This window comes from Euleptes europaea, chromosome 8 (genome assembly GCF_029931775.1).
Source record: "Euleptes europaea isolate rEulEur1 chromosome 8, rEulEur1.hap1, whole genome shotgun sequence".
In the NCBI taxonomy this organism is placed as follows: Eukaryota; Metazoa; Chordata; class Lepidosauria; order Squamata; family Sphaerodactylidae; genus Euleptes; species Euleptes europaea.
The window spans coordinates 1,117,331-1,354,279 of record NC_079319.1 but is presented as its reverse complement, the minus strand read 5'-3'; the positions used below and the strand labels follow the sequence as shown (position 1 = coordinate 1,354,279).

Sequence of the window (236,949 nt, the reverse complement as noted above, 5' to 3'; positions counted from 1 at the left end):
TGGAAATTAATTGGAAATATCTCCCTCCCTAAACAGATGCACACAGCCCATTCTGGGAGGGCAGGCACAGTGAGATAGTCTGACCTTGTCAGCTCTCAGAAGCTAAGCAGGGTTGGTACTGGGAGCAAACAGAGGAAGTCCAGGGTTGCTACGCAGAGGCAGGTGATGGCAAAGCACCTCAGGGCAAAACATGTTCTCTTTACCAAGGCTTTTAACTAAGGTGTCCCTTCTTTTTTAGCTGTGGCCTGATGGGGGTAGATCTTTGCAGACCCCCAGTATGAACCCGATCCAGCCGATGATAGTTTTCCAAAAGGAGATTTGAGTAGACTGTGGCACCCAGCATCCGTGCCCCCGTGCAGAAAAGAGACCACCTCTGGAGGAGAGGTAGCATCTCTCCCTATGTTCTTCTGGCTGGCCTGGCAAGCCAAGGAGCTCCAGGGACAGGCCTCATGGGAAGCGGGGGTAGGCATGCTCTGGCCCTTTTGCCCTTTGGGGAGGGGTTTGTGAGCAAGAGCCCAGGGTGCTCCTCCTGCCAAGGAGAAGACCGGCACAGTAGAGCAATCGGAAGACCCGGGCTTGACCAACCTTGAAGCAGAATTCTGGTGCTGGGGGTGGGTCTGTTGGTCCTGACTGGGCAGAGAAGCAGGAGAGAATGGCTGTAAATAATAGTTGATAGCAATGCTAAGAGAGACAGCCCACAGGCAACACGGCCTCTGCAGAAGCGGCCCTGGATGAGGCCAGGTGATGTTCGGGTGGGGGGGGCTGCAGTTGCACCAGCACACACACACACACACACAGTGAGCCTGGCTTCTTCTGCAACCCAATCCAGCCCCACCGGTGGCCCAGGATCACCCCCTGGAGTCTTTCATCCCCCACCACAAACAAAAGCCCCATTGAGATGCTCCCCAGCCACAAAGGAGCCTTGTTCTTTGGTGACCCTTTCCATGGGGAGGGGGGCAGAGGTGGCTGGGGGGGGGGGGCTCCTTCTTACACTCAGGACAAGATCCAAGCACATACACCTCCCCCCCCCCCCCCACACACACATTTGACTTGTGCTGGTTCCTGGGATGGATGGAAGGATGGAGGGAGGGAGGGCGGGCGGGCTGAGGGGTGGGTTCTGCTTGGGGGGAGGAGATTTATTGGGTCAGCTGTCTGAGTTAGTGCTTTAAAAGTGCCTGGTTCCTGGGGGGGGGGCTTTCCAACCCACCCACCCTGGACTCAGGTTTAATATGCAGCTGATCGGAGGAATGCTAAAGGGAACCAGTTTTAAAACTGGCAGCCCCGATCCTCTAAGAGGACCAGAAGGGACAAGATCCCTCCATATCCATAATGACATGGAAGAGCAGAGTTGGTCTGTCTTCAGAGGTGAAGGATGCCGCTGCAGTCAAAACACATGAAGCTGCCTTGTACTGAATCAGACCCACCTTGGTCCATCAAAGTCAGTATTGTCTACTCAGACCGGCAGCGGCTCTCCAGGGTCTCCGGCAGGGGTCTTTCACAACACCTGCTTGAAACGCCCTCTTCCAGCTAACCATTACTAGAGTGTAAGCCCTGAGGTGCCTGGGTGCGACTTGCGGTGTAGGGTGGACAGACCCACACACGGTTGCCATGTGGATCACCTGGGCACCCCCAGTCCGAAGGCTCTCTGGGCGCAGGGCTGGGGGGAGCCCTCCCTCCGCCCGAGCTGGCATCACCAGTCTCCCTGCATTCACAGGAGAGGGCAAAGTCTCACAAGCTCCAGCAGGGGATTCTGGCAGGAGCAGCTTGTTCTCCAGGTGTGACAGAAGCAGCAGCCCCTGCCCCAATTCTCTCTTCTGCTCTGCTGGGAAAGGCCCGGCTGCAGGTACTGTGACGGACTCAGCTCCACCCTGTACTTCAAGGAGGGCCAAGGCTGCTCAGGTGACTTCTTGGCTTGTGCCCCGCCCATTCCTCCCCCAGCCCCATAGACAAGGCTGCATTGGCTGGCCCCTCAGTCGCTGGCTCCTCCCCCGTGGGGGAGGGAAGGTCCATATAAGGGGTCTTTTGTCCCCAGCGCTCAGTGCCCCTCTGCGCCCACCACTGGGGTTGAGAGCTTCAGCCAGCATCGTTTGGTTTGCTTGCAGCTATCTGGGAACATGCGGGCACAGCACAGGTAGGTGCCAACCTTGGTGACCTGGCAGCTGGTGGCAGCTGGGCTGTATTAGTTCTCTTTGTCTGTGCATAGGCAGCCTAGGGCATGCGCTCTCTTTCCTCTCACTCTCTCCTGCCTCAGTTCTCCACCTGTAAAATGGGCCAGTGGCTATCAGAGGGGTGGGAAAGCCAGGCAGAAATCCCTGGGAACTTCACTAGCAAGGTGGTCTTGACAGATACAAGCCTGTGGCATGCTGGGAAGGCCTGTGCAGCAGAAGATCTGGACAGTACCAGCCCCACCCCACCCCAAGGAGAACTCAGTGGGCTCTGCTCAGTGCCAGCAAGAATTCCAGCTAGGGATGGCAGCTGCCAGGTGGGACCTGGGGATCACCTGGAATTACAGCTATCTCCAGACTACAGAGATCAGTTCCGCTGGAGAAAATGGCTGCTTTGGAGGGTGGACTCTGTGGCATTGCACCCCGCTGAAGTCCCTGTCCTCCCCAGGGTCCACCCCCAAATCTCCAGGAGTTTCTCAGCCTGGATCTGGAAACCCCACCCCCACCGACGTCCAGGTGGGATCTGGCAACCCTAGTGCCAGCCTGCACGCAAGCAAGGAGCAGAATAAGGGAGTGGGCAAACAAGAGTGGGAAGGCCCCCCTGGCATCCCTGAGGTGGCATGGGGAGAGGCAAGCCTTGGGGGAGGGGGCAGCTTGGAATGATCCTGGCCTCCTTCCCCATGCCAAAGCCCTGCCCTCATGCACCTGCAGGGCTTCTGAGCCTTCTCTGCACACAGGCCTGGAAGTGCAATGGGGACGTTAGTTCGTGCCTAGTTGAGTCCCAACACCTCCAGGTGACCAAAGCAGTCTTGGCTAATAGGGTTGCCACCCTGCGGAGTTCTCTCCCCTCTCCAAATCCTGCCTTCCCCAGGCCCCATCCCTCAAAAAACTCCAGGAATTTCCCAACCTGGAGTTGGCAACCCTACTAAAGAATAACTGGCCATCCCAAAGATGCTTTTGATAAGGTGGCAGTGGAGGCTCTACACAACTCTGCTCCTTTTCAAAGCGCTTTGTTCATATATGGGGTGAAGCACTGGAGGAGGGGAGAGAGTGGGGCTGCCAGGTCCGTCTTCACCACCGGTGGGAGGTTTTAGGGGTGGAGCCTGAGGAGGGTGGGGTTTGGAGAGGAGAGGGACTTCAATGTCATAGAGTCAAATTGCCAAAGCGTCCATTTTCTCCAGGGGAACTGATCTCTATCGGCTGGAGATCAGTTGTAATAGCAGGAGATCTCCAGCCACCACCTGGATGTTGGCAACCCTAGGAGAGAGGGCGAATCATGCTGAAGGTTGATAGAGGAGCCCCTCCTGCTGTTCCTCCCCCCTCCCCCGTCAATCCATCTGCCAGGACCCAGCCCGGGCTCTCTCCTCTCTCTCCCCACAGGTTCCTGGCGCTGGCTGCAGCCGTGGTCCTCCTCTTGGCCATTGCAGTTGCTGACGGTGAGCAGCAGGCAGCCCCTGGGAGAGGGGTGCAGCGGGCAGGGGTCCCTGGTCCGGATTGGCAACTCCCAGGAAGAGGGGAGAAGCTTTGGCTTAGTGGGGGGACGCAACGAAGCTGGGGGCCTTCTGCTGACAAGCGGTCCCCGGGGGGCACCTTGCCATGCGCATAACCCTCCTTCCCTTCTCTGCAGAACCCCTGACTTCCCCGGATCCCACTTCCCCAGCGAGTAGCCAGACACCAGGTATGCCCGGGGAACCTTTGCATGCCAGAGGCCCAACAGACCGGCCCTGCTCCATCCACCGGGCGGGGGGTGGGGGCATTAAGTCAGGCTTGGCTCAGAGCCCCCTGCATTGGTGGCCATGCTGGAGTAGCCTGAACCTGGGCTCTGCTTTGTTGAGCAGGGGGGCGAGATCTGCACCCCATCTGCACCCTTCCACCCAGGGGCTGCCCCATGGTGACTAGGGTGATCCTGTGGGGCTCCCTCCCTCCCACGCTTCTTTGTCTCTTCCAGACCCCGTGGCCAATTCAGAGTCCAGCATGCCTGGCAAATCCGAGGCCTCGGGAGAGAGTAAGTGCCCTCTGGGCGTGGGGGCTGGCTGGCAGGGGGACGCTGGCGCATTTTCTGTCCCATTTCTGGCGCTTCCCAAGACTGTGGGCCCCTTGGCATCAGGTTCAGGCACCTGCTGGGGGCAGCTCAACGAGGGTGCTGATGCACAGTGGGGCTGAGCGCCCCCCGGGATGTGTCAGTCATACCCTACTGGGCCCCTGCTGCTGCTTCCAGCTGAGTCCAACCCAAGCCAGAGGAGGGGGAAAATGGCACTTGAGGGGCCCAGCTGTCCCACGTTCTGGTCTCTGGGCCCCCTCTCCTGCTGAGAGGCTCAAGGACTGGGGGAGGGAGGCAAGGCAGCAGCAGTAAAAGAGGGGCTCAGCCCTGTGGTAGGCATCATCTGACATCTCGGCCTTCATGCCCACAGGTGAGATTGCCGCCCCTTTGGAGCAGCTGACAACAGGTAGGCCTGATGTGGGTCACGTGGCCAGTGACCTCTGAGCCCCCGGGGGTCGTTTTGCACCCCTTTTTTTTGTTGAGCCCCTGTCCTGTGACTGGCAGGTTGTGCCGCATTCCTTCTTCCTTCCTTTTCCCTGGACAGGGATGCCCCCTGTGAGTTTCGCAGCGGCTGATCGGTCCCACACGGACGACATGAGCATGGCTCTGCTCAACAGCGACTCCTCCAGCCTCGGTTCATTTAGCTTGGAGCCCCTGGCCGGAGAAGCACAGAGTGGTACGGTTGTCCAGGCGGAAGGGCTGGGGGCTGGTTCTGCCCCGGAGGTGGGAAGGGGCCGTCCTGCAGTTCCTACCTCTTAGAGCCTCTCACCCTGGCAGAAAGGGAAAGCTCCGGTTGCATGCCAAACCCGCCTGCCCCTCCTTTGTCTTCACCCACTCCTCGGTAGAATTCTGCTTCCCCTATGGACATCAGCACTCTGAGTCAGGTGGTCTGAGCTGTAAACCAGCCACTCTCAGCCCTCGGCTGGCCCAGCCTGTGCCAGGGGCAGATTGGCTCTTGGACTTCTTGGGAAGGTTTTTGGGCGACTTCCACGGAGGACCACTGGTGACCAGTGACAAGGCCAGATGTGGCCCAGCGGTGCCCGAGGGGCCTCTTGGCTCAGAGTGGGCAGCGCCCCTGGCTCACCCATCGCTTCATTCCCCCCCCCCGCCCCACCAGCACCCCCGCACTCAGTGTGGACCTGGCCAGCAACAACGCAGGGAAAAGAGAAGGACCAACCTGTCCCCTGGCCCCAGCTGCCCGTTCAGCGCCGGCTGCGGTGGTCTGGGGGCAGGGGGACTCACGGGCCATGCTGCCGGCCTTGTTGGCTGGATCAAAGCCGCAGGATCTCCTGGGCTCCATCCACCCCTGGACTTCTCTTCCCAGAAAACCCCCAAAGCACCTCTGCTGGGGAGCATGACACAAACACATGAAGCTGCCTTCTGCTGAACCAGGCCGCTGGTCTATCAAGGTCAGAACCGACTCCGCAGATTGGCAGCGGCTCTCCAGGCGCACCTGCTTCCTGGTCCTTGTAAGCGGAGATGCCGGAGATTGAACCCAGGACCTTCTGCATGCCAAGCAGATGTTCTGTCACTGAGCCACGTTAAGAGGGCTGCTGACTTTTTAGAGACCAGACAACTCCAGAGATGACCAAGGAGCCTCGGGCTCACAAAAGCTTCTGCCACAACCAATTTGTTAGTCCTCAAGCTGCCACAAGAGGCATTGTTTTGGCTGCCCCAGGCTCACACGGGTAGAACGTCTCAGAGCTGAGCAGTGCAGAGGACTACCACTGTGGCTCAGTGGTAGAGCCTCTGCTTGGCACACAGAAGTTCCTGGGTTCAATCCCTGGCAGCATCTCCAGTTAACAGGATCAAGTAGCTGGTGGTGGGAAAGACTTCTCTCTCTCCTGGAGACCCCGGAGAGGCCCTGCCCTCATCCTGAGGAGCAAAGGCGAGCCTGGAGAGACCGAGGGCCTCACTTGGGAGACAGCAGCTTCACGGGTTCAGCTCCTCTTTGTTCCCTCGCCTGAATTGCACATCTGTTATGTGGGCTTTCTGTTCCAGGTCCTTCCATGGAGTCGCCCAGCCATTCCCACGAGTCCCAAGAAAGTAAGTGATTCCTGCACTGGAAAGGTTGCCAGGTCCCTCTTTGTAACCAGCGGGAGGTTTTTGGGGCGGAGCCTGAGGAGGGGGGGTTGGGGAGGGACTTCAATGCCATAGAGTCCAATGGCTAAAGCGGCCATTTTCTCCAGGTGAATTATCTCAATCGGCTGGAGATCAGTTGTAAAAGCTCACATAGCCCAGAATAGTTTCCTCTGGGCAAGCACACCGAGGTCTTTCTCACCCTTTATGGAGGGTGTCACACATCGGGTCCACTTTCCATATGCCCTGTGCAAATAGCCGTGGGTCACCTCATTCTAAGGGGCCAGTGGCAGGCAAAGGCCGAAGATCAGTCCCACAACTAGAATCTTGAAATGTAGGAAACGACCCTATTCCAGATCTGACAAGCAGCAGCTCTTCAGCATCCCACAAAGCAAAAGGGCCTGTAAGTGGAGATGCTGGAGGCAGAACCCAGCACCTTCGGCATGCAGGATGGAGCCCCGGCTCCCTCGCTCCACAGCTGTAGCCACAACTGGGCTGTTTTCCTTCCTAGGCTTGGACCATGACGGGGATTCGGAGGAGTCTCTCGCCTCCCAAGGTCAGTGCTACAGGAGGGGCCTGCTGGGAGGTCGTGGGGGCCCTCACAGGTACCCCAGACTTCCCTGTGCAGCCGATTCGTTCCATGCCCTGGCACTGCCTTGACCAGGGCTTTTGCTCTGGTGCAGCGGGATCGGGCGCTGCTCAAGAACCCCTCATGCTTGCGGTGAAACCCGCTTCAGGCCTCCAAACCACCCTCGGCTTCTAGGAGCTGGAGCCGGCATAGAACCTTCCAGTTCCAGAAGCCAGGCCAGAAGAGACACGCAAACCCCAAAGGACAGCCGGTGGGGAGACCCAGGTTCAAATCTCTCCTCAGCCATGATGCTTATTGGGTGGCCATGGGCCGTCCCTTCTCTCGTAGCCTAGCCCACCTCACGGCTTTGCAACGGCTCTAAGCAGAAGACGTTCGGTTATGCTGATCTGCCCAGGCCAGACCTGTCCTCTTGCCTTGGCTTCTCCAGGCCACAGGCAAAGAGAGGTCTTGCTCCGCTCTGCTCCCAGAAATCCCTGGGGCAGGGGCTGGTCCGGGACCCTTCTGCACCACGCAGCCCGTGCGCTTTGGCCCCCAGGGGTGGGGAGAACGGAACGGGAATGCTCAAAGCCAGGGGCACAACCGGAGGCATATGGCCATCTTTAGCACACCCAACCTGCCACCTCTGTTTAGAGGGCACCCTAAAGTCTTCTGAGCTCTGCACAGGAAGAGGCGGTGTGGCAAGGGGCCGGCGCAGGACAGGAGATGAGCTGCTGTTTCTTTTCCACAGGCATGTGAGGAGTGCTGCCTCCTCCTTTCCCCGCTGAAGACCCCAGGACTCCCGTGGACAGCCGTCCTTTGCCCCCTCTCGTGCTGACCCGCTCGGGCCCTCACTTCCTGCCACTCGCTGCCCCCCACGCGTCCTGGAGCTGGGCCCCCTGTGTCAGCTGTCGGCTTGTCTCTGCCCCGTGTGTGCCCATATGCACCCCAGATCCTGGTCCACTCTCTCTGGCTTTTCCAGCAGGCGCTTCGGCCCCTGCGCCCCTCCTGCCCCCTTGGCAGGCACCTGCAGACCGGGCAGGAGGCTCAGGGGCTCTTCCTAGAATCAGGCAGTCAGAAGGGACCAAAAGGTCATTGAGTCTGACCCCCTGCTCAGAGGCCCAAATGCCTATGCGTCCAGGCCTCCCCCCACACCCGGGGCTGTACTACAGTCTGCCCCAAGCAGGGACCAGGTACACAGCCCAAAGGCTGACTAAGCTATAGAAGCAAGCGAGCCAGGCTGCACTCTGCAGAGAAAGACAGCCCTTCCCCTAGGGCTGCCAACCTCCAGGTGAGTCCCAGAGGTCTCCTGGAATTACAGCTAATTACAGCTAATCTCCAGATGACAGAGATCACTTTCCTGGTGGAAATGGCTGCTTTGGAGGGAGGACTGCCTGCCACCTACACCCTGCTGAGGACCCTCCTCAGGCTCTGCTCCCCCCCCCCAAAGAGGGCCGGGAAGAGGAATCCAGGGGGCTGCAGCAGGCCTTCTTCTGCCAGCTCCCCCCTTTCTTCCAAAAGTCTACCTGCCACATTCCTCAAAGCTGCCAGGCCTGTGGAGAGGTGTGTTAGGGTGGTAGGCGCTCCTCCCCCAAGTGGGGCATGGAGGGGGGCCGCCTGCTGCCCGCGAGCAGTACAGGGGGTGGGGGAACCTCTCCATAGCTTTTGCAGCTGCTGTTGCTGCCTCACGTTTGGTTTTGCATGAAGCTGCGGTGTGCCTCCCTGTCCCTTCAATAAAGATGAGCAAACAGCACACGAGTCTGGGTGTTGGAGTGACGGCTGGCAAAAGATGCCTTCGGGCACTGGTGGGAGGCGGGAACCAAAGCTGGGCAGTGGGGGTGAGGCCATCTCCCGGGTGGTTGGCCCTGGTGCCACATAGCCATGGCTTGTACAGACCTTCAGCCCACCAATAGCTGTGCAGGCAGCATGCCAACTTGCCACAGAAGAAGAGTTGGTTTTTATATGCCGACTTTCTCTCCCACTTAAAGAAGAATCAAACCGGCTTACGGTCACCTTCCCTTCCCCTCCCCACAACAGGCACCCTGTGAGGTAGGTGGGGCTGAGAGAGCTCTGAGAGACCTGTGACTAGCCCAAGGTCACCCAGCTGGCTTCATGTGGAGTGGGAAGTCGAACTCAGATCAGAGTCCACCGCTAGTAACCACTACACCATGCTGGCTTGGCTTGTTCCCAGGGAGATGATCGACACCCCTGCCTAGGCCTGTGCTGCCATCACTGGGGCCAAGCCGGGCCAAGCCCCCCAGCCTCTGGTGCAGTAAGCCCCGGAAGGGACGGGCATCCCTTTCTAAGGGTGGCAAAATACCTTGAATGGTGTGCAAGATTCACAGTCAGCCTGGAGAGCTGCAGCCAAGGACGAAGCCCCTCCTCTGGTCTGGTGAGAGCTGCAGCCCCTCCTGGCCCGGCCCCTGCAGCATCTCCTTCTGGGGTCCAGGGGCTCCCAGTCGGCAAGCGAAGGGCCTGCCTGCCTCTCCTCTGCTGGGATCCTCCACGCTAGAGTCGTGCAAGTCCAGGGTTTAAAATCATGACGCCCAGCCCTGGTGGGGAGCCCCAACACCCTGGCGGGGGCCCTCTTTGGCCATAAGGCCTGTGGTCTTGGTGGCCCAAGTTTTCAGCCTTCCCTAGCCAGTGAGGCGCCCAGCAACACGTCCGGTGGAGGAAACTGCTCATTGCTCAGTTGCGCTCCACCCCCACCACCCTCTGCTGCTTGGACAAAGCAGGTCAGATTGACTAGTTGTGGTGAGGCTGCGGCTCAGCGGCATCTCCTGTCAAAAGGATTGTGAGCCGCTGCCAGTCAAAGTAGACAATTCTGACCTTGAAAGACCAGTGGCCTGACTCAGTAGAAGGCAGCGTCAGGTCTTCCACTTTTCCCATAGTTCACTGCTGCTGAGCTCTGCACTCTGGTCTCCTCCAGTCAGACTCCACCGCTGAAGGGGCAGCTTGGCTCACCGACGTGGCTCTGCACCAATTCATGCCTCACCGCATTTTGCACGAGAAGGTGCTGGGAGCATGCCGGGCTGCTCTGGGAGGTGCGCAGCCAGAAGTGTTCCCCAGACATACGTGGGTATCTGCTGGGTTTCTCTCCATCTCAGGGAACTGGCTCTGCACTGGAACCTGGTGAAAAGATGTTCTGGACCATCTGACCAGTTTGCTTTGTTTGTGGGGGTGGGGAGGGGGGCGGGGGGGGGGACCCTGAGTCTTCCCACCATGAAGATGATGGAGCACAAGGAGGTCCATCGACCCAGAGTGTGAGGGCCAGTCTAAAGCCCTGACGGTCTCAGCAAGGGGGGACTTTGAGACGTGGAAGCTGGAAAGCAGTTCTCTTGCCTTGTGAGGTAGCTCTGACATCTTGGCATTCATGCCGGGCTTCAGGGATGCCCTTGGCAGGGGAAGGCACAGTGTTGTGGGACAGCGTTGCTGGGGGATCCCCGAGGCTATGTCACCACAGTGGGGCACCCCCATGCGGGTCCTACATGTAAGCACTGAAGCAGACTGTAATGGGGTGTCTGGCACCATCATGGAAACTCCCTGTGGGAAGAATGGAGCAGGAGGACATGGGGGAGGGCCAGAGAAAGAAAGGGGCAGCCCCCGAGCCAGCCTTCGAAGAGCTCTGCTGGACCAGACCAGAGAGGGTCCATCTAGTCCACCAGGCTGTTTCCCACAGCAGCCAACCGGTTGCCCCAAGGGCTAGCAAACAGGGCAGAGAAGCCATGGCCTTCCCTTGAAACAGCACTGAGCTTCAGAGGTTTCCTGCCTCTGAATATGGAGATTCTTTAACTACTGATGGGCCACTCCTCTATGAATCTGTCTAATAAGAACATAAGGAAAGTCCTGCTGGATCAGACCGAGGCCCATCAAGTCCAGCAGTCTGTTCACACCGTGGCCAACCGGGTGCCTCTAGGAAGCCACAAACAAGACAACTGCAGCAGCACCATCCTGCCTGTGTTCCACAGCACCTAATAGAATAGGCATGCTCCTCTGATAGTAGAGAGAATAGGTATGCCGCATGACTAGTATCCATTTTAACTAATAGCCATGAATACCCCTTTCCTCCATGAATATGTCCACTCCCCTCTTAAAGCCTTCCAAGTTGGCAGCCATCACCACATCCTGGGGCAGGGAGTTCCACAATTTAACTGCCGCTTGAGCTGGGCCCAGGCCAGGAAAGGGCTGGAGCTTGGTGCCCACATGGCTATTCTCAGAGCAGCAGCCCTTTCCGCCTGGCCCGGAGAACAGGCCAAAGGCACCAGGCCCAGTTCTGCCACCTGGACAGGAGACTGCTTGGAAGTCAGAGCTGGGCCGGAAAAGCCCGTTCACACACAAACACACCCCTCCTCCCCAAGCCCAGGAAGCAGCCCAAGAGCAGGAGCTCAGAGCGTCTCACTCTGATGTGTCACGGCCGGAGCAGCTCCTGCTTCTCCGCAGGGGAAGAGGGGCGGCCGGTCAGCAGGCAGCAGACCTTGTCGGGGACAGACCGGGACCGGCAGACAGGAAAAGGAAAGCAGTGGGACTCAGCAACAGCAGAGCTTCCAGCCACAAGAAAACCTCTAAACGAGGGACCATCTCATATAGATATAGATATATTTGTATATGTATATATAGATATTTATATATCAGAGGAGAGCAGGGTTGGGGGTGGGGGACTTCTTCTCTCATGTAAAAATCCAAAATACAATTTCTTCTAGTAACAATCAAAAGTGTGAATGTACAAATTCTTACCGCTAAGCCAAGGAAAACAAACCCCAGTGGGGGACACTCCAGGAGGAAGGGAGGGAGTGGTGGGGAGGGGCGACTTCTCACACAGGTGCCCCCTAACCAACGGGAGCCCCCGGGACGGCAGACACAACAACGGGACCCAGCCCTCGAGCCCCAAGGGGGAAACTTTTATTTCTCTTTAAAAACCAACACGTCCATCTTGACCGGAGGGATCCCCTCTTCCCCCCACTTAGGCTGACCGCTCCGGCATCTTCCCCCCATCTAGAGGGCAGGCCAGGCCAGCCTCTCCGGGCGGCCACTGCCTCGTGCGCCTGGGCCTTCTTCGGAGACCCCCTTCCTGCCCAGAGCCGCCCTCCCGGAAGAGGGGGTCCGGACACCCCGCCAAGCACACACACAAACGGGGCCCTTGCGTCGCTGGAGAGCCAGAGAGAGCGGGGAGCTCGTGGCAACGTCGGAGCAAAGTGAGGAGGCAGCCGGCCGGCAGGCCCTGTCCAGGGCAGTCTCTCTTGTCGCCAGACTGGGCTTGGCCTTAGGAGACGGCCGGGTCCTTGGGTTTGGGGTGCTCCACCCCGGACAGGAGGGAGAGGGCCGGGTCCTCCAAGTAGTCGTTCCCTTCCGTGAAGCAGGGCCCTTCCCCCAGTTCGAAGAAAATGGGCATGTCCACGCCGCCTACGTCCACAGAGCTCGAGTCCACCAGGAAGAGGGGCTGGGCGGTGTAGTGCACCAGCTGCTTGCCTAGGGAAGGACACAGACCGCCTGAGCGGCAGGCATGGGAGGGGGAGACCCCCCGTCCCACACCCCCAGCGGCCCCTACTCCATGCCCAGAAGATGGCCAAGGTGCCCTCCCTCTCATAATCTGCCTAAGGTCATAGAATCAGCATTGCTGACAGATGGCCATCCAACCTCTGCTTAAAAACCTCCAGGGAAGGAGAGCCCACCACCTCCCGAGGAAGCCTGTTGCACTGAATCGTAGAGCTGGAAGGGATCCCTAGGGTCATCGAGGGGGGGGGGGCGTGGAACCGCAGGGCTAACCCCAGCAGCGGGCATGGAACAGCAAGAGCTTCCTACCGCAGTGAGTGAGTGGGGGGCAGGGGGCCCAAGAAGCGCCAGGTGGGGCAGACAGGGTCAAATGCGCCATGTGCTGCCCTGGGAGAGAGGGGCCACCATACTGACCTGCATCTGCTGGGGAGGTTTCGGTCTCTGCAGGCTTCTGCTGCTGCTCCTGGGAGGACAGGAGATCTTGGATCTGAAGGGATGGAGGGAGAGAGAGAGAGATGCTATGCTGGTGAGTTGACCCCCAAAAAGACTCGGACAAAGAGGCAAGCAGCCAGCTTCCCAAAGGCCAGCTGGAACCCGCTTCCGTGGTGTGGCTTGGACTGAGCCATAAGATGCAACTTCAGAGTCACAGCCCTCCCCAACCCCCCACCCCCGGTTCCCAAATAACGAGAGAAAGCTGAGCTTCCTGGGAGATGCTGCACACGGGTCATAGTGTCTTTGCCTCCCAGTTGGCAGCCCACAATGGCACCCCAGAGCTGTCCCCTGTGAAGCACTTGGCCCACCCTGGCCTTGTGGAAAAGGTCATGCCTGCGTGTGGCGGACTAACTGGGGACAGGTGCCCAGGGTGGGGGTGGGGGATCAACTGCTGAAGAGAAGCAAAATAAAACAAATGCCCAATGGGCATGTTAAAGACAAACCACCCTGACTTATAGAGGAGCTTCCATGAGTTGGAGCTCTCTTCCCCAGAGATGTGAAGAGAACCTCATTTTGGGAATTCTTATAAGGAAAATCACAGACAGGGGCCGGGAGGAGGGGTGGAGGCGGAGGGAGGGGTGGGGCGTGGATCCCGGCAGGAGCCTTTCAAGTGTAATTCTCTGGGTAAGGAGCCGAAATGGAAGGAGGGGTGATACCTAATATGGACGATGAGAGAGGTCAAGGGTGGAAGTCAGCTCTGACTGATGGAAGCTCCCACTGAAATAAATGCTGTCAATCTTTAAGGTACCCCAGCGGACTTTTATTTTGCTACAACGGATCTATACGGCTACCTTCACACAATTTACAGAGGGAAGCCTCTGCCTGAATCCTGAGGGGAGGCCCAGACTAGTTTGGAGTGCCTTGACCTGGATGGCCCAGGTGAGCCCAATCTTATCAGATCTCAGAAGCTAAGTGGGGTCCAGCCCTGGTCAGTCCTTGGATGGGAGACCACCCAGGAAATCCAGGGTCGCTACACAGAGGCAGACAGTGGCAAACCACCTCTGCTAGTCTCTTGCCTTGACCTATATGGCCCAGGTGAACGGTATCTGGACAGATCTCAGAAGCTAACCTGGGGCAGCCCTGGTTAGTCCTTGGATGAGAGACCACCAAGGATGTCCAGGGTTGCTATGCAAGCCACCTCTAAACGTCTCTTGCCTTAACCTGGATGGCCCAGGCTAGCCTCATCTCGTCAGATCTTGGAAACTAAGCAGGGTCAGCCCTAATTAGGACTTGGATGGGAGACCTCCAAGGGAGTCCAGGCAGGCAATGGCAAAACCACCTCTGAAGGTCTTTGGCCTTGAAAAACCTACAGGGTCGCCATAAACTGGCTGAAACTTGGCAGCAAAAAAGAAAAAAGGCCAAGCTTGGGACTGATTAATGCAGAAAGTCTTGGCAATTTCATGCATGCAACAACCACCCCCCTCACCGGAGTAGCTGAAAAGCTGGGGGGGGGGGGGAGAGGGAGAAAGGACCGGTCACAGTTCCTCACTAGCTGTGCAAGAGTGATGTTAGGGGGGACAGGGACTGCAGAGTCCTTGACTTGCATCCCCAAGGGCTTCTTCTCAGGGGTCCATTTCCTTACAGCCCCTCTGAGACACGGCTGGACTCAGCGGGGGAGGGGGTCCTTTCTTCTGCAGACCGACATGGGTCAACTCACGCTGGCCAAGCTGCTATCCAGGTCTGGCAAGTTCACGTCTGTCACCGTCATGGAAGGGCTGAAGAGCTGTCAACAGGGAAAGGCAGTGACTGTCAGGAGAGGGAAGAACAACACAACACACAGACACACACGCACTCCCCCCCCCAAGAGCCCCCAAGTGGGGGACTTACGTCCAGCAAGGCGCTCGTGTCTACACTAAACCCGTGGGTTGTCAGCAGGGTCTGCAGATTATCCAGGCTGGAGTCGATGGTGTCCAAGTGATCACTGAGCTCGTTTCTGGGGAAGCGACAGAAAGGAAGAGGGCGGCCAGAGTCAGGGCCTGCCCGGTCCAGCCCCAGCAACACCTCTGGCTAGCCCAGCCCCACCTCCGCCTGCACTTGGGAGCAGGAACCTTTGAGGACGTTTGAAGCTGCAAGAGAAAGTTATCTCCTTGGGGGAGGGAGGAAATGCAGAGTGGCCCATGGGCTTTTGGTGTGGCCCCAATGAAGGCACCAACAGCCGCTTCTCCCACCTACAAATTGGGGGAGGGGGGGTTAAACACGTCTGCTGGTGCCAGAAAGTGGTTGGTGCCCCTGGCCTGTGCCAGTTTGCGGTCACCTGGTTCTCCCTCTCCGAAATCAAGCTCCCTTGCCAGTCACAACAGGCTGTCCACTTTGACTATGGGAGGCTAGTGCGGGGCACTGGCTAGCAGGGCTTCCAAACCGGCTCGAGTGGTGCAGCATACAGTCACAGTTATGAAGGACCAAAGAACTAGGCAAGTGCTAGATGCATGTTTGTGATGCTTTTTTTATAGCCTGGTGGACTGGAAAAGCTTTCCGATGGAAAAGCTTTCCAATGGCAGAATCTGCTTCAGGGTTCTTGGGAGCCAGCCAGCCTCCCCCGGAAGCACAGCTAGCCCGAACCTTCCCCACGCCCCTGGCAAAGGGGTGGCCGTGGCGGTGCTGGACTCAGGGATACATCCCCTCTGGGTTGGACCCAACCCCTGCAGAGGGGGTGGTGGGCAGGCAGAACAGGCTAAAGTGCAGACAACTTGGGGGAGGAGGAATGACGCTCATTCTCCCTCCTGTTTTCTGACGGACAAAAGCTGGAGGCTGAGAAACACCAAGTCAGCTTGTGGCAACCAGGAAATGCACCTGAGGTCAATTCTGGGCAGGGTCAGCACAGATAAAGGGAGAGAAGAAGGATCTGCATACCTCCAGCATTCACTGACAGAGCCCGACCACAAGTCCCTGGGCTGCCCCTTGCACTCACCGGGGCTTCTGGCTACTGCCTGGAAGGGGCTAGCTAAGACGCAAGGACACTGGCTGCCCAGAGGGGGTGTGGGCATCATGACCAGCAACAAACAGAAAGAGGGTGCCATCCCCCACACGGGCACCCCACAGCCTGAGGAACAAGGAACTCCCCCTTTCAGGCTCAGAAGGAGAATGGTGTCATGCACCGCTTCGCCTGACAAAGGGAGCTTTCATTCTCGAAAGCTGATCCCCCGAAAATCTTGCTGGTCTCTAAGGGGCTGCTGAACTCAAATCGAGGGGTGCTCCTGGACTCAGTCATGCAGGTGAGGCCCCCACCCCGTAACAAACAGTTGGCCTCTTCTCTACCACTGGCGCCCTGAACTGACAGACAACCCCCCTCTGCCCCCAAGCCCTTGTGAGGTGTGCAAATGGAAGCAAAGCCATTAAGGAGAAAGCACGGAGGGTGGGGTGGGGGGTGCAGACTCTCTCAGGCCCTTGTCACACACTCCCCTTGGGGTGGACTGCAGCCTCCCACCCCCCTCTTGCCGGGGGGCCCTGCCTCTGGGCAGGCCAAGCACAGGCACCAGGGTCCATACCAAAAGAGGGACTCGAGAAGCAGCCTGAGAGCCAAGCCGGCCCTTGACCCATCCAGCTCTGAGCTGCTCCTGGCTCGCGGGCGGTGGCTCTTCAGGGCCTCCAGCACAGAGAGGCCTTGGCCGGCTCTGCTGCCCAAGAGCCTCTGGCCAGAGATGCTGAGCATCAAACCGGGGAGCTTCTGGCACCGGCAGGCAGGGGCTCTGCCACGGGGACACGATACTCCCTGATGGTGCACCCAAGCCCCCCCCCCACAACCCAATTCAACGCCCAGAGGAGAACACGTAGATGTCTGCCCCAAAGCAGCAAAGCGCTAGAGCACCAGGGCCAGCAGGCGGAGAGGGGGAAGCCATGCATCTCGGGGGCTGTGGATTCAACTTCCTCTGACCAGAGGGTGGGATTCCCCTGCCCCTGTCAGATGGCTGTCCCCACTCCCCCCACGGGAGGGCCTTGGGGGGAGGCGGCACGAAGGGCATCTCAGCTCACTTTCCCCATTCCCCCTGCTCCCCCTGGGGAGCAGCAAGCCATGGAAATGCTAACCCTTGCTGTGGTCTGCAGTGCAGAGTGGAAGAAGAAGGGCTGGGGAAAAGACGGGTGATCTCAGACATCTGCGGAGTACGAGCCAAACTGAAAGAGACAAAGAGAAGAGGAACGCTGGACTCGGAAGCCCCCGTGTCCGTCGCCTTCAGGGAGGAGACGGGGGCTACTTGCAACAGGCGAGAAAGAGCAGGTGACGGACCCTGAGCTGGGGCTCTGCGTGTGGGCTGGGCACAGTGCCCAGGACAGGAGGGTGAGGAGCAGCCCCGAGGAAAGTGCAAGGCAGCCAGCAATCTCGGGGCAACCGTCCCATCGTGAAAGACCAGGGCTTCTCAGTGCTCCTTCACAGCATTGGCAGAACTTCATCTGTTCAGAGGCAAAGGAATGCAGACTCCATAACAGAACTGAACACAACAGGCGTTTGGAAGGGTGGAAATCCTGTTCCTAGACAGCCAAGGAGATCCTGGGGAGGGACGGCTTTGCTCCCTGGAACCCACCCATTATCAACATTATCTGCCAGAGCACCACAGCGGTCTCCCTGTTTGCTGCATTTTTACCCAACCCTTTCTTCAAGTTGCCCAGGGTGGCATGCTCACTTGTCCTCACAACGTTCCTGTGAGCTGGGTTGGGTTGAAAGAGAGGGTCTGTCCCCTGGTCACCGGGGAACTTCACTGCCAAGAGGGAATTTGAATCTGGGTTTCTTTGGGCGTGGGTGACCTTGGGCCAGACACAGTTCTCTCAGAACTCTCTTAGCCCAAGCACAGGCAGGCAATGGCAAACCATCTCTGAATCTTTCTTGCCTTGAAACCCCGATCGGGTCACCATAAGTCAGCTGGGGCTTGACGGCACATGCACACACACACAAGAATATAAGCAAGGCCCTGCTGGATCAGACCCAGGCCCATCAAATCCAGCAGTCTGTTCACACAGTGGCCAACCAGGTGCCTCTAGGAAACCCACAAGCAAGACGACGACGGCAGCAGCCGCATCCTGCCCGTGTCCCACAGCACCTAATATATTGGGCATGCTCCTCTGATCCTGGAGATCACACACATTCACACACCACTGCGCATTCTAAGCCAAGAACTGGGAGGGAATCTCTGGATGAGAATCCTGCAGGCCTTGAGCTAAAGTCGGGTGGGGCAAAGAGGGAGGAGCCCATTGCGTACAGGCATGCTTACCCCTGGGATTCTCCCTGTCTTACTAGCCTACCCCTACCTTGAGTACCACTAAGCATCCTGGGCATGTCCAAGAAGCCAGGGGATGAAGAAGCTGGACCCCTTCTCACTTGGATTTCTCTCTCTCACACAGGTTCGAATGCAGCTCCTCTGTTGCAGAGTTCTATGCCAGCAATGGGCCCTCCAGCCTCAAACGGCTCCTTCCTGTCTGGGATGAAGGAACCAGCCTCGCCCACTAGAGCCTACTCCTCCACACTGCTAAAGCTGTCAGGGAATGAGGATGGGGGCCTGATTTAGCATTCTTTTACTCACTCTCAGGATCTGCTTAAAATAAACACCTGCCTCCCACCCAGGGCCTTTGGGCTGGGGAAGGCCAGACGCTTAATGGTTTTGAAAAACAGCGACAGTCCGATCAGAGTTGGGCCCCCCGTCTCTGGCTCTCCTCCCAGTGAGTGCAAATGGCCTGTGAACTCTCTCCCCCTGGGGAAAGAGAAGTCTTTTGATGGCAAATAGAGAAATGGAGAGGCCTGGTTCTCGCGGAGGTCATCAACCTGGGTCTGGGCCAGGGGAGGAATCAGGCGAATGGATGCTCCTCTTTGCAAAGAGATCCCCTGCACCTCAAAAACCAGGAAGAGGCCAGGCTTCTCCTTAGCAGGCTAGCTTTCTAGGTGCACGGATTCTTCCCTTGCGGAGCACTCTGCCTCCTCAGTTCCACCTCGTTCTACTGCATGGGTCAACCAGGCTTTACCCACAGCCTGCCCCCACAGGCCCTCCTTCCGCGGCCTCTGCTGGCCAAGATAAAGGCAGGTTCTTGTCTGACAGGAGAGACCAGGGACCTTTCTGTGACGAAGACTCGGTGGAGCATCCACACCTACTGTGCCAGAGAAGTTCTGGAGAAAGGAACAGCTGCCTTTTGTCACGAATGGACACAGCGGGGCTGAAGAGCTTGGGGGATGCTGCTGCAGTGAGAGGCACGAACAAGCATGGAAGAGCTGCAGGATGAGGAACACCTGAGCTCCGGCCAAGGGAGGGACTCTGTGTGTGCGTGAGGACTCAGCTGAGTAGGCAGCATCCACCTTGGGCCATGGTCAGCAAGTGACAGTCCTCAGGCCAAATCTGGCCGGAGACAACTGGTCAACAGCCCCTTGACCAAGGAGAGCACAAAAGTCCCGCAGCTCTGAGGTTGCAGCTCACAGGTCAGGGAGAGAAGGAGGAGGCACACGTCTTTGGCTGGGACAGCGCTGGGAACGGGAAGGTGGGAGGGAATGGCTTGCGGATCTCGTCCTCGCCTCTCGTCTGCTCTCGGCCCGCTCTCAATCTGGCCGCCCACCGACTCGGCAGCCTGGCTCGCCACCCCCTCCCCCAACTTACTTGTCGAGGCAGGCGACGCTGAGGCACTTCTCGGGGGGCGGCTGCTGCGGCTGCACGAGGACGCTGCCCGCGGTGGGGGCCGAGGGGCTGCTGAGCTCCTCCTCCTGCAGGATGGAGTCGATGAAGGTGGTGGGAGAGAGGGGGGTTTCGGCAGCAGGAACAGCGACGGGGCTGGCCTCCTCAGGCTGGGGGCTGCGAGGGGGGCTGGGGGGCTCCTCTTTGATATGGACCACCGGACTACTTCTGAGAGAAAGAAACAGAAAGAGTATAAACCACCACCCACCCAGGTTGGTAGAGCATTGTATCAAGCGTTTTGAACAGTCTGGAAAGAGATTTCCGCCCCCACAATTCCTTCCAACTGAAAGTTTGGGGCCTGGGGCAAGGATGGGCTTCTTCCTTCCTCCTTGGCACACTCCCCCCCCCTTTGCTGGGGTTTGGTAAATGAATCAGTCTGGCACGCAGCCACATCCCGCCTGCCCCTCAACCGCCTTTCTGAGCCATGGGAATTTGCAAAAACGGGGGATTGGGGGAAAGGGATAATGTTTCTCTGGCAGATGGAAATTCCCTCTAGCACCCAACCCCCTCCCCCAACAGAGGTGTGGGGGGTTCAATAACCCCCCCCCCATGGTGTACAGGTATAAAAGAACAAAGCGCCAACGATCCATTTAGGCGAGCATCTGGTTCCCATTTCCACTGGACGGCTCCCAGAGGAGGCGCACGCAAGGCCATAAAGCAAGGCTGCAGAGAAATCTGCAACAGTGCCAGTTATATCCAGCCAGAGGTGAGGAACGAAGGCCACCAGCTTTGTGCCTCCTTGGCATTTCATGGCACTGGAGTCTGGACAGCACTTGGCTGGGTGGAGGAGACAGAGGTTGCCCACAGGCTTGGGCATTCCCAGCCAGGTGGGTGGCAGAACAGACGCACCACGGCTCCTGAGCACCTAGTGAGAAAAGCACCCAATGCCCAAGGGATTCTGTGCGCTGGGGACGACCACCTCACAGGGCTGCAGGGACTACCAAGCCATTCCACTAGCCAGATGGGCTAGGTATGAGCTGGCACCCCATCCCTCAAATATACCGCAAGAAAGCCTGCATTTCTGCAGCTGGACGGGCCTTCTTGCACCCCACTGACGGCATCCGTGGGTCTCATCACACTAGCAGATACCCTGGAACATGAAAGTGACTCAGATCTCCACTGGCAAGAGCAGAAGACCTGCATCCTCCTCTCCTTTACTCCCTGGATAAAATAATTAAAGATGGTTTCATAGCCTCAGGCTTCAGGAGAGGCAACTGCTGAATAACCTCAGCTAGGGACAGATCACGTGGGTAGACGTGTTAGTCTATCTGTAGCAGTATAAAAGAGTCCAGGAGCACCTTAGAGACTAACAAAACTTCTGGCAGGGTATGAGCTTTTGTGAGTCACAGCTCCCTTATTCAGATACATGAGCTGTGACTCACAAAAGCTCTTACCCTGCCAGAAATGTTCGTCTTTAAGGTTCTACTGGACTCCTGCTCTTTTATACTGCTCATCTAGGGATGAGTGACTGGAACACTCTGAAAGTCCCTGGAGATGAGAGCTACCCTCTTAGTGCATGACTCTCTTGACTGGGTTGCCTGGCAACCCACAAGTCTTTCCTAGGTTGTAACTCAAGAGATGGAGGCAGCGTTTGCCAAAGATTGGGAAACCTTGCTCTGAGCACCTCTTGATGGGGGGGAGGGGAGAATCTGGCCAGCACCCTACTCCCCCAAGGTCCCCTTTCCCCTTTCATGTCTTCAACACCTTCACCCCTCCACCGCCAAGTTCCTGCCAAGATACCCTGCCTTCTCCCCACATCCAAATACCGGACTCAGAGTGAAGGAGACCCGCCAACAGATGCTAATGCGTCTCTGCTGGGATACCTTCCGTCAAAGTTGCTGCCGGGAGAGGCCGAGGGGCTGGACTGGGCCAGTTCGGTCACGTCTGAGATGATTGGGCCGGAGTTGGCAGAGTCGGGGGAGTACAGGTTTGGGCCACCGTAAGCCGGGGAGGAGGCCTGCAAGGCGAACGGAGAGGCTGGTAAGAGACTTTCCCCCAGACGTGGACTGTGGGCCAAAGAGGCCAATGTGTGAGCAAGGAGCCCCCCCCCCGCCAGGCTGCCATGCTGGCCCAGTGTGGGTCTGGCCCCCTCCCCCCCAAGACAAGCAGCCCCCCCTTCCAGCTTCAGAAGCAGCCCAGCCCACCCTCTGGCCCCGTCCGGGAACCCCCGCACTCACGGAGTAGGGGGAGGGGCTGTGGACACGCTCCAGCGAGTACTGGCGGCTGTACTTGGGCATGGAATGCGCCGAACTGCCGTCGTTCAGCATCAAGGGGCTGGAGGGAAAGCAGAGAGCTGTGAGGCAAGGAGGAGGCAGGCTGTGCGGGGAGGGGGAGGACTGAGCTGGGAAGGGACCACTTCTACATACACACACACACACACACATGCTTCTGCCACCAGGCTTCCAGCCTGCAGTGGTGGGTGGGTGGGCATCTTCTCATGCCTAGCGATTCCGCACAGGCTCCCCTCCCAGGCCTTCCATGCCATCCAGCCACAAAGGCAGGAGTGCCTGCTTGTTAACCCACTGGGAGAATTTGACCCAGTGGCTTTGCTGGGGAGGGCATCAGCATTTCTGGGATCAGGAACCTTGGAATGGCTCAGGCACGCAGGGCCTTCAAGCTTCGCTGGACCACATAGCGGAGAGAGCACCTGGGGTGGGAATGAATTCTGCACGGACTGAATTGGGACAAAGGAGCTGCGGATCCCGGACAATTCCACTGCATGTCGGAGGAGGGTAGAGAGCCGAGTCTGGACCTGGCACAGACCGCACTGGGGCTGCCTGCTCCCTCAGAAGCACCCCACTGCCCCCACAGCCTTTGGGTCACTCTTGCTGTCATGGCATCCAGCATGTGACCAGCTCCCCGCACACACACACCCTCTTTGCCTGAAGCCTCAGCTGACATATCCCCTTGGGAGTTCAGAAAACACCCCAGCACAGACAAGCGGCTTCCAGGACCAAGCAGGCACTGGGCAGAGGAAGGAAGTGGAGAACAAAATAGCACAGTAGGAGCACCACATACAAGTAATTGGGTGGGGGGGGGGGAAGCAGGAGACAAAACAAGAAGAACTCAACAGAATATATGCAAAGGGAGGGGGATGATCAAGGAAACGACGAGACGTGAACACAGATGGAGGATTCTTCCAGAGATGTTATAGCAGAAATAACCCTGCTAAACCTCTTTTATTTCCCAGAAAAATATTTTGTTTGTTTATTTAGTTATATGTATAGCCTGTCCTCAATTCCCAGCTAGGCTGGTCTCAGAGTGGGTTACGCACATGCAAACTTCTCAGCAAAAGAGTTCCTCAGTGGAACAGACTTCCTCGGGAGATGGTGATCTCTCCTTCCCTGGAGATTTTGAAGAAGAGGCTAGATGGCCATCTGTCAGCAATGTTGATACTAAGACCTCAGGCAGATGATGAGAGGGAGGGCATCTTGGCCATCTTCTGGTCACTGGGGGTGTGGGGGGGAGGTAGTTGTGAATTTCCTGCATTGTGCAGAGGGTTGGACAAGATGACCCTGGTGGTCCCTTCCAACTCCATGATCCTACGACCTGCGCTGAAAAGCTGCTCGGTTTGGATTGCCCACCGCACACACGGGAAGCTCCTGGAAGCCCCCTCCATGTCACATCCACACACAGCCATGCGAAGAGGTTCCCAAGCCAAGATGAGAAGCCAAGCCCTGCTGTGGCCAGCAGGCGGGACCCAAAGACACACCCAGAGCCCCACTTACATCTTCCTCTTCACCCCCAGAATGCGATTGGACTGCACCAACGAAATCAAGAACTGGATTAGCTGCGGGAAGGAAAAAGGAAGCCTGTAAGCCTCACGCCAGCAAGGCAAATGGCAGGATGGCTGTTGTGCCTGCCTGTTTCTCTGACACAGTCTTCAAGTCCACACTAGGAAAGGAGCTCGCAGCTCAGTCCCGAGATGCCCAGGGAGACACCCACCCACCGGACCAGCACCGGTGCCCATCTGTTAGCATGGCAAGGAAGCAGCAGGCCCAGGGGCAAAGCCCGACATATCCTGGTCCTTTCCTCTCCAGATCCCCGCAGTGGCTGAGGCAAGAGGGAGTCCACACTTACCTTATTGACCACCTTCTGCTGCTGGGCATGCTTCTGCCGCAAACTGGCCACTTCCCGCCACAAGGCCTCATTCTCACTGCAAGGGAGGGAGAAGAACCGTAAGCCTGGCCCTCCTAGTTTGGCTGTGGGCAGGAAGGCAGCATGTGAGGACGTCTGCTGAATTGTTTGTTTCAACTCAGAATTGTTTCGTTCTGCTCTGTTGTTAGGTCTGGCCCGTACAAGCGGTCAGATCCTGGTTCAGGCTCTTGACATGTTTTAGGCCTGTCTTTGCTTTTCAGTTGCTCTGTGATTCCCACTCCCTGTTCCTCACCCCTCCCGAGTCCCGACCTTGAGTAGCTAACGGCCAGGCCGTGTTTAGATTCCTGTTTCCCTCCTTCTTCCCTCCTTTCCCCTGTGCTCTGCTATCTCGCTGTTTCCCAGGCAGTTTGATATTGCACCTGTGATGTCATCGTGTAACCATGCTTTAAGTTAGGCTTTGCAGCCCAGGCCTGTATTGGCAGCTTTGAAGCTGAAGTGTATCCATGCTTACTAGATGCTCTCAATAAACGTTTACCTGCTTCTGACATGCCTATCTGAGCGAGTGACTTTTTGAGACGACCTAGGTTGGCTTGAGGACCTGACACAGCACCAGGCAAGCCGGAGCGGCCACAGAAAGCCCCGGAAAACCAGGCAGGACCAAGCGGCCGGTGGAACAGGATGATTATCCTATGCCCTGCTAAGAAGCCTGTACCCGTTAACTTGCACGAAAATTATCTCCTTTAGCTAAGTGGCCATAGAGATTTCCAAGGGATCTATGCAGCTCATACCCATTGAGAGGGCAGCTTTATCTGCAACAGTACAATATTTGTGAGTTCTGTGTTTAACCTTGGGCCAGCAAGCCAGGCAGAAACTTTCAGGGAGTTAATATTGCTTTATTGAAAAAAAGAAATAACTCTTCATTAGGCAAGGCGATAATAGAAACAAGTACTGAAAAACCACATGGAAGGAATACCAGATCTCCTAACATTTCTCAAACATAATTGAATATATGAGCTTTAAAGCAAAACAGAGTTCAAATAACTATCTCAGAATGCTTCAGGAAGCCTTGCAAGCCCAATACAACATGCACGTACACACAAATCTTACCTACGTCCCTGTACAGCTTCAAAAACCCTTTGTCCCACAAGGTTTTGGGGTGAAGATCAAGAGCAAAACACACAAAAATGGTGAGGGAATCCTCACTGCCCAAGATAACAAGCCCCCACCAGCCCCTCTAAGCTAACCCTCAGCTGAGAGACAAGGGACGAAGTCTCTAGCCCTGCTGGGTGCTAATCGAGAAGTCAGCCCTGTAAAGTAGGACACTAGCAAGTTGAATTCCACAAACCATTACTTAGTAGCTGTTGCCAAAATAGGCCAAGGCACTGGGTTTGGATTGAAGCCCCCAAACCCAAATTAACACCACAGGAATATAATTCATAAGGTTTATTAAAAGACATGTGCAAAAGTATACAAAAATACAAGCAGTGCAAAAACAGGGAAGAAAATAATAAAATTAAATAACTATCCTATAACACTTATTCAGGCTTTAGTCAGCGTGGTGTAGTGGTTAAGAGTGGTGGTTTGGAGTGGTGGAGTCTGATCTGGAGAACTGGGTTTGATTCCCCACTCCTCCACATGAGGAGCAGATGCTAATCTGGTGAACCGGGCTGGTTTTCCCACTCCTGCAAACGAAGCCAGCTGGGTGACCTTGGGCTAGTCACACTCTCTCAGCCTCACCTACCTCACAGGGTGTCTGTTGTGGGGAGGGGAAGGGAAGGTGACTGTAAGCCGGTTTGATTCCTTAAGTGGTAGAGAAAGTCAGCATATAAAAACCAACTCTTCTTCCTCTGACCCAGATGTTACAGAGTCCAGAAAAAACGGCAAAGTCCAAAATCCAAGCAGCAGGCGTTCTGGTCACACAAGGCCCAGCCTACAGTCAGAAGGCATGCAGGCCTGAAGATCTAAGCTAGAAAGGTCTTGCTTTGAGCCAGAATGCCCAAAGCTGGCCTGACCCTGTTTTGCCCATCATGTGTGTTACTAAGACACACACCCACAATCCAGCAACTCATCCCCCCGCCCAGGGTTCCTTCCACTAATGAGATGGAAACTCCCTCCAGACTTCTGGCCTTGAAGTTCCCAGACCCGTAATCTCACTGGCACCTGTGCTTGGCTCCACCTCAGCCCCTTTCTCTCCTAAAACTGCAAGTCATTGTGACATTAATTCCCTAGAGAGGAACCTTCTGTAACCTGCCTGAGCCAAGATCTGAAAGGCTAAAAAACAGCTACACGAGGCCCAGCTTATTGACCGTCTTTCTGCAGAAGCCAGACTGATGTGTTTTATTTATTTTGTGAGATCCCGATAAATGTTCTAAATAAATGTAATGCTTTTCATAGACAGGGTGACCATCACTCACTTTGGATAAGCCATTATGACTTTATCATGTGATGATTCGGCAGAATTGGTTCTCCTAAATGACTTTGAGATCACGCACAGGTGCCCCGGGACATATCTGATAATGCTTGTTACCCACTCAAGGGATGTTTCTAAAAAGCTATACTGTCACTTACTGATAATTAAAAGCCAGTGATTCTACTATTCATTGGTTGTCAAAGATTAAAAGAAGATCCTGTACTTTTCCTGCACCAGCTGGTGAACTTTCCTACAAAGGTTATGAAAGGTACGTCAGAATACACAGAATTCCAGCTAGATTCCAGGAGGGGCTTCCTACAGAGAAGGTCGTTCCCTGGTGATGCATTTAACTTAAGCACTTGAGCCCAGCCTTGGCCAGGGGAGGGAGTGGTATAAAACAAAATTAAAAATAAATAAATAAGAGGAGGTGCTGCGCTGAATGAGACTAGTGGTCCATCTCGTCCAGCATCCTGTTTCACAAAATGGCCAGCCAGCTGCCCTGAAGGACCAACAGGGCATGCAGGGCCGGCCACAGCTTCCCCATGTCGTTGCTTCTTGGTGCTGGTATTCAGAAGTTTAATATCTCTGAATAGGGAAGTTCCCTTTTATCATCACAGCTAGTAGCCATTGATGCACCTAACCTCTGTGAATCTAGGGGAGGTGCTGTGGCTCAGTGGTAGAGCATCTGCTTGGCATGCAGAAGGTCCCAGGTTCAATTCCCTGCATCTCCAGTTAAAGGAGGTGAGAAAGACCTGTACCTGAGATCCTGGAGAGCTGCTGCCAGTCTGAGTAGTCTGTAGACAATCCTGACCTTGATGGACTGACAGTCCAATTTAATATAAGGCAGTTTCATAGGGAGGGGCCATGTCTCAGAGGAAGAGCCTCTGATTTGCATACAGAAGGTCTTAGGTTCAATCCCCCACATCTCTAGTTAAAGGGGGTGAGAAAGACCTCTACCTGAGACCCTGGAGAGCCACTGCCAGTCTAAGTAGACAATACTGACTTTGATGGACCAGGGGTTTGATTCAGTATGAGGCAGCTTCATGTGTTCATGATGTGGCTGCCACATCAGGGGACAGACCTTTTACGAAGGAAGCTGGGCAGGTAGTGGGCAGATATGCTTCAGGCATAAGAGCAGGGCTAGATGCTCCCTCCCCCACCCTATACTTGGCACTGGCCTTGTGCTGCCAGTGATTCCTTTAAGAAGAGCAGGGAGAGGCAAGGAAAGGCCAAGGGAGGACCACCCAAAGGCTGGGGGGTGGGGGTGGGACTCCTTCCAAGAAGCTGGTTGCAGCCTAGACCTGAGAAATCAGCCCGGGGGTGCGGGCTTGCTTGCCTGCCCAAGAGAACCAGCCCAGGTCTCTCCCTAGAGGTCTGCTTTTGGATTATCTTCATCAGTTCGGGAAGCATTTTCCACCAGCAAGGTGCATGGGCCGCAGGAGGAGAGAGTGCCTGCTCTGCTTGGCAAAGGGCCTGTCCACATGGCATCGCATGCCCTTGCCCTGCTGGAACTGAGGCCCCGGAGGGAGGGGAATTCAGCCGTCCAAGATTTTCCCCTGACTTTCTGCCTCTTGCCTGACACTGCGTGGCCGAAGGAAGAACAGCAATCCTGAGAAATGCAGCCTGGCCAAGCAGCCCTTACTTGGGGAGAGGCAGGCAGCCGCTGACCCGACCGACCGGTCTCCCAGCCTCCTGGAGGGCCGTCAGCACCTGGCAGGTCTGAAAGGGGGCAAGGAGCCAGCCTTAGAGCCTCTGCAGACTGGGGGTTCTTCTCTACTGCTCTCTCTTCCCAACTGGTATTTGTTTTACAAAGCCAGCGTGGTGTAGTGGTTAAGAGTGGTGGTCTGGAGTGGTGGAGTCTGATCTGGAGAACCAGGTTTGATTCCCCACTCCTCCACATGAGCGGCAGAGGCTAATCTGGTGAACTGGATTTGTTTCCCCACTATTACATACAAAGCCATCTGGGTGACCTTGGGCTAGTCACAGTTCTCTTCAAGCTCTCTCAGCCTCACCTACCTCAAAGGGTGTCTGTTGTGGGGAAGGGAAAGAGATTGGAAGCCAGTTTGATTCTCCCTTAAGTGGCAGAGAAAGTTGGCATATAAAAACCAACTCTTCTTTTTCTTCTTCAAAGGGGAGGCAGAGACCATTCAGAACACAACTCAGGTCATCAGGCATGAAATCAATCAGTGCCGACAGCTGATGTGTGGCTGGAGAAGATGGAAGCTCACAAGGGATTTGGCTTGCAGGCCAAGGGACAGGGTCTGCAGAAGCCACCCCAAACAAAACCTGCCATCGGTCCCTTTCTCTATTTGGTCAGCAAAACATTTTCACAGGGGAACTTCTAGAAGGCCTTAATGTGACCACAAAGGACGCTTTATTCGTAAGACTGACAATCCCATTTGCCTCCCTTGAAATCAGAGCGGCTGAGAAGCCAGCTAAATACTCAACCAGTAATCTAGAATACAGGCTTACAACAAAAACAGAAGTCTCTAATTATACACAATCACCGTTTTTCTAAAGAAGAAGTTGAGCCAGGGAGTTGACAAACGTAGGACAACTTCTGAAGACCAGGTCAGCTGTTTGTGAAGGTAGTTCATCGGAACACCCAGGTCCAGTCTATCACCAAAGCGGCACCATAAGGGGAGGGCTGTTGTCTTCCAGCCCAGCTTGCGACCTCTCCAAAGGTTCCTGCCTGGCCCACTAGGAAGCAGGAGGCTGGACGTGCCTGGGTCTGAAACGCCACCCTCTTCTTATGCTCTAAAATCATCTTCTGAAAGCCTGTGGCCAGTTTTGGCAGGCTCTCTCAGGGAGGCCCCACTTCTCACACAGGTCTATTTCAAACTATAATTCACTTTTTTAGGGTTTAAATGACTGCTAGATACACTATGGGGTGAATGCCGCAGAGCTGTTCCATTAGTGGAGGCGATTTTTCCTGAGTAAGGGGCTCTCCCCACGAGCAGCTTGCATGAGGAGAAGGCTGCTGCCCCCGAGTGAAGCACCTCTGTGAATGGACGAGATCTGTGAGATGCAGCTGGTTTTTTGTTTAAGTCCTGCCGTTTCAATTTCATTGGATGCAAATAATTGTGTAGCATTGTAATGCTTTTGTGGTTCTTTTGACCCTGCTGGGTGGAGTTTTTCGACGATCAGGACAAGCAAGACCAAAACATTTAAAAAAAACACAGGCCATTGACTGGCATGCAAAAAGGCCTCCATGTTTCACTGGCCACAGGAAATCCACCACACAACAGCTGACTGCAAACGCACAGCCTTGCAAGCCACAATTCCTTGCAGGCTTTGGCTGGCTGCTGGGGTTGAACAGGAACGGCCCCTCGGAGCTCCGCAAATTACACGGCAGGCTGACTTTGCAAGGCAGGCATGTGGCCCGAGTCCCGGGGGCTGGGAAGAGAAGTTTTAAGAGAGGCAGGTGGGGAGGGGGGGAGAAGAGTTTATGTCATTCCATAAAACACTGGCTAAATAAAATGCTCCTAAGATCTTTTCATAACCTCTGAAATGAAACCTTTGAAGCGGGTCCTTATAAACTCTTCACCACCATTTAATTGCCCTATAAAACAGTGTGCGAAAGAAAGTATTTGAGACGCCCTCCTCCCGCTCCAGCACAGCTTCTTAACTCTTTGTGAGCTGCCCGGGACATGGACACAAACCCCCCTCCGGCTTCTGATGGTTCTCTTAAAAGTCAAATGAAGCTCCCTTCTACTGAATCAGACCATCAGTCCATAAAGGTCAGCACTGTCCTCTCAGACCGGCAGCGGCTCTCCAGGGTCTCAGGTTGAGGTCTTTCACATCACCAACTGTGTGATCCTTTCACCGGGAGAGGCTGGGGATTGAACCTGGGACCTTCTGCACTCAAAGCAGAGGCTCCTTTGCTTCAGATTTATTTATTATTTCCACTTATTGTCCCGCTCTCCCCGGCCAAAACAGGCCCTGCTGTCTGGGTGATGGAACAGCTGAGGGTCAGACTTGGGGGGTGGGGGTGTCTTCTGCAGGCTACAAGAGGTCTGGTGGGGGGGGGAGCTACTTTTGGTCATACTCGCACATGGGCTTCCTTCCTTTCCCCAGGCTGAGCCCTCAGCTCCTCCTCTAAGCCCACTTTCAGAGACAGCCCAGGAGTCGGAGCCATCGTGAGTTCACAGGGAGGGGCTGTGGCTCAGTGGCAGAGCATCTGCTTGGCATGCAGAAGGTCTCAGGCTGAATCCCCAGCATCTCCAGTTAAAGGGACTAGGCAAGTAAGTGATGTGAAAGACCTCTGCCTTAGACCTTGGAGAGCCGCTGCCAGCCTGAGTATGCAATACTGACCATGATGGACCAAGGGTCTGATTCAGTATAAGGCAGCTTCATGTGTTCTAGAGCCACCCTAGGAGAGGAAGGCCAAAGCTGGCCCGTATGCACAGGGCTCCTGCTCCAGAGGTGATGCCAAGGAATATCCTTGGTCCATTGTCCTGTAGACTGCAGAATTTTCTCTGCTCGCCACCCCCTTCCCAAGCTTTCCACCTTTATTCTCCCCCACAGCCCTGAGGTGGCCCTTGCAGTATTTGCTCCATTTCTTGCTGGTGCTCTTTACTAGCTTAAACCCAACCCCCCCCCCCCAAAAAGGCACTGCTCCGTATCCTGGTTTTATTGAGAAATTTGCTGCTGTTGTCAGGCAAGCTCTCGAAAGCGCCAGCTGCAGGAAAGGGAAAACCCCGGTTCTTCCCACAAAAAAGGAATGCCAGGAGCTGACGATGTCCGGCAGGGTCGGCACAAGGGCCAAGCTTGCTCTCGTACCCGGCCCCTGAACGTCCCACTCGTCAGTCTGCAACACACACACACCTGGCTGCAGGCCACACAGCCTGCTGCAGAAGACCCTTTCCACTGGGGTGCTTTTCATCCCCATGTGCTCACTGAAAAGGAGGTGACACCATTGCTTGCCCATCAGCTCACACCACAGAAAGAGAGGGCCTGCTGCTGCTCACAGCTGCTTGCATCTTTTGGCCCTTGGAGCCACGCCTGCCATGATGCTGCTGCACCCGGGGGACAGCCCCACTTTCAAAGTCCAGGCCACGGTTAGTGGCTGCCCTGGAAAAAGGGGGAGACCAGACTGACCGCTGCAGTGACGAGGAGGATGACACAGGCTGCAACCTTGCCGGGCACGGCCTGATGGGGCACAGCGCTTCGCTGCACTTACCGACAGGACCACACTGGTACACCGGACTGTTGACGGAGATTCTTCACGCAGTATTGCTAGGGCAGCGCTGGCATTTACGCCGGGCTGCTAAGGAGCTTAACCTGTGTGATGGCAGGCTGCTGTAGTAAGCTGCCTTGGATGGGACAAGGGAAGGATGCAAATGTTTTAGCACATGAAAGTAAATTTTAAAATGGTTGCAAAAACACACCTCTGGGGGGCAGGAGGCCCACACAACAACTGCAAGGTACAAAACGGGCTCACCCCATGGATCAGCTTGACGGGGTAGGCGGCTTCTTTGAGGGGCCTCCAAGTCCCGTGCTGAACCACCTGCAAAGAGCCCCCATCCAGCCAAACCAGACTTTGGTGGCAGCCACTCTGCACTGATGCCGACTGAACCGGCCCATCGCTCTGACGGGTTCCCCCAGTCCACCTCGCCAGAGCTCTCGCCCTTCCTGGACTCTCACCCATGGACTCCAAGGGCCTGGACACAAGTCTTCGTGTATTCAGAAGGGATTTGCAGATGTGTTGAGTCATGCCTCGGGTAAATAAAGTTTTCCATGGATAACAAGTGAAATGCCAAGACTGGGAAGAACGTGGAACAGCACAAGAACAACACCACCCATCTTTCCAGGAGTCTCATAAAGCCCCAAGAACTTGACAGCCCCATTGCCCGATGAAAATCTGAGCATCTGCTTCCCAGGTTGTCCTCCATCCCAGACCCCTGGAGACAGCTCCCTTCTCCCTCAACAGATTAGCAAAGGACTCCCTTCCCTTTGAGAGACATGGCCCCCGCCTGCCTTCTCCCCCAGGAGCAGAAGGGCACTTGGTTCACTGCCAAGGCCTGGCCTCGCTCGGGCTGTCCCAGGGCCCACCCTGAGAAGACAGTGGGCTGAAGCCAGCACCTCCGGCTCCACTCCGAGTTCGGCAGAGGCTGCTTGGGCCAGGCGGAGGTCATCGCCTGCTTTTGGCACAGGGCTCACCTGACCCTCCCTCCCCAAACCTCCGCCAGCAGCCTCATTATTAAGCTGTTCTCTGGCTCCGGCAGGCCTTTGATAAGGCAGCCTGCAGGTGCTGGGAAACAAACCCCTCTCTGATCCCGGTGTCACGTGCCCCCCATCTGCTCAACGCGTTAACACTGCACAGTGCAAGTTGGAGGGCAGAGGGCTGGGCAGCCGTGCGCCCGGCGGCCGCTTAATTGCTTAATCTCTCCCACCACTGTGTCTCAGAGGAGGCTGGGTAATGGCCAACTTGGAAGAAGTGCTTTTATCAAAGGCTGCGAAAAGAGCCTTCGGTTCCTCTGAGGGTTTTAATTCTGAAACTCAGACAAAAAACCACCTACTGAATGCCTGCTCTCCACCTACCCCCAGCCAAAGGAACATCAGCACAGTGAAGGGGTGGCATATCAGGGCCCGCACTCAACAGGCAGAGCCCAAGCTAGGCTGGATGCATGCATTTTCCCTGTGGGCTCATACCTTCAGGCAGGAACTCAACTCTTTTTCAGGCAAGATGTGGAGTAAAAAAACCCTGTCCTAAAACCCTGCCCTAACAAGAGAAATAGGGAGAGAAGAGAGGGATTGATGATAGAACCCTGCAGTGGTCTCTTACTTGGGAGTACAAAATACGGCCATGCAAAGGGGGCTCCCGTCCAGCTTCCCACCCAACAGAAGAGCAATATTGTCGAAGGCTTTCACGGTCAGAGTTCATTGGTTCTTGTAGGTTATCCGGGCTGTGTAACCGTGGTCTTGGAATTTTCTTTCCTGACGTTTCGCCAGCAACTGTGGCAGGCATCTTCAGAGGATTAACACTGAAGGACAGTGTCTCTCAGTGTCAAGTGTGTAGGAAGAGTAATATATAGTCAGAAAGGGGTTGGGTTTGAGCTGAGTACTGTCCTGCAAAAGTAATGTGCTAATCATTGTCCTGTAAGTATCAAGATAATGTGCTAATGAGGGTATGGTATGTTAATATGGAACCATTGTATCCTGAAGTGATCTGTTAATGTGTGTAATCCAAGGCTAATCTGCATGGCTATTGTTGACTGTTGCCTTTGTTAGTCTGGAGGTTTTCAGAACAGGAAGCCAAGCCTTATTCATTGTTAAACTCTCCTCTTTTCTGTTAAAGTTGTGCTGATGTTTATTAATTTCAATGGCTTCTCTGTGCAATCTGACAAAATAGTTGGTAGAATTGTCCAGTCTTTCAGTGTCTTGGAATAAGACCCTGTGTCCTGTTTGTGTCAGTCCATGTTCAGCCACTGCTGATTTCTCAGGTTGGCCAAGTCTGCAGTATCTTTCATGTTCTTTTATCCTTGTTTGTATGCTGCGTTTTGTGGTCCCGATGTAAACTTCTCCACAGCTGCAAGGTATACGATATACTCCTGCAGAGGTGAGGGGGTCTCTTTTGTCTTTTGCTGATCGTAGCATTTGTTGTATTTTCTTGGTGGGTTTAAACACTGTTTGTAGGTTATGTTTTTTCAAAAGTTTCTCCATCCTATCAGTGACTCCTTTAATAAATGGCAAGAATACCTTTCCTATGGGAGACTGTTGTTCCTGAGTTTTCTGATTTTTGTTTGGTTAAATGGCCCTCCTGATTTCATTCTTGGAGTAGCCGTTTGCTAGCAGTGCATGATTTAGATGATTAGTTTCTTCCTTGAGAAACTGTGAAATTAATAAACATCAGCACAACTTTAACAGAAAAGAGGAGAGTTTAAGAATGAATAAGGCTTGGCTTCCTGTTCTGAAAACCTCCAGACTAACAAAGGCAACAGTCAACAATAGCCATGCAGATTAGCCTTGGATTACACACATTAACAGATCACTTCAGGATACAATGGTTCCATATTAACATACCATACCCTCATTAGCACATTATCTTGATATTTACAGGACAATGATTAGCACATTACTTTTGCAGGACAGTACTCAGCTCAAACCCAACCCCTTCCTGACTATATATTACTCTTCCTACACACTTGACACTGAGAGACACTGTCCTTCAGTGTTAATCCTCTGAAGATGCCTGCCACAGTTGCTGGCGAAACGTCAGGAAAGAAAATTCCAAGACCACGGTTACACAGCCCGGATAACCTACAAGAACCAAAGAAAAAGAGGAAGTGTGTCTGGTCCTTGGAGACTGGATGCGACACTGCTGAAGCAAAGCACAGACAGCGAAGGCCGGAGCAACACTAGCGGGACTCCCTCGGCCCCAGTTTTTATCCCTCCCTCCCTCCTTCCAAAGACCTTGGGGGCTTTATTATCTAGCCCTCCCTCATCTTGCCCTTAGAACAACTCTGCAGGGCAGGTCAGGCTGAAATAAAGTGACAGGCCCAAGATCACTCTGAGAGCTGCACCGATGAGCCGGGATTCGCACACAGGTCTCCCTCTCTATTTCTGCTGCAGCTGACCCCAATAGCAGCCCCTTGCCCTGCCTGGAAAAGGAAGCTGGGCGAGTCAGGCTGACCCAGCAGGGCTGTTCCTAGGCAAAATCTAGCTCACGTTAACCCTTCATGAGTGAGATGCGGCTGCCCCCACCCCCAAAGCTTGCAGAGAGCACGTGGGGACCCTTGCCCATCTGGACAGACAGATACCACTGCTGGGTTTGGCTTTCCGCAGCTCTGAGGGGCACCTGAGACCATCCAAGGCAGGCCAGGTGGTGGCTCACCTGTAAGCCTCTATGCTGAGCGCCTCTCAACAGCCATTGTGTGCGCAGAGGCAAGGTTTGCCCTGGCCCCTCTCCTGCTTTGACCGGTACTACCATACAAGTCAGAGTCCCACATTAGACAAGGCCCTGGAACTCTGGCCCCTCATGGACTACCATGGGCTACCCGGGCAACTCTGGACCACGTCAAGCAGGGACTGAGGGCAAAACATCCCTGGGGGAAGGTCACCCACAGCCCACGTGGGGCGCTTGGCTCCAAATGCACGAAAGCAGCTGAGGTCAAGTCTGGCACCGCCTCTGCCCCAAGCTGTGGTGATGGCCGCCAACTTGGGAGGCTTTAAGAGGGGACATGTTCATGGAGGAGAGGGTTGTTCATGGTTACTAGTAAAAATGGATGCGAGTCACGATGCAGACCTATCCTCTCCAGGATCAGAGGAGCATGCTCATTATATTAGGTGCTGTGGAATACAGGCAGGATGGTGCTGCTGCAATTGTCCTGTTTGGGGGCTTCCTAGAGGCACCTGGTTGGCCACTGTGTGAACAGACTGCTGGACTTGATGGGCCTGGGTCTGACCCAGCAGGGCTTTTCTTATGTTGCTATATCTGCCCTAGCAAAGCCCCCAGCGTGCAAAAGCCGCAGCACAAGCCGCCCCAACAGCTGAAGCTCAGGCAACATTTTGTGCTCAGTCACACCCCACCGTCCAAAGGCCAAGCTTCGAGGTCAGACAAGTCTGGCTCACATCAGGCAAAAGCAGCCGGAAAAGTGGCGTCACACCGGCAAGGGAGAGGATTGGCCTTGCAGCAGCCAAACCCCACACACTTCGGGTCTGGAACTCTGCCCATTCTGCCCCCCTCTCAGTGGGCTGCAAACCTTGCCTGCCCTCACTGAGCAGCTGCAGAGGCTTCGGCTCACCCTTGCAAGAGAACAGCTGGCACCAAGCAGGCCCCAACCCCGGTCTCCTTAGAAAAGCCGAGGCGGGGGAGGTGAAGACTGGTTGGCCGCCTTCGCATGCAGGGCTGGGGAGCTGTGGTAGAGACACACACACACGGCTTCTTTCTTCCTTCACATGCAAGAGGGGGCCGGAGCCAGGAAGGCCTTCTTGCTTCCACTCAGGCTTTCTTGAGCAAAGAGCCCTTCTGCTTAATAAGGCGCAGCTGGAAGGGAAGCAAAACAACTTCCTCCACATGAGCGCTCCCGCCGAGGCCTCCACACGCGCACACACACACACACACACACACACCAGGCCTCTCCATAAATTCAAGACGTTTCCGTTCACCAGATTTATGGCCTTTTGTCTCCCGCCAGCCCTTGTCAATGATGTCTCACTTCCAAGGCTCGGCCACCTGCAAGCCTTGATTTAGGGCTCCTGCTAGAACGGCTGCCGTGCCGGATCTTGTCCAAGTTCCTGGGCAGCCAAGATGCTGCCACCCCGAAGGACTGGCCCGTGCAACTGTCAAGCTAACCTGGCTCTGATCAGGTTACACGGTCATGAAGGGGAACTTGCCCACTGAAATCCTGGCCCTCTCCCTCCGACGCCTCCGACGCACAGGAGGCAGCCACGGTGGAACAGGAGGGACAGAGCATGGGATGCCCACCTACCCACCCGGGGCTCAGTTGCCAGGGAGATTTTATGCGGCCAAGCTGATGCCAGCAGAGAGGAAGGGCCATCGAACACCTGGCTTTCTCCTAAGGTTGCCCAAAGAGACTGGGGCTACACTTGTCCTTATTTCATTCTCAACGAGTGAGGCAGGCCCAAGGTTACCCAGGGAGCTTCCTGGCAGGATGGGAGCTGAACCTGGGTCTCCATAGAATCATAGAGTTGGAAGGGACCTCCAGGGTCATCTAGTCCAACCCCCTGCACAAGGCAGGAAATTCACAACTACCTCCCCCACACACACCCAGTGACTCCTACTCCATGCCCAGAAGATGGCCAAGGTGCCCTCCCTCTCATAATCTGCCTACGGTCACAGAATCAGCATTGCTGACAGATGGCCATCTAGCCTCTGCTTAAAAACCTCCAGGGAAGGAGAGCTCACCACCTCCCGAGGAAGCCTGTTCCACCGAGGAACCGCTCTGTTAGGAAATTCTTCCTAATGTCTAAACGGAAACTCTTTGGATTTAATTTCAACCCATTGGTCCTGGTCCGACCTTTAGGGGCAACAGAAAACAACTCGGCACCATCCTCCATATGACAGCCCTTCAAGTATTCCTCTCCTGTCCTTTGGCCCGCTAGCCAAAACGGCCTCTACTGGACCCACCGCTTTGCCCTCCTTGCCCCTTCCAACTGCTGACAGAGGTGGCCTCCTCTCTTTGCCAGGAGCCAGCTAAGCTCTACCTCACAAGGCAGCCAGGAGTATCAGACGGGGTTCCGTGCTGCCTGGCAGCTTTATGCCTCCGGGGGTTCAGCTGAGCCTTGCTTCCTTCCACCTGCTTGAATCGATATTCTCATCTGAAAGGCTGCCTTGGCAATGCTTGCCCAAGCCAGGGGAAGGGTGTGCGTGCGGCAGGCTGGAAAGGCCCTCTTTCCCTGCCCTTCCAAAGAGCTGGTCAGCTCCAACCACAGCCCCTTCTTGCTGCCTGCAGGCCAGATGCTTCCGCTCTAGAGGCCTTCCGGTGACTAATGCTTGGGCCTCTGCTGACTGGCTCCAATAGGCCCTAGCTCAGCTTTTCTCTTGCCCAAGACCGACCAACAGGCACAAGCTTTTCAAGCAAATGCTCCAACGCAAAACGGCCCCTCTGGTGAGTGTCAAAAGGACAATGGATGGTGTTGCTTTTGGAACCCTCCGGCAAGCTCCCTGGGCCGGAATGGCTGGGGAGGGCCGCGGGAAGGTAAACCAATTCTAGTGAGGGGGAAGAGTGAGGAACGGCGAGGCAGGCGGCCAGCCGAGGGTGTCTGTGTGGATTTATTTTCACCAGGAGAAATTTTAAACCTTTCAGTTCTGTGGGTGACAGGGGGCTTGTAAAAACAGCAGGGCCTTGTAAACGCAGTCTGGCCAGGAGGAAGCACTTGCAGGGTCCCTGCGGTGGAGCTCCAGAGCGGAGCCAAGCTAAACGGAGCCCCCAAAGGCGGGGAGGGAAGTGTGTTGAGACACAGGTGCGGACACCCCCGCAGGCAAATCTGTTTAGAATTACTCGCAGACAGACCACAGCACCCAGCAGACTGGGGGAGAAGAACAGCCTGTTGCCTCCTCACTTTACTGCACGGAGAAGAAGGGCAACGGGGGGGGGGGGGGCCACAGTGCATCAGCAGAACGACAGGGACCAGCTAGCTGCCCTCTCCCTTCCTTTATCGCTTCTCAAAGGGGACAGGGAAGGCAGCCATGGAGCCATAGAATCATAGAGTTGGAAAGGACCCCCAAAGTCATCTAGTCCAACACCCTGCACAATGCAGGAAATTCACAACTACCTCCCCACCATCCCCAGTGACCCCCACTCCATGCCCAGAAGATGGCCAAGGTGCCCTCCCTCTCTTGATCCGCCTAAGGTCATAGAATCAGGATTGCTGACAGATGGTCATCTAGCCTCTGCTTAAAAACCTCCAGGGAAGGAGAGCTCATCACCTCCTGAAGAAGCCTGTCCAACTGAGGAACCACTCTGACTGTCAGGAAGTTCTTCCTAATGTCTAGAAGGAAACTCCTCTGATTTAATTTCAACCCATTGGTTCTGGACTGACCTTCTGGGGTTGCCTTTTGGCTTCCGGGGCAGCAGACAAGGGCCACCCACTCCTCTGTTCATGCCAGCGGAGGTTCTTCTGGACTGCCACCTTCAGCCCATTTCAGCTGCAGATTAATGGCAGCTTGAGCAGCAAAGGAAAGCCCCCTGGCCCTCACTCACTTGGTGGGCCTTCCGCAGACGGGCACCAGCCTCTGCAGGCCGCACGTGCGCCAGACTTCACACTCAAAGCAACAGACTCGCTGACCTTTCATGGTGAAGCCACCAGGGCAGGACAGGCCCTTGGCAATCGAACCAGGCAGAGCTCAGCTGGGACGACGATCTTCCAGAACGCCAGTGAGATCTGTACGACTCAGGCAGCTTGGGTGGCAGCAGTGTTACTACAATGGAGCAACTGGACTGCAGTGGTGAAGAAAGAGAACAGAGCTTCCTTGGGAGAAGCCCCCACCCTACAGCATGCCTGTCGTTCCCTTGGATAGCCTCAAGCAGGCTTCCCAGTCCAAGCTGTGGCAACAGACACTTTCTGCCTCATCATAAGAACATAAGAAAAGCTCTGCTGGATCAGACCAAGGCCCATCAAGTCCAGCAGTCTGTTCACACAGTGGCCAACCAGGTGCCTCTAGGAAGCCCACAAACAAGACGACTGCAGCAGCATTATCCTGCCCTGTGCTCCACAGCACCCAATATAATAGGCCTGCTCCTTTGATCCTGGAGAGAATAGGTATGCATCATGACTAGCATCCATTTGGACTAGTAGCCATGGACAACCCTCTCCTCCATGAACATGCCCACTCCCCTCTTCAAGCCTGCCAAGCTAGCAGCCATCACCACATCACACCTGGCAGTGACTATTTTTCAGCCCAGGCAGAGGGGAGACACCGGGTGCCAGCAACGATTTGCCCATCAGTACCATCTGAACCTGGATCTGAATCTGGGACCAAGTCCAAGACTCCAGTCAATGACAAGAGGCCAGCAAGTTCCCGGGAAGCCTTTGCCGGGGTCAGGAGGGAGGCATTAACCTCACGAGCTTCAGGTCTTGCAAAGACAGAGCCAAGAGCAGCAGCTTTTTAAAGGGGAGCTATCAGGTTCACATGCACAACTATTCCAGACATTGGAAAAAAAAAACCTGGAAGGAGGCTTTTGGCTCAAAGATCCTGGTTTTTAGGAGGAGGTTAGAGATCCAAAACAAACGAACACAGGAAGGAGAAACCGAGGCCAGCGGAAGCTGGGGGGGGGGGTGAGGGAGGGAGACTGGCTTCAGCCCCCGAAGCCAAGCTCTCACGGGCTACTTGGGACGAGGGGCTCATCACCAGCAATTGCTTCTTTAAACACCTTTGGGGGCGCAGAGCTCACAAGCCTGCAGTGAGGAAAGAAGAAGAGTTGGTTTTTATATGCTGACTTTCTCTACCACTTAAGGAAGCCTCAAACCGGCTTATAATCGCCTTCCCTTCCCCTCCCCACAACAGACACCCAGTGAGGTAGGTGGGGCTGAGAGAGCTGTAAGAGAGCTGTGACTAGCCCAAGGTCACCCAGATGGCTTTGTGTGTAGGAGTGGGCAAATAAATCCAGTTCACCAGATTAGCCTCTGCCACTCATGTGGAGGAAGAGTGGGGAATCAAACCTGGTTCTCCAGATCAGAGTCCACTGATCCAAACCACCGCTCTTAGCCACTACACCACGCTGGCTCTCCAGTGTAGAAGACATAGCTCCCATTTTACATAGGAGGAGACCAGCAACAGCCATGGCAGGATTTGAAGCTGGGTTTCTGGAGTCCGCCTTTCTTCCCCAGAGGGCCACATTGGTTTGTTGAGTACCACCTCTACCCCTTCTCCTTACCCATCAAAATCTACCTTATCCATGGGAGCTCAAAGGGGCCTGATCACATGGGCCTCACCTCCAATGGAAGCAAAGTCAAAGGAGTCGAAAAGACACAAAGATGAACCATCTCCCCCCCCACACACACACACTAACTGTGGGCAGGCTTCTTGGGGTGAGACTTCCGCAGGGCAAACAGAACTGCACAGAACGAAGACAAAGCCCCGGCCTGTCATTCGTACGATGGAGAGCCTGAATTATATGGAACTACGCTGGGAGCAACAGAGATCTCTCTTTAAAAGGCTCACTGTTCCAGGTGCTGCTTAAATTTGGATGGGAGGAAGTGTTGCTTAGTCAAAGCTACTGTAAAATGTAAGCTCTTTCTATAATTCTCAGGGCACCAAAAACCTTGGGCCTGCAGTTAGCAAGAAGAAAACATAGACAGTGGATGCCAAAGTGGGGCAAAGCTCCCCTGTGGAAGCAGCAGACTGACTCTGCTCCCATCCCCCTGCTTGCCTGGCCGCTCCCTTCCCTCCTGCACCATCGAGATTTAGACCAAGTCCGTAGATCTGGGTTCCTAAGTCCCCACAGACACCGACAGAGCAGCAACATTTGGAAGAGCTGTAACTCAGTAGTAGAGCACCTGCTCGGCATGCAGAAGATCCCAGGTTCAATTCCCGGCATCTCCAGTTAAAGAAAGTAGGTGATGTGAAAAACCTCTGCCTGAGACCTCTGCCTGAGACCCTGGAGAGCCGCTGCCGGTCTGAGTAGACAATACTGACTTTGATGGACCAAGGGTCTGATTCAGTATAAGGCAGCTTCATGTGTTCATATGATCTGGGGAGGGGCTGTGGCTCAGTGGTAGAGCATCTGCTAGGCATGCAAAAGGTCCCAGGTTCAATCCCCGGCATCTCCAGCTAAAGGGACCAGGCAAGTAGGCGATGTGAAAGACCACTGCCTGAGACCCTGGAGAGCCGCTGCCGGTCTGTGTAGACAATACTGACTTTGATGGACCAAGGGGTGGGTGTTTGTGATTAAGTACAAGGCGGCTTCATGGGGTCAGAGACTTGGGCCAGCCAAGCTGCCACCTCCTCACATGGATGTGCAGATGGACACCTCAGCTGGCACAAAAAACCCCTGCAAACTGTGAAGTCAAAGAGCAACGAAACGCGAGAAACAGCCTGTACCACTGATCAGGCAGCTCCCTGGCCTGCAAGATCAGCCGATCAACTCTTTGTAGCAGCAGCACTAGAAGAAGAGTTGGTTTTTATATGCTGACTTTCTCTACCACTTAAGGAAGAATCAAACCAGCTTACAATCACCTTCCCTTCCCCAACAGATGCCCTGTTAGGTAGGTGGGGCTGAGAGAGAGTGTCTAGCTCAAGGTCACCCAGCTGGCTTCATGTGTAGGAGTGGGGAAACAAATCCCGTTTACCAGATTAGCCTCCACCGCTCATGTGGAGGAGTGGGGAAATCAGACCCAATTCTCCAGATCAGAGTCCACAGCTCCAAATCACCGTTCTTAACCACTACACCACACTGGCCTTATTGCACAGGCTATAGCTGCCGTGAAGAGACTTCATGCATCAGATGAAGAGGGCCCAGTTCGTAAATGCCTAGGCCATAAAGGCTATTGGTTTTTAGAATATTGAGATAATATTGTTGCAGTGCAGAGCAAATCCACCCAAGGAAATCCACAGAGCAACATGCTCAGACTGCCTTGTGGGGAATGCTGATTTTTTAAATCCGACCTTTAAAATGACTATTCACAGTCCGATGCAAGAGGGAAAAAGTCATAAACAAATTCCACCACCACCACTCCACTTGCCTGCTCCTTTGTTTACATAGCCAGTAGCAATAGTCATTTGTATAGCTAAGCCGCGGCTGGGATTCTGCATGCTTTTTCAGTGAATGCTTCGATGCGGGGGCGGAGCAAATACAAAAGGTCACGTTAAAGGGGCTCTTAAGAAATGTGAAGCAGGTATGCGCCAGCTTCGCAGTGACTTCTGGAATGATGGTTTAGTGCGAATAAATAAAAAAAATATGCGGGGTACTTCAGCCTGGAACACGCCGCTAATTACCAAGCATAAACGGCCTATGAGCAACTGGCATCAAGTGCCCCAAAGGAGGGAAAGGCACAAAAACTTTGCTCCTCTCAGCACCACAGGAAACAGGTGATGGAGCAACGGGGCTTCAGTCCCCTCCAAATCTGCTTCCCATCTTTACCTTCCACTGCAAGCAAACTCTTGACAGAGCGGGGGTGGGGGGCGGAAGCCGTGTTCAGTTGTCTGCCGCTGTCTTTTTAGTGAACCGCAGAAGCTAAAAAGAATCAGCCAAGGAAGCCCGGAGTGGGCCGGCTCCTGGAGGGGCAATAAAGACAGAGTCCTCTGCAATGAGCACCGTCTTGGATTTGCCAGAAAAGAGGCCCACGCCAAGGCACAGCCCATAAACCTTCACGCAGCTGGCGCCCGGCCACATGCTCGCACCGTGTGCCACAGAGACCCCGCTTGCAGGAGGACACATGCTGGGACCATAAACTCTCTTCAGTGCCGATAAAAGGCCTGATAGAAATCGCACCTGGTGTTTTGAGTGGAGCAGAGGGAGGAGAAAGACTCCAGTGGCCACACCCAGTTCAGGGCATGTGCATCCCCATGTGGGACACCTCTAAAGGAGTCCAGAGTTTGTGTCTAATATGTGCAAATAGCATGAGATGTTGCGCTCCTCTTCCCCCCTATCTGCCATGAGTTTAAAAACTGCCAAGTTTAAAAACTGCCAGGAAGTTCTTCCTGATGTTTAGCTGAAAACTCTTGATTTAGTTTCAACCCGCTGGTTCTGGTCCAACCTTCTGGGGCAACAGAAAACAACTCTGCTGTGTTCTACAAGGCTAGGAAAAAAGCCACTGGAAAGCCCAACTAGTGCTAAAAACAGATGGTGGGAACTCCAAGATGACGTGGTCACCACGAGATCCCAGCATTCAGCCCTCACTTTCACATCACACTGGTGCTTATTTTACTGGAGGTCCCAGGAAACAATCGGCACACCCTTCTCTTGTTTATGCACGCAGGGCGTTGAAGCTCATTTCAACTGCTGGGGAACTGAGAGGCAAGGCTGGGGAAAAGGCCCACCCCATAGCCCAGACCAAAGCTTTGCACTGAAGCAGGTGCACCTTTTCAGGGGCAAGAGCAACAACTGAGTCTCAGCCACATCACTGCCGACCCCACAATACTCCGCTCAGTCAAATAGGCAGCCGACGGCTTAGGAGGTGGATTCTCATCACATCGTCTGCTCTGCCATATCACAGCCACACGGATCCACAGCAGACACGCAGCTGGTTCTCGGCTCAGCTCAGTTGCAGAAAGCTGACCTGGATAGCCCAGGCTAGCCTGATGTTGTCAGCTGTCAGAAGCTAAGCAGGGTCAGCCCTGGTTAGTTTTTGGATGGGAGACCACCAAGGAATACCAGAGTCGTGACGCAGAGGCAGGCAACGTTAAACCACCTCTGAATATCTCTTGCCTTGAGAACCCCACTGGGGTTGCCATAAGTCAGATGTGACTTGACAGCACCATCTCTGGGGAGGGGCCGTGGGGCTCAGTGGCAGAGCATCTGCTTGGCATGCAGAAGGTCCCAGGTTTCAATCCCCAGTGGCATCTCCAGTTGAAGGGACTAGACGAGTAGGAGATGTGAAAGACCCCTGCCTGAGACCCTGCAGAGCCGCTGCCAGTCTTAGACAATACTGACTTTGACGGACTGAGGGTCTGATTCAGTATAAGGCAGCTTCATGTGTTCACGTGGAGAAAAGGGCCCTCTCTGCTGATCCGAAACAGGACCCCATCCAGGAAAGGCCACAGGGCAAGATGACTCAAGGGGCCAGATCTAGACTGGCTGCTCCAGCCACTGTCACACAGCCCCACATTCCAGGGGTGAGGTGTTCAGAGGCTATTCTTGGCTGGAAGGAGAAGGTTCTTGACTGCGGCTGCCAAGAAAGGGACCACAGCAGCCACAAAACAGGAATGGGTGACTACAGGAGGTCACTGACTCATCTTCCAGGAAGAGTGGGAGTCACACCCACTGATATGAGCTACTCTGCGCAGCTGGAGGAAGCTGACCACAGCACCTCATACCTCAAAGAAGAGCCGGTAGCCAAGCCTGGCCGAGGATCCATCTGAAATGCTTCCTTGTAACCCTTAAAAGCTGAGATAGGTAGGAAAGAAGGGAAGGTGCTCTCTGCACATGCTCGTGAAACGTTCACCTGCACCACTTCTCCCCATGTCCTAAAAACCTATTATCTGGGTAGATATTTATGACCCTCAACTCGAGCAGGCTCCTCCTTTACCCTTTCCTTCTCCACCTCTCTCCTGGCCCACAGAATCAGAGTTGGAAGGGACCACCAGGGTCATCTAGTCCAACCCCATGCACAATGCAGAAAATTATCAACTACCTCCCCACCCCACCCCATGACCTCCACTCCATGCCCAGAAGATGGCCAAGATGCCCTCCCTCTCAAAACCTGCCTAAGGTCATAGAATCAGCATTGCTGACAGATGGCCATCTACCCTCTGCTTAAAAACCTCCAAAGAAGGAGAGCCCACCACCTCCCAAGGAAGCCTGTTCCAGTGAGGAACCGCTCTGTTAGAAAATTCTTCCTAGTGTCTAGACAGAAACTCTTTTGATTTCATTTCAACCCGTTGGTTCTGGTCTGACCTTCTGGGGCAATAAAAAACAACTCGGCACCCTCCTCTATGTGACAGCCCTTCAAGTACTTGGAGATGGTTATCGTATCACCCCTCAGTCTTCTCCTCTTTAGGCTAAACATACCCAGCTCCTTCAACCTTTCCTCTTAGGACTTGGTCTCCAGACCCCTCACTGTCTTCTTTGCCCTCCTCTGGACATGTCCCAGCTTGTCTATATCCTTCTTAAATTGTGGTGCCCAAAACTAAACACAATACTCTAGGTGAGGTCTAACCAGAGCAGAGTAAAGAGATACCATCACCAGGTGGCAGCCTGACCACCCACGGGGCCCCTCCCTCCAGCACAAGGCAGAAGACAAGCCGTCCACCACCAGCAACCTGCTGCAGGGTGTCCTCCACTGGTTCCTTTGGGTCTGCGGCTTCAACCGTAAGCTCAGACATCCCTCCCCCATTCCAGCCAGCCAGCCAACTCTGAGCCAGGGCAAAGGGGAGCAGGGCCCCCTGAGCCATCGGGCTTCATGGCACCTCGTGTTTAGGGAAGCCTTGGAGTCACACTAATATTCACGACAACAAAACGTTGAGAAAAACCATGGCAGAGCCCACTGAAGCATGTGCCTAAAAGGCCGTCCTCCTTCTTGCCGTCTGATGATCATGGTTGAGGAGCCCAGGGCCACAGGAGCAGGGAGGGGCATCAGCTCAAAGGGCTTCAGATGCAGATAAGAAAAGCTCAAGGATCAGACAAGCATATGTCCCTTAGTGGCCATCTTACCACCAAGGTTAAGGGAACCCTCCATGTTCAGAGGCATCATACTTCTGAAGACCAGTTTCTGGGGGAAACTGTAGGTAACTTTGGGCTTTGAGCTCTGCTCGTAGGCCTTCGTGGGCGTCTGGCTGGCCACTGTGGGAAACGGGGCACTGGAGGATTTCCTCCCTTCCCTTTTGCCTGGCCATTTTGGGGGCACCTCTCTGGTAACAGCAGGCTCGATGGCAGGCCACAAGGAGGACGGCTGCCAAGAAGAGGGTGAGCGGATGAGGCCTGGTGGGACAAGCCCAGGGGGGCAGGAGAGAGTTCACGCGGTGGTCGCTGGGTGAGCCTGGCTGCTTTTTGCTTTGCTCCTCGAAAGCGGCTTCCGCCTCAAGGGCCACCTGTGACCGGGGCTCTTGGAGGGAACTCTGAGCGAGTCAGCAGCCTCTGCGCCCCGCTTGTTGACCAGGAGGCTGGACTAGGTGGAACAGGGGACTGATCCAGCAGGGAGGACCAGATGGACCCCCCCCCTTGGGTCTGGCCTGGCAGGGCTCTGTTGAGAGCCTTACTCGGGACATTTCAAGCACCCTGATGGTCCAAGAAGAGCAAAGCCCAGCTCAGGCCAAGCAGATGCTGCCGGGTTCTGCACTGCTGTGCTTTGTTCAAAGGCCTGCCCGAGTCAGGGAAGCCGTGGCAGTGACCTGCTCCCCCATCCCTTCGCTTGCTGAGCAAGAAGCAGGGAAGAACCACTTCACCACCCCACAGAATCCCAGCGTGGGATATTGGCCTAAGAACCTTCCCCTCCCCACAACAGACACCCTGAGGTAGGTGAGGCTGAGAGAGTTCGGAGAGAACTGTGACTAGCCCAAGGTCACCCAGCTGGCTTCATGTGGAGGAGTGGGGAAACAAATCCTGTTCACCAGATTAGCATCCACTGCTCATGTGGAGGAGTGGGGAATCAAACCCAGTTCTCCAGATTAGAATCCACTGCTCCAAACCACCGCTCTTAACCACTGCACCACGCTGGCTAAGCTGCGCTGGCAGACAGGGCTGGTCTAAACTGCAAGTTGCCAGCTTGTGAAATCACGCTATGAATGTATGGTGGATGACTTGTAGTAATCATTTTCCTTTACATCCCGCCTTTCTCACCAAGACTCAAGGGGGATTACGAAGTATGATAAAAACAACTCAAGCAGCCACTTGGGATGGGCAACCAAGATGGGCACGGAAAGCTATTCACAAAGCCAACCAGACCGATTGGAGAACTCAGAGGAAGGCTGCTGAGCCGCAACTCTGGGCTCTGCAGGCACCGGTCCCTGCCAGCAGAGGGCGCGAGAAGACAGAAGGAGAGAGACACAGCACACAGACGCATCCCCCCCCCCCGCAACACGCCCTGCCCCTCGCCCACATACGTACTGCTTCATGGCCACCAGCTTGGAGTCCATGCTCTCCTGCTTGCCCTTCATCAGCTGGACGTCAGTCAGCAGCTTGGTGACGCTGTCCTGGCGGACTCGGACGTCCTCGTTCTTCACTCCAGAGACCTAAAGGAAGAAGCCGGCCGGTCACATCCTGTGATCTCGTGCCGTGTTTCCCAGAGAAGCTCTTCTCTGCTCTCCCTCTGCTGGGAACCACACGTGCCCCTCCCCCGCCAGGACCTGTCCTTGGCCCTCTTCTGTTCTCTCTCTAGGCAACCTCAAACAGCAGGCTTCCAGGATCACTGATATGCTAAACACCCACCCAGCGCTGCCTCGGAATTTTCTGACTTACTTGAGTATTATTACCCTGCCCTGTCTCCAAGGTGCTTGGGGGGGGCATGCATGGCTCTCCCATTCCCACTCTACCTCCACAACTCCCCTGTAAGGCTGAACAATAGTGACTGGCACAAAGGCACCCAATGGGCTTCATGGCAGAGCGGGGATTTACTTTTCATAGAATCACAGGGTTGGAAGGGACCACAAGGGTCATCTAGTCCAATCCTTTAAAAATATTTTTTAAAATATATTTCTGCTTCGCTGTTGTACGCACTACACCCAGTCAATTGTGCCTCATCAAATTTCCACCAGGATATTCCCCACCGCTGTCTCCCATTCAACACATTCAAAAATGGAACTTTCTATCTCCCCCACACACACACTGATCCAGATCCCCTTTCTTAGTCAATAGACATGAAAGTACAAAATCTCACTATCCAACCGGCAGAAAAAGCACAAAGTCTTGGCTTTATCGTCACTTCTCTTTGCTTCCCATGTTTGGTCTGCCCCCAAACCTTCCTCTGCACCTCACCTCCAAAAAGCACTGTGGCTGCTTTGTACTGAGCAATCAGACAGCAGGTGGGGTGGAAGACCCTTCTCTGCCGGAGACCTTGAAGAGCTGCTGCCAGTCAGAGGAGAGAAGACTGACTGTCAGAGGGCCACAGCTATGGCTCCCTAAGAGGCCCTTTCATGTGCCCTGACTTGGCCCCCTCACCTCTCTCTAGGGCTTGCTGACAGGTGTGTTCCCCAATTACTTCTCCACTCTCCTGGCTTTCCACAAACTATGCAAAACTGAATTATTCAAGGCTTTTCTGCACAGGCAATAGGGTAGCTGCACAAAATGATTCACAAAATTACTTGGACTAATTATTGGAGACTGTGGCCTCTACAACTGTATACAGATTGCTGTAAGTTGGATCCTACTATGTAACCTTGCATCATTTAATGTGTCATGTTAACGCCTATGCTCTGCTTCAATTCTGTTTTTTTTATTTCGGGGGGGGGGGGGGGCTCTGCAACCAACATCCGATTTCATTGTTTATTGACTGTCCCAGCTCGTTGACTGTATTGACTCACTGTGTTGTAATCCGCCTTGAGACCCAGCAAGAAAGATAGACTAGAAAAAATAAACAATAGCACTTCTTTCAACGCTGACTTCCCATCCTCTCCTGGACGCAGCACAAGCTCTTCCCCCTGGCCTGCAGAGACAACCCCCCCCATGGCCTTGCCTGCTTGCCTCTCTCTGCTCTCGCCTGGTGGGTGACACACACCTGCAGGTGACCTCTGCTCTCTCCCACACACATCCCCCTTAGCTCACGGACAGTCTCTTGCTCTGCCTTGACTCCTGCTATGTCCCGTATGCCTGCATCTGCCTCCTCAACACCTCCATGATGCCCCTTTCTTGCCCCTTCCTCCTCTCAAAGCTGTGTGTGTTAAGTGCCATCAAGTTGCTTCCAACTCATGGCGACCCTATGAATCAATGTCCTCCAAAAGTCCTGTCTTTAACAGCCTTGCTCAGGTCTTGCAAACTGTGGGCTGTGGCTTCCTTTATAGAGTCCATCCAACTCTGGTTGGGTCTTCCTCTTTTCCTGCTGCCCTTAAGTTTTCCTAGAATGACTGTCATTTCTAGTGACTCTTGCCTTCTCATAATGTGACCAAAGTACGATAGCCTCAGTTTAGCATCTAGGGTCAGTTCCGGCTTGATTTGATCTATCTCTCAAAGTTTCCTTTCCAATAAAACAGTTGGCATAGCCCCCAACCAAGAGGACATGCATGCAGATGAAAGAACCCCTGTTCTTCTGCTCCCCTGCATTCTCCTGCCATGTCCTTGATGGCACAGGGTGGTTTTAAAAAAAGTTATTGTTTGGCTCGCTCGGCTCCTCTGTGAAGGAGACCGGCTCCCCCTTTAGCAGCTGCTCAGCCGCCAAGGAGGCCGTGAGGAAGGCAAAGGCAGAACCTCTGTCCAGCACCCAGGCAGGCGAGGATGGAAGCAAACAGCACGCAGCTCCCCCGCAACCCACCCCAAATGAACGCCTTTGAACTAGAGCCAGCAAACCTCCCTGCAGACTTACGTTTGTCACTTTCCGCTTGATGTTCTCCAGGAGATACTCCTGGCCCCGGATGAAATAGGGATGCTGGAATTCAGTGTCATCCTTCTCCGGCTTCACCAGACCACCCTGCTCGATGTGGATCACCTTTCGGAAGCCATCTGAAAGAGGAGGAAGTCGAACACCTCAGCTCCCAAACTGTTTGCATGTGTGTGTAGGGCTGGGAGTGAGAAGCCAGTCTGCAGTTTGCAGAACACACAAGGCTCCCTTCAGGAGCTCATCTCTTCTGCTTTCGGAGACAACCTCCCACTTGCTTGGCTTTATCCACTCTGTTTCCAAAGCTCAAAGTGGCAGGCTGCTCTCCTGGCTGAGTGGGGACCCAAATGTGGGTCCACACAAGTCCTCCACCCACACAAGGGTGTTGCTCAGCTGCTGTCCTGGGGGCATGCCCCTGCCCCCGGAAGAACAAGAGGACCAAGAGAAGCCTGGCAGGCACAGCATGCCTGCTTGCCCCATCCCGCGTTCTGGCTGCAACAAGCCGCCCCAGTGCCACCCCACACAAACCCAGCAGGGACATCTGGGGGGGCGGGGGGAGAAGTACAGAGGCCCCTCAGGGACAAGCTGCCCCAGGCGGAGGGTTCTACTTACACATGTTGAGCTGCCGAACGAAGCTGGCCATGTTGTTATGCTTGAAGTACTTGGGAAGCACCTCCTTGGCAAACTGGCCTTGGTCGAAGACGTGGAAGCTGCTCCCGCTCTGCAACAACAGCAAGAGCACCCGGTGAGCAAGCCACTGTGAAGACCCTGGCGGCAGGCAACCTCACCCACTGCCACAGACTGGGCACTCAATGACCAGAGACAAGAGGCAGGGGCAGGTAGCTTTACTGTGCGCTAGCCAGGCTAGCGGACGACGGAGCCACTGGAGATAAAGCACATTGTCACACTCAAAGAAGTGGGGGGAGGTGTGTGAACATGCATGTGTGCAGCTGTTCCCAGTGTCACATAGAATCAGAGTTGGAAGGGACCACCAGGGTCATCTAGTCCAAACCCCTGCACAAGGCAGGAAATTCACAACTACCTCCCCTCACCCCCCCCCAGTGACCCCTACTCCATGCCCAAAAGATGGCCATGATGCCTTCCCTCTCATCATCTGCCTAAGGTCACAGAATCAGCCTTGCTGACAGATGGCCATCTAGCCTCTGCTTAAAAACCTCCAGGGAAGGAGAGCTCACCACCTCCCGAGGAAGCCTGTTTCACTGAGGAACAGCTCTAACTGTCAGAAAGTTCTTCCTATGTCTAGACGGAAACTCTTTTGATTTAATTTCGACCTTTAGGGCAACAGAAAACAACTCGCACCATCCTCTCTATGACAGCCGTTCAAGTACTTGAAGATGGTTATCACATCCCCTCTCAGTCTTCTCCTCTCCAGGCTAAACATAACCAGCTCCTTCAACCTTTCCTATAGGACTGGAGGAACAACTGTCCCCCTGCTTCCATAGTTACTGGGTGGGGCCACATGAAAGTTTCCCCCTAAGTGGTTCCCAAATTACCAGCTGAGCAAGCCCCGCAAATGACCCCCAGATTCTTGGACACCACTACGTATGATATGTTGAATGGAACAAAGGGAGTCACACAGACCCTCTTTTAGTCAAATCCAGACCGTTTCTTGCCAGAAGAAACAGCAGGGTGCTGAAGGGCCCCAACTGGGATGTCACAACAAAGACCTGCAGTTTCTTTCAAGGACGTGTTCAACCTCTGCTGTGTGCATGAAGAGAGGAAGAGGGGGGCGCATGAACTCCAGGACGAGCCAGGCTTCTCCTTCCTAGGAAGAAGGCAGAGTTCACTTGTGACTGCTGAATACAGTCAAGGGCCTCTGGCTTTCCTCCAGGCACTCTTCTCTGGAGTGCGCAGACCAAAGAGATTCAAACCCTGTAAGCCTTTGGGGTTTAACTATTTTTAAAAACTGTATGGCTTAGTTTGAGAGAGTTTATAAATTATCAATCTCCACGCACCCCTAGCCCCTTCAAGACTTGCCCAAACAAAAATTATATTTGCCTGAAGACCAGAAACCGTCCAGCAGGAGCAGGATTTCAGCTCTTTGGCATGAAAAAAATAGGCAGCCATTGTACTGAGCAAAATGTCATTACTCTTCTGGCTCACAGGGCAGGAATTTTATTGTCAATATATAACGGTGCCTAAAGGAGAGAAAGAAAATATTTTCAATCTGGCAGAGCGATACAAGAGAACTGAACTATTTTTAATTTTTTTTATACACACACAACCTGGATTTTTTTCATGGCAAGGAAAAGCTTTGCCATTGAGTCATCTTCCTGTCAAGGCAATTCCATATGCCGGGAGGACAAACACAGCTGATACCAATCCTAGGTGGGAACCAAACCAGACCAAATTGCTACACAAAAATGAAGTCTGCGAGTTCAAAAGAGAGAGAGAGTGACATTTGGGACCACCCATAAGCCGAACAGGAAGGGGGGGCTCACTGCTCACCCACAGCTGGCTTCTGTTCAGCAGCCCGGCGGAGGGGATCCAGCAGCAACAGCCACATGCGCCAGGCAGGAGAACCCAGAAAGGACCCCAGTCCCCGTAGCCCCCTCCAGGTCTTGCTAGATTGCCTCGAGCAACAGCTGCAGGCTTAGCCATACCAATGGCTTGGCTTGCAAGGATCACAGTTTCACTGCCCCCAGCAGTTAAAAAAAAAAATCAATTTATTAAGCACCCACCTAAATTGGATGCCAGCAGACGTTTAAACCACACAACACCGGCCACCAACCAAAGTGCACATCAAGACAAGGTTATATCGGAAAGAGACTGGATCTTAGATTCAGGGCTACCGGGCAGCAGGATTCTGGCTAAGGTCCAACGTAAGAGGGCAAGCCTGGAAGCCGGGTTTTCAGTTTCGTCTGGTGTAAGCACAGAGCCCTGATCTAAAGATGGGGGGCACACAGCCAGCTCCATCAGTCACACACTTACACCATGCTTTGGGAATGCAACACAGTATTGGGCAGGAGTCTCAAAGGGCTGCCATGCCCAGAGCACAGCCTCTGCTCCTTAGCTAAAACTCATGTGCACCATTTGGAAATACCTGCCTACTGCGTCCTGGAGACATGGTGCGTGTGCGCATGTGTGTAAAGTGCCATCAAGCTGCAGCTGACTTATAGCAACCCAGTAGGTTTTCAAGGCAGGAGACGTACAGAGGTGGTATGCCATTGCCTGCCTCTGCTTGGCAACCCTGGACATCCTCGGTGGTCTCCCATCTAAGTACTAGCCAGGGCTGACCTTGCTGAGCTTCTGAGATCTGACAAGATCAGGCTAGCCTGGTCACGGTCCTGAAGACCTTGGTGGGTCTCAACATAAGGCATGGCACAGTTCTGAGCCCACTCCTGGCAATAGCCAGTCACTGATTCAACCGTAAGAGAGTAAGTTCAGTGGATTGGGATCAACCCGAGTGGCCCCAATAACCACTGGGCTGGGACTCAGCTAGCACGGATAACAGGGAAGGCTATGGCCACCACTGCTGCAGGTCAATGCAATGAGACTGTGGCTTAGTTGAATCCTGGCCACCAAAGGTCGTATAACTTTCCAGGTAAGTTAAAGGGCCAATCCACACGGCAAGCGAGTTGCTGTCAATATGGGGAGCTTCCAATGGCAATGCTTTCTACGGTGTCCCTTCCTTGCTTTCTGAAACTGAGCTGACACACCCACTAAGGAGCACCATCAGGAACAAGTCTCCTGCTGAACGGGACAGCTGCCTGTACTCTTCAACACATGTGTGTAAAGCCCAAGATTTCCCCAAGGCCTTCAAGCCACACCACTGCTGTTCTTATCTACCTGCTTGCCCCTCTTGAAGGCAGAGGACACCAATGCAGACATTATCCTTCACAGGATAACTCAGAAAAGCTACTTCCAGTTGTCAGGAGGAAGTACCTAAACATCTCTTAGAAACATAACAACATCAAACCAGAGAGTCTAACAGTTTGGGCTCAGCTGAAATTGTTCTGATTCAGAACCAAGGCTCCTTACCTGGTTTGGCTCACTTGAACCAAACAGGTCATGCTCTGTATGTAAAAGTAAATTCCTTTGCGCTGTGATCCTGATGTACCTCGTAGGAGGAGTAAAGGGCCCAATGCGTGTAATCTGATCTTTTGAACCACCCATGCTGGGGCTTGGGCACTGGATGGCTGCTATACTCAGTGGTGTCTAAATGCCCAGTAGCCTACCCACAACACACACTGACACCCCACACTGGAGCTTTATGCTTAATGAACGGTTGGCTTAGCACACAGTACTGCCCTGGTATCTTCCTCATCATTTACAGACAGGGAGGCCTCAAGCTTGCACCTATCTGCTCCTCACACTGTTCTTTCCCCGGCACTGAATATGGTTAGTGCTAAGCTTGCATCAAGTGCAGAGATTGCTTTAAACCAGTTTTGAAGACAGCTAACTTTAAGCAGAGCGTAACACTATAGTTAGCACCCTGGAAAAACAGCTGGGTACTGTAGAGTGTAAAACCCTGACCTGGATGGCCCAGGCTAGCCTGATCTCGTCAGATCTCAGAAGCTAAGCAGGGTCAGCCCTGGTTAGTATTTGGATGGGAGACCACCAAGGAATGCCAGGGATGCTGTACAGAGGAAGGCACTGGCAAGCCATCTCTGTTAGTCTCTTGCCATGAAAACCCAAAAAAAGGGGTCGCCATAAGTTGGCTGCGACTTGACGGCACTTTACACACACACACACACACACACACACTGTAGAGCGTAGTCTTCAAGCAGCAAAGCTCCAGTGTGCTTACTGCTGGACAAACCCAGCATTAAAACATACATTTAAGAGCAAAGTAACATCAGGTACTCGCTTAGCAATTCCTCTGGTTAAAAGAAATGAGATGTTGGGAGAGTTGAACCAGATCTTATGCCTTCTCAAACAAGATTTCAGCCATGAGGGCCCAATCTGGATCATGTATACAAGAGGAAGAGAAAGTTTAATCCTTCCATTGATGGCCAGATTGGCTTACTACTTTAATCACTTTGCATTGCTATTAACTGGGTCATTCCTCCAATTGTTCCAACCCCAGCAGATAGCTATACTGTTTAAAAATAAGAATACAAAAAATTCCCAGTGCCAAAAATGCAGCAGCATCCGTTTTACCATATTTGTTTTGATATGTACTGAAGCCAACAAAACATAAGGTACACCCACAGTTCATAGTATGTCCCAATAACAAATATGGTGGCAGCAAGCGCCATCCAGCTGAAGCCAACTCAATAATGTCAGAGACAGGGTGGATTTGAAACAATTTAAATCACTAGTCAGTAAGACTAGATTTTCACGATTTAAATCACTAGTCAGTAAGCCTATATTTAAATCACGGTTTTCTACACAAACAGCCTTTCTCATGATGTTGTTTCATTTGGGCACCCAGGCCTTGCATTTCTTTGCTGAAATTTGCATTTTGCACACAAGCCTGCCTTATCCATAGGCCAAGGAATTCCATTAAAATATTCTCACACTGGGTCTCTTTTACAGCCTGCTGCCATTACAGGTTTTCTTCTCCAGGGAGAGAACATGATAAACCTCAGGTTATACACACAAAGATCCCAAGACTTGTGGAGAATTCTGCTCAAAAGAGTTCACTACTGTTTTAACTGCTTGCCCCTCCCTCCTCACACTTAGCTCCTTGTGCAGATCTATTCCACTCCAATCAATCTTCTATTCATTGAACTTCTTTAAACTTAGCACTTAAGAGGTAAGAGGTTGATTCTGGGTACATAGATCTGCAAAGGAACAATGGGATTAAGGTATTTTTCTCAACTCTCTATGTATGTTTTTTTAAAAACATTTTTGCTGTGAAGAAGAGGCATGTTATCTCTGCAGACACCAATTCACAGTTCTGAGAACTGTGAAACCAAGCATCTGTAATAATATCTTCTAGATAGAAAAACTGCCCCGAATAATCCTACAGAAACCTCTGGAAGAGCATGACATTGTGAATGGATTAATGGAATTCATTTACCAAAAAATGTAAACACTGCATGAATATATAGCCTCATGCTACACAGAATCATAGACTTGGAAGGGACCACCAAGGTCATCAAGTCCAACCCCCTGCACAATGCAGGAAATTCACAACTACCTCCCCCACCACACCCACCCTAATCCTTATTTCATGAAGAATAACCTTTGGACTATAATGTATCTTACATAGATTTTTCCTCAAAAAGCATTTTATTAAATAAATCTGATTTAAATTTAAAAATTGATTTTTTAAAAATAGTAATAGATTTTTATCCACCTTGGACGAAGAGTCTAAGGAAATGTATAACAAAACTAGCTTTGTACCAAAGAGATTCATGAAAGACCTTGAAGGAATGGCAGGAACAGATAAATAAATTCATATTGAACGGCAAAAAGTCAAGAATCAAATTTAAAGTTTTACAAGATGAGAAAAGAGAGGAGGACTATTAGTACCTAATAATAAATTATATTGTCATGCAGCTGGCCTGGTTTGGCGAAAGATAAAGGATGAAGGCAAGAATGTACAACAGCTACTATATTTTCAGCCCTTTCTATTGCTCTGCAGAGTTATTAAAAACGAACTGGGCAACCGCTACTGCCATCAGTGACTGAGAGTATCCCCTGCTAAACAGAGTTGCAGGTAAAGCACTCTGTATGCGGGTTGCCATTCAAGGTTCCACCTATTTACCATGTCTCCTGCTTTACTCCTACAAGCTAGTGCAGGGGCAATTTATCCCTACTTCGCAGTTTGGCGCCTTCATGCCTCAGGGATGGTGGGCTTACTTGCTGCTCCTTCCCTGTTAACCACACTTCAAACAGCAAGACCAACAGGCAGATGCATTTTCAGAGATCAGGTTTAGTGCATCTGAAATGTAAGAAAATTTAATAAATGAATAAAAAGAACGCACATGGTCTGTTCAAGCACCAGGCTGAGCAGAGGCACAAAGAAAAGGTGAAAACGTGCAGTTCCCCTTTCTCTACACTCGGTATTTATTCTAAGGGTGTTTAACTAGGACAGGCTAGTATTCCTTGAAGTTGCAGTAGTTCAAGTTCAGCATTATCTTAATTCTCATGGACATGACATCTCCCTAATTGTCCCTTCCCAAGGGGACAGAACGGAGGCCCTAGGTAACAGCTTAGTCCTTCATGGCCTGCATTCCCCAGTCAAAAGCAAGATGCAACAGAGTAAGAGTAAGAGCTTCTTCTGTGTCTAGAAAATGTATAGGATATTATAGGATATCTCTCTTTGGGATAGCCTTACTGACCTTTCCAGTTCCACAGGGAGAGTTTCTTTTATCACCTTAGACTTCCCAGCTTTGGGGCTCTAGCTGTGACTCTTGTGATTGGAACTGTGGGCTGGCTTTGTCCTCCTACCTGGGGTCTACCTGCATTTCTATAGGGCTGGCTTGCTCTTGTGCCTCATCCCCCACATGCATTTCCTCTGTTACCCATTTCAAACTGCACAAGGAAATTTTCTCTTACGCCCTGAGATGAATGCAGACCCAAATTAAACTTTGATATGAATTCTGGTGTGAAAGGCATTTCGCCACCAATGTTTTTGGGATTATTCTTTACAAGGCAAGATACCTCGTCAGTGACTCGTGCTGCCAAGGCATATCCAAGATCACATCTTCAACAGGCATCACTGGCAGGCTGCGCTACAACCTGATCTACAAGGTGCACCAAAGCTCTTTAATGATGCCCCCTTTAACTCAGAATGAACCATAACTTTAAAAAGTGTTACTCTTGATCCACTGCCATTGCTCATCAGAGAGGCACATTCAAAGCAGTTTCTGGGGAAAGGCCTTGTGCTCTATTCAGCTCTATCAACAATCACAATATCCCATATCAAGGCACAGATAATCGTTCAAGTTTGGATTTCCCACCTATCCCAGAAGCAGCCAGAAGAGCAGTTCATCTTAAGGGCTGGAATTGCTGTTCTGTTCCCAGGGAGTCCTTTCCCAGCACAAGGCTTCTTACTCCTATAGACAGCCACTCTTCCGCTGGAGGAAGGCTCTGCCATTGTCTTCTGTGGATTCTTGTATTGTATATTCTACTACTGTTTTATGGTTTTATGAATGTTAGCTGCTTCTGAGCCAGGAAAGAGCAGGCTACAAGTTCAAATAAATAAATAAAAATAGTAGGAGGGATTCCAGCCAGCGCTTCAATTTCTGCAAGGAAGGCTCCTATGAGTCTCCTTCGAATAAACACAAAGGGGGAGTGTGTGGCATGCTTCCATCCAAGTACCAATTGTTCAAAGGAAAACAAACCTAATTACCTATCATTACACCTGAGGTAGACTGATTCTCTAATTGCAACACAGCATATTATCTAGTATATTACAGTAAAGTTGAAGTTAACTTCAAAAACCCCAGCGTATTAAAAGTGGGAATAAAAGAACACAATGCTTCACTTCCCAAGGCACAAGGATGCTTTCCCAAAATAAGCTATTTAAAAAACCAGCAGAACTAGACCCAGCCACTCGCGGGAACATCCCGTTCTAGTTAGACGGAGGAGCATGCACAGATCTCTCTTTCACTGTTGGTGGTCAAAACTGCAGCTAGAAACAAACCTGCGAAGGAAGCTTCATGCTCAGACTCTGCCTTGAAGAAGACAAGCCGAAACAAAGACCCTTTACATTGCCTTCAGGCACCCATAGGAGGTGAAGCTCATGAAGGGGAGAGGGACCAGGATGGAATATCAAGCAGCAGGGGAGACTAGTGGAAAGCTTGAGTTGCAGAAGTACAAGATGCCATTTGGATGCTCCCCCTCTCTCCATCAGGGATGAAACAAAACTGCTCCCAGAAGCAGCCGTATTGTATCGACAGCCTTGCAAAATCTGCTTCCCAGCTTCACTTCGCAGAGCTGTAGCGTTGCTGGAATTCCAACCGCATCAGAGTCCGCCAAATAAGGCAGTGAGATAATGGAAATGCCACCAGTGTATACCTGAAGCAACATTTCCCAAAGGCATCCATAGTGCACCCACCCTTCACAGTGCAGACGGGGCTAGAAAGTGTCAACTGACTGCAGAATGAATAAAGAGTGGGATGGATAAAGGAAGCTAAGAGGAATGAGAAAGCAGGACTATGAGGAGATTGAGAGCAACAAAGATAGAAAAAAGCTGGCAGTAACTTTCCCTAAATGTTGTTGGGTGTGCTGAATCAGTTTCTGATGTCTAACACGCACAATGAGTTACCCCTTATTATCCTGCCTTCCGAGGATTTCAACATTTACTGTGCGGAAAAAACATCCTCCACCCAAAAATTCTTGCCAATGTTTCAATTATTGTTACAGCTCTCTGTACATGGACAGGAGCCTTGCTGTAGAAAAAAGATTCCTGGAGATAATGCACTTGGCTTTGAAACTGAGATCTGACACCCTGGCACAGCCTTATCTAGAAAGGATTGACTCATGTGCTCATGGCCACAGGCATAGAAAGCTTTAAAAGGGGATTGGACAGATTCATGGAGGATAAGTCTATCAGTGGCTACTAGCCATGGTGACTAAAGCGAACCTTCATGTTCAGAGGCAGTCAACCTCTGAATCTCAGTGCCAGGAGGCAGCATCAGGGGGAATGCCACAGCCTCTGTGCCCTGTTGTTCGGCCTTCAGAGGAACTGGTTGGCCACTGAGTGAGACAGGATGGTGGACTAGATGGACCACTGGTCTGATCCAGCAGGACTCTTCAGACGTTCTTAAGTAACATCTGGTATGTTCCCCAGAGAAGCTTACGTTCATGTAATACCAACTTGCTGGTGATCCCTGGCCCAAGGAGTATCCAGATGGCCTTGGCCAGGGCTTCTTCGGCCCTGGCCCCTGCCTGGTGGAATAGCCTCTCTAGTGAAATCAGGGCCCTGCGGGACCTTCAGGAGTTCCACAGGGCCTGCAAAACGGAGCTATTTCGCTGGGCTTATGGTTGAGGCCAGCGACGGTTCTCGTTATAATTACTGGCCTCCCTAGTCCTCCCCCCCACTTCCCCGCTGCTGAGCCCCACCCCTTCTATACCACCTTAGGGTGTGGTTAGATTCATCTGTTACCTGCAAATTTCTATCTCTGGAGTTTTGGCGCCATTGAGGGGTATTATTGGGCTATTTTAAATTGTATTTTAAACTATTTTAACAGGTTATTGTTTTATGGTGTTTTAGACTGTGTAAGCCGCTCTGAGCCCGACCTTCAGGTTGGGGAGAGCAGGGTAGAAATGTAATAAATAAATAATGTGAATATTTAAATCATGTCAGCAAAACAAGGCAAATATGCCTTGGACAAGCACTGGTGTTTGTCCATGCTTCATATCCCATGCTTAACTCACCTTACATGATTGATCTACAGCACAACAGCTCTGACAACTGTAGGCTATATTTACATACGAGGGGCTGATAACGCTCTGCCCCACATCACTGCACCAGAGGAGCAAATACTTCTCACTCCTTCACTCTGCCAAGCCCCCATAAACCCAGCATGGCAAGCTGAGCACGTCCTATAAAGCTTACTGAACTCTCATGAGATTTCTCCTTCCACAAACAAAACCATGGCCAAATCTAAGGAATAATTTCTATATATAGATCTTAAACTGATTAAAGGGAGAAGGTGGGAGGGATCCCATGAGTGTTTAGGAAGCCCCATAGGGTATGCAAGGTTGCAGCTCATGAGCTGGATGCATCAAACAGAGGGGTCCAGAGAGGTACGCACATGGCAAGCACAATTAGTCAGCATTACATTGTGCTTTACCGCTGCAGGGGCATTGTTCTGAAGTGCACAGAGGAAGAACGCCAAGGTTCCTCGAAGGCATGGCTTGCACACATCTCTAAACTTTCTGAAGTCACAGGAAAACATGTTCAGTTTTCTTGCTTCCAAACCATTTAGAGGGGTCACATAAAAACACTCTGTGGTATCCTCAGACAATCTGAACTTCAAGTTTTGGCAAGGCTACAGTCACATGGAACAAATTCTTCTCTTCCTCACTCATGCTCAGATAAAGAATCTGGAAACTCTGTGCACATGCATTCAGGGGTACTTTTTTGTGTGCTTTTGGCTTGGTCATACAAACTACTTTTACTTACACAAGTGACGCCACAGCCTTCCACTTTCAGCACCTAGACTAGAATCCTAGAGTTGGAAGGGGCCATACAGGCCATCTAGACCAACCCCCTGCTTAATGCAGGATCAGCCAAGAGCATCCCTGACAAGTGTTTGTCCAGTCTCTGCTTAAAGACTGCCTAAGAGAGAAAGCTCACCACTTCCCCAGGCAGCTGATTCCACTAGAGAACAACAGTGTGGGGATCAACGCACCTGAAGTACCCAAAGCTGGCCCGTCCTAAGGAAAGTGTAAGAAGCACCACTGTCCGCTGCCACGGCCTTCTGCCGCTCTGGCACAGGGAGTTACGCACCGGATGATCTCCAGGCACCGATTCCTACCACGAGCCTTCCCAACATTAGACCAAGGAACAAAATTTTGTGGCAAAATTCGTGCCACAAACATATTTTTCTTTGCAATGCTACCAGAAAGTGTCCTTCTTGCTGTTTCAGCGGCCGCTGACTAGCCAGGCCACTTCTAGGACTTGGAGCTCAGCCTAGAAGTCCATCTTAGTAAGAAAGAGCCTGTTGGGTCAGACCAGACCAGCCCCCTACTCTGCCACCTAGCAGCCAACAAGCTGCCACCAGGGCCAGCAAACAAGACCCAGAGGCCGAGGCCTTCCCCAGACGTTGCCTCCTAACACTGGAATTCAGAGGTTTGCTGCCTCTGAACATGGAGGCTCCCTTGAGATGCTGTGACTAGATGCACCTCTCCTCCAAGAGCCTGTCTGATTTGCTTCCAAAGTCATCTGTGCTTGTAGTCGCCACTAAATCTACTGGCAGCAGATCCCACAATTTAATCACTTACTGAGTAAAGAAGCCTTTCTTTCATGAATCCATCACCCGTCAACTCCACATATGCTTTCAAGTTTATTTACAGGAGGAAAGCTTTCCCCCACCCACTTTCTCCACCTATGCACAATTATATGAGCCTCCCTGTCTTTCTTTTGAAACAGAAAACCTAAAAATCCTTTACATAAGAAAAGCCCTGCTGGGTCAGAGCAAGGCCCGTCAAGTCGAGCAGTCTGTTCACATAGTGGCCAACTGGGTGCCTCCAAGAAGCACACAAGCAAGATGACTGCAGCAGCAGCATCCTGTCTGTGTTCCCCAGCACCTCATATAATAGGCATGCTCCTCTGATCCTGGAGAAAATAGGTTTGCATCATAAGAACATAAAGAAAGCCCCACGGGATCAGGCCGAGGCCCATCAAGCCCAGCAGTCTGTTCACACAGTGGCCAACCAGGTGCCTCTAGGAAGCCCCCAAGCAAGACGACTGACTGCAGCAGCATTTATCCTGCCTGTGTTCCACAGCACCTCATAGAATAGGCCTGCTCCTGTGATCCCAGAGAGAATAAGTGTGCATCATGACCAGTATCCATTGTGACTAGTAGCCATGGCTAGCCCTCTCCTCCATGAACATGTCCACTCCCCTCTTAAAGTCTTCCAAGTTGGCAGCCATCACCACATCCTGGGGCAGGGAGTTTCACAGTTTAACTATACGCTGTGTGAACAACCTCCCTGCATGCAAAAGGTGCTCCCACCCTGAGTCATCTTGGTTGCCTCTTCTGCACTTAGGGTTGCCAGGTCCCACTTCACCACCAGTGGGAGGTTTTGGGGGCAGAGCCTGAAGAGGGCAGGGACTTCAAGGCCATGGAGTCCAATTGCCAAAGCAGCCATTTTCTCCAGGGGGACTGGTCTCTATCGGCTGGAGATCCGTTGTAATAGCAGGAGATCCCCAGCTAGTACCTGGAGGTTGGCAACCCTAGAGATGAGAGATCTCACAGGGGTATAACGCGGTGCCGTTTTTCTCCCCAGTACCTGGAGGTTGGCAACCCTATCTGCACTCCTCCCAGAGCTGCCATATCTTTTTGGAGCCAGAACTTGACAGCAGCCCCACCAGGCAAGGAGGGCCCGAGAAAGGGCCAGGCCCCTCCGGCTGCCAGGTGTGCCCAGCTAGGGTTGCCACCCTCCAGGCGGTAGCTGCGGATCTCCCGCTATTACCGCTGACCTCCAGCCGATAGAGATCACTCCCCGTGGAGAACACGGCCGCTTGGGCCATCGGACTCTATGGCCTCGAAGCCCCTCCCCTCTCCAGACCCCGCCCTCCTCAGGCTCCGCCCCCAAAGCCTCCGCCCGGGGGCGAAGAGGGGCCCGGCAGCCCTAGGCCTCGGCCCTTCCCCCTCCGCCTGCGGACAGGGCGCCGGGAGGCGGAGCCACGCGGCCCCCAGGCGGCGGCCCTCCCTCACCGGGCTCCAGCAGATGAGCGGGTCCGTGTCGTGGTCCTCCACCAGGGTCCACAGCTTGGTGAGGAAGGCGGGGACGTTGCCTCCTGCGGCGCCTCCTCCTCCTCCTCCGACGGCATTCTCCATGGCTCGACGGCGCCTCCGGCTAGGCCCGGCCGAACCGGGCCGGCCTCGCGGGCCCTCGCCGCCGCCGGCGCGCCTCTACTCCGCCAGGCCCCGCGGCCGCGCCCCGGACGCCCGGCGGGCTAGCGGCGGAGACGGTCCCGAGGCGCGGCCCCTCCCTGCGCACTCGGCCCCTCGGCGCAGCCCGGTATGGCCGCCGCCATCTTGTGACGCCCGACAGGCCGCGCAGGCGCAGGACCCGTCCGTCGCCTCAGTCGGTCGCGACTTTATGATTCCCATCAGCAGGGCCTTGGGTGCAACGCATGCGCGGTGGCGCTCGGGCCTTTCGTCTTCAGCTTCGCGCATGCTTAGTTCTTCTAAGCCCAACGGCAATTCTGCGCCTGCGCGGCGCTCACCCTCTTGTGTTTGCGATCCCAAACGTGAAGAATGGGCGCACGTGCTGCTACCGGTAGATTCCTGCCAAAGAGGCCAGGGACGTTGACATCACTTAATTTTCTTATACTTGAGAAAGCGCCTTCTTGGTCACTTGTATTTGTCTTGCTTCATTATCTAGTTTATTTTATCTCTGACCTCTCTCATCATCCATTCAGAGTAACGTTCTATTTGGTTCTTGTAGGTTATCCGGGCTGTGTGACCGTGGTCTTGGTATTTTTTTTTCCCTGACTGTGGCAGCTGTGGCCGGCATCTTCAGAGGAGTAACACTGAAGGACAGTGTCTCTCAGTGTCAAGTGTGTAGGAAGAGTAATATATAGTCAGAAAGGGGTTGGGTTGAGCTGACTATATATTACTGACTATATATTACTCTTCCTACACACTTGACACTGAGAGACACTGTCCTTCAGTGTTACTCCTCTGAAGATGCCTGCCACAGCTGCGGGCGAAACGCCAGGAAAGAAAATACCAAGACCACGGTCACACAGCCCGGATAACCTACAAGAACCGATGAACTCAGACTGTGAAAGCCTTTGACAATAACGTTCTATTTCTTTACACAGAGCATTGGTTGACAACCTTTTTTCACTTGTGTACCCCTTGGCAGCCTTTCCATAAATTGTACGCCTCATAGTACCAAAATGACACAGCCCGGATAACCTACAAGAACCAATATGCGTGTGTGTGTAAAGTGCTGTCAAGTCGCAGCCGACTTATGGCGACCCCTTTTTTTGGGTTTTCATGGCAAGAGACTAACAGAGGTGGTTTGCCAGTGCCTTCCTTTGCACAGCAACCCTGGTATTCCTTGGTGGTCTCCCATCCAAATACTAACCAGGGCCGACCCTGCTTAGCTTCTGAGATCTGACGAGATCAGGCTAGCCTGGGCCATCCAGGTCAGGGCTAAGAACCAATATAGTTGCTGTTATTTCAAATGCCTTTTCCTGCCATTATTCAATTTTTTCCCACATACCCCTAAATGTCCTCGTTCCTAGAAGAGTTGGTTTTTATATGCCGACTTTCTCTACCACTTAAGGCAGAATCAAACCAGCTGACAATTCCCTTCCCCTCCCTACAACAGACACCCCGTGTGGTAGGTGGGGCTGGGAGAGTTCTGAGAGAACTGTGACTAGCCTGAGGTCACCCGGCTGGCTTCATGTGGAAGAGTGGGGAAACCAACCCAGTTCACCCCTGGGGGTACATGTACCCCAGGTTGGGAACCACTGATAGAGCATTATACTTGAAATGTTTATTTCATGGCTAATCTGGCCACCTGGATCTACGCCATGGTAACATAGAGGCTACGCTGTTGTAATGCACTGCACATTGATCTCCAGGGTCAGAGGAGCATGCCGAATATATTAGGTGCTGTGGGACACAGGCAGGATGCTGCTGCTGCAATTGTCTTGTTTGTGGGCTTCCTAGAGGCACCTGGTTGGCCACTGTGTGATCAGACTGCTGGACTTGATGGGCCGTGGCCTGATCCAGCATGGATCTTATGTTCTTATGATCTTCCTTCAGAATCAATTGGGAAATTCCAGTTGGTGCAGAGTTGGAAGGGACCACCAGGGTCATCTAGTCCAACCTCCTGCACAATTCCGTGGCTGTGCCATAATTGGGAGCAAATGCATATCACTCCCATTCTGCAGTGACTCCTCTGGCTGCCCATCAGTTACCAGGCTCAATTTAAAGTACTGGTCCCTCATATCTGTGGGACTGCCTCTCCCACTATGCTTCACCATGTCAGCTTCGCTCATCTGAGCAGGGTCGCAAATGGGCAAAATCAACAACTTCCTGTACATGTGCCTTCTCTGTTGTGGCCCCCACCTTATGGAATAGTCTACCTGAGGAGGTCAAGCAGGCTCCCACACTCCTGGCTTTCTGCAAACTACACAAAAATGAATTTTTCAAGAGGCCTTTTCTATGTAGATAATAGGGAGCGCTGTACAAAATGCTTCACAAAGTTACTTGGACAACTTATTAGGGACTGTGGCCTATTTACTGCGTATAGTTTGCTGTAAGTTGGATCTTACTATGGGAATCTTGTATCATTTACTGTGTCATGTTAATTGCTATGCTTTGTTTCACTTTCTGTTTTTAGACTTGCTGGTTGAGTCTACAAACCTACTCCTATTGCATTCCGTCCCATCCTGTTGTCTGTATTGAATCACTCTGTATAATCCGCGTTAAGTCTCAGTGAGGAAGGCAGACTATAAATGACATAAATCAATAAGTAAAATGTTGGGATTCACCCTAAACTTCTCTCCGCCCCCACTGCTCCTCACCCACATAGTTTTCCCTGTAATAATTCCCAAAATGATGTTCTCTTCACACATCTGGGGAAGTGAGCTCTGAGCTACAAAAACTGGTACTGAAGTAAACGCGGTTCGTCTTCATAAGAACATAAAGAAAGGCCCTGCTGGATCAGACCCAGGCCCATCAAGTCCAGCAGTCTGTTCACACAGTGGCCAACTGGGTGCCTCTAGGAAGCCACTAACAAGACGAGTGCAGCAGCACCATCCTGCCTGTGTTCCACAGCACCCAATATAATAGGAATGCTCCTCTGATCCTGGAGAGGATAGGCATGCATCATGACTAGCATCCATTTGGACTAGTAGCCATGAATGGCCCTCTCCTCCATGATCATGTCCATTCCCCTCTTGAAGCCTTCCAAGTTGGCAGCCAGCCCCACATCCTGGGGCAGGGAGTTCCACAACTTAAGTATGCGTTGTGTGTCAAGTAGCCCCACTGAACTACTAGGGACAAAACAAGGCTCAGAAAGTGGAAGCCGCGGCGCCTGCGCGTTGGATACAGCCCTGGAAGCCGGAGCGACGGCACATGCGCAGTGTCTTGCTTAGGTTTCAGCGTGCGATGAAACGGGGCCCGTACCTTGACGTAGCGCTTGACCCCTGACCTCTTCCCTCAGGTTTCGCGACGGGCGCCCTTTTCATCGATACAATGCTTTAAAAAACAAGGAAACAAAGAAGGGGAGATGCCTCTCGACATGCGGAAAAATAAATATCAAGTTTTTTTTTCTGTAAAGAGTGTTATCTTGGAATGGGCGGGGGAACGCGATCCCTGACCTTTGCGCGCATGCGCGGTCGAGGGCGGCTGGTTCCGAGGCGAGCGCACGCGGCGGGCGAGGGGGGGTCGAGGGAAGCATGAAGCCCGGCGGCAGCGGCGGCAGTGAGGTGAGGGTCGGGGGGGAGCCTTAGAAGGCGCCGGGGGGAGGGGAAAGGTAAAGATCCCCCGTAGGGTGGGACGGTGGGTGGGTGGCGCACGCGCAGTGGAGGCCCCTCTGGCGGTCCATCGTGGAGCTCCTAAGCGTCTACCTCCGTGTCAGGCCGCTTCGCACGTTCAGGGGGGCTGAGCGTGCAAGGCAGCCCCGGCTCCACGATGGAGATCTCTCCCTCGCACGTTGCTACGCAAGCAGAGCATGATTCTCCCTGCCTCCATCTCATTCTCACAACTGCCTTCTAAGGTAGGCGCAGCATGGGGGGGGGGAGAGTGACCGGCCCCAGCAAGCTTTGTGATCTAACGGGGATTTTTAACCGGATCTCTCGGAGCCTGACTCAGGGCTGCTGCAAGAGTGCCGTCTTATCTCAGTTTTACTCCAAGGAGGGAGCTCAGGCTTAGGTGGTCTCCTCCCTCTTCCGTGTTATCCTCACAACAACCCTGTGAGTGAGGCCAGGCTGAGAGTGAACAGCCCAAGGTCTCACACATGAACACACATGAAGTTGCATTGTAGTGAAATCAGACCCTTGGTCCATCAAAGTCAGTATTGTCTACTCAGACCGGCAGCAGCTCTCCAGGGTCTCCGGCAGGGGTCTTTCACATCACCTACTTGCCTGGTCCCTTTTAACCGGAGATGCTGCCGGGGATTGAACCTGGGACCTTCTGCATGCCAAGCAGAGGCTCTCCCACGGAGCCACGGCCCCTCCTCTCCCAGTGAGCTTCCATGGCAGAGTGAGGATTAGAACTTGGGTCTCCCAGATCCTAGCCTGACAGCAGTCTCTGCCCTACTCTGACCCTCCAGCCTGGTTCTGTCTGATCTGCCTGCCAGCAGCTTTTCCCAGCCTCTGCCGCTCGAGGTCCTTCAGCTTGAGATGCCCCTTCCACGGGTGCTGCACCGCTAAGCTGTGGCCGCTCAATGACCTGGAAAAAGGTGTTCGGAACAGCCTTTCTCTGCCAGAGACCCCCAGTCAGGCAAGCCGAATGCTGTGCCGTATGGACTTCCTACAAGGCAGCTGTATCTATTCACTAGCAAAAGCAACACCGCAATTGTTCAATTGCGGAACTCCCTGCCCCAGGATGTGGTGATGGAAGGCTTTAAGAGGGGATTGGACATATTCATGGAGGAGAGGGCTATCCATGGCTGCTAGTAAAAATGGATACTAGTCATGATGCATGCCTATTCTCTCCGGGATCAGAGGAGCAGGCCTATTCTATGAGGTGCTGTTGAACACAAGCAGGAGAATGCTGTTGCAGTCACCTTGTTTGTGGGCTTCCTAGAGGCACCTGGTTGGCCACTGTGTGAACAGACTGCTGGACTTGATGGGCCTGGGTCTGATCCAGCAGGGCTTTTCTTACGTTCTCTTATGCTTTTAGCTGGGCTTGCTGCAGCTTTAGCATTAGAGCACCTGCTTTGCAGGCAGTCCCAGCCATCCACAACCTGTTCAGAGGATCCTGGGTAACGGAGGGGAAAGGTCCTTCTCCAGCAGAGAGATGCTGCTGTGTGTGGAGTCCCAGCCCAAGGCCAGATAGACCAGGGGCTCGATTCCTTGAAAGACAGCTGCCAGAGTCAAACAGGGAGCTCCTTACTTACTACCATCAGCCCTGCTAGAGAAAGAAGCAGTGGGCAAACACCTGTACATCTTGCTGGAGCCAAGACTTTGCTCAGAACCTCCTTCCTCAAGTAAGAACATCAGAAGAGCCCTGCCGGTTCAAACCAGTGAGGGTCCATCTAGTCCAGCATCCTGTCTCAGACAGTGGTCAACCGGTTTCTCCGGAGGGCCAACAGCAAGGCATGGAGGCCAACCCTGATGTTGCCTCCTGGTGCTGGGATTCAGAGGTTGATTGCCTCTGAACATGGAGGTTCCTTTTAGTCACCATGGCTAGTAGCCACTGATAGACCTCTCCTGCATGAGTCTGTCTGATTCCCCTTAATCTAACCTATGCTTGTGGCCTTCACTACGTCCTCTGGCAGTGAATTTCACATTTTAATCACTCACTGTGTAAAGAAGTATTTCCTTTTGTCAGTCCTGGATCTACTGCCCATCCGCTTTATTGGATGCCCTCGAGTTCTAGTATTTTGTGAGAGGGAGGAAAGCTTCTATTTGCCAACTCTCTCTCTACCCCATGCATAGTTTTACAAACCTCTATCGTGTATTCTTTGACTATACTTTCATTGATATTTGTAACTGCTGTAAGCTGTTTTGGTTTCCAATATTTGGCTGGAACATGGGGTAAAAATGAAATAGGTGAAAAGTTTTATGACCAGTTTATTTAGGAGAGGTCATAGCTCAATGGGAGAATAAATACTTTATGTGCAAAAGGGCATACTTTATGTGCAAAAGAGTAGCAGGTCTGGGGAAAAGTCTCTGCCTGAGACCCTTAACAGCTGTTCTGTCAGTGCAAACAACACTTGGCTGGATGGACTAGTGGTCTGACTTGAGAGAAGTTACTTTTTATTGCTATGGAAGCTTGCTGGGCAGCCTTGAGCCGGCCACACACTCTCTGAGCCTGATCTATCCCGCAGGGCTGTTTAGAGGAGAACGATGTGAGACCCTTTGGGGAGAAAGGTGGAGTATAAATAAAGTAAATAAATAAATACATATTCAGGTGTGCAAACAATTGGAGGGTACCAGCACATAGCGGGTGTTCCATGATTGATTCACTGTATTGCTCGCCTTTACTGTGAAGCTTGAGGTGATGGAACTATTTTGTGCAGCTGTCTGCAGCAGGGCTGGAAAAGGCTTTGTGCCTGAGACTTTGGATAGAGGCTGCCGGTGAGATCAGATCTGTGTCACCAGAAAGACCGTTGTCTCACGGTCAACGGCATTTTCATAGGAGCAGTCCGTATGTCCATTCATGCATCCGCCTGGAAGACTCAAGCACTTTGTCCTTGCGCTTGCCATGAGGACTGTGAATGTATTTATTTATTAAAACGTTTAAATCTTGCCTTTCCTTGTGGTTCAAGGAAGCTTACAATAATAGGTAAAACATCCCCAGCTAAAATGAAAGGTAAAATAGCAAACCCCAAATCTCTCCCCCCCCTTAAAATATGCCTGCCAAAAGAGCCCTGGCAAAGAGGCCTCCTGAAGATCTCCAAGGAGGGCCCCCTCCCTCACCTCTTCAGGGATCCCATTCCACAGAGCCGGAGCCATGATGGAAAAGACCATGGGCTCTGGCTGAGGCCAGACAGGCCACCTTAACTGGTGGGATAGCCAACAGATGGCTGCCTAATGACCATAGTTGGCACACAGGGATATGTGAAAGGAGAGAGTCCTTCAAACATCAGAGCCTGAATTTTGCAGGAGATGGGAAGTGGCTGGTCTCGTCCAAGTTGAGCTTGAGCTGAAGCAGAGAAGAAGAGGAGTTGGTTTTTATATGCCAACTTTCTCTCCCACTTAAGGAAGAATCAAACTGGCTTACAATCACCTTCCCCTCCCCACAACAGACAGTCTGTGAGGTAGGTGGGGTTGAGGGAGCTGTGATTAGTCCAAGGTCACCCAAGTGGCTTCATGTGTAGGAAGAAGAGTTGGTTTTTATATGCTGACTTTCTCTACCGCTTAAGGGAGACTCAAACCGGCTTACAGGCCCCTTCCCCTCCCCACAACAGACGCCCTGTGAGGTAGGTGAGGCTGAGAGAACTGTGACTTGCCCAAGGTCACCCCACTGGCTTCATGTCTAGGAGTGGGGAAACAAATCCAGTTCACCAGATTAGCCTCCGCCACTCATGTGGAGGAGTGGGGAATCAAGCCTGGTTCTCCAGATAAGAGTCCACCGCTCCAAACCACCGCTCTTAACCACTATACCACGAGATGGCCAGCTTCCACTTTCATGGAGGCCTGTCTGCCCTCCAGTGGCCTGGAGGTCAGAAGTGTACTTTGCTGCCCCAAATGACCCAACACATATCAAATGACATAATAAAACTGAGCGGTTTAACGTGTTGTGTCGGTACTGCCTTCACTATGTTTGTATCCAGCCATTCTGTCGAATGTATGAGACCCTTCTGGTTTATCGTTGCAAGTCTTCTGGGCAGGAGGCGAAGGTGAGCATCAGGGCTGAGCCGAGATTCTGCACACCAGGTTCTTTCTTTTCCATGCAGGCGGAAGTGGGCGTGCTCTTCTCACCATCCTTTCCTTTGAGTAAATTCAGTAGTAATACCTGTGGCCAGATACATTTGCCTTTGGGGCTACGCCTAGCCTGTGGGTTGCAGGTTAGCCATCCCTGCTCACATGAACACATGAAGCTGCCTTATACTGAATCAGACCCTCGGTCCATCAAAGTCAGTATTGTCTACTCAGACTGGCAGCGGCTCTCCAGAGTCTCAGGCAGAGGTCTTTCACATCACCTACTTGCCCAGTCCCTTTAACTGGAGATGCCAGGGATTGAACCTGGGACCTTCTGCATGCCAAGCAGATGCTCTACCACTGAGCCACGGCAGGCAGATGTCTGAATGGCAGGATAAGAGAGGTTTCTGCTTGAAGTCTGAGGGAAATGCTGGGTGGATCGTAGCACCAGCTCTCAATAATGATAACACTGACTGTGCTGCCTTCTCCGTTTTGTTCTTGGCCTGTTGGGGGCTGAGAGCTGCTGGCAGTCCAGTATTCTGATGCTCACTGGTTCCTTTCAGCAGCCTCTCTTCGGCACTGGAGCCCCTGAGGAGCAAGATGAGGAAAGTGATGATCTGACAGACAGTGAAGAAAGCGTCTTCTCTGGGCTGGAGGAGTCTGGGAGTGACAGTATCACAGAGGAGGAGGAGGAGGAAGATGACCATGACAGAGGAGCCGAGGAGAAACCAGAAGGCATTTTGCAAGTAAGTATAGAAGGAGAGTGTTTTTCGTCTGTGGCGTCGTCCCTTTACATGGCTTCTAAAATAAGATTTTTCAAGTGAGAACTCCTGGAGAATGGAACATTTCATTCCTTCAGTGACAGTACTCCCGAGATACTTTTCTTCATACAGTTTTGATGTGATTTGTGTTCACTCTGTCAGTGTCAGACATGATGAATTCCCCCAACTGTGCAGTAACCCAGCGCCTTGTGGGAGTTAGGGTAGGGAGCAAGCCTTAGCAGGTCTGCCCAGAAGTAAGTCCCGTGTTATTCAGTGGAACTTACTCCAGTCTTTAGTGTTGCAGCCATAGCCCCTTGGAGTCATGCGTGTGGACAAGAACGCTTACCCCAGAATAAGGATATGCACACAGGCATGATCTCCTAGCGTTACCAGGCAGGCAGTTCAAGGTGGGTCAGGAGTCCACTCTCTACTTCTGCTTTGTAACTAGTTTGGGTGGAAAAACTCCTCCATCTTCCAATTTAAGTGGTAGAGAAAGTCGGCATATAAAAACCAACTCTTCTTCTGTTCTGCCGCAGACCATTGCCACTACCCTCTGAAACTTGCATTGCTATGTGCATGTTGTGTGATCCGCCTTGAAACTTTGGGAAAGTAAAGGTAAAGTGAGAAGTCAAGTCACAGCCGACTTATGGCGACCCCATCCCGGGGTTTTCTAGGCAAGAGATTTGCCTTTGCCTACCTCTGTGTGGTGACCCTGGCATTCCTTGGTGATCTCCCATCCAAATACTAACCAGGGCCGACCCTGCTTAGCTTCTGAGGTCTGGCAAGATCAGGCTAGCCTGGGCCATCAGGTCAAGGCAAGAGACATTCAGAGGTGGTTTGCCATTGCCTGCCTCTGTGTAGCGACCCTGGACTTCCTCAGTGGTCTCTCATCCAAGTAGTACCCAGGGCCAACCCTGCTTAGCTTCTGGGCTGTGACAAGATTGGGTTAGCCTGGGCTATCTAGGCTGTCGCCTTTTTTCTATGGGAATGACTGGAATAAAAAAGTCAGCAACCATGTGAGCTTTGCTATGCTGATTTTTTTAAAACCATAGAGTTGGAAGGGACCAACAGGGTCACCTAGTCCAACCCCCTGAACAATTAGGAAATTCACAACTACCTCCCCTCCCCCAGTGACCCCCACTCCATGCCCAGAAGATGGCAAAAAACCCCTCCAGGATCCCTGGCCAATCTGACCTGGAGGAAATTTGGTTCCTGATCCCAAAGTGGCAATTGGCATTACCCTGGGCATGTAAGGAAGGGCCACGAGAACCAAGCACTGACTCAACCCTTCCTGCCCTCCCTCTCATGATCTGCCTAAGGTCATAGAATCAGCATTGCTGTCAGAAGGCCATCTAGTCTGTGCTTAAAAACCTCCAAAGAAGGAGAGCCCTCCACCTCCCGAGGAAGCCTTTTCTACTGAGGAACTGATATGGCAAGAGGTTCTTCCTAATGTTTAGCCAAAAACTCTCTTGGTGTAATTTCAACCCATTGGTTCTGGTCTCACCTTCTGGGGGAGCAGAAAACAACTCTGCACCATCATCTCTATGACAGCCCTTCAATCTATCCAGCATTGCGCAAAGAAATAGGAGTTGAGAGGTGAGGCTTGACAGGTGCAGTGCTGTTCCGGGCTCCAGGAGCACTGTGAATTCATCATGGCTAAAGAAAGATTCAGTCATTCTTCCCCTCAGGGGAGTGTGGAAAAAGCTGCTGAGCTCTCCGGTTGATCTGGTGTCTCTTCTGTGACTGGATCAGCTGCTGGTGTGCTGCAGCAAATGACTCTGCCTGTCCCAGCCAAATGGTTTATCAATTCCTTTACACAGCTAAAACCTTTCTAGCCAGTTATTTATTTACGTGGTTATTTATAGTCTGTCTTTCTTGCTGAGATTCAAGGTGGGTGACAGAGTGAAAGTCGAGTGCAGTCAACAGGAGGGGACATCCAGTGAACAATGCCAAGAGGGTTTGTACTACAGAAATCTGAAGACAAACAGAAATCTCAAACAGCTGACACAATGCAGGAGCTTTTAAACATGATATGTTAAGTGCTGTAGAAACTCCCTGGTCTGGAGCACACTTAACCGTGACAGGTGGCAGCACAGTGGTGTAGGCTGTAGCCCCTATCCCTTTACCAGTGCAACTTTTGGAACCTTCTCATTACAGCACAGTCCTGCTTCTCTGTGCAAAAAAAAAGGCCCCTTGAACAATTCCGTTTTTGTATAGTTTGCAGAAAGCCAGGAAAGAGGGAGCCTTCGTGACCTCATCTGAGAGGCCATTTCATAAGGTGGGGGCCACAACAGAGACTGCACGGGTATGGACGACTATCAGTTTTGCCCATTTGCAGGATGGTACCTGCAGTAGGCCCCGCTGGGATGACCAAAGTTGTCATGGCAGAGCATAAAGAGAGGCATTCCTGCAGAAGGACTCCAGTGACGATTTGTAGCTTAATCATAGTGCTTGCCAGCCAGCCCTCTTAAGGCTGTTAGAGGTAGCAGTGGGTGGTATGGGCAGGACCAGCCTCTTAAGGGCAAAATGCTGCTTCATTCCAGGCCTGGAGAAAGTGGAGGTGTGCCACACCCTACTTGTGGTCTGTTAGCGTGTTTTGTGCTTGCTGAAATCCTCCCGCAAAGGCACTGGTTCTTGCTGCTGTGAACATGAGACTGGATGCCTTCCCTGTTGGCTGTTTCCATTTTGGTCTGTGCTCTTGTTCTGAGATTGATGCTGCTCTTGGAGGCCTTGGGCGGATCTGATGCAGTTTTGAAGGAATTGTGCTTTGCTAGAAGGAGGAAGAAGAAGAGTTGGTTTTTATATGCTGACTTTCTCTAACACTTAAGGGAGAATAGTGCTCAACCTGGGAACAATGGAGCAGAGGATGCAATAGAGGAATTACAGCATAGTATAGACACTGAGATAGTACAGGAATACCTGGCTACTCTTAACAAATTCAAGTCTTCGGGGCTGGACAAACTGCATCCAAGGGTGTTAAAAGAACTGGCTAAAGTGATTTCAGAACCACTGGCAATAATCTTTGAGAATTCATGGAGAACAGGAGAAGTTCCAGCAGACTGGAGGAGGGCAAATGTGGTCCCCATCTTTAAAAAGGGGGGAAAAGAAATCCCAAACCATTATCGCCCAGTCAGCCTGACATCAATACCAGGTAAAATACTAGAGCAGATAATTAAACAGATGGTCTGTAAGCACTTAGAAAGAAATGTTGTGCTCACTGACAGTCAACGTGGGTTTCTCAAAAACAGGTCATGTCAAACTAATCTCATATCTTTTTTTGAAAGAGTGACAAGTATGGTAGATGAAGGGAATGCTGTAGATGTAGTGTACCTTGATTTCAGTAAAGCCTTTGATAAAGTCCCCCATGATGTTCTTGAAACAAAGCTAGTAAAATGTGGGCTGGACACTGCTACTGTTAGGTGGATTGGTAATTGGTTGACCAACCGAACCCAAAGCCTGCTCATTAACGGCACAACTTCATCCTGGAGAGGAGTGACCATTGGGGTACCACAGGGGTCTGTCCTGGGACCAGTACTATTTTTATAAATGACTTGGATGATGGAATAGAGAGCATGCTAATCAAATTTGCAGATGACACAAAGTTAGGAGGGGTAGTTAATACCCCGGAGGGTAGGGTCAGAGTTCAGAATGACCTCGATAGACTGGAGAGCTGGGCCATAAGCAATAAAATGGATTTCAATAGGGAGAAGTGTAAAGTACTTCACCTAGGCAGAAACAACATAAAGCACAGGTACAGGATGGGAGAGAGTTGGCTTGATAACAGTACATGTGAAAGAGATCTGGGAGTCTTAGTGGACCACAAACTGAACATGAGTCAACAGTGTGATATGGCGGCTAAGAAGGCCAATGCAGTTCTGGGCTGCATCAATAGGAGTATTATGTCTAGATCAAGGGAAGTAATACTACCACTGTATGCTGCATTGGTCAGACCTCACTTGGAATACTGTGTCCCGTTTTGGGCTCCACAATTCAAGAAGGATGTTGACAAGCTGGAGTGTGTCCAGAGGAGGGCGACCAGAATGGTCAAAGGTCTGGAATCCATGCCCTATGAGGAGAGACTTAGGGTTTGTTTAGTTGAGAGAAGGTTGAGGGGAGACATGATAGCCATGTTTAAATATTTGAAGGATGTCATGTTGATGAGGGAACTAGCTTGTTCTCTGTTGCTCCAGAGACTAGGACACGAAGTAATGGATTTAAACTAAGAGAAAAACGATTCCACCTAAACGTTAGGAAGAACTTTCTGATGGTGAGGGCTGTTCAACGGTGGAATGCGCTGCCTCGGAGGGTGGTGGAGTCCCCGTCTTTGGAGGTCTTTAAGCAGAGGCTAGATGGCCGTCTGTGGGGAGTGCTTTGATGGTGGGATCCTGCATGGTGGGGGGAGGGTTGGGGTCACTGGGGATATGGGGGGAGGTAGTTCTTAATTTCCTGCATTGTGCAGGGGGTTGGACTGGATGATCCTGGTGGTCCCTTCCAACTCTATGATTCATTGAATCAAAACGGCTTACAATCCCCTTCCCTTCCCCTTCCCACAACAGACACCCTGGGAAGTAGGTGGGGCTGAGAGAGTTCAGAGAGAACTGACTAGCCCAAGGTCCCCTAGCAGGCTTCATGTGGAGGAGTGGGGAATCAAACCTTGTTCTCCAGATTAGAGTCCACCGCTCCAAACCACTACACCACGCAAGGAGGCTGGATTTGCATGGGTTCCTGAAGAACCCTTTCCAGCTCCCTAGTGATGTTAAGGGGGGAGCTGTGGGCCAGATCCCAAGTCCTCTCTTGGCCGCTTGAACACAGAGGAAGTTGCCTTATAGTGAACCAGTTCCTTCACATCGCCTGCCACCTGGTCCTTTCCACTGGAGATGCCAGGGATTGAACCTGGGACCTTGTGCATGCGAAGCAGATGCTCTTCTGCTGAGCTATGGCCTCTCCCAAAAAACTACCAGCCCAATGTGGGTCTTGAATCCACGACCTTGAGATTTTCTCATTTCCCATTTTCTACCGACTAAGCGCCTTTGCTTCCCGCTGGGCAGGTGAACATTCTTGGCAGACAGGAGGCTGAAGCAAGGAGGGTGTAAACTTTTCTTCTCCTTGTTGGCATTTCGGAGGTTGGCAAGGAAGTGTTATTCCAGCACCACTGGCTCCAGAGCAACACTAACATTTTCTTCTTGTTTGGCTTCTTTTATGTGTAGCTTGGCTCACTAGCTTGAGTAATCTGTTCTGCAGGCACTCCACTGTCATGTACGTTCACTGTCTTGGTGCCCTGCTGCTTGGGCCACAGAGGCCTGGCCAACTAGATATGTATCAAGATATTTGTCTCATATCCTATTAAGAGATCTGTACCAATTAACTTTTGCGAGAATTAATAAGGATCTCTATCAGTTAAAAACCTGCTGAAAGACCATTTATCTTCATAGTGCAATAAATTGAGGGTTCTGAGCATTTGAGCTTTTCCCAGCAAGCCAAGCAGAAAGCTTCTGCAAGTTTTAATGACCTTTATTGAAAAAAAAATTAACTCTTTTTATGAGGCAAGATAAATGCTAGTTAATCCTATAAGTACTGAAAAACTGCCGGCAAGGGAAATCAAATCTCCTAACATATCTCAAACGTAACTGAATACATGAGTTTTAAAGTAAATCATGTTTTAATTAACTGTCTCATAATGGTTTAGGGTAGGGGGGTCCCCAGTGTGGGGCTCATGGGCACCATGGTGCCACTGACACCTTTCCTGGTGCCCGCCAGGTGTTTTCAGGAAGTGGGCAAGGCCAGGTAGGGCTTTTGCCCAGCCAGGCTTCTGATTGACTATTGGAGATTTGATTGGCTGTGCAGATTTTTTAAATGTTGATCTGGCAGCAGCTGCCACCACCACACCACAGCACAAGGGCTGTGGCTCAGTGGTAGAGCATCTGCTTGGCATGCAGAAGGTCCCAGGTTCAATCCCTGGCATCTCTAGTTAAAGAGCCCAGGCAAGTAGGTGATGTGAAAGACCTCCGCCTGAGACCCTGGAGAGCTGCTGCTGGTCTGAGTAGACAAGACTGACTTTGATGGACCAGGGGTCGGATTCAGGACAAGGCAGCTTCATGTGTTCATGTGAAGATTTTCTAGTATGGGGCTGTGGCTCAGTGGTAGAGCATCTGCTTGGCATGCAGAAGGTCCCAGGTTCAATCCCCGGCATCTCCAGTTAAAGGGACCAGGCAAGTAGGTGATGTGAGAGAGCTCAGCCTGAGACCCTGGAGAGCTGCTGCCAGTCTGAGTAGACAATACTGACTTTGATGGACCAAGTGTCTGATTCAGTAGAAGGCAGCTTCATGTGTGTACTCGGTGTTACTGAAGTTAAGCTGTGGCAATCATCTTGTGGCTGGCTCCCCCTCCGGGGGCTGCCATTTTGTTGCTGCGCCCACCATGCCGTGGCAGAATTCTAAATGTGCCTGTAGGCTCAAAAAGGTTGGGAACCCTTGCTTTAGAAAGTTTCGAAAGCCCATAACACTCAGCGAAATAGCTCACCTCGATCTTTTTGACAGTCCTTCCAGAGAAACCTGATTTGCCTTGTGTAGGACACTTTTTAGAGAAAAAATGACAGTTACAAATTACGTTAAATCTTTCTAACTTGAACGTGTGGTTGTCCTCTGGATAATGTGATTGGTCCTTGATGCAAACGGTGAGGTAATCTTGCAGGTGCGTGGTGATGCTCGCTCGTTAACTGCTCCAGCAAGATTAAAAGGCTAAATTTTGGCTCTTACTCCCAATTAAAACGGCGATAAATCTACCATCGCTTCAGCTACTTTAATGAACTGTCGGGGATAAAAGAGGCTCTACACTTTAATCCTGACCAGCTGCTGAATTTACAGTGAGGTGATAAAAAAGACGTGAGACCAGACATGAGTCGCAGATGAAGATCGGTGACTTAATTGAACGGCCCTTCCAGGTTGCAGCGGAGTTGAGTGCACAAACAGCTGCCGGTGGTGTGTGGTGCTGGCCTTCTTCTCCCAACCGCATTCTTCTTCCTCTGGCTTGCTTTTCGACAGCTTTGCCTCCGTCAAGAGACTGCTACTTTGTGCGTTGTAAATAATAATAATAACCACAGTAAAAAAAAAATGCTCAAAAGACGCCAGCCCTCTGCTACTGTCATCAACCTTATCCATGGGAGCTTAGCAGTCCCTCAGCCTGGCAAGGATCCTGGGGAATGTGAGTGCGCAGAAGGGGGAGAGGTGGTTGTTGGCTCGCTAGAAAAACGAAAGCCCTTGTGTGTCATGCCACACCTATGCCACTTGCTCTGAATCGGGGCTTCTTCCACTTCCTATATGTGTAAAATGCTGTCAAGTCACAGCTGACTTATGGCAACCCCAGCAAGGCAAGTGAGAAGCAGAGGTTCTTTGTCGTTGTCTTCCTTGGTGATCTCCTATCCAGCTACCAACCCTGGATTGCTTTTTGTTTTGCTGTCAAGTCACAGCTGACTTATGGCAAGCCTGTGGTGTTTTCAAGGCAATAGAAGTTCAAAGGGGCTCTGCATGGCAGTACTGGTCTTCCCTGGTGGTCTCCCATCCAAGTACTAACCAGGGCTGGCCCTGCTTAGTTTCTGAGATCTGTTGGAATTGAGCTATATTATACCATTCCAAATTCCATGTAGCTCCTAAGTCGAAGTGGAAACTGATGTAACCTCCCTCCCTCCTTCCCCACTCATATTTCCATCAACAGATCACTAGTTCAGGGGTGGTGGTGAGTCCTCTACTGTGGGGAGGGTCTATGACTCAGTGAAAAGGCATCTCCTTTGTATGCGGAAGGTCCCAGGTTCAATCCCCAGCATCTCGAGTTAAAGGGGTCAGGTAATGCGACAGACCTCAGCCTGAGACCCCAGAGAGCCGCTTCCAGTCTGAGTAGGCAATACAGAGCTCGATGGACCAAGGGTCTGATTGAGCCAACCTTCGTTGACTGTGCTTTTCTTCCCACTGGGGACCCAGAGTGACTTACACCATTCTCCTCTCCTGTTGGTCCTCTATTATAGATCATCTTATGAAAAAGGCTTTCATATAGATTTCCCCTTTTCTGCCGAGGTTGTGCGACTAAGCTACACAGCCATTTCTCCAAAAGACAAACGGAATTTAATTGCGCATCTGTTGATAGCTGCTAGACTAGTATTTGCAAGATATTGGAAATCAGACCTTAGTCCTACAGTTGACGAGTGGATTCTGAAATCTAAGAAAATCTTTCTCCTAATCAAACTGACAGATTTAAAGAAAGGATATGATGTGTCACAATTGCAAAGAATTTGGGAAATATTGTCGAAGGCTTTCACGGTCAAAGTTCATTGGTTCTTGTAGGTTATCCAGGATGTGTAACCGTGGTCTTGGTATTTTCTTTCCTGACGTTTCGCCAGCAGCTGTGGCAGGCATCTTCAGAGGAGTAACACTGAAGGACAGTGCCTGCCACAGCTGCTGGCGAAACGTCAGGAAAGAAAATACCAAGACCACAGTTACACAGCCCAGATAACCTACAAGAACCAATTTGGGAAATATTTCTTGTGAAAATATTGTGTCTGTTCCTGTGTATAAACTATTAATAAACGTTTTTTCTGCAAAAAAAAGGGGGGAACTGCCTGCCACAAGCAAGAGGCTGTGCCTGAGCTCCCAGCGGCTGGGTCTCTGCCCCCATCAGTTGAGGCTGAGCATAGAGATACCAACTCTGTCTTGGGAAGAGTATATGAAGAACCAAATAGAGGGCGAGACCTGTTAGCTTGGCTGTGCAATTAGCCCTTCAGTGGTTGGGGAGGGCTGGGAGAGGGCTGAATGGAAAGAGACATTCCATGCTTTTAGTGTGTTGAGTAACTTCTGGACAGCTGGATAGACCATTGCTGCCGCATGTGCCTTTATCACTGGATTTGGGCCATTAAATGAAAGGCCTCTTTTCTGTCTGACAGACAGCCATAGGAAGAATATTTGCTTTGCAGGCAAGTGTTACAAATGCGACGGCATCTCTGACATGTGGGGAGCAGGGACTGGCAAGGCCTCTGTGGCATTGGGTCGAGCCCTTGACTGAGGGGGCGGGCATTCTGTTTCTCTGCAGGATCAGCTAGGTGGTGCTCTTGTCTGCCCTCTTAAGATCTTCTTTTACTGTTTTCCTGGTCCGCCTTTCTGATTGAGACTCAAAGTGGATTATACAGTGCAAGTCGATGCAGTCAGTGCGATGAGACATCTAATAAGCAATGTATTATGACTAGGATTACAGAAATCCAAACAAGGATTGATGCTGCTATCACACTGCCCTTGTACAAATCTATGGTGAGACCAGACTTGGAATACTGTGCACAGTTCTGGTCACCACCTAAAAAAAGATATTGCAGAGCTTGGGAAGGTGCAGAAAAGAGCAACCAAAATGATCGGGGGACTAGAGCAATGGCCCTATGAGGAGCGGTTAAAACGCTTAGGGCTGTTAAGCTTGGAAAGAAGGCGGTTAAGGGGAGACATGATAGAGGTCTATAAAATTATGCATGGTTTGGAAAGAGTGGACAGGGAGAAATTTTTCTCCCTCTCTCATAATACTAGAATGGGGGGGGGTCATCTGCTGAAGCTGGAGGGTGAGAGATTCAAAACTGATAAAAGGAAAGATTTATTTATACAACGCATAGTTAAATTGTGGAACTCCCTGCCCCAGGATTTAGTGATGGCTGCCAACTTGGGAGGCTTTAAGAGGGGAGTGGGCATGTTCATGGAGGAGAGGAGTATTCATGGCTACTAGTCAAAATGGATACTAGTCATGATGCATACCTATTCTCTCCAGGATCAGAGGAGCATGCCTGTTATATGAGGTGCTGTGGAACACAGGCAGGACAATGCTGCTGCAGCCGTCTTGCTTGTGGGCTTCCTAGAGGCCCCTGGTTGGCCACAGTGTGAACAGACTGCTGGACTTGATGGGCCTTGGTCTGATCCATCAGGGCTTTTCTTATGTTCTTAGTATTGGACATGATACCGAGTGCAGATACAGTGCAGAAAAACGGTCTCGCATCAGTAAAAAATAGTGCAGCGACAATACATGCAGTAAACAGATAATATGTCCTATACACAGTGTTATAGTTCCACAGTCCTTTCCCATCTATAAAGCACCTTCCTGGACCATTCATTTGTGGTCTAACCTGATGCCTTTATTGAAATGCCTTCATCAACAACTTCATTTTGCCTAGTTTGTGAAACGAGAGAAATGTGAGAGCCTTCCTGACCTCCTCAGGCAGCCTTCCCACAGGTTGGGGAGCCATAACAGAGAATGCATGGGTACGGGCAGTTGTTGGCCTTGCCCATTTTGAAAGGTGGCCCCTGCAGAAGGCCCTGCTCAGATGAGAGAAGCTGCCGTGGCAGAGCAGGGGGGGAGAGGTGGCCCCACAGGTAGGAAGGCCTGAGGCCACAAAGGGCTTTCTAGATGATAGCCAGTACCTTAAATGGAACCTGTAAGTAATGGGCAGCCACTGGAGTGACTGCAGAATGGTTGTGTAACATGCATGTACCGCCTGCTTCCTGATAATAACCAATCTGTGGCATTCTGCACCAACGGGAGTCTCTGGGTTGACTTCAGGGGCAGACCCATGTAGAAGTCCATTTTCCAGTTGGGAATGTTAATTTCCAGCTGCCAAACAGAGATGGGCATGTTGTGGAAAAACAATTCATCAGCCCAGCCAAGGCGGTGAGTCTTAATTCAGACCTGCATCCTTGAAACAGGCACCACTGTGACATAACCTCAAGGTGCCTCGGGTAAGGAGAGCTTATGGGGAGGGACTGGATCAGGAGTCTGAAAAGCTGGTGTGGTTGCCATGCGAAGATGACAGAAGTTTGCCTTGACTCTTCGTTGACATCCTGGATCTCACTTTTTGTTACGTAGCTGGAGGCCAAGTCACTGTTTCTCAACTGGGTGCGCTAGACAGGTATTGCTAGCGACTTCATAGTGAAGATGTAAAATGCTCTGCCAGTTACTGGAGTCCAGCTGGCCTTCCTGTGGAGGGTTTTGTCTTCGTTCAGGAACTGAACTAGCTCTGAACTGTGCTGCCTCTGCCCTCTTGCCAGTGAGGATTTTCCTCCTGCCGCAGCTGGGCACAGTCAGCCGATGCAGGCGCAGCGGCCTGACCTCTTCCCCTCCTCACCTCTCAAGCCCCCACTGCCGCAGCTGCTGCAATTATTCCTTCCGATTGCTTTTCCTGGCCAGCGTTTCTCCTCTGGGCGTTGCGTGCTGCCCTCTGGCGGCCTCCCAGCCCTTCTTCCTGCAGCAGTCCCATAGCGAAGCAGGAGTCCTGGGGCACCCTTGACGTATTCTCGCAAGACCTTTGGTGGACAAGAGCCACAGAGGCTGGAATTGTTTGCTGATAAGTGCTCCGTTGGCTCGACAAAGAGGTCCTTTAAATACGCTGAAGGGGCAGCATTCTCTGTACTAGGTACTGCCCCAGTGGAGTTGCCTGGGATCATCCTTTGCTCAAGTGGAAAGGTGCAGCTGTTCCCCTTGCTCCTTGAAGCAGGGCCAGGTGAGGGGTGATCCACACCCATGCCTTGAGGAGTTGGTGTGCTTGGTGGTGGTAAGCCCTTCAGAAGCGAAAGGGGAGGGGCAGGAGCTCTCGCTTGCCTTTCCGGTCCGAACCACCTGTGGGGAGCATGTCTTGAGGTACCTGCTCCCTTCTAATGATGGCCAGAATGACTGCCCCAGGAGGAGCCTGGCTGTTCAACTATAGCTCTCTTTGGTGGGTCTGTAGCCCAAATGCACGGGGCCAGCCATCTTGCGCTGACGGCACAGGGAGAAGCGAGCTGGCTGTCCATTTCCGAAGGCGAAGGAGGCAGGGCTGGCCCTTCCTTGTTCGGCTGGGGTTCCCTGCAGGACAGGGGTGCAGAGAGGTGGCCCTGGACCTCCACCGCACAGCCTTGCTAGCTAGGGGAGCTCCCTGCGCCATTGACCCGATTCTGCAGCGTGGGGCTCTGCTCCAAGCCCATCGAGTGTTGGGGAGGAAAGAAAACGGGGAAGAGAGAGCAAGACAGACGAAACCCTCTTGGTGCCAAAAGCCTGGGAAAAGACTTACCTCCAATCTCCTTTTTTCAAAGACTTTAATAATGCCTTTGTTTTTGCTGTAATCCCATCTTCCAGTTGGCCCTGTGCTTTCTAGGCCCCCAGCCCCACTTTCTCCCTTTGGCCGGGGGGGGGGGGGCGGGGGAGGGAGAGCGCACAAAGGGCTGTGTTGGTGGGTTGCGTAGAGCAGAAGGTGATTGCACACTGTGCAGACTTTACTGCTCCCAGGAGAGGCGTTCTGGAGGGCTGCTTTCCTGATTATTCCGTCAGACCCTCCGGTGAAGCCCTTTCTAGGCTGGGTCCCCTCTGAGCGGGGGAGGAGGGTGAATCTCTTTTCCAGCGAAGGATGTGCGCTTCTGCCTGCGCCCACGTGCTGGGCCAACACGTAGGTGCTGTCTGGAACGTGGGCTGGGATCTGGCAGGCCGGCTGCAGCGGGATCCTGTCCCGACCCACAGTCGCAATATGGGGTACTTTTCAATCTGAGTCCAGGAGGAAAGGAACATGTGAAGCTGCCTTCTACTGAATCAGACCCTCGGTCCATCCAAGCCAGTATTGTCTACTCAGACTGGCAGCGACTCTCCAGGGTCTCAGGCAGAGGTCTTTCACATCACCTACTTGCCTGGGCTCTTTAACTAGAGATGCCGGGGATTGAACCTGGGACCTTCTGCATGCCAAGCAGATGCTCTACCACTGAGCCACAGGCCCTGCAGATCAAACGGACAGCCTTTTTAGTCCAAGTCTCTCTTTCCGTAGGGAGCGGCCTGGAAGCAAGGGACAAAGGCATGTGGTATTCAGGGGTATACTGTCTTTAGACCTGGAGGTTCTGTTTAGCTTTCATGGCTAGTAATCATTGGTAGATCAAGCCATCTGAGAGAGTGAGTTTCCCATGTGAGATGACTGTTTGAATCTAGTGGTTGGCATAATATGACCGCAGTGCAACTGTGCCACAAACACTCTGAATCAACCGGCCTGTCTCAGGTAGTGTGGTAGTCTGCTGCATCTTATGGCAGTGACTTGGGTCTCAGGTATAGAATCATAGAGTTGGAAGGGACCACCAGGGTCATCTAGTCCAGCCCCCTGCACAATGCAGGAAATTCACAACCACCTCCCCCACACACACACACACACACACACCAGTGACTCCGACTCCACGCCCAGAAGATGGCCAAGGTGCCCTCCCTCTCATCATCTGCCCAAGGTCACAGAATCAGCATTGCTGACAAATGGCCATCTAACCTCTGCTTAAAAACCTCCAGGAAAGGAGCGCTCACCACCTCTCGAGGAAGCCTGTTCCACCGAGGAACCTCTCCAATGGTTAGAGGATTCTTCCTAATGTCTAGAGTGATGGAAACTCTTTTGATTTAATTTCAACCCGTTGGTTCTGCTCCGACCTTCTTGGGCAACAGAAAACCACTCAGCACCCTCCTCTCTATGACAGCCCTTCAAGTACTTGAACATGGTTATCATATCTCCTCTCAGTCTTCTCCTCTTCAGGTTAAACATACCCAGCTCCTTCAACCTTTCTTCATAGGACTTGGTCTCCAGACCTCTCACCATCTTTGTTGCCCTCCTCTGGACACATTCCACTACACGCTCCAGGTAGTGCAGTGGTCTGCCACATCTTAGGGCCGTGACTTGGGTCGGTCCTGAAGCAATGGCACCTGAGTTTCATTGTAGTTTTATGGGGGGAGAAGAAAAACGACTCTCCTCTGCACCATATGTGATAGCGTGTGAGCAAGTCTGTCCCGTGGGCTGCCATGGCGGAGAGGGTTTTGTGCTTCACGTGGCCTGTGGGAGAGGCTTGTGGGCTTGGTACCTCTGCATGCTGCCCTGGGAAGGGAAGTTATCTACAATTAGCCCAAGCCGTGGCTCATCCTCTGCATGCCGTTATATTTATTTAAAGTATTTTAGATTGCTTTTCCTGACAGCGCAAAGCCCTTTCCAGTAAAAACAAACTGCACTATCATATCCGAACAACCATAAACTCAGGTCAGCGAGCCAAAAGTGAACCATACAGATCGACCAAAGGTCTTGAGCAGCTCCGTTTGACAGAGACGGGGCAGCCCGTTCTGCAGGGCAGGACCTGCCATGGAAAAGGCCCTGCCTGGGGCTGAAACGTACACTCAGTGTGGATTGGGCAAATGCCACTGTGGGGGGAGGTCAGTTTCCAAGTACAGGTTTTGTGCATCGTACACCAGATAATGTGTAAGCGCTGGGGTTAATGTGCCAACTTTACCTTTCAGCTCACACCCTGCCAGAAATTCAGTTGGTCCTTAAGGTCCCCCTGCACTCTTCCTCTTTTCTACAGCTACAGACAGGCGAACGCGGCTACCCATCGTGATCTAACTTTACTTTGTTTACAGTTCATGGACTCAGGATGGGTTATAGCCAGGATGGGTGCTCTCTCTCTCTCTGTGTTTCCCCCCCCACACACACACACACACAAAATCTTCTCTTGGCTTGCCCGCAGCTGGGAGCCAGAAGAAGGGAAGCAAGCAGGTGGGACCCCCCACCACAATTCCCACAGTCTCCCGTCTGCTGGGAAGAGTCCCAAAGGGAATGGGGTCATGATCAAAGGGTTAGGTTCGCATGGTTCCCCACTCCTTGGCACATGGCTCTCTCAGTCTTGGTGCTTTGCTTTTGCGTCCAACCTTGCAGGAGTTTGTGTGATTAGCACACACAACCAAGTTGTGATTCAGGCTTCGCACTTGTCCTGTCTGAGGTGACTCTTTCCTTTGCGGAGGTTGCTGCTTGATCATGGGAGTGGGCTGTAAGTGAGGAGATAGCTTCTGGTGTCATCTCTCTGTGGCATGGTGTCTCTGCTGAGGCCTGGCCTGGATGGCCCAGGCTAGCCCCATCTGGACAGATCTCCAAAGCTAGGCATGGTTGTCCCTGGTCTGTACTTGGATGGGAGGCCACCAAGGAACACCAGGGGCATGATGCAGAGGCAGGCAATGGCAAACCACCTTTGTAAGTTCCTTGCCTTGAAAACCCTACGGGGTCAGCATAAGTTGGCTGCGACTGGGCGGCCATTTCCACCATCACACCTGTGCAGTGGCCAGGGCCTGTGAGAGTCTGGGTGACAACCAGCATTCATCATTTTTAAATTTTATTTTATTTGTACCCTGTCTTACCCCCCAGTGGGGCTCATGTAATTCTCTTCTTCCCCCATTTTATCCTCTCAACAACCTTGTAAGGTAGGTTAGGCTGAGAGTGTATGACTAGATCACGACCGCCCAGCAAACTTCCATGGCGGAGTGGGGATTCACACCTGGGTCTCCCAGATCCTAGTCTGACACTCCCATCTACTACACCACACTTGCCATTACAACTAAGGCAAGGCCTAGAGAATAGTAAGCTGTCCGAGCCTTCATCCTTCTAGCTCGTGATCCTATAACTTGACTGACGGTAACTCTCTTGGCTGTCAGGCGGAGAGAGACCTTTTCCAGCACCTCCTCCCTGAGACCCTGGGAGCTGAGCCTTTGGATTTCCTGCAGGGAAAAGCCTCTGTGCTCTGCCCTTGAGCCACAGTCCTTGCCCTGTAGTGGAAGGGGGTGCATAAACTGCTCTCTGAGCCTGGCGGTGAAGGAAGCAGGCTCTGTCTTTGTCGCTGACCGGTCCATGTAGTTTGCCAAGGTCTGTTGTGTGTGTGCTGCAGCGCAGTAACACTTCCTACTGTCTTGTTATCTTACAGCCTGGAAAGACTGCTGAGAAGGAACTTCAGTCGTGGGATCAGAAAGAGGGTACAGCAACAGACCATCCCAAAGCACCCTTGGGAGACGAGTATGAGAAAGACAGCTCTGACGAAGAGGTAAGCCTGTCTGCTTCCCCCCTCTTGTTCTCTGGTTGACATTGGCTTGCCTGGTCCTCTGATGCTAAGCAAAGGGAAAGGCTGCGCTTCTCCTGCGGAAAGGAAGACGTTGAGCAGAGGGCCCCGGCTGGCTCCCTTTCTTCCCAGGGAAACAGAACTTGCCGACTCAGCCTCTGGCTTCTGCCACGGGCTCCTCTTTTTTTAACCTCTGCTGACCCAGGTTGACTGCGAGGGGCAGGTCAGCAGAGGGTTTCTTGCTCAGATGCAGAAGTCTCCACATGCAGACATTTGAAAGTGCTGAGTGAGAACGTGTGCCTGGAGCTCTTGTGGTGTCAGGGGCCACCGGGCTTCCACGTGCCAGGGCCCAGGGAGCCGAAGTAGCCAAGTGAAGGCACCAGGAGTCCATTGGGTTGCCTTGGGCCTCCAAGTCACGAGAGGGCTTTCGTGAGATCTGAGGAAGGTCACTGTTTGCCTTCTGTATGGGGGGAGGGAGGCTGTCCAGGGAGAGCCAAAAAAACCCCACGGTGTCAAGCTCTGTGTTGCAAACAGTGGGGTTAAATTCCAGCTGGGAGAAAAGGTTTAGAAAGACACACGTTCAGCATGCAGAATGGATAGTTATTGGGTAGGAGCGTTGCTGCAGAGAAGGGTCTGGGGGTTACAGTGGGTGACTGACGCGGAAGCCAAGCGGATTGGCCATCTGTCCAGGATAACACCATCAGAAAGTCCTCTGCTACTTAGAAAAGCGTAGTTTATTTCACAGTGCAAAGATATAATACAAATACTTCTTTCACACTCTCCGCTCATAGCATCCCACCCAGAGCTTTAGTTCCACTCCATTATATACACCTGGTGGACGCAGCCACCAATCACAGTAGATGCTTAGTCATCCTGACATGGCTACTGAATTGCATCAGCCACCTGGCTATAACTGGATTAGGCCAGCTCCCTCTAGCTCTCCAGGGACTTTCCAGGCTGATTGCATCATTACTAGATCCATCTGATCTAACCTGCACCTGTCAAACTAATCTGACAACCTTGTAATATTGACACTCCTCAAGGATTTTAGATTAGTTTGGTTAGTTTCACAAATCTGTTACAATCCACACTTTTTGTAAACAGATCTGCCACATTACCAGCACTGGCACACTTTACAATATATACCAAGCTTTTGTTCACAGCTTCAACTACATTGACATATCTTATTCTTATATGTTTACTTCTGCCTTTAAAGTTTTGCTCATTCGCAAGTTGTAGCGCTGATTGACTGTCAGTATATATTTTCACTGGTAATTTTACAGACACATTGAGTTCCTTCATTAGATAGACAAACCATTCTACCTGGTTTATGCATTCACTCACAGCACTATACTCTTCTTTGCATGAACTCATGGCTACAAATGACTGTTTCACAGATTTCCAATGTATGGGCGCTTCACCAAGATACAACACATACCCAGTCGTTGATTTGGCGCTCCCCTGATCTGCCCATGAAGTGTCTGCATAAGCAGTCAGTTCCCCATTACATGCATTCAGGCATAGCTGCTTATTCACAGATCCCTTCAGGTATCTGAGTACACGCTTAGCTGCCTTCCAGTCACTTTGCTTTGGTGACATATTTTTCCTGCTCAGGCAATGCACCGCCTGATATATGTCTGGGCGAGTCCAACAAGCAAGATATAACAAACTTCCTATCAGAGACTGATACAGAGATTTGTCACACTCTTCTTGTTCCTGAGACTCTTCACACAAATAACCTGTGACCATTGGGGTTTCAGCTGCATTAGCATCAACCATGCTAAACCTTTCCAGCAACTGTTTTATTTTTTACTGTTTGAGACAAGTAAAATACACCTTTATTGTCTCTGTTTATTATTGCCCCTAGATAATTTCTTATCTCTCTCAAACATTTCAGTTTAAAACGTTCTCCAAGCTGTTTCTGAAATTGTTCTTGGTCACTCTCATTATTTGTTATTACATACAAATCATCCACGTAAATTAACACGTATGACTCCTTCTGACCTGTGCACCTTGAAAATAAACAAGGATCAGCAACACTTTGTTTGAAGCCTAATTTTTTAACAGCATCAATTAAGCATTTGTGCCACTCTCTGGCCGATTGATGTAAGCCATACAAAGCCTTGTTCAGCTTTAGTACCTTTGCTTCTTCCTTTAATTCAAAACCGGGAATTTGAGTCATGTATACTTCCTCTACCAAAGGTGCGTTTAGGTAAGCTGTCTGAATGTCATAGTGGAAAACTTTCAGACCTTTCAACCCTGCAACTGCCAGGGCTGTTTTAATGGTTTCATAACGAACCGTGGGCGAAAAGGTTTCATCAAAATTAACACATTTCCTTTGAGCAAACCCTTTACAAACTAGTCTGGCTTTTCTTTGTACAGTACCATCAGCCAACTGCTTGAGTTTGTAAACCCACCTGCAACCTATCACAGGTTGTCCCTTTGGTAAATTCATTGGTGTAATTACATTATGCTCCTTCAAAGCATTCATTTCCACACCCATGGCTTGCAGCCTTAAATCCCTCTATCACCAAGAGAAAGTACCTGCTTGTAACTTTCAGGTTCAATTACAGACTCGTGGTTCATTAAGTCACACTCTTCAAAGCCATACCTTGGTGGAGGTACTCCTTTATTACTCCTGTTTGAACGTCTGACTACCGTGTCACTAGACTCTCCTCCTTCTGGAGTCTCAATCTTTACTGTTTCCCTGCTTGAAACATCTCCAGGAAAAACACTTTCATCTGCCTCTGGCTGTTCATTAGCTGGCAATAAAACCTCTTCAGAAACCTTATCTGTGCCATGTAATCTTGGCCAATTAAAAGATTCTCCTAAGTTCGCAGACCTGCTAAATGACACCTGATTCTGATCATTAGCAAAGCGATAAGATTTTGCTGCATTCTGATATCCCAGAAAAATCAGCGGTTTGGATTTCTTGCCACCTGCTCTGCAGTTTTTTAAAGGTATATTCACCCAAGCCTTTGTACCAAACACTTTTAAGTGCTTTAAAGAGGGATTTCTCTTGTACAATGCCTTGTAGGGAATATTGTTAATGCTGGAGGTACAAAGTCTATTGATCAAATAACAAGCCATTTTGATGCCTTCCCCCCAAAACCTGGGTTTTAGATTAGCATCCTCTATCAAAGCTTGCAACATTGACTTCAGGTAACCAATCCTCCTCTCAGCCACTCCATTCTCCTGAGAAATGCAGGGATTAGCCAATCCCTTGCTCTCTAACCACTGGGTAAATGCATTAGAGACAAACTCTCCGCCTCTGTCAGATTGCAAAGATGATACCTTGAGGTCTAGCTGCCTTTCCACCCTGTTAATCCAATACTTGATGGTTTGGCATGCCTCACTTTTCTGCTTCAGCGGATACACCCAGCCAAAACGAGAAAAATCATCCACTATGCATAAAGCATACCGGTTCTTAGACACACTCTCAGGAAATGGACCACAGAGATCTAAATGCGCGATTTGCAACGGTCTGGTTGCCACCCTTTGGCTTACCTTAGCCACTGGGCTACGTCTGCTTTTAACAGATTTGCAGTCAGTGCAATCTAGGAAAGAACTGCACTCATTTAGCTTAATGTCATCCTTCCCTAACACACTCAGGGTCTTCTTCAGGATAGAATAGGAGGCGTGGCCAAAACGCCTATGTAGAAGGTGTATGCACTCGTTATGTGGATTTTTATTTAAAGACTCCACCACCATAGAAGTTTCTCCTGCCCTTCTATGCACCACATAAACATCCTTTTTCAAGTGCCCTTCTAACATTACAACCCCTTCCTGGCTTATCTCGCAGGTGTTTCCTTCAAACTGCACCTTAAAACCAGCCTTAGCCAGCACAGAAACACTCAGCAAGTTATTCTGCAACTCAGGCACACAAAGTACATCTTGAAACGTATAGTTTAAACCTGGGGAAAACAACTCCCCCTCAGAGTGTACCTTTAAGTGTTTCCCATCTGCTAGACTTACATTAGACCTAGCAGACTGCTTTTGGTTAACCAACATGGAAGCCTGTTTAACAAAACATTTACTTGCCCCACTGTCCAAAAGCCAAATGTCCTCTTTGCTTCCAGCTTCTACCAGCACAACAGCAGTGTGAGTTTCATTCACTGACTGTCTCTTTGGTTGCTTTTTCCTAGCCAACTGCGGACAGTTTCTTTTCAGGTGTTGCGTGGACCCACAGGTGAAACACTTCCTGATAAACATCACACATTCCTCCTCTTGCTTGTAGCTCTTACTCCTCCAGTCTCCCTCATGCGCTTGCTTCTGAGCCATCTGCGCAGGGTAGAACGCTGCCCCTCCTCCTGGGTTGACTCCCTGCTGGGCTGATGGCATCGGCGTTGACTGTAAATGACCTCTCTGCCTGGGATGATTTACACTGAGCTGCACGGCACTTGACTCCCGCGTTGACTCTGACGCTCCTCTGGGATGAATCATGAACTCCTGGGCTGCAGTCATCTGCTTATGTCCTTCCTCCCGTCGTTCCTCGTCCTCCAGAATCCGTCCCGTCACATATTCATAGGTTAATTGCCCTGCTGCCAACTCTCCAGCGAGGTTACTAAGATATCAAAGCTCGCATCTAGAAAACTCAATAGCAAGTACACCCGGTCTTCTGCAATAACATTCTTCCCTCTTAACTCCAGCTGTCTAAACAACTCTGCTAGAGTTTTCAAGTGGGCTGCGGCTGGCATGTGCGGTGATTTATTGCACTTATAAAGCCGTCTCATTAGTGCCAGCACAGTACCTGCCAAGTCCCAGAGATACACTGTTCGTAAAGAATCCCATGCCTTGCTCCTTGCCCTCGACATATATAAGCTGGTCGTCTCCCACCGACAAGGTGATATTGGCAAGGGCTTTAACGTCCTTGGCAATCTCGGCTGCTGTGGTAGGCTGCCTCTCCACAGTGTCCCACAAATCCTTCCTCTTCAGATACTGCTCCAGCCTCACAGACCAAACATGGTAATTCCCAGAGGTGAGCTTATCCACAGGGATAATTGATTGAGCCATAACTCACGCAGCCCTCCTTTTCCTCAGTAGCTTCTGAAAATCCTGGACTCTGCTTAGCTACCACCACACGTAACCTGCACAGTGTAGCAGAAACACTGCTTTTGCGTGGAGCTGGGCCCATAACCCTGACGCGGAAGCCAAGTGGATTGGCAGTCTGTCCAGGATAACACCATCAGAAAGTCCTCTGCTACTTAGAAAAGTGTAGTTTATTTCACAGTGCAAAGATATAATACAAATACTTCTTTCACACTCTCCGCTCATAGCATCCCACCCAGAGCTTTAGTTCCACTCCTTTATATACACCTGGTGGACGCAGCCACCAATCACAGTAGATGCTTAGTCATCCTGACATGGCTACTGTATTGCATCAGCCACCTGGCTATAACTGGATTAGGCCAGCTCCCTCTAGCTCTCCAGGGACTTTCCAGGCTGATTGCATCATTACTAGATCCATCTGATCTAACCTGCACCTGTCAAACTAATCTGACAACCTTGTAATATTGACTTAACCTGAGCCCTCGGTCTGTTTCCTTTGCAAATGTTGCCAGAGCCGCTTAAGCCCATGGCTGCAGAAGTCATTGTGGCCGGGGGGAGAGGCTGCGGGAAGTCCTGAGAAGCGCTTTGACAACTAGGCGGCTGTTCAGAGCAAAATAATGCAGACCGTAAAGGAAGGTCTAGAAAGAGAGTGGGGGAACTCTGGAAGGTGTGTTGAGTCTGGAGAAAATGAGAACCGGTGGGGAGATTTTTCATATATGCTGGATGCTGCTCTGGGAAGGATGAAAGGCAATTAAAGACGAGACAAGGCAGCAATGAAGGCCTCTGTGACTTCCAAGGGAAGGGAGCAGGATTTATTCCAGGCTGGTTGTTTGGAGCTTGAGCATCATTGGGAGATGGCTAGAATAGAATAGAGATTATATTTATACCCTGTCCTCCCCCAACAAACTGGGTTCAGGACGGCAAACATCATAGGTTTACATGTGTGTGTTAAGTGCCGTCAAGTCGCTTCCGACTCATGGCGACCCTATGAATGAAGGTCCTCCAAAATGTCCTATCTTTGACAGCCTTGCTCAGATCTTGCAAATTGAAGGCTGTGGCTTCCTTTATTGAGTCAGTCCATCTCTTGTTGGGTCTTCCTCTTTTCCTGCTGCCCTCAACTTTTCCTAACATGACTGCCTTTTCCAGTGACTCTTGTCGTCTCATGACGTGACCAAAAAAAAACAGCCTCAGTTTAGTCATTTTAGCTTCTAGGGTCAGTTCAGGCTTGATTTGATCTATAACCCACTGATTTGTTTTTTTGGCAGTCCACGGAATCCGTAACACTCTCCTCCAACACCACATTTCAAAGGAATCGATTTTCTTCCTATCAGCTTTCTTCACTGTCCAGCTTTCACACCCATACATAGTAATAGGGAATACGATGGCATGAATTAATCTAGTCTTGGTGGCCAGTGACACATCCTTACACTTCAAAATATTGTCTAGCTCCTTCATGGCTGCCCTTCCCAGTCTCAATTTCCTTCTGATTTCTTGGCTGCATTGTCCCTTTTGGTTGATGGTGGAGCCAAGGAATAGAAAGTCTTGAACAATTTCAATTTCCTCATTGTCAACCTTAAAGTTGTGTAATTCTCCTGTAGTCATTACATTTCTTTTCTTGATGTTCAGTTGTAATCCTACTTTGGCACTTTCTCTTTTAACTTTTAGCAGTAGTCGTTTCAAATCTTCACCATTTTCTGCCAATAATGTAGTGTCATTAGCATATCTCAAATTATTAATGTTCCTCCCTCCAATTTTCACTCCACCTTCATCTAAATCTAATCCAGTTTTCCTAATTATATGTTCTGCATATAGATTGAAGAAATAGGGAGATAAAATACATCCTTGTCTGACACCTTTGCCAATTGGAAACCATTCCGTTTCTCCATATTCTGTTCTAACTGTGGCCTCTTGTCCAGAGTACAGGTTGCGCATTAAAACTATCAGATGTAGTGGCACACCCATTTCCTTTAAAACCAGCCTTAGATTTTCATGATCCACACAGTCAAAAGCTTTGCTGTAATCTATGAAACACAAGCTGATTTTCTTCTGAAATTCTCTCGTACGCTCCAGTAACCAGCGTATATTTGCAATATGATCTCTAGTGCCTCTTCCTTTTCTGAAACCAGCTTGAACACCAGGCATTTCTCATTCCATATATGGTAACAGCCTTTGCTGTAAGATTTTGAGCATCACTTTACTTGCATGAGAAATTAATGCGATGGTCCGATAGTTGCTGCAATCTTTGATGTCTCCTTTCTTGGGAATTGGAATGTAAATGGATCATTTCCAGTCTGTGGGCCATTTTTTTGTTTTCCATATCTGTTGGCATATTTTTGTCAAGATTTTGATGGACTCCGTTTCTGTGGCTTGGAATAGCTCTATTGATATCCCATCTGCTCCTGGTGATTTGTTTCTCCCGATTGCCCTCAATGCAACTTCACTTTCTACAACTGTAGGTTCTTCTTCAAAAGATTCTTCTTGGAAAGAATCTGTTATTCTTTCATCTCATCTGTATAGTTCTTCAGTGTATTGTTCCCACCTTTTCTTTATTTTGTCCTGTTCAGTTAATGTATTTCCATGCTGATCTTTCAGCATGCCTAACTGTGCTTTAAATTTCCCTTTGATTTCTTGGATCTTGTGGAACAGATCTCTTGTTCTTCCTTTTTTTTGTTCTCTTCTATTTCTTTACACTGGTTATTATAATAGGTCTCTTTGTCTCTACTTGCGAGTCGCTGGAACGTTGCACTTAGACTTTTTATTCTATTTCTGTCACCTTCTACTTTTGCTTCTCGTCTATCTCTGGCAATTTAAAGAGTTTCCTCAGATATCCATCGAGGGTTTTCTTTTCTTTTGGCTACAGGAATAGTCGTTGCACATTCTTCCTTGATAATATCTCTACTTTCCATCCATAGTTCTTCAGGTTTACATTCACTTGAATTCAGTAATTACATGGTCTTTAAACTCTTCCGGAATATTGCTTAGATTGTATTTTGGTGCTATGAATGTTTTGGTGTTTTTCTTAAGCTTTATCTTGATTTTCGATATTAAGAATTCATGATCTGTACCGCAGTCGGCTCCTGGTCTTGTTTTGGCCGAGAGAATAGAGCTTCTCCCATCTTCTGCTTCCAATTATATAATCTATTTGATTTCTATACTGGCCGTCTGGTCATGTCCATGTATACAATCGTCTGTTTGGTTGCCTGAAACATGTGTTTGCAATGAACAGATTGTTGTCTTCACAGAATTCTACGAGGCGTTCTCCTGCTTCATTCCGTGCTCCTAGCCCAAATCTACCAACAACATTTGATTCTGGTTTGTTTCCTACTTTTGCGTTCCAATCACCTATGATTATCAGCATATCTTGTTTAGGTGTGTGGTCAATTTCTTCCTGAACACTGGCATAAAAACTTGCAATTTCTTCCTCATCAGCATCTGTAGTTGGGGCATAAACTTGAATGATGCTTATGTTGATAGGCTTTCCCTGAAGTCTGATTGATATTACTGTATTTTTCGCTCCATAGCACGCACCTGACCATAACACGCCCCCCCCCCCAGCTGGCCGTCGGGGCGGGGAAATCTGGCTCGCGCTGGAACGACGCGAGCCGGCTCTGTGCGCCCTGCCTGTCTCCCAGCTGGGAGGCGGGCGGGGAAAGCCGGCTCGCTGTTCCAGCGTGCCCAGCTGACTCTGTGCGGCCCCGCTGGCTCTGTGCGCCCCACTGGGGCGCACAGAGCCGGCAGGGCACGCTGGAACGGGGCGCACAGAGCCGGCTCGCGTCGTTCCAGCACGCCCAGCTGGCTCTGTGCGCACATTTGCTCCATAACACGCACAGACATTTCCCCTCACTTTTGAAGAGGAAAGAAGTGCGTGTTATGGAGCGAAAAATACGGTATTCAGTCAGACTTTGCATTATAGCTCCTGACTGCCTTACTACATCTTGCCTCACTATTAAAGCAACTCCGTTTCTTCTCTTTTTGTCATTCCCTGAATAAAACACTTTGTAATTTTCTGATTGAAAATGTCCTAATCCAGTCCACTTTAATTCACTTACTCGCAGGACTGAAATGTCCATACGTTCCATTTCTTTAACAATTTCAAGCTTACCCTAATTCATGCTTCTCACATTCCATGTTCCTATTATATGCGTTGAACAGCTTCGGACTTTCCTTTTGCATCTATTCATGTCAACCACTGAACATCCTTTCGGCTTTAGTCCAATCGCATCATTAAGAACAGCGCTACTCATACTTGTCCTCTGCTCTACCCCAGTAGCAGATTGAGTTCCATCCGACCTGGGGGTCCCATCTTCCAGCACTATATCTTTTTCCATTTTGGATTGTCTCATCATAGGGTTTTCAAGGTAAAGGTTGGTCAGAAGTGGTTTACCAGTGCCTTCTTCTGCGCAGTACTAACCAGGGTTAGCCGTAGTGGCACTGCCATTGTCTACGAAAGATCCTCCGCCAGTGTCACCTTCCACTACTACTGCTGCCCAGTAGCTAACCTTCAGGGATTCCTCTGCCCCCATCCCCATTGGAGCTGCCTGTTCTCTTCTGCGGATGTGGCCATTGATCCCTTAAGGGGGTGGATGCATCTTCGTCTGGTGTCTCAGCTGTGACCATTCCGTCTTGAGTGACTCTGCTAGGATTTTAGTCTCTTGATAGAGTCTAGACCCCTTACGGTATTGCTCTCAGCTTCCCTGACACACACAAACCCCCTCACCACATTTACATACAAAAAGCAATTTGAAAAATTTTAAACAGTGCTGAAATTAATACATTTATCTATAAATGGCGCTATATCAATTTTCCCTACAAGGAGAGATGTTATTATGCCGATCATCATCCAAGCAGTCAGTTTGATGTCACACCTTGACAGGGAGGAGATGGATGACAAAGCCCAACACAAGGGAAGGGAAACAGCAGGGGGAGAAAGGGAGGGGGAGAAAGGGGCCAGCTTCCAGATGTATACCATCACTGCCCTCAACCATAGGCCTGGCGGAACATCTGCTGAACTGGGCCAAGTCCCACAGGGCACGAGTCTCGTTAGAGAGTTCTACCAGGCTGGGGCCAGGGCCGAAAAACCCCTGATCCTGGTCGAAGACAGCTGCATACTCTTAGGGCCAGGGATCACTAAAATATTACTTCCTGTTGATCGAAAGGCTCTCTGGGGGGCATATGTGGAGAGGCTGTCCTGAAGATACAGTGGCCCCATACCGTTAAAGGCTTTAAAGGTTAATACCCAAACCTTGAACTTGATCTGGAATTCAGTGTGGAGCCGGTGCAGCTGACGGAGCGCTGGTTGGATATGTGCTGCGCATGGGTTCCCTGTCAGGACCTGCACTGCTGCATTCTGGACCAGTTTCAGTTTCCGGAGCAGTCTCAAGGGTATCCCTGCGTAGAGCGAATTACAGTAGTCTAATCTAGAGGTGACTGTTGCATGGATCACTGTGGCTAGGTCGGTATAGGACAGGTAGGGGATCAACTGCCGGACCCACCTGAGACCCACCTGACAAGGCAGGTGACAGGGGTGGGGAGAACAATAGTTTTAACCCAAATTGAAGGGAGTCCTTATCAATTGATAAGAGTCATACCTTTGTTCTATAAAAACTATTTATTGGTTAACTGCGGACTTGGTTGGTCCTCTTCAACAGAGTTTGCTCAAGCAGCTTTTTAGGAATTGCCTGCTTGTAGGAAAAAATCATGTAAAGTGTGTAAAATGTTGGTTCTGCAAAATGAAGTACTTTTTCCTTCTTTGCTGGCATCTGAGATGTAAAAAGGAAGAGATGGCAGAGCTGCCTTTGGCTGTCCTGCCAACAGAGCGGAATAGCCCGTGGAGGACCTTTTCATCAAACTAGTGTGGTGAACAGACGGCTGCCCCATCCTCCTCCTCACGGCCCCTCCTAACTTCATGCCGTCTGCAAGGGCAGGGAAATACCGCCCCGCCGTCTGTGGTTCTTTCTGAGTGTGTTAAGTGCCATCAAACGTGTGGCTACCCTATGAATCAACGTCCTCCAAAACATCTGATCGTTAACAGCCTTGTTCAGGTCTTGCAAACTGAGTGCCCCCTGGCTTCCTTGATAGAGTCCATCCATCTCTTGTTGGATCTTCTTCTTTTCCTGCTGCCTTCCACTTTTCCTAGCATTCTTGTCTTATCTGGTGAGTCTTGTCTTCTCAGAAGGTTCTTTCTCCCTGGTCCCGCTTTCCCCACCTGTTTCCTCTTCTGCCCTCACAGCATTCAACAGGGCCTCTGTCACTTTTCAATACAGTATTTCTGAGTAAGCTGTCATGTGGAAAAAGGCAGGGGGGTGGTTTTGCCCTTGGCTGCAGATTGCTAAAGAACTGGCTTGTGTAGCTTTTAGCCACCTAGAGCTGCTTGCCCAGTGTGGGAGAAGCAGGCAGGCTGTGGGGTCTGCTGACTTTAGTGGTCTTGTCTGGGTGGGGAGTGGGAGAGCAGAGCCCCTTACGTTCTTGTGGAATCCGAGCTCTGTGGAGCAAAGGGCTTGGCTGGAACTTGGGCAGAAGGGACCTTGAGAGAGTGCTGGGGCTGCCCCAGTGAAAGGAGTCCAGGCCCCAGGGCTGCTGAGAGACCGGGATGGGATGGAACTTGGTTCCAGGAGACACAGAAGGGTGACGTTTCTGCCTCTCCTTCTGGCCCTGCAACTGGGGCATCTGCCGGCTGGAAGCCCACCTGGTCTGGAGAGGGGGAGCTGCGGAAGTGCTGGGTCTGCAGTAAAGATTGAGAGCGTCATGAAATATATGGCCGTAGAAAGCACATGCTTGTGTAATGTCTCGAGCACAACCCGGGGACGGGAGGCTTTCATGCTGAAATCCAAGGTCTCTCCCGCAGCAGCTGGTCCTATTTCAGGGGCCCCGTGGGGTGGAGGGAAGCGCTGATTCAGAACCTGTTGACATCCGAACGGCTTCCAGTGGCTTTGTTCCTGCCTCCCTGTCCCTCCTTCCCTCCCTTTCAGCAACGGCGTTTCTCTCTCCTCCGGAGGCGTCTGGGCACTTCTTCCTCCTCCACAAAGGATGTTCTCTTGGAGTGCGCTTCTCGGCACTTTGTGATCCTGATGCTCAAGGTCACTTGCTCCCTTTAACGCCTGACGTGTTAGTCGGTTCTTTGGTGTTCCTCCCTTCGAATCTCCTGCGTAGGTACGGGCCCGATTCTCCTCCTTCCGCAAGCGTGCATCTGAAGAGGTGGGCCCAAATCCACTTTTTCCACCAGGCAGATTGAGAACGCAGAATGGTGGTTGTGAAAGAGCAGGACTGTAGATCTGAACAAGTCTAAGCAAAGCAGGAGGCCTTTCCTCTTCATTTGGAGGGAGCAAAAAAAATGCACATCGCAGTGCTGGATGGTGGTGGGAATCGTGTCTCCGGCCCTCGCCCTCCCCATAGAATCATAGAGTTGGAAAGGGACCACCAGGGTCATCTAGTCCAATTCCCTGCACAATGCAGGAAATTAACAACTACCTCCCCCCACATCCCCAGTGACCCCAACCCTCCCCCCACCATGCAGGATCCCACCATCAAAGCACTCCCGACAGATGGCCATCTAGCCTCTGCTTAAAGACCTCCAAAGTCGGGGACTCCACCACCCTCCGAGGCAGCGCATTCCACCGTCAAACAGCCCTCACCAGCTTTCTTGAGCACGTTAGTCAGTGTGTGTGTGTGTGGGGGGGGGAGAAAACTGTACCCTCTATACAGGGTTGCCCTTAGTGGCTGTCCATGGGGCCTGGTCCCAGGCATGGTTGGACGAAGGTTTGTGGCAGTCAGTGTGTCCGGCAGGCCCTGGCTGGAGGAGGGCGCCAGCAGCAGCCCTGTGAGTCCCTGCTTCCTTCCTCTGCCTCTTGCTGTGCTGCTGCCTGGAGGGGTCCCTCAGCGCCTGCCTGCTGGAGTCCAGCGAGTGTCTTTCCCTGGGGTCGTTGCTTCCTAGCTGTGGCTTCTCATCCACAGAGCGCCGGGTGAGCCCAGGGCAAGTTGGGAAACGTTTAGGGGTAACGGAAAGTAAGGGGGAGAGCAGCGTGGAGAGGCAGGGAGGCCGTAAAGGGAGGGGCTCCCTTCGTGCACGGGGCGCGAAGGGCGACTGAGTCAGTCTCAGGATTGAGAAGGCAGCAACCAGGAACGCAACATGCTCCCCACCCACACGCCCCTTGGTTTCCTTTGGAAATTTGGGTCTGGCCCCTGTTGGAAACAGGATGCTGGGTTTGATGAGCCCCTTGCATGACTCAGCCTGGCAAGTGTGGAGCTGTGAGTTGCTTGGCACTCTCTCTCTCTCTCTCTCTCTCTCTCTCTCTCTCGCTGCAGCTGCAGGCTTGGCAGAGTCCGCCTGTGGGGGTGGGCATTGAGCGGAAGCTTAGGGAGAAGAGGGTCTGCCTGTGGGGAGGCCTCCCCCTCCATACACACACACTCTGTCACCCACCATGTGACCTGTGTGGCACCTACCAGACCTGCCTTGCCTGGGCGTGGCGTGTGGGGCACCTTCCTCGGCCCTTTCCCAAGTGAAACGGCAAGTGGAGACGTTTGCTGTGAGGTCATGAGTTCAACAAGAGGAAGAGAAGCACTCCTTTCTCGGGGGAGAAGAGTTTGTCTCCCTCCTGAGGTCATTCTGTCCATCTGGACTGTCATGAGTGCAGCTGCACCGCTCAGTGGTAGCAACCAAAGCAGTGCCATGTAGAGGGCAGCCCAAAGGGGCTTGGGGCCAGGCACTGCCAGGTCTTGGGCGCTGGTGTCTGAAATGGCACTGCTTGTGTGGAAGGGAGCAGCCCCTTTCATAGAATCATAGAGTTGGAAGGGACCACCAGGGTCATCTAGTCCAACCCCCTGCACAATGCAGGAAACTCACAACTACCTCCCCCCCAACACCCCCCCAGTGACCCGCTACTCCATGCCCAGAAGATAGCCAAGATTCCCTCCCTCTTATGGTCTGCCTAAGGTCTTAGAATCAGCATTGCTGACAGATGACCATCTAGCCTCTGCTTAAAAACCTCCAGGGAAGGAGAGCTCACCACCTCCCGAGGAAGCCTGTTCCACTGAGGAACTGCTCTGTTAGGAAATTCTTCCTAATGTCTAGCACTTTCGTGCCTTTGGGCTAGGCCATGGGGGTTTGCTTGCAAGGGCCAGGAGTTCGAGGTCTTCTCTGAGTCTGCAACTTTGAATACAAGTGTGGAGCTCAGGATTTGCGTAGAAACTCCGTTGGCTTTCTCTGTCGAGGAGCGCGGTGGCGGCAGCCTCTCTGGAATCTCCAGCTTTGCAGGAAGGTGACTTTATTGGTTGCGTGTGCCGGACTCCAGGGTTTGCCATTTGATTCTCCCATAAGTGGTAGAGGAAGTCGGCATATAAAAGCCAAACTCTTCTTCTTCTTCAAGTGACTTCTGTGGCTGACCCATGGTTTCTGAGTTCAGGATTGGGGGGGGGGCTCTGAACGGGGGTGCCCCAGGATACAGGGACTGCCGTGGCTCAGCCCCCCCCCTCCCCGGTCCACCTGTCTGCCCTTTCTCGGCATTATTTCTGCTCCCTGCCCTCCCCTCTTCTTGGCCTGCCCGGGCAGCTGTCGTGAAGCCTCCCAACCAGGGGAGGGAAGCCCGTGCGGCTGGGCTGCCGCCTCTGTGCTGAGCACAGACTAAACTTCCTCCCCCTGAGCTCCTGCTCAGTTGGCAGCCGTGGCCCTCAGCCTGGCGTGCTGCCCAACTCGGCCTCCACTGCCGTGTCTTCTGAGAAGAGACACAACAAAATAAATTGGTTTCCTGGCGTGCACGGGCTGCTCTCCCCCGGATAAGGCCGCCCGCTCGCCTTCCTCCTCTCGGCAGCCCGGGTGCTGATCCGTCTCCCTCCCCTCACACCCCCACTTGGCTGTCAGTGAGAAGCGCTGCATGGGGCGTGCGGGGGGGGGGGAAGAGCAGAGTCGAGGCACCGGCTGTGCAAATAGGCTGTGCATATACGTCCTCGTCCTCCCGAGCAGGTTGACTGTTGGAGCCGGGGAAATCCCCAGCCCTCTAGTACTTGTGGTCACTTCCTCCCCCCCCCCAACCCCAGCCTCCCTCCACCTCCACCCCCCCAGCCGCCCGGAGATGAATGGCGGGGAGGTGGAGAGGCTGTCAAGGCCTCGCTGGGAGGAAGCAGTTTGGGGCTCTTGTTTGGTTCTGCTTCCTCCCGCAATGACTATTCCATATGTCGGCGGATAATGAATGACGGCGCGTTGAGTGCTTCTCCGCCAGCCAGTGGCTGTTCCAAGCCCACTTCCCTCCTTCACGGTGCAGCTGATGGGGGGGGGGGGAGTGAGAGCAGCGGCTGGCAGGGCTGAAGGAGCTCGTCTTTCAGTAGCCGATTAGCTAAGAGAGCAAGGGAGAATTGCTCAGAATGCGCTGCTGGCAGGCTGCTCCTTGTGCTCCTCCCGCCAGGAGCGTGCACGGCTTCCGACCCGCCATCCCCAGCAGCTTCTGCAGGCCGCACGAGGCTCAGCAGAGCTTTCTGTGGATGCTCCCAGGCTCTGCCCGGCCTTGACCCCAACGCCTTTCCCCCCCCAAACACTGAAACACACGCCCTCCCTGTGAAGCTGCAGACTTTGCAGCCCAGGTCTTCCAGTTGCAGGGCACCCGGCTGGTGAGGTTCCGCGTTAGCATGACAAAGTCGACTGTCTCAGAAGCAGGTCAGCAGCTGCCTAGAGCAGGGGTCCTGAGCAGGTAGGTTGGCACCCAAGAGGCTATTGTGACTCCCTTGCAGGTGGGTTGTGAGCCCAGGAGGAGGAGAGTCAAGTGGGAGAGGAGGCATAAGGACACTAGGAGAGCCCTGCTGGATCAGACCAGTGAGGAGGGTCCATCGAGTCCAGCGTCCAGTCTCACACAGTGGTCAGCTAGTTCCTCTAGAAGTCCAACAACAGGCCAAGGCCTTCCCCTGATGTTGCCTCCTGGCACTGGTATCCAGAGGCCTTCTTCCTCTGAACAGGGAGGTTCCATTGAGTCGCCATGATGAGGAGCCACTGATAGACCAGTCCTCTGTGAATCTGGGGAGGCTCAGCGGCAAATTTGGGTTTATTCCTGTAAAACTGCCGTTGAAATGCAGTCTGTGGCTCAATAATGCTATATGTTTAGAAATATTAAACAAAAATAAGCAGCATAGTAAATTTAGAAGAGGGGTCCCACTTCAAAAACTTGAAGACTTAGAGGAAACTGTGTCCAAGGGCGCAGATGAAAACTCCTGTCCTCTTCCCTTGGGAGACCTGGGCAGTTGCCAGCAGAGCTCTGAGGTTTTCAGAGACCCTTCCCATTGAGTGCCTCCTCTAGTGTCAGCACATCTGGAACATGATACAGCTGGAATTGGGGCCTGACCCACCCAATGCTACGTTATAAATTATGCATTTTTATACTTAAAGCCATCGGGGCTAAGAGTGGTGGTTTAGATCTGGAGAACCGGGTTTGATTCCCCACTCCTCCACATCCGCCCCACCTACCTTACAGGGCTTCTGTTGTAGGGAGGGGAAGGGAAGGTGATTGTAAGCCGGTTTGATTCTCCCTTAAGTGGTAGAGAAAGTTGGCATAGAAAAAGCAACTCTTCTTCTTCATGGGCAGTGGTGGTGGGAGGGATAGCAGGCTGATGGGAGAGTTGAGAGCCCCCGCTTCCTCATCATGACTGATGTTGGTTCAAGAATATTTTGGGTGAACTTTTCTGCTTCCCTCCGGTGCCTCTCCCTTGTGTTGGGGAGCTTGACGTGTGCCTGGCTTCCCTTGTTTCCTTTCCTCTCAGTTGCTCCTGGGCCGTCTCCTTCCCTCTACCTGGCCCCGTTGCTTGCTGTGCAAATGTCTCCGAGGCCGGAGCCGAGTGGGCGGCTCCTCTGGCCTGGGGCAGGGGGAGGCTTGTGGGGACCCTGTCTTGAGGGCCTCCAGCTGCTAGGTGGGGCCTCCACACCCATAACATAGTGGGCCCTGACTAGAGGTGTGAATTCCTGGGAGAATTCAGGGAAGAAGTGGGGCAGCAGACTTTTCTTTTTGGAGAATCGTTTTCAGTTTTCCAGTGAAATATTGTGAGGTTTTGGGGACCACTGAAGAGAAAAACCTCCTGTGAATTTTTAATTTCTCTTGGAATGAGTGAATTTTTTTTAAAGTTAACATTCAACTTACTCAAAACATGTATTTGTATAATTAATATCCCGCCCCTCCCTGGCAATGCATGAACATTTTTATTTAGGACAACATGCAGCATTGGTGGTGGTGGAAAGTGCTGCTAAGCTGAAGCAGACTTGCGGCAAGTCCGCATGGGGTTTTCAAGGCAGGAGATGAGCAGAGGTGGTTGGCCATTGCCTGCCTCTGTACAACGCCCCTGGGATTCATTGCTGGTCTCCCATCCAAACACTAACCAGGGCTGACCCTGCTTAGCTTCTGAGATCTGACAGGATCAGGCTAGCACAGGCAACATTAGACAATGATAATTCCTATGTATACTGTACACAAATACGACGTATCTTCAAGGATATGTTTGTTTAAATGGGAATAATTTTGGGAACATTAATATGCTATCACGTGTTTGGTAATAAATGTGTAACAAATTCAGTGTTTTCAGTATAGCAGTATTTCACTTGGTATCTAAATATGCTGGCAGCCTTACCTGTAGGACAGATTTTCCCTAACTCTCAGGTGGCACAAATGAAGATACATGTGTTAAGGTAGCACCAGGCGTAGTCGTTTATAGCTGTCTCTGTAGTTTGGAGCATATTTGCAGTTTTGCTAGCGGGCATTTATACTTTTAAAATTCCATAAATACGCCCGTCAGTACAATTGTGTAAAGTTATGACATGCATTTTTATACTTAAAGTGCAAAATCAGCTTAAGTTTCATAGGAAATTAATTATTGTATATATTTCAGGCTTGCCCCACGTTTCTCTTTTCCTCCAGAAGAAAGGGTGTTTTTCCATAGCTTCAAAATTTCTGGAAGTCCTAGGTCTCTAGCCACAACTTTTATCCTACTGCCCCTAACAGACTTGGCAGCATATCTGACTTGCAGGGTTGTCCTGTAGAAAGATCCACTGTAAGCCCTTTACAACTGCTCTCTTGTCTCCCTGGGTGGCAGCCCCTGCCCCTCTACCATGCCCACTGGGTTCTCCCCCAGCCTAAGAACACATGAAGCTACCTTATACTGAACCAGACCCTGAATTGAAGTCAGTATTGTCTACTCAGACCGGCGGTGGCTCTCCAGGGTCTCAGGCAGAGGTCTTTCACATCGCCTACTTGCCTGGAGATTCCAAGGATTGAACCTGGGACCTTCTGCATGCCAAGCAGATGCTCGACCACTGAGCCACAGCACCTTCCCAGAGAGAGCCCTGCACCTAATTTTCAGGGAGGTGGAAAGCGGCTGTCCGGGCTGTACCTTTTCAGACTGCCAGTGCCGGCTCATTTGGCTCAGCGTTCCTCCATGTTAAAAAAATTGCCTGTGCATAGAAAATTAGTGTGTCAGGTGGAAGGGTTATAGCCTCGTGCTCTTCCAGTGTGCTAGGTTTCAATATGAAGGGTTGTTTGTGTGAAGGAGGACTGTGAGCCCCCCTCCCTGTGGTCTGAAATGCTTTGGCCCCGGTGTACGTTTCTCCAAAGGGCAAGTGGCCACCCCAGGCTGCTGGCCTCCCCTTGCTACCCAGAGCAGCCTCTCCGTACCTTTGGAGGAGACGGCAGCAACTCTTGACTTGGGCGCCTGCCTTCAGCGCCATCGGCCAGCAAGGCTCCTGCACCTTCTTTGCCGCCCTCTTTAACTCTTGCAGCAATGGGAGAGCCCAGGAGTCTCACTGTGCTGACAGCGGGGTGTGCTGCCTGGGGTTCAATGCAGTGGGCTGGGCAATGCCACGGGGAAGCCCTCCAGGCGCCAGCTGTCGGGAGAGCAACACGTGTTGGGCAGCCAGGCTGGGGGTGGGTGGGAGGAGGCCCTGAAGAAAGGGCTGTCGTGACGCCGGAGAGGCCAGCAGGGGAGTTCTGGCTTCTTGGGATCTGGCCCTCGCCCCACGGTGAAGGTGAAGAGGAAACAGCTGTGGAGAGCTGGCCATAGGGAGCCCGTCTAAAAGGTGGGCCCGAAATAGGGAGCACGTTGCTAGGAACTTCCCTTTCTGTGTGGCAGTGGAGAAACGAAGGAGGCTGGTCGCATGATGGGGGAGGAGAGGCCGGCCGGCCGGCTCCTTTGGTTCCTCTCCTGGGCCCTCTTGGCGTGGTGGGATGTTGAAGCGGGTTTTAAGACCCCCTCGAGAGTCCGTCGGCAAGTCCGGCTGCATCGAGCTGATTGGGAATCATTGTTACAAGATGTGAGGGAGGCTGACAGACGAGCAGCATCCGAAGGAGCACTAAATGTTTATGTGAAGCTGGAGCACATCTGGCCACAGCAGCAGGGCTCTGAACACCTGTGCTTGGGCATGGAGAGGAGGCGCCGTTGCCCTGGCCGGCAGTTTGGGGGCCCTGTGCGGCAGAGTGGCTAGGCCTCCCTTGGCTGTGGTGGTCCCTCGGCCGCATGCGCTTTCCCAGGGGCCCTTCTCCGCTTTGTGGAAGGGAGAGAGAGAGAGACATGCCCAAGGTCACGAGCAGCCGAGTCATGTGCTGAGGCCAGGGGTGAAAAGTCCAGCCATGCTTTTACATTAAAGAGAACCTGTGGCCAGTTTGCACGATGAGAGCCAGCGTGGTGTAGTGGTTAAGAGCGATGGTTTGGAGGGGTCGACTCTGATCTGGAGAACCAGGTTTGATTCCCCACTCCTCCACATGTGCGACGGAGGCTAATCTGGCGAACTGGATTTGTTTCCCCACTCCTACACAGGAAGCCAGCAGGGTGACCTTGGGCTAGTCACAGTTTTCTTAGAGCTCTCTCAGCCCCACCTACCTCACAGGGTGTCTGTTGTGGGGAGCGGAAGGGAAGGTGATTGTAAGCTGGTTTGATTCTCCCTTAAGTGGTAGAGAAAGTCGGCATATAAAAACCAACTCTTCTAATTCAGACGGGCCCTATTTTTGGCATGGCTTATTCAACCTCTGCTGGCGACGGGACCAGGCGCTGCATCCCTGACTCCTGGGAACATGTTCAGACAAAGCAAACAGACTCCTGCCGGGAGCCGAGCAAAGTCTGGGTGTCCTCCTGGTTTCTGTGACCGCAGGAGACCACTCCCCTTTGCAGCCCAGAGAAGTCTGCCCTTTTTAGCACGGAATCGGACAAACTGGGGAGGTGGAATTCTGCACGTGGAGCCGCACAATGTGCTTTCCGTGTGATTACAGAATACGCCCTGCCTTTCCGCTGTTGACCTTCGCGTTTTGATATATAGATGTTTTAAAAGGCATTAATGATCTCAGAGACCAATCATAAAACTATAGCCCAAAGCGCCCGGAATGCTTCCCAGCTGTGCTCTGAGTGGGTGGTGAAAGGGGGTGGGCCTTTGAGACTGGCACACCTGTCCCGGGATGGACAGCAGATAGGGGGGTTGGAGGGGGCAGAATAGCAGCTGGGCCCCCGGACGCAGGGCAGGCACAGGCAGTGAAAGGGTGGCAGGGGAGGGGGTGGGTGGGCTAGGGTGGTGGAGCTTGGTGCTACAGGTGGGGCAGGCCCTTCTGGGCAGTGGAGGATGGCGCCTCTTCTGCCTTCCAGGGCTAGAAAAGCCAGCTGGTTGTGCTGAGCTCAGGCTCCCTTGGCTGGCAGCCGGAACGGTTCAGTCAGAGTCCAACCCGCTTCCTGGGGTGGGGGGGGCTGCCTCCTGCTTTGGGGCTGGACCTGGCACCGGAGTTTCATGCCGCGCTGCTTGTGCGGGTTCCAGGCTGCCATCTTGGACGAACCCCCCTTCTCTCCTCTCCCGGAGCTCCTTGGGCAGGATCCAAGCCCTGCTCAGACCGGCCTGTGTGCTTGTGAGGAGGGAACGGGAGTGTTGGACCGGACAGCGCCTGAGCAGGCTGCTTGGCGTGCCGCTGCCCTGAGAGAAGCCGGAGCGCTGGCAGTGCCCCCCACCCCCACTGGGCATCCTGCTATGCTCGAGCTCAGCCCCTCCCCCCGGCTGCTGGCGTTCCTGATGGAAACTTGGGCTGCTGCCGTGTGCAGATGCTGGCATCGCAGGGAAGCGCTGTCGGGTCATGCTTCTATTTCAGGCTTCCCGGGCCCAGAACTGCCCGCTTGGCTTGGGGCTGGGTGTGGTGTGAGCCTCCCCCCCCCCGAAGAACGGGTGTGGATGCCCTCATAAAACGAGGGAAGGAATTACTCTGTTTTCTGGACACCCCAAGTTTGGTTTTTGAAGTGTTTGCATAGAAGCGCATTATGTGGGAGGGAAAGGAGAGGGGGGGGCTGGCTGAGGAGCCCTTTTTTTTTAATCCTGGAAAAAATGACATCAGTGAATAGTTGAAATGAACATATCTCTCTCTCTCTCTCTCTCTCTCTCTGACCCAGAGAGGGAGAGAAACCCACAGCAGCTTTGAGGTGAGGAGTGGAAACTTTCTTTCCGCTGATTCCCCCCCCCCCCTCTGTGCGTTGGGTCTGTCTCAGCATACGGGGGCTGCCCTTTCGGAGGAACATTTGCCTCCATTTCCGAGGGGTCTGCCCGGAACTGGCGCGCCCAAAGGAAGGGCAGGCAGGCTCAGTCAACCCGGGCGCGTCCGGGACTGTCGGCACCCTGGCTGCTGCTGGTTGTATCCAGCGCTCACCTGCTCCTGGCCCGTGACGGAGGGCTGGCTGAGTCGGTTTTATCAGAACTGTCTCTGCCTTTGGAGGTTTGGGCTGTCGTAGCCTCGACAGGGAGTGCCTTTCCTTCACCCCTGCAGGCTGCTGTGTCCCAGCGCCTGGGAGCAAGGGTGAACGGGTGGCTCTTTCACCACCCTGCGCACATGGCGTGACGTCGCAAATATTCCGGACGGGGGTCTGCACTGCCAGGTATCCCGGCATCAGTCACAAATCTCTTTCTGGACACCACCTGGCCCTGCTTGCCCAGCCCCTTTGCAAGAGCTCCCTGTGCGTTGCGGTGAGGGTTTGCAGAGTCAGGCCGCACATGCCCTCTGCTGTCTTCTCTGGCATGCTCAGGGCACTGGCGAGGGGAGAGGTTTAGTTTTTGATGTCACAAAAGGTGTTCAGCAAGACTTTCTCGCTGCTTCCACGTGATTCCAGAGACAAATGGGGTGTGAGAGACCGGCCCCTTTTCTCTCTCAGGTCTTACCTATGTTCCAGAGCACTCAAAATAAAGGTGGGGTTCAGTGATGATCAGAAATAAAGACTGGCTGTTTCCATCTGCAGAAGAATTCTGTCTGACTCGAAAGTTTACGTATTGTATTGTGAACTTTAGGTGGGCCTTGGGTTTCATAACTAACCCTGACGAATCTGATGAAGGGAGCTTTAACTCTTGAGGCTCATACCCTAAAAAATCTTCTGGGTCTCTAAGGTGCGCCCAAATGTAACTAACCGTGTGAACTTGGGGCTGGTAAACGTCACTCCTTTCTAAAAGGAATGGAGCAGAGTTGATGGGAGTTAATGTACCAGCAGGAAACACTGGCGAGCATTGCGGGGGGGGGGGGAGCAGCAGCAACCACTGTAGTGAGCAGTGCAGGAGTAGTTGGACCCAACCTCCTTGGGTGGAGAGGGCAGATCTATGGGTCACCTCGTGTGTCGCACCCAGCACAAGTTGAGAGAGCTGCAGAGCTCCCTGGTAGTGTCTCTCTGTGTTATTGGGTGGCTCCTTCATACAACGCATAGTTAAATTGTGGAACTCCCTGCCCCAGGATGTGGTGATGGCTGCCAACTTGGAAGGCTTTAAGAGGAGGAGTGGACATATTCATGGAGGAGAGGGCTATCCATGGCAACTGGTGAAAATGGATACTAGACATGATGCATACTTATTCTCTCCAGTCTCAGAGGAGAATGCCGAATATATCAGATGCTGTGGAACACAGGCAGGATAAATGCTGCTACAGCCGTCTTGTTTGTGGGCTTCCTAGAGGCACCCGGTTGGCCACAGTGTGAACAGACTGCTGGACTTGATGGGCCTGGATCTGATCCAGCAGGGCTTTTCTTATGTTCTTACGTTCCTCACATCAGCCAGATGCTTGTCTGGGTACTTCGATCTTCTCAGAGGACTTGCTAGTTTGCTTCAGCCCTGGCAGGGAGATGGAAGATTCCACGGGGAGGGGGTGGAGTGGGAACATAGAAGCCCTGACCCACTTTCTCTGTAGGTGTGCTTGGCCATGTTTCCGATTCATGTGCCTTTGGGCACATTCTCACAGCAGGGTTCAGTTCTAGCAGCATTTGAGACCAACAAGATTTTGGGGTTCTTAAGTTTTTGAGATTCAGTGTTCCCTTCGTCTTTGACTCTCGAAAGCTCCTACCTCAAAACTCTTGTTGGCCTCTAAGGTGCTGCTGGACTCGAATGTAGCTCTTCTGCTGCAGACCAACATGGCTACCCTCTGAAACGATCTTAATCGCAGGAAAGAGCTCTCTTTGTTCCTCTCCATGTCTTGCACCATGCCTCTGCTTTGGTTTCATAGAATCATAGAGTTGGAAGGGACCACCAGGGCCATCTAGTCCAACCCCCTGCACAATGCAGGAAATTCACAGCTACCTCCCCCAGTGACCCCCTACTCCATGCCCAGAAGATGGCCAAGATGCCCTCCCTCTCATGATCTGCCTAAGATCATAGAATCAGCATTGCTGACAGATGGCCATCTAGCCTCTGCTTAAAAACCTTCAGGGAAGGAGAGCTCACCACCTCCTGAGGAAGCCTGTTCCACTGAGGAACCTCTCTAACTGTTAGAAAATTCTTCCTGATGTCTAGACGGAAACTCTTTAGATTTAATTTCAACCCTGTTGATTCTGGTCCGTCCTTCTGGGGCAACAGGAAACAACTCGGCACCCTCCTCTATATGACAGCCCTTCAGTTACTTGAAGATGGTTATCATATCACCATGGCCTGCATCATCCTGCCCACACCTGCCTTTTCTTCAGGCTGACCACTGCCGCCTCCTGCTGCTGCTGCTGCCGCTCTGTTGGCTTTCACCTACACCTGGTATGAAGTATTTTGTTTTAATGAAAAGCAGGCATCAGGTTTCAAAAACCCCTCCTTTAATTGAGCTCTAATGAAGATGGATCCAAGAACACTTCTCAGGGCCAGAAAGCAGGGTAGGCAAGGGCTGGGGGCTTGGCAGTAACCAGACAGGCTCAGCTAGAGGGGAGGAAAGCGGCTCACGGGAATTAATTAGCGTCAGATGAAAAGCAATGGAAAATGCTCCCGTTGGTTTGCATTCAGAGATGACCTAAAACTGGATGTCAGTGCAAGTTCATTTGAGAGTAGGAAGCCAAATTACCCCGATAAAGAAGCCTACCCAGCACAAATGGAGGAAGTGAGCAGCCAAAGCGGCCTCCTTGAGGAGGTCCTGGGGGTTCCCGCCCATGGGAAACGGAGCTTTGGTTGGAAATGTTGGCGCTGTAGCCAAGGTAGGCGCATGCCGCATTCCAAGGTGCAGCAGCAGCTTGGGTGCTGGGTGGGCGACTGCAGGTCTCATTTTTGTGGAGGAGGTATAGAAGAAGAAGAGCTGGTTTTTATATGCCGACTTTCCCACTTAAGGAAGAATCAAACCGGCTTACTGTCGCCTTCCCTCCCCCTCCCCACAGCAGGCACCCTGTGAGGTGGGTGGGGCTGAGAGAGCTCTAAAAGAACTGTGACTAGCCCAAGGTCACCCAGCTGGCTTTGTGTGGAGGAGTGGGGAAACCAACCCGCTTCTCCAGATCAGACTTCACCGCTCCAAACCACCGCTCTTAGCCACTGCACCACGCTGGCTCTCAAAAAGAGAGAAATAAATAGCAAGGGCAAGAGTTTACTCAGAAGGACCGGCGCTCTTTCACCTGGAGCAGAGATAATTGATTTTCTGGGGAAATTTGAATCAGAAAATTTTCTGATTTAAATAACGTGTGCCATCAAGTTGCTTCTGACTTATGGCCTGTGAATTAAGGACCTCCAAAACATCCTGTCATTAACAGCTCAGGTCTTGTAAACTGAAGGCCGTGGCTTCCTTGATGGAGTCAGTCCATCTCTTGTTGGGTCTTTTCCTGCTGCTCCTTCAAAAGCGCCAACTTCTAGCCCTTAAAGAACACAATTTCACGTCTCTGTGGACAATACCCGAGTGGCAGAGTGAAGGGGAAGGGCTTCATCAGCCTGCAGAGCGCCATCGGCCGGAGGCAGCAGCGTGGGGCCTGTAAGCAAAGGAAAGCGGACCGTCTGTTTGTCTTGGGCCTGTTTCTTTTTGTGGGAAGCAGAGGGCACAGGCAGCCATGAAGCGTTTTTAGGACGGGGGTTTGTTTCCTTGTGTGTGAAATATGCACGGCCTCTGAAGGGCAATCCCACCCAACTTGCCCTCATTACTGCAGACCCCAGTGACGCATTGCTCTATCTACAAAGTTCCTCCAGCCTCGGCTTTTAGGGGCAGGGGGAATGGTGGGAAAGTTCCCCTTCCGCAAGCGCTCTCGCACTCACAACCTGCATGAGGCCTCTTGCCCCGCTGACCACGCTGAGAAATATTTTGCCCATTTCCGAAGCTGCAAGCGTACAGCTCGCACCGACGCCCCACGGGCTTACAGCGCCAGGAATCTCCACGCACACAAATTTCAGAAACAAGTTTTAGTCAGCAGTGTCAAAAGTTCCCACCACAATTTGGCACCAAGCGTGTAGCCCCCGCTTCACAGGATCAGTAACGGGGGGGTGGGGGTGGAAAAAGTTTCGATGCTGTATTTTTCTGTGGAAAAAATTCTGCTCCACATATGTAAATATAATCTGTTTACCAGTTGTCAGGGCTGTTGTGCTACAAATCATTCGTGTGAGTTGTGCTCAATGGGGGATATGAAACGGGGACAATCCCCAGAGCCAGCACAAGGCCCACGTGTGCCGTGTTTGCCTTCATTTCCTAACGTTAATAACTGATTGGTTTCTGGACGTGAAGATCAGTCATCATAGTTACTTCTGGTATACGACCGATTGGATTTTCAGTCTGCTTCCATACATAATGATAGTCAGTGGATGTGAAGGTGGAAAACCTCTGCAGGGCTTGTGTAGCTTGACGCACCCATTATGGAAACGGGACCCACTGGTGTGTGCCAACTGTCACAATTGGCATTCTCAAGTTGCTGAAAATCGAGAAACATTATGCTAAGGAGAGGATTTGCTATTTACTGATTTACTTCATTTATACCCCACCTTTCTCCCCAGCAGTTGCCCAAAGCAGCTTACAACCCTCTCCTCGCTTCCTTTTTATCCTCACAACAGCCCTGTGAGGCTGAGAATGGGGGAAGTGAAGTCCGAGGGCTGCGGCTTGGAGAGCTGAATACAGCTCAGTCTGGAACCAAATGTGTCTCTTTTAAAAAGAAAAACAAATTTTTATGTTAAGATGTATTGGAAGGGTGGGAGGGGTGTTGGAATAACCAGTATGAGGAGGGAACAAAAGGCAAAGCTTTTGTGGGGCCAGAGGGGTTTTTGTGAAAACAGAGGGGAACAGTGGCCAGTAACCCGAGTGTGAACCACACTCTGAAAGTTGGTGCTGTTTGGCTCTTTCAGTGCAAAGGGCTGCCAGGCTCCTGTCCTCAGAGAAGCCGGGGTTAGGAGCCCACCACAAATCTCATAACGTGGTGTGTAGTGCAGATAAAAAATGGTCCGGGAGGGAAGAGGAGAATTAATTTGAAAACAACAAGGTAGATTTCAGCAAATCTGTAAAATATTATGCATAGGAAAAAGAAACCAAATCTCAGACTTGGAAAGGACAAAGGGTTGTCTAGTCCACTTCCACCCACCCACCTAAATGTAGCTGTTCACCCCCTTCCCCCAAGTGCAGGCAGCAGATGCACTAGAGAAATTACTGGCCCAGCAAACCGCTCCAAGGGAGGCAGAGAAGCGAGCTCGGCCCGGTGTTGGGAGGGAAGGCGTCTTTCACCTGGAGGAAGATTGCTTCCCAGTCCGAGATGTGACCATAAGAACCTAAGAGAAGCCCTGCTGGATCAGACGGAGGCCCACCCAGCAGTGGCCTACCAGGTGCCTCTAGGAAGCCCACAAATAAGACGGCTGCAGCAGCACCATCCTGCCTGTGTTCCACAGCACCTCATATATTCAGCATGCTCCTCTGATCCTGGAGAGAATGCATCATGACTAGTATCCGTTTTAACTAGTAGCCATGAATACCCCTCCACGAACATGTCCACCCCCCTCTTAAAGCCTTCCAAGTTGGCAGCCATCACCACATCCTGGGGCAGGGAGTTCCACAATTTTGCTATGCGTTGTGTGAAGAAATACTTCCTTTTATCTGTTTTGAATCTCTCACCCTCCAGCTTCAGCAGATGAACCCGCGTTCTAGTTCTAGTATATGGGAGAGGGAGAAAAACTTCTCTCTGTCCGCTCTCCATACTGTGCATAATTTTATAGGCCTGTATAATGTCTCCAGGAGCCCCGTGGCGCAGAGTGTTAAGCTGCAGTACTGCAGTCAAAAGCTCTGCTCACGACCTGAGTTCGATCCCGACGGAAGTTGGTTTCAGGTAGCCGGCTCATGCTTGACTCAACCTTCCATCCTTCCAAGGTCGGTAAAATGAGTACCCAGCTTGCTGGTGGTAAAGGGAAGATGACTGGGAAAGGCACTGGCAAACCACCCCGCAAACAAAGTCTGCCTTGGAAATGTCAGGATGTGACATCACCCCATGGGTCAGGAATGACCCGGTGCTTGCACAGGGGACCTTTACCTTTATAATGTCTCCCCTCAGCCGCCTTCTTTCCAAGCTAAACAGCCCTAAGCATTTTAACCGCTCCTCATAGGGCAGTTGCTCTAGTCCCCAAATCATTTTGGTTGCTCTTTTCTGCACCATTGTCCAGATGGGTGCAGTTTTCCCAAGGGAGAAGGGAGGCATGGAGGAGGCGGTGTCATGCGTCTGGCTGCTTTCTGATAGTGTCGCTCTGTAATGCCTCAGCTTGCCATAGACAGGTGATGCTGCAGCGGGACGTCCTAGACAGTGTGGTGCAGCTGGTTGCACAGGGAGCCTGGGAGAGGTGTGGAAACGGTGCTTGCTAAGCTGGAGAGCCTTGTGCCAACTCGCCGTTGCTGTTCGGGGGACTTCCCTGGTTGCTGTCGCGTCCAGCAGTGTGGCATTGGGTGGCCGCTGCTGCATAGTCGGTGGAAATGCTTGGGGTTCTGGAAGTTTCTAGCTCTTACTTAGGTGGGAGGGGAGCAAGAGCTGTTACCATTTTAAAAAATGAGAGAGGATCTGGGTGCAGCTTGTGGGGGGGGGCAGGCTTTCTCGGCCTTTCTACGTCTGCTGCTCCTGATGCCCCTGGCTCCCAACCCTCATTCTGATCCGCTTTTGTTGAGCAGCATCCAGCCGCCGGGCACTGGGAATTCCTGGGCTGCGGTAGAGGCTACTGCCTCTGCCTTTAGTTGAAGAAAGGGCCCAAGAGCAGGAGAGTCTGGGAACACAAGAGGGCCTACAGAAAAGATGTGGACCATCCCTTCAGTTTGAAGTAGGCCTTCTCTTAGGAGAGGGGCCGTGGCTCAGTGGTAGAGCATCTGCTTGGCATGCAGAAGGTCCCAGGTTCAATCCCCGGCATCTCCAGTTAAAGGGACTAGGCAAGTAGGTGATGTGAAAGACCCCTGCCTGAGACCCTGGAGAGCCGCTGCCGGTCTGAGTAGACAATACTGACTTTGATGGACCGAGGTTCTGATTCAGTACAAGGCCGCTTCATGTGAAGGACATGTAAAGTTTAGTGGCACATATCCAAGGCAGGAGTTCTGCTCCTCAGGACGGCAAAAAAAACCCTGTCCCTTCCATTCTGGAGTGCCAGCGAAGCCTGTACGGTTGCTTGACTGCAATCCCTGTTGTTGCTAAAGTCCTGCGCTGGTATCTTAGTGGTGCTGCTCCTCCTCCTGACCGAAATCAGCCCTTACTGGGCTCTTCTGCAGCCAAAGCAGGGGAGGCTGTTGACCTGGGATCCCCGGCTCACTTCTTTCCAGCCGAGCTCTGGGCTTCTGTGCTGCTTTGTGTGAGTCCTTCCTGGCGCTCTGGATGAGGGGGTCTTGGGGGGGCAGCCCTCTGAAGGGCTAGAGTCCAGAGCTACCTTCTGCCAACACAGACAACTGGTGGTGCTTCGTAACCAGTTAGTGTCCTCCGTAGCCCTGCCTGTTGAGTGTTGTTCCTTCTTGATAGTTTCAGAGGGTGGCAGCCGTGTCGGTCTGCAGTAGAACAGACTCGATTTGTGTCCAGCGACACATAAGAAGGCCCCTGCTGGGTCAGACCCAGGCCCATCCAGGCCAGCAGTCTGTTCACACACTGGCCAGCCAGGTGCCTCTAGGAAGCCTACACCTGAGAGCCCCCTTTGTCAGATACCAGGGAAAGCCCAAAGAGGTTCTTGGGCGGGGGGGGGGGAATCAAGATATTTTGGCGCTGTCTCAACAGAAACGTTACCACTTGAGAATGACGCAAGTAAAGGATGCTTGTGTTTAACAAGAGGCAAGCTTTGCATGGCCTGTTTTCTCTTGGTCTCAGTTCCCCACCTGTAAAGCTGGAGTGACAGTGATTTGCTGGGCAGGGCGCTTGTGACCAAAATCGAGATGGAGAGAGCAGGAAGGAAGAGCTTGGTAAAATTGAAAGGGCTAAATGAATTTGTTCAGTCTGGTTTTCTGGTCCATTCAGGCTCAGCACCTCTTCTCTGCTGCTTGCACAATCATATCGGTGTTATGGTTCTTCTCTAGGTCCCCGCCCCCTCCACACATACGTACATTTTTCATACGCCATAGGAGGAAATGACGGGAGGGGGGCCTGCCTTCTAGGCCTGTTAGAGGCTTCGCCTGTGGATCTCATAACCTTTAACAAGTGGAGCCTGGCTTGCACAGAAGCGAGATCTGGGTGGTTCCTACATAAAGGGTGGGGGTCCCTCCAGCTGCACAGTGTTGGTCACTGTCCTCCCTACCTCCCCCAGTAAAAGCACAACATTGTAGGTGGGGATCAGGTCAGGCGCCTTGGCCCCAGGGCTGTCTGCTGCCCAGAGCGTGTGCACTGCTTGTAATGCCAGGGCCCCGATGGCACGGAGCTCTGTGGATGAGGGCAAAGGGCAGCAGTTAATGGGCAGCCCTGCCCTGCCCAGAGGAGAGGGCTGGAGCAGATCCTGCTGGAGGCTGGTGCTGGAGAGAGTCTCCCCTGGCCATTTCCAGCCAGTAAGGCTCAATGCAGGTCTTGCTGCCTCTCTTGCTATGGGGCAATGACAGGCAGGCCTTAGGGCACCAAAGGGGGGGTGCCCCTCGCTCTCTCTGCTGCCCCCTCCCAATGCATTTCAGGAATGGTTCCGGAGGTGCCTCGAATGGAAAAGTCCCGCAGCTGAGAGCAGAACGTGCCAACAGCAACATCCCATTGGGTTAATGGCAACTGCGGCCAAAGCACTGGAGGCATCTTGGAGGCATGAAGGGAAACTGTCTCTCCCTGCAATAAATCTGCCTGGAAAAGAGGGGATTGCCCAGCTTGGCATGGAAAGGGGTCTTTGGCTGTGCAGAAGCTGGGGTGCTGCTGCCCACCCAAAGTACAGCCTGTGGTATTGTGAGGGGGTGGGGGTGGAGGACTGGAACAGGCCCTCTGTGAAGTATCCTCCTGGGAGGAGCGCATCTCACACACATGAACACATGAAGCTGCCTTATACTGAATATGTATAAGGCATATTATGTATGCACTTGCACCCATGTGCACAAAATATCTGGAGAATCTCAAGGGCTGATTCCCACATGCACATGAACACATGAAGCCGCCTTATACTGAATCAGACCCTTGGTCCATCAAAGTCAATATTGTCCACTCAGACCGGCAGCGGCTCTCCAGGGTCTCAGGCAGAGGTCTTTCACACCCCCTACTTGCCTAGTCCCTTAAACTGGAGATGCTGGGGATTGAACCTGGGCCCTTCTGCATACCAAGCAGATGTTCTACAAATTGAGCCACGGCCCCTCCCCTAATTCTCCCCCTCAGCCTACACCCCCTTCTCCATACAACCCCCCCCCACACACACACACACTCACGTGTGCTGTTTTGCAAAAGAGGTGGCTTCGGAAGCCAAGAGACATACAGTGGTAGAGTCACTCCTGTTGCTGTTGGTATGTTCAAGCAGATGTGCCACCTGCCCAGGGCTCTTGACGCTATGGGGAAGGTGTATGGAACGGCAGCGCAAAGGATGCACAGACGTTTTGCAGTATGCATCAATATTGTTATTAGTTTTGTTGGTAGCCTTTCTCACTGAGACTCAAGGCAGATTGCAGAATATGAAAAGCAATTCAGTCCAGACCTTAAGGAGATCAATTGCTGTGATGGTAAAAGAAATTGTTTGAATGGAGTTTGCTGAACTCCCCTCTTTTTCCTTTGGGCAGGTGGACATGTGCAGCTGCCTGATACTGAGTCAGACCCTTGGTTTATGAAGCCAACAGCTTGGACTGGCAACAGCTCTCCAGGGGCTCAGGCTGAGGTCTTCCCCATCACTTACAAGTAGTTTCTTTTCACTGGAGGTGCTGGGGATTGAACCTGGGACCTTCTGCTTGTGCAGCAGATGCTCAACCACTGCTCCACAGCCCTTCCTCGGTCAACTGACCCTTCTGTGTTCCTGAAACTCCTGTTCAAAAGCCAAATATCAACACTTTTGCAACATCAACTGAAACATTCCACTTTGACCAAGCCTGACTTCACTAAGCCAGGGCCGGCCGGTTAGCTCACTTGCACTTGCCTGCTTCCATTAAGACCACCATACTCTGCTCTGGTTAGATCTCAACTAGAGTACCGTGTTCAGTTTTGGCCACCACAGTTTAAGAAAGATGTAGACAATCTGGAACGTGTCCAGAGGAGGGCAACAAAAATGGTGAGGGGTCTGGAGACCAAGTCCTATGAGGAAAGGTTGAAGGAGCTGGGTATGTTTAGCATGAAGAGGAGACGACTGAGAGGGGATATGAGAACCATCTTCAAGTACTTGAAGGGCTGTCATAGACAGGAGGGTGCCGAGTTGTTTTCTGTTGCCCCAGAAGGTTGGACCAGAACCAATGGGTTGCAATTAAATCAAAAGCATTTCTGTCTAGACATTAGGAAGAATTTTCTAACAGAGCGGTTCCTCAGTAGAACAGGCTTCCTCGGGAGGTGGTGAGCTCTCCTTCCCTGGAGATTTTTAAGCAGAGGCTAGATGGCCATTTGTCAGCAATGTTGATTCTATGACCTTAGGTAGATGATGAGGGGGAGGGCATGTTGGCCATCTTTTGGGCATGGAGTAGGGGGTCACTGGGGGTGTGGGTTGTGAATGGGTTGTGAATGTCCTGCATTGTGCTGGGGGCTGGACTAGATGACCTCGGGGGTCCCTTCCAACTCTACGATTCTAATTTCGTTTTGGTTTTTTTGTATTGATTGTGTCTTAGAATCATAGCTGTTTTAATTCCAGGCCTTCGTAAAATGTCTCGCTCTGCACTCTGCCAGGTAGCTTTCTTCTGTTTCGGGGTGGGTCTAAAGAACTGGATGGTTTAGCATGCCAAAGGATGGGGTAGGTGGGTGGGTTCCTGAATCCAGAATCAACACAGAGTCACTAAAATGGATAACCTCATATCAGCTGCCCTGGGCTCCTTGAAGAAGCACACCGAGGGTAAAGGAAGCAGCTGTGCTGGTGTGCTCCGCTTGTGCTCCCTTTCTGCGGGCAGTGAGGGCAGGTGGCAGGGGCTGCTCAGGGCGGGGGGAGGGCGGCTGCCGGAAGGAGTGCGAGAGCCCTGCCTCCCAGCGGGCGAGGGGCCTGGGCTGCTGTCTCTGCTTGCTCCTGGGACACTAAGGGCCCTTTGGCTTGTGGGGCTGAGAGTCAGCTCCCTCCATGGTGGAGGGGGTGTCTGGGCTTGTGCAAAGCAGTGCCCTCACGGCTTCCGCGGGCTCCCCTTCCCTGCCGCGCTCCCTTCAATTGGAGCTGACGTGCGCTATTTGTTGGAGATAAAAAATAGCGGAGGAGTAATGGAAAGACAGAAGGCACAGGAAGGCGGTTTGGTCGTTGGAGACAGAAGAGCAGAATTAACGTGCGGTGGGGGATTTGGAGCGAACACTGGCTGCATTGTAATCGGAGAGGGGCGGGGGGGGGGAAGAGAGACCGAGCGAGCGAGACTGACCCCCAATCCCCAGGAGGGACGCCGGGAGAGTAGCAACGAGGAGAGAGTGAAGGATTCCAGAGGTGGACTGGCTTCCTCTTTCACCAGACAGACACAAGGGAGACGGGCAGCGCGCCAGCCCCCCGTACCTGCACTTCCAATCTGGGCCACTGACAGCTGGAGCTACTTTGCAAGGGGGGAGGGCAGCGGCAGGCAGGCTGGGAAGGGGAAGAGGCACGCCTCGGGAAGGAGCACTGCCTGCCGGAGGTGCCGGGCTGCTCCCCAGGCAGCAGTAAGCCATGGGTGCGAGGGCCTTCGTCCTAGCAGCCCCTGGTCCCTCCAGACGGAGCTGCAGACCAGGGCCCGGCTGGCCAGTATGGAGCAAACAGGCTGGCGGGCGGGGCGGGGGGGGGGGAGCCTCACAGCAACTAAATCAGAGGCAGAAAGGTCTGCCAAGGCCGTCCCTCTGGGCAGGGGGCCCCCACATGTGTTTCTTGGCAGCCTCGCAGGTATGAAACGGTGATGCAGGCAGTAAGCACCTTGTGATGGATCAGGTGGTGAGGGCAGCAGCTCATTTGGTTCCGCCCAATTTGGGGACAGGTAGCCAGGAAGCAGGCTCAGGTCCTTGGCTACTCTGCTGGCTTCGGCCGCTCTTCCTCCTGGGCAGACGGAGAGAGTTGCGTTTGGAGGGGCCTCTTTGGAGGAGTTGCGCAGTGTAAAAGGTGGAGCTAGGGGCCGTAGGAAACACCGGGGGGGGGGGACGGGAGATGAGCAGGTCATCTTAGTGCAGTAAAGTCCCTCTTTGGTCCCTTCTGGCCCACAGGCGTCTGCATATTTTTCAGTGAAGTGTCTCAGCCTCAAGCGCTGGAAGCTGAGAGCATGGGATGGGCCTTTGAATCAGTAGATTAGACCCTCTTGGAGTGATCTGTCTGCTAGTTCTGAACAGAACTAGTAGACACTTAGAAGAAGAAGAAGAGCTGGCTTTTATATGCCTACTTTCTTTACCAATTAAGAATCAAATCAGCTTACAATCACCTTCCCTTCCCCTCCCCACAACGGACACCTTGTGAGGTAGGTGGGGCTGAGAGAGCTCTAAGAAAGCTGTGACTAGCCCAAGGTCACCCAGCTAGCTTCATGTGGAGGAATGGGGAAACCAACCCAGTTCACCAGATTAGAGGCCGCCGCTCATGTGGAGGAGTGGGGAATCAAACCTGGTTGTCCAGATCAGAGTCCACCGCTCTTAACCACTACACCACACTGGCAGGGAGTTGTTCCAGTTGCCAGCAGAGGATAAGACTCGCAATAATGGGTTTAAATTATGGGTGGAAAGGTACCGGCTGGACATTAGGATGGATTTTTTTTACAGTAAGAGTAGGTCAGCAGTGGAATCGGCTACCTGGGGGAGGTGTTGAGCTCCCCCTCACTGGCAGTCTTTAAGCAGAGGCTGGCCAAGCACTTGTCAGGGATGCTCTAGGCTGATCCTGCATTGAGCAGGGGGTTGGACTAGATGGCCTGTATTTCCCCTTCCAATTCTATGATTCTATGAATTGTACAGGTCACGTCTGAATGAGGGTTGCAAATTAAATTAATTAAATTCCCTTGACCCAAGAGTGCTGTGCTGAGATGGAGGTCTGGCCGGAATTCCTCCTTTGTTTCCCAAGCTTGGCTGATGGCCAATAAAAGGGGCAGTAACCTTGAGCACCCTTGGTGCTGATGATGCCCTTGGTTATGCGTTTTCCAAGACCCAGGAGAAGAGCATTCGCAACATAGATATCCAAAGTATATAGACCATAGGGCTTGAATAATCTCTTGAACAAATATAAAAGATCAAAGGGGGTTTACCTTCTCGAACCCCAGCAAACTGCTCTTACATGTACTCTAAGGCTTTTCTGGAATATTGTTTGAGACTAATCTTCCAATAATTTCAGAAAGGTAGTCAATAGCATCCAAGTTCCTCCTGGCCTGCCTGAAGATGGGAGGGGCGGTGGCTCAGTGGGAGAGCATCTGCTGTGCACACAGAAGGTCTCAAGTTCAATCCCCGGCATCGCCAATTAAGAGACCAGGCAGGAGGTGATGGGAAAGACCTCTCCAGGCCTGAGAGAGTCGTTGCCAGTGGCGGACCAAGGGGCTGATTCAGTATACGGCAGCCTCATGTGTGTCTTTGTGTCAGAGGCCCACCAGTGTAGCCTGGCTCCTGCCACTTCCGCTATGGAGGGAGAAGGAGGGGGCTGTAGAGTGGGGGCTGGGAGAGATTAAGAGCAGCAGGAAGGGTAAAGAGATCAAGGTGAATGTGGATGGAACAGATCTGTAAAGGCTGCTTCACCCTCTTTCTAGCGGCTGCTTGGGGGTAGACTGAGAGGCGGCAGGGGTTTGAGGTTTGCTCTGAACGCACTCTGGCTGCGCCTGGGCACGAAGACACCTTATAATAGGGCAGAGTCACAGGAAGGATGGCAGCTTCACCAGTGTTCGGTGTGCCTGTAGGATGGTTGTGGTTGGGAGCAGAGGGGGGCTCTAGCGAGTGGATTCAATTTGTGGGGGCATTTCTATCTGTAGGGAGCCCAGACGTGCCCCCTCTCATCGGCCTGACCAATGGCTCTTATCCTGACTTCAGGAACTCTTGTTGCCTTTTCCATCCTGCCCACCTTTGCTTGTTCAAACCAGCAATAAAGTAAGAAGACCTGGAAGCGTCTGTTAGTTGGTTGGGCACGCAGGCCCCTTCCCCACCTTCGGCTGTCTGTGGGTTCCTGCAGGATTAACAGAAGGAAATCTGGACTTGGGTTTCTCTCACTATTGAACCTGTGTTTTGATTTTGTTCCTTCTGATCGGATCGCCTCCCTCCCTCCCTCCGCAGCCCCAAACAGCTGGGCTGTAAGAGCTTCCTCCCAAATTACACCGCCGGCTTCCTGTTTCCAGGGCTCCCCCGAGAGTGCTGAAGCAGCCGTGCGGAATCCTTGAGAGTGTGGTCCCTGCGGATGGCGCTGGCTGCTTTGAATCTCACTCTGACTGGGGCCGTGCTGATGTGCTCTCTGCCTCTCTTTGTTTTCCTGCGTTTGAACATTTAACTTGCCCTGTGGGAAGAGAGGCCGAAGGCTTGTAAACAGAGATCCGGCTGTTGGCTTGCATGTGCTTTTGCTGTGCAGACGGTCCCACTCGTCGAGCCTGCCTGCCGCAGGGGCTGTGAGGCAGTAAAGCACATGCCACATGCTGCCACCTCACTGGAGTGCCTGCCTTGATCTGGCAAAAATGGGCAGGGGTGGGGGGAAGTGCCGGCATGGGGCAAAGGATGGCCCCTGTGAGAGAGAGAGAGGGAGGGAGGGAGAAGTGTGTGGGAGTAGACGTCTTTGGGATCGCAAAAGGTGTATTCAGTTTCCAATGTGCAGAAGGAAAACAAGAAAGGGGAAGAATAGAAATTGCTAATGCACCGTTAACAAACAAAAAAATATCACAGTGGGTAGCCGTGTTAGTCTGTCTGCAGTAGTAGAAAAGAGTAGTAGAAAAGAGCAAGAGTCCAGTAGCACCTTAAAGACTAACAGAAAATATTTTTGTTAGTCTTTAAGGTGCTACTGGACTCTTGCTCTTTTTTACTAAAAAAATATCAGTTTCAATGCAGATCAAACAAACAACATTGCTTTGCATTTCGATGTTTAGGCAAGTTATACAAATAGCATAGTCAATAAATGGTCATCATCTGTGACTGTTTAATGTCTCCACACACTTGTTGACTTCTCATTTAACCAGATAAGGGGCTCAGTGGGGTGGGGCTGTGGCTCAGTGGAAGAACTTCAGTTTTGCATGCAGAAGGTCCCAGGTTCAACCCCCAGTATCTCCAGTTGAAAGGGCCTGGTAGCAGGTGCTGCCAAGGACCTCAGCCAGAGACCCTGGAGAGACGCTGCCAGTCTGAGTGGACAGTGCTGATCTTGATGGACCAAGGGCAGAAGGCAGCTTCAAGTGCATGTGGGCCTAGTTCGCGAAAGACGGAATATGGTACTAAGTTGAATGGGCAAGCAGATCCAAGTGCCTTGTGTAGTTCTGAAGTGATTTTTCCCTTGAGAAGGGTGGGCATTAAAAGTGGAAATTAGCTGCTTCTTGTCTACACAGCAGAGCAAGTGGCATTGCCAGCATTCCTAGTCTTTCTGATCCCCTCTTCCCACTATATGTTTGCAGTTTCAAATAAGTAGATGATGTCCAGCGATCTCCCTTGTGAGGTGGTGGATTCTTTGCCGTTGGAGATTGTAAAGTACCAGTTGGATACCTACTTGTTGGGGTTTTTATAATTGTCGTTCCTGCATTGGCAGGGGGTTGGACTAGATAGCCCTGACTGTCCCTCCAACTCTTAGATTGAATACCTTAAATAAAGCATGTTTCCCTGCCTGACCCCTCCGTGGGCACAGGGTGCACAACCTCTGCCCTGCATGTTGCGTGCCTCTCACAGCTCCTGCTTGCAGCTGTAATCTTCACCTGCATACCCACAGTGAGGCCAAGGCGTTGTGCTGGCCATAGCAGCACCTCAGACTCCGCTGAGAGGGGCCAGCCTCCATCAGGCTCCCAGCTTCATGGGGACAGAGTGGTTATGGATGGCTCATGGAGCTGCAGGCCTCTGGCGGCTGCCATGATAAGACCTGTGGATGACACTAAATATCAAGTGAAATCCTCGCCCTTGGCTCCACTTATCTCAAAGCATAATTATGGGATGTTTGAGGCATTGAACTTAGGCACACATTGAACTTAGATTTTTACACCCTTCTCTCTTGTCCACAACATTTGTACGAGAACTGGCTTACTACTGTCATCTCTGTTTTTAACTGGTTGTGTGCACGAGGCGGAAATTGGCCTTAAAACCTGATCACTCTTGGATCTCTTGCTTAATAGAGGGTAACAAATGAGGCAATAAAGGACCTAACTGGATGTTAAACTCCTTTTACTAAGTACATAAATTTCCAATGAGATTGGTAAAAACTTTTCCTTAAGATCAATAGGGACTGTGGGATATTTCTGGAAATGGTCGGGGATGCTCTTAAAGCTGACCTTAGAGGAAAATCCATTTCTGTCACATCCTACTTCAAAACACAAAAAGAAAAATCAGAAATGTTGTTAGATATTAAAACTCTGGGTGTTGAACACAAGAAATTGGGAGGGACTATCAACAGTTAAAAGAGCAAACACCAAAAATTGGACAATGGAAGCATATAAAATAGAAAGGGTAGTTAGAGCTCTGAAAAATCACAACAGTGGCATTGTTGACATCTTTGCCTTCCCAGACGTTGCCTCTTGGCACTGGTATTCAGAGGTTTTCTCTCTCGGAATGGTGAGGTGCGTGCGGAAATAATGGTGACAGTAGGTGTGAAGAAAACTCCTGATTGACGAACTGTAATGCTAGCCAACTACCAGCCACTAGTATCAAATGACTCAAAGCTTTAAAAGGTAAAGGTAAAGGTCCCCTGTGCAAGCACCGGGTCATTCCTGACCCATGGGGAGACGTCACATCCCGACGTTTTCTAGGCAGACTTTGTTTGTGGGGTGGTTTGCCGTTGCCTTCCCCAGTCATCTTCCCTTTACCCCCAGCAAGCTGGGTACTCATTTGACCGACCTCGGAAGGATGGAAGGCTGAGTCAACCTTGAGCCGGCTACCTGAAACCGACTTCCGTCGGGATCGAACTCAGGTCGTGAGCAGAGCTTTTGACTGCAGTACTGCAGCTTAACACTCTGCGCCACGGGGCTCCTCAAAGCTTTAAGGACTGGGCTAAATACAGTCTATTGTGGCTAGCAAAAATCCAGCTAACTAAAATGAGAATTTTTGTTCTGTTTTCAAACACTTCCAAAAAAAGCCCCAAAGCAAAACACACACAGTATAATAAGAACCCCCCAAAAACCTAATGAAAACAGGGGTCTGAACGTTCCTGATTTAGGCTTTTACTCAGGCTTCACAGTCATAAATTCCTGCAATATGTGGAACCTTCACACTAAAATCCATAGATATGGATAGAGTGGGATTTTTCAACTTCCTTTTATCTCATGGAGATAACCTGGGTGATTCCGCATGATAGGCCTGCTAAAATTAGATCAAACCCTTTTATATCCCTAACCTTTAGTATATGGGGGAACCTCTGGGGAAAGTCAGTTGTCCCTGACATCTCACAGGTAGCAGCATTTATTGCTTAAACCCCAGGACAAGCCCATTGAGCCTTTAACAATTGGAAAGAAGCAAATGTTGACAGATTAATAAAGGTATCTGAAAGCAATTCTTTAAAAGAAAGAAAAAGAACAAATTACAAGACCTGGCAGGCAAAGAAGAAAACATTCTGGCTTTAGTATCTCCTGCTGCAAGTGTTATTCCAGCTTTAAAAAACAGTATGCTTTTTGACTTCTTTGAAAGGCTGATTTCTACAAGGCACCCCAGTAGCCAAAGTGTTATTTCTTGCTCTATAAGAATTTGGGAGATGCAGCTTGGAACAAACATCCTTCATATGCTCTGAAGTGGGAAAGAGAGTTAAAGGTTAGTTCATCCTTTTTAAACATCAAGAAGCTGTTGAATAAGATAGTTTTTGAAATAGCACAACATAGAATCATAGAGTTGGAAGGGACCACCAGGGTCAACTAGTCCAACCTCCTGTACAATGCAGTAAATTCACAGCTACCTCCCCCCCCACATCTCCAGTGACCCCTACTCCATGCCCAGAAGATGGCCAAGGTGCCCTCCCTCTCATGATCTGCCTAAGGTCATAGAATCAGCATTGCTGACAGATGGCCATCTAGCCTCTTCTTAAAAACCTCCAGGGAAAGAGAGCCCACCACCTCCCGAGGAAGCCTGTTCCTCTGAGGAACCGCTCTGTTAGAAAATCCTTCCTAATGTCTATACGGAAACTCTTTGGTTTAATTTCAACCCGTTTGTTCTGGTCCGACCTTCTGGGGCAACAGAAAACAACTTGGCACCATCCTCTATATGACAGCCCTTCAAGTACTTGAAGATGGTTATCATATAGTCTTCTCTTCTTCAGGCTAAACATGGTAGCCCCAGCATACCAACTTGTGCTGGAAACGCTCTGGTGGAGTCACTTTGCCCCTGAATTCTACATTTATGCTGGAAATGTTTGACCACACAACAGTACCCAAAATAAGGCTGGTGCTCATTTATTTGCTTTTGGTTGATCCTAAATTTCTCATTGCGTCATTTTCCAAGAAAATAAAAATACATACAGTTAAAAAACATTTATCTTTGGATTTGAGACCTCTTGATGCTGCACATACTTCTCAGCTTAGAATTCCCAACAGTCCATTTTACACAACTGATTTCACAAACAGGCGGATGCCCTTCTTGGCATTCCTTGGAAAATCCGCACCGCCAATCCACAGAAGGCCTGTGAAATCCAGCTCCCTCCTGGTTTATTAAGGAGCCAAAATGTTAAATATTTTAAATGCGTCACTGTTAGCTCAAATTCTGTATGATGCTATAGCATGATGGCCAACAGATTTAATTATGTCATCCTTGAAACACTAATTGTTATTAATTGTTCTTCTTTCATTGTTGAATTGCTGTTTTCTTTATATTGTGACACATTTATTGTTATTATTTATAAATATTAACAAAAAAAACCTGCCCCACATAGAGCTTGTTGTAATTGTTGAATCTGGATGTTACCAGGGTTTGCACAACTGAGACCAGATGGGCTTTTTGCAGGATCGGCTGAAGCTAGAAACAGGCGCCCGTGGCTATTCCACCACCTGCCTCTCCAAGGGCAGAGAGGCACCCGGGGCACTCCAAGCCTTTGTGGGCGTGTGTTTCCAAACACATCCAGAACAGGCTGTGCACCTATTCCCATGGTAGCCTTCTTTCCAAACCACACCACCTTCTTCTTGTCGGGATTTAGTTTTGATTTCTTCACCTACACCTAGTTGTTTACTGCCTCTGGACACGGGTGCTGTCCTTCTGCTGCTTCCCTGTGTTTGGATTGTGAAAGAGTAGGTGAGCTTGTGTACACATTGGTGACAAAGTGCTCTCCAAAAGTGTGGGCGATCTCTGCCAGGAGTTTCATGGAGATGTGCTCCATAGCACCACGTTGTCTCTCAGGTTTTGCGCTTAAGCCCCTGCCTGCTAAGTTCTGCTAGGCAGAAGGCGGTCAGTAGCATGCGGTCAGCCAGCATGGTGTAGTGGATAAGAGCGGTGGAGTCTGATCTGGAGAACCGGGTTTAATTCCCCACTCCTCCTCCACATGAGCGGCCGGAGGCTAATTTGGTGAACTGGGTTGGTTTCCCCACTCCTACACATGAAGCCAGCTGGGTGACCTTGGGCTTGTCATACTCTCTCAGCCTACCTCACAGGGTGTCTGTTGTGGGGAGGGGAAGGGAAGGTGATTGTAAGCTGGTTTGATTCTCCCTTAAGTGGCAGAGAAAGTCGGCATATAAAAACCAACTCTTCTTCGTGTCCATTTCACAGCAAGATAGCTTGGGTCCCCTGTCCCCTCCCCCTCTGCCTGCGACCCTGGAGAGTCGTTGCTAGACTTGAGTAGACAATACTGACCTGATGGACCAAGGGTCTGGTGCAGTAGAAGGCAGCTCTGTGTGTTTTCAGAAGTGGAGCTGTGGTTCAGTGGTAGAGGATCTGCTTGACTTGCAGAAGATCCCAGGTTCAGTCCCAGCATCTCCGGTTAAAGGTTCAGGCAGTGGGTGATTCAAAAGACCTCTGCCTGAGACCCTGGAGAGCTGCTGTCAGTTTGACTAGACAGTACTGACCTTGATGAACCAATGGTCAGATTCATTATAAGGCAGCGTGGTGTAAGGGCACCTGTTCCTTCTCTCCTGCTGCCAAGTCCAGCCTGTCCAAAAAGCAGAGGCAGACAGGGATGGAATCTCATCTCTGTTGAGTGGATTTAGAGCCCCTCTGAAGAGCAGCTGTTCCCAGCTGGGACCTGCTTTGCAAGGGAATTTTTCCATCTGTTCCCCTGAAAGGGACTCAGATCTTACAGTTTTTGCTCTTGGCTCCTGCTCCCCTTGTCTGTGTTGGCAGAATATGCTAAGTACGCAGAGAAGGGTCAGTCTCACTGATTAAATATAAAGTTGCCTTTATTGAGGGAACTACCTTTCAGGATAGGAAAGCTGAGAGACCAGGAGCCTCTAGCTGCCTTTCTAGCTAAGGATGGAGAGAGTGGGGAGGGTAGAATGACTTCCAAGAAGGAGGAGGAAACTGTCCCCTAAGAATATCTGTCTAAGGACGGACAAGAGGTGTGAAAAATAAAGGGTGGAAAGGTCTCTAACCTTACAGCCCTAACTAGCTGACCACTTGCATGCCCCCTGCTGGGTCTTCTTCTCAGTCCCTTTGCAAGCTAGACGTTGCAACTCTTCCAATGGTCTACACGCTGGAACACATGTTAAAATAACTGAACGGTGACATTGTGGCTGCAGTGCTGACACTGGTGGACCCCAGTGCAAATCTCTGCTCACGTCGCCATGCGATGCTCAGGCTCTGGCTTTGATGAACTTGCAAGGGGAGGAAAGGCAGCCATTGCAATGTCCACAGCTGATGCTCTGTGAGCCCAGGAGCACCTTAGTAACCAACGAGATTTTCGGAGTATGAGTATTCCAGAGTCAGAGCCCCCCCTCCCTTTGTCTCATTCCAACTCTTATCTGACAAAGGGGGCTTTGACTCTCGAAAGCCCAATGCCCTGAAAATCTTGTCGGTCTCTCGAGTGTTCCAGGACTCGGATCTAGCCGTTCTACTGCAGACCAACATGGCTACCCTCTGAAACTAGCTTATCCTCTTGTTATCAGGACTCCCACAAGGATGAGCTGAGACGATGGTAGACTGCCCCTGTCAGTGGGGCACCAGAGTCAGAAGAAATAATGCATGGTGGTGGTGGTGGTGGTGGTGGTGGTGGTGGAAAGTGCCGGCAAGGCACAGCTAACTTAGGGCAACCTCGTGGGGTTTTAAAGGCAAGAGACATTCAGAGGTGGTTCTGCCCTTGCCTGCTTCTGTGTCACGGCCCTGAGCTTCCTTGGTGGTCTCCCGTCCAGATATTGACCAAGGATGACCCTGCTTAGTTTCTGAGAAGCACGGTATATCCTGGCCATCCAGGTCAGGACATAAGTGATCTACACCAGCTGAATCTGTCTCATGGGATATTGCAGAGCTTGAGAAGGTGCAGAAAAGAGCAACCAAGTGTTCAGGGGATTAGAGCAACGGCCCTATGAAGAGTGGTTAAAACACTTAGGGCTGCTTAGCTTGGAGAGAAGGCGGCTAAGGGGAGACATGGTAGAGGTCTATAAAAATGATGCCTGGTATGGAGAGAGTGGACAGGGCTGGAGGGTGAGAGATTCAAAACTGATTAAAGGAAGTACTTCTTCACACAACACATAGTTCAGTTGTGGAACTCCCTGCCCCAGGATGTGGTGATGGCTGCCAACTTTGAAGGCTTTAAGAGGGGAGTGTTTATGGAGGAGAGGGCTGTCCACGGCCGTTAGTCAAAATGGATACTGTCATGACCAACAAAGAATCCCCATTTGAGGGGTCCATGGCTTTTTTCACAACTGGTGGCCCAGTCAGTGTACAGCAGGGAGGCCGGTCTCTGTGAGCAGCCTAGCCCCCCACCCGGTCTTCAAGGATTTAAAGCCTTTGGAAAGCGGGAATCCAAGGGAGTTGAACAGTCTGAATTGAAGAGCACCCGCTTGGTGTTTCTCAGCCCACCCCCCCACCGTTAACCAGTCTTTTGTAATGGGCTCAGCAGCAGCAGTCTGCCATATTGTCAGAACGCAGAGCACTTCTGCAAAGCAAAGTGCTTATGACTCTCCTCCTGCCACTTCTCCTTAGTCATCCAGCTGAGCTCTGGGCCAGGCACAGCTAGGCTTGCTTTCAGCAGGGTAGAAAAAAGTGGGTTCTTAACGTTAAGTTTCAATTTCATGGCCTCTTTTGTAAATGGAGTCTGACTTGAATTGAATGCTGAGCAAAGGCTCCGTTTACCCGGTTAAAGCTGAATCCGGGACCCTCCATCAAGCGGGCTGCCAAAGGCTGCTGCTCTCCTGGGTGCCCCCAAGAGGGTGGGGGTGAAATCTTTTTTTGAGGGCAAGGATTATGTATGGTGTTTATGATGAAGATGATGATGGCCAGTGGCAATTCTGCCAGTCCTGTGGCACTGAGAAACACTCGTGTGCCCTGAGCAGCCTGTGCTTCGGGAGAATTCTGGGCATTTGGGCCAGAGCCCAAAAGGCAGCCTACACTGACGCAAAGGGCTTGAGCTACCTGCCCCTTGGGAATTTCTGACTTTTCCCTTTCAAACAGCTGACGGTGCTCCCACCCAGATACGTAACAAACTTCTAAAATTCCCTCAATTTCCACAAGACTTTGCTGTGAATAGGGGCCTGATTGATGTTTGGAGATTACAAACAAACAAACAAACCTAAAGTCCCCTTCATCTCAGGGAACAGTTCTTTGGATCATGGCGGTCTGCTTGGTGTCTTGTGATGTGCCCCAAAAGGCAAATGGAAGTGGCCTTCCTTGCATGGTTTCTCCGTGCCTCCAATCCATCGTAATTCTGGAGTGCAGAAGGCGTGTGTATGTGTGTGCATGGGCCAGAGTCGGGAGGGCGTTCCTTCCCCAAATATGTTTGCAAACCAGTAAGCGTTTTTCCTTCTTGCAGCCAGTTAGCTAGCATGCTTGTTCAGAAATGTGTGAATTACAAAATGGGAAACTTGATTTAAATAAGGTTTTTCCCCTCCACTGGGTGATTTGATGGGCCTTGATTTAACTCATTCTAGCCTGGTTCACGTGAAGCTGCCTTTTACTGAATCAGACCATGGGTCTGTCAAGGTCAGTCTTGTCTGCTCTGAATGGCAGCGGCTCTTCAGAGTCTCAGGCAGAGAGAGGTCTTTCACATCACCTACACCCAGATTATTTAGCTGGAGATGCCGGAGATTGAACCTGGGACCTTCTGCATGCTGAGCAGATGCTCTTCCACTGAGATAAGGTCCCTTCCTTGTCAGGCTGTGAGGAGCAGGCTTCCTTGAGCAGTCGGGAGTGTGGCCTAGTACCAACTCCTATGACTAGCATCGACCCCTCTGCTCCCCCCCCCCGACCTACTGGTTATAGCCATTTTAATTGGAGTTACCAGGATGGGAGCTGGTACCTGGAAATGCAGAGCCCTGGGGTCCCCCCTCTCACCCACCCCCAAGAGATCCAGCATGATGTAGTGGTTAAGAGCAGTATTTGGAGCGGTGGACTCTGATCTGGAGAACCAGGTTTGATTCCCCACTCCTCCACATGAGCGGTGGAGGCTAATCTGGTGAACGGGATTTGTTTCCCCATTCCTACATATGAAGCCAGTTGGCTTCATATGTTGGGTGACCTTGTGCCAGTCACAGCTCTCTCAGCCCCATCCACCTCACAGGGTGTCTGTTGTGGGGAGGGGAAGAGTTATATGCCGGTTTGGGTCTTCCTTAAGTGGTGGAGAAAGTCGCCATATAAAAACCAGCTCTTCTCCTCCTTCAACATGGCCAGCTCCTTTGATAAAGCACCACCCTCGGACCTTAGTCCTCTAGAGCAGGGGTCTGCAGACTGCGGCTCCCGAGCTGCATGCGACTCTTTGGCCCATTGAGTGCGGCTCTCCGAACTTGGTTCGGAGCCCCTGCTCTTGCGCCCGCTCGCGCTGGCAGCCAGGCTGTGGAGCCAGCGCTCTTGAGAGAGAGCGAGAGAGAGCAGGCGAGCGGGCGCGCTGTCTCTCCCCCCCCCTGTCATGGAGAATGGCCAGGTCCCCCTTTCCCTTGCCCTCAATGGTTGGGTGGCTAAAGCCTCCCCTCTAGCCGCGCGATTGCTGGGCGGGCGGCTTGGCAGTTCCTGCCCCCCCCGCCTATCAGCTGTTGGGCGGGGCGGGCTTCCTTTGGTAGACCTGGCCTCCGGCTGAGTCCCATTGGGAGGCCATGTCTACCCACTGGCTTTCTTGGCGGTAGACCTGGACTCCGAGGAGAGGAAAAAGTCCCCCTTCAGAGGCCAGGTCCACCCATAGGCTTCTATGGGCCTCCGGAGGCCAGGTCTACTGCCAAGAAAGCCAATGGGTAGACCTGGCCTCCCAATGGGACTCAGCCGGAGGCCAGGTCTACCAACAGGCTTTTATGGCGGTAGACCAGGCCTCCAGACGAGGACTCCGGACGGGGAGGGGGAAATGGCAGGGACTTACAATTTAATTTTTATCAATAAATAAGATCACTATTAAGTATGATATCAAGTTTTATTCAGTGTACCTATAGTTTAATTAAGACTTAAAACTTTAATTAAAGTTTATTAAGTTAATAAACAGTGTACCTACCTATATAGTTTAAGTTTAAGAAATTTGGCTCTCAGAAGAAATCTCAATCGTTGTACTGTTGATATTTGGCTCTTTTGACTAATGAGTTTGCCGACCCCTGCTCTAGAGCCTTGTGTAAGTTCTGGGCCGGCCGTGACCCGGGGGAGGGGTGCTTGAGAGGAGGCCTGCTGCTAGCTGGGAGCAAGATGAGGGGCAGCGGGATGGGGTGAGGGGTGGGATCAGAGCCTCTGTGGGCTGCTCGGCCAGGCAGCCGGCCTGGGCAGTAAATGGGGCGCTCTGGGGCAGCTCTTTTCAACAGCTGCCGGAAAGGTGTGTAGAAGGAGGCTTTCCCTTTCTTCTGCAAGACCTTTGCAGCTTTAATAGCCATCCTATAATTTTCACCTGTGTTCTTTTAATAGCTTGCCAGCTGTGTGCGTTGCCAGCGGGTATCTGGCAGGAAACCTGCGTTGGGGGGAAGGCGTGAGCATGGAAGCAATTGGGGAGCAGGCTCTGCCGGCCGACCAGCTCCAGAGGCACTGGCAATCCACCGAAGGGCTGTGTCTCTGCAGGCTCCGGGCACCGGGTGGCACTGGAGCACATCTTCAGCTTGCCCGTTGCACCTTCCCCCCCTCCCGCTTGGATGCCAGCCAGGGAGGCATCTGCTGCGGCCGCGGCCGCCGCTGCTGGCAAATGGCTCCCTGGGCGCTTGTTTGGCTCAGGAGTATGCAAGTGTCATAAAAGCCGCTCCGCTGGCAGCCGGCCTGCTGTCTCCGCTCTTGGCTTGAGGAGTGCCGGGGAAACGCTATGATGGCGGCATGTTGGGGGACGCAGGAGGAGGCCCCTTGCTGGCCTGGTGGCCGCAGCCCAGGCTCAGGTTGCTGCTGGTCCTTTGGAGTCCCTAATTTGCCCCAGATCCATGACGGGGGGCTGCTGCTGCTTCGTCGGCTGCTGCTGAGGCAACCCGAGACCCGGCTCACCACCACCTGCAAGGCGAGGATGGGGGCATGAAGTTGCATTGGGGTCAGGACCCATGCAGGGGGCGTGCCTGCCTTTCCAGCGGGTGACGTAGTACCTTTCACCTGCCCTGTCACCCCCACGCGCAGGGTGGTTAGAATGAGTGGGTGGATTTCTTCCACCGCCTTAACCCCCTCCTTTGTGAATTCTCCTCTGTTTCAGTGCTAGAGAATATGGAACTGGGGGGAGCCACATGCGGGGGGGGGCAAGGGAACGGGCTTGTGGGTGTGGTTAAGGGCTGCTCTATGGTCTGTTGTGTCGCCTTGCTGGCTCATGTTGGGCGAGGGCGAAGGGGTGTTTGGTCGCCCTGGAACAGGTTGTGATTTCCTGGAGGAAGTGGGGGGGCATGAGCTGGATAGGCTGTGAGACAGACTGGGAGAGTTCCCCACTTCCCTCTGTGCCTCCTCTTCCAGCGCTTGGTTCTGGAGATAAAACTGACATGCATCACTCAGGATGCAACGGGCACAGGTACTAGGTTTTGGGGTGGCAGCAGCTATTTCTGCTTTCAGGTTCCTGCAGAGAAGCGTGAAGCACAAGCCTGACCATTGGGTCACATCCCACTCCTTTCCCAGTTTTTGGATTTGGGATTTTACGATGTAAGATATACACACCTTCCTTACCCAGATCAGCTGTCGGCAACAAGGGTCTGCAGAGCGGACAGCCCAGAAGCTCAGGAATCCATTGTCTGTTGTCTGTTTGGCAAAGGCCTCAGGTGGATGGTGCATGCTGACATTCAACCCTCCTTCTGCCCCCTGGCACTGCCCACCCCTTGGCCTTCCTGCTGTATTTTCAGGAAGCTGGGTGTCGCAGTGGAAATTCTCTGCACTTTACTGGAGTGGTGATAAGAAAAGGCCGGGATGCTGATGGCGACTGGTTGAGAAAACCCTTTGGGGGCACCTGACCACGACCTGGGTGCACAGAGTCTAGGGTCTTGCAATCTTTCTGGGAGACAGTTGTCACCTTCATTTTTCCCTTCTGTCAGTGGATCGACTTTCTCATCCCATGCTCTTAACACACTCTTAATCTTTTTCTCTCTCACCCTGACTTTCTTTGCCTTGCTTTTTCTAAGCTGTCGGCAGTTTTGGTACCACATTATGGCCTCTGAGGCCTTCTCATATGTAGTCCACATTGGAAAATGCTCTAATCGCTTGTCCCCTCTAATCCCCTCCTTCAGGCAGGGGATCTTTCCAAAACGGCCTTCCTACTTTCAGTGTGTCTCAGGGCTTTCAGAGCATCCCACACCTAACAAAGACTGATGGACTAAGGGACATAGTAAGCCCTTCCCTGCTGTGGGGTGCAGAGGAAGGGCCCTTGCTAGTTCTGATGGTGCAGGGCCAGCAATGCTGTGGCAGAAATGCAACTTTCTATTCAGCACCGTGGTGTGGAGCAGCATATGGGCCACCGGTCGTGCCAGGACTTCTGACCCAAAAGCTCAGCTTGCAGTCTACCAGACCTGGCCGAAGCCCTCTTGCTACTTGCTGACCAATTTGCACACGGCAGCCAGCCACCTTCTTTGCGAGATCACGCCCATACCCTTTCCCTCCGTTTTGTGATAAAGCTAGAATGTTTTTGATTCTCCTGAAATCAATTGATTTATGAGACCACTAGCTGTATAGTGATATGTAGGTTCAGAATTGAGGCTTGTTTTAGCCTCTAGCATAGAAATAACACCTAACTGAAAATAGCTTATCAAATTCTGAAGAATGTTGGCAGATGCAGGAATCTTACTCAGACTTAGCCTTTTTCGTTTCCAGCGAATGTCAGAACTTTGGCAGAGTTCATCTACGTTTGCTTTAATTTCCTTATCCTGCCTGATTTCGTGGTGCCCCGCTTCTGTGAATAAACCGTTTAATTGTTAAGGCGGCTTAAGGGCCATGACTGGTTGCCTTCCCCGTCGTGCATGCATCTAGTAACTGGATCTGCAAGAGAACAGACGCCGAAGGCAGGAAAGCAAGGGTGCCTCCTCTGGGGGCTGCTCAGGTATGCAGAGGAACAGAGTTTTGTAAATTAACCGAAAAGGAAAAAGAAATATCCTGATGAGGCCTGGAAAGGCTCCAGAAGGGGTGGGGTGTTGAGAGCAACTGAGAGCCCCTTAAAGGAGAAGGGGGAGGAGATGCCAGCCCGCTCCAGACCCTGAGAGCTTAGAGGATTCTGAGGGTGAGGGGGGGATTCCCCCCATGCAGTCACTTGTGGGCCCCAAAGTTCTAAAGCTGGGTACCCAAGGTTGGGTGGGATACATAAAATAAATAGATAATGAAAATATAATTTAAGGCTGCTTTACCTAGTTGATATTTGCACACACATTTTATATGGGAGACATATATATAACAACTTGTAGACTATATAACCAGATGTTTGTATAATTGTACTATACAACCTATATACATGCCTGGATTGCTATAGAATTGTCTGTATATGTTTATATATGTATATAAATATGTGTGTATGTTTTACATGGGTATCAATTGACCACTGAGGAAGGCCAAATAGACCAATATGCATTTGGCATGTGGTTATAGTATATCATCTTACATAGTGCCTTAAATAAATTATATTTTCATTATCTATTTATTTTATGTATCCCACCCAACCTTGGGTACCCAGCTTCTGTTTTTTAGGTTGGGTCTCATTCCCCTTTTCTCCGCCCCGCCCCCAAGTTCTAAAGCCAGTGGCCATAGCACCGCCTTCATAGAACCATAGAGTTGGAAGGGACCACCAGGGTCATCTAGTCCAACCCCCTGCACAATGCAGGAAATTCCAAACTACCTCCCCCCCACACCCCCAGTGACCCCTGCTCCATGCCCAGAAGATGGCCAAGATGCCCTCCCTCTCATCATCTGCCTACAGTCATAGGATCAGCATTGCTGACAGATGGCCCTCTGGCCTCTGCTTAAAAACCCCCAGGAAAGGATAACTTGCCACCTTCTGTGGCAGCGGATTCCCAAAGTTTCAGGTGCTGCCTTCTGCCTTTCCTAACGTAAGAGAGGCAGCTGGGGGGTGGGGAGCACGTTCTTTCCATTACCTCGGACCTGCAACAGATCACTCACACCTGTGGCTGTCCCCAAGCCTGCAGGGCTCCAGGGCTCCACCCCTTTGCTTCATGCCACTAACCCAGCCCTGCCAGCCGACAAATTGGTGATATTGCTGGGAAGAGCTCTGGCGGCTTCTGTAGGTCCCCCCTGCATCCTGCAGCTCCCGCCCGCCAAGCCGTCTCCAGCCACCTTTGGCCCCAAGGAGAAGCCCTTGCACTTGCCGGTGTGCGACCTCTCCTGCTATGCTGGCTGCGTGCCCGGATTCTGCTGTGATGGATTTCCCCCCCAGGAAGTGCCTGCTGCTCTAGTTCAGCCCCCTCTTGACACAGCGCAGTTGGGTGCCTTACGGAGTTTTGCTGGGGCCGAACAGGGCGAGGCTAATTCTCCCCAGGCGGTGTCTTGGGGCCCTGGGATGTCCTGCCCTCTGGCTTCTTCCCCGCCACCCCAATAGAAAGGTGAGAGTGAGGATTATGCAGGGAACATGAAATTCACACGGGATAAAGAAACTAAAGAGAAGAGTTCCTGCTCCTGTTGTTAGTAGCGACCTGGACCCCCTTCCTCGAACCCAGGCCGAAGCGTGCAATTTCCCCATCAGTGGCACAACCGAGCCCAGAATCTGCGGAGCAGCGGCAGCCGGGCACAGGGGGTCTGAAAGGAAGCTCACGCCCCATCAGCACACCTGTTGCTATGCAAATAAGTTGGATTTTATATTACTGGCATCAGTGACATGGAACTTCAGAATGTATTGATCATCACCTCACCCGAGGTTTCCAGAACGGAGTGTCCCATTACTGTAAAAGGGGGAAGCACACAGAGCAAAATCCGGGTGTCCCTCTACGAGGCAGTCTCTGGGCCTCTGCTTCCAGCAGGATTCCAGTCTGTGAGCATCGTCCAGTAGAGCACCCGTGCCCTTCTGTTTGTTGAGCAGGAAAGAGACCTCCTGGGCTACCTGGCGCACTCCACGGGCCGAGCACCTTCCTCCAGAGTGTTTCCAGCCCACGTCCCTTCCTGTGCCGACCTTGCTGCCGAGCCAAGCCCGAGAGGCATTCAGTCTCTCCCCTGGGATAGGCTGTTGTGAGTTCATCCTGGGTAGACCCACGTGGCAGCTGGGGGCAGGCCGGAAGTTTCTGTCTGTCTGTGTTTGGCATGTGTGGCTTTCCCATCTTTCCTCTCCTCCTGCTCCTCCTCCTCCTTCCTGAATCCATAATCGCCTAACTCCGAATTGCCGTCTTCCTGTCTCGGTCTTTACTCTGCAAAGGCCAGAGTGGGAGAAGAAAAGAGTTAGACAAACACACCTGGGGCTGCAGAAGGGGCTACTCCAAGCCCCCAAAAGTGCCTGGCTGGGCAAGAAATGTGATTTCTCTGTACCTGGCAAGAGACTCGCTAGCACCCACGCCAGCCCTGTTTTCTTGCTTGGCATCTGATTGCTCCCATGTGCCCGTCTTTCTGCTCGGCAGCCTTTTATCCCTGGCAGCCTGACCCCCAATGCAAACCGGTTCTCGGTCAGTACAGTTACCCAGCATCTTTGGCCCCGTCGGTCCAGCTTTGTGTGTGGCATCCATTTTGCTGGAAATGCTGGAGTCTGGCTTCCAGCACGAAAGCCAGGAATCCCATGTCGGAAACGTTGAGCTCCCCTCAAAAAGCCCACAAAATAGGGGTTTAGAGTGAGCAATTACAACGGCAGCCTCAAAAGCACTGAGATTGCAAGGGTTTAAGATCCCTGTGGTCCACGGTCCGGGGCTTTCTCCTCCTTGTTCCCCCCAGAGAGCCCAGCCCCGGCTACCTTCCTGCGACTCGTTTTTACCCCGCAGCTGACAGCCTTCCTATCCCTGCACTTTGTAAAGACCGAGCGGCCCCTTTCTTGAACTTTTCCATCCAGAAGATAATTGGCTGGTTGGATTAATCTAAATAGACCAAACTCGGGCTTTGAAACCTGTTCAGAAACTTGAGCTGGTGATGATCGTGGCAGGCAGAATGTTGTTTGTTTGGTAAAATATATATAATCTCTCTGGCCATATAAATATGTGTACAAAGTGAAACAAATACAACATCACTCGTCAAATGAAAACAGCAGCACAAGCAAGGTTAAAAAAAGACTGTGGCTAAGTACGGTGTAAAACAGTGCCAGATTAAAGGAGTAAGGATCTGAAAAAGAAGAAGAGTTGGTTTTCATAGGCCGACTTTCTCTACCACTTAAGGGAGACTCAAACCGGCTTACAATCCCCTTCCCTTCCCCTCCCCAGAACAGACACCCTGTGAGGTAGGTGGGGCTGAGAGAGCTCTGAGAGAACTGTGACTAGCCCAAGGTCACCCAGCTGGCTTCCTGTGTAGGAGTGGGGAAACAAATCTGCCGCTCATGAGGAGGAGTGGGGAATCAAACCCAGTTCTCAAAATTAGAGTCCACCGCTCCAAACCACTGCTCTTAACCAGCCTATTGACGCTGGAGCCTATTGACAGGAGCTCACCACTGAATTTGTGTGTCTCCGGTTGGACATCTGCAATGCTGGCCGCCAATTCAGAGTGCTGGTATTGACCTTTCAAGCCCTCGTGGCCTTGAGCTAGGGGGTCTGAGGGACCTCCTGCCCCCCTACGCACCTGCCCTTAGTCTGGGCCCACCTGGCATGGGCCTTCTCAGTTTGGCGGCCTTCGAGGAGGTCAGGCTGGCGGATGCGTGGGAGGGGCCTTTTTCAGCGTGACCCCCAAACTTTGGAATTCCTGGCCCCCGGAAGCCCCGCCCAAGTGCCTTGCTGTTGACCTTCCCAGAGAACGGAGAGAGGATGTGGTGATGGCTGCCAACTTGGAAGGCTTTAAGAGGAGGAGTGGGCATGTTCATGGAGGAGAGGGGTATTCATGGCTGCTAGTCAAAATGGATTCTAGTCCTGGTGCATCCCTATTCTCTCCAGGATCAGAGGAGCAGGCCTATTATATGAGGTGCTGTGGAACACAAGCCGGGCAATGCAGCTGCAGCCGTCTTGTTTGGGGGCTTCCTGGAGGCACCTGGTTGGCCGCTGTGTGATCAGACTGCTGGACTTGATGGGCCTTGGCCTGATCCAGCAGGGCTTTTCGTATGTTCTTATGTAGGGCGGGGGAGCTGAACATAACCAAATGACCGAGGAATTGGATGGTTAGTGTTTTTATTACGCCTGCTTTTCATCTTGAGGCTTTTTTAGTTGGGGCTTCAGAATAGGGATTTTAGGTCACTTTTGTTTTCTTGCTTTTCGATTTAGAGTTTCTTTTTAAAAAAATATATACCCCACCCTAAGTATCCTTGTAACACTGTGGGATATAGAGATAGTAAATTAAAGCAATTTATGCAGCCTTCCCAGTGGATTTTGTTTCCTGGTGGCTTGGCAAGATGTGCTGGTGAATCTGTGTGTTTCCCTCGGAATGGACCCCTGGCACGGAGATGCCAATCGTGGCCACTTGCTGCTCCTCGGAGAGAGAGGGGTCCATCAGGGGCCCCTGCCAAACTGTTGTACAGCATGTCTGGCCAAGAATCCTGTCTCAAATCAGCCCCCTTTTGGCACATCCCCTCCCCCCCAGGGTGGTGGGAATGTTTCGGGCCTCTGCACGGGGTTGTGCTGTGCTGAAATAAGCGCACTTGTGTGGGTGCCTTTGCCCCCCCAGCTTGCTGCCCCCTCCTTGCTTGGGGCTTCCAGGCGTCTGTGAGTGGCGTTGTAATAGCAGCCTCATCCTTTGTTACAGGGGAGGCGGGGGGGGGGGGGGGGTTGAGCTCAGAAATGGTAAAATTAAATTTCCCAGATGTTCAGGCCCCAGGAGTTCTTTTGCTGTCTGGAGAGGAAATGGGGATTCGGAAAATCCCGCCTCATATTTTTCCCCCTATCACCTTGCCTTTCCGCTGCCATTAAGCTAAGCAGGAACAGTAAATTAGGGGGGTTTAGAGCAGCCCATCTTCTGGGGAGAGGGACAGGAAAAGGCCCCGTTCAGCTCCTGGGCCCCAAGGCAGGCCGTGCTGCTGGCTTCCAGGTGCCCACCTACTGCCTGCTGAATTGGTGGCTCGGGGTTCCCAGCTGTGGGTACACAGCCTCTGTGCCACCTCCTGGGCCCCACATCTGTGCTACTGGCCCCCGGAGAGTGCTTTTCATGGGCCTCTCCCCAGAACTCTGCTCCAGCTTTTGCAATACGCCCCTGGAGCAATCAGACCCCGCTTCAGTCAAGCAGTCCTGACTGAGCCACCACCCAAAGATTCCCCCACCGCAGCTTGGGATTGCTCTGCCTGGGGCATTTTCCACCCTGGCAGGCGCTTGCCCGTAAAAATCCATCCCTCGGCTGCTGCTGGGGATGGGTTCAAAGCAAAGTGGAGCAGCGTCAAATCACGGCAGGCCCCTCAGCCACGGGCACCAGCGGCTCAGAAGCACGAGAAAACGAAACAAAGCTTCCTGCCTTTGGGAGAAGCGCCGTGCAGTGCTTTGCATAAGGAAGGGGGCGGCACGAGTTGTATCTCTGTTCCCGGGTCCAAACTCGCCTCCCATTGCCCCACCTGATGCCCATGGGGTACAATGACCATCATCCGCTGCAGAGCAGGTTTGGCCCAGGGATACTTTGCTGGGGCAAATGTCGTCTGGTTCAGAAGGGAGGAGGAGAAGCCCCATAACCTCTTTGCCACCCTGTGAAGCGAGCTGGACGACCCCACATTGGACTGGTTCTCTGTTAGCCCACAGCTCTTACTTCACCCAGTCCCTGTGAGGGATTCTTGCTGGAATTGTTCAAGCAGGCAAGGGTGTCATGCAAACAACTCTCTTTGTTATGTCGTCCCCCCCCCCCACCAGTTGCAAAGACAGGTTGATATTCCGACTTGGCACAAGGAGCATTTCCCTAGGGGGAGGCTGAGGTGATCCATCTGTGACACAGAACCATAGAGTTGGAAGGGACCACCAGGTTCATCTATTCCAACCCCCTGCACAATGCAGGATTGGGACTGTAGGACCGGGTCCCTGGAATGCAGCCCCCTCCTAGCTTAGAGGGAAGGGCGGTGGTCGCTGCATAGCAGATGCCCCGTATGCCCACAAGGCCCTCGGCTCGGAGTGCAAAGATCTCTGCTGGGGAGCTGCCGCCGGGCAAAGCACGCAAAACTGAACCTGCTGGGTGAAGGGTCTGACTCGGCAGACAGCAGCCTGTTAGGCTTACCCTTCCAGTAGCACATGGATTGGATGGGTGGGAGGAACGAACCCTCTGGCACTGAGTGTGAATCACAAGTATTTAGGGGTGATTCCTATTAGATAGAACTGCCAGGTAGTTCTTTCATCTTCGCCCAGAGCTTCCAAGGGCTAGAAACGCACCTGCAGGTTTTGTTTGTCCAGATACCTGCTTTCGCCTTCTGACCTGGACATTTCCTGAGCCAGAAAGCTATGGCAACCCCTCTCAGCTGCAGTGTGTATGTGTGTGTGTAGGGGAGTGTTTCCTCCCCCCCCTCCCCCAGTGCCTGACCCCGATAGACCTCTGGAGGAGCAGCGGCCTCTGTAGTTTTCTCGTCCACTTAGCCTCCTGCTGAGCTGGGGCTTCAAAGGGGCAGCTTTCCCCTTTGCTTAAAGAAATGGTGGTTCTGCTGAGGAACTGAAGGGGGAGAGGAGGAAGCTGCCATGCGGCAAAGAAAGACCACGCTACGAGGAAACGCTTGATTCTGCACTGGGAGAGCTTTCTGCTTGCTTCGTTTTACTTTCGCATCCCTTTGTTTAGAGACCCTCCTTTGGAGAAGGAGAGGAAATTGGGGAGGGCCCTGATGGGAGGCCTCAGGATCTCTTCTAGAGCAGGATGTCACCCCTATCGGTCTCGGCTCCTTGCCGGTCTCTTCATCTACAGACCAGGTCTCCTCTCCTTGGGAGGCTGCTTGGGAGATGGGACATCCATACCTAGCATCCATCCCCTACAACTGCTTGCTTCCTCCCCCTCTCCAATGTCCCTCCTTTGTGCAGCGTCTTGCATTCATACATCGAGGTGGCCATCTGGGCCCCGGGCCTGGTCCTTCCCAGGCCGGGCAGTGGGTTGCCCTTCGGTCTGGGCACTCCCTCTTCTGACGTGGTCTTTTCTGAGGATCATGAGCATGTTTCCATCGGAGCAAGAACAGCCCAGGCAGGCTTCCCCTCTGCGCTGCAAGCTCTTCTTCATGTTCTGAAGAACCCAGCGCCTTCTCCTCGTACGTCACCTGTCTAGCGTCCCTCTTGTTGCCTCTGGGAGATGTGAGGCAAAGGGAGAGCCAAAAGCCCAGATTCCAGTGGAGGCTGTGGTGGACTTTGTACCTTGCAAATGAGGGACTGTGTGTGGTGGCAAAGTCTGGTGCCGACCCTGCCTGAAGGGATACCAGCCATGGGAGAATTACCACAAGAGCAGTCCTGCCGTGCGTCGGCTTCCTCCCGTGACTTCAGGAGAGCATGCGCAGTCCATGTGTCGATACTGGGTTTGCACATGGCTGGTACTTAGCTGTTCTGTACTTCTGCAGCGGTACCCAGGGGCAGCTGAAATTGATGCCCTGAATTTTTCGAGTGTAACAGGCTGTCCAGAGTGTTCCCCTCCTTCCCGCCTGCCATAGTGGGGAAAAGGTTAGCTGGATGCATCTAAAAAAAGATATGCGCAGTCTGTGGCGCTTTCCCTGGCGATCCGTACCTGTGGGACGAAACCTGGCCCCCTGGTTGACCATGGAGCTGGGTGATCTGAAAAGGGCTGGGAGACATCCAGAACGGCGCTGGCAGAGAGATCGTACTGAGTCTGGCAGATGATGCTCTAGGGCTCATTGCAAGATCCATGAAGCGGCAGTGAGGGCAGCAGACGAAGGTGACTTCTCTGCTATGATAGCATCAGCTTCCTCACACCCATCCCAGTCATTCAGGTCAGGTCAGCATCTGCTGATGCCTAAATCTGAGCCTCTGATGCCCCAAGAACAGACAATGAGCTGTGATAACCTTTGCCAAGTTTTTTGCTGCTAAGATAGCGAAAACACGCGCTGATCTGGATGTCAGTTGTAACCTGGGTACATTTTGATTGTACTGACTCACTCTGTGTAATCTGCCTTGAGCCCCTGTGAGAAAGGCGGACTATAAATAATGTAAATTTAGGGGGGGAAATACCCAGTGTTGTCGTCGTCATCCCCCGCATGCTGCCGAAGGTGCCCCCCTGGCCGGCGCAGTGCTGACTTTCTGCCTGGCTCCTGCTGAAGCTCCCCAAGAAGCCCCCTCCTCCCCAGTCTTCTGAGCTCCCACGAGGAACAGCAGCAACCAGAGACAGCTGGTCCTGCCAGCGGTGCCCTGCCAAGGATGTCCCCACTTGTGGGAGCTGGGTTGGCTGCTGGCCTTGTTGCTTAATGTGCCTGGGGGCTGGGAACAAGGGCAGTGGGGGAGCAGCAGGAGCAGCCCCATAGCCCTGGGGCCAAAGACCGGGAGGGCCAGGAGCCTGGTCTGCAGGGCTCCAAACAGCAGGGGTCTTGCTCTGGGGCCCAGGCCAGTGATTTTCCCCCTCCAAAGGACCAGTCTTTGTAAGCCTTGCGCTTGCATCCTCACACACACACACACAGGCTCACAAGCGTAAGAGGTGCTCCAGGCCTCGAGACACTTGGGGGTCTGCTGGCCATCTTTGCAAGGCCCTGCATTTCCTTCCAGCAGTTCAGCAATCTCGTGTTCGTCACTCAGCTGAACCAATGCTGGTTTTTGCTCTTCTTCTGTCTGTGCTGAGAGGAGAGGGGGCGGCCGGCTCACGGTCTCTTGCGCAGTGATCCTCCTGTTGATTGGAGAGCACCCTCTCTCCTGAACATTTCAGTCTAAGCTCAGATGACCCACCTACTTTGTGCCTTCCAAGGATCCTGGGGAAAGCAGGAGTTAATACTGATGGTCTTTTGCCACTCAGCTGTTGTGGCAAGTGGGTAGATCCTACAGCCGCACACTCACACCTGCCAATGAATCTGTAGCGCAGTCTCCACACACTTAAAATCCATGGCAGGTTTTGCACAGAAACTGAAATGCCCCACAGCTGCCAAGAGGAGTAGCCTCCCAGAGCGCCTTCTTCTCAGGCCATGAACCCCCTGCCCGTGGCCTTGCGTGGTGCTGCCAGCCTCGAGCATCAATGGGAATTGTCGCTCTCCTGGAGGGAGACTTTTTCTGGAGGTTCGGGGTTCGCATCTTTCCCACTTCTCACAGTGGTTTTGCTGAGGGCACTTTCAAAGTCCTGTCTAAAATCAGAGTGGTCTGGTAGTGGTGGGGGCGAGAGATGGCCCCCCACCCCCTGAAGCATGTTTTGGAAGAGCAGGGGAATGCGGCCTTTGGTCGCTCGCTCATAACCATGCTGTGCAAGTGTTAAGAGGGATCCTGGGGGGTTTTCCCCCATCATCTGGGCATGGAGCAGGGGCCACTGGGGGTGTTGGGGGGGAGGTAGTTGTGAATTTCCCATATTATGCAGGGGGTTGGACTAGATGAACTTGGTGGTCCCTTCCAACTCTATGATTCTGTGAACAAATTCTGTGTTCACGGTATCAGTTGATAGCTGCAAATTGCTGTGGCAGAAGCCCAGAGGCCATCTCCTGGCCTGGCCTGTCACACTGGCGGCATCCGTCTCCCTGCTTCACAGAGTGTGGCTTCCCCTCTCTGACCTTCTGGTGTTCCCTTTGCAACCTAGATAAATTTACAGAGGTCCCCGCCTTGGGGAGTAGTCAGGCTTTGTTTCCCTTTTCACCCCTGAAACTCAAGAAGGCGCATTTTCCACGCTTCCTTCTCTTGCCTCCCATGTTCTTTGCCCAGTTTGGAGGCCTCTCCCTTCCCACGTGGCTGGAGTGCATATGCACTTAGGAAACCTTTGCAAGGAGCTCGGTGGCACTTGGCCTGACCTTTCTGTCCCACGGGACTTCAAGAATGTTGTTGCAGCGACCTCGCCCACTCCCGCAAATCTCACACTCCCGCAAATCTTGCTTCTCCCCCCACCCCCACCAAGCTGTTGAGAAAGCTGAGCACAGTCTAAGATGTGGACATCAGGAGGTCACCAAGTAGATTTATTTATGTAGACATTTATGCCCTGATTTTCTCCCCAGTGTGTATGTGGGGGGAACCAAAGCAGTTTTACAGCATGGTTCTCCCTGTCTCCATTTTATCCTGGCAACAACCTGCAAGTTTTAGTGGTTAGCATGTTGGCTAGGATCTGGAAGTCCTAGGTGTGAATCCCCGCTCTGCCATGAAAACTTGCTGGGTGACCTTGGGCCAGACACACTCTCTCAGCCTAACCTACCTTGCAAGGTTGTTGTGAGGATATAAGCCACTTTGGGTCTCCATCAGGGAAAAGATGGAATATAAACAAAATAAATAGATAGATAGATAGATAGATAGATAGATAGATAGATAGATAGATAGATAGATAGATAGATAGATAGATAGTCTCAGAGGGAGTGACTGGCCCAAGATTGCCTGTGGTGAACCACCATGGCTGAGTGGGGATTTGAACCCGGGTCTTCCAGATCCTAGTCCAACTCTAACTACTTCACTGCACTGCCTCTACGCCACTACAGATAGATTGAATAATTAGTTGTGCGTGCTTCTGTCATTTGGGTGAAATGAGGTCTCAAAAGAACAGTCGTCTCTTTCAATAACTTCAGCCCAAACACAGCAGCTCTGAGAACGAAAGCAAGGCCGGACGTCACAAATTAATTTTTAAAAAACCAAACTGGTTTGCTTTACGGGCCGAGTCCTGTCTGTGCCAGCGCCACGCAGGTACTGAAGGAGACGTTTGTTTTCCAGTGACCCAAATAATTCCTCTTTTGAAACGTCTTGCAGGGCGTCAGTGACAAAGGGTGTTGCTGGAACATGGTGATTTGCCCCCCCCTTGAGTCCTCAAGGAGTCGGGGGACCCCAGCGGTCAAGGGAGAAGGAGCCCCAGCCGGCGAGGCAGCCCTTCCCCCTCTTGAAGGAGGCGGTTCCCCGATCTTGCCCCGCTTGGCTCTCCTGCTTTGTCCAAAGCTGAGGCCAAGTGGCAGAAGAGAAGCGTCTAGACATCAGGAAGAATTTTCTAGCTATTAGAGTGGTTCCTCAGTGGAACAGGCTTCCTCGGGAGGTGGTGAGCTCTCCTTCCCTGGAGGTTTTTAAGCAGAGGCTAGATGGCCATCTGTCAGCAATGCTGATTCTGTGGCCTTAGGCAGATGATGAGAGGGAGGGCATCTTGGCCATCTTCTGGGCATGGAGCAGGGGGTCACTGGGGGTGTAGGGAGGGGAGGTAGTTGTGAATTTCCTGCCTTGTGCAGGGGGTTGGACTAGATGACCCTGGTGGTCCCTTCCAACTCTATGATTCTAAGGGGGCGTTGAGCCTTGGAAGCTCAGATCTCCCAAACCTTGTTGGTCTCTGAGGCGCTTCATTGTCTCTTCAGGCTAAGGTTTTGCAAACTTTGCCTCTGCCCTTCCTCCAAGTTGCAGAGTCAGACCCCCTGAGAAAGATGCATCCCACCTCCAGCACCACCCTGATTGTCGGTGGCCCTCTTCCAAAGCATCTCCGCCAGGGCCCCACGCCTGCCTGCCTTCACTGACTGCAAAGATCTGCCATCATAAGACCCTCACTTTGACATTTTTAATGGCTGGTCTTTGCTGCTGTGTGATTTTCCCGGGTACTGCAGATTCCTTTGTTGGTCTTTATTGCCTCCAGCAGCTTTCATCCCATTGTCTCATTTGTTTTAATTTTATTGCATGCCGCTTTGCAACCTTTTGGTGGTTTGTTTGTTTTTTATGTGGGTGCATCACTTACTAACACAATAAAGTAGCAACAGGTTCTGAGTGTGGGTTTGTCAGACCAAGTTTTTTCCGCTTTTAGAAAGAGTGTTTTGGCACACCCAGAACTTTATTTCTGTATCCGTTGCGGTTTCTGCTTCAGGTTGTTTGCTTGAATCATAATAATAAGCAGTTGGACTCCCTAGAAATCACGTTCCTTGTAAAAAACGAGGGTGGCGCCCGGAGATCTTGATCTTCACTCTGGCTGAAAGTGGGGAGCAGCAGAGCCTTTTTGCCAACCCTTGTCCCGATTTGAACAAAAGATTATGTGGTGCCAGAAGCGTGTCCCTCGATGGAGGGCTAGCCAGCATTGGAGGGCTAGACACAGAATTCCTGATGCGTCGATCCCCATTGGGGAGGGAAGCGGTATGGATTGGGGATGCAGCTGGGGGGGTGGACCCCCCCAGCACTGTTTTCCTGATCAAAAATGTTTTGATCAGGAAAAAGGCATGATTTTAGTACCTGTCTTTTTTCTCTGTGAGGGGCATCAATCCATTGGAGGGCATATTTAGTTGGGGGGAGAGTCTGCCGTTGAAGGTTAACCCCCTTCTCTGTCGTGGGGGCCCTGATCCATCACCACTGCCCTGCACAGCTGCTTCTTAGGGCTAAATTAGACATGCACCGTCTCATGTTGTTGGGCACTTTGTTTTGTGTTGGGGGGGAAGGTTCAGAGGGTTATGTGACCCTCCTCTTTAGAAGAGGTAATGTCCATTTTCAGCTTTCATCAGGGGATGAGCATCTTCTTGTTGTTCTCATTTTAACTTCACAATCACCGGTTGAGGTTGATGCAGTTGAAGCAAATGAACACATGAAGCTGCCTTCTACTGAATCAGACCCTTGGTCCATCAAAGTCAGTATTGTCTACTCAGACCGGCAGCGGCTCTCCAGGGTCTCAGGCAGGGGTCTTTCACATCACCTACCTGCCTAGTCCCTTTAACTGGACACGCCGGAGATTGAACCTGGGGCCTTCTGAATGCCAAGCAGATGCTCTACCACTGAGCTATGGCCCTTCCCCAAATCCTTCCGTGGTCACTGATGCACAAGCAGCTGCACGTGCCTCCCTTTGTGCTTTTCAGAGGCTAAGCAGGGCTCGGCCCTGGGACGTTTCAACCTGGGCTTGGGGGGGGGGGCACAATGCAAAAGGCTGCCCTTCCATTTCTCAAGCCAGAAAACTCTGGTCCAGGCATCTCTGGCTTCTTGAGAATCAATCTTCCCGCTCCCCAAACAGAAGGGGGGACTTCAAAAGGGGGCCCCTTGGAGTGGCGAGTGTGACTTTCGGCGGCTTGGCTTGGCAGAGGGGGCCTTTCTCTTTCCCCGGAACTGGCAAAACGGCTCAAGCCCCACAATCCACCGGATTTTGCACCCCACATCCCTGTGCCTGGACTCCTCATGCTGCAGTGCATGTCGCTTCGAGGTCCGCTCTGAGCTCATGAGCACACCTGAGGCTGCCTTGCACTGAGTCAGACCATCGGTCCATCAAGGGCAATATTGTCCACTCAGACTGGCAGCGGCTCTCCAGGATCTTAGGCGGAGGTGTGTCCACATCACCTTCTGCCAGATCCTTTTAACTGAAGATGCCACTGGGGATTGGGCCTGGGGCCTTCTGCATGCCAAGCAGAGGCTCTGCCACTGAGTCCCACGGCCCTTCTGAGTTCTGTGGCTTCTGTAGCCAAGCCACACTCCCCCAGCCTCAGTTTATCATCTCCAGTGTCTGAAAAGATGTGGCTATACCACAGGACATCTGTCGGGGTGATAGAATACTTTCCAAGTTCCATCAGCGGTCCTGTAAGTGGTCACCTGTCCAAGTGCTAGAACCAGTGTCTGAGCTGCTGTGTTTCCCAGTTGCCAGGGGAGGGGGGGATTTTTGCTTCTTGGTATCTGCTCATTGTCTACGGCCCTCTTCTCTTCTCCCCGCCCCCCCCCCCCCCCAACAGTCTCTTTCTCTTCTCTCCATTGCTTAACCCCACACAGACACACCCAGGGAAGAACATGGGAGGGGCCGTGGTTCAGTGATAGAGCCTCTGCTTGGCATGCAGAAGGTCCCAGGTTCAATCCCCGGCATCTCCCGTTAAAGGGACTAGGCAAGTAGGTGATGTGAAAGACCCCTGCTTGAGACCCTGGAGAGCCGCTGCCGGTGTGAGTAGACAATACTGACTTTGATGGACCGGGGGTCTGATTCAGTATAAGGCAGCTTCATGTGTTCAATACTGTCTCTTTGGCCTACTTAGGATAGCTCCTTCCTTCCTTCGTAAATTGAAACACTTGGAAAATCCCTAGGAGTTCTGCTCAATGTAGAGAACTGTGCAGGTCGGGTACCCCTTGACTGCTCCTGCCCTGACCGCGCCCCCCCCCCCCAGCACTTACCATCTTCCTCTGGTTGCTGAGGCAGAATGTGCAGATCTGCTTGGGTTGCGAGTTCTCGCTTTCCCGCGAGGGAGGGCTGCTGCTGCTGCCACTGTGGTGGAAGAAGGCCGGCGTGGTGTGGCACGGCTGCCCATCTCCACACGCCTCCCCCACCAGGAGGACGTTGCCCAGGTGCGAGATGTAACTGGAAGCCAGGCGGAGGGTCTCGATTTTGGAGAGTTTCCGGTCCGCCGGCTCTGTGGGGATGAGAGTCCTCAGGGCAGTGAAGGCCGTGTTGACGCTGTTGGTCCGGTCCCTCTCCCGCGCATTGGCCGTGTGGCGCTGGCGGGGCTCCCGGTTGATCCGGTTGGCCTTCTTGCTGCTTCTGCGCTTGGCGCTCTTCAGCCCGTACCCGTCAGCGTCCAGGTGGTAGGGCTTCTCCTCAGAACCCGAGCTCTCGCTCCCGTTCTCTTCATCCTCCGACAGCATGCTGATCTCAGGGTACAGGTATCGGCTGGGGGGCGAGCGCAGCATGGCAAACGACATGGCTGGGGGTGGGCAGGTGGAACCAGGGGGTCGTTTTGTGTCCAGAAACCTCAGCTCTGCGCTTTCATCCTCAGAAGGCTCAAGGAGTGGGTGGCCGGCTAGCTCCTGGCCTCTCCTCCCATGAAGCTCTCCCTCCCGCTCTCCACCGTGTGATTTCCCCAGCAGGAAAGTTTCCCCGTGCTCGGTTAGCGGCACTCCTGGGCTGGGGCTGGTTCCCGTTTTCTGGCTGGCTTTTCTAGCTCCCCAGGGGTTATGTTCTGTGGCCGCAGGGCATGCCGTTGGTGATTCCTCCTGGCACACGAGTGCGTGCCGCGCGTCTCTCTGAAGGCGGCTCCGTTTGGAGTGTGTCAGGGGCTGAGCGAGCGTTTTATAGCGCTGCTAGCAAGTGGTCGGTCAGGCAAGCCCCTCCTCTGCTTGCAGCAGCTGCCCGCCTCCCCGAGCCGGCCGTTGCCTTTGGGGCACCCAGGGAGATGCCAGCCGCGGGGGAATCGCCTGGCCCTACTCGCAGACAGCTTGACGGAGACCACGGCTGGCAGGGTGGGCCTCGAGCGGCCCGCTGTCCTTGGCAGGGCTTTTGGCTTTGACGTGTCTCCCCGGCAGGGCTTTCTGCCTTCAGCCCGAGGCGGCGTTTGTGCTCAGACGCGGCGGCACTCTCGCTTACCTTCTGGGGCAGAGGGAGAAGAGAGGAAGCTGCAGGCATGGAGCAGGAGAGGCCAGCGACGAAGACACCCCCCTTGTGGCCAGCCTTTCCGTTCCCCCCCCCCAGAAGAGAGGCCGCCTGGGGGACAAAGCAGAGCCCACGGTGAGATTAGTCATTCCTAGAGAGAGAGCACTCTGCCCTCCCTCCCCACACACCATCAAGCATGACCAAATGGATCCTGCTGCCGCTGTTAATGGGGCACAGCGAGCAGGATTAACCCTAGCTGAGCCGTCCTGCAAGATCCGGCAAAGCAGCGTGGAGGCGTTCTCCTCTCCCGCAGGGCGATTTGTTATCCCCCCCTCCTGCCCCCAACTACTGAAGAAAGACCTGTTTATTAAACAGCCAGGTTGTGGTTCCCCCCCCCTAGAATCATAGAGTTGGAAGGGACCACCAGGGTCATCTAGTCAACCCCCTGCACAATGCAGGAAATTCACAACTACCTCCCCCTTTTCTTGGCTGGTGGGGTGATGTGAAGGCCTCCGAGCCCCGGAACGTGCCAGCTTCTCACTTCCGTCCGTGCTACTCGGTTTGCGTCTCTTCCTTCCTGTGGCTCAGGGCAGCGTGTGTCTCCGTTCCTTCATCTTTGATGGGTGTATGAGGCGGGGGGGGGGGGGAGAGTGGCTGCCCCAAGGTCACCCAGCGAGTTTCGTGGCAGTCAGGATTTGAGCCTGGCGTTCCACCGCCCTAGTCTAACCACTGGAGCACACGTCCCCGTCTCCTCTGCTGAGAGGCAAAGCTCAGTTGACGCCCAGCCATGTGTGGACAAGGAGCAGAGCACCTGGGGCCCCGCTGAGCCGATTTCTCTCTGGGCCAGTGGGGCGGAGGGAGGTCCAGACCTCCCTCCGATCCAGCTGGTCTGCTGAAACCCTTTCCTTTTCTTGTAGATGTTGCCTGATTGGGAAAACTGGAGTTCTGGGGAGAGCAGAGAAGGCACAGGTGGGAATTCTGCAAGCTTTGGTTATCTGCAGAGAGGTTATGGATGCATGGTGGGAAAGAGGCACCCTGAGGCAGGAGCAGGCGGGAGCAGGCAAGAAGCTAGCAAGGGGTCAGGGAGCCGATTCAGGATCCCTGCCTGGTTTCTGAGCCTGTATAGCCTGTTGTACTTCTGTTTCCATCATCAAGAGGTCTAGAAACTTGTCTCTCAGTCTGAAAAGCCACCCATGTAGCTTTGCACCCGGTTCCACATTCATCCTCGTTCACCAGCAAGCAGGAAGGTTCTTTCCACCTGTCCTTTTGGGTCAGTCCTTTTGTGGGTCTTGTGTGGGGGTGGGGTAGCGCAGGACAGCTCGAGTCCCAAGTGCTTGTGGGGAGGGGTCCATCACTTTCCATCAGAGGGGATATGATAACCATCTTCAAGTCCTTGAAGGGCTGTCACATAGAGGAGGGTGCCGAGTTGTTTTCTGTTGCCCCAGAAGGTTGGATCAGAAACAACGGGTTGAAATTAAATCATAAGAGTTTCCATCTGACATTAGGAAGAATTTTCTAACATTGAGAGCGGTTCCTCAGTGGAACAGGCTTCCTCGGGAGGTGGTGGGCTCTCCTTCCCTGGAGGTTTTTAAGCAGAGGCTAGACGGCCATCTGCCAGCAATGCTGATTCTATGAGCTTAGGCTGATCATGGGAGGGAGGGCATCTTGGCCATCTTTTGGGCATGTAGTGGGGGTCACTGGGAGTGTGGGGCGGGGAGGTAGTTTGGAATTTCCTGCCCTGTGCAAGGGGTTGGACTAGATGACCCTGGTGGTCCCTTCCAACTCTATGATTCCCCCCATCGCAGTCTCAATGCCGAGTTCTCACCCAGTGCCCATAAAGGGGGGGGGGTGTACATGGTTGCCTTCTGAAATTCTGGAAAGCTCAGCTGCTTCTTGCTCTCCCCCCTCCTTTACTGCCCACTCCCCCCCCCCCGTCTCTCCTCTCCTCTCCTCTCTCTCTCTCCCCACGTGGACCAGCTATTTTCAAGAAAGTGCTACTGGGAAAAGAATCCTTTCCCCTGCCAGGAATGCGTGCGGAGGAATGCCTCTCCCGTTCCAAGAGCAACTTCCAGACGTGTGGCTGAGTGACGGCAACTCCTTGTGGGGGTGGGACCAACTGAGGGGGGGGGAGCTGGAGGCTCCTTTCTGAGTAACTGAGCTCACTCCGGCTGATGTGTTAACTACACGGGAGGCAAGCAGGAGGGAGGGGGGAGTCTTGCTACTGGCAGCTTCCATTCAGGAAAAAACTCCCCCCCCCCTCCAGAAGGAATGTGCTGCTCTTGGCTGCTCTGCTCAGAGTGGTACTTAAAATTCAGGGCACACAGCGGGGCTGCATGCCTCACTGCCGCCCTTGCGGTGCCTGCATCTTCGGGACCCTCTGCGTTCGCAAAGGAACTGGCCAGCGTCCTGGGTGCGTCCCGTCAGCGTGGCTCACGTTGTTGTCTGCCGCCAGCCCTGGCACATGCCGTCGGCATCTTTTCCCTTATTTTGCCACCAACAACGAACTTGTGTAGCCGCACGGGTTCTCGAGCTCTCTCTTTGCAATGCCAGGGCGCACAGGAGCCAGCAGGTTGTGCGACTGAGCCCAGAGGGGGTTTGCATCTCCCCCCTGCCCCACCCCCAAATAAGACAGTGGGCACGCCCCCCCCCCCACAAACTCACACAGCACTATCGAGCAGTGTATGACTTCACTTCTTTGTTCAGCCACACACCAGTGAAATCTCATGTCGTATACAGAAGAGTGAAGAGTGCATTCGGATGCGTGATTTTGGGTGGAACATGAAAGGAATGGACGGGAGCAGAAGAGCCGAGGAGCGGGGCGGCCTCTGGGCAGCCCGGACACCAAACCCGTCTCCCCATGTGGCTGGCTGGCAAAGTCCTGCTCCCCCACCCCACCTCTGCAGCTCCCATCTTTGCTGAAGCAGGAATACAAGGTGGCTTTGGCCAGGGCCTGGCAGAGCCCAAGGCCTAAATCTTCTCTTAGTGCGAGAGAACGTGTGGAATCAGCCCGCATTTTCCCACAAAGCGGCTCTCGGGATAGGACGGGGCTGTTGCCAGCTGGTTCTGTCCATGGCGACGGGAGCCACCCTCCACCTAGAGATGTCAGGGCCTGGGGTAATTTGGGGGCCTAGGCCCCTTTTTTCAATTTTGTTGGTGGGGAAAATGGAAAATTTGAAGTAGCAGTGAAAAAAATCTGAAATATTTTCTCTTTTAGAATAAGTAAAATGCTTCAAAAGGCAGGGTTTTTCATACTCAAAATGTATAGCATGAAAAAGTACTTTGAAGATCTACACAATGTTCAAGATTTTTGTTTTGTTTAAAGGTAAATAATTTTTGCAAAGTGAGAGAGTTTGTGTCCAAATAATACACTTTATTTTGTTTACTGCAGAATTTGTTTTCTGTTCTTCAGCGTTTAGTTTTTCCTCCCTCCCAGGTGATCTGCCACGGTAGCCCAGCATGCAGCAGATTGCAACTGTGTCTCAAGTATTGGGTATACTTGCAGTTTTTCTTACAGAAAATGAAGATATTTATAATTCTGAATTGCATAAATATGCCAAATATTACAATTTTATATAAGCTATAAATGATGCTTTTTATTTCGGTCAGTCAGTAAAAGGAACTTAGATTTGATGAGAAAGTAAGCATTGCACACATTTCATTTTTCCTGGGGGGGGGGTGCAGGGGGAAATAACCTTTTTTCCCCTTATGGCTTCAAAACATCTGTAAACTCTAACTCTCTGCTTGCGCCCGAGCACAGAAGTGCCACAGGCAGCCATATCCCACTCATGGCAGCGGGCAGGCCGAAAGGAGCTCCCCTCGGTACAGCTAGTGGCTGAGCTGGCAGCCGATCAGCGCTGAAGGGGGATGGGGGTGGGACGAGCCGAGTGGCACTGGGGCTGGAAAAAATGAGGCACGTTTCACATAAGTGCATGAAGCGGCCTTCTGCTGAGCTGGGCCCTCAGCTTTTCCCATTCCGTTCCGTCTCTTGGGACTGGCCGCGGCTCTCCGGCCTCCTAGCTCTCCTTTACGCTGGAGATTATGCTGGGGGTTGAACCGGGACTTCTTCACGCAGAGTGGAAGCTCTGTAATTAAGCCGTGGGCCTTCCACCATCCTCAGTGTCAGTGTTAGATATTTACAGGGCCATGCCACCCCTTTGCTTCGAGGAGCTTCCCTCCCAGGGTGGCATCTGCCCCTGTCCCTTTCTCCCCTAGCATTTATGGGCCCGTTGTCCTGCAGGGGGAATGCCTTGGGGCTGTTGAGCGTGGATGGATGGCTGTTTGTTTTCCTTGGGGGCAGGACCCTGGGGGATGGGGGAGACCAGAGCAAATCCTTTGCTGCTCAGGACCGGTGTGGTGATGGATGGGCTGGAAAGTGTGGTGTGGGGCCATCTCCCTCTCAAGGGCCTTAATCACACACACAATGCCCTGGGAGCCTCTTATGTTTTCCACGTGTTTATGGGGACCAGATGGTGCACCTGGTGAGGGGGAGGGTGACCCTGTTGCTGTTTGTGTAAGGGCATGGGTCGTGTTCACACCTCCCTGCCAGACAATCTGTATTATGTGGGGGGGGGATCTCTGGGTTGTGCATTCTGCAGTTGGCCATCAGGGAGGGGCAGCCAAGGGAACGGGCTGGGCCTTGGTCTTTGGCCATGGGGTGGTCATAAGCTCAAGGGTCTTGCTGAGGCCGCTGGACTCCCTGCTTGATGGAATGTGGTATTGTCAGAATTGCCTCTTTCAAAATGAATAAGCAGGAAAACGGGCTCGTTTGCACGATGGCCATGTAGCGGTTCCTGCTTTGTGAAAACCAAGGAGTCCATGAATGGAAGAATGTGTATGAGCACGCCTTCCCTCCCTCTCTGGGAAGGCGGCCATATGTCGTGTCTACTTCTGTGCTCAAAGCCCAGCCCCTCGGACTTGCTTTCCGGGCCGTTTGTCCAGCGCTGCGGCTCTCCTCTGGTGCTAACCCAGAGGCTGTTGGGCCCACAGCGTCTCTCTTCCCTCTCCCTTCCAGGATATCCGTAACACAGTGGGCAACATTCCCATGGAGTGGTATCAGGAATTCCCACACATTGGCTACAACTTGGACGGCAAGAAGATCTTCAAGCCCATCCGCAACAAGGATGAGCTGGACAAGTTCTTGGAGAAGATGGAAAACCCCGACTACTGGTAAGGGGCTCTGGGCGGCTGGACGGAAAGTGAGGAGCCCTTATTCTTGGGGAGGGGGCTCTTGCATTGGGGGGGGCTCGTTCTGCCAGAGGAAAGTGCCTCCATGAGCAGAATGGGTCCACAGGATCCAACGGGATGTATTTTTGACCTGCGCATTGTCCCTTTCTACCTTCGTCGATCGTAAGGCAGTTGGGGGGGTTCCCAGGAGGTTGCTTGTGGCGTCCATGGCTATGGGGAGGCTGTGATGTGGAAGCAAGTGGATTAGGAGTTCCTCCAGGACATACCACCAGAAGGCTTGCTTTATAAGAAACAGTGTCTTTTATTTACAGTGCACAGTTAAAACATACCATCACGTACACTACTCCACTACTACTTCCAGGCTTCTTCCAAATAGGATAGGTTACAGAATCATAGTTACATTGCCTTATATACACCCACTGCACCTGATCTGAATTAGGCCACCTGTGGACCTGCCCAAGGCATTGCATCAGCAAACTGCCCAGATCCAGATTCCTGCAGTTCACTTTGGTACCAGCAAGGTTATTGCTTCTGCTTGCATCATCTTGACCTTCCAGATCTCCCCTATCTGACAGCTATCACACAGCTGTTACTGTTCGATTATTACAATCAACATGATACTCTGACAGACTGTGGCTCATGCCTGTTCCAGTGGAGCGGGGCAGGCTTTTCCCGGGCAGAGGGGCTGGCTGGTTGGTCCCCTGCCATCCCTTTCCCTTCTGTCCACTGTAGGCGGACTGTCCAGGACAAGATGACGGGGGTGGATGTGAAGCTGACAGACGAGCAAGTGGAGCTGGTGAACCGGCTCCAGAGGGGCCAGTTTGGAGACGTGAACTTCAACCCTTATGAGGTTAGGCAAGCCAAGCCCTACTCTGTGGTGCCCAACAAAGGCCTGGCTGGATGGGTGGCTGCCAAGCTGGCTTGCACCCTCCTCTGAGTAGGCCCATTTGCTTTTCAGCCTGCCGTGGACTTCTTCAGCAGCCAGGTGATGATCCACCCAGTGACAAACCGTCCGGCTGACAAGCGCAGTTTCATTCCTTCCCTCATTGAGAAGGAGAAGGTGAGCAGAGGGGCGGGGAGGGGGGCTTGGCCTTATTCCCTGCTGCAGCCACACGTACAGAGGGGAGAGAAGAATCTGGCGTTTCCAGAGGGGTTTTTCAGCCAAAGCAATGTGACTGCCGTGTCCTGTGAGGTCTTCCAGACCCCTTTAACCCCCCGCAATCCTGGATCCACTCTGATCACTGCATCTGCTCCATTGAGGAGTCCCGTGCAGCTCTTGTGGAGACCATAAGCAAACCTTTCTATTCCCTTTTAGAATTCAAGAGCAGGTGGAAGGGGGGAGGGCCAGGGATTGGCTGCCCAGGGCCAGGCCTGGAGAAGGGCTGTTTCACAACCCGGTCTCAGCACTCGAGGCTGGTCAGCCTCTGAGTCCAGATTCCATCCGAGGAGGAAGCCAAGAGAGGGTGCGTGCCTTCTTATGGAAGAATGGCTCTCCTTGACCAGCAAAGCCTTGCCCCTTGGGAAATGACTGTGGCATAGTCATCCCTCCCTTCGCTCCCCTAAGAAAACGTGTGGCTCTAGCCAAGAAAGAGGGGAGGGGAGCTGTTTTCTTACCTCGTCTTCCTCCCAAATCCCTGGCAGGTCTCCAGGCTGGTCCATGCCATCAAGATGGGTTGGATCAAACCGCGCAAGCCCAAAGAGGACACGCCCAGCTTCTACGACCTGTGGGCTCACGAAGATCCCAACTCCATCCTGGGGCGGCATAAGATGCACGTGCCAGCCCCCAAGCTCCCTCTGCCTGGCCATGAGGAATCCTACAACCCGCCCCCAGAGTACCTTCCCACGGAGGAAGAGGTGAGGGTTAAGGAAGGGCCGCTCTGCACAAGACAAGAGGGGGAGGGGGGCTTGAAGGGCCGGTGGGCGGAGATGGGGAGGGTGTGTAGCTCAGGGGCAGAGTTCCTGCTTCGCCCTCTTCAGTTCCTGGCATTTTCAGCCCAAAAACCCCGGGGCTAGAGCCAGGAGCAGGCCGTTCTCTTCCCCAGTCCTCAGAGAGCTGCATGCAGAGTCACGTGGATTTAGCCGTCAGCAGCTCTAGAGGGGGTTTCAGGGCAAAGCGACCAATGATGCCTGCCTCTTCCTGCAGAAACTGGCCTGGGAGCAGCAGGAACCGTCTGAGCGCAAACTGAACTTCCTGCCCCAGCACGTTGATTGCCTGCGCCGGGTCCCTGCTTACCCCCGTTTCATCCACGAGCGATTTGAACGCTGCCTGGACCTCTACTTGTGCCCACGCCAGAGGAAGATGCGGGTATGTAGTACCCTGAGCTGGTTGGCAAGGCCTCCTGCCCAGCCTGTCTCTGTGTCCCTGCAGCTCTGTGGCTGAGCTGTTCAGAATGGCCCAGCAAGAGGCATTCCTACGGAAGGGGCTGCCCTTGCCGCTGGGGGTTGGCCCAGAGAAAGGGGAGTTTGAACCTATCAGTGCCTACCAGTTGCTGCTGATTTTCTTTGGAAAATTTATATGCCACGTCTCCAGAGACCTTCTCAAGGTGGCTTACAACGATAAAACCATTAAAAAACAAAACAGACATTAATACAAGCCACAAAAAACAAGCTGAAGCCATTAAAAGAACTTTCCCTCACATATCTATCTGATGGTGGGCTGTAATGGTGTATTACCCCCCCCCCCACATAAAGAAAGCATTCTTTTTAAAACAAACACATGGAAACAAAGAGTCTCTTGACCTGTTCCAAAGCAATACATTAACCACTAAAACACAAGCCTATATTGAGAGGGTTATTCTTTTAAGTAACTGATCTCTGTAGATTATCAGCCCTCTGACTGAAGAGGTCAGGAGTTTATTTATTCCACGTGTCAAGGGAAAAATCTTGTATCGCAGCCAAAGATCACTCATGTTTATCTTCTAAGATTTTTATTTAGAACCAACCTAATCACTCTGCAAATGAGTAAATCTGAAAGAATCACAAGGAAACAAAAATGCTTGTGTATGTAAATGGAATCAGAAACAGACGTCCCTCATCCTACAGTTTCTGAGATTCCCTCCAGCGTGCTTTCAGAAAGATTAGATAGTCTCACACAACCCACATCTGAGAGATTTAGGGATGTTTGGGGCATGGCTATCATATACACGCCCAATTACGTGAAACCCAAGTGACTCTATTAAAACCAACTAATTCATCTCCTCAAATACATGATGTAAGCATTTCAGAGCTAAAAACTCACTTTCCCGTAACAACTTTACAACCAAAGATCTGGCTGTTCTTTCACTCTGAGATATTTATTTGTGGGCCGGTTTCCAGTGATTCACAATTATCTTTCCAAGGATATGACAGTAAGAACTCCAGCCTGCTTTGTTTGACCACTGACAGTCCAAGTCTGCTTGTGACCAATGAAAGCTCTTATTGAAACAAATGTTGTTAACTTTTAAAGTGCCCCAGTAGAGTTTTGTTTTCTTAAAAGAACAAGCCAGGGCCTAAAAGCAGTATAAAAAAACACATTTGAGCAACCTCAAATGTTGTGGAAAGAGCCATCCTCAGGCCAGAAGTCACTCGAAAACAACGGAAAGAGATAAAACCCCTTAGTTAAAAGCCTGGAGAAGGAGGCATGTATTAGCCTGGCACCTAAAGATGAGCCTCAAGCAGAGGGCAATCTACAGGCATGGCGCCACTGCAAAGCAGGCCCTGTCTCTGGTCACCACCTGCCTCTCACGGACACAGAGAGCAGGGCTTCAGCAGAGGCCATCCTTTCTAGATGGCTCCTCCTAAAGAACTGGGGCAGACTCAAGTTGCTGCTGTGGTCTGTTGTGTGCCCCCAGACATCATGGCTCCAGGTCACATGTGGAAAGGAGCGGAGCAGGGCTCACGCCACAGTCTTGCCTTAGCTGGGCATGTGGGCAGTGCAGCTCCCACACCCGCTCACACCCTTGCTGTTTCCTAGGTCAACGTGGATCCCGAGGATTTGATCCCGAAACTCCCCAAGCCGCAGGATCTCCAGCCGTTCCCCACCGTGCAGTCCTTGGTAAGGCTTCAGACAGCGAACGCAGCTGTCCAGCCTGGAGGGCCACCCCTCTCCCCCCGCAGTGTGACTAACCCCTCTTATCTCCCCAGGTCTACAGTGGCCACACTGGCCCTGTGCGCTGCCTCAGCGTCTCCCCCAGTGGACAGTGGCTGGCATCAGGTAAGCCTGGGGGATGTATTGACTCCCCACTTCTTCCCCCACTTGCGTGGCACGTTGGATAAAGAAAAGTCTGCAGGCGAGAGCAAGCAGCACTCGGGCTTGGCTGGCTCGGGACCGGCGTCTGCAGTGTGACGCTTCTGACACCCGTCTCATGCTCCACTTCCTTCCCCAGCCATTCTTGGGATGTGTCCAGGCAACACAGTGGGGGAAGCTAGAACGTAGAGCTCGTGCAGGTCATCTGGAAGGGTAGAAGGGCAGCAGGACTTCCCCGAGTGGGGGCTGGAGGAAGCCCTTGCCCAGTCCCTGACCAGGCAAGACCTCCCCTCCCACCTCTCCCCCAGGATCACTCAGAGGAGTCCCCCCTCCGGAGCTGCTCTCCAGCTTTGCAGGGGCTCTTCCTTCTTGTCCATGCAGGACGCCAGAGACAGGTCCTCGGGGCCCAGGGCCGTAAGCCTCAGAGGGTGGCATTCCCCTTCCCAGTAGCCCCGTTTCTCAGGAGCTCTGGGCACAAGGGGCAGGAATGGCCCTGGGGGAGACTTCCTTTGTGTCCGTGGTCTGTCCCTGCTGCATGACACGGTGGCATTGTGGGAAGGGGAGGAGTCACGTGCGGTTTGGCAGCACCTAGCCTCCACTGGAGGAGAAACGTCACTGAGCATTTATAACACTCACTGTCAGGCATACAGAGCATTTCCTGTGCACAGTCTCAGGAACACCCAGCAAGGTAGGTCAGGATGGGTCAGCATTCCTGTATTGCCAGGGGTTGGGCTGGTTTTGGGCTGAGATGGAGCGTCTCTGGTGGCTGTGGCCTACAGTCCCCCTGCTGAGTTGGGGGCAGGAGGTGAGACTGGAACCAGGAACATCTCCACTTTCAATTCCCTATTGCCCTGCTGCACCCCCAGCCTCGGGCTTCCCTTGTTTTGGGGGGCCCAGTGCTCCGTGGGAAGAGGCATTGAGAGCCAGCGTGATGTAGTGGTTAAGAGCGGTGGTTTGGAGTGGTGGACTGATCTGGAGAGCCAAGTTTGATTCCCCACTCCTCCACATGAAGCCAGCTGGGTGACCTTGGGCTAGTCACAGCTTTCTCAGCCCCACCTGCCTCACACAGTGTCTGTTGTGGGGAGGGGAAGGTAAGCCAGTTTGATTCTCCCTTAAGTGGTAGAGAAAGTCGGCGTATAAAAACCAACTCTTCTCCTTCTTCTCCATCACCCCTTGGCTGTTCTGCAGGGTCTGATGACGGCACAGTGAAGTTCTGGGAGATCTGCACGGCCCGGTGTCTGAAGACGCTCCCGGTGCAGGGCGTGGTGAGGAGCGTGGCCTGGAACCCCAGCCCCTCTCTCTGCCTTGTGGGCATCGCTGTGTGAGTATTCTTTCACCTGTAATCGGGGCTGGGCAGCAAAGGGGCCGTGTTGGCAGGTGCCCCAAAGTTATATTTAGGATCTTGCTAACAAGAAAAGGATGGTGAGGAGCTCCGACAAGATCTCTTGGCCAAAAGGATATCTGGGTATTGGAAAAGGTCCAGAAAAGGGCAGCCAAAATGACTGAAGCACCTGCATGAGAAAAGGCAGGAAGGCACCCCAGACGGGCCACTATAGAGATTTGTAAAATTGTGCATGACGGGGAGAGAGAGACAGAAAAAAAGAGAGACCTCATCCCTCCCTGTCTGAAAGCGCTATCCCTTAGGGGCACCTGGGGAGGGTCGTGGGCCGTAGACATGGGGCAGGCACAATGAAGGGGAAAAACTCACCTGCACAGGGCATGGTGCCAGGTGCCAGCTGAGATTGACGGAGAAGGGGATTGGGCAAATACCTGCTGCTGCGTCTGTCCACAGCTCTTTGGCGTGGTTGCTTCGGAGAGTGTGTGCCGGGGGGGGGGAGTGCCTTGGTCCTCTGCTTATGGACTTCTCAGAGGTGTCTGTTGGCCACTGTGGCACACGGGATGCTGGAGAAGACGAGCTTTTGGTGTGGTGGCTCTGATGTTCTGGAGCCACTTATCAATATGCGCCCAGCGCTTGCGCCCCAATGCCACCATAGCCACTCCTGGGCAGGCAGGCACAGCCCCCAGGCTCTGCTTGTGCTGGTGCTCTGCTTTGGCAGGCCAGGCCTTGCACCCAGGACTGTGGGCAGCTCTTCACCACCCCACGGCTCCGAGCCTTCACTTGCCTCCCCCTACACACACAGGGAACAGTCGGTGCTGCTGGTGAACCCTGGCCTTGGGGACAAGCTGCTCTGCGGGGCCACAGACCAGCTGCTGGACGCCTTCGTGCCCCCAGAGGAGGAGCGGCCCCAGCCGGTCACCTGGGAGGAAGCAGCCGGAGAGGATCACAGCTGGGGGGTGCGGCTCGTCATCAGACATGGGAAGGTAATGGTTGGGGAAGGAGTGCTGGAGCTGCCCCACGGAGGGTGGGGTGGAGCCACAAAGCCCATGGCAGCAGGGGTGGGCTATAGGGGAGCTTCCTAGCCCACAGGCCTAAGAATCACAGAATCATAGAGTTGGAAGGGGCCAGACCGGCCACCTAGTCCAACCCCCTGCTCAATGCAGGATCAGCCTAGAGCATCCCTGGCAGGTGCTGGTCCAGCCGCTGCTTGAAGACTGCCGGTGGTGGGGAGCTCACCACCCTTCCTTCGGCAGCCGACTCCACTGTTGAAGCCTTGTTCCGCCTTGCTCCCACAGCCGCTGAAGCAGGTGACGTGGCACCGGAAGGGGGACTACTTTGCCACCGTGGTCTCGGACAACAGCCACCTGCAGGTGCTGATCCACCAGGCGAGCAAGCGCTGGAGCCAGGCGCCCTTCCACCGGAGCAAGGGCCAGGTGCAGCGGGTTCTCTTCCACCCACTGCGGCCCTTCTTCTTTGTGGCCACCCAGCGCTGTGTGCGGGTCTACAACCTCCTCAAGCAGGAGCTGACCAAGAAGCTGATGACCAACTGCAAGTGGGTGTCCAGCATGGCCGTCCACCCCGGAGGTAGGTTGGCGGAGGAGGGGCAGGGCAGGCAGCCCCTAATTGACCCACTTTATTTCTACTGTTTATTTTGCAGAATAGGGCCACCAAGGCAGCTAACAAACGAAAACATATATAATGAAGTCACATCTTGAAAACCATCAAAAGCAACAAAAACACATTAAAACTGTTAAAACTAGAGCTAAACTATGTGCAAGAACAACAATTAAAACTTTGGGCAGGAGGGAGGGATCTCACCGAGGGAGTAGCCAAATGAAACACAGAACGTCCTTCCCCAGCTGGTGCAGGACAGCAGCAGGAGACAGGCTACAGCCTCCCCTGGGGGAAGAGTTCCATCATTTTGATGTCCCCCCTGGGATTGCTGCCCTTCCCGCCTCAGAAGGGGGGGGGGCACCCGAAGCAGAGCCTCAAGAGGACGAGGGTGGTGTCACGCAGGTTCCTATAGAAGGTGGCTGCTGCCAAACCAGGTAGGGCTTTAAAGGGCGGCAGCAGCACCTTGACTTGTGCTCGGAAACAGATCAGGGAGCCAGTGAACGGGGGCCAAGGCTGGGAGTGACACGGTCCCTGCAGCCCACTCCAGTCGACATCTTGGCTGCAGCTTTCTGCACCGAAGTTTCTGAACACTCCAGTTCACTCTGGACGTGCTCAGAGATGCGGGTGTGTAAAATGCTGTCAAATTGCAGCCGAGGTATGGCAACCCCAGCAAGGCGCTTTCAAGGCAAGTGAGAAGCCGAGGTGGTTTGCCACGGTCTTCCTCTGCAGAGTCTTCCTCGGTGGTCTCCTTTCCAAGTGCCAGCCCTGCTTAGCTTCCAAGATCTGACAAGATCGGGCTCTGCCATGCCACCTTCCCTCCCTAGCTCAGAGGTATTCTTGCTTAGTAGCGAGCTCTCCCTTGCTGTCTACTGGAAATTCTTTTCTCCCGTGGAGGCGTGCCCCCCCACTCCCTCCCCCAGGGCCCTTTATCACCTTCCACACTATAATTATGAACCGAACCCTGGAGAACCGAGTCCGCTGGAAAGAGGAGCTGGGCAGGCCAAGCGGGGCTCCGTGGAGCGAGCCAGCGCTGCAGTGGGGCATCATAAAGCAGCAAATCCCCAGAAGCCCTGAGAGGAAAAGGAGCTGGAGGCTGAAGAGGGCCCCGGAGAGTCCCCTTGCCTTGTGCCAGGAGGCCCAAGAAGCCCCTCATGCTGGAAGACCTGACCCCACCTCTCTCAGCTGGGCACTCCTGGCTCCTCACCCCCCCATTCTTTTCCAGGTGACAACCTGATCTGCGGCAGCTATGACAGCAAACTCGCCTGGTTTGACTTGGACCTGTCAACGAAACCCTACCGCATGCTGAGGTGAGCAAGGGAAGGGGACAGCCCTGGCATGTCTGTGGGGCGCTGGGCAGTCAAAATGCTTCGGAGACATTCTCTTATTTCTATATCGAAAGGCCATGCCACACCTTTCTCTGAGCTCAAATTGTACACAATACTGTACAGTCCCACATGAAACAGACACAACACAAGGCAGCAACACCCCTTGTCTTGCTGCTACTCCTGCGGTGCCTCCCTGAGGTAGGCCGGTGGTCTTCTTCTCCCAGCCCCGGGAGGAGAGCCTTGCCTCGGCCCGGTCACGTATTCCTGGCACTGGTGAGATTTGATCTCTTGGGTATGAGGCTGCGGCAGCTGCTCCAGAGGAGGACCACGTTCCTGGCTGGCTGGGTCTGATCCTTCTTTCCCTGCAGGCACCACAAAGCTGCGCTGAGGGCCGTGGCCTTCCACCCCCACTACCCACTCTTTGCCTCCGGCTCAGACGACGGCAGCGTCATTGTTTGCCACGGCATGGTCTACAAGTGCGTATGGACACAGCCGGCGTTTGCCTGTGCTGGCGTGGGGGTGGGGAGCAGCATCTGGGCCTGGTATCGGGGCCTGGTATCGGGGCCTGGCGGCAGCCTCTCTCACCTCTTCCTCCTCCCCGCAGCGATCTGCTCCAGAACCCTCTCATCGTGCCGGTGAAGGTGCTGAAGGGCCACGCCCTGACTCACGACCTGGGCGTCCTCGACATTGCTTTCCACCCCACCCAGCCCTGGCTCTTCTCCTCTGGCGCAGACGCAACGGTCCGCCTCTTCACGTAGCTGACGATGCGCCTCCAGAGGAAAGCCTCTCACTTGTAGCGGGAGCCGCTGGGACTCTGCCGCCAGGCATGGCAGCTCCCCCCTGCCAGCCAAAAAGGTTCGTGCAGCCTTTCCTGGAGGGAAACTGAACTCAGAGACCTCTTTTTAGAATTAAACTGTCCCCCCACAGGTGCTCTCCGTTGTCTTCCTCCATCCCTCTCCCCGTCAAAAGAGCTCATTGTGCCAGCAGGTCTCAGCAGAGGAGGGAATCATCACTGGCCCTAGTGGGGGCTTTGGAGGCTGAGCGGCCTTATAATTGGGGGCGGGGGGGGAGACTATAGTAGTCTGACAGGTGAAGGTGTGGCAGAATCCTCAGAACCTCTGGGGTGTTGTGGGCTGTTTCCAAGGCCCCCAGGGGTTTGGCTGGTTGCTTCAATGCAGAACATTTGGGTGGGCCCTGGCGCTTCCTTGTTCCAGCTGGGGGGGATCAGGGAAACTTCCCCTCCCCCTTCCAAGAGGCAGCTGCTTCTGCCCTCAGAGTGAGCCTTGCGGGGGGGGGGGGACCTTTGGCCACCCTCCTTCTCCTTCACTGCCTGTCATTTTCTCCCCATGGAAATTTTTCCTTTGACCCCCAGCTGGAAAGAAATGTCGCTGGCAGCCTCAACTTCTACCTGCTCTCGTCCCAACAACTGGAACCCGCATCTGCCTTTCTGGGGCCACTGTAGGACCAAGTCTGGAAGTCGGGCCCTTTAGAGGTGCGGGGGGGGGGGGTAGTACCGGGGAAGAGAGGGCGAAGTCTGTGCAGCCAATCTGCTGTAACTCCAACCCCTCCGGAGGAGCTGTGTTCCAGTTCACCTCCCAAGCTCTTGCTAAGCAAATGGAGCTATCCCAGGACACAGACCTCTTTTGGCCTCCTGCTTAGAATCATAGAGTTGGAAGAAACCCCCAGGGTCATCTAGTCCAGCCCCCTGCACAAGGCAGGAAATTCACAACTACCTCTCCTCCCCCACACCCCCAGTGACCCCTACTCCATGCCCAGAAGATGGCCAAGATGCCCTCCCCTCTCATGAACTGCCTAAGTTCATAGAAGCCTCTCTGTCCCCTTTTCCTTTCCTGCGAGAGTCCATGCTGCAAGATCAAACTAGGCCTGGTTTGCAAGAGACTTCTCCCTCCCTCCCCCCCCACCCCCATTCCTGCTCTAGAAGCCACAGCCTGGCTTTTCCAGCTCCCTGTTTCTGCAGCAGATGCAAGACCGAGGCAGGGCAGCCTTTCCTCCAGAAGCATTGGGGAGTAGACTCAAGGCGAGCAGCTGTTTCATTGTGGGGGGGGGGGAGACTAAATAATACTGCTGGTGAGGGCACAGCTGTGCATTTATCCCTGGGCAGGGTGGGGCGCATCTCATGCAACACACCTCCCCCTCTGAATCTGAAAGTAGCTCACATCACTTGGAATGAAACCCAAATTGATGGCTGCACAAACACACCCCCAGCACCTCTCCGAGGATTCATAAGAACATAAGAAAGGCCCTGCTGGATCAGACCCAGGCCCATCAAGTCCAGCAGTCTGTTCACACAGTGGCCAACCGGGTGCCTCCAGGAAGCCCCCAAGCAAGATGACGGCAGCAGCACCATCCTGCCTGTGCTCCACAGCACCCAAGATAATAGGCCTGCTCCTCTGATCCTGGAGAGATCAAGCCAGTTTGAGACCCTGGCAGGTGGGCAGAAAGCTCGGGCTCCAGCCCCCGGGTACATGAAGCAGAGAAGTGCCCAACTGCCCCCCTCCCCCAGATAGTGAGGCTCATGTGGGGGCTGAGGGGTCTCTTGTGCCCCTAAGGAGGGGAGTGGGAGCGGGAGCAGCCTCCAGAGAAGCGGGGGTTTCTAGCCAGGCCCGGGCTGCAGCCTTTAGGCTCTTCACCGCCCACCTCCAGCAAGGGTGGGGGCTGCAGGTGCAATTCGCATCCCTCTTCCTGGCATGTCGACCACCAGGGGCACCTTCTGAGGGAGAAAGGGGGCTCTTTGTCCCTCAGTGGCCCCAGTTGCATTGCTGCTTTCTGGTTGGGCGCCGTGCTGCTCACCTCCAGAGTGTTTGAGGGTTTGCCCCACAGCTCTGGGCCTCCCAGGGCATTAATCACAGCAGCAGCTTCCTACTCCTTGGAGCAATGTCATCTTTAAGAACACACCGTTCTTTCTAGAAGCAGTTGGTTTTCCAGAGCTCAAGCAGCTACCTGAAGTCACTGCACAGCTTTTGATCTGACCCTTTCCCTCCTGCCATGGCTGAATTTCAACTTGATTCCTCCCCAGGGCCGCTGTTGGATCCATTCGCCCTGTATCAGCCATGGCCCTGGGAGGCTGTGCACTCCTGCTGGCATCTGAGGGCAGGTTAATAAGGCTCCATTTGGGAATCGGGTGATGCTTGACTTGGTTGCAAACTTGCAAAGTCAACGGGATGGGACCAGGCGGCCCTGGACCAGTTAGAGGAGGCACCTGTGCGAAGTGGAGGAGACAGCAGAAGGGGGAATGAGGAGGGCAGAGCCGGGGGGGGGGCAGAGCCGGGGGGGCAGAGGGGCTACAGGTGAATGGGAGGCCCAGCTGATACCACACACCCCTTCAGCTAGATGGGCTGTGCAAAGGAATAACTCCCCCCCAGGCATGTGCTGGGAGTCCCCAAAGAGCTCTTGATAGGGGAGGGGCTGTGGCGCAGTGGAAGCCGTGGGCCTTCTGCAGTCTTCTGGCCGGAGGTTCCAGAGTTCATTGCCAAGGGCTGGCTTTTGGAAGCGTCTTGAATTACGTCTGTGCTGTGAGAGGCCCCTGCCTCGGAAGCCTGCTTGGCCACAGTCTTGCTCACTCGTGAGGGGCAACCTTTGTTCCTGCAGCTTCTTCCCACTTTTCTTTTTTTAACTTCTGCTTTATGAAGGAGATCCGCCAGTCTCTTTATGGTGCCGTTGTGATAAAGTAAGGAATACTACAATAAATAAATAACTTTATGTATGGGGAAAGCCTAAGGTGAGCGGGTGTCTACTGAATCCCCAACTTGGTGCCAAAGGTCATCAGCAGGTCCTGGTTTTGCTCGCATCATAAGTCCAGAAAAGCGGAGCCATCTTTCCATAGTCTCTCCTGGATGTGGTTAGCAGCTTCCACTTGGGGTCTGCCCCAACACACCTGCGCAGACAGAGAATTTGTTTCCAGCGGGACAGCCACTGTTCAGCAATGTTGTCAGGAGGAAAGTATTTGCTTGGCACAGCCGCCAGGAATCATGGCATCTAGGCAGAGTTCTTTCTGGGGGCAGAGGCTTCCACGCGAGGCGCCTTCAGAAGACGCGTCTCCAGACAGCAGCATCTCCTTTGCACCACCTCAGACTGGGAGAGGACCCATGGAGGGGGGCGATTTTGGAACGTGGGCAAAGCTCTCAACCCACCACGAGTGCCAGCTGTGTGTGCTTTAGCTGGGGCTTCTCACCTTCCAGGGAGGCCTGGAAGGAAGGAGACTGCGAGCAAACTTGTCAGCAAAACACAGGTTAGTGGCCCCAGAATGTGTGGCAGGAATAGCACTTCCCCTGGAGGGCCTCAGTTTTATCTGCATTCCTTTGGTAGCAGTCACTGCCTTTCTTTCGGCACCACAGCCATAGAGACAAAGTTTTCTACCATACTAGTAGACATAAGCATCTCATAGTCCCACTTTCACCCAGCTCTTCCCTAGGGTGATGAATCCAGGAGAGGTGGTGTTTCTTGTTACGCCTCAGTGACCATCTCTACAGTTCCAGGATGCCCTTGCCAGTCCTTCAGCACCTTGTTTTTCTGCCCTAGTGTGGGGGGATTGTGAGGCCCGGTAGTTTGGCCTCATTCATCTCTCCTCACAAGATGAGTCAGAGGCTTGAAAAGAGCCATTTTCTAGAACTGGGTTCTCTTGAGGTCAATGAGGCAATATACACATTGAACACATGAAGCTGCCTTCTACTGAATCAGATCCCCTCGGTCCATCAAAGTCAGTATTGTCTAAGCCCGGCAGCGGCTCTCCAGGGTCTCAGGAAGCCGTCTTTCACATCACCTACTGCCAGGTCATTTTTTGTAAATGGAGATGCTGGGGATTGAACCTGGGACCTTCTGCATGCCAAGCAGATGCTCTACCACTGAGACACGGCCCCTCCCCATACACTCAGCCTCTCGTGTGCTTTTTCCAATGGAAGTCATGTTCAAAAGGGACAGGCGTGCATGTCACAGATGCTCACATTGGAGGAGTTTCTTCCGTCCTCCATGAAGACTTGGTTGTTCAGGGCCAGTTGATTGGAGGGTTGGCAAGGGAAGGAGTCTTTGCCGCTCACTGGTTTACCCATACTTGTCAGAAGAGTGAAGGCAAAACGCCCAGTGTTGCCTTGGTTTCCTACGGAATCAACACACCTTTCTATATACGAGGCCTTTTCGGTGGCAGCCCCACCATTGTGGAACAACCTCTGGCCTCCTCACATTTGATCTTCAAGAGGCAGTTGAAGAACTGCATTTGACTGATTTAGTTTTTATTCCTGCACTCCTAATTGTTTTTTTTTAATTGTGACCTTTTTAATGGTTTCATTTTTTAATTTTTTAGAATGTTTTTATTTGTATTGTAAGTTGCCTTGCATTCCACAAGAGGGAAAGGTGGCTAATAAATATTATAAATAAATAAATAAAACATAGGCAATTTTGTCTGCATGCAGTGTTTTACAACTAGATACCCATTTGGCTGGTATGGGAGAAACTGCCCACTTCCATAATTATGTGGCAGCCTTTTAGGTAGCTCTAGGTCTACCGTTTCAGTGTTTCACAGAACGAAGGAAACTTTTGTCTCCGCCTTCAGTCCTGCCCTGCAGACCCACAGAAGTGGGACTGGCATTCCTTGGGCATTCAGGCTTCTTGGTCTTGTGTCTAGCATGTGAGATTGTGGGGGTCCAGAGTCACTGCTCGCCTCTTAGCAGTTCTTCCTAACAGCAGAAGTCATTCCTAACCCCAACAGTCATGGGTTACAGGAGTCTGGGGAGTCAGCACCACTTTTAAAATGTGGCTGCCTCCTTCAGAAATGGCATCCTCAGTGACGAAGAGGTCTTCTTTCGGGGGCAGGCGCTTGAGAATCTGGTCACGTCGGCTCTTGGCATTGGGTTCTGACACCTTTTCAACTAGCTGAAGAAATGAGCTTTGACTCACAAAAATGTATACCCTGGAAACTTTGGTTACTCTCCAAGGTGCTACCAGAATCTAATTATGTTCTACTGCAGACCACCCACCTGAAATTAGTTTCAACAGATGCCATTTCTTGGGGGGGGGGGGAGTGTCCCAGTTGGGAATTGTTGATCCAGTGGTCCCACACTGAGATTAGCAGCTTTTCTGCATCCTAGCTGTAGAGGCCGCTGTTACTAGAGAAAGGAGAATGAACTCACCCTGGATTTCCATTCTTGGTGGTATGGGAGTGGGGTGTTCTCCCCGCCCTGATTTTGTTAGGGCTGAAGTATCAGGTGGTCAGGATAACAACCTTAGGGTGTTTTCAGAGGGTAGAGGTCCTATTGGTTTGCAGTAGAAGAGTTAGATTCGAGTCCATTAGTACCTTAAGAGACCCACAAGATTTCTGGGTTGTGAGCTTCCAAGAATCAAAGCTCCCTTCCTCAGATAAGCTTGTCCATGCAGATGTCTGACGAAGGGAGCTTTTGAGTCTCAAAAGCGTATATGCCGGAAATCTTGTGTCTCTCTAAGGCAGGGGTGGGGAACCTTTTTTCCGCCAAGGGCCATTTGGATATTTATAACATCATTTGGGGGCCATACAAAATTATCAACTTAAAAATTAGCTGACCAAGCCCAAAGCAGGCAGCTGCCCCTGATGACCCCCCCCCCGGTGTGGGCCCTAGTGGGAAAGGGTTAATAGTCTATTGGGCGGTCCTAGCAGCTCCATAGCTAACAACTCTTCTGCAAGGGGGGAAAAGGCTTCTCAGCAAAACAAATGACCACCTTGAATAGAGGCTGTTCCTGTTCACTGGAGGGGACGGATCGCCAGTCTTAGATCCTTCTGAGCTAGAGATTTGCCAGGACCCATGAAGGGCCAGACCAAATGATTTCGAGGGCCTTAAACGGCCCCCGGGCCTGACGTTCCACACCCCTGCTCTAAGGTGCTCCCGGACTCGAATCTACCCTTAGGGTGGCTTCGGCACAGAGGACATGCCTAGATTTTCCTTTCCCATCAGGTTTCTAGTCCTCACAGCAGCGAGGAGCCTTCAGGTTGGTGGGCGGCGGCAGCAGGTAAACGGCAAGGCAGGGCCACGCGTGCCGCCGGATTTGTGGCTCCTTCACATGTCAAGAGGCAGATTCATGCACAATAAGCTTATGCGTGCAGATCTGATTGTTCCGGGGAGCGCATTCTGGCCCACCTCAAGCGGCGGAGGCAGGACCTTCCGGTTGAGGGCCAGCTGCTTTCAGTCTTCAGAGTTGGAGCCAAGAAAGAAAAAAACCCACCACGGTTCTGAAAGCAAAGAACTTTATTTAAAAATAAGCAGTCTGATCATATGTACACACACATACACATACACACACAGAGGTTCCTTCTGGGAGGGACAAGGACTGAGCCAGTGGAAGCCCTGGAAGGAGACTCACCAGCCCCAAGAGCCCCTGCCAGGAGGGGGCAGGCACGTGGGCCGCTGAGCCCCTGGAAGAGCAAGTCGGGCAGGGGTGTGAACCTTGGCTGTGTGGGGTGGGAAGCTCGCCCTGCTCTTCACCCGGGGACCAGTGTGGGGGAGGCCAGGGATGTGGGGGTGTAGAAGGGGGTGATGGGTGAAATGTAGAGGAGACTGCGAGGGGAGGACTGTGGAAATGGCAGCCCCACCACCATTTTGTTCCCTCGTATCTGCCCTTGCGTGTCCCTGGCATAGAAAGTCCATTTAAAACCTAAAATCATGGCGCGAGGGCTGCTGTAACAGCAGAGGAGCCCCAGGCCGCAGCTCTGCCCTCCGAGACGGGTGATGTGGTTCAGCGTGCATTTGGTGGCCCCAGTTGCTGTGGAAGACGAAGTGCGCCCCGAGGGGCAGAGTGCAGGAAGGAGGGCTTGGCGCAAGTCCAGTGGGTCCCACGCTGCGGAGCAGAGCCCCTCACGCAATCCGGACCAGACGGCCCAGCGTCTCGGCCACTTTGACCCGCACGGCAGGCACGGGGTCCTTCAGCAGGACAGTGAGGGCTGGGGAGAAAAGAAGCACCGGAAATGCGTCGGCAGCTGGCCCAGGACTGCTCTGCACCCCTGCAAGCCACAGGAGGCTCACGCCCCAGAGGACCCAGCACCTCCCGCCCCATCAGCCAGAATGGCGGCCCAGCAGCGCCTTCTGGCACCCCTGCATGCCTCTGGGCCCTAGAGAGACCCCTTCTCTGGACTCATGGCCAAGCCCCCAGCAGCCAAGGCTCCCAGTTGCGTAGTGGCTGCAGCCAGGCACACACCTTCAGCACCGCGGGGCAAAAGCCTCCCCCCTCCAGCCCCACAGCTCTGGAGGGCCCAGCTGGGGCCGTCAGTTGCTGCAGCCAAGGCCTGGCACGCACCCAGCCGAAAGCCAAGCCGGGCCGGCAGTCCTTCCCAAACAGTGGAGATACAATAATATTTTTCCAGTAGCCTGTTTACACTGCAAATCCGAGACTCTCCCGTCCCTCCAGAGTGGACGAGAGGCGGCCTGATTTATGTGCTGAGCTGCTTCCCTTCCCGTTGATCGCTGCGGGGGCCAGCTGCAGGAGCTCTCCTCTCTCTCCCCCCCCCCCTGCCGTCAGCCAGAGGGCCTCGGTGCTCAATACGGGAAGCTGTGCGGTGACCCCGTCCGGCGAGCCCTCCCCGCTCCCCCTCCAAAGCCTCCCCCACACACGCGGCACACAGACGGGCCTGCCTCTCTCTCTCTCTCTCTCCAGGACCCCTCCGGCAGCCAACGGAAAGATAGTTTTTCCTTTTTTAGTGGTTTTTAAGCTTCGCTGGAAAGCTCCAAGATTTTCCGAGCCTTATTCTAAGCGATGAGGTCACTGCTGACAAGGAAAACAGCCCCGAAATCCAGGAAAGTTCGTTACTTCACTGGCTTCCTCTCCTGCTCCTTGGATGGCAGATCGCGGCACGGGGAGGCGCTGGGGCTGCAAACAGCTGGGGTGCCAGCAGGCTGCCCACCCCTCCTGGGTAACAGCCAGCCCCCAAATGCCTTGAGGTGCTGCCGGGGTGCCCAGGAGAAGCCGCCGCTGCCATGCATTGAAGGGCTTGCGCAACACCAAGATGCTGCTCTGGACCCCCCACCTGGGTGTCCGGCCAATATCTTCTAAAGCTCCTTCGTGCATGAGCACATGTAACCCCCCACCTCCTGCTGCCAGACCCGTGCTTGAGTCCTAAGAACCCACACACACACACCTGCAGTGACTGAGGATGGGTTTTGGAGAGGCAGAGAGTTCTGCATCCTCCTCCTCATTCCACATCCCTCCTCCAGGCCATTCAGAGCCCAACTGAACATCTCTACAGATGAAGACACCCCCCGCCCCCCCAATCATCTTCTCTGCAGTCCCTGAACTTGGTACGGGGGGCGGGGGCGGGGGGGAAGCATGCGATTCATTTAAAGAGGAGCAGCAGATCTTCTGAGCACCCTCACGGATGCAGAATTGTGAAGTGAAACCCTGAAGAGACCACCCCCATGCACACACTGCCCCCCCTCCCCACTTTGTTTTTACCCCAGGAACCAAACAGGAAAAGATGACCTTGCTTAGGGCAGCTTCGAGGTGGGGTTCCTTTGGCACCCCCTTCTGACGCTGCCTTCCGTTAGAAGACCTTCAACGGGCAAAGCTTGAGTGGAAGGATGGTCGACTCCCCCTGCGCCCCATTGGTGCTTCAGATACAGCAGAGGCTGCTGCCCCACACTTGGAGGGAGGAAGTAAGGAAAGAAGGAAAGGCCGCTCAGGGAGGGACCGTCCCAGCTGTCTGGTCAGAGGCACTGCTGATATCGTGGACTCTGCGCAGGAGAGCTCCTGTTCCGTTTTCATAGGCTTGCATTTCAGCTCCGAGGATGCAAAACCCACCCCCCTCAATGCGAGAGTGGAACTTCGGGGGGAGGGGGACCGTACCAGATACCCCCCAGCAGAGGCAGACTTTGGAGCTACACTTTGGTGAAAAGTGCAATTAGGCAGCTGCAGCCCCACCTGTGAGCTGGACCACCCCCCAAGCCCCCCCCCCACTCACCTGCCAAGAGCTCATCCAGGTCCAACTGCTGGCTGTGCTCTCTGTCGATGTGAAGAACCAGGAAGCCTGGGAGGGAGAGACGGGGGGGGGAGGAGAGAGACGGGGGGGAGGGTCACCTGGGGCTGGGAGCAGAAACGCACCCCCCTCCCTACTCAGAACCAGACTCGGCCCCAGCAGCGCAGCCAGGGGAAGTGGGACCCCTCGGCAGGGCCCTTCCCGACTCACCGACAAACATGGGAGCCGCGGCACGGATGTCCGCCCAGTTGCTCTTGAAGTAGAAGAGGTTGGTGGCGATCAAGCGGCTCAGCATGTCTGGATAATTTTGCATCTGGGGAAGAGAACCGGAGGCCCCGGGGGTCATCCTCTGCCAGCGCCTCGCAGGGCTGTTGCGAGGATAACAGGCACAGGGGAAACTGCACAGCCCACACTGCGCTTCTTGGAGGAAGGGCCCCCCCCCTTCCCCATCCCCAGGAGCTACAAGTCAGAGCAGGCAGGGAGGAGAGCCCAAGGAGAAGGGGCTGCCCGAGGAAGAACCCCGGGAGCCTCCCAGCAGTTGGCGGAGTTTTGCCACAGAGGTGCATTCATTCCTGAAGCGCTCCAGAGCTCGAGGGGCTGGACACCCCGTTGCCCTAGAGGCAATTCCTTGCTCCACTCCCCCCCCCCCATTCTAAATGCTGCCAGAAGGTTCTGAGGGGCTGCACCAATCGCCCCAGACTCGGCCCCAGCAGACACCAGGCCTACGGCTCCAGCACAGACAGAAGAGTGCCCCATCCACTGGCACTCCTGCCAGTCTCCAGATGCCACAGAGTGCATGCGCACTGCCGAGAGAGGTGCACACATGGGGGCAGAACGCCACTGGCCGGCAGCAAGTGTGCCGGAGAGGCGATGGCCCCACAGTGCAAACCTCCAAGTCCCCCATATCGTCCCTCTCCCAGAATGCAGTGGGGCAGCCTTCAGCAAGGGCCCTGAGGCTGGAAACTCTCTGGAGGCCCTTCTGCGGTGGGGCTCCGTGGACCACCCCCCTACGCCGGGCAGCCTCTGACTCACCAGGTGTTTGCAGACGTCATTCATGAATTCGCCGTAGTGGAGGCTCCGGTCCTCGTGGAGGTGGTTTTGGAACATGTCGCAGAGCACAGGGCAGCCCATGCTGGGGCCGCACATGCGCAGCGCAAACTTGCAGGCCTGCCGGGAGGGAAAGGGGGGTGAGTCAGGGGCTTCCCCACCCCCCCCAGTAAACGCTCACCCCCCACCCCCCACCCCCCACCGGGTGCCGACCTTGACGACCTCCGGCTTGGGATCCTGAAGGTGCAGCAGGAGGGTCACGAGGCCATTCAGGATCTGCTCAAAGAAGGCGTCCTCACAGCTGCCGGCACTGAACTGGGTCAGGTTCCCAAAGAGGACGATGGACGACTGGCGCAGCCCCTGTTTCTCCTACAGGGGAAGCAGCGACACTGGGATCATGGAGGGGGGGTGGGTTTAGCCCCCAAACACCCTGGCGCCTGCACCCCAGCCCCTCCTGCACAACCGACCTGGGAGGGTCCCAAACAACCTCTGCGCTCTGGGGAGGAGAGAGTCCCTCCCGCACACCTTTGCTCACAAGAAAGAACAAGGAACAAACAGCAGCAGCCATGGAATGGAAGCCAGCCTGGCCAAGGGGGGACAGCCAACCAGAGGCCCCGAAGCCCCCCCCCCCCGGATGCTGCCCCGGCCCTCTGCCCTCCCCTTCCCCCCCTCACTGCAGTCAGCTGCGGAGAAGAGATCTCGGAGTCATGCAACTGGTTTGTGTCTTTTTACACATGAAGCTGCCTTATACTGAACCAGACCATCAAGGTCCATCAAAGTCAGTATTGTCTACTCTGACCAACAGTGGCTCTCCAGGGTATCAGGCGGAGGTCTTTCGCATCACTTACTTGCCTGGTCCCTTTAACTGGAGATGCTGGGGATTGAACCTGGGACCTTCTGCCTGCCAAGCAGATGATCTACAAACTGAGCCACGGCCCCTCCCCTCCCGATCTCACAATGCCCAGAGGGTAGGCTTGCTTGGCCATCGGAACTGGGGGCCAGGGCCCCCTTCTTACCGACCCATGTCTCCAGCACATGTTCCAACCAAGCCCCTGCCAGGCCTTGGGGGGGTCTCTCCCTCCCCACCCACACCAGTTCTTGAGTGGCTGAATGGCCTTTGGGCATGGCACGGGGGCACCAGCAGCTGCCGATGGGGCGGGCACAGCTGCTCCACTGTCGGGGCCTCTCTTCCTCGTATCCCCTCTCCCAGACAGGGGGGCTTCAGCCACTGCAGTGCCTCCCCCCCCGCCCCATTCTTACATTGTCAAAAAAGGGCCGTATGCGGATGGCGATGTGGAGCAGCATGGAACGGACGTCCCTCTCCTCCGTGAAGGCCAGGATCCGGGAGAGGCTGGACATGGCCTCCAGTGCCACAGCGTTGTGGGGGTCATCCTTGTCGTCCATGCCGTTGACCATGGAGGCCAGCAGCTGGGTGCCATGCTGCCTCACCTGCAGGGAGGAGGCCAAGAAAGCCCCACAAATGGCTCAGTGGCAGGGAGAGACAAGCTCAGGGGCAGAGTGGCTGCTGCACATGCACACAAGGCCAGGCTGGCAAAGGGCCCCGCATGTTGGGAGGTGGGGCAAGAGGGGGGCCTGCCGAGGCAGCTTCAGAGAACAGCAGTTCCTTTGGATGTGGGCCATGGGGAGAGAGCAGATTGGGCAAGAGGAAAAGACCCCGTCGGGGCAACAGGAAGCAAAGCAGGAACAAGAATGAGATGCCATCACAGAGCACCGCACGGGAGCTGGACTCCTGCAGAGGCCAAGGAAGGCAGCTGCCCATGCCGGGGGCCTCACAGCCTCTGGAGCCCCGGCAGTCAACAGGGCTCCCACCAAGACTCTCCCAAGGCAGCTCCAGGGAGTGGGACGCAGCAGGGCCTCGGTTTGTGGAGGGCAAAGCAGCGTGGGAGTTGTAGTCCCTTCCAGAGCCACATCTCCCAAGAGGGATCCAAGCCCAGACCATCGCTGGCAGAGGTGGTTCTGCCTGCCCACGGAGAGTGGCGCAAGAGCAACCGTTGCCCCGTGGTCATCGCAGAGGCCGCCCCTTCCTCAGCCCTCACCTTTCCCGGTGAGCCCAGGGCCATGTTGCCCAGCCCCCGCAGGGAGAGCATGCGCACGGCCGTGCAAGGGTCTCTCTGGCGGGCAGTCATGTTGTCCATCATGGATTCCAAGAGGACCAGGTCATTCACCACGTTGCTCTTGAGGAGCTGGAAGACACGGAAAGAGTCAGAGCCCACCCACGGGGGAGGGATGGGTTTGAACCCAGGTCTCTCTCCTGCCACTTCAAGGCAGCAAAGCCACCCGACGAGAGACCTGGCCCCGACCAGGCTCCAAGGGCCCAGGGCAAGTCGCAAGCCACCCAGAGTGACTAGGGGGGGAGGGTCCCACTCGCCCGCACTCACAGCTCACATCGCCTTGCCGAGGGGGAGCAGCACAGGCGCCGGCTCTTCTCAACCTCGGCAGGCCCAGGCAGCCGCCACGCTCAGATTCCGGGCCGGCATCCAAGCCTGCCCCCCCCCCACTTCCTCAGCCAACAGCAGCCTTAATCCCGGGCCGCTCCATCAGCTGAGACTTTAAGAGGCGGTTTTACGAGCAGGGACGGAGCGTGGCAGCAGTGCCGGCGCGGGGGCCGCTCTCCGCAGACAAAGCCCACTGGAACAGCCCCGGGGTTGGAGGTGGCGAGCAGGCGAGGAAGGGTTACAGCGGCAGAGCCGGCCTGACTCATTCCATTCCGCAGGGCAGTACGTCAAGGACGATGAGGCCATGCCTTGCCGGCTCCGGCTGCTGAGGGGGGGGGGATGCCAAGAACAGAAAATGGCACTTGGGAGCGTCGGGCTACTCTTCTCACCCCCAGTGCCAAGCCCCTGTGGCCATTTTGCATGGCTCATTCTACTAGCGGTGGGTGGGTAGGTCAGTGGGGAATACAGAAGAGAAGCAACCTCCCCTCCATTCAGACAGGACAAAGCTCCTTGCGACAGCAATGAAGACAGAACTTCTGTGAAGTGGCTCCTTGGAACTGATGGTTATCACTTTACTCTGCTCTGGTTAGACCTCACCTAGAGTACTGTGTATAGTTTTGGGCACCACAATTTAAGAAGGATGTAGACAAGCTGGAACGTGTCCAGAGGAGGGCAACAAAGATGGTGAGGAGTCTGGAGACCAAGTCCTATGAGGAAAGGTTGAAGGAGCTGGGTATGTTTAGCCTGAAGAGGAGAAGATGGAGAGGGGATATGATAACCATCTTCAAGTACTTGAAGGGCTGTCATATAGAGGAGGGTGCCGAGTTGTTTTCTGTTGCTCAAGACAGTCGAACCAGAACCAACGGGTTGAAATTAAATCAAAAGAGTTTCCATCTAGACATTAGGAAGAATTTTCTAACAGTTAGAGCGGTTCCCCAGTGGAACAGGCTTCCTCGGGAGGTGCTGGACTCTCCTTCCCTGGAGGTTTTTAAGCAGAGGCTACACGGCCATCTGTCAGCAATACTGATTCTATGACCTTAGGCAGTTTATGAAAGGGAGGGCATCTTGGGCATCTTCTGGACATGGAGTAGGGGTGACTGGGGGTGTGGGGGGGGGAGGTAGTTGTGAATTTTTCTGCATTGTGCAGGGGGTTGGACTAGATGACCCTGGTGGTCCCTTCCAACTCTATGATTCTATCATTCTATGATTCTAATACAGTTCAGCATCCTGAGACTCCGGGGTCAGTAGCGCTCCCCGGCCCCCGTTGCCAACTCACCTCTGCGAAGAAGGCCGTGGTGGTCACCCTCTGGCTGTCATAGATGCTGTTCAGCATGGGGGCGAGCCTCTTGACAATGGGGGAGAGCTTGGGCCCAGCGTGCTTCACCATGGCACTGCAAAACAGCCCCCCCACACACACACACAATAAGCACCCCACACGCAAACACAGGCATGTCACCATGCACAACAACCCAGAGCAAGCTGACCCTCTTTGCCCTGGGGCTGGCAGAATGCATTCCACCATGCCTCCTCACCCACCACCCCCATCCCGAGGAAAGGGGCCCCTGCAGACCCAGGTCAAGAGGAAGGCCTGGACCCAACCCCAAGGCATCGAGGCTGTCTCCCAGGGCTGTGGGGTCCCCACAGAGCCAGACTGCCCATGCTAAGCTCCTGCTTGAACACATGAAGTTGCCTTCTACTGAATGAGACCCTCGCTCTATCCAAGTCAGTATTGTCTACTCAGACCAGCAGCTGCTCTCCAGGGTCCCAGGCTGAGGTCTTTCCCATCACCTACTTGCCTTGTCCCTTTTAACTGGGGATGCCGGGGATTGAACCTGGGACCTTCTGCATGCCAAGCAGAGGCTCTACCACTGAGCCACAGCCCCTTCCCCACAAAGGCATGCTTCAAGGGCAGGCTGTCCAGTCTCCGTTCCCCACTCCTCCTCACTGACCCCAGGGATCGCCCGAGGTCAGACACGACCCTCCTGCAGATTTGAGAGCCTCTACTCTGCTTGAGCCTTATGGCTTCCCCATGTGGCCATTCCAGCGCACTGTCTCTGAGCAGGGCCTCTACCTACCCGGCCAGCAGGGCGACGCCTTCGTGGTGCTTCTCCACGCTGCACAGCAGCTCCCAGCCCCCAGCGTCCGTCACGGCTCTGGCCACCGTCCCACTGGCCCCCTGGGTCAGCATGGCCTTCAGCGTGTCCACCGCAGAGCTGGAGAGAGGGCAGAAAGATCCCACTGGCACTGCTAGCCCCAGGCCCCGGGGCCCCTCGCCGCAGGGCCTGCAGAGAGCGCACCGTTGGCCACACACCCTTGCCTACACACCCCAAGAGCCACGCAAGAGCTGAGGGGGCCAGAGGGGCACAAGGCTGATTTCTTCGGAATGCAGGTTTTATTGGGGGGGGGTCAGAGCACTGCGAGCTGAGTGGAACATCTGGGAAGCGGATGTGAGCTTGGCACACCAAACCTACAGGATTATGGATGGGATCCCCAAAGCAGGAGAAAGGCTGGCGGATGGGGCATAAGCAGCTGTAGGAAGCCTTCGGGACAATCAGCTCCTGCCCCACTTCCCCCTATGCCAGCCAGAGTTGCAGGACTCCAAACAGACACACGTCACACACACACCATCCCAACCTCACCCACAGGCCCTGCCTCTCGCCCCCCCACCGCCCCTGCCCTTGGCTTCTTCAAGTCTCTGGTAAAAACACTTCTCCCTACGGGGGACGGCTGCCTCCTCTGCTCTCCAGGGAGGAGGAGGACCCCGTTTGGCAGCTGCCCAGAGCTGGGGCAGGACGACAGTGGAACCCCAGGGCCCAGAGCCTGGCACGGCAGCCACCCAGCTGACCTGTGTTTGGCATTAGTCTGGCCCCGGACGCAGCCACAAGCGCTGCCCTCCACAGGGGTGCCAACTGTCCTCGTTCGGAAGCCAGGCAAGCTCCCTCGAATGCCTTACGACTCGAATGCCTCGCTCCCAGGTTCACCACGGAACATTCTAGCATATCCTTCCACCTCAGTCCAGCAGAGACTCCAGTGTCTCCAGCTCAGCAACTCTGGCATGCCAAGCTCCAAAGTGAAGCCCCTCAGGAGCTCATCGCGATGACTGGGGAGAGTCAGGCAGGAGCGGGACCCCCCAGCCCCTCCCCCCCAAGTGTTTGGGAAAGGGCAGGCAGACCACTAGCCTAACATAGGGAGAAGCAAACAGGGCCCAGGTCTAAGGGACCACCTCCTCCCAGATGTTCCCGTGTGCCAGCTGTGGTCTTCAGGCCACCGCCTGCTGGCCCCCTTCCCCCGTGTGGGTCCGCCTGGCACGGAGCAGGGGCCTGGCTTTCCCCACTGCAGCTCCCGCTTTGCGGAATGGGCGCCCTGAGGCATCGCCTTCAGACATTTTTTGGAGGCGCTGCAAGGCTACACTCCGTTTGACGGGGCGCTTAAAAAGAATGATCAGTAAGAATAAAAACAAAATCAATCTCAATAAAAACAGCTGCCAATGAAAGTAACCAGAGTGTAAACTCACGCAAAGCAAGGCGGGGTCGAATGCCGTTCATGAAACAGGAAAGGCCCAGCTGGTGCCAGGCTCAGCCCTGGAGGGCTTTGGAGGGGACCCGCGGCACAAGAGGGCAGCCATCCTGCCTGGAACTTTCCCAGCCAAGCCACACAACGGCCTGTCCCCAAAGCCACGGAGAGCCACTGCTCTGAGAAGTAGCCAAGATCTGCTCAGCATGCATTTGGGGGCAATGAGGCAGCAATATCCTTTATGGGCACCTCCTTTCCAGGCCACAGACGAGCCTACCCCACGCCTTGGCCTGGCCCGCCAACCACTGGGCAGACAGGGCACCATGCCAGGCAGGAGGCACCCCTGCTACAAGCTCTAGCGGCATTCGCACTGCACTCAGCTCATTCGGCATGTTTCAGGCACTGGGCGATTCTGCACACCGCTCTCAGCAGCGTCCGGCATGATAACCAGTACATGAACACATGAAGCTGCCTTCTACTGAATCAGACCCCCTTTGGTCCATCAAATTCAGTACTGTCTGTTCAGACCGGCAGTGGCTCTCCAGTGTCTCAGGCAGAGGGATTTCACATCACCTACTTGCCTGGTTCCTTCAACTGGAGATGCCGGGGATTGAACCTGGGACCTTCTGCATGCCAAGCAGATGCTCTACCACTGGGCCACAGCCCCTCTGCATGAATCTCCAGGGTCTCAGGCAGAGGTCTTTTACATCATCTACCTGCCTGGTCCCTTCAACTGGAGATGCTCATCGAGATTGAACCTGGGACCTTCTGCATGCCAAGCAGAGGCTCTACTAATGAGCCACGGTCCCTCCCCAGCACCTCTGGCCCTCTCACTCTCTCTCATCCAGGCTCAACCCACATGGGCACTGCGATTGGGCAGCTGCACCCCCCATGGGGGGGGGGGAGAGCTTGGCCATCAAGCCACTGCAAACCACAGCAGACTCCGAAGGCCAAAACCAGTGGGATGAGCATGAGGGGGAGGCAGCTCGGCCCCCACGCTGAGCACGTCTCCCCAAACCTATGGCCGCTTTGCCGGGATGAAGCGGGGCTGCCGCTGACTCGTAGGAAGGTTCTCCCTGCCCTAATTTCTATTCAGGGAGGAGGAAGAGAGACTTCCTTCCCTCCCCTGCCCGAGCGTCTGGATGGCTCCCAGCCCATCCATTCCAGCCGTGGCAGAGGCAAGCGTAACCCAATCCGCCAGCAGCGCGCTCGGGCACCGCAGCACCATGCGAGGAATGCAAATTCAAACCACAACCCCGGCTGCAACAGGAAGAGCGATTTAATATTTCCTGATTTAGGGGGAGGCGGTTGTGTGGAAAACGGGGGGCTAATCCCCCCACGGAGGTCAGGCCTGCCTTCATACCTAATACGTTATGGGCCGTGGAGCATTAGCCAGCCCTCCTATGACAGGCCCAGAGCTGGCAGCCGTGTTGATGAAAAACAAAAATCAGTTCCACATGGCTTGGAGGGAAGCGCCCCCCCCCGCCCCAGCCCCCCAGCGGTACCTGCAGGGGTCGAGAGTCCGGGGGGGCTGCCCCCGGCCAAGGCTCTTCCTTTCCTTGGACGGCAGGTTTCTGGGAGACTGGACTCCCACCGTGCAGCTGACCCGCAGCAGCAGCGACACAAAGAACTCCGCGTAGAGACCCACCACGGCCGGCCCAGACTCAGGGACAGACACAAGCTCATGCAGAGCGCAGGTAGCCTGGAGGAAAAGATCGGAGAGGTTATGGGGAGAAGGGAGCCGCCCCATGCACCCCACTCCAGAAACACCAGGCAAGAGGAACGGGCAGGCCGCAAAAGCAGAATTGCACTCAGCAGGCCGGAGGCAAGGGCGGGGCTCTGCAGGCCCATCAGAAGGGCAGACCCATGCCAGAAAGATACCCAGACCCCACACCATCAGTCAACCCAGCAGACTTCAAAGGGTGGGCTCCTCTAGGGAAGACCCTTCCCAGGAGTACTGCTGGCCATGCTGATCCATGTTCTTGTAACCTCAGGGTTGGACTACTGCAACATACTCTATGTTGCCCTTGAAGACAACCCAGAAGCTACAACTGGTCCAGACTGTGGCGGCCGACTGCTGCCAGGAGCTAGCCACCGGGAACATCCATCACCCATTTGGAAACAGCTTCACTGGCTGCCAGCCTGTTTCTGAGTTCAATTCAAGATGCTGGTTAGGACCTTTCAAGCCGTGACCTGGGACGCACCTCTGTGAAGGACTGCCTCCTTCATATGTCCCTTGTCCAACAACGATGGCCATAAGGGAGCCATCTGTTGGCTACCCCATTCCCCACCCCGCGTGACCCACCTGGCACTGACCAGAGCCCGGGCCTTTTCCCTCGTAGCTTTCCCCTCCTGGGAGCTCTTCAGGAGGCGCTGTGGGGCCTGCCTGTTTGCCAGGGTTTTTGAGGGTTTTTTAATTGGCAGCCATCTTCTAAGGGGGTGGGATTTGGGGCTCGATATTTTATCTTTGGTTTTAGCCAGGGATGTTTTTAATGATTTTTGAAAGCTGCCTTGAACCAAGAGGAAAGGTGGCAGATAAATGCTTTAATAAAATACATTCATACATTTCCTGAAGGCTGTTCTCTGAAACATTCTATACTCTGAAGACACGGGAGCCTGGGCAGGTGAATAGCTTTTGAACTTAGAATCATAGAATCGTAGAGTTGGAAGGGACCACCAGGGTCATTTAGTACAACCCCCTGCACAATGCAGGAAATTCACACCTACCTCCCCCACACACACACACCCAGAGACCCCCTACTCCATGCCCAGAAGATGGCCAAGATGCCCTCCCTCTCGTCATCTGCCTAAGGTCATAGAATCAGCATTGCTGACAGATGGCCATCTAGCCTCTACTTAAAAAACCTCCAGGGAAGGAGAGCCCACCACCTCCCGAGGAAGCCTGTTCCACCGAGGAACCGCTCTTAACTGTCAGAAAGTTCTTCCTAATGTCTAGACAGAAATTCTTTTGTTTTAATTTCAACCCGTTGGTTCTGGTCTGACCTTCTGGGGCAACAGAAAACAACGCGGCGCCATCCTCTATATGACAGCCCTTCAAGTACTTGTCTGTAGGCAACCCGGGCAGAGCTGACCTCCAGCCACAGTGCCCCCACCCAATTGACTCAGCTGGAATTCTACAGCCCAGAGTCTCAAGGAAGGCTTATCAAGCCAGAAAGCAACCAAGAGAGATGCCACATGGATACCTGCTCAAGTGGCTTGCACAGAGCAAGAGACAACAACGGAGGCTGATCTCCACCCACATCCCACCCACAGCTCTGGGCATGTACGCAGACTGCAGGCACCGGACTCATGAAGACCCAGATGTCGCTGGATGCATGTGGACCACCAGGGCATCCCTCAAGGCCCACCTCAGAGTGGGGAAGGCACCCTAAGGGCTCTGCCAGACTCCCGGGCCCAGCCAAGTCCCCAGCCGTTCCTCAGGAGAAACGCAGGACCGCCGGCAGAGCTCCCCCTTTCCAGAGCACTCAGACTGTTTTGCCACCAGGAAACTACAGGGTTTGGGATGGCAGCTGCCTCAAGCCTGTACTTGTATTTAAGAAATTGAAGCTCAATTTTTTCGGACTGAAAGAGTTTCCCCCACGGCAATGACCCAGATTTCAGCATTTGCTGTTCTCACCAAAAGCGGCTTTGAACACGAATGGGAGGGGAGGTGGAGAATGCCGGCAGCAGAGGCTCTGACTCCCAGCTGAGCGCCACAGGTGCTGCTGCCCCTGCTGAGTCCTGCCCCCTCCTGCCCTTGGATCCACCGGTGAAGGGGCAGAAGGGAGAGGGAACCCGCAGGGCAGCAAAGAACCCCCTCCCCCGCTCCCGAGGCAGGCGGCCGGCTTCCCCTTCCGTCGTGGCCCACTGAAGGAGCTGGGATTCCCCAGCGATGCACGGGCCAGGGTGAAGGGCTCAGAAGAGCCCTGCTGGATCGGCAGGGGGGAATTCACGGCCATCTGCTCCAACGAAGAAGGAAATTTTCACAGCTGCCTTCCTGCTCAGAGGGCTGCCAAGAGGCGTTTATTTTCATGGGGGATAAAACGCAAAGAGATCTCCCGGGAGGAGGAACACCTGAGGGGCTCTTTATGAGGCGGCGGATTAGCACTAATAGGCATGATACGGCCAGGCGAGGCCGAGCAGGGCAAAGGCGCCGGGGCAGAGGAAATGAGAGCAGCAGCCCAGGTGTGGGGGCTGGAGGAAGCGGCTCCCCCCTCCCCACGGGATACTTACAGAGAGGGGGAGGACAGTGGCCACGCGCTCCGTGTTGCTCCCCCGGAGGAAGGACTTGTTCTCCTTGTAGGGGACATCCCGGTTGATCTTCTCCAGCAGCAGCTCCATGACCTGAGAGGCCAGGGCGGGTTCGGGAGCCAGCGCCCGCCACATGGTGCTGGTGCAGCTGCAGGGGGGCAGGAGAGCCTCGTCACGGCCTCACACAGCATGCCAACCCCCCAAGGGCATCCCCAGGGACAGGGCCAAGAGTAGAGCCCCAGCGTGACTCTGCAGGCACAAAGCACGCCAGGGACACGCCCCCCCCCCCAGTCACACCGGGCTTGACTGCAAAAAGCTCAGAGCCCTTCAGCCCACAGAGGTTGGCTTATACCGAATCAGACCCTTGGTCCAGCAAAGTCGATACTGTCTACTCAGACCAGCAGCGGCTCTCCAAGGTCTCAGGCAAGGGTCTTTCACATCACCTGGTCCCTTTAACTGGAGATGTCGGGGATTGAACCTGGGACGTTCTGCATGTCAAGCAGATGATCTACCACTGAGCCACAGCCCCTCCCCACCCTTGGTTTATCAAAGTCAGTATTGTCTATTCAGACCATCAGTATTGTCTACTCAGACTGGCAGTGGCTCTCCAGGGTCTCAGGCAGAGGTCTTTCACATCACCTGCCTGCCTGGTCCCTTTAACTGGAGTTGCTGGGGATTGAACCTGGGACCTTCTGCAAGCCAAACAGATGCTCCACCATTGAGCCACAACCCACACAAGGAAAGCCAAGGGGCGTCACCTGTCCATGGGCAGGGGGTTGCTCAGCAGGCTGGACACAACTGCAGCCTTGTGCTGGGAGGCCAGGATGTAGACCGTCTGCTGGGCAGCCTTCCGCACGTGCTCCTCATCCACCTCCTGCAGCTTGGCGTGCACCACCGCCAGGATCTCGGGCACCTGTGGGATGGGGAGGGCAGAGCAGTAGCTTCAGAGGGACCCTCTCTGCACACAGGGGCTGCCAGCACCCAGCAGGTGCCTTGTGGGACCGTGCCAAGGCCCCAAGGAGCCCCAACCTGGCCTCGCCTAACCCTGGAAGGGGGAGCTCTCCTGACGCCGGGAGGACGCCATGCCAGGCCGGACGCAGCAAGCAATCAGGCAGCGCCACACACTGGCACAGAAGGGAAAAGCAGCCAGGGCTGGCTGCGCATTTGGCAGGAGAAAAGACCCTCCCCCTGCCTCCTTCACCTGGCCCAGCTCCCCACCACCCCGCCCAACACACAGGACACACCTCTGTTCTTCCAAACCCATAGCCCAAGCTGTAGTAAGGCTTTTCTGGCTGGGCCCTGACCAGAAATGCCAGCTCCCCCCCACCCCCACGAACCATTTCACAGGAAGCGACGGCATCCCTGAGGAAATTCTCTCCCTATCTTGCCCCCTCCCCTGGAATCTCCTGGCCCAGCCAGACCCACCCACCACATTTTCACCTCTGAAGTTTCTAGCGTTCACAGAGTCCCCCATACACCCCCCCTTTGCAAACTGACTGAGCAGCAGCCCCAGAAGCCCCCTGCTCCTGCCCATAGCCCCTGGACTAGAGGGACCCTCACTGGTCTGTCCCAGCAGAGCTCTTCCTTATGTTCTTCCAAAACCAACAGGGACAGTGTGGTGCAGTGGTCAGAGCATCAACTCGTATCTGGGAGGCCCAAGTCCAGCCCTCCACTCTGCCATGGAAGCTCACTACTGGGTGACCTTGAGCCAGTCACACTTTCTCTCAGCCTAGCCTACCTCACAGGCATGTCGTGAGGAAAAACAGGGGGAAAGAAAATCATATTGGAAGCGGCTTTGGGTCTCCAGCTTTGGGCAGAAAGGCAGGCACCTCTGAACCAACCCAGCTGAAGCCCCGGCGTGGGCTGCACGCGCCTCTTCATACAGAGGAAGAAGAGGAAACCCCGCACGGCCACCAGTGCACAGCGCAAAAGAGGGACTCGCCTTCTCCAGCAGGACTGCGCCACGCTCCTTCAAGAGGGAGTTGATCATCACAGCAGCCGCTCGGGAGCAGTTCCGGTCGGGGTCCACCAGCCCCTCCAGCATGGAGAGCAGCAGGCTGAGCAGCTGGTCAGGAGGCATGCGCTTTGCAATGACCTGGCGGTAGACCTCGCCCTTTAGCCAACTCTTGGTACCAACAAACGGGCAGAAGACCCCTCATGCACAGCTCTGGGCTGATATGCCCTGATCCAGACTGAGGCTGGCTTATGGGGAGGGCCCTGGCACAAACACTTCCGGGGAGGGGGCACAAGCCCCTTTCCCCCGCTGTCTTCACAAGAGACCCCCTCCCACCAGGGAGCCGGAGGCGAGCAGAGAGCCACACCCTGGTGCTGCCTTGATGGCCGGGCAGCCCTTGGCCTGACCTTGGCAATGCCGCAGCAGGCCTGGAAGAGGGTGTTGACGTCGGGGTCCCGCAGGCCCAGCTTCACGGCTCTAAGCTTCTCCACGGACTCGTCTTGGTGGTCCCGAGAAAACCCTGCAAGGAGGAAGAGCAGCAAGACCTTGTCCAGACAGCAGCCTCGTGACCTCAGATGCACAAGCACTCTGCCCATGCTCCAACACTCCCCGCAAGGACCTACCCTCCCGCCCACCCGTACGTTTCGGCCTCCACCCATCTACGGATGGGGAGAGAGTGCCCTCTGCTGGCCAAGGGAGATGCTGGGCCGCAGGGAAGAGGAAATCATACAATCATAGAGTTGGAAGAGACCACCAGGGTCATCTAGTCCAACCCCCTGCACAATGCAGGAAAATCACAACTACCTCCCCCCCCCACACACACACACACACAGTGACCCCCCTACTCCATGCCCAGAAGATGGCCAAGATGCCCTCCCTCTTGTCATCATCTGCCTGCAGTCACAGGATCAGCATTACTGACAGATGTCCATCTAGCCTTTTCTTAAAAACCTCCAGGGAAGGAGAGCTCACCACCTCCCGAGGAAGCCTATTCCACCGAGGAACCACTCTAACGGTTAGGAAATTCTTCCTAATGTCTAGATAGAAACTCTTCTGATTTAATTTCAACCCGCCTGGTTCTGGTCCGACCTTCTGGGGCACCAGCGTGTTTCAGGGGAGGGCAGCACCTGATTCTCTGGCAGTGTACCATTTCCACCACCCCCTTATAACACCCACCTCCACAGGAGCACCACAACGGGAGAGCAAGCTCACTCCAAGGGCAGAGACCAGCAGAAGCCTGGCACCCGTTTCTCGGTGTAGCAGAGACCCCCGACTTATTCTGCACAGCCAATCCCTGCACAGCCACCGCCAGCCCTTTGGGGCGGGGCAGCAGGGAGGATGGCCCCCGAAAGTGGTAGGGAGGTAAGTCTGCAACAGCCCCCTTGGCCCTCCTCGGTACCTTCATAGCACAGCTGGATGTAGAGAAGCGCATACACACAGTCAACCGCGTGCTGGCGGACGCTGGCCAGGGAGTCCGTGCAGCGGGGGGAGAAGAGCGCCATCAGCAGGCCCAGGTTGTGGAAGGGGACCACCGTCTGCAGGGGGAAGGCCCAGTGAGTAGCAGAACCTACTTATTTAAGTAACATTTATTTCCCAAAAGAAAAATATACCATGTATAGTACTGTGACAGCAGGTAGACTTCCCCTGACTATGGAAGATCCACTGATTTAGCAATTTGTAATAATCTCTTTTCCTTTCTGTAAAATGTATTAGGACAGCCAGGGAATAGCTTGTTGCTGGGCAGAATATCCCTGTATGTCTGTGTGCTAAGGAAGTGGGTTAAGAGTCATGGAGAGTCAGAGTGAACTATAAACATTGATAGGAGAAACTGGATAGAACTGAACTGTACTGCGCCGCCTCTATGTCTGGAGTGCTATCAGCCTACCCTGAATGTTGATGGGTTGTCATATCTTGAATTTGGATAAATATCCCTTCCTCAGTATGATCGGGGCTCAGAGATTTCTGCCCATTAGGGCCTCTGAGTCAGCAGCTGCAAATAAACTGTTTTCTTGAATAACGATCTGCAGGTCTCTCTCTCCCCCCACGAACCCTTGTTTACCGTATCAGTACGACATAAATCACATTATTATCATCATAAGACAACTCACTCTCAAGCCAAAGATCAGAAATAAACCCTCATTACAGTATTCGGATTGCATCTTTAAAGCTTTTTGGTACACACATGAACACATGAAGCTGCCTTCTACTGAATCAGACCCTTGGTCCATCAAAGTCAGTATTGTCTACTCAGACCGGCAGGGGCTCTCTGGGGTCTCAGGCAGAGAAAGGTCTTTCATATCACCTACCTGCCCGGTCCCTTTAACTGGAGATCACCCAGCTAATCACAACAATTTACTCGTCCATCATCCTATTTAACAGGAAAGAGTGGCGCGATTGTGCAAGTCTAATGTCACATTTAAGTCTAAAGTCATGTTTCATTCTTTCTCCAAAATGCATACAAGCCTTTCCTGCTTTTAGGAAAGCACGCTTCCTTAATACTCCCGTCTCTTAATTTTTCAAGTTCCAACGATTGTCAAAATCAATTTTGTAATACCTTGAAGATTCTGAATCCAGATTCTGATAGTGAGTTGTTTATAATTTTTCAATTTTTTTTGCTACTATGATTTTTACGGCTGTAATGTCAAGAATTATCCTTATGTAACCTTTTGGACTCTATTTTTTAACTAGTCCCAGTAACACTACCCTTGGGATCTAGAGCGATGATCATCCCTGAAATACAATAATTTTGTTCAGGAATCACACATCAGAATATTTTCCCCTACAGGACCTTCTTTCCTCCCCATTTCCATCACACCGGTTGGCTTGTATGCTCTTACTGAACTTATGTGGAGTCAAAATACCAATTATAGATGACTTTACAAAAATCCCCCCCACTTCTGCATATCACTGTAGCAGCAGAGGAGAAAACATCAGGCCAGCCTTTTTCTGCAATAACTTTACCAACCATTGGTTGCCATTTCTTGGCAAATTTACATTGAGATAGTTCTGAAACTGGGGGTGAACAGCCATATACAGCTGAGATACATCCATGCTGTGCTTTCTTGTGATGCACCACATCTTCGCATTTGGTCAAACATGAGTTCACTTGATGTGCTAACTTCTTAGCAACCATTAAGCTAACTTGTTTAAGCTACTTGTTTGTTTCCCCACTCCTCCACACGAAGCCAGCTGGGTAACCCTGGGCCAGACACAGCTCTCTTCGAGCTCTCTCAGCCCCACCTGCCTCACAGGGTGTCTGTTGTGGAAAAGGGAAGATGATTGGAAGCCGGTTTGAGTCTCCCTTAAGTGGTAGAGAAAGTCGGCATATAAAAACCAACTCCTCTTCTTCTTGTTTGGAAAAAAGTGAAACCATTTTGCTGTGTCACGACCAGCGAGATTTTTATTGCTGCTGCTACAGAAATGTGTGCCGAGCCACCCTCAGCTTGGCCAGAGAGAGAGAGCGTGAGCACGGCCAAGGGGGCCCGCAGACTTTGGCCAGGCGAACCCACCCCCCACTCCTCAATGAGGGCTGCCTGGCCCCACCCATACTCTGCAGAGCAGCACCGCAAATGCCAGCAAACCTCGAGTCCAGCTATGTGCCCATCGTCTGCATCCGGGTCAAAGGCTTCCCAGGGAGCCTCAGCCCCCCTCCAGGCACGGTGGTGGTGGTGCTGCTGCACAGGAGCCGGGGGCCAGGAAGTGCCACCCCTGCCCCCTCTCCAGACAAGACTACAGCCCCAATTCAAGGAAGGTGGCAGGATGTGCCCCAGACTCACGCTGACGTTCAGCTTCTCCCGATAGAACTCCAGCAGGGCGGCCGCCACCTCCACGGCCCTCTCCCGCTCGTGCTCCTTGGTGGACTTGATCCAGGGGCCCAGGTGCTGCAGAAAGAGTTAACGTGAGCTCCCCCCATGCCCACGGGAGGCAGCCATGCCGGTTGCCAGATGGACAGATTGCACCCACAGCCACCCCCTCATTCACGTGGGCTGCAGGACACAGCTGGTGCCAGGAGATGCCAGCTAGACCACCTCTAGCACAAAGCCAGGAAGTCAGCCCCAGAAGAGAGCAGATGGGCACACTGTCTGCCAGGGTCTCCAAGACCACTGAGTGTGGGGCAAGCACCATCTCCCCCAGACAACTGGGGGCTTTCGCCTATTAGCTGGGGGCTCAGCCATGGAGCTACGAGCCCCACAACGCATCAACAGCTGCCCTGGACCAGACCAATCGCCCCCTCCCAGAGGACTGTGCCCCCAGCCCATGACATCTCAACACCACCCACCTCAAACATGGTCTGCAAGCCGTGGGGGGTCATGTGCCTCCGCAGGACGCCCTTCAGCAGGTCCTTGAGGGCGTGCACGGTGTCGCTCCAGAGTGCCTGGCGTGGGGGAAGGAAGGGGGGAGACGCGGAAGGCGGTCAGGGAGGCAGGAAGAAGCTAGACTTTCTCCTCCTGCCCAGCAGAGTGTGGCGCTGGCTGGAACCAAATGCCCAGATGGCCACTTCCTGGACCTCAAGGGAGCCTGGAAGTGCCCCTGGGGAAGAAGGCACAGCAAAGCAAAGGCCACTCAAACCTCCCGAAAGTCTTCACAAGAGGCCCTTGAGATTTTGTTGCCAACAGATGAAGACAGCTACCCCACTGGGAAAGCTACATCCCCTTCTCTGCCAGGGCTAGGGTGGACCCCCTCCATCGCACAGATTGAGGGGGGCCACCCTCTGGGGGGGGCAATGAGATGGCCATGCTGGAGGGGGCACCCGCCCTGCCAGCCACAGCTCCGCTCTGTACCTCCTTCTGCCCGGCCTCTGGGGCAGGCCCGTCCTTCTCCCTCAGGGCTTCTGCCTCGGGGAGGGCGAACACACTATTCAGGCAGCTGTCCAACAGGTCGGCCGTCTCTGCATCACTGAGGGGGGGCTCCAGGAAGCTGCACAGAAAGTCAAGGAAGGGTCTAGGGCTGGAGGGGGCCCAGGGAAGGAAGGTGGCCAGCAGGAGCATCCAGACAGGTGGGTGGGAGGTAGGAAGGAAGCCTCATGTCTTTACCCCTCCCCCACCCCCCTGGCTCGGAGCTGAAGGGGAAACACACAACTCTTCCGTTTCATCCTGACCACCCTGCAGAGTAATTATCATGGCTGAGCAAGGGTTTGAATCTGGGTCGCCCGTGTCCTGGCCTAGCATCCTCACCACTACCCACTACTAATACAACACAACTTGGGGAACTCCCTGCCATGGGATGTGGCAGCAGCCAAGGTCTTGAACGGCTCTGAAAGTGGACTGACCTCACCCACCTAACAAATCCATCTAACAGTAAGGCAGCTGCTCCGCGTGCAGAGGGCAAAAGCGACTAAACTGGCCCCATCGAGGGGAGCGCTGGTGCCTGCACTCATCCACAGGTAGGAAACATTGGGCTAAAGCAGGGGTGGGGAACCTTTTTTCTGCCAAGGGCCATTTGGCTATTTATACCATCATTCGCGGGCCATACAAAATTATCAACTTAAAAATTAGCCTGCTATATTTGGTCAAACAGTTAGCCAAGAGGCACGACCAGAGACAGCTCTGAGTGTCTGCCACGTAGTTTCTCCACGGCCCGGGTGGGAAAGGGTTAACACAGTTTCTTGGGAGGTCCTAGCAGCTCCATAGATAACGACTCTTCTGCAAGGGGGGGAAAGGTTCCTTTTCTCGGCAAAACAAACTCACATCCACCTTGAATAGAGGCTATTTCTGTCTGCGGGAGGAGGCGGATTGCCAGTCTTAGATCCTTCTGAGCTAGAGATCTGCCAGGACCCACAAAGGGCCAGACCAAATGATTTCACGGGCCTTATACGGCCCCCGGGCCTGATGTTCCCCACCCCTGGGCTAAAGGATACACCAGGTACCCGCAGGCAGCCATGGCTCTCTGGCGGATGGGAGTCCTCAAGGAGTCAGGAGGTTCCGCCTTGATGAAGTCCTGGGCAAGAGGAGGAGACATAAGAACATAAGAATATAAGTGACGGGATAAATCCCCTTTCTCCCCCTTTAGTTTGTTATGATTGGTCACTCTGCCTGCTTTACTCACCAAAAGCAACCCAGAGAAATTGATAGAAAAGGTGGATAGACCCACAGGAACATTTAGACAGCAACACACATATGACAGCAAATCATGCAGGTTTACTGAGTTTACAAGAAACTATTAATGAGAAGAAGAAAGCAATACTTAACCAATTTACAAATCCCACACAGTAACTGACAGACAAAACGAAACAGCTAGCCAGAGCGCTCTAGGGTCATTCCAAAGAAAGGCAGAGGTGGCAACTAAACCCTTGACTCTCTTAGAATGACAAAGAGCTAGGCATCTTGGTTTTTCTTTTATAGGTTAAACCATGAGAGAGGGTCTCTAACTAGCACCTCCCTTTCAAATTCTTCAGGAGATGGGACTCCACAAATCATGGTTAATATTGTTTGGAAATGTCTTGTTCCCAAAATAAGTCTTTTCCAGATTCAGGATCCTTGACAAGTGCCTGTTTATCTGTCAGTCCTGAAAAAACAGTTCCTTTCGCACAAGCAGATAATTTGTTGCTTATCTAATTGACCTAACTGTCCCTAAACAGAATGTGAGGCACCTAATGTGTTTTTGGCTGATTAACATCTAGTAATGCAATCTTCTTATATCCTTTAAGGTCAGGGGTTAGTTGGAGCTGGGGCCAACTGCCCCTTGAAGGCTATAGCCAGGGTTTAATGTGGTTTCTAAACTTTAAGTTATATTTTAAGGCATATGGAGGGTTCTTCTTAGACCAAAACTAATCTTTAATATTAAGTTATTAATATAGAAATTCTCACCACAATAAGGAAGGCCCTGCTGAATCAGACCAAGGCCCATCAAGTCCAGCAGTCTGTTCACACAGTGGCCAACCAGGTGCCTCTAGGAAGCCACTAACAAGACGAGTGCAGCAGCACCATCCTGCCTGTGTTCCACCCCACCCAAAATAATAGGCATGCTCCTCTGATACTAGAGAGAATAGGTAAGCAGCATGACTAGTATCCATTCTAACTGCCATGAATACCCCTCTCCTCCATGAGTATGTCCACTCCCTTCTTAAAGCCCTCCAAGCTGGCAGCCATCACCACATCCTGGGGGAGGGAGTTCCACAATTTAACTATGCGTTGTGTGAAAAAATACTTCCTTTTATCTGTTTTGAATCTCTCGCCCTCCAGCTTTAGCAGATGACCTCATGTTCTAGTATTATGGGAGAGGGAGAAAAACTTCTCCCTGTCCACTCTCTCCAAACCATGCATAATTTTATAGACCTCTATCATGTCTCCCCTCAGCCGCCTTCTTTCCAAGCTAAACAGCCCTAAGCGTCTTAACAGCTCCCCATAGGACAGTTGCTCTAGTCCCCTAATCATTTTGGTTGCTCTTTTCTGCACCTTCTCAGGCTCTGTAATATCCTTTTTTAGGCGTGCTGACCAGAACTGTACACAGTATTCCAAGTGTGGTCTCACCATAGATTTTTACAAGGGCAGTATGATAGCAGTTTTATTCTCTATTCCTCGACTAATTATGGCCAGCATGGAATTTGCCTTTTTTACAGCAGCCGCACACTGGGTTGACATCTTCATTATTCACCACCACCCCAAGATCCCTTTCTTGGTCTGTTGCTGCCAGCACAGATCCCATCAGTGTATATGTGAAGTTGGGATTTTTTGTCCCAATATGCATCACTTTACGCTTACTCACACTGAATCTCATCTGCCATTTTAATGCCCATTCTTCCAGTATGCAGAGATCCTTCTGGAGATCTTCACAGTCCGATTTTGTTTTAACCACCCTAAATAATTTGGTGTCATCTGCAAACTTGGCTACTTCACTGTTTAACCCCAACTCCAGGTCATTGATGAACAGGTTGAAAAGCTCCGGTCCCAACACTGATCCCTGAGGCACCCCACTGCTCACATCCCGCCATTGGGAGAACTGACCATTGATTCCTACTCTCTGCTTCCTATTTTTCAGCCAGCTCTCAATCCATAAGAGGACTTGTCCTCTTATCCCGTGACTATGAAGTTTGCTTAGCAGTCTTTGGTGGGGGACTTTGTCAAAAGGTTTTTGGAAATCCAAATACACAATATCCACAGGCTCATTCCTGTCCACATGCTTATTGACACTTTCAAAAAACTCTAATAGGTTAGTGAGACAGGACCTACCCTTACAGAAGCCATGTTGGGTTTTACCCAGCAGACTGCCCTTCTATATGCTTGACAATTCTATCTTTAATAATGCTTTCCACTAATTTACCTGGAACAGACGTTAAGCTAACTAGCCTGTAATTTCCTGGGTCCCCCCTGGAACCTTTTTTATAAATGGGTGTTACATTGGCCATTCTCCAGCCCTCTGGTACAGAGGCTGATCGAAGGGACGTATTACACATCTTTGTTAGAAGTTCAGCAATTTCCCATCTGAGTTCTTGAAGAACTCCAGGATGAATACCGTCTGGTCCCTGTGACTTGTTAGTTGCAGTTTGTCTAGATGTTCTAGGACTTCCTGCCTTGTTACCACTATTTGCCTCAGTTCCTCATTTTCCCCTCCCCAAAATCTCTGTTCAGGAGAAGGAATCTGCCCTGTATCTTCAACAGTGAAGACAGACGAGAAGAATTTATTTAGTTTTTCAGCAATCGCTTTATCCTCCCTTATAGAGTTCCTTTACTCCCATTGTCATCCATGGTCCAACCGCTTCCCTAGCTGGTTTCCTACTCCTAATATACTTAAAGAATTTCTTTTTTTTTTGTTTTGATGTGTTTAGCAATAAGCCCCTCAAAATCTTTTTTTGCATCTCTGATTATCTGCTTGCATTTTCTTTGTGCAAGTTTGTGTTTGCGTCTGTTCGCCTCGTTTGGGCAAACCTTCCAGTCTCTGAAGGAAGACTTTTTTTCTCTAATTGCTTCCTTCACCTTACCTGTTAGCCATGGTGGTGACCTCTTGGACTTATTACTACCTTTCCTGACCTGCGGTATACAAGCTAGCTGAGCCTCTATTAATGTGGACTTGAGTAACCCCCAAGCCTTTTCAAGAGATTTAACCCTCCTAACTGTTCCTTTCAACTTCCTCTTTACCAGTTTTCTCATTTTAGAGAAGTTTCCTCTTTTAAAGTCAAAGGTAATTGTGTGAGATTTCCCAGTCACGTTCCCACTTGCATATAAATTAGACCCACCTAAGAGGGGCCCCCTGACCCCTCCATGCGGCCTGGGAGGCCCCTCGTCCTGCGTGGCGGAGCAGGCTGCCACTGCGCTGGTAGCAAAGATCAGAGAGGGAGGGGAGGAGGCAGCCCCACCGGACCCTGCCTGCGCATGCCACACTACGAGACCCGTGCCCAGCAGCCACCAGGCACGGCCAGCAGCCCAACCTGCCAGGCAAGGGCAAAGGGCCACAAGGAGCTCCTCCACTCAGCACCAGCTGAAGAGTGACCAGTCCCAAGGCTACTGCAAGGCAAGCGGGGGGGGGGTCGCCAGCCCAGACCCCCATCCCCGACCTTCCTCAGCTAGGAGAGGCGGCCAGGGGAAGCCCGCTCCACGCAGCCTTAGAGCTCTGCTCATATTTCCCACCCTCAGAGCAGCGGCATGAGAGCGGGGGGCTGGAGCAGAGCCCGAGCGGAACCCCCTCCTCCCTCGGAGCCGCCCGGCCTGGCACACGGCCTGGCCCAGGAGAGGAGGCCAAGCTCACGGCTGCCAGCCGCAGCTCTGGTGTGCCAGGCCAGTGGGTGCCCGCCGGTCCTTACCATCATTTGCGCAACCAGCTCAGCCTTTTGGGAGAAGCTGAAGTCCCCGGCCTGGGCGCTGTTGCAGATGGCCTGGCAAACCATGCAGATGCTCTGGGTGAGGCACAGCTTCAGCGACAGGTCCTGAGGGGGAGAAATCCGGGCGGGGGAAGAAGCACAGTAACGCCAACAGTTCTTCACCCAACGCATAGTTAAATGGTGGAACTCCCTGCCCCAGGATGTGATGGTGGCTGCCAACTTGGAAGGCTTGAAGAGGGGAGTGGACATGTTCATGGAGGAGAGGGCTATCCATGGCTACTAGTCAAAATGGCTACTAGTCATGATGTATACCTATTTTCTCCAGGATCAGAGGAGCAGGCCTAATATATTAGGTGCTGTGGGACACAGGCAGGATGGTGCTGCCGCAGTCATCTTGCTTGTGGGCTTCCTGGAGGCCCCTGGTTGGGCCGCTGTGTGAACAGACTGCTGGACTGGATGGGCCTCCTGGGTCTGATCCAGCAGGGCTTCTCTTATGTTCTTAATGCCAGGACGGCCCACTCGCCACCAGACCAAGATGGCCTGTCGCCTGCGATGGTGAAGCCACCGAGGGAGGGCGTCTTTGCCATCTTCTGGGCATGTAGGGGAGCACTGGGTGTGTGTGTGTGTGTGTGTGTGTGTGCGCGGGGGGGGGGGAGGTAGTTGTGCATTGTGCAGGGGTTTGGACTAGATGACCCTGGTGGTCCCTTCCAACTCTATGATTCTATGAGGGAGCTGGCAACCCCCCAGTCTAGATGGTATCCTAACCGGACGCAGCGACCGGCCCCGATGCCAAGCTTGGGCTCTTGGGCCAGGAAAGAGGCTGGACCCTGGCCCAGAACAGGAAAGACTCCTGATCCCAAGATGGGAGTGCCCCCCCTCCCATTACCTCCTCCTAGTGGCACAGCTCCACCCCATATGCCCTCAGGGGTTTGGGCCGTAAGAACTACGGCCTGTGTGCCCCCTCCCCCTCCCCGGGGGGGGGCAGCTCTAAGGGCCGCTGGAGCACCCCCAGAAAGAAGAGCTCCCCCAGCTTGGCTTTCCTGTCCACATGTGAACAGAAGCCCCTCCCCCCCAAGAGTTCCTCCCAATGGTTAGTGCCAACAGACCAGAAGAAAGAGGAGTTAGTAGAATTGGAAGCCCCCCCCCCGCTCCCAGCCTACACTGCCCCTTCCCCCAGACCACCATGCTGCAAGAGTCAACCACCCCCCCAGTCACTCCTCTGGGGAGGGGGCTGCAACTCCTGGCAACGCACTGCTAGGCAGGGACTGGGCAGGCCAGGAGCTCCTGCCCACACAGCCCCCAACCCCTCTACACCCAGCAGGTCAACCTGGCGTCTGCTACCTTCCAGTCAGGCCAGCGGGAGTTTGCCCACCTCCTCTGTGCCAGCTTGCATGAAGAACTCCCTCCCCCCACCCTGCTTGCTCAGTCTGGAGGGCTGCATCAGCCCCCTCCTCATTGAGGAAGGAAAGCTTGCAGCAAGGGGTGGGCTAGGCAGCAGAGCCCCCCCAACACCCCCCCCCAGCAGAAGAGTCTGTCTGGGACAAGCCACCCCCACACAGCCCCCAGTCCATCTTTGGGAGACCCCCCTCCCACCCACCCCCCACACAGAGCTGCTGTTTTCTTAAGGGAACGCGCCACCACCAGAACATCTCGGAGACCACCTCTGTTCCCACACATGAAGCTGCCCGCTACTGACTTGGAGCACCGGACCATCCCAGTAAAAAACAAAAACAAAAACCCCACACACTCCCCAAAATCCAGAGGCCCCTGAAGGCCTCGCATTTCAAGAGGAGCTTCCATGAGCCACAAGCTCACTCCTTCAGATATGCGGAAGGAAATCAAACTGGGAATTCTACTTAAAGGGAAGATTTCAAAGGGGGGGGTGGAGACAGAGGTTGGATGTGGGTCTTTCAAGCATACATTCCCACAACCCCTCTCCCCCCACACTTTCAACAAAACTGGCAAGGTCCAGTCAGGTCTCCCTCTCCTAAAACGCAGAGCCAGGTCTATGCCTCTCAGGTGTGGGGGGATACATGGTCAGAGACGGGCAGTTTTGCTCTAAGCCCCCCCCCCTCGTACTCCTGCTGCCCCACCCAAGAGCTTGCTAATCTGCCCCCCTCCCGCAAAGAGTGAGAAGAGAACAGCAGGCCAAGAGGAGAGCGGAGTGCAGGTGGAGGGGCCTGACGCTGTACCTTTGTTTCTACCTTTATTCCCAGAACCTGAACAAAACGAAAGGAGAGAGGTGTTAACAACCCAGGAATGGAGGGCTGACTCTTGGTCCCCATCCCACCCCACAGAGGCACCAACCCCTCCCCAGCTCAGACTGCAGTCCTGGATGAGTCCTGGGCTCAGCCTTTCCCTACCGATGACGACAGGGGCGCGGCCATCCTCACCTTGGTGTTGAAGTAGAGGAAGATGTTCCGGAGAATGTCGGTGTCTATCCGGGCCAGCACCAGCTCGCTCGGGGCGTACCTGGCCACGTAGCCATAGCACAAGATGAGGGTGCCCTTCACCTTCTCCACTTCGTTGTCGCTGCGGTCCTGCACAAAACAAGCCACGACGGACAGAAGGGCTTGCTTGGACTCTGAGATCCGGCCGCGGGCCCGTGGGGCTCATTCCGGGTGGGCCCCAGCCGGGTACCTCAGAAAGAGATCCGCCAGCTCCGAAGGGGAGGGGGCAGCTGAGGGCCCAGCAGAGACTCCCCGGGGCGAGCCTACCTTGAAGATGCTGAAGATCCCGGCAGACTTCCTGAACACATCCGACTTCACAAACTCCTCCAGCTTGGCCAGGGTCTCATCCAGGTAGGTGCCTGCACAGAGGCCCAGGCAGGAGGCCAGGCCCTGCGAGAAAAGGGGTGGCAGGGCCACTTGGTCAAAATCCCCTTGGGATGCCCACAACATCAAGACTGCTGGCCAGGCCTGGGCCAACGCCAGCCGCTTGCGCCGGGCTCCCACGGAGCCCAGGGATTCACAAGTACCCTCCACCAAGGAGACGCAGGTGCCTGCCTGAGCACATTCCCATGCCCGTCCATGCCCCACTGGCTCCGCAGGGCAGAGCAGCTTCCAGAACTCAGTACAGGAAGCAGCAGACACCAAGCCCCGGGGCACACTCGGGTGCTGCATACAAGCCAGAGGAAGGGTGTCCCGAGTGCTGAAGATACCACACCACATTGCAACAGCAGTCTCCATGGGGGAAGAGTCATGCTGGTCCCTGAACACCCCCCCCCCCCAGTATTGCATCTTTGCTACACCATCCCCTCCCCCGGTCGCCACCCAGCCTGTACGCAGTCAGCCTGATAAGCAGCACAGACCACAGCAGCCTGGCCCCACCCTAAAAGGACACGCCAGGGTCCCAAAAGCATCCCTCTCTACAACACACACACACACACAGTGGCTCCTCACCTCCCGCTCGGCCTCCTCCTGGTATCGAGCGGTTTCCAGAAGCTCCTGCAGCAGCTTCTGCACCAGATCCTTGTTTGCGCAGGCGGCCAGGGCCGTCCCAACACATTTGTAGAGGAAGTTCTGTGTGCAGAAACAGCGACAGCTCTGGAATCTATTCCCCTCCCACTTCACGGGCACAAAGACACCTCCCCCCAAGAAGTCAAACCACCCTCCAGCTCCGAGGTTAAGCACCCAGAGTCCAGCAGCTTCTATCTGTGAGCACACAGGGCAGGGAAGCTGCAATGTATCTCCAGGACGCAACATACAGCTGTCTGCTCACTCATCCCCAGCCAGTGTTTGGAAACTCAACCGGTGAAGCCGTCTCCCTCCGCCTGCCCCAAGTAGCCACAGATAAGGAAGGGCTGATCCCACCCCTGCTGTGCAGGACCAGGCAGCCTGCACCAGCAGGGAGGCCGGCTCCAGCTCTCCCAGCCCCACCTGCCCCTCCCCCCAGGACCCAAGCCAGTTCTCAGTCCAGGCCAAGAGACCTTCTCCACGGGGGAGCTGTTGTAGCTGCTCAGCTGCCGGCTCATTTCCAGGATCAGCCGACACGTCCAAGAGGAGTCTGAAATCGTCGTCAGGGTCTGTTGAAGGAACTGCGGGCAGAAGCGCATGGTCAGGATACGCTCCCCAGGTTAGGAAAAGTACCGTCAACTCTAAAAGAACACCTGCATGGTTAACAATGCAAGTCAAGAAAGCCATAAACTGCAAAATGGCTTCTTCTAAAAAATTGAAGGTTTCCCCAATCGAGGTGAGCAGATCACAGGATCTGGAAAAAGAAGTGCCCATTGACAATAAGGCGAGCAAAAAGAAAATTTAAGGAGCAAGTTGCTAAAAACATCAAGACAAACACTGAGCACTTCTCTAAATATATTCAGAGCAGGAAACCAGCCGGAGAGGCCGTTGGACCTTTGGACAACCAGGGAATAAAGGGATTGCTAAAGGAAGACGGGGAGACGGCAGAGAAGCTCAATAAATTATTTGCTTCTGCGTTCATTGTGGAAAGTGTGGGGCAGGTACCCAGGCCACAGCCACTGCTTTGAGGAAGGGAGTCTGAGGAACGTAATCAAATTGCGGCGATGAGAGATGAGGTGAGCAGGGAAGGAGATACGCTCTCATACCTTCAGCAGTATGCCTTCCCACGCCTCCTGGGACAGGGACGCCTTTGTGTTTGCTGAAAGAAAAAAGACATGGGAGCGGTCAGAGAGTTCTTAACTTGCCCTGCACAGGCGGGGGGACCACCCTTGGTGACTGCTCTCCTCCAGAAAGCCCCCACCCACAGCTGGAGGGTCTTTGGGGGATTTGTGAGTGGGGCAGAGTGGAGATTGCTAGAACTGAGGATGCCCAGCGGCAGAAGAGCCAGCCGGCAGTCAGTTCACAGTGGCCTTAAGGAAGCCCCGCTCTGTGTAACGCACAAGGATCCCTTTCCTCACCGGATGCAGAAACAAGCTCTATGGTTAGGCCGCTTTGGATGAGGCAAACCCTCGGGAAAGGAGACCTAGGAAGGGCTATTCGCCATGAGAGAGCAATGGAACCTCCAGGCTCAGGCACAATGTACCTCCAAATATTTTATTTATTTATCCTATTTACCGTATTTTTTGCTCCATAAGACGCACTTTTTTCCTCCTCAAAAGTGAGGGGAAATGTCTGTGTCTTATGGAGCGAATGTGTGTGAATCCGGCCCCCAGGGAGAAGGGCAAAGCTGCCGAGAGGCCCTGGGAGCCACGGCCGACCCCCGGCCGCGGCAGCCCAGCGCAGAGCCAGCGCACCCCGGGAGCCAGCTGCCCTCTCCCAGCCGCCCAGCACAGCGGTAGCAGGGCATGGAGCGCCGTCCGTGTGCTCGGGGATTCAGGGCGCTTCTCCAGGCGTAACGTCCCCCCCCCCCCCCCGTCGTGCATACGGGGCATTCAGGCACCAGCTGCCGCACAAGTCCCCAGGGCGGGTCTCAGCCGGTGCCCCTCTTGGGGCACAGTGGGGATTAGAACCTGGTCCCTCCAGATCATACATATATGCATACATGAAGCCGCCTTCTACTGAGTCAAACCACTGGGGTCCATCAACGCCAGTACTGTCTACTCAGACCGGCAGCACCAGATCCTTGCAACTGGAGATGCTGCTGGGGACTGAACCTGGGACCTTCTGGGTGCCAAGCAGAGGCCCTTCCCTAGACTGCAGTCCAGCCCCCTGCCTTCCATACCTCACTGGCTTCAACCAGGGTCAAAGTCAGGCCACTCCGCGGCCCCCTCACCTTCCAGGTGCTCCACTAACTCGGGAAGCTTCTTTCCCCAGAAGGGCTCCAGAGTCGGGTGGATGCTGAGGGGCAGGACGCTCAGGAGACGCAGAGCAGCTGCCCCACGGCCTTCCCCTCGGTACGGCTGAGAAGCTACAACCTGGGGGTGGGGGACAGGGAAGGAGAAGAAGAGTAGGTTTTTATATGCCGACTTTCTCTACCACTTAAGGGAGTCTCCAAGCAGCTTACAATCCCCTTCCCCTCCCCACAACAGACACCCTGTGAGGTAGGTGGGACTGAGAGAAATCTAAGAGAGCTGTGACTAGCCCACGGTCACCCAGCTGGAGTGGGGAAACCAACCCGGTTCACCAGATCAGAGTCCACCACTCTTAACTACTACATGATGCTGGAAGAAGAGCGTTTCCTTTAGAGGCACCCCAAAACCGATGACCAGAACGATGCAACCCTAACCCTGGCTGGACCGGGGAGCTCTGTCAGTCACAGGCAAAAGGGCCCCACACCACTGGCGGGAGCCCTTCAGGGAGCCCAAGCTCTCACTGGCTAAGGAGGGGAAAAGTTAGTGCCTGGATGGGGACGGGGATGGGGTTAGGGTAAGGCAACACTGCCCTTCTCCAGGATCTTTCAAAATCACATGGGAAGGAGATTTAAAAGCGAGGACTGGTGCAGGGAGGAAAGGGGGGCAACTCTTCCCACCAGCACCCACTTCCTGTTGGCCGTGCGGGGCTGTTTGCCATGCGAAAACTTGCCCCAGGGTAGAAGGGGCAGCTTCTGGGCAGGAAACACCTGAAGGAAGTCCTGCCAAGGCTTCACTCCAAAATTCACACTCACACACACACCCATTGTAAAGGATCAGAGATGTGCCTACACAAACCAGGTCTGCCCTACTAAGGGCAACGGGACAAGCTGCCATCAGACCCCAGCAGCAGCGATTTCTGCAGCACGCACACACACACACACACACACACACACACACACACACTTACCAGCATCCTGGCCATTAGAGCGCATGGAGACGGGAGATTCCCTGCAAAGGAGAGAAGAAGAAGATCTGTAAGACCCCAACACCAGATTGCCCAGCAGGTCTCCCTTGGGGGAGGGAGCATGCTGGGGGAGGGGGGGAGGCAGCACTTCATCCATGGCTAGGGAGAACTGGGAACCACCTCTAGAGCAGGGAAAAATTAGACACCCAAAGCCCAAAAGAACAATTTCCTGTTTTCCCTGCTGAGAGAAACTGGCAATATGACCTGCTTGTCTAGCTTCACTTACAATCTGCCCTTCTCGATGGGTCAAGGTGGGGGGGGGGAAATACCCCCACACAGACCTTCAAGTCTGAGCACTGGAAAAAGAACTCCTGTGGACTGTTCTCTTCTGAGTGAGACAAACCTCATCTTAGAAAGCATATCACTCAGACACGTGGCACGCAAACATCTAAAGACTTTTGTTTTTCCCAATGAAAAAATTGGAAACTCTTAAGCAGCCCTGGGAAAAAAAACTTCTGTTACGTGTAGCATGAAAATTGTCATGCAAGGCAACCAACAGAATTTGATAATGCTAATTCCTAGGTATACTGTAGACATAGACAACAGTTAAGATTTTTTTGGTTTTGAATGTAATTTTTTTTGCCAACTATTAATATGTTATAATGTGTCTAACGATAACATGCTAAAGCGTTTTCAGTGTTATAAAGAGTAGCTTGATATCCAGGGTAGACCTTCCCCATTGTGACGGAGTATTTCTATCCAACTGCACTTGCCTTCGTCCACTACAAAACGTGTTTTCTCCCTTCATCTATTATTTTTCCTGCCTCTCAGATGGCAAAAGTTAAAGATACACATGCTATGGCAGCATAGGGTGCGGTAGCTTGAAACTTCTTCTCAAGTATTGGGAAGAATTGCCATTTTTCTTATAGAAAACACAGACATTTATACTTTGAAATTCCATAAATATGCCAAACAAGAGCAGCCCCACGATTATGGAACAACCTCCCCAGAGCGGAGCACCTGGCCCCTCACTTTCAATCTTCAGGAGGCAGCTGAAGACCGTTTTATTTAACTCTGCATTTTGATTGATTTACAGTAACTTTTATTATTGGCAGTACTGACTTGAGTTTTAAAATTGTGACTTTTAATGAGTTTTATAATTGTGGTTCTTATTAGGTTTTTGTATAATGTTTTAGTTACATTGTTACCTTGAGTACTGCAAGGGAGAAAGGTAGATAATAAAGATTTTAAACAGATTTAAAAAATAAATTGGTGTTTTCCACTTGCAGAAACCAGCGTTATCAATACAGAGGTTAAGAGCTGGCTGTTCACACTCGAGCCTCCCCTCCCTCCCCTGCCCCAGCAGCAAGACACAAACCGTTGGTGTCACAGTGGAGCTGGAAGTCCTTCTGTCCCTCCTCTTGCCTCTTCACCGCTAGGTGGACGAGGCTCCTGCAGAGTGGGGCCAGGGCACCGGTCAAGTGCACGGGGGTCACGAATTCCAGAAGGCAAGGCCAAAGGACCTGGGGTGGGGGGAGACACAGCCGGGCAGATTAGAACAGCACCCTCACCCGTCCCGAGGCTGGGCAACGGCTCCCCCTCCCTGCTGCGGCCACCTTCGTGGGCTCACCTCACTCATCCTGTCGACGGTGGTGCTGATGAGGAAGAGGGTGTTCACGCTGATGTCCCGGACGTGGCCATCCGTCAGGTCCTCCGTTTCCAGGGACTGCCGCCGGGGCAGCTGAGAAGACTGAACAGGCGTCAGAAGCAGGACAGTTTTAATGCCACACCCCCACCCGGCCATCCACGGACGCTGGGACAGATGACCCATTGGGAAGCCAGTGACCTCAACTTGACGCATCAACGGAATCAGGCCCCGGAAAGAGATTCCCCCATGTCCCCCATCCCAGACAGCAGACTTACCTGCTCCACCGGAAGGGCGCACTGCCGGACAAGGAACTCGATCATGGCTTCCCCGCCCGGCTGCTCCAGGTACCCGTGGTGGGCCATCGCGCTGATCACCTGAACCATCGCCCGCTTCACCTGCAAGAAGCCCCATTGGGGCATCACAACACAGACCCAGGTCAGTCCTCTCCGAGGCCTCCGCCACCCCTCCCCTTGCGCCCAAGGGGCTGAACACGCAGAGCTGGCCAGGATGGCCAAGCGGCCCGATTCGGCCACCAGCTCCCATCAGACCTGGGCAGCTTGGATGGAGAGCCCCTCCCCTGCCTCAGAGCCACTCATAGGCGGAAGGTGAGAGGAGAGGAAAGGGGCTGACAGCCGCCACAGTAGAGCCAGGGGTCTTGGGCTTATCACTCAGTTTCGGCAAGCCACTGCCTTCCCTGCATGCACGCACACTGGCCTGCTACAGGAGAACCTGTCCTGTGGCAAGAAATTGGGCATCTCAAAGGATTCACCCCCTGCCCATGAACTCCAGCAGACCCCAGGGCAACTGCCCGAGGAAACGGCACCACATCTGCTGCAGCGAAGCAACAGTGCCCAGCTGGTCTCCCCCAAAGAGCACTGCTCAGTCTGAGCAGGATGAGGGCCTCCTGTGAGGAGCTCAGCCGAGCAGATGCTTGCATGGGAGAGGCAGCCCTTGGGCCTCAGGCTCTCTGGAGTGCTACCTACAAATGCCAAGCCTTGCTTAAAACAAGCAGGGCAGAGAGCATGCCCAGCCTCCTCAGCAGGGGGCAGGAGGTCTGCCCAGTACAAGGGGGGGTGACTGGAGGAGGCAAGCATGCTGGGAGCAGCCACCACAAAGCAGGACCCCTGAGCAGCCCCCTGGCCTCCTCCACTCACCTTGTTGCTGTTGTCTTGCAGAGGCAGCTTCATGGAGGACAGGATGAAGGGCTTCTTGATCTCCATCTGAGAGGCTGGGGAGGGAGGGAGGAGAGATGCCAACTCCCACAAGACACCCTCCTGCCAGGCTTGTGCGCCTGAGCAGGGCATGCCCGTCTCCTCGGGAAGAAAGTGGGACTCTTCCCCTGAAGATGGCCTGAGCTTCCAGGTCTGCAGCCCAGGGCCACCTGAACAAGGCAAGGAACACCACAGCTCCATGGCCGTTGGCATAGCGCCAGCTGCCACATTCCAAGCTGAGGAGCTCAGCCCAGTTCTGCACAGGCCGCTGCTCTGGGCATCAGACCGAGCGGCCAGAACAGAAGCCCGGCACCAAGCTTCTTGGACCCGCAGCCGAGTCTGCTTACGCAAGGCACAGTTGTCTGCCAACAGCACCCTCGTTTTGCCCAGCTCTTCTCGCTCTCTCTCCAGACAGCAGGAATGGCACAGACCTTTGAGAAAGCAGGTCCACCTGGGGTTGCCAACCTCCAGGTGGGGCATGAAGATCTCCCGGAATTACAACTGATCTTCAGACTACAGGGATCAGTTCCCCTGGAGAACGTGGCTGCTTTGGAAGGTGGGTTGCCTGGCATTAGAGCCCACTGAGGTCCCTCCTCTCCCCAAACCCCACCCTATACAGGCTCCACCCCTAAATCTCCAGGAATTTCCCAAGCCAGAGTTGGCAACCCTAGGTCTGAGTAGAGTCTCGCCTGCACTTTCTGTGCCTTGTGCTGCCGCCATTTCATCCATTCTCCCCCCCACCCACCCACCCAGGGCCAGCAGGCCACCAAAGACCTTGGCCAAGTCCACCCTGGGTTCCCCCATCTGACACGAATGCTAAGGGGCATGGAGGCTTCCTTTCTGGGCAGCCCAACAGGTGACGCTTCAAGGGGTCTTGCCCTACTCCCGAGGAGCTACAAGCCGGGCAGTGGAGCGGCACGCCAGTGGCCCCGACAGGCAAGTGGCAGAGTGGTAAGAAGCCCTGGGGGGCCAAGAGTCAGACCCCCTGCCCATGCACCGAGGAGAGCTCCGCTTCCCAGCATGAAGCCACAACATGGAGGGGTCTCAGGAGCAGGCCAAGAGTGACAGCCAAAAGCTAAACCCCACAGCTGGTGCCAAGGTCGGCTGCCACGCAAGCATGCCCGTGGTCTGTGGTGAGAGCCGGTGTACAGTAGCAGTTAAGTCTGTTGAGTTAGGAGCTGGGCGACATGGGTTCGAGTCCCTGCTCTGCCATGGAAGCTCACCAGTTAACCTGGGGCCCACCACACTCTCAGCCTGGCCTACCTCACAGGGCTGGTGTGGGGCTAGTGGAGAAAAGCAGGGCACAAATGAAAAGTATAATACAGGAATGAAGCCTGGGAGCTCAAGCAGCCCTCAAGGACGGGAGGGGGGGCTCTGAACACCCCAACCCCACCACCTGAAAGCCCCTCCAGGGGCTGCCACCAGGGCCCTCGGAGAGACCGCCGTGCCCCTCCCTCACTCACGGGCACTGTTGATGATCTGCCGCAGGATGGTCAGGGTCCCCACCCGCATCCTCTCATTGCCCGACTCCAGCTTCGGAAGCAGAAATCCCAGCAAGCGGTCCGGGAAAGAAGCAGCTGCAGGAGACAGAGGCCAAACCGGCAATTACCAACCCAGGCACAGGGGGAGAACGCAGAGCCGGCCGTTGCAGGCGCGTGAAGCCCTCCCCACATCTGCCAGCGCCCCACCCCCCGAGGTTGCTACGCCCAGCGTTGTATCACACCCCTTGCTGTGATCCAAGGTCAGCATGGAGCACAGGAATTATTTCTCTCGCAACACAAGAGAATTTGCACTGAAATTCCCCCCAAAGCTCTGCTTCTGAAACCATGGCAGCCTCGCGTCTCTTAGTTTTACCAAGCCAGGAAAAGTTACTCCTCTTTCTGACTTTTGGTAATACAATAAATAATCTTTTGGACGTGAGTCCTGTTTTCCCTTTGTGAGCAACTGACAACTGACCAAAACACCTGCAGAATCTTTTTTATCAAATCAAGAATTTATTCTTTTTATTACATAAGAGATTAAAAAACAAAGGCATAATTAACCCAATAGAAAAAATATAAAGGCATGCTAACATTATCAATATATTAAAATTGGTGATTTAAAACAAATTGGTATTTAAAACAAATCAATCTATCAATCAAGTTTTATTTCGATACAATATCAGCTCAACAAATCAGGTTTTAGCCTTTTATCTCTGCTTTTAGGGATTGTCAAATTAGATTAGACCCCAAATACCTTACCAAGAGATCTTGTCTTTGATCTCTGCATTTTGAACCTTCAATCCAAAGAAATCTGATTTGCTTCTCACTATAATGCTCATTTATAGATAAGAACATAAGAAAAAGCCCTACTGGATCAGCCCAAGGCCCATCAAGTCCAGCAGTCTGTTCACACCGTGGTCAACCAGGTGCCTCCAGGAAGCCCCCAAGCAAGACAAATTATCAATCTTATCACTCTCTAAAGTTGATTCTCACAATCATTTGACTACTTCTAAATATCTGATTGGTTCTGCAGTAAGTACTAACAGCACAGATGCAAATGACCAGTCAACAAGAACCTATGACATCATTCTGAGATGTCATGAGATGTCTAAGACAGAAGGCCAATCGGAACTCTTACAAAAGCACTTTCTCAGGCCTTTTTTTCTGTAACTCTTCCAACGAGCTATCTAAGACCAAGGATGGCATAAACAGCAGGTGCAGAATCTCTATTCGACTTGCAAGCTCAGCTAGAAAAAAGGAATGAAATCTTTGCTGCTGCAATGAGCCGTCAGAGAACAGATGGAGGGGAAGAGAGCAGAGCAGTGGGGGGAAAGGGAGGGAGCCGTCTCCCTGCCTTTTAAGTGAAGCCCTCAGAGCTGGATGCTGGGGAAGGGGAACCCACAGCCGTAGGAGGAGAGCACCTCAGGACCCCAGAAGAGCCCTCCTGCATCAGGGTCCCTCTAGGTCAGCATCCCCTCTCACACAGTGGTCCAGCCAGTTCCTCTGGAGGCCCAAAGGCAGGGCACAGAGGCCGAGGCCTTCCTCTGATGCCTCTTCCTGGCGCTGGGAACATGGAGGCTCCCTTTAGTCATCATGCCTAGTAGCCACTGACAAGCCCTCCCCTCCACGAATCTATCACAGTCCTCTGAATCTACTGGCATCCTGAATCTACTGCCTGTCAGCTACACTGGATGCCTTCAAGTTCTAGTATTTTGGGGGAGGGAGAAACCTTTAGAAGGAACTGGGCAGGGGCTGCGGGGGGGAGAGAAGGACTGGGCCATTGCACAGATTCCTCTCCTCTTGCTCATCTGCAGCTCCTGCCTGCACTTGCCAAAGCCCCAAGGCAAGACACACCACCGAAGGACTCCTCGGTGCACGGAGCCGGCCAGCGCCATGCAGCCTGAAGCTCAAGAGGCCTCCCGCATCTCGTATCCACAGCCAGTCCCCTGGATAACCAATGAGGCACGAGAACAGGAGCTCACACTGAACTCTTAGTGCGCTGGAATGCGTGACCCTCATGTGGCATGTACTCAGGAGTCACACCCTTAACCGCCAGGGCAACCTTCACACTGGCTTTTGTCACCACGACTCCAGCTGCTTGCAAAGACGCAGATGCCACACATGTCGGCCACATTCACACACTGGTGGTCCCTGAGAACGCCTAGAGATGGGGGTGCACGAAGCACCGCGTGACATCAGCCTTTATGCTCCGCAAACCAACCAACAGAACGAGGTGGTTCCCCGTACCAAAAACAGAACACAGGGGAGGGAGACATAATCTCACCTCCAAAGCAATACAGTTGGTGGTGGTGGTGGGGGAACATCAGGTCCCCAGTGACGGAAGGTCACTTAGGGGCATGAAGTGGCCGACTGTCATGCGAGGGGGTCAGGAGCCCCGGGGGCAGAACTCCATGTATAGAGGACTTCGTGTACAGCTTGCTAGGTTGTTTTCACACCAGGCCCTTCACACACAAACCACACTCTGTCCGATGCTCTAACACCCCTCCTTGGGAAGGTGTTACTTAAGGAGGAAAATCACCTGAGGGTGACTCAGCCGAGGCCCAAGGAGGACGATGTTTATCTTTCCGCCACCAAAGTCACTCAAGGTTCCTTTGCAGTCCTAGTACCAACAGTGGGCAACAATATCCTCCCCCGCACACACACAAAGAACTAGTGCTGGACTGAACCCTCATTACTGCTCACCCCAACCAATCGACAGGGCCAGAGTTTGCAAGCCCCACACTCAGGCCACAGACATGGGGGGGGGGGGCATGAGCAAGGCTGACCATGGCTTTGAGCAGCCAGGATGCGGAGCCAAGGAAAACCTGTTGCTGAGAACATATGAACACATGAAGCTGCCTTATACTGAATCAGACCCCCCTTGGTCCATCAAAGTCAGTATTGCCTACTCAGGCTGGCAGCAGCTCTCCAGGGTCTCAGGCGGAGGTCTTTCACATCACCTACTTGCCTGGTCCCTTTAATTGGAGATGCCACTGGGGATTGAACCTGGGGCCTTCTGCATGCCAAGCAGAGGCTCTGCCACTGTACCACTGAGCCACAGCCTCTCCCCTTGACCTGACTGCTCTCTTCCATCCTTTGCCTACTCTGGCTACTTACAGAAAGAGAGTGGCGATCGAGGCCCTGCTCAGCCTCCAGCTGACTCCTGGTTTTTCACCCTGAAGTCTAGAAAGCTGCTAAAAGGAAAGCACGCTAAACCCTGCAACCCCATTCCACCGTTTGTCATATTTCACTGGGGGATTCCCAGAGCTCCAGATCAGACCCTGCACAGTGCAAGGGATAGGGGGGCAGCCAGCCAGCTCAGGCTGCAGAAAGCCCATGGGCCACACCTCCGGCACTAGTTGAGAGCAGGAAAAGGAGAAGCCACATCTTGACCAGCACTGCTGGCTGGTGCCGTATCAATAAACATTTACATTTACCAGCACTGCTGGAAACCGGCTTCCAGGCAGGAGACAGGCCTAAGCGCCGCCTCTCCGCTCCACCCCCTTTTGAGCCTAGGGCGTGCTCAGCTCTGCTGCCAGGAGTCCACCCGAGCCGGCTGCTGCAGCAGCCACTGGGGAACAGAAGTCCATGAGCAACATTCGCCGTTGTTGAAGGCCAAACGGAACCCCCTCTCGAGGACCGGAACCACCACCAGCCCAGCCCCTGTGTGCCGAGGAAGGCCAAGCAGCTACATTTCAAGAAGATGCCAACAGCTGGGTTGGGAGCAGGCTGGTGCCAGGCGGCAGAGCTCTCCCGGGGCCCTTACCCAGCACAGTGAAGCACCGGAGGACTTCGTTGTGGTTCTTCAGCTGGACAGGCATGGAGGAGTCCAGGGGAGTACTGATCTGCTCAACGAAGGAGAAAGACAGTTAAAACGTGCACTGGCCAGGCAGCCCAAGATGCGCACTGCCTGCCACTACCCCAGCCAGGTACTCAGGGCCAAGAAAAGCACTCCTCCAGGCTAGCCCAGCAAAGCAAAGCTCAGCCACCCAAACCAGCCTGACTTCCTGAGGGGGATGCGCTAAGCCAAGCCTCTCAGAAGAGGCAGTTCTGGGTCTCGAGAGCTGCTCAGCAAAAAAGAAGAAGTGAAACAGAAACCCCTGCTTGCAAACGGGGCAGGGGGGAAGAGAGGACCCCCCCCACCTCCCAGTCTTGTGTCTTGCCACTTTCCTGTCCATCCTTCTGCAGACATTTGATGCCCCCTCCCCACCCAGCTCCCGCCCTACCTGGAGCTGCAGAACGTCGAGGAGGGCGTCCAGCTGTGTGTCCAGAGTGCGGCTCCCGATGTTGACTGAGGCTTCCAGGATCTGGCACAAACTCTGCCCGAGGGGACACACGGTGTGAGGTTAGCACCCCTTGCATGGCACGAGCCGGATCAGGAGTCTTCAGGGAACACCCAAAGCGCTCCCTCCGCTTTCATTCTGCCTGACCAGCTTCACTCCCCATGGCCAGGCTGCTCCCACCCCCAGGACTAGACCCTCAGGGGAACTGGCCCTCCCTTCGGCAGCAACGCCAGGGGTAGAATCATAGAGTTGGAAGGGGCTATCCAGGCCATCTAGTCCAACCCCCCGCTCAACGCAGGATCACAAAACCAGAGGTCAAGCCAGTGGGTCTCCCCGACCTCTCTTCCTGCCGCACAGGGCAAGTACACCCACCTGCCTTCCCCCATCTTTTGTCCCGCATATTTTAGGGAGGGACCATGGCTCAGCAGCGCAGCAGGTGATGGGGAAGACCTCCACCTGAGACCCTGGCGAGCCTGTCCTCTATACCTCTGTGGAAGGAAGCTTTCTGGGGGCTCCAAAGAGCTCAGGTGCCGCACACGTGGCTCTCCCTTCCCCGCTTCCTCCCCGCAACAGGCAATCAAGTGGGGGTTAGACTAAGAAAGAACGCCTGAACCAGGACCACCCACCGAGCTTCACAGCACATCTGGATTCCAAGACCGGTGTACCAGGTCTTCGTCCAGCGCTCTGCAGCCCCATCTCCTGCCCGGCCAAGCCTTTCCCAAGCAGCCACGGCCTCCCCTTGCCCACACACACCTGTCCACTAGAAGGCCTTCCCAGCTAAGGGGGCTCATACTGGGCACACCCTGAGTCAGGGAGCCATGCTGGCACCAGCAGGACCCAAGTCAGTCCTGCCATGACTCTACACTGGCTAATTTAAAATACCCCCAGCACACCTGGCAGGGACCTCTGCTTCTACATATGCAGAGCTGCCTTCTACTGAATCAGACACTTGGTCCATCAAGTTCAGTGTCGTCTGCTCAGGTTGGCAGCAGCTCTCCAGGGTCTCAGGCCCAGGGAGGCCTTTGCCATCACCTCTTGCCTAGTCCTTGGAGATGCCCGTGACTGCATGCCAAGCGGATACGCCACCGCTGGGCCACAGCCCTTCATCTCCCCTTCTGGAAGCCAGGGCAGCACCCCGGCAAGAGGCCACAGGGGCCCTGGGCCCAAAGGCCTCTCGCCATCAGAACCATGTGCTCCACCAGGCCAGGCAGCGTTCCGACGAATGCCTAAGCAGCAGACCCCCGGCCATGGTCACCTTGGAGACGTAGTAGGCCTCTGCTGGACGCTTGTACAGGGCCAGCATGCGTGGGATGAGGCGGGGGAGCTGCTCCTCCAGCTTCTCGCTGGGCAACAGGTGGCTCATGGGGCCCAGTGCCTCTACCACCGCCAGCCGCAGCTGCAGAGAGAGAATAGGAAGAAGAGCTGGTTTTTATACGCAGACTTTTTCTATCACTTAAGGGAGACTCAAACCAGCTTAGAATCACCTTTCCTTCTCCTTCACACAACAGACACCCTGTGAGGTAGGTGGGGCTGAGCGAGCTCCAAGAGAGAGCTGTCTAGCCCAAGGTCACCCAGCTGGCTTTGTGTGTAGAAGTGGGAAATCAAACTCGGTCCACCGGATTAGCCACCGCTGCTCATGTGGAGGAGTGGGGAATTAAACACGGTTCTCCAGATCAGAGTCCGCTGCTCTTAACCACTACACCATGCTGGGAGAGAGGCAGGGAAGGTCACCAGTCCTCTTGAGCCCACCTAGCATAGCCCGCCACAGGGGCAGGCAGCGCCTCCAACGCCAGCAACCGGGACCTTGCTGGGGGGCCCACCCCCAGGACTAGTGCCTGATGGGGGTTCACTTTCCCCAAGAACCTTCCCCTAGGGCAGCTCTGCCAGAGGAGAATTTGCCCAGCCAGCATCAGGAGGGTACTTCTTGTTCCAGAGGGCCCACCCGGCCAGCCTTCCCCTGCCCAGGGACCTCCTGCAGCCAGAGCCCGTCAGGTCCTCAACATGAGCCATTTGCCCCAGGGGTGGGCTGGGAGCCCCAGGAATGGCAACACCCAGGGAGCAGAGCCGTCAAAACAAAAAGGCCCGAGAGAGGAAGGGGCTCCCCCCTCCCGCTTGCCGGGGTTTCCAGCTCCATCCCATCCGCACCTTGGCCTCCCGGCTCAGGAGCCAGCAGTTGAAGAGCACTTCGTAAGCACTGAAGACCTCCTGGGAGAAGGTGTCCCGCCTCACTGTGGGGTCCGGGGCCTGGTCCAGGTTCGCCAGGTACTCCTGGATGCTCTCGCTGAAGTTCTGCAAAGCTACACCCCCCCGCAAAGAAGGCCAAGCTGGTCACGGCAAAGCCCAACCCCTCCGGAGTGCAGCGGGGGCCCTTCCCCTCCCCGTGCCAAAGTGGGTTTCTTACCATGCTGAGCCCAGCATACACCTGGCCCCAGCCACCCTGGCCAAACTCCGCACAGGCAGGCGAGGGGATTCCAAGGCTGCTTTGGAGGACTGAACCAAGCCTCTGGGAAAGAGCCGGCGCAGAGGGCCACATCCTGCCCCAGCAACGGTGTGTGGGACCCTGCCTGGGACCCTCACGCCCGGCCCCCTCGTGCCCCGCCACAGACCAGCGCCCGCCACAGAGGCCCCAAGCATGAAAGAGGCCTGCTGCCCCCTTACCGAAGCAGAAGACGGCTCTCATGTGCTCCTGCTTGGCCATTCCCAGCATGGGCAGCATCGTCCCGAGGATGGAGGGGAGGAACGGCACCATCCCAAAGACTGGCGGGGGCGGGGGAAGAGACAGCAACAGCAGCCTAAAATCAAGTGCTTTGGCCAGCAGGCTCTCTGGGCCCCCCGCCCACACAGCCAGAGCCACTTCCCCCCCGACAGCCACAGCCAAGCCGTGTGCCCAACGACCCACTCCTGTGAGACACCCCAGAACTCCCAGGATCCGGAGTCTCCACTCCCGCTGGCTTCTGCTCCCTCCGCCCAGAACTTACTGGAGGCAGAGCCCCCAGCGCAAAAGCCAGCTGCCGTCTGGTGCTGGACCCTGCCCTAGAGCTGGCCCAGGGGACATGACTCAGAAGAGGAATGGTCTCCGAGGGCCCTCCGCAAAGGGTGTCGCACACCAGCTTGCATCTTTTCCTCCTGAACGGCAGCATCAGCCCAACTGGGGGGAGGCCCCAGGGAGCACACCCCTCCCTGCACCCCTGTCCCTGGGGCCTGTTGTCAGGTGGCTCAGGCTGTCCCCATCGGGTGAGATCTCGGAAGCTCCCTTTGCCGGAAGTCAAGGAGCAGGCGCTTCACCAAATCTTCTTCTCACCTGAGAAAGAGCTACCTTTGGATTGACCTCACCTGGACTGCCCCGGCTGGCCTGATCCCAGAAGCTAAGCAGGGTGGGCCCTGCTGAGCACTTGGATGGGAGACCAGTGAGTGAATCCCAGAGTCACTACACACAGAGACAGGCCACTGGCAAACCACCTCTGAACCGGGTTGCCGTGAGTCAGCTGCACTTGACGACTCTTTCTGCCACCACCTCTTTGAGACAGCAGCCTCCGCGGTTAGCTGGTTGTCGCTTCTGGCCAATTTTAAATGTGTGCCAGTTTTAAATGGTGAAAATAACACCTTTTGCTACGACTGACAACACACCACACACCATATAAGGTGGTTACTTTTAAACATACCTTTTATGTATTTTTGGATGTGTTTGTGAAAATATGTATGAATGTATTTATGACCAGTGAGGAAGGCCGAACGGGCCGAAACGTGTCTGGTTTCGTATCGGTCATTTGCATTTATTACAGATCATCAACACTGTTGGATATTTAGCAATTTTAATTTGAAGCCTATATGTTTTGGGCCTAGTGTTTTTAATGCGTGTACACCCAATAATAAATGCGTGTACACCCCATAATAAATTATAACAACATTTTGAATAATATTAGCTCAACTTTTAATTCTTTGTGTAGTTTAGGTTGAATTTTTTCCTTTATTTTTTTTCTATTCTCTTTGCCACTTCTGGCTGTCAGCCCTATGGGCACACGGAATCTACTCTGCCTCAACAAGAGTCTAAGTCCAATGCTTGCCAGAAACAACCCCCTCCTGTCCCCAGTCACCTTCTGCCCTTCGGAACTGGCCTGCACAGCGCTCCTCTGTGCCCCCCCCCCAATCCATTCAGGGCCCCTCCCTCCTCCTGCTTGAAGGAAGCGTCCAGCAGTACCCCAGGAGGAGGGAGGGAGGGAGGGCCCTGCAGAAAGACCCCTCCCACCAGCTTGCCTCCGAAGGGAAGGAGGCTGCCCCACCCCCTCCCGGCCCCTTGGGGTCACTGGCTAACTGGCCCCCGCTCTAGGCCAGCCGCCACCTACCGTTGGCCACAGAGAGGCTGGCAAAAGTCCACACGATGAAGTAGTGGGGCAGGACACCCGGCTGAAATTTGGTCAGCACCTCCTCCATCACCTTGTTGATGAAGCGCCTCCCCACCGCCACCAGGACGTTGCTGGCCGCTTGCTGCCACTCTGGGACGACGTCCTGCACCGAGGAGAAGGAGGCAGCAGCTGCAGCCTGGGCAGTCCCCACAACTGAGGGCCCAGCCTTGCACCCAGAGCAGGGGTGGGGCAGTGTGGAAGGGTGGTGACTCCTCCTCTCTTCCCCCAATCACGTCCCCTCCCTGGGCTGCAGGTGGTCCTGATCTCCCCCTTTAGAAGAACCCCAGGCCCCCAACTTCGGGCGCCAGAAGCAGCCATCAAGGAAGAAGAAGAGTTGGTTTTTATGTGCCTTTCTCTACCACTTAAGGGAGAATCAAACCAGCTTACAATCACCTTCCCTTCCCCTCCCCACAACAGACACCCTGGGAGGTAGGTGGGGCTGAGAGAGCTGTGACTAGCCCAAGATCACCCAGCTGGCTTCGTATGTAGGAGTGGGGAAACAAATCCCGTTCACCAGATGAGCCTCCGCCACTCATGTGGAGAAGTAGGGAATCGAACCCGGTTCTCCAGATCAGAGTCCACAGCTCCAAACCATCGCTCCTAACCACTACACCACGCTGGCTCTCGAGGAGCACCAAGAGCTGCAGCAAATACCTTGGATTTGGTCATCTCATTGGAAGCCAAGAAGATGACGATCTTGGCGGTGCTCTTGTCCATCCGCGCCACGCTGCCCCTCACCACAGCTTCCATGGCCCGCAGGATAATTACGCGGTGTGGGTAGGCCAGCTGAGAGGGAGAAGACGCAGGAGACTCAGAGCCAGCCCCTCACCTCCGGGAGCTCCAGGCCCCAAACCCCAACGGCAGAGAAGCACAAACCCCTCTCACTTCATGGGGGCACAAGCCACAGGGATGTGTCCTTGGCCCGGGTTTACAGAGGCACTTTCGAGTCTAAGAAGGAACCCAAGGGGTGCTGCTAACCTTGGCTCAAGCGGGCTTGGATGAGTTTTCTTGGGCACTAGGAGGCACCCCCAAAATGTAGGGGCCAGACTCATTTTTCAGGCTTCAGGGTTTTTATATGAATGACCAAGTCTCCTAGTTACCACTACTGCAAAAGCAAATCCTAACCTCTCCACACTTACTTGTAATTTTATTAAAGCCATAACAAAAGAGTTGCAGAATCTAAACAAACCTAAGGGTAACCCTGGTTTTCAGCAGCCCAACAGAAAGCTAATCTCCCCCCCCCCCCAGAGCTCAATGTCTCCTCAATTATACTTTTTTAAAAAATACCATTTAATTTACTGGAGCTAGTATAGAAAGCAACCAAGTCAGGAAGTAAACTCATCCACCACCACTGAAATGTATAGACTTTGCCTATAAACAAGAGGTGACAAGAATTTCGTGCACTTTTATTTTTATGTCATAAAACATTCTGACGTAAAATGATAATTAAGCTCCAGCTAGTATTCTTGCTCAGCCTTGGCCAACTCCCCTCATTACAGACCCCTTCCGACATGGCTTTTATCCATGGAGGTCCCAAAATCCCAAACTTGGGCTTGCCACCACCTAGAATCATAGAGTTGGAAGGGACCACCAGGGTCATCTAGTCCAACCCCCTACACAATGCAGGAAATTTTAATCTCCCCCCCCCACATACACACACACCCAGTGACCCCTACTCCATGCCCAGAAGACGGCCAAGATGCCCTCCCTCTCATGATCTGCCTGTCATAGAATCAGCATTGCTGACAGATGGCCATCTAGCCTTTAGAGTTCAAAAGGGACCCTTCGTCCTCCTTTTTTTACCACTGGAAAAAAAGTGTTTGGATCCAACCTTTGCACTTCCCTGTGAAAATTGCTGAAGGAAACTACAACAAAAACACTGCTGAGAATACCAGGAGCCACAATAAAATTTCTAGGCACCGTGGCAACCTGGCGCCGGGGATTTGAGCCATGGTTAAACGTTTAAAAGCAGAAATATTGGGAGGGCTGAGAAAAGGGGCAGACAACCAGCAGGGAACTCCACGCAGATGCCCACCCCAAGCCCCTTCAGGCCCCGATGGAAAGGCTCTGCCCAACCCCCAAGCCCACCTTCTTTCTTCCGTTGCCCTTCGTATGAATTCTGCACATGCGGCCAACAGTGTGTTTTGTCTTGCAGGTGAAGGGAGGTGTTCTGCACCCTCCTGTCCTAGCCAGGATTTGCCCTCAGCTTCTCCTCTGCACACACCCATCAAGGGTCATGCCCCAAAACAGGATTATTCCATGAGGCACCAGGCCTGTGGGGCATCACCTTGTCATGCTGCCGCAGGTATTCCTCGCAGGCGTTCAGGACCTCTTCAGGTTCTGCTTCTCCCAAGTAGCACAGAGCGCTGAAGATCTGCTCATGGACCAGCGGGTCCTTGTCTGTGGTGGCATCCATCAGGGTTACTGCCAGCCCTGTAAGGGGGAAAGGGAGGGCTGCAGGAGATGCCCATCATCCAAGAGGTGCCCCACCCACCATCCTTGGCCATGAAGCCGCTCCTCTTGGGCCAGTACTCCAACCCAGACCCATGTTATGGGTTGTTCCTACTCTGTTGCCACAAGGAGCCCCCAGGAAGCAAGAATACACCCCCTTCTAGCCTCCCCGTTCCAGAGAGTCACTTGACTACCCCTTGGGACAATGCCAACCAGTTCAGCCTTTGACATTTATCCCTTCCCTAGCCTGAAGTGGCTTCCACGCTTGGGCACCCTTGGAATTCTTGCAGAGATCAGTCACCAAAATGAACCCAACAGCTCCTGTTTTTTTCTTAGAATCATAGAATCACAGAGTTGGAAGGTAACTCCAGGGTCATCTGGAGTCCAACACCCTATAGAATGCAGGAAATTCACAACTACCTCCTCCCCCACACACCCAGTGACCCCTACTCCATGCCCATGGTGCTTCCCATCACCTACTGCCTGGTCCTAAATGCTTAGGGCTGTATAAACTGGAAGGAAGGCGGTTAAGGGGAGACATGATAAAGGTCAATAAAATTATGCACGGTGTGGAGAGAGTGGACAGGGAGAAGCTTTTCTCCCTCTCTCATAATACCAGAACACGGGGTCATCTGCTGAATCTGGAGGCTGAGAGATTCAAAACAGATAACAGGAGGTATTTCTTCACACAACGCGTAGTTAAATTGTGGAACTCCCTGCCCCAAGATGTGGTGATGGCTGCCAACTTGGAGGGGCTTTAAGAGGGGAGGGGACATGTTCATGGAGGAGAGGGCTATTCATGGCTGCTAGTTAAAATGGATACTGGTCATGATGCATGCCTATTCTCTCCAGTATCAGAGGAGCGTGCCTATTATATCAGGTGCTGTGGAACACAGGGCAGGATGGTGCTGCTGCAGTCATCTTGTTTGTGGGCTTCCTAGAGGCACCTGCTTGTCCACTGTGTGAACAGACTGCTGGACTTGCTGGGCCTGGGTCTGATTCAGCAGGGCCTTTCGCATTCCCCAACCCCCACCTTAGGAAGTCCCTCATATCAGGCACCAAAACACAAAGCCCAAAGTGGACAATGTCCTCTTCATACAAGGAGCCTGGCTAACCCACTGGCCTACCAGGAGTAGGCACAGCCCCCTAAAGGAAAGATCTTGGCAGGGAAGATCTCGGGGTCAGAGGGGGAAGTTACAGCTGTCAACAGTGTGGTGGAAAACACTGTGCGAGGAACTGAGGAGGAGGCCACCGGCACACTCTTTTCCGCATGCGGGTGCACAGTTTGTGTCAGTTCACCGGAGGAAGAAAGTGCAAGAAGGGCCACCATGTGAACGACAAAGTATTGTGAGTCTGTTCAGTTGACACCCACACGGTTTACCAGGGCTTGCAAATAAGGAGTTATGCAACATCCTAGAAGCCTGAGACCCAAGACACAGTTGAAAGAAAACTGAAAAGTACGTTAACTAGTTGTAAGTTTCTTCATGGGAACCAGAAGGCGTGGTGGTGGGAAGTACCGTCAAGCTGCTGCCAACTTATGGCAACTCCACAGAGTTTTCAAGGCAAGAGATGTTCAGAGTGGGTTGCCACTGCCTGCCTGGGACCCTGGACTTCCTTGGGGGGTCTCCTATCCAACTACTAACCGGACCTGACCCTGCTTAAATTCCCAGATCTGATGAGATCAGGCTAGCCTGGGCCATCTAGGTCAGGGCAATGAGAAGGCAGCTTTAGCTAAAGCGAGAGGAAGACTTGGTGAAGCGCATGGGAGACCCAAGAACCTCCCTGCACATTAAGAAAATGCAAAGAGCTGTGCTGGATCAGACCAACGGCCCATTAAGTCCAGCATTCTGTTCACACAGTGGGCAATCAGATAAAGTTGGGGGGGGGGCTTCAGCTCTTGCAGCGGATTACCACACCTTGGAAGCATTTTAAATTCAGATAAGAGGCCAACATATCCCTGGAGATGTTATTCATCTAGGGCAGCAGAAGCCCTGCAAGGATGATAAGTTACACCTGTAGCTTGACCCAAGAGGAATTCCAACAGAACATCTGGATTGTCTCCCAGGCTGCTAGAAGTTACCTTTCATTTACTAGCAGAAAAGGAACTGATCACTTCCGCTGTGCTCAGTGAGGTTTTTCCTTTCTCATGCCTATTGTGAAGGTTTTTTGGAAGGAGGAGGAGTCTAATCATTACAGTTCAGCTTTTAACATTTTTGAAATCAGCTACTTAAAAAAAAGATATATTTACACTTTGAAAGAAAGCTGTGATGTCCGCCACCCAAGAATAAGAGATTGTGTGTGTGTGTGTGTGTGTATGTATAGGTGCTATCAAGTTGCTTCCAACTTATGGCAACCTCCAAAACATCCTATTGTTAAACAGCCATGCTCAGGTCTTGCAAACTGAGGGGCGTGGCTTCCTCAGTTGAGTCCATCCATCTCATGTTGGGTCTTCCTCTTTCCCTGCTGCCTTCCACTTTTCCCAGCATTATTGTCTTTTCAAGTGAGTCACATGAACATATGAAGCATATGTTCTTCTACAGAACATATGCTTCTGTTCTTCTACTGAATCAGACCCTTGGTCAGTATTGTCTACTCAGACTGGCAGCAGCTCTCCAGGGTCTCAGGCAGAGGTCTTTCACATCGGTTCTTGTAGGTTATTCGGGCTGTGTGACCGTGGTCTTGGTATTTTCTTTCCTGACGTTTCGCCAGCAGCTGTGGCAGGCATCTTCAGAGGAGTAACACTGAAGGACATTGTTACTCCTCTGAAGATGCCTGCCACAGCTGCTGGCGAAACATCAGGAAAGAAAATACCAAGACCACGGTCACACAGCCCGAATAACCTACAAGAACCAATGAACTCTGACCGTGAAAGCCTTCGACAATATGTCTTTCACATCACTTATTTGACTAGTCCCTTTAACTAGAGATGCCAGGGATTGAACCTGGGGCCTTCTGCATGCCACAAAGTACTACCACTGAGGCGCTACCACTAAGCCACAAAGTACGACAGCTTTAGTTGGTCTCTTTAGTTTTTAGGGAGTGTTCCGGCAGTCTACGGTATCCAAAAACTCTCCTCCGAAACCACACGTCAACTTTCTTCCTGTCAGCTTTCTTCATTGTCCAACTTCCACACCCATACATAGTAATGGGGACTACTTTTGTATGAATTATACTATAGAATAGTATAGAACCCCAATATTTCAGTCTTTGTGACTAAACTCTGTATATGCTCAGGAACCCAGCTGTAAGCTCATGGCTGACAGAAAGAAAGGAACTGAGGGAAGGTGCCATCAAGCTCCCAGCCCAGAACACTCAAGCTCTTGGCTATGCAAATGACTCTGGCCAAAGCAGGACAGGAGTTGACTCGAAGGTGAGAGCCAAAGGGTCAGAAGGTGACAGACAACCTGCTAGAATGTGTTCTCTTCCTTTAGGTGGCAGGAAGACCAAAATGACCCCATGGTGGGATGGGCTGCCCAAGGTAGATTATAAATCCTCAGAAGCAGCTCTCCCTTCATCTCATGGCTTCTGACCAGGGAGGCAGAGCCCACGAAGGGCTGAACTTTCACCAAAGGACTCCATCTTGTCTGCATGGCCGGGGACCATGGCAAGAAGGCCCCAACTGGGAGGACTAAGGTAAAGCTGGATTTTCAACTATTGCAGCTCCAAGTAATATTAGCCTGTCCTATTTGAACATCATTCACAGTGGGTAGCCGTGTTAGTCTGTCTGCAGTAGTAGAAAAGGGCAAGAGTCCAGTAGCACCTTAAAGACTAACAAAAATATTTTCTGGTAGGGTATGAGCTTTTGTGAGCCACAGCTCACTTCTTCAGATACAGCTAGAATGTGAATCCATGTGTCTTTAAGTAGAGGAGAGTGAATTCAGACAAGCATTAATATGTAAATGTTAACAGTATGTAAATGTGAATAGCAGTCGTGATGGGATTAGGTGTGGTATGCAGAAGAGTCTGTGATGTCCAGGGGAGAGATGGGTGTGGAGAAATCAGCATTGGTAATGAGCCATGAATGCAAGGTCTTTATTCAGCCCAGGTAAATGCATTGTCTTTAGTTTGAATATCAACTGTAATTCAGCAGTTTCTCTTTCCAATCTCCCTTTGAAATTCCTTTGTAAGAGAACTGCTACTCTTAAATCTGCAACAGAATGTCCTGGAAGGTTGAAATGTTCTCCCACTGGTTTTTGAATATTGTGGTTTCTTCTAAGTCTGACATCAGAAACCACAATATTCAAAAACCAGTGGGAGAACATTTCAACCTTCCAGGACATTCTGTTGCAGATTTAAGAGTAGCACTTCTCTTACAAAGGAATTTCAAAGGGAGATTGGAAAGAGAAACTGCTGAATTACAGTTGATATTCAAACTAAAGACAATGCATTTACCTGGGCTGAATAAAGACCTTGCATTCATGGCTCATTACCAATGCTGATTTCTCCACACCCATCTCTCCCCTGGACATCACAGACTCTTCTGCATACCACACCTAACCCCATCACGCCTGCTATTCACATTTACATACTGTTAACACTTACATACTACCGTAATGCTTGTCTGAATTCACTCTCCTCTACTTAAAGACAGATGGATTCACATTCTAGCTGTATCTGAAGAAGTGAGCTGTGGCTCACAAAAGCTCATACCCTACCAGAAAATATTTTTGTTAGTCTTTAAGGTGCTACTGGACTCTTGCCCTTTTCTACTATTTGAACATCATTTAAGATAAGTAGGGAAAGGTGACTGCATTTTCACCTTTTCTTCGTTCCCTTTCTCAGCCCAAAATGGTTGAACAGACCACATGTAATGTTTTTATTCATTTATTAATCTTTCTTATATTTGAATGGTCTACGCTTGCTATCTGGAAATACACCATACCTATACAATCTGGAAACACACTATACCTACTCAGTCTCGCTATCTGAAATGCAGTAAAGGAGCGGGGCAGAAGGTAAGCTGGCCTCGCCTGGAGCACAATTGCTTCAAATCATGAAGCTGTGGTAGGTCACCCACATTCTAGCTTGCAGAAGTGAAGCAGGAGTCACAGAACTAGCTGCTGCCTCTGAACGGCAACGTAGGTACAGAAGAGGGAGGTGTGCAACTCAGTTTCACCTTTGAGAAGCCTGGCAGAGTTCCCTCAGGCCTCTGCCTTGTTGACCGGCCTTCCCCTCTCTGGGCCCTCTCCTCCAAGAGACACAGGGGTATTCAACGGGATCTGGCAGCTTCCCTGTGACTCTTGATCTCAGAAGAGGTTCCTGACCTCAGCAGAGAGCTGAAGCGCTCTTGCCAACAGCAGCACTCTTAACTGCCCCCTCCCTACCCCGATCCCAACAGCCAGATCTTTCCAACCGATGAGCAGCTACCGAACCAGTCACCGGCATGGGGAAGGGAGACTGAGCCAAGGCCACGATCAAAAGAGTGAGTCCAGGGGCTCCAACCGTAGAAGAAGTCGAGCGGCAGGACACCAAAAAGCAGACAGTCGCCCGTTGCCAGCCTGGCAAGATACCGGCCAAGGAAGGAAAAGCTGCCCTCCCCCCTCCAACCATTGCAGCCCCTTCACCTCACTCCCACAACCAGAACATGGCCCACCCACCCCTAATTGCAGCCAGCCGGACGGCTTCAAGGTGAGGGATGTTCGTCAGCTCACCTGACAAAAGCCGGCTCAAGGCTAAGCCACAGTACAGGAAGGCTGCTGAAGAGGCTGAATGGCCACCTCTCAAAGGCCACGGAATACCTGCACCAAGCTCGGGGGTAGCAAGCGTGGCTCATGCAGCCAGACTGGTGCAGTGGATAAGGGAAGCGGCCTCTAACCTGGAGAAGCGGGTTTGATTCGCTGCTCCTCCACATGAGCGGCAGAGGCTAATCTGGTGAACCAGGCTGGTTTCCCCATTCCTACACATGAAGCCAGCTGGGTGACCTTGGGCTAGTCACAGCTCTCTCAGCCCCACCTACCTCACAGGGTGTCTGTTGTGGGGAAGGGAAGGCGATTGTAAGCTGCTTAGAGACTCCTTAAAAGGTAGAGAAAGTCGGCATATAAAAACCAACTGTTCTTCAGAGCACCAGCTGAATGCCAGGGACAGAGGTGGCATGCTTCAGAGAGGGGCACAAAGAAAGACAGTCATCAGCCACGCATCAGGAGAGGTGCTCCTGAGATTCATTCCTTGAAGGCAACCAAGAGTGGCCCATTTATTAAGTGGCCCGTTTATTAAAAGAGCTGTTAGCTTCAATGGAGATATCCTGAAAAAAGTTTGATTGGCAAGCTCAGAGTAGCAGAAGATGCACCAGGCAGGGAGCCAAACATGATATCGGCTGAGCACAGCAGCACAAAGTGTTCCACACTGCCCGGCAGAGGGAGAAATCAAAGCAGACCCCAAACACAGCAGAGGGACCTGCATTGATAGGGGGGCAGAGAGGCAGAGACAAAACCTCTCCCCCAGGACTTTCCAGAGGGACTAAAATGACCCCCTTGTGAGGGTCAGTTCAGACATTACTTCGAAGCACACACAACACCAGCAGCACAGTGAAAAACAAAGCGGGGCTTCAGGGGAGGTGTGCAGCACACAGTCACCCGAAAGCAGGCAGCTGGGACTGATCGCATACAACCACTGTGACAAACTTGGACTTGCCACCACCTAGAATCATAGAGTTGGAAGGGACCACCAGGGTCATCTAGTCCAACCACCTGCACAATGCAGGGAATTCACAACTACCTCCCCCCCACCCCCATTGACCCCTACTCCATGCCCAGAAGATGGCCAAGATGGCCTCCCTCTCATCATCTGCCCAAGGTCACAGAATCAGCCTTGCTGACAGATGGCCATCTAGCCTCTGCTTAAAAACCCTCCAGGGAAGGAGAGCTTACCACCTCCCAAGGAAGCCTGTTCCACCGAGGAACCGCTCTAACTGTTAGGAAATTCTTCCTGATGTCTAGACGGAAACACGTTGGAGTAAGCTCTGTTTACAGCCTTTCTGGGGCTCGAACTGACCGCTGTTCAGGACCCTGCCCCAGAGGGTGGAAAGGGAGAAGATTCGCCATGCTCTGCTCGCCCGCCAGGCCGAGCCTATTTCAAAATCCCAGACAGAGGGGAAGTGCGAAGTCAGAGTGCTTAAGCAAGCCCCATGAGAGGTCGTACGCACAGCTATTCCTCTACATGTTGAAGCCACACACCAGTTTTAAGGTCAGTGTTACAAGAGCTGGGAGGCAGCAGTTTCTAGGTCACTATAAGCACAGCTAAGGAACCAAGAAGTCTTGCTGCCGGCTGCCCCAGGCAAGCTCAGACCTGAGAGGCCCTGAATCACCTTTCCCTTCTGCCGGAAAGAGGGGCCCATTGTTGGCACCCAGGTTGGAAAACTACCTTTTTACCCATGAGCATCAGGGCACGCAGTGGGGACGAGACCCTGGTAAACCTCTGTTCATGTCAGAACCAGGAGCTACACAGAACTGTTTCCTCTCTGGCAGCTGTACCTGCAGACGCCACAAGCCAATCGGATGGAGGAGGCAAGCTCCATCCGGAGGAGAAGAAGAGTTGGTTTTTACATGCTGACTTTCTCTACCCTTTAAGGAAGAATCAAACCGGCTTACAATTGCCCTCCCTTCCCCTCTCAACAGAACCTTCTGAGGTAGGTGAGGCTGAGAGAGTTCGGAGAGAACTGTGACTAGCCCAAGGTCACCCAGCTTGCTTCATGTGGAGGAGTGGGGAAACAAACCCAGTTCACCCAATTGGCATCCACCGCTCATGTGGAGGAGTGAAGAATCAAACCTGGTTCTCCAGATCAGACTCCGCCGCTCCAAACCACCGCTGTTAAACACTACACCAACCTGCCTCTCAGGAACATCTCAAGGTCCCAGGTGGGTCACGCAGGGAGAAGGAGAGACAGACAGCCATCCATGGGGCTCCATGACAGTCATCATGCCCTTTACAACCTGAAGGCCTCCGTAAACATCCCTCCACCCCACACGCCACCTTCCAAAGCCCACCAACCATGTAGCCAAACCCTCAACTTCCAAGGCACGGACAGAGGGGAGGGCAGGGCCAGCAGGAGACCCTCCTCCACGCGCACCACTTACTTTTCACCCGGGACTCCGTCATCTTCCTCGTCCTTGGGTTTCCAGCCCACTGATGGGCGTCCTGCTTCTCAAAACGTGAGGTCCCAGAAGACCCTATCGTTGCACCAAGGTAGGACACCCCCCAAAAAAAAACCCACTCCTCTAGACAAGGGAATCCCGACAGTCGCTGTGCAGCTTCGCTCTGTGTGGCTCAAGTGAAAATCCAAGCTGAGGAGACCCCAGAGTTGCTTCCCACTGTAGGGCAACCCCAAATCACAGGCAGAGGCTCCTTCTAGGTGGCGGAGTCCCAGGACATTTTTGGAGAGCAGGAAACGGGGCCTTCGGGCCGCTGCCTCATCCTCCCACCTCAGAAGGACACGGGGCGGCACGGGCGCCGCTTCCTTCTTTTCGGGCCTGCAAAGAGAAAGGCGAGAACTTCTTGAGATGTTTCATCATGCGCCAGCGAGAAACCCGTGAGCGGGGGCACGCAGGTAGGCCACCCCTGAGCCAGGAGACAGGGCATGCAGGCCGGAGAGTCTCAAGGGGGGCAGGGGGGGCAAGGAGCAGAGGGCAGCCGCCTCCGGGCGCACCTTCTGGGACAGACAGGGCTCCTCCGGGCAGCACAGGAACCCTCCGCTCCGGCCAGAGCGAGGAGAGGCCGGACGGGGGCAGTGGGGCAGCAAAGGATGACCATCGACAAGGGGGGGGGCGGCTAGAGCTTCAGGGCCAGGCAGCATAGGAGGAGGGGGCTGAGGAGAGACCCCCGGCCACAGAAGGCAGGGATGCCTCGGGGGGAGGGGGCCGAGGGAGAGAGAAGGGCGGCCTGACAGGGGGGAGGGGGGGAGGAAGGGAGAAGCAGCAGCACCAGACCTCCCCCCCCCAACACACACAGCAAACCACTGCTAGGAGGGGGGGGTCCTGCCTCTCCACCCAGGGCGCAGACCCCCGAATGCGGGCAGCACCCACCCGTTGGGGCAGGACTCGCCCCCCCCCCCCGAGCAGCAGCAGGTGCAGGAGAGGACGGCGACCCAGCCAGGTGAGCGGGGGGGGGTCTCCCTCGCCCCCCCCAGGGAGGCTCCGGCCGGCCCTCCCCAAGCAAAAGCACCACAGGGCGCAGCGGGGGGGGGGGCCGCGAGGACAGCCGGCCGCCGCCGAGCCCCCTCCCCTCGGGCGCGCGGGCCCCGCTCACCTGCCCGGCTCCAGCACGGCCCCAGCGGCGCTTCCGGGTATTTAAAGCCCCGCCCCTCACCTGGCCGGGGGGCGGGCAGTGCTGGCCCCGCCCCCTCCCGGCGGCCGGCTCCTTGCAGAGGGTGGGAGGGGCTGCTGAGGGCGGGGCGCAACTCGGACCCGCCCCTTTCCCCCCACGTGCTGCTCCCGGAGGCGGAGGGCGAGAGGGGGCGGGGCCTTTGCGCACGGGCCGCCCCCTCTCGCCCCGCCCCTTTGCTGGCTGCAGCCCTGGACCAAGTCGTCGCGATGCGCGTGCGCGCAGGGGAGGGGGGAGAGGAGGCGGGTGCGTGGGCGGGGCCTTTGCGCACGGACCGCCCCCTCTCGCCCCGCCCCCTTGCTGGCTGCAGCCCTGGACCAAGTCGTCGCGATGCGCGTGCGCGCGGGGGAGGGGGGAGAGGAGGCGGGTGCGTGGGCGGGGCGCTCGCCGGGGGGGGGGAGGAGGAGCCTCGCGCGCCTGGCCACGCCCCTCCCTCCCCGTTCGCGCCGACGCGCGTCCCAGGAGAGCGGTGCAGACGCGCCCGCGGCCCGGGCTGGACGCGCGCTCGCTCCGGGGACGTGCATTTCGGGGGGGGGCTGGCAGGAGCCCCCAGCACGGCCGCAGACCCCGGCCGGCAAGGCTGAGCCCCAGACCTCGGGCAGACCGCGAGAGGGAGGGGCGCCGGGGCCAGCTCCTGGGCTCGGAGGAGGGGGTCCCTGCGGGGGGGGGGGTTGTGAATTTCCTGCATTGTGCAGGGGGGTTGGACTGGATGACCTCGGTGGTCCCTTCCAACTCTGAGTCTCTGATTCAGTGGAACAGGCTTCCTCGGGAGGTGGTGGGCTCTCCTTCCCTGGAGGTTTTTAAGGAGAGGCTAGATGGCCATCTGTCAGCCATGCTGATCCTATGAACTTGGGCAGATGATGAGAGGGAGGGCACCTTGGCCATCTTCTGGGCATGGAGCAGGGGGTCACTGTGTGTGTGTGGGGGGAGGCAGTTGTGAATTTCCTGCATTGTGCAGGGGGTTGGACTAGATGACCCTGGTGGTCCCTGTGATATGACCTTGGGGTATAAGTGCAGTAAATAATGAGCAGCCATAAAAAAGGGCAAGAGTCCAGTAACACCTTAAAGACTAACAAAAATATTTCCTAGTAGGGTGTGAGCTTTCGTGAGCCACAGCTCACTTCTTCAGATACCCTGCTCAGAAAATATTCTTGTGAGTCTTTAAGGTGCTACTGGACTCTTGCCCTTTTCTACTACTGCAGACAGACTAACCCGGCGACCCGCTGGGAATTAAAGAGCAGCCAGAACACTCAGCCCAAGACTGAGGACGCAGGGAGGGGAGGGGGCCAAGCAGCCGGTGGTCCCTCCCAACTCTTAATTCTATGGATCAACAACAGAAGTCCAAGAGCGATCGAAAGGCAAAGAGCCCCTTCCTCTCTGGGGAATGGGGGGGCTTCCAAATTACATCCGCCCCTTTAACTTCCCACACCTGCAGGACCGGTGCCGCCTTTTGCTTCCAATGCCGGGCAAAAACAAGTCTGCCCCTGGAAAAAAGAATCACAAGAATTTCTCGGGTACTGCACAGGAAGATCTGGTAGATAATTCAATGTCTAAACTCTCCCGATTTAAAGGCAGCGTAATCCCTAACCCACACCTCGGTTTTCCACGTGGATTATTCCTGTAATTCACGGCACGTGGGCGCTCCCACCAGACACGAAGGAAACCCGCGGAGTGAACATGACCACACCATCCATAGCTGGAAACATTATTCATCTTTACCAGCTTCTGAGGGGGGTCAGGGATAGTTGATATAGGGAGTCAGCTATAGAGAGCCAGTGTGGTGTAGTGGTTAAGAGCGGTGGTTTGGAGCGATGGAGTCTGATCTAAAGAACCAGGTTCGATTCCCCACGCCTCCACACAAAGCCAGCTGGGTGACCTTGGGCTAGTCACAGCTCTCTCCAACTCTCAGCCTCACCTACCTCACAGGGTGTCTGTTGTGGGGAGGGGGAAGGGAAGGTGATTGTAAGCCGGTTTGATTCTCCCTTAAGTAGTACAGAAAGTCGGCATATAAAAAACAAGCTCTTCTTCTTCTTGATGTCCCCTCTTGAGCAGATTCTCCTTAACATTTGGAGAGAAGCTACTAAACTGCTCCCAGGAGGATTCCCATCTCTGCTTGGAGGCTGACATCCTCCTGTCTCTCAGTCTCCCTTTCCTCGCAGGAGTGTTGTGACGGGGCCCAGGGCACTCGCTCACACCGGACGCTGGGCTTGAATCCCCAGGTGCTGGCCTGAGGAGGGGGCCAGAAGAGAACCTCACGGTCCCACGGATGGAAGGCACCCCTGCGTTGACACGGCAACTCCGGCCTGTCACACAGCTTCCGGGAGGACACCCTGGTGGTGTCTCCCCCCGCCCCGCTTTTGTGAGGGGCTTTTGGGGGCTGCTCCCTCAGCTCAGCTAGGCCGGGGGGGGGGGGCAGCAAAGAGCTCCTGCAGCCCATCACCTCGTCCTCCGCCACTACACAATCCTGGAACAAAGCCCTCTTCCACAGAACTGGACCCCCCCACCGTCTCTGGCAGCAGAAGTGGGACCCCTTTTTGACCCCTACCCCCCACCAAAGACCACTCTGGAGATAGGGTTGCCAACCTCCAGGTGGCAGCTGGCAATCTCCTGCTATTACAACGGATCTCCAGCCGATAGAGATCAGTTCCCCTGGAGAAAATGGTCGCTTTGGCAATTGGACTCTATGGCATTGAAGACCCTCCCCAAACCCCACCCCCCTCAGGTGGCGAAGAGGGACCTGGCAACCCAAAGTATGACAGCTGCCAGCTCAGCAGAGGTCAGGGCACCATGGAGGCCCGATGGGGATATGCCTTTGCCCTGGCCTCCTCGGTCTGAGGAGCCTCTTGATGGGGATGGGGCTTCAGAGTCCCACCGCTTCCCCGTACAAGCACATCCTCTTTCCATTGTTAGCAAGGGGCTGGAGGCTTGGGGCCTTCTGCGTGCCAAGCAGAGGCTCTGACACTGAGCCAGGGCCCCTCCCCACAAGGATGAATCAAGCATGGAGTCCCCTTGCCCTAAAGAGTACGGGCAGAAGAGGGAGAGGATTAGTTTACAGGGCCTATAGTGCCTCACCCACCCCTGAGGGGGAGGCGCCATGGCTCAGTGGCAGAGCCTCTGCTTGGCATGCAGAATCTCCCAGGTTCAATCCCCGGCATCATCTCCAGCTAAAAGGCCCAGGCAGTAGGTGATGCAAAAGACCTCCACCTGAAACCCTGGAGAGCCGCTGCCAGCATGAGTAGATGATACTGATCTGGATGGACCCACGACCTGGTTGAGTATAAGGCCCCTTCATGTGCGCTCATTGGGACCATGGTGCAGTGGGAGAAGGGACTTCAGTGTCCCCGCTCCCCAGCACCATTCTTCTGACCTGAAATGGTCCTGATGGTATTATTTGGCCGGGGTGGTGGTGGTGGTGGTGCTGCGCTGCCTGTGTGCTGATTGGAGACGGTGTACTGTTTTCCCAATGAGGCAAAAAGTCTCACTGGGGTACCCAGACACCACCACATGGGGGGAGATGTGCCGTTAGGACCCCATTCTAAGTGGGTGGTGCACCTGAAAACGCTGCTGCACTGTGGTCTCTGACCAGCCAGAAGGGGGGGGGAGACCCACAAGCCCCCCAGTTCCACAGCAATGAAGCTTGTCCAGTGGGAGCTGAAAATGGAGGAGGAGGAGCTGTGGTTTCCTCAATTCTGAGAGATGCGGAAGGCAACTAATTTTGTTTCGGAGGACGGAGCATGTTGTTTGCAGCATGACTTTATGGTCTCCCCGCTCCAGTCAATCCTCCTGACTGTGGTGTGTCCCCAAATTCACAGAACTAGCTGACTTAGAACAGCTAGAAAAGGTATCTGATAAAGACAGTCTTGACTCTCATAACCCATGCCTCAGAAATCTTGTTGATCTGTAAGGTGCTCCTGGAATTGAATCTAGCTGTTCTACTGCAGACCAAGGCGGGGGGGGGGGGGGCTGCCCTTGGAAACCATCCCGGCCGCTTGTCCAGAGACAGTGGGGAGAAATCTGAGAACTAAGTAACTCTGAGAACTAAGGTAAGGGTGGACTTTTAAGTGCTACCACTTGAAATTTTTTTTAGCCTATCCTAATTAAACATTGTTTAGGGTAAGTTTAGGGTTTAGAGGATTGTGCAGGGATCTCTAAATATTTTTGAATAGTTGGTTCATTTTATCCTTGCGTAAATGATGCTGGGGCCCTGAGCTGGATGGGACGGCCCAGGCTAGCCTGATCTCATCAGCTCTCTGAAGCTAAGCAGGGTCAGTTCTGAGTAGGACTTGGATAGGAGACCACTGAGGAATTCCAGGGTCGCTATGCAGAGGAAGGCAAACCACCTCTGAACGTCTCGCCTTGGAAACCCTACTGGGTTGCAATTTGACACACACACACACACACATACACACACACGATGCTGAGAGTCACGACTTGATGGCACATGAGGTTGGCCAAAGCCACAGGCCCAATGGAGCCCAGCCCCCACAAGCATACTCCCACTCCACACACCCCAGCCCCTAAACTACCCGCCAAAATCCAAAGCATACAGCTGTTTGCACCGACCTTCAGATGAGAAAGGGTTCCAGCTCAGCTGTTGGCATCAGCATGCAGAAGGGGATGAAGACCATGATGCTGGTTCCTGCCAATGTGCCCCGCCGGATTTCGCCAGCCCAGGATTCCACCAATCGGTGCATCCCACTTACAATCCCTGCCAGCGGCACTAGCCAAGTTCTTGCTGACGGGGGCCGGCCCATCCCATGGCCTGGAAAAGAGCATTGCTGAGCGCCTGGGCAGGGGACCAAGACAAGAGGGGGGTGGGGATTGGGGCACCTCAGTCCTCTTGCTAACTCACCTATGCCAGAGGAGCTTTGCCCTCCCTCCTCTCCAGTTCTCCTCCTCCGCTCGTCCTTTTTCTCAGCGCCTGGGAGGAGGAGGAGGAGGGGTGACCTGACTTCACAGTCCTGCCTCTCTCAGCTGACTGCAGGAGCAAAAGGGACCGGAGGGATGTGCTGCATCACAACTGGGGACCTGCGCTGGGAGCCCACGGCTGCTGCTCTCCCCGAGAGGAGGGGGGAGAAAGAAGGACCTCTGAGCCACGTGCTGGAGCAGCCGGGAAATGAAGCCTCCTCGGCTACTTGAGCCAGGAGATCCTTCACCACTCAAGGGGGAGCGGGGGTAATGCCTGTTCCTCCCGCACAAGGAAGTCATCCTCTCTGGGCTGATGATGAAATCCCTGAAATAAATGAAACTAATCCCCTGCTGACAGTGCAGCTGTTTGCTAGGAGCCCTCTCTGGTTTGGTCATTTTGAGGCAGCAGCCACACTGAATGCGCTCACTAGGCAATACTTAGAAGACATCGAATCATAGAGTTGGAAGGGACCACCCGGGTCATCTAGTCCAACTCCCTGCTCAATGCAGCAAATTCACAACTGCCTCCCCCCCACCACACACACCCAGTGACCCCTACTCCATGCCCAGAAGACGGCAAAAAAAAAAAATCTTCCAGGATACCTGGGCCAATCTGGCCTGGAGGAGAATTGCTTCCTGACCCCAAAGTGGCAATTGGCATTACCCTGGGCATGTAATAAAGGGCCACGAGAGCCAAACACTGACACAAACCTTCCTGCCCTCCCTCTCATTGCTGACAGATGGCCATCTAGCCTCTGCTTAAAAACCACCAGGGAAGGAGAGCCCACCACCTCCCGAGGAAGCCTATTTGACTGAGGAACCACTCTATCAAGAAGTTCTTCCTAATGTTTGAAACTCTTTTGATTTAATTTCAACTAGTTGGTTCTGGTTCGACCTTAACTCAGCACCCTTCTCTCTATGACAGCCCTTCAAGTACTTGAAGACGGTTATCCTATCACCTCTCAGTCATCTCCTCTCCAGGCTAAACATACCCAGCTCCTTCAACCTTTCCTCACAGGACTTGGTCTCCAGACCTCTCACCATCTTTGTTGCCCTCCTCTGGACACGTTCCAGCTTGTCTACATCTTTCTTAAATTGTGGAGCCCAAACCTGAACACAATAGGTGAGGTCTAACTAGAGCAGAGCATCTTTCTCCTTCTTTCTGCTGATTCTCACCCTTGCCTCTCTTCTCTCTCTAATCTCATTCTATCACTACCTGAGCACAGAGCATAAGATCCTACTGGCAAGATCCTCCTCTCTCCTCTGCAAAAGGTATCCAGGCTTCAGTTAGGGGGAAATGGGCTACATCAAGCTGTCATCTGGCCATCCCCAAGAGATCTTTCATTTTCTGACAATGTTGGGGCTGAGGCTGAGGTTGAATGAAGAAGAAAAATCATTTTTATACCCTGCCTTTTCTCTACCCTAAGGAGTCTCAGAGCAGCTAACAATTGCCTGCCCTCCCCACCCCCGAACAGGCACCTTGTGAGGTAGGTAAGGCTGAGAGAGTTCAGAGAGAACTGTGACTAGTCCAAGGTCACCCAGCAGGCTTCATGTGGAGGAGTGTGTAATCGAACCCAATTCTCCAGATTAGAGTCCACCGTTCTTTACCACCACACCACGCTGGATGTGCGGAGGCCAGTTCCAATCCCCAGTGGAGCCATAACCTGTTTGGAGGTGGGTGAGTCTTGGACAACCACGACCTCTCCTTCACAGGGTTGTTGTGAGAATCCAAGGTTGATCTTAAGCTGATTGGATGGCAATAAAACTAAATTCAGCCAAACTACACCCGCTCTGTTATTCCCAAGGGTCCCGTTACCCACCTGGCTTCTATGACAATTCTCCCAAGTAGTAATTCTGTATATTGTGAAACGATTTGGGGAGCGAT

At 53.2% G+C, this 236,949-nt stretch overlaps 4 protein-coding genes across 4 annotated transcripts; 1 reads left to right on the top strand and 3 right to left on the bottom strand.

Moving 5' to 3' along the window:
* Positions 1 to 12,063: 12,063 nt before the first annotated feature.
* HSF1 (heat shock transcription factor 1) lies at positions 12,064 to 63,006 on the bottom strand. Its single transcript, XM_056854318.1, has 14 exons — positions 62,884 to 63,006; positions 50,186 to 50,294; positions 49,562 to 49,698; positions 47,155 to 47,279; positions 23,557 to 23,632; positions 23,205 to 23,266; positions 21,654 to 21,750; positions 21,300 to 21,433; positions 19,402 to 19,644; positions 16,856 to 16,942; positions 14,660 to 14,765; positions 14,490 to 14,555; positions 12,755 to 12,827; positions 12,064 to 12,316 (listed from the first exon to the last, which is right to left on the bottom strand). Exons 1-14 carry the CDS (start codon positions 63,004 to 63,006, stop codon positions 12,111 to 12,113), a joined length of 1,644 nt encoding a protein of 547 aa, XP_056710296.1. The 3' UTR covers positions 12,064 to 12,110.
* Positions 63,005 to 166,530, top strand: BOP1 (BOP1 ribosomal biogenesis factor). The gene is made up of 17 exons (XM_056854590.1): positions 63,005 to 63,451; positions 70,640 to 70,705; positions 71,291 to 71,473; positions 87,229 to 87,345; positions 157,097 to 157,251; positions 158,002 to 158,119; positions 158,228 to 158,329; positions 158,911 to 159,123; positions 159,413 to 159,574; positions 161,222 to 161,302; positions 161,392 to 161,461; positions 162,683 to 162,815; positions 163,636 to 163,816; positions 164,129 to 164,417; positions 165,670 to 165,754; positions 166,141 to 166,248; positions 166,377 to 166,530. The coding sequence occupies exons 1-17, from the start codon at positions 63,005 to 63,007 to the stop codon at positions 166,528 to 166,530; spliced, it is 2,664 nt and encodes an 887-aa protein (XP_056710568.1).
* On the bottom strand, positions 138,996 to 151,436 carry SCX (scleraxis bHLH transcription factor). Its single transcript, XM_056854110.1, has 2 exons — positions 150,894 to 151,436; positions 138,996 to 139,034 (listed from the first exon to the last, which is right to left on the bottom strand). The coding sequence occupies exons 1-2, from the start codon at positions 151,416 to 151,418 to the stop codon at positions 138,996 to 138,998; spliced, it is 564 nt and encodes a 187-aa protein (XP_056710088.1). The 5' UTR covers positions 151,419 to 151,436.
* A 1,807-nt stretch (positions 166,531 to 168,337) lies between the features above and the next one.
* On the bottom strand, positions 168,338 to 229,021 carry MROH1 (maestro heat like repeat family member 1). Its single transcript, XM_056854589.1, has 41 exons — positions 228,914 to 229,021; positions 220,678 to 220,823; positions 219,045 to 219,176; positions 218,331 to 218,493; positions 216,646 to 216,744; positions 216,133 to 216,284; positions 215,243 to 215,383; positions 213,931 to 214,023; positions 213,471 to 213,549; positions 209,687 to 209,800; positions 208,167 to 208,240; positions 207,288 to 207,407; positions 206,995 to 207,114; positions 206,743 to 206,887; positions 205,368 to 205,408; positions 204,382 to 204,523; positions 203,255 to 203,307; positions 202,622 to 202,729; positions 202,095 to 202,214; positions 201,411 to 201,533; positions 201,087 to 201,233; positions 198,676 to 198,798; positions 194,797 to 194,876; positions 193,736 to 193,856; positions 193,219 to 193,314; positions 192,716 to 192,820; positions 190,339 to 190,474; positions 189,347 to 189,459; positions 188,928 to 189,080; positions 187,744 to 187,898; positions 186,968 to 187,133; positions 184,240 to 184,436; positions 181,297 to 181,434; positions 180,498 to 180,612; positions 178,823 to 178,969; positions 178,026 to 178,214; positions 176,979 to 177,134; positions 176,751 to 176,885; positions 175,924 to 176,031; positions 173,117 to 173,292; positions 168,338 to 168,500 (listed from the first exon to the last, which is right to left on the bottom strand). The coding sequence occupies exons 1-41, from the start codon at positions 228,933 to 228,935 to the stop codon at positions 168,338 to 168,340; spliced, it is 5,106 nt and encodes a 1,701-aa protein (XP_056710567.1). The 5' UTR covers positions 228,936 to 229,021.
* Positions 229,022 to 236,949: the final 7,928 nt, after the last annotated feature.

What these genes read in the sequence shown, in the direction of transcription:
- BOP1 (XM_056854590.1), top strand. Translation starts at nt 63,005, where the DNA reads ATGGCTCGACGGCGCCTCCGGCTAGGCCCGGCCGAACCGGGCCGGCCT. An exon ending in AAACCCTACCGCATGCTGAG is followed by an intron (nt 165,755 to 166,140) that starts GTGAGCAAGGGA and finishes CTTTCCCTGCAG; the next exon opens with GCACCACAAAGCTGCGCTGA. An exon ending in TGCCACGGCATGGTCTACAA is followed by an intron (nt 166,249 to 166,376) that starts GTGCGTATGGAC and finishes TCCTCCCCGCAG; the next exon opens with CGATCTGCTCCAGAACCCTC.
- HSF1 (XM_056854318.1), bottom strand. Translation starts at nt 63,006, where the DNA reads ATGGAGAATGCCGTCGGAGGAGGAGGAGGAGGCGCCGCAGGAGGCAAC. An exon ending in CGCTCATCTGCTGGAGCCCG is followed by an intron (nt 50,295 to 62,883) that starts GTGAGGGAGGGC and finishes CTGTTGTTGCAG; the next exon opens with AGCGGGAGCAGCTTCCACGT. An exon ending in ACAGCCCCTCCCCCTACTCC is followed by an intron (nt 21,434 to 21,653) that starts GTGAGTGCGGGG and finishes TTCGCCTTGCAG; the next exon opens with GCCTCCTCCCCGGCTTACGG.
- SCX (XM_056854110.1), bottom strand. Translation starts at nt 151,418, where the DNA reads ATGTCGTTTGCCATGCTGCGCTCGCCCCCCAGCCGATACCTGTACCCT. An exon ending in TCAGCAACCAGAGGAAGATG is followed by an intron (nt 139,035 to 150,893) that starts GTAAGTGCTGGG and finishes TGGCCTTTGCAG; the next exon opens with AGTAAAGACCGAGACAGGAA.
- MROH1 (XM_056854589.1), bottom strand. Translation starts at nt 228,935, where the DNA reads ATGACGGAGTCCCGGGTGAAAA. An exon ending in ATGAGATGACCAAATCCAAG is followed by an intron (nt 218,494 to 219,044) that starts GTATTTGCTGCA and finishes TCCTCGGTGCAG; the next exon opens with GACGTCGTCCCAGAGTGGCA. An exon ending in CCGGTGCTTCACTGTGCTGG is followed by an intron (nt 209,801 to 213,470) that starts GTAAGGGCCCCG and finishes TGTCTCCTGCAG; the next exon opens with CTGCTTCTTTCCCGGACCGC.